Here is a 268,781-nt window from a genome sequence, read left to right as displayed (position 1 = left end):
CATCATATTACAAGATCATAAAGGTTATTCTCGAGTAATCTTGAACGTTGATGCAGACCTTACCATCGACTACCCGAGAAAAAAGGAATCGACAGAGTAAAAGGGAATTGTCATGGGGACCTTTGTTAAGTTGCACAGAGAGAGAGAGAGAGAGAACATTAAATCACTATTAACCAACATGTGCCAGAGCTATTGTCTTAGACTCTCAGTTCAACAGAAGAATATATTAATTAGAGAATTCTACTATATGCATTCAATGTTAACATTAAAGGGAGTTTGTTAAGCGTAAGCAATTTTGAATAAGTATTTGCATGATATCCAATTGCTAATGCAGTTAAGTAATTATTGTACACCATTGGGTTATCAATATAAAAAGTTTAATTATAGAACTTGACAAAGAAGATGTAGAATTAATAACAATCACAACTCTTGCGTAAGGGGTGATGACCCATGAGTAACAAAATTTCAAAAGAAAATTCCTACATACAATAGAGGCCTAACACAGGAAAAAAAGTTTACCCTAATATAAACAACAACCATTGAATTCATGTTTGTCGAAGGTAGTACAAGACTTCAAAAATGGAAAATAAGACAAACAAGTATAAGTTACAACCTCCCACCATAACCACTTCCAGATTGATAACTACCAAAGTTATGAATTTAAGCTTCCAACATAATCACATCCTTATAAACCCTGCATGAAATAGCTATAAACCCATTTCAAGTGGTCAATATATCTAACCAGATTTTGACCTTGAAATTAATTCTAACAAGAGATTAACAATGGTGTTATTGTTGGACAAGTGTGTGTCCATCAAACCCGGTTCGGTCCGGTTCAACCCGGTTCACCTTTGTATTGAACATTTATACATTTTAGTTTAATATTGTAACATGCGATATAAACTTTTTGAGCATTATGTGTCCGTAAGTTATACTTAAAATGGTAGTCACGACTAGGGTTTGGGCTGGGCACCCTTATCATATGGTCGTCGCATTGGGTATGCCTAGACATGTGATGTCAGGGTACGAATACGAGTGCTCACATGTTTGATGTGTGCATTGGCAAAGAATCTACTTTGTCGATTCCCTCATGTATTACTATCAGATGTAGGAAGGGATAGACATGTGTCACCGACACCCTGTACCTGAGGGAACCCTGTCACTGCAAAGTGTGATCGCATTCTTTGGTTCATCAATGACTGAGACTCAAGCGAGTCAAAGCTGGTGTTCTGGGAATGCGTGAATACTTTGTGAGTGAAGGAGTTATCCAACACGGTCACCACGCCCGATTGGGGAACACCAAGATAGAGATGCATGCATGGTCGGATCGGAATCTAGATCCATGCCATTTTGGAAATGGTTTTGCAAAATTTATTTTACATAAAATGATACATTATTTATAGTTATTTCAAATAAAGTGTTTTATCGAGTTTTGCGGGACCCGATTGGATGCACAGACGCTCTTATATGGACATGTACTATGGATTGGGGTTTGGCAGTACATGTGTACATGCCCTAGATTCCATAATGATGGTGTTGATTAGTGGGGGGGTTGTATATGATAAATTGTTATCATATAGGGAGTTATTTGGAATTTGCTAATTTAATTGGCTCTTTATTTAATTAATGGATTTGGTGCTAATTGTAATTATCCATTAATAATTAAATAAAGAATCTAATTAATACTTTCCCTATTAGATTCTGTTTCTTCACCTGTGTAGCACTTTGAGTTTAAACAGAACTGCCAGACTAAGAGAGAGAGAGTCAGACTCTCACTAGGGCTCTATTAAATCTATCTAGGATTTAATTAAACCCTATTATTATAAATAGGGGACCAAAAATACGCAGAAGAGAAGCTCTCCACGTTTTTGGAGCAGACACTCTCTCTCCCTCTTGTGATCTCTCTTCTTCTTCTTGCTTCTCTCACCTGTATTTGAGAGTTAGGGTTTGTGAAACCCTAGATCTGTGCTGAGGAGTTTGAGGGCATCTGGGATTGGCGTGTAGAACCTTGGTAGCACCATTGGAGGTTCAGATCTGTTTGCTTAGAGCGCTCATTGGAGGAAGAACCACTATCTATTGGAGGAGCAACACTTGAGGCTCACCAGGTTAGCAGTTCTTTATTAATTCCTTCTGTTCATTGATTATTAATATTTATGGGATGCGAAAGAAACTCGAATCGATTATTTTTCGCTGCGCATTCGAGTATGGATGGATCCCTCTTGCCATGTGATGGACTAGAGACGAGTTTCTCCGTCCCTATTGTGATAATTAATTTTATGAAATGCAATAGGGAAGGAGAAACCCTAATAGGGATGCACCAGGGTTCCCATGGGCGACCATGGGAAACCCCAAAATTAAAATGGGGCACCCATGGGACACCATGGGCTAACCCAGGGCGTGCAAAACCCTAAAGATAAATATCTTGGTCTCCCTAGGGAACCATGGTTTGATCCCTGGACCGTTGTTTGGTCAACATTTATAACTGAAACATTAACTCAAAAACTGGATCCATTTATACTGAACAAAACCTGCAATAGGTTTTTTGGAGGTTCACAAAATGTAACTAAGAGTTAACTCAACAGGACATCGTATGGACGTAACAAAACCCTCTTCGAATAGAATCTCAATCACAGATAACTCAGTTGACTGGGCATTTTCCTTCTCTCCTCTTTGTAGCAGGTTGAACACATTGTTGCATTGCAACGTGTTCTACCCTAGAGAGAGAGAGAGAGAGAAGATATATCAAACAAAATGCTATCCAACACACATGAAGCATAGGTACTTCGGTTGTTGATGAAGATGATGACTGTTGCATTGAGGAGCCATCATTGTTAACAAAATCAAATTCATGTCAGACCATTATTAGAAGTTACAGATTTTCAAACAAGTGTATGACATTTTCCTTCCCATGCCCTATATAAAACACAAATTAGCATTATTATAGATCTCAAAAATCTAAACAACTTCATTTAAGTATGCTACCAAGACAAGGAGCACCCGATCTAGAAGACAATGCAAACGAAATCTTCTAACTTGCCTCTGTATGCCAGTGACCTTGGACTTGTTAACGGGTAGTGCATTTATCTCTTTTTTACTCATTGAAGCAGCCGTGGACGCATTGTCAGTATCCAATCCTCTAACAGTTTCATAATCTACAAGGCGTAAGAGCTATGTCATTCCCATGTAATAGTGACTTCCCTAAATGGAAATGGATTGGTAAATGCAGCCTAGGTCGTCATCTTCATTGAATATTAAGACTGCCAATGTTTGGTTTAGAAAAATGGCATATAAGTAACAAGTATTTGGAATAGAATCTATCAAAAGTGATATACTTAGGTCCTAAAATACACGGTCAAGAAGAGCAAGCTGGAGCCCTGAGCCTTGCAGACGCCCTCTTGTTGCCAAGGCTATAGATGGTGGCATATCCAACCTCAGTTCAGTATGACCAAGCAGACCACTGGCTACAACAACATGAGCTTGCACCTGAACCTGAAGTTGTTGACAAGTTGCATACATTCCAAGGCTAGTAGCCATAAAGAATACACCTGGAAATAGCCATACCAGTAAAATAAGAATTTAAGAAAAATTTATTCACTTATTTGTACAATAGCTATGATCCAACAACAATTAATAATAAAAGACAAGAACATGCGCAAAGAGTAGTAGGTAATACCAGAAAGTTCGGTTACATTTGGTGTGAATTTAGTATCATGAACAATAGAAGAACCGGTGGGAAAACAAAAAAACAGGAAGAACATTTATTAGAGATCCGTCACAACAAAAACACAATAAAAAACAAAGGCTAGTGGCCAAGAACATGGAAATTATTATTTAAAAAAAAAAAAAAAAAAAAATCTTACCTGTAATAAGAAAAACAATTGAATTCGTATTAACTGATGAGCTGCATGAACACGCTGAGAGAGATAGAGAGATAGAGAGATGATTCAGTATTTACAGAATGTAAACAGTATCACCCTATAAAATCCAATAAACTTCCCAATAACATTTAGATACCACAGGATTTATGGGGTCAAATATGACAATAACATAACACAGATTGCCGTTCAGGATTAAAACCACGAAATCCGCTTTCTATATCTGCTCAAGTTCCTCTGAAAACAAAACTCATGGTTGATGTGATTAATAAACCTCCCTAGGTAAGATTATCAGATAGTTTAGGTACAGGTACAAATAGTAAGAGTCCCCACTAAATCCTCCAAACCGGCAATAATCTGCAAAAGTTAGAAAACGTAAATAAACAGGCACCACCGAAATCTTAGAAGATAGAGTTCACACATAAATGCCTACTATCAAACATCAAGCACAAAGATCGTGATTCTATAGACTCGACATAGATGTAAAAACAGAATAACTTGAAAAGACTGCAAGTTTAAAAGTTCACAATATCAAATTTTAAAAGGCTAAAATTGGGTCAACTTATAATATTTTTGCATCAAGGAAGACCATGTGAATGGGTGAATTGTTAGTATAGAAACCATCTCAGGCCAATTATAGCAGCCTTCCCTTGGGGTTATTCCTTCCCAATTGAGGCTCTACTCCAAGGTTCACTCTATTGCTATCCTCTGTAATTTAACATTTCTTATTCTTATTTGAGATTCCTGAATTGGTGATCCCCCTCAGGACTATCATGAAGTGAGAACGATGAGCAACTTAGGTTGTTTTTAAATTACCATAAAAGTATCCAGTTGGAGAAAACAAAAACCGCCACAATCCTATACAAAGACTACCATATTTCTGAAATAGGAAATTAATTATTTATAGAGTACCAAATTAGTAAAAGAATTCAAGGAAAAAGAGCAGTCACAAATGTAGATGGACAAAATATCAAAGCCATCGGGAATTAGAAACCAAATTATCAACCGAGAGAATAAGAAGCCCCCTAAATGGCAAAGCAAAGTAACAGCTTTGCATAAAATGTAATTACAATGACTGCAACGAAAATAGTTGAAGATGATGATGATGATGATGATGATGATGGGCGGCATGGCATGGCAAGTAGGTTCTTGGTGGACGATATGCTGATAAGGGTGTTCAAGAACAGCAAAGATGTGGGAGTGAAATTCCCATTCAACCAGCCGATGAAGATATACTGAAGCCTCTAGAATGCGAACGACTGGGCCACGAGGGGAGGGCTTGAGAAGACGAACTGGTCCAAGACCCCCTTCGTCGCCACCTACAAGAGCTTCCAAGTGGATAGGTGCGAGGCGACGGTGAACGCCAACTACTGTGACACACAGGGGAAGAGGCGGTGGGATTAGAGGGAATTCCAAGATCTGGATGCCCTTCAGTGGCGGAGGCTCAGGTGGGTTCGCTCCAAATACACTATCTACAACTACTGAAGTGATAGGGTGAGGTACCCTACCATGTCCCACAAATGCACCAGAGACAGAGACGTTTGAATTCATGAAAATGGTTTTTTTTTTCTTTTTCGAAGAGATATTTGAGAGGCTAAAAAGAAAGGCTTGCTTTTTTCTAAAAAGAACGTAGGGACGTTAGCCTTGTTGGTTAGGGACAATTAAAGAGGCTTGTGACGGTGGGATTATAGTTGCTGATCATAACTTGCATGGTTCCATTGTTGAGATCGAAAAGCTCTGGCTTGCCTTGCTTGGAGCGAGATCGAGAGAGGAATGAGGGGAGGGAAACGTGGGAGAGGAAAGAGGGGTATAGAGTTGGGAATTGGGAAAGTTTGAGAGAGAAGGAAAGTGGAAAGAGAGAATAAAGTGAAAAGAGAGAGAATAGAGAAAGAGGGAGTGAGGGCTAAATTATATCATAAAGGATTTTTTTTTTGACCATTTTCTTTTATTTTTTGTGGATACTGCCAATAGAACCATGAGTACGCTGGCTAGGAAATCATTGGGGACATAAATAGATTAGGAAAATTAACAGAAGATGGTATTTCTAGACTCAAAGTTTGTGGCGGCATAATATTTCAAGTTTGAAGAAAATATTTTCAGAAGAAAAAGAAACTCAGAAATTATCTCGAAGAGCTACGGCAGAAGAGGAGAGCGGATACCCAAATTACACAAGAGGATGCTTCGATTACAGAAGAGGACAATGATATGAAAAGAAACAGCAGGAGACAGGATATGACCATCGTTCATCGATCAGTGTTATTTTAAAAAAAAAAAAAAAGGTCAGGTATATCAACAAACATTCAACCCCCCACCTTGACCTACATGTTTTGCCTATTTTTCTATTTATTCTCTTTATTTTCATATTTTCAAATGAGGTTCTTAGTTCCAAATGATCAATGAAGTTATCAAATTTTGATCTCTAAACATGGCCCATTGCCCCAATTCCCAGTCTTTGTTAAACCATAAATTAGAACTCCAAAACCAAAAAATAAACTAAAATAAAAAGGGAAGAATTGACCCAACATAATTCTATTAAGACAAACCCATCTAAACATCAAACAAAGAAAATAAAAGGAACACAATCTGACATTCCTGTTGTTTTTCAAAGAATGGGAGAAATCATACCAATCAGAACTTATCTTAGCCAAACGTTTGGCAAGAACATGTATACAGTAAGCAACATCGATCCGCACGGGCCCAAACCCCTGAAGTGGAATTCATTTCATCAAAAAGAAGGAAACTTCAGAAGATGTACCCCCAAATAGGGAATCCCACCAAAATAAATAATCTTAAAACAAAATGAACTAAACAAAATCTAATTGAACTGGATAAATAAACTCACACTTTTGATCGATATGCCTCTCCTTAGGAGGGAATTCAACATGATTCATGGCTTTCATGATCCCAGCATCAACGTCGTTCAATAAGAAAAATCTCTGAAATTGTATTAAGAATAAGAACCATTAATAGTTAAAATGAAGACCAATCAAACAACAAACAACTAACTTTATTTGAGAGGGAATATGGTCATTTAGCAAATTAAGTTTGAAAAAAAAAAAAGCGAATGCAAATTTTAAATAGTTGTATGGATATTTAGAAGAAAGCCAAAGAAGATTTATAATTTACCTTTTTTGCAAGTTAAAATGATTTGGAGTAAATGGCATTAAATTTTCATCTTGTAGGAGGCCCATTTTATTGCCCTGTCTTGCAGCCATCAGCCATCTCTACACAGGTGCATGCCAAATTTTAGGTTTCTTGTTCTTCTTTGCCAATAAAAGAAGGTAACATACCTACAAGATTGTGAATTGAGTCAATCATAAGAGAGATAAATGTAAGTGTGAATCTATGAATCCTCCTTTGTCTAGATAGAGGGGATAGTCTCAAGACTCAAGACTCTTAAGAGTTAATGAAAAAAAGATGGAACTATTGAGAGATATCCGTTAGGAGAAAGAGAGAGCTACCGTATTATGAGAGTTGCAGGATGACAAGCATACCTGATTCCAATTAGGGTAGATACACCAAAGTCTGGTTTAACATAAACCGTGGCTACGGCAACTACAGAGACCATTAGGATTCAATGAATGGGGCTAAGGGCTCCCATGCTACGGCTTCTTCTGGCCTCAATGAACCTCCAATAGCTTTAACAGAGCTGGCTTGTTCTGCACCAATGAGACGACCTTGGAGAGATACCAGGCCAACAGTTGAACTGCAGAACCGGGTGATCAAGAGGGATAAAATGGCTACTCATTATACATTGTTGGTAGAGAAGCAATCAATACTGGGAGTCCCCGTATGGACATAAGCATTTTTTTTTGCATTATGTATATAAATTTAATTTGATTGCATTCATCAAGAAATTGCAGGTTTATGTGGACAGATATTTCTTTCTTTTATTCGTTGCTATACAATCAGTAGACTCTCATCCTTCTTCTTGAGGGTTTCTACCCTGCCAAGTTTGCTAAAAGAACAAAAATTTTAGGAATTAAACCATCCTGAAAAAAAAATAGCAGCCCTTTTTTGCCGAAGAAGCTGAGGGTGCAGCACCACCTGCTGCTTCGGAAGTACCGTACTTCCTCGGCTTTCCTCTCTTCCTCTTTATCGTCTCCGGAGGAGCAGAAGCAGAGCACCAGGTTCAGATGGAAAGCTGTAGCAGAATTATTATCCTCAAACTAATTTGTTTATAGGAAGTAGAGAGATACATAATTGAAGCTCATACTAAAGTTCACTGTTCTTTACCTCAGTTCAAACCTGCATGCCTCTGCAATAGGCCGATTGGATATTTTGCATCATCTCCATAGAAACACAATGCTTTTCTTGTATCACAATAACAGGCACATATTGACACAACCATGGCCCATATGGTTGTGCCGGTGTTCTTAGATGTTGCACTCCAACTGCAGTCTTTCAGAGCAATCTTTCCATATTTTATTAGCAGATATTGGGGATCTAAATGATTAAAGATTGAAAAAAAATGCCATCAGAAGAAAATGAGATAAAAATGTTGTTGATTTTCCTCAAAATTAGCAGTTTGCTTCTCCACTTAAACTAATCCATAAAAATAAAGTGTATCCAAGTACTATATTACACTAATTTTCTGGAAGATATTTTGTACATTGTAATTAAAAACAAGAGTAGCTGTCACACCCCAACCACCCCCTGGGAGGATTAGGTAGATGACCCGAATTGCGTAACGATAATCCGCCAAATCCCACGGATCTAGAAGTAGTTATTACATTCACGGTCCCACATTCATCACATTACTACAGGTAAGATCAGAGTGCTGCAGATAAACTAGAATTATAATATTCAAAGAGAAAGTGTAGCAATACGGGAATGAAGTGATATATACATATATACAAAGTGTTCTGATACATTCCCACCCAGATACAACCCACAAAGAGAGATAGGCTGACAAAAACTAAAAGAAAGAGATACATACATATACATATATACAGGGTGAGATAACTCAACCCCAAAAAGGAAAAGAAACTAAAACTGCACCACAAGTAAGACGGGGATAAACTCCTAACAGAAACAAAAAGGAGTTCCCAAGACAAAAAGCATCAAGTGTACTCTTCAACGGTCTTCATCAATGACCACCGAGAATGCACGCATCATCGGCACGACCTCCGTCGGGGTCCACACCAATATCATCATTATAACCAGGGCTCTCTTCCTCGTAATGAGCCTCCATGCCATAGCGACATCCACCTGCAGAATCATCTAGAAGAAAAACATGTATAACAGAGTGTGAGCCCCACTGAGCTCGTGAGCAAAACATATCATCATGCATGCACATGCAACCACAATCCACATGATCCTACATGATATGCAAGACCAGATTAATTATTAGCTACCTAGCAATACAACTAAGTCAGGTCAGTGCTACTACAATCCCCAATACATGTATCCCTTGTGTGGGCTTGGTTACCCCTTCCCGTGATACACCCATTGAGTTGTCGGAGAGGACCAGTCAGCTCCCGCATCCATTCACCAAGGTCAGCCCGACCAGTCCTCTGTGATTAACCTATGGGGCAATCCATCCCTTTTCTCTTTTCTTTTCTTTTCTGGCTTATAGCCCATATTCACCATTTCGGTGCAAACATATTTCTTTTCTTTTCATTTCATTTCTTTTTTCATATATACATATGGTCACCCTCACAGGCATCCAACACCTTAACCCCTGTTGGCAAGGGTGCGTAGCACGGGTGATGAAACTCTAATCCCATGTCTATATGGCATCGTATGAGTCGGACGGTGTCAACCGTATCCCATACTACGGGCTACCACCGGCCTCATTTCCAAGCCGACTACGGCATCTAGTCTAACATTCACAATCATCAGATAAAATTCACAGTATTGATCAATAGATAGTCAATGTGTAGTAATTTGAGTAATTGAACAGAATTAGATAACACAACATTTATAATTTAAGATTCTTAACTGCCGGCATAATAGCACAGTTACACATACATATACGATAATACTTCACTCACCTGGGTCTGGTTCTAAGAACCCGGTTGCAAATTCAGTTCCAACTGCAGTCTGGTTGTAGGCCTCGAGCACGGGATCAAATCCTAGATATAAATCAGAAGTTGTCATTTTAACATTCAAATCTGTCTTTGGAGATCCTGGGGTTGATCTAAGCTCACTGGGTTGTCCCGCTGTTCAGTTGGTCTTCACTTGGAATTCTCCGGGCCTTGCACTGGGCCTTGGGCCTATGTCCCGGTGCATCATCCAAAGATGGTGGTCTAGGGTAAAATGGACATTTATAGTATTAGTACCTGACCCTAGGTCATAATAGGCTTACAGTGTTGTCCTCAGCTTGACAGTGCTGCAGGACCAAGCACATGCAGGGTTTCCAAGTCCTGCAAGGCCCACTTGGGTTCCCAAGCATTCCCTCATATGGATAGATGTGTGGATGGGCATTTAGGTCATTTCCCACCTTCCCACACAGTACCATGGCCAATGGGTGAGGTCCCCCAAGTCAGAACATCAAAACAGCAGCAATTCATTCACTGGGCGATGTCTCTGGGCGTTGGGTGCATCGCCCAGAGATTTCAAAACGAAATTTGGCTGAGTTTCCAAGGTTGCTGGTTATGGGCAGTGATCAAATCCTTCCCCCATGCATGTTAGGGTATTAGGTGACCCCAGGGGTGATCTTCACTTTGGTCCATGTGGATTTTCCACTAGGCCCACCACTTGGCTACCAGAGGCTGTCCAGACAGCTCTAGTGTCACAGGGTTCTCTTTAGTTGCAGATCTGGATTTTGACCACATGCAAGGCTGGATTTATATATGAAATGATAATCTAGGGCTGCTACCACCTAGGGCTAGGTCCCATGCAGCCAGGGCTTGCATCCAGGGCTCCAAACAGCCAATTAACAGTGAAACTGGGCAGTGCAATTATGCACAGTCAGGTTTCGGTCCCAAGACCAGCATAATAGACCTGTAAAATTACATGAAATCCCCAGATCTTCCATGCTTCATACTAGCATGGCAGATCTGGTGCAGCTCTTGGCAGTTCCCAGCTGTTCTGGGCTGCCAGAGTGCAGAAACTCGTTGAAATAACAAGCATCCAAGGGAGCAGCAGGTAAGGGCAGAGATATATACCTGCATAGGTCTATGGCTGCACAATTCTAAGCTTTGGATGCAAAGCTGGTTCTCTTCTCTCCCTTCTTCCTCTCTTTTCCTCTCTTTTCTTCTCTTTTCCTTCTTCTCCCTTCCCCACGATTTGAACAGTAGCCAAGGGTTTAAATGAACCCATGGCACTGCTATTTATAGGCCCAGGCTAACTAAGGCCTGTTTGGCTGGTTAAGGCTCTTTTTCAAAATGAGTTTTTAGACTGATTCTCAGTGATTCCGGGCACACTGGTGGGGTCCACAGTGAACCAAAGGTATGAGGTGGTCCCTCAAACTCCCTTCAACCTATGGAGGGTGCCCATGTCCATTATGGGTGGTCTCCATAATTTAAAATCAATTTAATATGCTGTTTTGCACTCTGGGCGATGTCTCTGGGCTTTGTTTGCATCGCCCAAAGATTTCAGCAAGGCTGAATCTCAGTGGGCTTGCACAGGGGTTTGACCCATGGTCAGGGCCTTGTCCCCAAATGTCATTTAGAGCCTTTTACACACATTTCCAGGGGTGGGTCCCACATATGTGAAGAGGAGAGAGAATACCTGGAGTCTAGGCTATACATAATGCTGTGAGCTGTGCAGTTGCAAGGGTCAGCTGTCCATCTTCTGACAGGTATATAGGAGGATCCACACAAGGTTTCTTCATCAATCTCAACCACTGGAGTGATACTCCACAGTGTTCTTGGAAGCCATGCCTGGGGTTCCTGTCCTTCAGTCAAGATTCCAGTCAGTCAGGGGCAGAGTTTGACAATAGCCTTACAAACTGAACAACTGCAAGGAACTAAAACATATTTTTGATTGTCAATTTAGACCCAAAATGCTGAAGCTAGATTTTAAACAACTCATATTAATTAGTGAACTTCCAGTTATATCAAACGAATGACTTGGAAGCTAGTTGTTGAGATATAAAGATATTTAACACAAAACTCTTAGCTTGAGTAAGCTGCTCCAGTTGTTCCTTTCTTTTCTTTTTCTGGGTAAGTAGTAAATAGTAAGGTTATATCCTGAAAGGTTGAATAGCCATAACTGAAAGGCCTCAAAAGTGAACTTCTGAATATAAAATAAGGAAAAATTAATTCGGACCAGAATATTCATGAAAACACCTGCATTGTCACAATTCCCGGTTACAAACACCTAGACCACTACAGTCATTCTTGCAGCAATTCCCACCTATTTCCTTTCACCACAAACAGTAGTTATAAGCCATTTTGTAGTAGAAATTTAACTAGTATTGACCCAAGAAGAAACCCTAAACGACATAAAAGAAACAATACTTTAGGTCCACACATAGTAGAAAATTTTTGTAGTAGGAAATTATTTAGGGAGACAACAAAGAACTTAAGAAATTTTTTGTAGTTCCTGTTGAAGATGTGAATCAGAAGTATGGTTTCTCTTGGCGAGGGCTTCAAGTTTTAAACCATGTTTATATGTCCAACTCCTATTGGTGTAATGGGACTTTCAGAACTGGATAGGGATCTAAAATTAGGGTTTCATATATGGTCTATCAATCGGACATGTTATCCAACTGCACTATTGTTTCCACTTACAACCTGAGCTGTGGAAGTATAGAAATTTTCTTGCACCAAAACCAAAGCAAGCGGAGCCCCCCCCCCCCCCCAAACACACACAAAAATTTATGTTTCAATACAATAATGTTTCGCATAGGCACCCACAGACAACCATGACCCACCAATCTCCCAAATAACCCAATCCACAAAATTTGATTATTGAACAAAAATTTACAGACCTCACCAAAATGCCGAAAGACTGCAGGACTGACGAAGTGCTCTAAATCAGGCCTTTTAACCCATAGGGTTCATAACAAAAAAAATTGAAATTAGGTTCCAAAAGGATTTCCGCAGTATGAATATCGAAATACCCCCTCCCCCTCTGCGATGTTGTACACTTACACTCCAACTATTTCATATGTAGTTGAAACTCTATAGCTAGTTAAAATTCCTCACATAAATTCACCTCCACCTTGGACAAATTGTCAAACTATGCTGTAAACGAAATCATAGTTCATTTAAGAGTACCAGTATTCCCATGCAACCCTAAAACTAATTATGATGCAAGATCCTGTCTAGTTCAGTACATCTTTAACATTATAGGCAAAAATATTTGATACACAACATTTACAAGTGCTCCAAGGTACGACCATTTAAACAAAACCATAACAGCCACTAATTAACTTTACAGGGAATATTAACAACTTGTGAATGATAGATTCCAGAATTTAAAATGAATGTTTAGTATATAAAAAACTTCTGTAGAAGGATACAATACTGATTGAGATAGGTAGACAGAAAGAAAGTATAAGTTGACGCACCATAGCTGGTCAGAGAAGAGAATGAACCACGAGACATCAAGCAGTATAGCACAGCAAAGAAGAACAGCGTACGTCCGGCCAAGGCTCTGGCTGCTACTTTCAATTGCAACAAGGGCAAACAATGCTATTGCCAAATTGATCAGCAAGACGCCATTGTACATTGCGCCGAGAGATCCAACCAACGAGCAGCCGATCTAAGATAGACACAGAATCCCCAACTTCAATTCAACAAGAGTTTAAAAAAAAACAAAAAGGGATAAGACCAACTCTAAAATCAAATTACAAAATAACAGAGCAATAAGCAGAACCCTCTAAAATTATCATATGAAAGAAGGGGTGGGGGAGCCAGAAACTAAAGCTCAAATATAAAAGCAACCGGAAACTGAATTAGGATCAAAATGAAACTCTGTGGAGAGACGAACTCCATATCCAATGAGGCCTTCGATGGAACCGATTATAAGTATTATAGGTGTAGAGAGACGATCCGATGCCAAACCAGCGAGGTGCCCAAAGGCTTTTCCAACATCTTTGGCAACGGAGAGGTTATTAAGTTCAAGTTGAGTTAGACACATGAGAAACGAATCATGAAATCTAAGTTTTGAAAGAAAAAAAAACTCTAAACGAAACAAAAGAAACGTGAAGTGCAATCAACATTGTACAGTCAATTTTGGGCCATAACCGAAATCTCACAGATTGATTTTGCAGAAGGAAAGCATCACACCCAGCAACGAAAAACCCTTCAATCACGATCCTTTCGTGTCGGTCCTCCAGAGCTTTCTATTTACTGAAAAAAAAAAAAGGAATACATTACATCAAAGAGGTGGAAAAAGGTAGTGTAAATGAGAAAGAGAGTGAAGATGGATGGAGTAGTGAGGATTTCTTTGAGACGTGAGAGGGACTGCGATTGGGAGAGAGAAGACCGTGGATAGAGAGAGGGTTTAGCTTTGAGGGAAAGAGGTTCAATTTTGCAGTGAATAACAGGCAGACGTGAGAGGGATTTCAGATGTCGATGGAGAAATGGCTTAGTATAATTTAAAAAAAAAATTTAATAAAGGGCACCAAGAATTTCCATAAAAGAAGAGAAAAATAATAGGAAGAAAATAAAGAATATAAGGTATTTAGTTAAAACGAAAGATACAAATAGAGGGTATTTTAAATAAAAAAGAAGGGTAAAATAGTCAAGTAAAAAAATAACCACGAAACATGAGTTCATGCACTTATATAATAGTATGATAGTATGATATGATATATATATATATATTTGCTTGTAAACAAAAAATAAAATAAAATAAAATATTAAAACAAGATAAAAAAAATGAGTCTCCCCACTTGAGTCCTAAAAATTGTTCCCTCTTACCTTTGCAAGACACAATTCCGCGATAAAGAAGATCCCCATTACCCGTGTGGAACCGTCGAGGCGGCCGATTGAATCGGACCGGTCTCCACCAAACCCCACCTTCTGAGCCTGCTGAAAATTCTGGTTCACGTCCCTTGTCCTCTAGTCCCCCAATACAAAGTCCAACAAGGTCACCTCTTGTTACAAGCACCATGGATCCACCAAAGGCCAATTCTTCAAAGGAAGCACTGAGTCAAGAAATGGTTAGCATGCGGAGCGAAATGACAGAGATGAAACAGCTAGTTACGTAGTTGGTTCAATCGATGCAAGGTTAATCTCGAGCAGATGTCTAGGGCACAACCCAGGATTATAATAGAAGAAGTGGACATAGCCATCAATGCTCCCCAAGACCCACCTGAAACGGAAAGGGAGAAACAGATGAGGAAAAAAGTCGAGAAGCTTGAAGTGGCAGTAAAAGGCAAGGCTGTTGAGAAACCGAAAGATGACCTAGTTTTCTTTACGGGAGAAAGAATATCTAAAGATTTTAAGTGGAAGCTACATAAGTTCGATGGAATTGGAGATCCCAGGGCACACTTGAAGATTTTTGCCACAATAGCCAAGTCACGGGATCTTATAGCGAATCAAATGGGTCAAGCATTCCTGTACTCATTAGCAGGATCGGCTCTGAGGTGGCTCACCCAGTTGGACCAAACTCAAACCCAAACTTGGTCAGCAATGGTGAAAGCATTCACCAAACAATACTGAAGTAGATATCACCCGACGTGAGTTGGAAACCTTAAGGCAAGGAGCCAACAAAGGGTTTTCCAGCTTCATCACGAGATTTAATGAGAAGGCATCCAAAATGTGGAACTGCCAAAGTGAATTAAAACAAGTTGAAATAATATTGGAGAACCTGCATGGAGAATATCATGATTGTCTCTACTGTCAACACTTCACAACCTTTGAGGCACTCATAGCTACAGGGAAGCGCATCGAGGACAAGCTCTTCAAAGGAAAGCAAGCCCAAGCTTCGACCAAGGAGGCTTCCAGTTCTTATTCCAGCAAGAACAACAGAGGGGGGAAAGGGAAAAGCCCTAAAGTGAATGTAGTTACTACCGTTCAGTACACCGAGAAGCAAGTTTCACCAATAGTTGCTCCTCCTTTGATTATCCCGGTTGAACAGTTAGCCCCTTCTAGATAGTTTACCTTTGGTAGTATGACACCCGCTCGTCTCTTCTTCAAACTCAAGAAGGAAGGGATGTTTGGACGTTGTACCAATGCGGCCCGTGAATATGACCAATCCACCTCCAGGATATAAGCCAGAGTGGCACTGTTATTATCATAATCAGAAAGGCCATCAACAGACAGATGCATACATCTCAAACATGCGATACAAGATCTAATAGATGCAGGGAAAATTGAATTGAAGACGGATCAACAGCCCACTATAACTACTAACCCTTTACAAAACCATAGGGTGAATATGTTGCAAGAGGATGTTTCCTTCAAGGACCCAATGGTCTTGATTCAGCCTATGAAGTAAGGAAGGAAGTTAATAGATGCTCGAACCTACAGGGCTATCCTAACAGCCGAGCAGAGGAGAGCAAGAAGAAAAGAAAAGAATTGGAGATGTTAAGGCAGGAGCCCAATAAAGGGTTCTCCGACTTCGTCAAGAGGTTCCATAAAGAAGCTGAAAGGATACAACCCCATCTAACAGAGGAAGAGCAAGTGGGGATAATCCTAGAGAATCTACATGGATTGTATCATGAGTATCTTTACCCCCAGCGGTGTAAGATACTAGAAACATTTGCCACCCTGAATGGGTCGCTTGAGGAAGATGAACTTGACTCCCCAAGTTCATCCATGGGATCCGTGAATGCTTTAGAAGAAGGGACAATGGGTTTGGACCCTACAACCCTAATCCGGCACATAAAAGCACCTTTGAGGGAACTGAGAATGGTATGGAGGGACAAAATACGCCTCATGTGGCAGATGGATCTCCCTGCAGAAGCAAGAACCAATATTAGTAACTTCCTGAAGGAAATGTACAAAGAAGAGATGATCAAAAGTCAGTCAATGTCATTTCGTGGTCGGAGCATATACGCTTGGAAAAGGAGAGCAAGAAGGATGATGGTGTAGGCAATGCTATAGTCTATGGGATCAAGGTGGTTCACCTTGGGAAACCAATAAATGATATTTATCAAGTTCCCAACTCTTGGGATCTCCAGGGTTGTCCCTAGGGCACCCTAATCTGGCTTAGGCATCCTATTTTCAATTTTTAGGGTTTTTCATGGTCGCTTATGGTATCCTAATGGAACCTTGTTAGGGTTTGGTATGACAAACCAATGCCCAGTCCATCTCTTTGACATCCCATAAAATATTGGGATACATGTCATAGAGAAAAGCCATCTCTATTCCATCCCATGGATAGAGGGATCCATCCCAAACCCAAATGCACAGTGGAAAACAATTGATTTAGGTTACTTTCACATCCCATGAATAATCATAAAATTAAATCAACAGGAATTATCATAAATTTGCTAACCTGATGAGCCTCAAGTGTTACTCCTCCAATAGACAATGGTTCTTCCTCCGATTAGCACTCCAAGTAAATAGATCTGAACCTCCAATGGTGCAGCCAAGGTCTTCAAGCCAATCCTAGATCCTCTTCAGTTCCTCAGTCACAGATCTGGGTTTCCAAAACCCTAACTCTCAAACAACTAGAGAGCTAGTAGAAGGGAAGAGAAAAGATCACAAGAGAGAGAGGGGAAGAGCCAAAATCGTCCAAAGGTGGGGAGCAGCCAAAAACGTGGAGCACTGTCCCCCTCTGCATTTTTAGCTTTTTATAAAGCCGGGGTTTATAAAACCCTGGATGGGAAAAATCCCTGTGAGAGTCTGACTCTCTCTCTCTCTCTTTGTTGGCTTTTCTGTTTAAACTCAAAGTGCTTCTAATTGGTGAAGAAGCAAAATCTAATAGGGAATAGTATAATTAATTAATTATTTTAATTTATGGATAATTATAATTTGCACCATATCCATTAATTAAATAAATAATCAATTATTTTAGCAAATTCCAAATAACTCCCTACATGAAAATAAATTATCATGTACAACCCCCCCACTAATCAACACCATCATTATGGAATCTAGGGCATGTACACTAGTACTGCCAAACCCCATTCCATAGTACATGTCCATACAAGAGTGTCTATGTATTTGATCGGGTCCTAAAACACTTTAATCAAGTAACTATACATAATCTATCTTTTATGTAAAATAGGTTTTGTAAAAACCATTTCCAAAACGGCACTGGATCTAGATTTGGTCCGACCATTTATAGACAATCTCAATCTTGGTGTTCCCCAATCGGGCAGTGGTGACCATGTTAAGTAACTCCTTCACTCACAAAGTGTTTGCGCATTCCCAGAACACTGGCTTTGACTCACTTGAGTCTTAGTCATTGATGAACCAAAGAATGCGGTCACACTTTGCAGTGACAGGGTTCCCTCAGGTACAGGGTCTCGGTGACTCATGTCTATCCCTTCCTACATCTGGAAGTAATACATGAGGGAATCAACAAAGTAGATTCTCGTCAATACACACATCGAACATGTGAGTACTCGCATTCATACCCTAACATCACATGTCTAGGCATACCCAATGCGACGACTATATGATAAGGGTGCCCAGCCCAAACCCTAGTCGTGACTACCATTTAAGTAATACTTACAGACACATAATGTTCAAAAAGTTTATGTCGCATGTGATAATATTAAATCAAAATGTATAAATGTTCAATACAAAATAAAACCGGATTGAACCAGATCGAATCGAGTTTGATGGACACATAAATCCGACAATCTCCCACTTATACATCAAAGCCAATTTTTCATACATTTCAAACCCATGCCCTCCATGTGTTTTTCAAACACTCTAGGAGACAAACCCTTTGTCATGGCATCTGACACAACATCCCGAAGTCTATGAATACCCAACCCTCCTTTTGCCTTGTGATGACATAACACTTCCCACTTAGCAGTAGTTGCTTTCCTGATCTCTACATCACCAGACCAGATAAAGTTATGCATCCACTTTTCCATCAAGGACACTAGGGAAGACGGCCACCAGTAAACAGGGAAATTGTGAACAGGGATGCTCAAAACCACAGATTTGACAAGTTGCACACGACCTACAAGAGATAGAAGCTTTCCTTTCCACCCAGACAACCATTTTCTGAACTTATCCACAAGGGTTATCATCACTTCTCTAGTCACTCTACCTTTGAAGATCTATACACCCAAATAGTGAGTAGGGAAGCTACAAATTGGAATATTCAAAAGGTCTGATATACGACACTTCCTAGCAATACTAACCTTTCCACAAAATAGCTTACTCTTCTTCACACAAATTTTTTGACTAGAAAATAGCTGATATTTCTCAAGAAACTCCTTCAAGGTCTGAACATACCTGATAGAGCCATTCAAAAAAATAAACAAATCATCAGCAAATAAGAGATGTCCAGAGGTAGGGCCACCCCGAGGACCTCTCAAAGTTTTGAGTTTGTTATCCTCAATCAACTTTTTAAGACCCCTATAAAGGACTTCTTCAACAATGATAAAAAGAATGGGGGAAAGCGGATCTCCTTGGAGAGGGGGCCCCTCTCCACACCAAAGAAACCCACCGGACCACCATTAACAAGTACAAAAATACAAGTTGAAACAAGAAGCTGATACAGCCAATTAGTCCAACAATCACTGAAGCCAAACTTCCTAAGCACTTTGAATAAGAAATTCCAAGATAAGGAATCATAGGCTTTTTGAATGTCTAGCTTTAGACCAATACCACCACCCCTAACCGATTGATGCATAAGGTTACCCAACTTGGAGGCCATGCTTATGTTTGAAAATATAACCTTAACCCCTTTGAAAAGCTCCCTGCTCCATTGAGATCAGCCTTGGTAACAGAGGGCATAATCTACTGGCCATAATTTTAGTTAAAATCTTGTACAAGAAATTGCCCATACAGATAGGGTGAAATTTATCTAGAGTCATTGCTGTTAGATTAATTTTGATCCGAATAGAGACAAAACCCCAAAAGACAGGATCTCCATAGGGCGTTCAAAAACAAAATCAAATAAATAATAGAAAACAGGGATAGAACCACTAACCTTGTTTCGCATCTATAGTGATGATGACCGCAATGAAAAATAAAGACCAAGATATAGGTGCTTCACCTCTATTCCCAAAGTAACTGGCTTGATGAGAATACCGAATGCACAGGGATAATGAATATTGAATATCTCCCTCTCTTTCTAGAATGCACTCCTCAACAGAGATTGAGAATAATTAGTTGTGATGGGTAGAGGGGGGACCTAGCTCTCTTTATAGTAATTCCGATAGGGCTTGACTCATCACAATCCCAATAGGAATCTATCCGTCCACACTGAAGCCAGTCCTAGGATTCCTAATATAACCCAAGGACCCCCTTAATTAGACCAATACCATAATTAGCTTGAGTTTTAGGTTATTTAATATTAGTCCATAATAGGAATATTAATTCTATTCTAAATAGAATTCTAACATTCCCCCACTTGGACTTATATTAAATCCCTCATTTTTAAAGATATTTAAAAATAGTTTTGACCAAAATAAATCACAGGCTAACAACCCTTTAAGAAAACTTTATGTATATATTTTAAAAATAAATTGGTCTAGAGGTCGTATTAGAAAGTCAATCTGTCCCATAGAGTTTTAGACACCGAATCATGGCGGTAACTGCATTTATGATCAAGCGACATAGAGCCTTCCATGGTCACGAGAGTCCTCAACTCTACTAACATGGATGTAATGTGGTAGTGTGGCAATGAGATAATACTCACATAGTGATTCCTTATGTATTATCCATTTGTCAGTTCTAAAATTTCTCTTCTTTAAGTGGCACGGACTCACTAGAGAAATAATCTTTATGATTCTAACAAATCTGTATGTCTCATCTTAAATAACTCGAGTTTTACTTTATGTGTTACAAGGCATATCTTTAGGCTAATAACTTAATGCCCTAGCCTTGCTTAAGGTTAACACATTCCTTAAGACTTTAAAACTAGAAATATATACATCATGTCAATAAATAAAACACCCATGTGTTAAAAAAAAACTGCATGCAATAACAACTGATATATATAAGCCAAAGTTTACCATAAGGTAAAAATACAGATGAAAAGAAACTTTAAATTACAATGAAGAAAAATAAAATAAATCCCCACTAAACAACCGCATCCCATGATGCAACTAAGCCCATACTCATGGCATGTCTCTCAAAAACACAAGGGCGAAGACCTTTGGTTAGGGGATCTACAACCATATCATCTAAGTCATTTATTGTTGTATATAACCAACACAGCAGAGCTGTTATCACAGTATATCTGGATGGGTCTATCCATAAAATCTACTATGGTCAACTCCTTTGTGAGATTCCTGAGCCAAATAGCCTGAGTAACACCCCATAGCATGCTACAAACTCTGCCTGCATAGTCGAAGTGGTCACCAATGTCTACTTTCTACTCTTCCATGATACTGCCCCTCCTACCATCAAGAAAACATAATCTGATGTGGATTTCTTATCATCCTCACAACCAGCAAAGTTAGAGTCTGTATAACCCACTAGCTTGAGTTCAGGAACGTGTCTGTAAGTCAACATATAATCTCTTGTCCCCTTTAAGTACCTCAATACTTTCTTGGTAGGAAACCAGTGGCTAAGACCAAGATCTGATTGATACTTGCCAAGAAGTCCCGTCATAAATGCAATATCCGGTTTGGTATAGACCTGAGCATACATGATACTACCAAGTGTGCTAGCATAAGGCACCTTCTTCATTTAATCCCTCTCAGCTTCATTTTTTGGGCACTGTCTCTAGCTTAGCTTGTCACCCTTGAGAACAGGAACATTCTCAGGTTTACAATCCAGCATACTGAACCTCTCCAGAACACGATCAACATAAGCCATCTGAGAAAGACTTAGTAAATGGTGAGAACAATCCCTATGGATCTCAATGCCAAGGACAAAAGAAGCCTCACCAAGGTCCTTCATGTCAACATCCCTAGATAATAGTTGCTTTGTGTTATGCAACATTCCTAGGTCATTGCTTGCAAGCAGGATGTCATCCATATAAAGAATGAGAAAACAGAATTTGCTCCTACTGACCTTGTGATACATACACTAATCCACTTTGTTTTTCACAAAATCGAATGAAGTCACAACACTGTCGAACTTCAGATACCACTGCCTAGAAGTTTGTTTGAAATCGTAGATAGACTTCTTGAGTCTACACACAAGATGATTTGAACCATCCACTACAAAACCCTTAGGTTGAACCATATAGACCTCCTCATCAAGATTGTCATTGAGAAAGGTGGTTTTAACATCCATTTGGTGTAGCTCCATATCAAAATGAGCTACCAATGTCATGATCACCCTGAATGAATCCTTCGAAGAGACTGGAGAAAATGTCCCATTATAATCTACTCCCTCTCTCTGAGTGAATCCCTTGGCTATTAGTCTGGTTTTAAACCTTTCAAATTTTCCTTTGGAATCCCTTTTGGTTTTATACACCCATTTGCAACCAATGAGTTTACAACCTTTAGGTAAATTAACAAGCAAACATCATTATGTTTTAGTGACTGCATCTCATCTCTCATCGCATCTAACCATAAATCTGACTGAGAACTAGAAATAGTGCCCCATTAAGTAACTGGATCAACCAATGTCATAGTCATGTTCTCTCAGATAGATGGTATAGCTGGTTTTCTCTCCCTGATGGATCTCCGTAATGGTGCTACCACTACCTCAACCTGAATCTGAGGAATCTCAGCTGGAATTGCATCAATGATAGGATCCTCAACCGCATCCTGAATAAGAGTAATCTCATCAGGTGCTATATGAATGTCAGGGACCATATCAATATCAGGCTCCTGAACTCCAGTAGGTGTAAACAATGACGTAGTATACCCCACATCCGTCTGAATAGGTAGAAGAACCGGTACTGATGTACCAACCATGTGACTATCTTGACCAGTCTAAGAACAATTATTCTTTTCGGCCACATCAAATTCCAGAAACTTCGTTGTCTGTGACTCTACAATCCTAGTGCCTCCGCAGGGATTATAAAATTTATATGTCCCTTCGAATAATCTGGGTAGCTGACAAAATAGCAACGAGTAGTCTAGGGATCCAACTTGTTTAAAGTTGGATTATATAACTTCACTTCTGCAGGGCACCCCCAAACTTTAAGATGGTTTAACTAGGTTTACGGTCGGTCCACAACTCAAAAGGAGTAAGAGGAACAACTTTGGTAGGTACACGGTTAAGGATATAAAGAGTAATTTTCAAAGCCTCTCCCCATAAGAACTTAGGTAAATTTGTCCTACTAACCATACTCCTCACCATGTTTATAAGGGTGCGGTTATGCCTTTTTGCGACCTTATTTTGTTCAGGACTTTCTGGCATAGCAAACTGACCAACTATTCCAGAGTCCTCTAGATATTTGGCAAATGAGCCCTTAAGCTGTCCAGCATCGCCATGTCTGTCATAATACTCACCCCCACGATCAGATCTAACAATTTTAATAACTTTTCCTAACTGTTTCTCAACTCCAGTCCTAAAAATCTTGAACTTGTCAAGAGATTCAGATTTTTTTTTAATTAAATAATGTAGCCATATTGGGAATAGTTATCTATAAAAGTGATAAAATAAAAATTTCTATACAATGTGGCTGAATAGGGACCACTGATGTCAGTGTTAATGACCTCCAACAGGTCAGAACTACAGACTACAATTTTCTTCTTTATCTTGGTATTCTTTTCCTTACAACAGTCTACACAAGTTTCTAGATCACTTTCGAGAGTAGGTAGGATGTCAGACTTTATCAGTTTTTCCACTTTTGTCTTAAAAATATGACCCAGCCTCTTGTGCCACAATGTGAAAGACTGTTCTTTAGGTAAGGGTCTTTTGGAAACAATATTTTCAACATTATAGGAGACAAAGATATCATTGGGAGACAAACACAATTTGTACAATCCATTAGACATAATGCAAGAACCAACTTTACTATTCTTTATTTCAAAATGGTAACCACTAATGTCCAAAATTGAAACTAAAATTAAATTTTGCCTGAAAGATGGTACATAAAAAATGTTCTTTAAAGTCAATGTAAAACCAGAATCTAATAATAAAATGACATCTCCCACAAACTCTACGTCAGAATGTCCATCTTTTCCTACGATCAACCTTGATTCATCCTTATTTGGCCTCCTCCAATTTACGAATCCCTGTATGGTAAAAACAACATGGTTAGTTGCACCGCTATCTAGCCACCAAGAACTGAATGGGGCTTCTGATAGATTGGATTCACAAACAAAAGCCAAAGAATCATTACTTGATGGTTGTTTGGGTTTGATTAATCAAGCCTTGTATTTGTCGCAATCCTTCTTTATGTGACCCTTCTTGCAAAAGAAGCAGCGATCACTCTCTTTCTTTAAAGACTCTTTCTTGGGTCCCAAATTGTTAGTCTGATCAGACTGTTTATTGACACTTATGAGTATGGTTTTTACTCTTACGGGTTTTAGAAGTAAAGAGAGCAGCATGCTTTTTATCTTTCTCAGTTTCTCTTTCTCAGACACAACCCTAGAAATTAGGTCATTAGTGCTCCAGACTCCATCTTGGGAAATGTAGTTGGTTTGAATGATGCCAAATTCAGAATGTAGGGTATTCAGGGCTTGATGGACAATTAGGGCATCAGAAAGAGGAATGTTCAAGGCCTTGAGTTTATTTTGGTAATTAACCATCCTAATAATTTAATCCCTAACACCCCCAGAATCATCATATTCCATATTAAATAGCCCTTGCAGAAGTATCCCAATCTCAGCTTTCGATGAATCTCTGTATCTCTTAAAAATTGCATCTAACAACTTCCTGACAGTACATTGGTCAGGCCGACCACTTTTAAGGTGTTTCGGTATTGACCTCTTTATGGACAGTACACTGAGTCGATTACTCTTTTGCCATGTAGCACGCACGGATTTTTTGTCCTCAGTACTATCAGCAGTTATTAAGTCTATTGGTTTATCCATAACAAGGGATGTGTGCACATCTATCATCTCTGTGACATAACGTCCTCTTTTCACTTCTTAAAGTTTGACCCAGTAAGAATCTCAATAGTGACCATATTATTGTTGACAGAAAAGGTGACTAAAAATTTAAACAACGAACAGTACAATAATCAGCATGATGCAAGTATAACTTAAAACCTTATAAGCAAATGGAAATTTTACACACATCATTGAGAAAACACATTTGGGCTGAATTCCCAACATGCAAGTGTAAAAATCCCTACATACCAGTGGTCATGGGAATACAACTCAACTTTCAAAATCCACCATCTTTGGGTGAGTAGAATTCTAGGGTCGGACTATTCACATGCATACTATATATGTATCCCCTTCAAGTACCAATACATGATCACCACCTTTGGGTGCATGACCATACATCAGAGTTGAAGGACATCCCATAGCTGTATGAAACTGGTGTTTCACAAATCCAACAAGGAAGGTTGCTTTGGCGGCTGCATCCTGTCGAACCCATGAAACCCTCTCTTGGGATTTTTCAAAAATTACTTACATCCTTAAACAATTTGTGTTATTTTATAATTTATGACAAGGGGCTTAAATGTCTTAAAATTAACATAAAAAACTAATAATTCTATTCATCAAGGTAGGTATTCCAGCAAGTCAGAAAATCAGTTCAGTTCCCAATGGATCGAACAGACAAATTCCAGAAACGGCATGCATCAATAGAATACCAAAAAATATTGAAAATATGTATATTAGATCACAACAGATGGTACCATTGTGTAGAGCACAGAAAAATAGAGCCAACACAAAAAATAGGACCCCAAATAGAGTCTCCTAGCACCCACAAAAGCCAGTTAAAGTTCAAGAAAAAAAGGGTGACTGGAACAGGTTCTAACCGGTCCATACAGCCAAACCGACCTGACCGGTCCGATTCAATCCCGATCCAACCAGTCTAGTTTAACCCTAACCCAACTGGGCCTAGCTTAACCCAACTGGGTCAGCGGTCGGGTTACTAGGTCGGGTCCTCGGGTCGACCCGACCCATCGGTGCACTTTAGCAACCCTACGGTTGTTACCCGGTGCATGATAGCAAACCCCAAAAAAGAAAATTTTTATTTTTTATTTTTATAAACTTGACCGGCGAGTGAGAACACTCGCCGCTGCCGATGGTGCATGAGGACGCGTCCGGCGGCAGTTGGCGGCAATCCACCCACCAAAATTTTTAATTTTTTGTGCTCTACACCTAGGTATAATCAGATTTCACTTTTACCAGAGAAAAATTCTAGCAATGGGCAAAAGTCTGTACGGGTTTTCCCAAAATTGGAAAAAACCCTAAAACCCTTGATTCGAAACGAAAAAAATTCAATTTCCATAGCATGATCTATTATTTTTTAATCAAAATAGGTTCAAGAACAGATCTATGGAGGCTCTGATACCACATGTTAGATTAATTTTAATCCGAATAAAGACAAAACCCCAAAGACAGGATCTCCATAGGCATTCAAGAACATAATCAAATAAATAATAGAAAACAAGGATAGAACTACTAACCTTGTTTAGCATCCATAGTGATGATGATCGCAACGAAAAATAAAGACCAAGATATAAGTGCTTCCCCTCTATTCCCAAAGCAACTGGCTTAATAAGAATACTGAATGCACAGGGATAATGAACACTGAATATCTCCCTCTCTTTCTAGAATGCACTCCTCAACAGAGATTGAGAATAATTAGTTGTGATGGGTAGATGGGGGGACCTAGCTTTCTTTATATAGTAATTCCTATAGGGCCTGACTCATCACAATCCCAATAAAAATCTATTTGTCCACACTAAAGCCAATCAACACAGGATTCCTAATATAACCCAATGACCCCCTTAATTAGACCAATACCATAATTAGCCTGAGTTTTAGGTTATTTAATATTAGTCCATAATAAGAATATTAATTCTATTCTAAATAGAATTCTAACAATTGCACCTTCAACCTTTGAAATGAGAGTGATGAAACAATTATTGGTGCCTTTGGGATGATCCCTAAGGCAAAAAAACTTTGCACCCTACATACCTCAATAGTAATAAATTACTAGCAATGATGAAAAAAAGCACCCGAAAAGTCATCCAGATTGGGTGAGTTATCCGGGTTGAGGTCCCACACTGCCTGCTTTATCTCTTCATACTAGGAATGTCCTCCAATCCAGCAACATCAACATCAGATAAGGTCGGCAGAATATAGTCAAGGAGATCAAGATGTTCTTCCAAGGGTACTTTTTATGAAAGTGAGAATACGACTCAATATAGTTTACAATGGCAGTAGAATCTTCAATCAAAGTCCCATCTTCTTTTTTCAAACATCTGATATGATTCTTTAATCTATGCAGCATAACCTAAGCATGGAAATACTTTGAGTTTCTATCACCTCCTTTAAACCATTTTATTCTTGATTTTTCCAACCATAGCACCTCTTGATTTTGTATTGCTTTGATATAGGTAGTCTTAGCATCTGCGTCCATACCAAATAGCACCTCATTAACACCCATAGTATCCATTGTTTCTTGGATATCCTCAAGAGAAATAGTGGCCTCCTTAAGAGCTGCATCAAAGTTGGGGAAGATAGATCGTGCCCAATCCCTTAACAAAGGCTTGAGTCGCTTTAATTTCTTAGAGAGAACAAAAATAGGAGAACTAAAAATAGGAACAGTCCAAGAATCTTTCACAACATTACAAAAATCAGCATGCTCCACCCAAAATTTATGAAAACGAAATGGGCAATTATGGGGTCTAACATCAGCCTCAGAAATAAACAGTAAAGGAGAGTGATACCCGTTGAAGCACCCTTTGTCTACAAGAATTAAAGAAACCCATCCACATTGAGTTACAAAATCCTCTATCCAAAATAGCAGAGATGTGACCTTTACTACGGTTGTTAGACCATGTAAAAGTCCTTCCCTAAGATGGAATAGCAAGCAGGGAGCAAGAATGCACCATAGCCCCAAATTCCATCATAACACCCAAAGAGAAAGCACCTGGACCTCTTTTTTCATGAGAAGCAAAGGTGGCATTAAAATTGCTAACCACCATCCAAGGAGAAGAAACAAAATTAATGTTACCTAAGTCCATCCACAAATCTCTACGGTCAGCTCTAGAACAATTTGTATGGATGAAGAAAATAAAAACAATAGAGCCACTCCAATCACACCCAATAGTGAGCTATTGATCAGAGGAAGAGTAAACCATTGGCCAATTCATCCCTCTCCTTCAAACCACGCATAAGTTGGGAACTTTCCCCTCTCTATTATTATGAATCAAGTCTGCCTCAAAACCTTTTCTATTGAAAAAAAGACAAGGGAATTTACTAACTTCCACCTTCAGCTCTGTAATACACAGTATGTCAGGACCGTTTTCCTTCAAGAGAATGGAAAGCGCCACTTTGCAACGACCTTCTTTATTCCACGAATGTTCCAGAACAAAACCTTCATTGAATCACCGTTGCTGCCAATCGGTCAGACCTTTTGAGGTTGGTCTGATCACCTTTATTCTGCTTCTTATTTCGACGTTGTTTGCCAAGAATTTTGCCAGCCTTAACGGCTGCAAGTGCTACTTGATCAATGTCAATAATTTCCACTACCTCATCGGTAGGAATTGCTGCTCGCTTAGCAGAGGTGTTTATAGTGGGGTGCACTACAACCATACCATTCAGCAGTGTTGTAGGAGCGATGGACTCAACAATCTTGTCTTCCTGGAAGTCCTTATCACAGAACACCACAGCCAAATGACCTGCACTTGCAGATATCCTCCTATTAAGCATTATCAGACCATATCCGGTCTTTCTATATTTGCTTTATCTTGAGCACCAAGCATGCAATCTCTCTCAACCTCTCTTAGTATAGTATATGACCTCTCTCCATATAGTAATAACTATATTTTGGAATTAGGAGATTGAGTTTCCAAAAATGTGGAATCCTCTCTCCTATGTAATCCTCTCTTCCCTATATACTCAAAGATGTAATCTCTTCTCTAAGGCAATAATAATATTTCATTCCAATATGGTATTATGAGCTTCTAGCTCCAAAAAGCAAGAAATGATCCACCCTCCCTCCCATCTCCAACATTTTTTTGTTCTCCCTTTCCCACCATGGTTACTCCTCCCTCCAGCCCTTCTTCCTCCATCCTCCCATTGGCTACACCTAGCCGTAGTCAAATTCTCTCCATCAAACTTTCATCCAAGAACTACATTTATTGGAAAACTTAAATCGTCCCATATCTCAAAGGCCAAAGATTCTATAACTATGTTAATGGCTCCAATCCCTACCCCCAAGATGCAATGCAGGCTAAAGACTAGCATGAAAAAGATGCCTTAATCATGAGCATACTAATATCTTCTCTCTCTAACAAGGCCATACCTCTTGCTGTCGGACGTGACACCAGTAAAGAAATTTGGGACGCCCTTAATGCTGCATTTAGCTCTGCCTCTATAACACAGATTCTATCCCTTAATGTCGCTCTCCAAAATATTGTTCACAAGCCCAACGAACCTGTCACACACTTTTTACAGCGAGCCAAAGCCCTATCTGATGAACTTGGTGCTGCTGGCAAGCCCCTCCCAACGAAGGATCTTAATATACATATTTTTTGCGTACTCCGGGAGGAGTTTTAGCCACTTGTTCCCACCATGATGGATCGACTTGAATCGATCAGTTACATTGATCTCCATGGGCTTCTTGTCAGCCATGAGTACTTACTCTCTTCTCACCAGGCCGTGATTGATCCTGATGCCAATCCCACTGCTAATGTTGCTCAACATAACTGTGGCCCTCCCATCCAGGGTTGGTCGTGGCTCACCTGTAGCCACGGTTGTGGTTGAGGTGGTGGTGTTCGTGGTCCTCCAACTGGTCCTAGAGGCTTTGGACGCTCTAATGCCTTCGCCCACAGTCCTTGCACCATATGTAGTAGAACCAATCATCTGGTACCATCTTGCTTTTATCGCAATAAACCCATTGGTCACCCCTCTCAATCGGCTTCACCCACACTTCCCTAACCCTCCATTCCCGCTCCCTCCGCATACTTTCCCACATCCAACCCTCCCTTTCTTCCCACATCACAGCCCCAACCACATCCCACCCAACCCCAACCATACTACCCTTCACCCCATCCACACTACCCCCCTCTAGTACCACCCATGGCCTTTTCCATTGGATCCCTGACACTGGGGCGACACATCATGCGATACCAGATCTGCATTCCCTCTCTTCATATGCATCGTACAATGGTAAGCATGGTTTGTTAGTTGGTGATGGTAATTCTATCATTATCCCATATTGGTTTATCTTCTGTTTCTTCATCTCCTCACTTGTGTTCTGCTTGTCAAATAGGCAAATCATGTTGTTTGACCCTTCACGAATCAACTAGTGGTAGTAGTTCTCCTTTGTTTTTAATTTTTAGTGACATTTGGGGACCATCTCCCACTATTTCTTCTCTTGGACATTGTTATTTAATTATTTTTGTGGATGATTTCACTAAATATATTTGGTTTTATCCCCTTAAGGTTAAATTTGATGCCTTCTCTGTTTTCAAGCAATTTCAAGCCCTTGTTGAGTGTCAATTTTCTACCAAAATAAAAAAATGTGCAAACCAATTGGGGTGGAGAGTACCGCTCTCTTCACTCTTATTTTGCCTCTCTTGGCATTCACCACCGAATTTCATGCCCTCATACTCATGAGCAACAGGGCACCGTTGAAAGGCGTAATCGCCATATTGCTGAGATAGGGCTCACTCTCTTGGCTCAAAGCTCTGTCCCTCATGCATACTGCGATTATGCCTTTGAAACGGTAGTTTACTTAATAAATCGAATGCCCACCCCCATTATTGGCAACATCTCTCCTTACCAACTTCACACCTCCCAAACACCTGATTACAGGTTTCTTAAACTTTTTGGGTGTCTTTGCTTTCCTTTTCTTCGACCATATAACAACCATAAAATGGATCCACGATCCGCTCCTTATGTCTTCCTTGGGTATAGTCACCATCACCATGGTTACCGTTGCATACATCTTGAGTCCCACCGCATTTATATTGCTTGCCATGTCTGGTTCGATGAACTCCACTTTCCATTTCAAGAATCCATCTTTCCCACACCTCCCTCACACCTTACCTCCCCTCCTTGGGTTTCCCTTCCCTTAACTACTTTACCTGATCCACCATTACCCACCGCCCCTCCACCATTCCCCACCTCCCCCCAAACACCACTCACCCAATCTCCAATTTCAAGTGTCGATACCCTCTCCCCTCTCCTAGTCTGTCCCCCCCTCCTTCTTTAACCCCTCAAACCATCCCCCCCACTTTGCACGTGCCTCCTCAGTGATCTCTATGATGACCCTTGCATAACTCTACATACCACTATAACCCACCTCCCACCGAACCCATCTACCCCCTCCGAACCTACCTGTTACTCTCAAGCCGTGAAGGATCCCCAATGGTGGTTGGCCATGTCTGATGAGTTTTCTACCCTACTACGCAATGGCACCTGGTCTTTAGTGCCTCCTCCTACTAATGCAAATTTGGTTGGTTGTAAATGGGTGTACAGGATAAAGCGCAAAGCTGATGGAACTATCGAGCATTACAAGGCTAGGCTTGTTGCAAAAGGGTTTCACCAGTAGCAGGGCTTTGATTATGATGAAACTTTTATCCCTATTGTCAAACCTACTACCATCCGTATGGTGTTAATGTTGGCTGTTTCTAATGGATGGGAAGTTCGGCAACTCGATGTATAAAACGCCTTCTTATATGGTGTACTTAATGAGGAGGTATATATGACTCAACCTCAGGGATTCGAAGATTCTAATCGGCCAAATCATGTTTGTTGGTTGCACAAGTCCTTATATGACCTCAAACAAGCCCCTCGTGCTTGGTTCAGCCACTTGTCACAATTCTTGATTCAGTCTGGTTTTCGATCATCCCAAATCGATCTGTCATTATTTATCTACACTTAAGGCCCCACGGCCTCGTATGTCCTTGTTTGTGTGGATGACATCCTCATTACAGGGAATCAGCTTATGCATATTGCTACTCTTCTTCAACAGCTTGCATCTGAGTTTTCTATAAAGGATCTTGGTCGATTAAGTTTCTTCTTGGGGATCGAGGCAACATACAAGTCTAATGGTCTCACTCTATCTTAGTCATGCTACATTACTGATCTCCTACAACGGGCCAGCATGTTTGATTGCAAGCCGGTTCTTACCCTCATGGCAACCACATTCAAAGCATTCTCTACAGGGGTGTGCCCTTTTCTAATCCCACAAAGTACCAGTCTATAGTGGGTGCATACAGTATATTACCCTCACCCGTCCAGATGTGGTTTTTTTTGTGAATTGTGCTTGTCAGTACATACATTGCCCTACTGAAGACTATTGGTCAACGGCGAAGCGTATTCTATGCTACCTCAAATATGCAATTGCATATGCGCTACACATCACCAAGTCCCCCTCTCAGGACCTACAAGCTTTCTCGGATGCCGATTGGGCTGGTGATGGTGATAATCAAAAGTTGAATCTACATGGGACATAATTTAATCTTTTGGGCGTCCAAGAAGCAAAAGACTATTGCACGGTCCTCCACTGAATCAGAATATAAGGCCCTCACTGATGCATGTGCTGAACTGACTTGGCTCCAGTCTCTGTTTGGTGAGCTTGGTCTCTCTACATCTCAAGCCCCTGTGTTATGGTTTGACAATATCGGGGTTATGTATCGCTCGGCCAATCCGGTCTTTCACGCATGTACCAATTAAGCATGTGGAAATTGATTTCCACTTTATGCGAGATAAAGTTGCCTAATGCGATCTCCAAGTCCGCTTTATTTCCACAAAAGATCAAATCGCGGATATCATGACCAAGGGACTTGGTACGACAACATTTTCTTTCTTTTAGGACAAGCTGAAGATTATATCCCTCGAATCTTCAACTTGAGGTGTATATCAAACCATATCCGGTCTTTCTATATTTGCTCTATCTTGAGCACCAAGCATGCAATCTCTCTCAATCTCTCTTAGTATAGTATATGATCTTTCTCCATATAGTAATAGCTATATTCTAGAATTAGGAGATTGAGGTTCCAAAATGTAGAATCCCTTGTCCTATGTAATCCTCTCTTCTATATATACTCAAAGATGTAATCTCTTCTCTAAGGCAACAATAATATTTCATTCCAATAAGCATAACTTTGCCCGCCACTAAACCACTCCCATCACTTGACTGGTTCAATCTAGAAGAACCAGCAACACCATCCAAACGCACCTTGGAAAGATGAGAATTCCTTTGTGAGCCAGCACCCACAATTTGAGGTTAGATAAGAGACTTGGACCGAGTAGGAGGATGAGAGTGCCTTAGTGGACTAGCACCCACAATTTGAGGTTAGATAGGAGACTTGGACCAAGAAGGAGTAACTATACCTGGATTCCTCACGTTCCCTGAAGTGGGATGAACTTGAGTTGTAACTACCCCACAAAGTGGGGAATTATCCGCCAGATCAGCCAATGGAGCTCCCCTAATATGATTAGGTAAGATAGCCAAGCGAGAGATTTGCGGCTGGGTTTTATCTTGAGTTCCTAAAATTATGTTTGCCGTGTCAACCCCTACAACCTGATCACCGGAACGTTGAGTGGCCGGAACACAAGAACATCCCTCCGGCGATTCCGTAACAGTAGCATGATCGCCATCTTCATGCAGCCTGCACTCTCCTTCTTCTAGGCTTACATTATCTTCATTACTTGATACCGGAGAAGTTGGAATAGCAGAAGAGCTACCACCATCCTTTCCAGAAATAATATGATCGACCTTGGATTGGGGTTCTTGAAGCAACCGTGCTTCTCTCTTCTTCGACTCTGCCTCCATCCTATCATGACAAGCATTAATAGAATGCCCCACTTGGCTGCAAAAAGCGCACTGGTCCATATCATCTTCGTAGATAACCCACTGTTTAAATCAGAATTTTTGTGAGGAACCCAACAGTTGATGCTCCACCATAATCTCGTCAAGCCTAGACTCGACAATCTCCATGTCCACAAGGACCTTTGCATAGTGCCCAATAGAAACCTCTCTAGTTCTATGATCCAAGGCCACCTTCATTCCTAACGCTTTCGCCAAAGAGAAAAAAGAATGTCCGGATGCCAGTACTCATATGGGAGATCTGGAAATCTCACCCATACGAGTTTGCGAACATGATGGTTACCATTCACTTTGAAATCCGGGCACCATAGTTGGAATCTGAGGATCTGTCCACCAACCCTGATAGGGCAGCGACGCCAAATCATAGTCAGGTCCGAATCCAACAGAAAATGAAAAATGATAAAGCCCTTCCCAATAGGGATGACGTCCATTGAATCTTTCAGTTTCCAGAGCTCTCTAATTTTTTCCTCAAATCAACAAGAGAAACCTGTTGAAGATTAAGTACCAATCAAGGCGAACCTAAATCTTTGAATCTGAGATTCATAGGTACTTTGAGGAATTTTAATACGGGTGATTCCTCCTTCATGAATAGGTTCAGGAGGAGCATCAACAACTAGAAGCACACTTTTTCCTACCGCATCATCAAAAGACTTGCCTCCCACACTCTTTCCAACCGCATCCGCAAAAGACCTGCCTCCCACATGCTGTGCGGGCTCCCTGATTGCCTCACCATGGATAGCCTGGTTCTCCTGCTGAGAAACTTCATCATCTCCTTCATCGTCCTCCCCAGCCTCTTGCGCTTTCTCAAACACCCTAGAAAGACCTCCTACCATTCTTTTCCTCCCTCCTCAAAACCAAAATCGGTTCCTCAGATTGCCTACCAACCGTACTCATATGTATCTGTACCTTTTTTTTTTTGGATAGTGGTACTTAATAATTATGGTGATGACTCCTACGTGCCTACGGTAGAAGATTCCTACGTCCCTACGTTATTATACCCTTCTCACATAATAAATATATAGTGGAGGCTTGCACCGATCCTCTTTTATTTTGACCATGTAGGTCGCACATGTGGATCTCATATAGATGATACAATTTTTCTGACCACTCATTGGTGTAGCGTGTAGATAGATTCCTTCTTACACTGTCCTTAATAGGGAACCCTCCCCCCTTTATCACTCAAAAAAATGTGTTTCCCTTCTTACACGGCTTATTCTATTGATAAATTGGGATATGAATATCGACATATTGAGGCCTAAAATCTGCGCAAGATCGACCATAAGGCCCTTATACGATATGACTAAGCGACCTGGCCCGTCTCAAGAATTTGCCACCGGCTTCTTATAGATATGGAAAAACATATAAGAAAGGAATCGTGCATGGCAGGTTCCATTCATCGATTCATCCAATAGGGAGGTGCAGACTTTGTGGTTATTTTGGATGGGCATTTATGCTCATCTGGCAATAGTTGTTGCCGACTGTGCACATGTACGGCCATACATAAAAACTTCTGCCATAACAAATTGAACCTGGTTCACAAGAAGATAAAAAACATCATGAACTCAGGTCCTCTTTTTATCTTTTTTAAAGCTGCAAGCTCTATAGATCCTTGTATTATACTTCAGATTTGTCTTTAATTGGTTACTGATAAATACATAAATAATTTTTTTCATAATCATCCATTATAAATCAACTTAAACTTTAGCAAATCGATGCAACCACAATAGGATATAGTGAGTTTGGCTATTGATACACCACGTTTTACCTATCCAATCCTTGCTTGACATGTGGAACGACTTGGATCATAAGTAACTGGCCCGTGGCCAGAAAAGAGGAGACCACAAATGGAACGGTTATACAGGTCTAGACACGTCAGTAAGGTCAATTGAGAACTTCCATGTGGGTGAAGGGTGATAACCATAATTCACACGCAAGAAGATCGAGGATCCCAAAATCTGAGGAGAGGATCCCCTTTTTGGAAGGGTTTCCTAATCCGAGCATAGGGGGACCACTTAACCAGAAAGGAAAGCCTTCTGGCGGATCCAAGGAGGATCAGAGTCAAGGGATGCGGAAGAGACCTGTATAAATAAGGGTCCTTGCACCCATGTAAATTCATTCTTTGATCAATACAGAAATCAATAAACACTAAAGAGTAGTTTTCATTCTCCATAATTTTTTCTAACCCAGGCTAACTTGAAAGTTGTAGTGTTTGATGATCATTCCTTGAGCATCATTCTTTGTGCAACGGCTACCATCTTACTTAGATCATAACATTATTACATATTACTAGAGCTGCTTTTACAGACCGATAATATACGCGTCATGAAAATATACGTATAGATCAAAGATCATCAACATTTTTTAGAACTCGATCTCATGAAAGAGAGAATACATTCTCCATAACCATAATCTCCATCAATTATCTGATCTAGAGTTGAGCTAATCGGCGGATATCAATTGGATGAGCATCAGAAGGAGATGCAACACTGTATGATCTCCTAGCAATGATCACATTAGCTGCTTCAGTAGGATGAAAAGCATCCCAGAAAATATACTCCTTTCTGTTTGGGCATGGTGTTTGAAGTGGAAGACATGTTATTTGACCATTGTTCCTCCCCACTCCACAACATCCTCTGTTTGTAACCTTAAACCCTGATGATAATCATGATCAATTCAAACAAACAAAAATTAATCTCCCAAGGTCTTATAAAATTATACAACAAATTAAATAGAAAGAATGTGAAGGTGATGAGTTACATTACCATTAGCTGAAGGGTTTTTCAACATGTCATCGAAGATTCCATAGGCATTTATGTAGATAAATTTCGCGCCTTGTAGATTGTTGTTGAAGTCATCAACTAGAGAAATAAGCTTATCATTGAACATACGATTTGCGCTATTGATTTTCTCCACACATGTTTGCCCATTGGGACTATTCTGTGCAAGTTCATTTGGGCTACATCCTATCTGACCTACTCCTATTACTGCTACCTTCCTTGCTCCATAATTGTACAAACTCTGTGTGATTATATATATTAAAAGAAACAACGTTAAGATATATTTAAAAAAAAAAAAATTTAGTGCTAATTAAACTAAATTAAATTAACGGCAAATGATAATCTTGTACTTGCCCTTAATTGTTGGGAGTATTGTTGGATAAGAACATTGGCGAATTGTTCTGGTGTGTACTGACGGCTAGAGGAGTAATACAATGGCATGAAGTAGTTATTAAGGTAGTCATTGCTACCCATTCCAACTGAGTAGATACATTTGCTTAGATGATCTGCTGCTGTGTTCTCATCACCTAATATGTTTACAACTCGATTAACTGCAGTTTGGTAATTCCTTACCTGTCCATTCATACTTATTCGACCACCCTACAAGTTTCAAAATCCAAGACAAACATAATTTGGTTAAAAGATAATAATATTTAACTACATATAACTAAAATTAATCAAATTAATTACCAATTGTTGCCCAGTTTCATCTCTTATTCCAGCAGCTGCAGATGCGAAATTCACTCCTCTTAGTAGGTCTTGGTCACTTGCATTTGTATAGGGATGAATAAAATCGTTGAACCCCAAGAGTTGAGCTGTAATTAACCAATATTTATATCTGATTAGCTAAGGAGTAAGTTTTGTGGAATTTGATGTCCTAAGTTTGTGTTTGGTTACAAATCATCGGCTATTTCGTGGAGTACATAAGCATTGAAGAGCCTAGGAAACCAAACAAAACCAGCTTCCATTGATAACTAACTTCATGGCCCGTGTGGGCTATGATCTACTATGGCCTCCAGTCCGAATCGTTATCCCCTCTAATTTGCTGCCTGCTCCAATTCCTCCAATTTCTCTCACATAGGAGCAGAGATAACCACCCTACCCCCTTGCTCGACCACACTGCCCATGGTGGGGTAGGATGGTCATTTTCACTCCTATGTGAGGAATTGGAGGAAATTGGAGCAGACAGCCAATTGGAGGAGATAATTATTCGATAACAATTCCCATGACCCCTCCTCCGAATTTTTATCCTATGCTGTAACTGCACGGTGCTGTACTGCATCGTGCGGCAGCTGCAGAGGCCATGTGCATCATGTGGGGCCCGTTGTGTCACATGACCTTTGCAGCACCGTGCAATGCAATACAGCACCATGCTGTAACAGGAGAGGATAACGATTCGCCCTCCCCCTCCCTTTGCCTCCTTGGTTCATGCAGCACCATGGACACGCATGTACCAAAAGAGTTAAAGCACTCAAGTTATACTTGCTTACACGCAATCAAGCTAACAGAAACCACCAAAGGATAGTGCAAAGATGGTTAGAAGATGAAGAGGTAGAATGAAATAGTGAAGATTGAGACTGACCAATGATGTCTGCGGTGGTTTTTCCGTTACAGAACCTTCCTGTTGGTCCACCAGGGAAGTCGATTCCATAAGGCATATAATTGGCTCTAGCAACAGAAGCAATGGCGTTGTTGTTGCCATTGTCGACCAGAGAATCTCCAAAGATGAAGTAACAAGGAACTTGAGGCGCTGCTTTGACAAGCCTTAAAATTGCCAATTTCGATGTCCATAACAACATATAAAACACCCATATTTTGCTGATCACTGGAACCATAATAAGCTACCACAAAACTAATTAAAATCCCCAGAAAGAAAGGACGAAATGAAGATTGGTGAAGTAAACAAAGAAAGAAAAGGTGATCAGCAAATAGGTGGTGTGATATGTGTAAGCTTACAGCCCATGTATATATAGGGGTTGGGTTGGGCAACAAGGATGAGAGAGAGAGAGAGAGAGAGAGAGAGAGAGATATGGTGAGATGGGCCATGTTATCGATATGGTGAGATGGGCCATGTTATCGCTTTTACAGTTCAGGTAGTTGGTCGACACAATAATTGCACGCGGGAACAAAACGTGAGGAAATAGTGAGTTGAGCAGAGATGGTTCCAATACCATTTCTAAAAGTTTGAAGCTTTCAAAGTTCCAAATGCTGGCAAACTTGGATTATAAAGGGTGGGACCCTTCACAATAAAGTGAAAGAAACTTCGTTATGCAAGCATCCTCTGTTAAAAGATCTGATCCCCCCCTGCTAGCTAAGATTAGAGCAACTTCATGAAATTAGAGAAACAGCTTGGAAAGTCGTTTGAGTTGTTGTTACAATTGAAACAATCAAGGTATTAAGCTTACATCTTAAAACCAATTCGATCAAAGTGGGGTGACCTCTTGTGATTCTTATACTTGATTGTCCGAGCACCCACAGCCGATGTGGGATTACCTCAATACAAGGAAAACTCGTTACTGCAGTTTTACTTCCCACTCGGGACTCCAGTACTCCACTAATTAATTGATTTCAACGCTCAATTAAAAAACAAATAATATGAAGATCCCAGAGGCCACCGGTTAAAAAGGATGCCACAATTAATCTTTTTCAAGCACTTTGCTTTTCTATGTTACCGATATCCTTTTTTGTTCTTTTTTTTAATTATTAAAATGTAATCACACAAACCACACACCAATCCCAAAAGGTTAACCAACTTTTTTGCCTTTATTTAATTTCCTATTACAATGGAACTTTCTCATGCTTTATGGAAGAAGGATATTCTGTTCTATCTATAATTGGTATCAATCGAATATCTAGGCACTGTATGGCAACGTTCTAAAAAAAAAAAAACGATTCTAGTGTTTTTTTATTTTTTTGGAATAGAAACAGGGTGAAAACTGTATGGTATGTCCAGTTTGTTTTTTTGTTTTTTTGTTTTTTTTTTAACGAAAATCACTTGACAGAACCTCAATATCCACGGGCTTATTAGCTAAATGGAAATTGGCACATACAATACGCCCAGTCGCTTCTCGTGGATTTTCATAACCTTGCTGTGCAAAAATAGGATATGGATTTCAAATGGATGTCTGAGTTATTACATATATCACGATCGATAGGGAAATGGATCGAGTCATCTGCTCCTTTATCCAACAAAAGGTATTTCTATTTTGCATGGTACAATCATTGATCCCGAAAATTACTATAATAAATTAGGTAGGTTGCTAGTATAGTTCCCCATCCACAATTCTGGTATTGTACTGAAAGAGTTTTCCTAGAATATAGGAAGAATACCCGTGCGGGTAGAAAGATAAAGAGTGCAAAAGATTTTTAATGCTTTCTTTATGTACAAAGTAACAAAGATTATGATTAGATTAATGACGGTGGACCTTTTTTCAGTCATTCATTGAATGAGAAATCACTACAAGTGACGAAGATACACGATTTAAATAACGGAAGATTCAATATTTGAAAATTGTATCTAGAATAACTGGAAAAGTGGAAACAAGACCAGATATAGTTTGATCGTTATGAGATAATCTAAAATCTTTGGAAATAGAACCAATCATTAGTTCCCAACCATGGGGCAAGTGGAATCCGATACAGAAATCGGTTAATAAAAGAATAGAAAAAGCTTTTATTGTGTCGCTTAAGTTATATAAGAATTCCTGAAACCAAGAATTCAAAATGACAAGTTTTTCATTGCCCTGAATAGAATAACCACTTAGAATAGCTAAAGACATTATATTTGTCGAGAAGTGCAAAGTAGTCTGGATATGACCCTCATTGTGCATCTTGACCAATTGTATCGTTTCTTTGTGAATTTCTATACGAAGCTTTTGTATATGGGTCTCTGGATATTCCTTTATCATTTCGTCCAAGAGGAATAGTTCTTCAAATTCTATAATTTTTTCTAGAACATTCTTTTCTTGACTATCTTTCAAAGAAGTTTTGGATTGTCTTGTATTCCACCAATTAGTAATCCAAGATTCTAGACTTTTATTAAATGAGAGAGAGATCCACCAGGGTAAAAAGACTATAGATGCAAGATATGGGAGGGGAGTGAATGCTTTCTTTTTTGGCATTTTTAATTTGTGAATCGTTAATGAACCCACCTCATTTATCGACTCTATGCGATATGATATTTTATATCAAGCATAAGTTCTATAACAAGGTATCGAACCTATAGAAATAGAATAAAGATCTCTTTCTCGAATGAAGAATTAATAATATATTATTTCCGAATATCTCAATTGGTCAAATTCCAAGCAATTGTATCCTTTCAAGAAATGCCCGAAAGAATAATGAATATTATTTAGATTTCGAGACGAACGAACTCCCCTTAATTCAAATATTTCAAAAAGTTTCACTGGCTACCCAAAGCACAGGAATAAGTGAGGGAATTTCTTGATGTGATGATGAAATCACACATGGGTCGCAAGGGAAAGCAAGAAATAAATTGGATGCTCATAGTCATAAGAGATCCAATCGTTCAGTCATCACTCGAAGGAGCAAAGCAACAAAGGGGGGATAAAAAGAAAGATCAATTGACAAAAGAGAAATAATTTACAAGATATGATCCATCTGTATTTAACATTTAACGTATCTATTCAAAATATTGAACCTAAAAAGAAAAAGAGGAATTCTGTATTCTGAAATATTCTGATATATGTTATATGTGATGAATCTATATGTGTTAGATTAGACTTGTTACTAGTATGAAGGAATTGAAGTGATTTCCATACGCATAAAAAATCGTTTTGGTGGACAAAAACTACTTCATTTTATGGGTGTTCTATATACATCTGCCTTTGCGCTGAAATGAGCGTTCTGAAGAAACTTCAGTTAAGGTATAAAAAAATAAAAAAATAAAAAAAACAGGATTCTTGAGTTCTTTCCCTCATGCTGAAAAAGCATTCATTATTATTTCAAAATACTTCAATTGGTACGCGCAAGAAATATGCCAATTTAGCAGTTTTCTGTTCAAGTTCTCGTGGAGTCAAATAGGCAGTCACAGTTGAAATTGAGCTATGCACCTCGAAATACCTATGGAAGACAAGAAAAAACACCGTGAGAGGGCCGGAGCTATGTCCGACAAAGACTCTCTCAATTCTTAAGTTAGCTTACGTGCAACTGAAGGGAATAGCAGAGCAATATCACCAGAGTGTGAAGTAGAAATTGTATCTTACCTTACCCTCTGGGGGGTTCTATTTATATTGGTGGCTTGTAGCGTGGATTGGAGAAGAGGATTCTTCTCTGATACGTGTTCTGCTTGAATTAGTAGTTTTCTTTTAGGAGTAGGACTCATTCTTGGAGAGTCTGTTTGAGGCAAGCTTCTTTGTCTAGTAGATCCGATAGGATTCCTTACTTTAATTGGGCACTAGGAGCGTAGATCTTCTGGGTCTCCAAATTGGAGTGTATCTCCTTGTTTTTGGGATTTTAGAAGGTTTCTATATCGAGAAAGTAAGACGAGAGACACGGTGTATTATGTTTTCTATTCTTGTGTCTCCACGTGTCTCATTATGAATGGTTGGAGTATTTAACCCATAAAACCTTGAATAACAAATTTGGAGATTTATGTTTTTCTATCAATCAAGGTTAAGGCTTATAGGATGGTTTTCCCATACTCCTTTTTTTTTTGTTTTTTGGATAGATAGGCCAAGGGCAAGGTTTGTAATCTCAGTTTTAGATTGAGAAAATCACCCGGATCGGATCAGTATCGGCTGAGACCGATCTGATACACCTTTACGGACAAGGGTAAAATGGTAATAAAACAGTATATTGTTATGAAAAAACAAGGATACAGGCGTCTTATTTAGTCAATCCAATACACCGATCTGATCCTGATTCCAAGATTACAAACCGAGCCCAAGGGTCTTTTCCAACTGAGCTAACCCTTGCTGAGTTTGACTAGTTTAGGCAATTGGATTTCGTTTGAACTATTGAAGAGGAAAACAGTAGAGCTGCAGCCGACTTGACAGAGGGCACAACTAAGCACTTGGAAGTCGGAAGTCAAAGGGCAGAGGCAACGTCGGTGATCACCGCCCATGCTTCCTACACCATTACTAACTAACTAATGCACCTGACGGGGGAAGGTGGTAGATGAGGATCCAGTTGACATTTTGACATTTATAGCTTTGGTAGCTACTGACATTAATTGTGCTAAACCGCGTCTGTTTTCTCTGTCAGAAAATGGAGAAAGTTTTCCTGCACAGTACTCAATCCTGCACAGTACTCAATCTTTAGAAAAGGTAATTGGAATCAAGTCTATAAGTCTAATTGCTATCGGCCCTCACTCCCTTAATCCTTGAATACTCTCCAGTGATGGCTCAGTTGATTAAAAGAGCCTGCAGACCAGTAAGATATCCTTTTCAATATAGCTTGATCCTGCATTGACAAACCATTTTTAAGAGCTTCCTTTGAGATAGGAAGATGACCTCACCTCACCTCCTCAATTGAACACATTAATCCCATAACATACCATGTGAGTGTCAGAGGGACAACTGACTTATGAGCTGGATTCTTACCAAAAAAAAAAAATAATAATAATAATAATTAAGAGTTGGAATTAAGGAAAAAAGTTCTGCTGGTCATAAGTCAATCCAATTCGGATGGGCTTTTAGGTTGATAAAAATAAAGGTATTTTACATGTACCTCCCTATAGTTTGGTTCAATTACAAGCAACCCCCGTTGTTTGAAAACTTACATGGACTTACCCTAGTCTATGATGGGGCTTACAAGTAACCCCAGTCCGTTAAGTTGAAACCGTTAGTTGAAGCAAAATATTCATAAATGGCCACGTTCACAAACCCATCTCCTCTACCTTCCATCGTTCCAACCTCATCTTCCATCTCAGCTCTTTTTCTCCGACGATCCAGTGATCTGCGAGGAGCTCCACTCTCCAATCCGGCGATAAAACTGTTCACCCACTGAAATGGGTTCGATGATGGCGTGCATAGATGGGTTCTCTAAAGAAACAACTACAGTTGCCAAATGTGGGATTTAGCTCTATCCCTCGATCATCGAACCCATTTCAGCTCAAGCTCTAGAAATGTACTCCCATAGGAAGGGTAAAGACATTGGTTTTATTCAATCCAATGGTTTAGATTTGCCCATAGTCAAGGCATGTAGCAAAATCCTAGTGATGGAATTACAGTTCTATATGTTTGGGCTTGCATCGTTGTTGCTGCAAATAGGATCGTATCACAAACAAGATTTTACTTACGTCAATCTAGAATTGACAGATTCTAATTTGGAAGTGTGATCAGAGGAATGAATTCAGATCATCATGAGAATTGAGGAAAATTCTTGGTTTTGTATCTAGAAATTATAGGATCTACTGCACGAGGTCCATGGACTGGGCCCACACACACCAAGTCAAGCCCAGGACACCCGTAATGTTATTAACAAGTCCTAAGAATGACACTCTCAAGAGATGCGTGGGGTCAAGGTCCAAAGTTGAGCGGTCTCCCTATAAGTATTCAAGACCAATGCTCAGAACTCCAGATGGCTCTTAAGGAAAGCCCGAGCCAGCTACTGAGGTCAAGCGAAATGGGAGAGTTTTCCCACTAACAGCTAGACTACAAGATGTGTTCTTTGAAGAGTTTCTCACCGACTGCTAGATTACGCAAAATGAGATTTCTTCTAACAATGTTGAATGACTAAATTGATTAATAGGTTCATGCATCAATAATGCAATGTGCGGATGGTAATTATGTAATAAGGTACTTAAGGTAATTAAGGTACTTGCCACAGTGAGATTTATCTTAATGTCATGCTAGTAATGTAAGGAGAACAATGCATGCACATATTAATGCTAATTTTTGGAAGGGTAAAAGTAATGGGCAGAAGGGAATTGCTCTAATCTCCTGAAAATCAATTTGTTCCCCCAAACAATTTGGTGGATTGGGCCTTCGATCCTCACAAACCCATAACAAAGCCCTATTAATGAAGATGGGGTGGAGGATTTTGACCGAATCTGATCCACTGTGGATACAAACCCTGAAAGCAAAATACGTTCCCAATACTTCACTACTTACCTGCACAACCCTCATAAAGAAAAATGCTTCTTGGGTCTGGAAGGGAATCTGTTCCATCATAAAGGACTTACGCCAATATAGTTGCTGGAAAATCAGTGATGGGAAGCAAACCCTCATTTGGGATTCCCCGTGGATATCTACCTTGCCTTGCCCCTACATTCCTGATTCCATTACCCCCCACCCATCCTATAAAATGGTGGCAGATCTCATAATCAATCAAACTTGGAATCAACCCCTAATTTACTCCATCTTCCCTCCACCAATTGCCCGTGCTATCATCAAAATTCCACTCCCTCTCCAACCACACCTAAACTTTCTTATCACTACACACAATAAATCAGGAAAGTTCACAACCAAATCGGTAGCACAATTCCTCAATCGGCATGCCCCTGAGGATACTGTAATTGGAGAAGCATCTGGAATCTGAAATTACACCCAAAATTCAAGTTATTCGGTTGGAGAGTTCTTAAAAATGGAATACCCACAAAACAAAGACTCATGCAGTTTTGTAACACTGACTCACGTTGTCCTCTGTGTAAACAAGGCGATGAGACAGAGTGGCACTGGCTCTTTTCTTGTGACTTCTCAAAAAGAATTTGGGCCGCAAGATCCCTAGGCCTACGGACTGATTGTCTCCAAGCTATAGACCTTAAATCTCTTCTCCATTCCTTTATTGTCAGTAAGGAATATTCCAAGATTCAGAAACTATGTGTCCTTAGAGTGGTATGCAGCACAGGATACTTCCTATGGCAAGCAAGGGATCAAATATTTTTTCAAGGAATAAAAGTACATCCCCTCACCGTCATCAATAACATAAATAAATGAGAAAGGGAACTTCAGATTTTTTGAAGCAACCAGGATAGTAAAGATAATAATACTAATATTAGCACAAGCCCACCAACCCTAGAATTTTACGTCAAGATAACATCAGAGTCGGATTGTGTTATTATCACAAATGGTAGCCATGATGACACTGCAAGAATCGGGGGTTGGGCAACAACAACTTTTTCTAATCATAAACTCATTTCTAAAACTGTTAATTTTGGATGCACGGGATCAGCATAGGAAGCAGAAGCAAGAGGAATCGAACAAGGAATCCAATGTGCAATTCCACTGGGAAGCAGGAGAATAGAAGTCTGGACGGACTCACTCAACATGGTGCAATGGTTATCAGACATGGAGAAGCACCCCTGGCCGTGGCAGCTCTTTACTACTTTATTTAATAATAAAACTCTGCTTTTGAAATTTGATAAAGTTTGTATCCTTAAAAAACCTAGGCATGTGATAACTATTGCACATCAGCTTGCACATATAGCAAGGACTCAATTTTTGTAAGGAAATGTAACTAAAGACATTTCTACCTTCTATTAATAAATTTTCTTCTTCATCAAAAAAAAAAAAAAAAAAAACAATGCATGCACAGACTTTGTGAATTAGGTAAGGTACCTACCACAATGCCATATGATGTCTCTATATTCTCTATAATCATGGTGAAGCACTTCTTTGGGACTTACTATCCTGTTGTGACTGCTTGGGAGATGACCTATAGATACAACACACGTACTTCGGTCTACGATTCGGACAAATTTTGGAATTATGTCCCAGTTCTTCGTAGGCGAAACAATGAATGTTCGGCCCAGACAGCTGAGGTGCAGCTGTGAATTGTGTCGATTGACTAGGTTGGTTTGCATCCCATCTATTAAAGCGCATCAGAGTTGAATCAATATAGGGTCCTCTGAAAGTTTTACTAGGTTTCCCGACTCTTGTGAGGTCATAGGTCTCTTCCTAGACCCTTGTTGTGCTATGCCATCATCCTCTTGTCCGTCTTCCACAGACTTATCGCATACAGGTGGTGTATCAAACACAAAAGAAGTCCTCGGTATAGCATGTGCCAGCTGCACAGCATGAAACTGTGCATTCATAGCTAGGTCAGGGATGACCACTGCTCATCGGGTTCTGCCTCTGGGTGGTATTGGGGCTACTACTGGCGCGGTCCCCTGGTAACAATTGAGGTTTCACTGTGGTGATAACATAAGTGATCCACGGTGTCTCCCGAGTTGTTATAGTAGCATATACTTTTGACTTAGAACTATTTGTTAGGTGAAAAATTTACTAACATTTACATGCATCATTGACTATATGTGAACTGCTTGTCTATGCATTCCCCATCCCCTCACAGAATTAGTGGAGCTAACCCCCTTTGTGCACAGTCTTTGAACTACTACTATTGTTGTTGTTGCATTGCAGCAATTATATTGCTCATTGTAAGTACCGTGGTCCTCACCGTGATGAGGCCTCTGCAGTCTTATTAGTTATCGGGGGTATTAACATGGGTAATATTGTCAATATTTAAGAATGATATCAGGGGATTGGGATCATGCATAATATACTAAAATAATGTGAAGTCGCCACCTAGGGTTAGGGCCTAGGACCCATTAGGTGTAGCCTATATCTGTTGAGAACAGCATCTGACTACGTGACTCCATATGGTCTGACCAGAGGCTTTGGGTAAGAGGTCAGATTATGAGTGTGGGAAGGTGTTAGGCACCCACCTCACCCGGCCGAAGCCGATCTCTCTGTAATAGATGCTACATAATGACGAATATTCTCTCTCTCTTATTACGGGGATGGGATATTATGAACTATATTAAATCTATGACATATGCAATAAAACAACAAATGCGAGAAGACTACGCGGGATAGATAAAAATGCAGTAATTATACCTGTACGGATGTAATCCCTTGGCTCAGGAGAGATGGACGAATGGATCGACGCTGATTCCTTTTGGGCAGAACAACAACTTTCTCGGATGACTTGGTTAGTGGATAAATAGGCAGAATGACGTCTGTAATAAAGGGATTTCGATTGTTATCCGTTCATCAACGAGACAACAATGCTTAAGAGCAAAATCGCTCTATGCTCGGATGAATAATCGAGGGATCTATCCACGCCGAAGAACCTTCATTTGCCCACCCACTTTGTAAGAGAAAGGGATGGAAAGAGGGTGAAAAGGGAGAGATGGGGGCTTGGAATGCATATGGGGGGTCCTTAGCCCAGAAAACCATAAGAAATGGGGGAGGGGGACCCTCTCCCTTTGGCCGGATAAGTCTTCCACGGCGCTGTGGGGGACTTTTTCACGGTGCCGTGGGTGACATCAGCATGCTAATGTCACACCCCCTCATGGTACCTTGGAAAAAGTGCATAGGTGCTGTGGTGGGCCCCACGGTGCCGTGGAAAAGTCCACTGCACCTTAGGAGCGCAGTGCCCCTTTTTCCCTTGTTTTTGGGCCTGAAATGAGCTTTTTTTGGGTTCAGAATGGTTCTTAGGCTTATGGGTCAGGTATTTTGGGGTTCAGGAAGAGGGGAAGTGCGTCACTCATCGTCCATGTCCCGTTGTCATCATTGCCAAAGGGGGTGACAAAATCCGGTGGCTACAGTTTGCCCCTCTTTGGCTGAGGCCTATGCCAACGGTCGAAGGGTAAAGTCAAAAGACCAACTAATTTTGTCACCAAGAGCATGTACTGTTGACGCTTTGCTCAAAGGCGACAGAGTTGCTAAAAATAAATGATTAATCACGAAGAAATCTTTCGATAAGCCCCGAAAGAAAATCTTGGAAAGAACCAAATCTTTATTATGTGAGCATTGCTCGACCATGTTTAAGGGTGATAAGGCACCACTCGAACGAGGATTAAGTTTGAGGGTGATAAGGCACCGCTGGACCGAGAATCAGGTTTGAGGGTGATAAGGCACCACTAGACCGAAAACCAAGTTTTGGGGATTTCACTGGGGATAAAGTTTTGAGGGTAATAAGGCACCGCTCGATCGGGAATCAAGTTTTGGCAACTCCATTGGGGATCATATTAGACGCACTTCCCATGGTGGGATGAAAATCATATTAGATGCACTTCCTTGGGGATATGGATGAATGATTGTTCCACAGTGGAATTGCTGAATAAAAATGTTGACTTGTACGCAAGTACAAGGGAAAGTCAGATAATGGATCAATCTTGTAAAGAAGACCACTGGGGATGCGGAACTGTATGTGACTCTGGAAAGATCAACTGATCATGAGTGCAGAAGTGATTAAGACCTCGGCCAAACCGTACATGGGGCCCCATGATTCGGTTTGCATGTGGCCTTAACAGTAATCAGATAATCCATTCGCACGTGAGTGCAGAAATGATTGAAGAGATGGTCAAATCGTACGAGGATTTGATAGAACTGAATAATCAGAGACCAAACCAATTCTGCCATGATTGGATGAATAGGTTGCAACTGAAATAAGAATTTGAATGGTACATGATTAGGACAGTGGTCATACAATCCTATGAATGCGTAGCCATGATGCAAATGGAAAAGCAATCCAAAATGTATACCATTAGAGGCCAAATGGTCCATGGGTACCATGATGATGGAAATAGGACAGTTCATGAGTGAAAAATGTAGTCTGATGCGCACGGATTCGTGCTGGCAGGTACAATTTATCATTTCTTATTATATATATATATATATTTTTTTTAAGTCCACGGCGCCGTGTGGGAGTCCACATGGCATCGTGGATGGGCGGCACCGTTCTGGCACGGCTCTGTGTTCACGGCATTGTGCCAAGTTTCACGGCTCTGTGGGGAATCTCACATGGCGCCGTGGATGCGATGGATCTCTTTATAAATAGAGGGTCCCCCTCTCATTTCTTCACTCTCATTTTTGCTGCCAGGCTCTGCCATTTTTGCTTTTGCCTTCCCATTTTCGACCTTAGTCCCATCATGTCCTTCCGCAGACGTGCCCGGCAGCCCTTGAAGGGCCCACTTCTTGGTACCACTGGCAGGGATGCTCGTGCTACTTGGTACCCTTCGGGGGTTACATTGACCGACACTGCCCGCCACGGCTGCTGCTCCATCTGGGGCCAGGTCAGTCATCCTACTTTTGCTTTAATTTTTGCATGCAGTTTATTTATTATTATAAAAACCTTTAGACACTGACTTAGGGTCCGCAAATTGAGGTGAGACCATTAGGTACTTCCCTAAGTGTCTCTTGATGCGTAAATTGATGCGATGCCCTTAGACACCATCTTAGGCACCCAGTGACACACAAATCAAGGCAAGGCCATTAGACACTACCCTAAGTGTCTTTTGGCATGCAAATCGAGGCAATGCCCCTAGATACCACCTTAGGCACCCAGTGACACACAAATCAAGGCGAGGCCATTAGACACTACCCTAAGTGTCTTTTGGCATGCAAATCTAGGCAATGCCCCTAGATACCACCTTAGGCACCCAGTGACACGTAAATCAAGGCAAGGCCATTAGACACTACCCAAGTGTCTTTTGGCATGCAAATCAAGGCAATGCCCCTAGATACCACCTTAGGCACCCAGTAACAAGCAAATCAAGGCAAGGCCATTAGACACTACCCTAAGTGTCTTTTGGCATGTAAATCGAGGCAATGCCCCTAGATACCACCTTAGGCACCCAGTGACACGTAAATCAAGGCAAGGCTATTAGACACTACCCTAAGTGTCTTTTGGCATGCAAATCGAGGCAATGCCCCTAGATACCACCTTAGGCACCCAGGGACATGCAAATCAAGGCAAAGCCATTAGACACTACCCTAAGTGTCTTTTGGCATGCAAATCGAGGTAATACCCCTAGATACCACCTTAGGCACCCAGTGACACGTAAATCAAGGCGAGGCCATTAGACACTACCCTAAGTGTCTTTTGGCATGCAAATCGAGGCAATGCCCCTAGATACCACCTTAAATATCCCGTGACACACAAATCTTTCTTTCTTCGTTATTATTTTCATTGTTCAGCTTTCATTACTTATTGATTATTGCCTAAGCTATCTTGACTAAGTATTTATCTTGTTTTTCTTTGTAGGGCAAATCCCTTCCTTCGCCCAAGAAGTATTGTGGCCTGGAGGGTGTTTCAGAGTGGTACAGAGCACTTTGCCCAATGGTGCGGGCCACAGTGAGTCAGGCCGGGCTGGGGCATATCACTGCGTCTTCTACCCGAGAGCTGGACAGCCCGACAGTGAGGGCTCTGATAGAGAGGTGGTGGCCGAGCACCCACACTTTCCACCTTCCTCTGGGTGAGGTGATGGTCACTCTTCTGGATTTCTATATGATTACCGGGCTTCCCTTTGGAGGGGTGCCCGTGACTCTGACCCCGGAGGAGAGGTTCGTGGCTTCGACGGAGCCAACAGAGCGCCTGGAGTATTACAGGTAGTATTTGGGGATCGAGGTCACCAAGAGGGAGATACCTGCGGTAGCCCTGAGGAGCGCTTGGGGCGAAAGAGTAGTGACGGATGAGTCACCGTCCGAGCTGCTCCACCAGCAGGCTAGATGCTTCCTCCTCTACCTGTTGGCGAAGGTCGTGTTTAGCGACATGATCGGGACAGTAAAGGTTGATGCCGCATACGACCAATTTTTCCAGGACTTCGATCTAGCCATGAGCTACAATTGGGGTGGTTCGGCGTATGCCCATTTCCTCTATATGATGGATTTTTTGGTTGTGGGGTCATCGAACCTCATCGGATGCTGCTATGTCCTCTGGGTAAGCTTTCTCACCTTTGCTTCTCATTTTGTTTTATTTTATTTTATTTTATTATCTGAACTAACTCACATTTGTTTATCGTAGACATGGATTTATGAGATCCTCTGGTTTCGGGTCCCCACTTTTCGATTTGGGGATGATCCTAGGACCACATTCCTTAGGTCCACGTGATGGCGTAGGACCCACCTTCTCAGGAGTGGCCGCCATAAGGACCTTGAGTCCATTCGCGACCTCCTGAACGAGTTACTGCTCAATGAGGCATATCTAAACTTATCTCTATTTTTATTTATTTATTTTCTTCTTTTTCTTTTATTTCAAATGTGATGACCTACCTTCACTTGACAGGCTTCTCTTCGCCCTTATTTGGGGGAGATTATTGTGGAACCGAACCTATTTGCTAGGGCCTCGGCTCTCTCCTCCTACCGGATCCTCTTTGAGGGTCCGTGGGGGTTCTCCTTCTATTTAGGAGAGCGAGTGTCCCTGCTACAGTGGTCCGAGGCTCGATTGGTCCCCTGTCCTCCCCCTGCTCGAGTCCATGAGCCATCTTTGATGGACCGAGAGGAGATTGAGCACTAGAGGGCGGGCGAGGCCGGGATTAGGTTGGTGTTGGTCGACACAGACTACACCACCTTTCTTTATCGGGAGACGGTTTGCTTCCCCCTTACTCCAGAGGGGCCTCGGGTATGATTTCCCTTCTCTTTCTCTCTTTTGATTATTCTTCCTTTCAGATTACTAGACTAACTCTTGTCTTTCCCTACCTCTCCTTTGACAGTTCCCGGATCGCCCCTTGTGCCCGGGGGTCTTTGGTGGCAGGAGCTCATCCCGAGCTTCTCGAGCAGTGGAGGTGGAGTCGGGGGCTGGGCCTTCTGGCGGGGTCCTGACTTTATAGATCGCGGGTCTCGATGATCACATCCTGGGATATTGCCCGTGGTTCATCCGCCATCTCGAGCCTGGGAGGGTTGAGGTTGCCCTACGACCTCCCCGTTCTGAGGACGAGGATCTAGGCCTTCCTCTTCCTTATGATGGGGTAAGCAGACTTGACTTCTTCCCCCCCCCCCTTATTTTTTCTTTTGTTCCATTTATTTATTCCAATGTTTTGCTGACACTATTGGTGCTCTCTGTTCCTAGGTGGATGCGAGTCGATACGTCGATATGAGGCGTATGTTGGCGAGCCTTGACGAGATCATCATGACTCGCGTAGAGGCGACCCAACAGTTGGTACGGCTTCCCCTATTTTTTTTTTATTATTATATTTTCCTCTTGATGTTTAACTCTTTGGTTTCTTTTGTAGAGGACCGAGCTCGACCATTATTGGAGAGAGAACGAGAGGTTGAGGCTCGCGAACGAGTGACTGCAGATCGATCTGGCTCGGGTGGAGGTAGAGAGAGATGCTTTGAGGATGTCTCAGAGTGGTGAGGGGGGAGGCTTGGATGTCAAGGATTATTTCCCCAAGGAGTGATTCTTCCTCCTCTCTCTCTTTTTTTTTTTTTTGTTGCTTTGGTAACATTGTCACAATTATGTATTTTTTTGTTTTTTGTTTATTCCTTGTACAGGTACTATTATGATTATTTGTATATACACACATTTATTTATTTATTTTTTTTGTATTTGCAAGCAAGTTGTTTATACATTATTGTATAAATTCATTGTATATTTCCTTCTCTGTGAATGCCCGCATGACTCAATCCCTTTCTTTAGAAGCAAAAATTCCATTGATAGGTGATTCCATTACATGAAAAAAAAAGGAATATTGGATTGATATCACTTATTTACAACATTTTCTCCATGCCTGGGATAACAGAATCACCACTTCTTAAGTCAACATCTTTGGGGCTCTAAATTTCTTCGGCTGAGGCTGTTCTTGCTTTGGGAAACCAAGGAAGGAATATAAAAACAAGTGTGAGTCAAACCCATGAATCTCACATGATTGCTTCCAGGTGCTTCTGGCTCTTCAGCCTTCATCCAAGGGTAATTCCATTGGATTTCATGAACATCTCCTTTTTCTAAATACTCCTTCTAATTTTGGATCTTGTGGAATTCTGGCTTTTCTCTTTTCGTTTGATAGTGTATGGGTCGGAGATGAGGGCATGGAATTGGTGCTACCAACTTCAGTTTTTCCATCAACCACATTTGGAACACTGCCGGAGATCCACGAAAGAAGTCTGTTCCATGTTTCTGAGACTGACTCATGACATCAAACCCTTTGAAAGTCTCTGCCAAAATGGTGGGGACAATGTCGCATCCTTCTTCAACCTGTTTAACTACTTCTGCCATTATTGGGGACATGCCTTTTCCTAGAGCTGTTAACAGGTACTTCCCAATCATACAAAATAAGTACGCCCATTTTCTGCATCGGATCTGACCTTCTTCTGCAAGCTTCTTGTTGTTGAAGATCTTCGCAATTTTTAACGCATCCACCTTGTCATAATTGAGAATCTGCTTTACCTCCTTCTTACTCATGATGAAGAAATCTTCCAGCCTTTTGAAAATTTGTTCTTTCTACATGATTGGGAGAAACAATTTTCCTCGAGGGGGTGCTAACATACAAGCTCAAAATTCTTCAATGGTTGGAGCCAATCGGACTTTTCCAAAATGAAATACGTGTAACTGGGGATTCCAACATTTTGATACTTCTCTAAGTAAGTCATGATGAAGCTTGAAATAACCAATCCTTCCCAATACTGTTAGATGGAGATCATCTAGAAGTGTGGGCTCATCTACATTCATCCGGAGAGTCCACTGGCGCAACTGTTCGTCCATCCCTTCTTTCTTTGCCTGTATCAAGAGCAGATTAGCACTTTGTGACATAGAATGAATAAATCCTTTGTTAATAACCAGCTCTAGATGGCCCTATACCTAAACTAAGTCCAGGAAAATGGATTAAAGGCCAAATGGCGAGATTTACCCGTATTTGCAGGGGATGCCGACTGGCAGGATTGTGGAAGTAAACTAACACAATGCCCTCTCTTTTTTTTTTGTTCTTACTATTTTCTTTTTTTTGTTTGGACCGCACTCGAATATATCGAGTTGCCTATGTATCCCTTGGGAGGAATCAGGTCGAACGTAGTTCAAGTTACTTTAAATAACTTAGACAAAATACTACTTTAGCTGGTCCATGTTGACCAATCCCCGAAGATCTTCTCCGTCAAGGTCAGAGAGTTGGACTGCCTGTCCTGGCAATATGGTCTTGACTTTGAAAGGTCTACTCCAATTGGGTCAGAATTTTCCTCTTGGGCCGTGAATCGAAGCCCACTGCTCTCTAAGGACCAAATCTCCTTCTTCAATGCTTCGAGTGCGTACACCCTTATTAAATGCCCTAGCCATTCTTTGTTGGTATTTCTTGAGATTGTCCATGGCCTTCATCCTTTTCTCATCCAAGAGATTGAGCTCTTCATATCTGGCCCTTACCCATTCTCCTTCTGGTAATTGACTATCGAGTAAAACTCGAAGGAAAGGGACTTGAATTTCTATGGGTAATATAGCCTCCATTCCGTACACCAAAGAGTATGGGGTTGCCCCAGTAGAGGTTCGAATGGATGTCCGATATGCCCATAAGGCCAAGGGGAGTTTCTCTACCCAGTCATTGTGTGTATCTGCCATCTTTTGTAGTATGACCTTCATATTTTTGTTGGCTGCTTCTACTGCCCCATTAGTCTGTGGACGGTAAGTAGTAGACTTATGCCTCTTAATGCCAAATTGGTTACAGAGTTCCTCCACTTTTCCTCAAAAATGCAAGCCTTGATCTGAAATCAATTGTTGAGGTACACCGTATCTACAGATGATGTTCTCTTTTATGAACTTCGCCACTTTAGCGGAAGTCAAGACCGTGTAAGATTGAGCCTCTACCCATTTTGTGAAGTAGTCGATGGCGACTAGCACGAATTGATGGCCATTAGAAGCTTTTGGGGTTATCTTGCCAACTACATCAATCCCCCAAGTAGAAAATGGCCAAGGGGCGTTTAATGAGTGCAACTCTATTGGAGGAATATGAATAATATTGGTAAATATCTGGCATTTATGGCATCGCCTCATGAAGAGAGCACACTCAACTTCCATTGTTGCCCAATAATATCCCATTCTAAGAATCTTCTTGGCCAGCATCTTTGCGTTCATGTGTGGCCCACATATTCCTTGATGGATTTCTTCCATAATGGTTTGAGCCTGATCCTCATCTACGCATAACAACTGGATGCCATCATAAGACCTTTTGTATAGTAAGTTTCCTTGGAGGATGAATTGAGTAGCGTATTTTCGTAAGTGCCTTTTTTCTCTTTCTGAGAAATGTTTAGGGTACCTCCTTTCTTTGATGTAGTCAATCACTGGAGCGTACCAAGGCCTTCCATCCTCGGTGAGCGCATTGACTGGCTCTCTATATGCTGGGTTGGTCCTTCTTTCTATCAGAAAAGGCCGGATCCTATCTTGTGCTTCATATTCCACCATGGATGCCAGGGTGGCCAAGGCATCGGCAAAGCAATTGCTATCTCTGGGCAGGTATTCGAATGATATTTCTTTGAAGCATCGAGTCACCTGCTCCAAATAAACTTGGTAGGGCTTTAACTTTTCATCCTTAGTCTTCCACTTTCCTTGTGTTTGACAGATCACAAAAGAGGAGTCTCCATAAACTTTAATCTTATCCACCCCTATAGACAAAGCCATTTTTAACCCAATAACACAAGCTTCATACTCTGCTATGTTATTGGTGCAACTGAATTCCAACCGGAATGCCATCGGCAAGTAGAAATCCTCTGGGGTTCTCAGTAATACCCCAGCGCCAAACCCCTTTTGATTTATGGCTCCATCGAAATACAGCTGCCGCCCTTCATTTGGTTCTGCTTCTATGGAGTGCAAATCTTCATCTGGGAAAGAGTCCTCTGTTGGTGGGGGATCAACTTCTGCAGGGAATGCTGCCAAGTGGTCGAAGATTGCTCGCCCTTTCATAGATTTTTTATTGATATAAATTATGTCAAATTCTAATAATAGCAACAACCACCTAGCCATCTTCTCAGTTAATGCCGGTTTCTCGAAAAGGTATTTGATTGGATCCATTCGCGAGATCAATTTGACTGGATGTGATATCATGTAATGCCTTAGACGCTTAACCACCCAAACCAAGGACGTGCATGTCTTCTCCATAGGAATATAGCGAGTTTCATATTCTAGCAATTTCCTGCTTACGTAGTAGATCGCGTGCTCTTCTCCACCCGTCTTGCCGACTTGGGCCATCATTGATCCAATCGCCGTCTCTCCTATTGACAAATATAGGAGCAAAGGTTCACCGAACACTAGAGGGACGAGTATAGGAGGAGAAAGCAAATACTCTTTGATTTTCATAAAGGCATCTTGGCATTTCCCATTCCACTCTTTCGGCTCTTTCTTCTTTAAAAGTTTGAAGATAGGTTCACAAGTGGACGTTAGCCAAGATATGAACCTACTGATGCATTGGATGCGGCCTAAAAACCCTCGTACCTCTTTTTCCATTCTGGGTGGTGGCATTTCTGTGATGGCTTTTATCTTGTCAGGGTCCACTTCTATCCCTCTTTCGCTAACAAGGAAACCCAACAACTTTTCAGCCCTTGCCCCAAATACACACTTTTGAGGATTTAACCTCAGCTTGTATTCTTTTATTCTTTCAAAGAACTTTCTGAGGGCTGCAAAATGGCCTTGCCGATCAATGGATTTGACTATCATATCATCGACATACACCTCTACTTCTTTGTGTATCATGTTGTGGAGTATGGCGGTGGCCGCTCTTTGATATGTTGTCCCAGCATTCTTCAATCCAAAAGGCATCACCTTGTAACAAAATGTTCCCCATGGTGTGGTGAAGGTAGTCTTCTCCCTGTCCTTCGAGCATATGCTGATTTGGTTATATCCTGAGAAACCATCCATGAAAGATAGCAGAGCATGGCCTCCCGTATTATCCACCAAAATGTCGATGTGGGGCAGCGGGAAATCGTCCTTAGGATTGACCCTGTTTAGGTCATGGAAGTCCACACACATTCTGACTTTCCCATCTTTCTTAGGAATGGGGACAATATTGGATAACCATTGGGGGTATTGAGTTACTTGGAGGAATCCTGCATTCCACTGCTTGATGACCTCTTCCCTGATCTTCTCACTCCATTTCAGCCGCATCCTCCTTAACTTCTGCTTGACTGGGTGAGCATCCGAATATGTCGGCAATTTTTGTTGTATGATCTTTGGATCGATGCCGGGCATATCCTTGTTAAGACCAGGCGAAGACTTCCTCAAATTCCTTGAGGAGAGAGATCATTTAGGATGTTTCGTCATTATTGAGAGAAGAACCAATTTTGATCATTCGAGGGCACTGGTCGGTCCCTATATTTATGAGATGGGTATCCTCTCAGACGGGTTGAGCTCTTCTTTGCTCCAATTATTTTAACAGGTTACGATGTTCTAGGATATTATCATCATCAAAAGAATAAGACGAAGGAGAAGAAGAAGAAGAAGCATACTTGGAATCAACAATTTCATTAATGATAAGGGGAACAGTACAAACAAACCCAACAGACTGGACATTTCCACTTTCTTTAAGGGACTCAGATACAGACTCAGAGACGGACTCAGACAGGACTATGCTAGAGTTGGTTATAACGTCAGACCCATTAACATGGAGATCTTCCATCATTCTTGCCCAGTTTGCTATGGATCCTTGGAGAGGTTGTATGAGAAGATGTGGTGCTGGTCCTTCTTCTTCTTCCTCGATGATCACTACTACTTCAAACAGCTCGCTGATCCCCTGATCTCCTGTAATTTCCTTCTTGCTTGCCTGATCCAATTCCATGGCCACCCAATCTACTTCGTTTCCAAAGAATATTTCTAGTCTCGGCAGACGTTTGTCCTGCTCTTGATCGAACCATGGTTCCTGATTTCCACAGTAGGGAAAGTCTTCTTCCTCTTTCACGAAGTACCCATTCAGAGTCTTGAAGTATGGAGTACCATTTGCTGCACTGTTTCTCTGTCCTGAGGTATTCTTCTTCAGGTCCCTTGCATTAAACCCTAAACCATGATGATTAGTATTGGCTTGTATTTTCGGGAATGCTGGTATTCCTTGTTGGTTCTTTCCTAACCCCAGTCCTGGGAAGTATTTCATCTTCCTCATAATCTTTATAGAGGCCCTGCTCCATATTACCGAGAATTTCCCTAGACTCAAATCTTCCTCGTTTGCAGAGGCAGTACGAATATGGCCAATTTTAAATCCTCCCAATTGTACCTCCTGTGAGGGTGAATCACCCATTTCTATGTTAGCCAAAGTATGTACCATTTCTGGATCTCCGAAGATGGTAATCACTTTCTGGTCATGTATGAACTTCAACTTCTGATGGCCTCCCAAGCAACATAGTGAAGGATGCTTGAATGTCGATGACTTGGAGGTCTATGGTGAAGCAGGCTGGCTCGATCTTGATACTGGTGGTAAGAATCCCGATTACCTCCCTCCTGGAATTATCGTATGCCCTGATGGTTTGACTGGATGTCCTCATTTTGTCAAGAGGTAAACCCATACATCTTGCAGCTTTGAGAGACATTACATTGAGGGCGGACCCATTGTCTATCAGAACCTGGGGAACCTGATTCTTGTTACATTCCACAGTGATGTAGAGTGCCCTGTTGTGATTCTTCCCTCCTAGGGGTAAGTCTTCTTTTGAGAAAAAGAGTGACTGAATGGCATAAGTAGCCCCCACTATATGAGATAGTTCTTCAGGTCCCATTTCAATGGGCACTTGTATCTTGGTAAGAGCTTTCAAAACAGCTTCTCGGTGGGTTGCTGATGCCATTAATAATCCCCAAATTGAGATATTGGCTTGGGCCTTCTTCAATTGGTCCAATACTCAATTTTCTAGCTCAACAACCGTCATTGATTGGCTAGACTAATATTTTTCCACTGTCAAATCCTTATTCTTGAAGTTTCGACTACTCCTGGTTTTCGTGACTTCTGACTCCCTTCCTTTGATGACCAACTGGACTGGACAAAGGTTGTCATCCTCTTCGTCACTATCGGTGATGATAATGGGACCCTTGGGACAATTTTGGGTTTTTGCTCCTTCATCGGACAAGGCCACAATAGACTTCTGGGCTTGATTTAGGATTTTCGACAGAGTTCCTTGCTTCTTAGCAACTTGTTGGACCATGTGAGAATCTTCTGGTGTCAATTGGGTGATAGCCTGAAAGGCTTCCAGGGCTGCTTGGTACATCTTCTTTGCTTCCGTCAATGACTTGTAAAAGTTGCGGTCTTTCTCTTCCTCCTGAAAACCTAAACTTTCGGAACTCTCTTCAGGACTTGAAATAACTGGGTGGATGTTCCCTGTTGGATCATTAACTGCTCCTTCTCCGTTGACATGACACATATGAAACTCATCATGTGCTCTTACCCATGCACGGTATTCTCTGTTTCCGTAATCTGGGAATGGAGGAGGAGTCCCACATAGGTCTTGTGCCAAAGCCAAAGTTAGCTTTACAGAGTTCTCCAAGTGATGAATTGCTTGAGGGAGTGACCACTATTCTTTGACGGGTTCCAGCTGTTGAAGCTCCTCTTGGTACTTATCATCTAAAACCACCATCCTCATGAGCATTTCTTGAATTTTATCCACATCCCAGTGGATCTTGTTCACCTGAAATGACAGGGCCCATGGTGCTGGCCCGTAGATGTTCTCATACTTTTCCAGATGTGTTCTTGATTGCCAAGGTTCTTCATCCGCGATATCTTCTTCTTGTTCGGATTCTTCATCATCTGATCCTTCTGATACAAATTCTTGTTCACTTTCATCTTCTTCAGATGATTGTTCTTCTTCTGAATCCTCCTCCCCTTCATCATCGATGTCTATAGGGAAGATACCTTTTGTAGGGTCATTCTGAAATTCTCTGAGACTGATGTCATTGATCTATACATCCCACGTTTCACTTCTTCAGGGCGGATCTGGATAGGAGAATGAATCTGAATACAGGGTCAGATCTTCAGAAGGGGTTCCGAATAGATCCCAAGCCAAGGCATTGGCTAACCAAGTCATGTCTTACAACTCATGGAGGGTCCGAGCGAGTACATCACTCTCATTTGGCATCTCCAACTTCTCACATCGTGCTGCAAAGTTGTTGCATACTAGATTTGGAAGCAAAGAAGTGGCCTTATAAAGGATTTCTTGAGTATTGGTGGTGACATCTAGTATGTCTGCTACCTGGTAGAACACACTTATGCTCTGTCGTTTGAATTCTTCCCTGGACACAGTCCAATCACTTCTTGGTACCTTTGGTGAGGATATCTCTTCATCATCTCTGCTTTCATCCTCATCTAACGATATGGGTTGGATAAGATTGGTTGGATCGCTGTAATCATTGCTCTCGATGTTGTTCACCCAATCCATCGCACCAACTCCTTCATCATCCATCGTCGAACTCTGCTCGGCATACTCCATCCACTCCTCGTAGACTTCTCTATCATCTACCTCATCTGAGCTATCATCAGTGTCTCCCCTTATATGGATAAGAGAGACTTCTTCTAATAGAACTTGACCAATGGCCAGTGCTGAGACTGCCTTAAGGAGTTGGGGCGTGACCTTTGTGAGTTCATTCCCCTCTACTTCTTCAGGGACTAAATGGCCTACTTCGGATGGTGAGAAGCCGTACATGCGCAAGGGTGCCTTTGTATCAAGTCCTTCTAATCCAAACTCCAAGAAATCCAACTTTCGGAGCCGATTATTGGATGTTATGACCTTACCGTGATCGCATGGTTGTCCACCTGACCGAACATTCCCATCACAGTTTATTCTGGCGCAATAGACGCAGACCCGCATCTTTTTTTCCCGTACTTGATGTGACTGCTCATCCTTCCCTAAATACCATGGGATGGGCTAGATCAGTGTAGTAGGGTCTTGGACTGGTGCTTCCCCTTGCAACATGTTTACCGACCCTATAGATGACTCCAGAGAATGAGTCCCCTTCACAAGTAGTTGTGAGACTTTCCATGCAGGTATCGGGTTTTCCACCCACGTGGCACCTTCTGACTTTGGATGATAGAAAGGGGAATCGGGTCGATTTACTTTCTGAGACATCTCCTGTTGAGTCTGTCGTTTCTTTTCCTCTTTGAGTCTTTTGGTCAACATTGCTATATAGACATGCACCTTCATTAATTTCCTCTTCTTCCCAACTGGATGAATCAAGGTGGTAGGATCTGCATGCTTAACATCTTCTTGAAGCATGTTCACTCCATGATTGGGCAAAGGATTTGTGGTGACATTCGGCTGCTGTTTCTTCTATGTAAATTCACCTAGAGGGAGGGTGAATAGGTGAAGATAGGAAAATAAAAAAATTATGCGAAAATACCATAAATTACCAATGTAAAGACAAGCAATAAACAAAGTGAAATGAACTTCTAATTAGTTTAGGATTACCTTAAACTTTAGTAGAATAGGTGCTACCTTTCAATCTATGCAGCTTGAATGCAAATGTGTATGAAGGGAGCAAGAGTGAGATTGAACTTCTTTGATCCTCTTTGATCTTGAGTGTATAATCTCACTAGGGAGTAATTGATCTCTTAGAGCTCTTGATTATTGATAATTGTTGTGTTTAGAACACAAATCAAGAGGGTATTTATAGGCTAGGAGCCTAGAACCAATAAGGAATCCAATTAACATTCGGATTCCACAGTCTATAAATAATCTGGTATGCTGGATGGGAATTTGGTATGCCGGATTACCTACTTTCCTTAAGAAACAAGGGAATAACGGTCATATTTTAACAGTTAAGCACTGATCCGGTATGCTGGATTATGATCGAGTATGTCGGTTCAGGATCCGGTATGCTGGATTACAATCCGTCGTACTCCGAAAGGCTACTGTGAGCATTTTCCTGAGATTGTAACATTGATCCGGTATGCCGTTTCATGATCCGGTATGCTGGATCATAAAATTTTTACTGACATTATTAAGTCCTTTATTGGACTTACTTGGGTCGATTCCAAAAGGGTTTGGTTTAGGGGGTTCCAAAACTCAATCGTCACATGTTTATGGGTCCATTTAACCTCCTAAGGTCATTCTAAATGAATGTATGTGTGCATGTGTGCATTACATCAATTGTGACTTTAACAAATGAATTTACAACTTAGTACAATTCTAAGTCTTCACAATTCTTCAAGTCTTGAACTTCACTTCTTTACATGAGTATCTTCAAAGTGAGTTCCTCTCACTTGTCTTGATCTTTGACTGCAAAACTTGTTCTCCATTCTTCATGATTCTTTGATGTCTTGAAAGATTGGATAAGTTTAATTTACTTTGAGCATCAATCTCTTGAATTGAGTGCTCCCCCTCACTTGATGCTCTACTCTTATCTATGCATCTTTTAGACAAGAGTTAGTACAACTAACTTATTTGTTATCATCAAAACCATAATGGGTGATGTGTGGATTTTACCCCAACAATCTCCCCCTTTTTTATGATGACAAATAAATAGTATCAAATGATATAAAGAGATAATATCAAGATAATATATGTTCAAAAGATAAACTACAACTTTATCTCCCCATTTCTCTCCTCCTTTGGCATTATCAAAAAGCGGGGATAGAAAAAAAAAAACTTAATCAAGTTTTGGTCCCCATTGTGTATTGGGTCCATCAATCTTAGTATCATACTTTTCTTTTGGTTTCCATACCATTTGGTTACCATACCAATTTGGATATGATTGGGGGTTCCAAGGTCTTTGGTTTTGGGGTACCTTATGTGAACCTTGGTTTTTGGGTGATTTTTGCACATTTGGATGACTTCTCCAGTTTTGATCATTGTAAGGTCTTCTAAGATGATGGAAAGATTACTTCATATGATAGCATTCCCAAATAGTGTGTCCCTTCTTGTTGCAATTATTGCATACAACAATTTGAGGGGTATTTTGAGTCTTCCTTTTGGGATTAGGGTTCTTAACTTGAGGACTTTTCTTTCTTGAGTAGCATTCCTCAATCGAGTGTCCTTTCTTCCTACAGTAGTTACAAAACTTATTTTTCTTTTTTACTTTAGTGCTTGCTATTTTACTTGAACTTGCCTCTTTGGTTTGATTTGAACTTTTGTTCACATCATAACCTACCCCTTCCTTGTTGAAGGGTGTTTTGGAGGCATTTTCAAGTAGAATATCAAGGGTCTTTTTGCCATTAGTGAAAGACTCTAAAGCTTTACACAATTTCTCATTTTCTTCTTTCAAGTTGTTCGCTTGAAAAGTTAGAGTTGTGTTTTGGTCTTTAAGGGTATTGATCTCTTTTAAGAGATTCTTTTTAGTAGTAGCTAATTCCATGCTACTTTGGTATAGGTCTTCAAAGGCTTCTTCTAATTCTAGAAAATCCTTATCCTTATGAGATGGAGAAGTGGGGGTTACCTCATTTTCACTTTCTTCATCTTCAATAGCCACAAAAGCAATGTTGGTTTGCTCTTTTCCTTGAGATTCTTCATCTTCCTCTTCTTCATCGCTTGAATCGAATGAGTGTTCAGCTTTGTATACTTTTTTGTGTTTCTTTATCTTTGGGCAATCTCCCTTATAGTGTCCTGGTTTTCTACACTCATAACAAACAATGTCTTTTGAAGTGAAGTCAATATTTTCTTTAGCAGTACCCTTACCTTTTTGGTCTCTTGAAAGTCTCCTCTTGTTGAATGAGGTTTTGCCTTTGTTTTTCAGGAACTTTGAGAACTTCTTTGAGAGGTATTCGATCTCGTCATCGGATAGTTCTTCATCATCATCACTTACTTCATGGTATGATTTGAACGCTACAACCTTCTTCTTTGGTTCTTTTGGTTCAATCTCCTTGGTATCTTGTTTGGGCTCCATCTTATGAGTTTGGAGTGATGCCAGTAGCTCATCTAAACTTAGCTTGTCGATGTCCTTTGATTCCTTTAGTGTTGTAGTCTTGGGTCTCCATTCCTTTGAGAGAGATCTTAAAATCTTTCGAACGTTTTCACCATTGGAGTAGACTTTCCCTAAACCTTTTAACTTGTTCACAATGTTAGTAAAGCGAGTGACCATAGCATATATGTCTTCATTTTAAATAGTTCATACTCATTTACAAGCATGCCAATTTTTGATTGCTTGACTTCAGAAGTGCCTTCATAGGTAAAAACAAACTTATTAAACATCTCCTCAGCGGAGTCACACATCCAAGTTCTATTGGACTCTTTTTCTCCTAGAGCACATTGAATGTAACTTATAGCTACATAATTAAGTTGAATCTTTGCTTTATCAGCTTGAGTCCACTCTTCCTTGGGTTTGTCTATGGTGTTTGGTCCATTTTCAATCACTTCCCATGCGTCAATGTTATTGGCACACACGAAGTTCTTGAAGTGATTCTTCCAATAGGAGAATCCTTCACCTTCAAAGAAGGGGGGTCGGGTAATGTTGTATCCTTCAATCTTACGATTGAGAAAGGATTCCATGGTCATAAACTCTTAATTGGATTAAAATAAATCACGGTCTTGCAACATTGATCCGGTATGCTGTTTCATGATCCGATATGCTGGATCATAAAATTTCTGCTGACATTATTAAATCCTTTATTGGACTTACTTGGGTCGATTCCAAAAGGGTTTGGTTTAGGGGGTTCCAAAACTCAATAGTCACATGTTTAGGGGTCCATTTAACCTCCTAAGGACATTCTAAATGAATGTATGTGTGCATGTGTGCATTACATCAATTGTGACTTTAACAAATGAATTTACAACTTAGTACAATTCTAAGTCTTCACAATTCTTCAAGTCTTGAACTTCACTTCTTTACATGAGTGTCTTCAAAGTGAGTTCCTCTCACTTGTCTTGATCTTTGACTTCAAAACTTGTTCTCCATTCTTTATGATTCTTTGATGTCTTGAAAGATTGGATAAGTTCAATTTGCTTTGAGCATCAATCTCTTGAATTGAGTACTCCCCCTCACTTGATGCTCTGCTCTTATCTATGCATCTTTTAGACAAGAGTTAGTACAACTAACTTATTTATTATCATCAAAATCATAATGGGTGATGTGTGGATTTTACCCCAACATTTTGGAGTTCTATCTTGCCTTCATCTATCAAATCTTGGATCGCGTGCTTGAGGAATATGCATCTATCAGTATGATGGCCTTGCTGGTCGTGATAATGGCAGTACCGATTGGGCTTATACCACGCAGGCGGGTTACTTAAATCCATGGGCCTAGGGAGAATTTAATTGATCATTCCCTGTTTCTTGATCTTGGTGAATAACAATGAGGGTGTCATTCCTCCAAAGTCAAAAGTCCTTCTGAGCGGTTCAGGTTCAGTTTGGATCACAAGAGGGGTGGATCCTGTGGTTACTACCTAGACTTCCGCTGCTTGGTTGCTTGTTCCTGCCACATTTCCTCCCTTTGCTCTTGGACTTTTCCTTGCCGAGTAGCTTCTTGTGGTCTCACGGGTCGTACCCTGGTTCTGTCTTTCTTTGAAGATCTTGTCTTCAATCTTCTTCCCAATTGTCATAAGGGCATCAAATGTCTTGATATGCTGGTAGTAAATCTTCTCACGGTACTCCCCATACAGGTTTTCTAACAATATCTTGACCTATTCCTCTTCAGTAGGGCGATTCCACATTTTTGTAGCCTTTTCTTGGAACCTCATGATGTAGTTTGAAAACTCTTCACTTGGTTCTTGCCTCAGGGTCTCCAACTCTCTTCGTGTAATATCCATCTCGGTATTGTATGAATACTGCTTCGTGAATGCTTTATCCATAGAGGCCCATGATTGGGTTTGAGTGTGATCAAGCTACGTTAACCACTTTAAAGCAGATCCAGCCAAAGAATACAAGAACGCCTGCCCCATTTGGTTTTCAGAAAGTCCCCACGATCTAGCAATGGTGGCAGAAATCTTGAGGTGAGCTCTAGGATCTCCTGATCCATTAAACTTGTCCAACTTCCACTTGAAGTCTTCAGGAATTTTTCCTTCGGGAAAGAACACTAGGTCCTCTTCATCTTTCTCCTTGACTTTGCCTTTGACAACCACTTCTAATTTGGCTACTTTTTCTCTCATCTTCTTCTCCCTTTCAGTTTCAGGAGGGTCTGTAGGGCAACTGTCTTCCCCTTCCTCCACCAGTATGGTGATTGGAGTCTTGGGGGTCGCAGAGTTGGTTTTTTGGACCTCCTGCTCCATTGGCCTAGATATGGATCCGCCCTTAGATAGTTCGTTGATTGACTGCACTAGTTGTGCCATGAGTTGCCGCATTTCGGCCATGTCTGCCTGCAACCTATCCACTCAGTGTTCGACGTGACTTTCAGACAAGTGGTCCTCCGTAGGATCCATGTTACTTACAAGTGATATCTCAACCAATGAACTAGAGGAATGAGAAGAGAACGAAGAGCTTGGGAAGAATAATGGAGGGGCTCGAGTCAGCCTTCCATCGCGTCGGATCCAGATGGGCGAGGACGGAATTGTGCTTCTACAAAGAAGAGAAGAAGATCTAGTTCAGATCCTAAGAAGGAATAAATCTTATTCAACAATTTTTTTTAATTATTTTCTCTTTTTTCTTTTCATCATTATTATTATTATTTTTTTGTTTTTTTATCATATTCTTTTTTTTTGTTTTTTTGTTATTATCATTTTCTTATGTATTAAATTTTCATTCATGTCACAACATTTCCTTTTTTTTTTTTTGGTTGTTTCGTCTAGCTCAAGTAATCGAAGCTGTCGTCAGAGCTTTAGTAGGACCTCTCTGAATGCGGGCTTCGAATGCCGTCATTGCCCCCCCAAATATTCTATATTTATAAATTTTTTTTTTGGAAACAGAAATAACACACAAAAGAAAAACCCTAGTTGTCGGGTTACTAATGATTATATTTGGAGTCAACATGAGACGCCCTTATTTCGAGGGATATGTAAGGTTCCATCATATGGAAGCGGGCTTCCATCTTTCTTCGAGGGACCATTGCGGGACTGTGGAATTCCTTGCTTTGGGTGGTGTCTTGTGTTGAAGCCAGGTTAATCATCAAGTGACCCTAAACTCGATCTTTCTTACAGTTAACAAGGGTTAGTTTGTGTCGTATCCTAATCATATATGGTCTATTTTCCTACATGATCCATGTAAAGGGTGGGCCTCCATAGGACAGAGCAAGGTCACTCTTGACAGAACCGATATACCTATCGCTCGTGGTCGCGAATTGTAGGCACGTGGCTCTTTTGATATACCTGGAGAATAGGTCACACAATCTCAGAGTAATCGAGCTAGTGCCTTTTTTGAGTAGCGAAAGCACTCCACAGCACACTAGTGAATACCCTCGCTGGTGATTCTAAACTCGTACAGTAAATATCAAGGGCTGTAGCTTCGCCGCGAATTACCCATGACTACTCATGGGGTCCAATGACTAACTACGGGGGTAAAAGGGGTTCTCATGCAGTGTGTGTGTGCAAGAAAGTGGTACAGGAAGCGGCTATCATCTGATCTCAGAGTACTTAGTTTGACGTGCCTCACCTCCCCGGCGGTAAAGGCACGACAAGGAGTACCCTCGCCATGTGATTTCACTTCGAGCACTATGCATGATGTGGTTAGTACACACAGGAGTTAGCCAGACAAACATATTACGGTATGTATTTTTTTTACTTTTGTATTTTGTTTTATATATATATACTTTTTTATTTTTACACAAAAGTTTAGGAGAGAATATTTTGTCATTTACTGGTAGCATCTATTTAGAAAGTTTGACCTCGAGTGGACGTTCATCCACTCATTCCCCAGTGAAGTCGCCACTGTAAGTACCGTGGTCCTCACCGTGACGAGGCCTCTGCAGTCTTATTAGTTATCGGGGTATTAACATGGGTAATATTGTCAATATTTAAGAATGATATCAGGGGATTGGGATCATGCATAATATACTAAAATAATGTGAAGTCGCCACCTAGGGTTAGGGCCTAGGACCCATTAGGTGTAGCCCATATCTGTTGAGAACAGCATCAGGCTACGTGACTCCATATGGTCTGACCAGAGGCTTTAGGTAAGGGGTCAGGTTACGAGTGTGGGAAGGTGTTAGGCACCCACTTCGCCTGGCCGAAGCCGGTCTCTCTGTAATAGATGCTACATAATGATAAATATTCTCTCTCTCTCTCTCTTATTACGGGGATGGGATATTATGAACTACACTATAGCATTATGAACTACATTAAATCTATGAAATATGCAATAAAACAACAAATGCGGGAAGACTACGCGGGATAGATAAAAATGCAGTAATTATACCTATACGGATGTATTCCCTTGGCTCAGGAGAGATGGACGAATGGATCGACGCTGATTCCTTTTGGGCAGAACAACGGCTTTCTCGGATGACTTGGTTAGTGGATAAATAGGTAGAATGATGTCTGTAATAAAGGGATTGCGATTGTTATCCATACACCAACGGGACAACAATGCCTAAGAGCAGAATCGCTCTATGCCCGGATGAATAATCGAGGGATTTATCCACGCCAAAGAACCTTTATTTGCCCACCCACTTTGTAGGAGAAAGGGATGGAAAGGGGGTGAAAAGGGAGAGACGGGGGCTTGGAATGCATATGGGGGGTCCTTAGCCTAGAAAACCATAAGAAATGGGGGAGGGGGACCCTCCTATTTATAGGGAGGGGGGAATAGGGAGGGGGGACCCTCTCCCTTTGGCCAGATAAGTCTTCCACGGCACCGTGGGTGACGTCAGTAGGCTAATGTCACACCCGCTCATGGCGCTGTGGAAAAAGTACATAGGTGCCGTGGTGGGCCCCACGGTGCCGTGGAAAAGTCCACGGCGTCGTGGAACCGCAGTGCCCCTTTTTCCCTTATTTTTGGGCCTGAAATGAGCTTTTTTGGGTTCAGAATGGTTCTTAGGCTTATGGGTTAGGTATTTTGGGGTTCAGGAAGAGGGGAAGTGCGTCGCTCATCGTCCATGTCCCGTTGTCATCATTGCCAAAGGGGGTGACAAAATCCGGTGTCTACACTCATGAATAGTTTTTGTTGTTGAAAATCTTTCATCATGTCTCCCAAGACAGCAACATCTCGAGCCGTATGTACTGGTGAAGCTGCGGGGGTTGCAGGTTTAGAAGAACTAGGTGCATTTCATCCTCTAGAGGACTGATTTTCATCCAAACGAGCAAATCTCCGCACCATTTTGATTCCTAAAATGGAAACCCAATGTTTAGTACCACACATGTAAAATGGAGTGTTACAGCACTATTTCGTTGCATGATACTTGTATGTAAAATGACTATACATTTTGGTCTTAGATATTCAACCCAAATTAACCTCTAGATGATTACACCAGATGATCAATGATTATCCACTGCTCCTCCGGATGCTTGAATCAAAACAAATGTCATGCACAAGTATAAGTTCAAAACACTCCCTTACAATGATCAATGATTCTCTATTGTTAATCCATTTGATATATCTCAGATCATACTTCAGATCAGAGGTCTTCACTTCCTCCGATCGATCATACCGGTCGATCACCGCTGATGATGGAAAATACCGGTCGATCTTTACCGAGAACAGAGAATGACCAATTAATGATTACTGATCAATGGCACACAAATTGTCTATGATTTATCTTGATAAATCAGAGTCTGCTATACTTTTAGATTCGAACTCTGTATATGTTGATTGGGTTGTGCTTAAATGATCCATTAAGCATAAAACTCTACTATTGTTGCTTCTTGGAGTTCTATTGAATGCTGAAGATGAATTGATTTTTATTTTTATTTTTTGTTTTTCACCTTGTAGCAGCTCCTTTCTCTATAACTAATCACCATTTTTTTTATGAATAAAAAAATTATATTCAACGAAGAAAAGAGAAACAAACTCCTAAAAAGGAGAAAAAACAAGGAGAAACCTCCACAACAAAAAAATGGACAAACCTACAACTAAATCAGGCTAAGGGAAAACCACCCAAAGAAAACAAAAATAAACCCAAACAATCAGCAGCTTTTAAAATTGACCTTCTTCCCATTCAGATTATAGGGAGGAATAGGAGGAACCATCCATCTCCTGCTAAAAACACTACCATCCGCTCTTGGATCTTTCCGAATATTGATGACTAGGTCAGGCCTTAGGTCCCCCACAAGAGAGTCACTGCCCAAAACTTCACCGTTAGAACCTACACTGCAATCATTAAGTAAAGTGCTCTGACTCAGACTGACAACATCCTTATCATCCACAATTGACGAAACAGAACCTGAGATCACCTTCTCAGGAGCTCCAGGGTCCAATCTCGGAGGAGGAGACTTGCGCACCCTCGAGCTTCTTCGACAAACACCTGACCCATTTCTCTTTCCATTCATCAACTTCTTCTTCACCTTCTTCTTCGTCTTCGACTTCGGTTTTGACCCAAGTAGGGAGGGGAGAGAGGAAGATACAGATAGATTATCATCATCCACAAGCACCTCTTCAACCACGGTGGACCCTAACTCCACCACCAAATTGATGCCCTAAGTGGAAGATGTGAATTCACCTAAAGGGGGGGTGAATAGGTGAAGGTTGAAAAATTAAAATCTTATACGAAAAATAAAATAAATTACCAATGTAAAGACAAACAATGAATAAAAGTGACACAAGAGATTTATAGTGGTTTGGCCAACACTTGCCTACGTCCACTCCTCTCACCTTAGAGAGAATTTCACTAAATCGAATCTTGAGTAAGAACAAGAGGACTCATACAAATCTTGAAATAAAGAGCAAGAGGACTCAATCAACAACTAATCTTAATTCAATGAGCAAGAGGACTCAACCTACTTATATAAAGTAAAAGTGAAACTAACAAGTTTAGAGTTACCTCAAACCTTAGTAAAGCTTTGCTACTTTCAAAACTATAAAGCTTTAATGCAAATTGAATGAAGGATGCAAAGTGAGAGTGAATGCCTTGAATTGGTGCTTGAATTCTCACTTGAGAGTGACTTGTTTTTGGAGGCTCTTGATTGTGATTAGTAGTGGTGTTTAGAGCCTTAAACAAGTGGATATTTATAGGCTAGATGGCTTAAATTAATTAGAAATCTAAATTAAGATCGGATTCCAAAAGTCATATATAATCCGGTATGTCGGATTACCTAATTTTCTTATTGAACAGGGGAATAACGGTCAAATATTAACAGTAATATATTGATCCGGTATACTGGATGGCTATTCGATATGCCGGATCAGGGTAAAACATAGGCAAAAAAGGATCCGGTATGCTGGATCATTATCCAGCGTACTTCGGAGGGCTACTGTGAGCACTTTCCTGAGATTCCCATTAATTCGGCATGCCGGATTGGGCAATTTTAGAGAAAATAGTCAAATTTCATTAAGGAGTTGGTTTGGGGGGTTTCCAACACTAAATGATCATGTGTCTAAGGAGTCAAACTACCTCCTAAGGACATTCTAAGTGGATGTATGCGTGCGTGTGTGCATTACATCAATTGTGACTTTATCAATACAAAAACTTGATTACAAAGTCTTCAAATTTGTCTTCAGTCTTCAATAGACTGTTTAGTCTTCAAAGTTTGACTCGTTGACTTCCATATCTTTGGAATCACCTTGAGAATTATTCTTGTATGTATTTATATACGCTCTTATGTACGCTCTCCCTCACTTGGTGCTACGCTCTCATCTAAACATCTTACACAAATGTTAGTCCAAGAGAGGCTTTATTTGTTATCATCAAAACATCGCTTGGAATGTATAAGGTGTTTTTCTCAACAATCTCCCCCTTTTTGATGATGACAAATAATCCAAGTGAATAAAATAGAACAAGGAACAAATTCCAAATTTCAAACATAGTAATATATTTCAGTTCCAGACATAAACATGCATACACATTCCAAATTTCAAAAGACTCCAAAACATAGATATATTCATATTCATAAAGATCCAAACATCACATCCAAGTCCAAACATTACATTTTTATTTTCAAATATTCTCCCCCTTTGTCATTGTCAAAAAGAGGGGCATTACAAATCATGGATTTGGATCAAAGGATGGAATAGAGCTTGATGCACTGGGAAACGGTGGTCTAACTCCTTGAGGGGTAACCCCTTGAGGAGTAGCTCCCGGCGTGTCAAGAGATAGAAAGCCAAGATTGAGAGAGAGTTGATTAACCGCATTAAGAATTTTGTCTTGGCGAACATTGAGAGAGTCAAAACTGGTCTTCATGTCATTATGAAGAGAAGTCACATCATCTTAAATTCTTTGTTGACCGAATTCAAGTCCCATGATCCGGTTATTTGCTTTATCCATATATTCATCGATGCTTGAGACCCATTCTTGTAAAGATGTCGGTATTCCTTCTTGTGCTTGGCAAGGAGGGGGCACATCTCATCCAAAACTTCTTCTTCTTCAACAAACACATCGGAAGGAGGAGGAATAGCTATAGTGTGAAAGCTATAACGGGTGATGTGTTGGAAAGACAAAGTGGACTCTTCCTCACAATCAAGATCAATATCTAAGGCCCAGAAAATATGAGTGAGAAGACAACCATACAGAAGATTAGTGTGCTTGTGTGGGTAAGGACACGATTCCATATACCTCATGATGAAGTATGGAAGATAAGTAGGGTTATTGGTGTAGATGCAATAAGTGATGCAGGCCTGCGGAGTAAGGCACTTATTTCTATCACCACCCCTAGGAATGATATTATGTTGAACTATGTAGGAGATAACATGAGGGATGAGCCAGAGGCGACCGGTGACAACGGTCCCCGCATTAGGGTCAAATTGTTTGAGAATAGAGGAATACACTTCTTCATGGTTGATCAAATCACCAAAGTTGGTGTTCTTTGGGGTCCAAAAAATGCAAGGTTTATCATTTGGGATTTCAAGAATGCGGGCAAGGTCATCAAGAGATAGTTCTATGTGAGTGCTTTTCACATAGGAGTGAAGTTTCAAACCTTGTTCCACCCCGCTGAAGTAGAGGTTTGCGTAGAAATACTTGACAAGATAGGGATAACAAGGGTCCGAAATGTTGAGAAGAGGTTCCCAACTGATCTCCTTGAAACGTTCTTCGAGACGGATGCTATTGAAGGAGAACACATCCACCTCACGTCCTTCTTCTATTTTTCTTGCAAGGTAGAGATGCCAATTTGCATGGCATTCCCTAGATTGAAACAATCGATCTTCCCCTTCAGCATAAGGTTGCCTTGAACCGCTTCCTCTTCCTCCAATTCTTCCTCTTTTAGAAGGAGGATTCTCGGTCATTGGCTCCTTACCTCTTCGACTCATTGTGAAAGATAGAGTTGAAAGAAGAGAGAGAATAGAGAGAGAAGTACTTAACAAAGTATAAACAAAGTGTAATCCAAGATTAGAGTGAACAATGAGTGAGAAAAAAGACAAAAAAAAAGAGCTTTAAATAGGCAAACAATCTATAAAACAGTTATATAAAATCTTAATCCGGTATACCGTTTCATGATCCGGTATACCGTTTTAGGTCCAATGGCTATAAAACAGCCAAATTTGCTGAACCGGCATACCGTTTGTTCATCCGGTATATGGTTTCAGTAGAAACAGAGCAGAAAATAGTAAAAATAGTATGAACAGATTATGCAAAGGGATCACATATGCCTAATTCTCTTCGTAGGGTGCAGAATCTTTCTTCACTCAAGGGTTTTGTGAAGATGTCCGTGAGTTGCTTCTCGGTCTCAATAAAATCAAGTCAGATTTCACCTCGTTGAGTTGTGTCACATAAGAAAGGATGACGGATATCCATATGCTTAGCTCTTGAGTGTAAGATCGGATTCTTGCTAAGGTTAATTGCACTTGTGTTATCACACTGGATAGAGAAAATGTCAAACTTGACTCCATAGTCTTGGAGAGTTTGCCTCATCCATAGCACTTGTGCACAACACCATCCGGCTGCATTGCATTCAGCCTCTGTGGTAGAAAAAGCAATAGAATTTTGCTTCTTACTAAACCACAAGACCAAACATGATCCTAGGAAGTGACAAGATCCACTTGTACTCTTGCGATCAATATGACACTCGATAAAGTCGGCGTCGGAGAAGCTAACAAGGTTAAAGTCATTGTCCATAGGGTACCAAAGTTCAATGCTTAGGGTTCCCTTCAAGTACTTAAAGATTCTCTTCACAGTGCTCAAGTGGGATTGCATAGGTTTGGCTTGAAACCTAGCACAAGCACAGACACTAAATATAATGTCAGGTCTACTAGCCGTTAGATAGAGTAAACTACCTATCATGCCTCTATATTTGGTTGGATCAGCAGGGGTTCCATCTTCATCCTTGGACAAAGTTACAGATGTACTCATTGGAGTACCAGATGCCTTTTGTTCATTGAAGTCAAACTTCTTTAATAATTCTTTACGGTATTTTGTTTGACTGATGAAAATCCCATTAGAGGTCTATTTTATTTGAAGTCCTAGAAAGAAATTCAATTCTCCCATTAGACTCATCTCAAATTCACTACTCGTACATTTATTAAATTTATGGCAAAGTGATTCATTTGTAGAACCAAAAATAATATCATCGACATAGATTTGAACTATAATTAAATCATTCTTATCATGCTTAACAAACAGAGTAGTATCTATCTTACCCATTGAGAAACCATTATCAATAAAAAAACTTACTCAGTTTATCGTAACATGCTCTTGGGGCTTGTTTCAAGCCATAAAGGGCCTTCTTCAGCTTGTATACATGGTCAGGGTATTTTGAATCTTCAAATCAAGGCGGTTGAATGACGTATACTTCTTCATTTATGTAGCCATTCAAGAATGCGCTTTTGACGTCCATTTGGTGTAACCTGAAATTCTTATGACAGACAAAAGCAAGCAATATTCTAATTGACTCAAGTCTAGCTACAGGAGTGAAATTCTGTTGGTTATAGCCTTGAGCAACCAACCTAACTTTGTTTCTAGTTATGTTATCATCTTCATCAAGTTTATTCCTAAATACCCATCTAGTCCCAATAATTTTGGTGTTAGAGGGTTTTGGCACTAAGTCCCAAACTTGATTTCTTTCAAATTGATTAAGCTCTTCTTGCATAATAATTATCCAATCACTATCCAAAAGGGTTTCCTTTACATTCTTGGGTTTGATGGTAGATATAAAGGCTACATTGGAACAAACATTTTGGATTTTACTCCTAGTTTGTATACCCTTATCAAGGTTTCCAATAACAAGGTCAAGTGGATGGTCTTTAACAGTCTTTATCTCTTTAGGAAGTTGATGTACTTGATTATTAGGTTCTTCTAAAGATACATTTTTCACTCTTTTCCTAATCTCAAATACTTCATCTTTATCATCTTCTTCTAAGTCTTTGTACTTGTCCTTGGCCATAAATTCATCAAATTTTACGTTCATAGACTCTTTTACAACTAGAGTTCTTTGATTGAATACTCTATAAGCTCTACTATTTGTGGAGTAGCCTAGAAAAATACCATCATCAGCCTTTTCTTCAAACTTTCCTAAATTGTCTTTAGTGTTAAGAATGAAACATGCACAACCAAACACTTTAAAGTAATCAACTTTAAGAAATTTATTATGGAAAAGTTCATAGGGGGTCTTCAACAAAATAGGTCTTATCAAAATCCGGTTTAACACATAACAAGCCGTGTGAACAGCTTCGGCCCAAAAATACTTTGGTAAAGAGTACTCATTGAGCATTGTCCTTGCAGTTTCTTGGATAGTTTTGTTTTTCCTTTCAACCACACCATTTGATTGTGGTGTTCTAGGAGCCAAAAAGTTATGAGTTATACCTTATTTTTGACAAAACTCACCAAATTCATCTATGTTATCAAATTCACCACCATGGTCACTTTTTATAGAAGTGATCAAGTAAATCTTTTGATTTTGTATTCTCTTGCAAAGAGATACAAACTCCTTGAATACATCATTTTTATGCTTGAGGAAGAGGGTCCAAGTGAATGGGAGTAGTCATCTACAATAACGAAGATATACTTCTTCCCTCCCAGGCTAGCGGTTTGAATTGGTCAAAATAGGTCAAGATAGAGTAGTTGCAAAGGTCTAGAAGTAGCAACAGATTTAATGACTTTGTGAGCTACTTTTGTAAGTTTACTTCTCTGACATGCTCCACAAGTGTGTTGCTTATCAAATTTAAACTTAGGTAGATTTCTCACCAAATTCTTAGAGGAAAGGGATTTAATAATCTTAGGGTTAATATGTCCCAATTTCCTCTGCCATAAGGTTGCATCGTCAAACTTAGAATTTATACTAAATACATAAGTATAAACATTATTCTTTCTACTTCCTTCAAGGATAATATTATCGTTAGCGTCTTTAATCTCACATTTAGAGGCATTGAAATTAACAACATAACCATTGTTACATAGTTGACTCACACTAAGTAAATTATACTTAAGATTGTCAACTAAACTAACGTTGAAAATAACTGTACGTCCAAATTTTATGGATCCGTTTCCAATAGTTCTTCCTTTGCTATTATCTCCAAAAGATACCCATCCCCCTTTTTGCTTCTTAAGCTCCGAAAGTACCTTTGGGTTGGATGTCATGTGTTTTGAGCAGCCACTATCGATGTACCATTTCACGTTGCTCATATCCTACAAAACAAAGATACTTAATAAATCTTTGGTCCCCGTTGTATGTTGGGTCCATCATTATTAGTATCATACCTTTCCCTTGGTCTCCAAACTATTTGGTTACCATTTGCCTTTTGGTTCTCATACCAATTTGGGTATGATTGGGGGTTCCAAGGTCTTTGGTTTTGGGGTACTCTATATGAACCTTGGTTCTTGGGTGGTCTTTGCATCTTAAGCGGATTTCTCCTGTTTTGACCATTGAAAGATATTTTAGGAGTTTAACCATTGAAGAGTCTTCTGGGAGAGTGAAAAGGTTGCTTCATGTGATAGCATTCCCAAATAGTTTGTCCCTTCTTGTTGCAATTATTGCATACAACAGTTTGAGGGATATATGGAGTCTTCCTTTTAAGATTGAGTTTGCTAAATTGAGAGCTTTTCTTTCTCAAGTAACACTCCTCAATAGAGTGACCTTTCTTCTTACAGTAGTTACAAAACTTCTTCTTTACTTTCTTACTTACCATTTTACTTGTACTTGGCTCTTTTGATTGATTTGAACATTTGTTCATATCATAGCCTACCCCTTCCTTATTGAGAGGTGCTTTGTAGGCATTTCCAAGTAAAATGTCAAGAGTCCTTTTTTTGTTAGTAAAGGATTCTAAGGCTTTACACAATTTCTCTTTTTCTTCTTCTAAGATGTTAACTTGAAAAGTTAGAGTTGTGTTTTGGTCTTTAAGGGTATTTATCTCTTTCAAGAGATTCTTTTTGGTAGTGGCTAGCTCCATGCTACTTTGGTAGAAGTCTTCAAAAGCTTCTTCCAATTCTAAAAAATCCTTATCTTTATGAGATGGAGAAGTGGGGATTACCTCATTTTGAGTTTCTTCATCTTCAGTAGCCATGAGTGCCAAATTAGTTTGTTCTTCTTCTTTTTAAGATGCTTCATCCTCTTCTTCTTCATCACTTGAATCAAAGGAATGTTCAGCTTTGTAGGCCTTCTTGTATTTCTTTATTTTTGGACAATCTCCTCTGTAGTATCCTGGTTTCCTACATTCATAGCACATCAATATCTTTTGAAGAAGAGTCATTAGTTTCTTTGGAAGTATTTTTACCTTTTTGATCCCTTGAAAATCTCTTCTTGTTGAAAGTGGCTTTTCCTTTGTTCTTCAAGAATTTAGAGAATTTCTTGGATAGATAATCAATCTCGTCATCAGACAATTCTTCTTCATCATCGCTAATGTCATATGTCTTGAATGCTACAACCTTCTTCTTTGGTTCTTTCGAATCATTCTCCTTGGTGTCTTGTTTAAGTTTCATATCATGAGTTTGGAGTGATCCCAACAGCTCATCTAGACTTAGCTTGTCAATGTCTTTAGATTCTTTGATTGCAGTAGTCTTGGGTCTCCATTCTGTTGAATTTTCACTTGAGAGTGACTTGTTGTTGAAGGCTCTTGATTATGATTAGTAGCGGTGTTTAAAGCTTTAAATAAGTGGGTATTTATAGGCTAGATGGCTTAAATTAATTAGGAATCTAAATTAAGATCGGATTCTAAAAGCCATATATAATCTGGTATGCTGGATTCTAATCCAGTATGCCGGATTATCTAATTTTCTTATTGAACAGGGGAATAACGGTCAAATATTAACAGTAATATATTGATCCGGTATGCTGGATGGCTATCCGGTATGTTGGATCAGGGTAAAACATAGGCCAAAAAGGATCCGGTATGCTAGATCATTATCCAGCATACTATGGAGGGCTACTGTGAGCACTTTCCTGAGATTCCCATTAATCTAGTATGCTGGATTGGAAATCGATATGCCGGATTGGGCAATTTCAGAGGAAATAGTCAAATTTCATTAAGGAGTTGGTTTGGGGGGTTTCCAACACTAAATGATCATGTGTCTAAGGAGTCAAATTACTTCCTACGGACATTCTAAGTGGATGTATGCGTGCGTGTGTGCATTACATCAATTATGACTTTATCAATACAAAAACTTGATTACAAAGTCTTCAAATTTGTCTTCAGTCTTCAATAGATTGTTTAGTCTTCAAAGTTTGACTCGTTGACTTCCATATCTTTGGAATCACCTTGAGCAGTATTCTTGTATGTATTTGTATACGCTCTTATGTACGCTCTCCCTCACTTGGTGCTACGCTCTCATCTAAACATCTTGCACAAATGTTAGTCAAAGATAGGCTTTATTTGTTATCATCAAAACATGGCTTGGAGTGTATAAGGTGTTTTCCTCAACAGAAGAGTCCAACATGGAGGGCGCCATAACCGCATCAACAAAAGGAGCAAGTTGGTTAGATGAAAACATTTCCACATAGGGGACCACACACTCACATTGGTCCACTTCTAAGGAAGCCAACATAGCGAAAGGATTGGCTTGAGTTTTGCTACCCATGTGACCACACCCATTTGACGTGAGTAGCTCAATGGAGTTTGAATTAAAGTGACCATTGGTCACCACACCTTAATTCATGCTACCCATATGAGTAGACTCATTTGGCTCAATGAAGTTTAAATTAAAGTGATCGTTGGTCACTACACTCTGATCCATATCAAAACCCGAGCCAATCACTTCAAATGAGTTTCTACTAGAGACAAGACTGCGACTTGTAGGTTGGGTGGAGCCTCGTTGCAGGTTATCTGAGCGCCTAGAAAGGGAAGGTAACAGACCCTTCAGAGTCTGTTGCAGGAGAGACATCAAAAGGGGAAATCTCACGAGAAACACCCATCACAGAGGTGTTAGGGTCCTGAGGTGCAGGGGAAGGAGGGTCAACAGCAGGAGTACCCCCAAGACTAAGGCTTTGTATCCCTTCCGGCACCGGAGTGGGAGAAAACCTATTACCCAGGGATTTGTCACTAGCACCAGAGGGGAGGGGAGAGGCAGATGACACCTTACCTGTGACCTTCCTAGAGACATGATTGAGAACAAGAGTCGCAACAGAATCCTTGCCACAATGGCTAGGAACGTGACCAAAGGAGCAGCAGGTTGTGCACCTCGGCGGCACCCAGTCGTAATAGATTTCTTATGCAAAACTTGTAAAACCCGGTCAAATTTTATAATAAATTTGAACTTTTAGAATCTGTGTGATTTCAAGTTCTGGTTCAACTTTGCCCATACTAGCCTCTAAGTTGTGGGCCGTCTTGATTAAGAAATCCAGACCTATCTTAGACTCGTCTGTAAAGGCATTCCGATCAGCCAACCACCGTGGCCTTAACTGAGTCTGAGGTGTCTAGCGGAAGACAACACATAAGCTTGGCATGCTAGATTGATGGCCTACAAAGCCTCTCTGTGTCTTAGGCCGAATCCCAGGTAAGAATCCCATTTTATATGTATATATGTTGTATTTTTAATTAATTAGTGTATTAGGGGCAGAATAGTAATTTTTACCATGTGGAACCCCGCACCAGAGCTACCTGTGTTGGGTCTGCTGGCTGGACAGGCTACAGGACCTCCCCCTTAATTAAACTTAATGTAAGTATAATTTAAAATATATTTACATAACATTTTGTACGACCAAATAGGGTTAAAAGGGCATTTTAGTAAAATTGCCTTTGTGGGACCCAGTTCCCCAGTGGAGAATGTAATTCCAGATAGTTATCCGTATCCGGATCATCCCTGATGTCGCATGACATCATTCTCAAGCTGGAATAAGGTAATAAATACAAAAGAATCAATTTTAGAAATAATTTATGATCAAAAGACGGTTACGCCCTTAGTGGTTAAGTATCCTATATATATATATATATATATATATATATATATACTTCTCTTATACTATTTACAAATCACTTTACCACTTTACAAAGTTAGAGAAAACTGAAAATTCGTTCCAGCTTAGGAGAGAAAGAAAGAAAGAGGAAAAGAGAAGAGAAGAGGAGAGAAATTGGGGCTGCTCTTGAAAACTTAGCTCCCTCATCCGATTTTGGACTTGAAACCTCCATTGCAAGACTGCCATCGTCCCTTCTTGCTACTGATTTCAGGTAAGCTCTGAGAATCCCTATTGTTTCCATCACCTCCTCCTCTAAATTTGATCTAATTTCAGCCTAGACTATGCCTAAATAGATTTCTGTCATTAAAGCTTTTAATCCAAGCTTAAATAGTGGAAGTTCCACCTAATTTCTTACTGTTTAGTGTTGTTTAGGTTCAGTTATGCCTGAATCTTCATGGCTGTACCTCTAATCAGCCCAATTGCTATTTCTAATGGCAAACCATAAACCCTAAGTCAACTAATTTAGGTTTAAATTATGAAATCCCTAAATTAGGAAGCCAAATATGAAATTGAACACCCAAAATAGATTGACCCACCTTGAATTAACGTTAAACTCCTAATTTGGGCCATACATGCAAAGATCTGGTCAATTGAAGCAAAACCCCTAAATTCGAACACTGACCCGAATGCTGTTGCAGGCCCAGGGGCGGTTGACCGGCTCCCTGGAAGTCTGCATCCGGCTCCCCTATTTTTGTGCCCTTATGACCTATACCCCTTGGGACTTGACCTTGGACCATCCCAGAACCTATTGCATGGTGTTTGGTATATTGTTTAGGGCTGTTTCTACTGTTTTCTAGTCGATTTGTTGGATTGTTGGTGGGTAACTAACCTAGAATTCCTTCTATAACTAATCTATAATATTCTTGTCTCATATTTAGGACTGTCTTGGTCTGTTCTTGCTTGCCTATTGGAGTTTATTCACCTAGGCTAGCTATAACTACAGGTAAGGGAATTCGACCTTAATTTCCTGCGTGTTTATCACATTAATTTCAACTTTATGCTGAATACCATGCTCATGCATCATTACCTCTATACCTGTAGCATGTAGTTTTCTAGCTTTTATTTAATGCATTAGACTGCATGTAAAATAGGTTGCACAAAGACATACTGCATTGCATTTGCATTGATTATTTATATGATGTGAATTTATGATGATGGAATTCGGTAATTTATAACTCAGATCATGCTTGCCTCATCATGTTTAGACTGCACTGGACTAGGTTGATATTCATTACCCAGTACTGCGCCCCTTACCAATAGGGGGAAAGGTGTTGGATATCCCGTGGCAAAGACCGATGTGTTAGTTCCGGGATGCCATCTTCTGTCCCATGTTAGCAGGTCCCTAATTCCGCTGTGGGAATAAACAGGCAGGGTTGGTCATTTGGGGGTCTGTCGGGGTCCGATGTGTTAGTTTCAGAACTGGCGGGTCCTCACCGTGGTAGAATGGTTTCCCTCGGGTGACCGAAGGGTTAGTTCCGGGACCGAGGTTAGCATCTACCACTAGTAGTAGTACTTATACCCCATGAGACTTAGTATCTGTACTAGGAACATGTTAGTTTAGCACATGCATCATGGATTTATTGTGTTTGTATGCTTGTGCCCCCCTTACTGGGCTCAGTTGAGAGCTCACCCCTGTGGATATCCTTATTTTTCAGGTGATTTAGTTACTTCTAATATTGGATTTGTGGCGCTGGAGTTTGAAGTGCACGATACTTCGTGTGCACATGATGATTGGGCAACCTCCTGATCTTGGCCTGATAGTCCAGGCTACCTCCCCACTCTTTTATGCTTTATAAATGCTTTATATAGTTATAGAATAGTTTCTTGTATACTTTTACTCTGTGCTACCTTTGAGAACTGTATCGTTGTATCACAAGCCTTATCATTTATATAAATGAAATATCATTTAGACTTCTCTTACTAATGATGTTATCTCTATTAATTAAATTGTTTCCGCTGCCTCTGATTACTATATCTGTGAGCAATGATTGTGAATAGGATACTGCACTTGTGATCCTTGGGGATTGGTTGGATGTCAGAGACATCCCGCCACACTTGGCCCTTAATAACCGGGTCGGGGTGTGACATTTAAGTGGTATCAGAGCCTTCATGCTCTACTCCTATTTATAATCAAGTTCACAGTACAATAGCTCTTAGGCTCATTGATCTGAGGGTGAGTCTACTTAGGATAAATAAAAGCTTCAACTAAAAGCTACAACTAAAATGAAATAAAATAAAAATTGATTGTACAACACAAGAGATATTAAATAGAAAATTAAAAACTTCATAAATAAGCTGAGTCTTTAGTACAATGGTTACAACTTTTTACAGACTTTAAGTACAAGGTTCAACAAAGAACAGCTGAGGAAAGTAAAGTAAAAGCTAGACTAGGATGCATAAGTCATCACTACCGTGGTGGTGGTGGTGGGCCCATAACCCACAGGTCCCAGGATCTCTACTGGCCCAGTCTCCACTACCTAGACACGGCTGTTAATATGAGTGAAGTCTTTCCTTATGCCATCAAATCCCTATGCCATGGATCTCTCTAAGCCCTCAAACCGGCTAAAGAGCTGTCCCCAGGGAGTACCATCTGCAAGAACAGCCGCAATAGACAAGGAAGAAGCACTCGCATGACCATGTGAAGGGTGTTGAGGAGGAGGAGGAGGATCTCTGTGTGCCTCTGTATGTCCTCTCTCTGTAGCATCCTCAGCATCAGTAGTCTGTACCATGTTGGTGCAGTCAGGATGACCAAGCTCTGGAGAAAAAGGTGGAAGTTCTATACCCATCTTCACTAGGGTAATCCGGTTGATTTTCGAAGACTTCACCCCCGAAGCCTCCTCATTCAATAGGTTTACACCAAATCTGGGAAATACCTTGGTGAGTAGCCTCCCCAGTAACAGATTTCCACGCCCAAGGTTATCATGCAGGTGTGCCATGGTACGCATGATGGCATCAAGAAGGCAGATCTGGTATCCTATATAGAGACAGTAAGTGGCAAGGATCTGTATTGTGGACAACTCAGTCCGGTGAGCACTCTTCTGGACTACATTGTGTCCACAAATTCTAGATAAGACACGGGCTGATGGAAGCAAGTCCAACTCAAATTTCATCCTCTCATAGAACTTGCCATTAGTGAATCTACCCATTCCTGTTCTTCATCAGCCAGGAACTCAGATGCATCAGCACTTGGAGGGCAGTACCTCCACTCCCCTTCATAAGATATCTTCTGAATATTAGCTAATCGGGCTGTGCTGAAAGAGATGGGCATGTCTTTCACATAAGAGTTGATGATGAACTCTTTTCCTTCATACCGGTAAGATTGATTGCTCAAAAGAGTCGCACCAGTCGAGGGTAGCAATGTCTCTCCGATTGTAGCACAGATAACCACCCTAGTTTCTCAAATCTTTCCTGAACCTTGAATGGGATATGGTCAACCAAAACTACATTCCTTTCTTCTTCCACTTTCAGGAAGATCCTTGGGTTGAATTCAGCTGGAACTGTAGCTGCACCTCTACCTCTCCCTCCACGGCCTTGAGCTGCAGTCATTTATGGTAAATGCTACAAATTTAAGCAGACAATTATTTAGGTAAAGTCTAGGACAGCAACAAAACTTGAGGTAAGATTGTTAAACCTGTAAGGTACTAAGGTAGGAAGCCTATCAATATGTCTAGGTAAACTAATTATATAGGAATACATTAGGAATAAATAAAATCTGTTTAGATTCTAATATAAGTATAAATAGATGCAACCACAAAAAAAAAAAGGATAGTATAAGGAGAAAAGGTAATTATATAAGAATCATAGTACATTAATATAGCATTAGATAGAACACGTGCAAAACATAGAGTAAACTTTAAAAACTTAATAAGAAAATATTAAGAACTAGGTAATCTTATGATTAACACTGTACTATGTTTAAAATGAACAAAAATAATACCTAATATTAAGATCTAACACATTCACAATGATAGATAAGAATCAACAATGTACCTTAGCTAAAACCTAAGATGAAAGGAAAAAAATATAAGAAATGCATAAAGTTCAACAAAAAATCAAAGAAATACGTGTTAATGGAGTAAAAGAGTAACTATTTACCTAAAATCTAGGAAAAATGCTGAGCCATAGTTAGGTTTTGAGAAGAAGAACAAAAAAATGTACAAAAGTTCTAAGTTTAGAACACTTACTTTAGATGTGGAGGAGTAGATCTTATGATTTAAGCTCTTATTAGTGTTATAGGAACCCTAGAATAACCTTAGGAGAAGTTAGAAAGTGTTAGTGAAGAGAAAGAAATGAAGTTTGATGTGTTTTGAGTGGGTTTTATAAAGCATGTTTTGCCTGGCGGACGATCCGGCTGGATTGGTGTCTGAATCCGGGACAGTTTAGGTCTGAATCTGGGATACCCAAATTCCTTATTAAGCTACTGACTCCACTCCCGGATGCATCCGGATCATTTTTCTACACATCCGCCCCAATTAGACTTTGCATCCGGCCCACCCAAATGCTTTTAAAAATAAAATAAATAAATAGAACCTGTGTTACATCAAAATAATGAAATATATAGAAAATAAAATAAGATTAATCATGCATATTGTATATAAATATTATATATATATATATATATATATATATATATATATATATATATATATATATATGTATGTATGTATTAAAAGTATATATATTAATGTAGTAAGTGTGAATAGAGAAAGAAACTAAATACATTATGACACTAAGATGTGCATTCTTGTGTTATCATAATTAATAATGAATATAGTGTATGATTTGGTTGCTTATGTAATTGTAATATATGTAAAGTACTATATGATGCTAATGTTTCTTTTTAGGAACTCACCATGATAGCTTGTCATGCCTTTACATCTCAATAACGAGTTATATATTGAGTATCTAGAGTAAGTAAGCAAAAAAATAAAAGACCTAGGAATGCTAGTTTAGGCATCCAGTCAAACGTCTTATAGGCATTAAAATAACAAGCCCTTCTTAAAATTTTTGAATTCCTTCACTTTAAACATAATGCAATAAAAGCCAAGAACAATTGAAAACAAAAAATTGAAGGATGTGGCAAAACTTTGTTCAACAATAGGTATGAGTGGAGTAATGGATCCCCAAATGTCCCCTCCGTTGTTGGGAGTGAGCAATAGGGATTCCATCAATATTCCAATTCATCCTACAATTGAGTTAGGTATTGCATAACCAGAAGGGAAAGTCTTCATAATGGAAAACCCTATAAGCAAGAATTATACATACCTATACACTACAACCTAAACCCTAAAAATATTGATAAAATATAATAATCGAATTATATGAAAATATAATGAACATAATAGAATTTAGATAAAAGAAGAACAGAAATGAACACTAAAGAATAAGAAGAACAAAAATAATGACGACAATAATAATAATAATAATAATAATAATAATAATGAGAATATTTTTCTTGTATTTTTAGGTTTAGGTACTTTGTCGATATGGTGACTGAGCCTTGTAATGAATTGTTCCCAAGTTACCTTAGATACTCTAGGACCCCTCCTCTTGTATATTCTTGTGTGTTTAGGAAAAGAATAGGAGAGTTTTGGAAAAGAGGATAATGTCTTTGGTCGATTTAGAATATTGTTTGACCCGAAACAGGTCAACAAAAGCCATCGACCTGTAGATTGTACGATACCCAAAACAGCAAACGACTTAAGGATGTAAGTCATGATGCTGTTGAAGTAACCTCAACTGTTCGGATTGCTAGGTGCATCAATTTCGAGGATGAAATTCTTATAAGGTTGGGAGAATGTAAAACCCGGTCAAATTTCATAATAAATTTGAACTTTTGGAATCTGTGTGATTTCAAGTTCTGGTTCAACTTTGCCCATACTAGCCTCTAAGTTGTGGGCCGTCTTGATTAAGAAATTCAGACCTATCTCATGACTCGTCTTTAAAGGCATTCCGATCAGCCAACCACCGTGGCCTTAACTGAGTCTGAGGTGTCTAACGGAAGACAACACATAAGCTTGGCATGCTGGATTGATGGCCTGCGAAGCCTCTCTCTGTCTTAGGCCGAATCCCAGGTAAGAATCCCATTTTATATGTATATATGTTGTATTTTTAATTAATTAGTGTATTAGGGGCAGAATAATAATTTTTATCATGTGGGACCCTACACCAGAGCTACCTGTGTTGGATCTGCTGGCTGGACAGGCTGCAGGACCTCCCCCTTAATTAAACTCAATGTAAGTATAATTTAAAATATATTTATATAACATTTTGTATGACCAAATAAGGTTAGAAGGGTATTTTAGTAAAATTGCCTTTGTGGGACCCAATTCCCAGTGGAGAATGTAATTCGGACAATTACCCGTATCCGGATCATCCCGATGTCGCATGACATCATTCCAGAGTGAATAAGGTAATAAATATAAAAGAATCAATTTTAGAAATAATTTATGACCAAAAGACGGTTCTACCCCTTAGTGGTTAAGTATCCTATATATATATATATATAACTTCTCTTATACTATTTACAAATCACTTTACCACTTTACAAAGTTAGAGAAAACTGAAAATTCGTTCCAGCTTAGGAGAGAAAGAAAGAAAGAGGAAAAGAGAAGAGAAGAGGAGAGAAATTGGGGCTGCTCTTGAAAGCTTAGCTCCCTCATCTGATTTTGGACTTGAAACCTCCATTGCAAGGTTGCCATCGTCCCTTCTTGCTGCTGATTTTAGGTAAGCTCTGAGAATCCCTATTGTTTCCATCTCCTCCTCTAAATTTGATCTAATTTCAGCGTAGACTATGCCTAAATAGATTTCTTCCATTAAAGCTTTTAATCCAAGCTTAAATAGTGGAAGTTCCACCTAATTTCTTATTGTTTAGTATTGTTTAGGTTCAGCTGTGCCTGAATCTTCATGGCTGTACCTCTAATCAGCCCAATTGCTATTTCTAATGGCAAACCATAAACCCTAAGTCAACTAATTTAGGTTTAAATTATGAAATCCCTAAATTAAGAAGCCAAATATGAAATTAAACATCCAAAATAGATTGACCCACCTTGAATTAACGTTAAAACTCCTAATTTGGGCCATACATGCAAAGGTCTGGCCAATTGAAGCAAAACCCCCAAATTTGGACACTGACCCGGATGCTGTTGCAGGCCCAGGGGCGGTTGACCGGCTCCCTGGAAGTCTGCATCCGGCTCCCCTATTTTTGTGCCCTTATGACCTATACCCCTTGGGACTTGACCTTGGACCATCCCAGAACCTATTGCATGGTGTTTGGTATATTGTTTAGGGCTGTTTCTACTGTTTTCTAGTCGGTTTGTTGGATTGTTGGTGGGTAACTGACCTAGAATTTCTTCTATAACTAATCTATAATATTCTTGTCTCATATTTAGGACTGTCTTGGTCTGTTCTTCCTTGCCTATTGGAGTTTATTCACCTAAGCTAGCTACAACTATATGTAAGGGGATTCGACCTTAATTTCCTGCGTGTTTATCACATTAATTTCAACTTTATGCTGAATGCCATGCTCATGCATCATTACCTCTATACCTGGAGCATGTAGTTTTCTAGCTTTTATTTAATGCATTAGACTGCATGTAAAATAGGTTGCACAAAGACATATTGCATTGCATTTGCATTGATTATTTATATGATGTGAATTTATGATGATGGAATTCGGTAATTTATAACTTAGATCATGCTTGCTTCATCATGTTTAGACTGCACTGGGCTAAGTTGATATTCATTACCCAGTACTGCGCCCCTTACCAACAGGGAGAAAGGTGTTGGACAACCCGTGGCAGAGACCGATGTGTTAGTTCCGGGATGCCATCTTCTGCCCCATGTTAGCAGGTCCCTAATTCTGCTGTGGGAATAAACAGGCAGGGTTGGTCATTTGGGGGTCTATCGGGATCCGATGTGTTAGTTTCAGAACTGGCGGGTCCTCACCGTGGTAGAATGGTTTCGCTCGAGTGACCGAAGGGTTAGTTCCAGGACCGAGTTAGCATCTACCACTAGTAGTAATACTTATACCCCATGAGACTTAGTATCTGTGCTAGGAACATGTTAGTTTAACACATGCATCATGGATTTATTGTGTTTGTATGCTTGTACCCCCCTTACTAGGCTCAGTTGAGAGCTCACCCCTGTGGATATCCTTATTTTTCAGGTGATTTAGTTACTTCTAATGTTGGATTTGCGGCGCTGGAGTTTGAAGTGCATGATGCTTCGTGTGCACGTGATGATTGGGCAACCTCCTGATCTTGGCCTGATAGTCCAGGCTACCTCCCCACTCTTTTATGCTTTATAAATGCTTTATATAGTTATAGAATAGTTTCTTGTATACTTTTACTCTGTGCTACCTTTGAGAACTGTATCGTTGTATCACAAGCCTTATCATTTATATAAATGAAATATCATTTAGACTTCTCTTACTAATGATGTTATCTCTATTAATTAAATTGTTTCCGCTGCCTCTGATTACTGTATCTGTGAGCAATGATTGTGAATAGGGTACTGCACTTGTGATCCTTGGGGATTGGTTGGATGTCAGAGATATCCCACCACACTTGGCCCTTAATAACCGGGCCTGGATGTGACAAAACTCACTGCTCCCTCTGGGCAGATGGTGACTGATGGAGGGAGCTCCAACGTGGCTTGTATCTTCACATAGATACGGGCAAAAGAAAGGTGGGCTTTCGAGAGAGTGATACAATCAAAATACAAGGGAATGCCTAGAGCACTGCCAATCAAACTCAGGCCTGAAGGGGTCCAGAGGTGGAATGGGAGGGCTGGGAGGCACACCCAGATTGGGATCGACTTCACTTCCATCTTCTTCAAAGGCAAATTCGTGTTCCACGGTCTGACAATCAGGGGACTTCTCGCCAGGGACCAAGGTCCCTCCTCCAAGACCTTCAACTTTTCTTGTTCATTTCCAAATTGAAAGATAAGATACCCAGTATCTAGAGCTTTGATATCGACGTGCCCGGCTAAACTCCACAACTTTGGAAGAGAAGATCGGATGTACTCGAAAGCAGATCTTCGAACAACAAAAAATCCAACTACAGTCTTGTTCCACAGGTGGAGCTCCTCATTCATGATGCTAGTTGGGCATTGGACGGTGGGTTTCCCTTCCACAACTACTGCCGGCGAGAAATGGAGTTGAAAAAAAGCCTTTTAGAGAATGCGCTGCAGAACCAAACAGTGATGACCAGGAACGAATAGCATTGTTAATAGGTGTTGGCGCCAATGCCTCCCCCTTCTCCCCCAGCAAACAAACATCCTCATCTGGAGCACATCCAAAAAGACTCTTCTCACCTGAAACCCCAGCTCCTATGGGGTCTCCTGTCTCCTCTTACCCTACGATAGGAGTAACCAGCAATGCTTTGCCACCTCCCTTGACCTCGCTGTGGGGACAGAGAGGAACCACCATGGAGGAAAACTCAAAAACTGGAACTGGGATGGATTCAATTGATCCTTGCCAAACTCGAACGACATTATGATTAGTCTTGAACTCATCACCATTGTTCATAGGCTTGATGCTGATTCTTGAAAAACCCAAGAAGAGAAAGGGAAAGATTGAGAGAACCCTTTGTTTTTTTCCCTTGCAGGGACAGAGGTATTCAGGAGCGTTCTTACATGTGTTTCTTTTCTTGGTGCAAGAAGCTCTTTTTAAAGCCATTACTTGACTGAAAATTAATGTGTTTCTTCCAAAGTCATGGCCAGATTAAATAGCTTGAAGGAAGACGTGAACCAGAGTTTTCAGAGAATGGCCAAGGGCTTTACTGTTTTGGAAAAACTATGTTTTCCTAGGAATGGTGGTGACCCAATCGTTGCCCTTGTATGCAGTGCTCACATCATAGCTGGAGAACTTCAAATTAGGAACTTGACATTGCAATCTGATACAGACATGCCATTGAGGCTGGTCTTGTTTGTGCCCATTTTTTTTCTTTTGTCAGCAAAATGTACGCCTTGGTTGATTGAGGAAAAATCCAACCGGTTGTAGTCTTGTAGATATTCGTTTCCTTTATCAAGCTTGTCATTGGAAATTGTTTTATTTTTTTCTTTCATACAAGGTTGGAGAAATGCAAAAGAGGTCTATTGAATTTTTGAATTTTGAATCATAAGGCCCGAATTTACAACTAGGTTTTGCCACAATGGTCATTAATGACTATAAATGTCTACCCACCTATTTATGAATGTCCAATAATATCCCCCAACTGTGCGATACCCTCCCCCGACCACATCCAAATATTTAGAATTCTAAGGCTCTCTAATTACCTATGCACTATGTGTGGGTTTCAATGGGGTAGCTATGATGTGTTTTCAAAAACTATTTCAAATTCATCAAATTTTGTGATATCTAACAAAATCATCAAATTTTGGGATATATAAAAAAAATTGGATCTCCATATGATTCTCTAAAATTGAAATTTTATGCATTGAGATAAGCTGTCTTCTTTTGAATTTCAGAATTTTAGTGTATGTTTTTTAAATTTTTTTAAAATAAATTATTAAGAAAAAGCCTTAATAAGTACAAATTAGTAAAGTGGATTGGATTACAAATTTTAAAAAATTTTACATTGATTTTACATCAATTTTACAGACAACCAAACAACTTGGCTAAATTAATTTCACTTCACTTTTGTTACAACCAAACAACTTAGAAGGAAGAAAATATTCCTTTCATTTCCCTTCCCTTTCCCATTTTCCTTGCAACCAAATGGAGCCTACAGAAAAAAAGTGAAAGCAACGGCGATTGTTCTCTGTAGTTCATTCAAATGGAGGAACAGAAAACGACACCAAATGGAGGGGCAGCGGGGGATTCTATTAAACAATGGGAGGTCAATTCGAAGGGAGGGGCAGTAGCTGAGTAATAGCAGCAACGGTTGAAGGAGGGGCAGCAGCAATGGCTAAGGGAGGAGTAGTGATGGAATAGCAACATAAGCAACGGTGTAGGGAGGTGGATAGGTGGAATGTTGTGTTCCAAACTTTCAGCCGACAGTAATGAGATCAATGGAGGGAGGGGAGAAAGGGGGAAGAGAGTTACTCGACTACACTTAGGGGTGTCAATTGAGCACCAAAACCAGAAACCAGACTGGCACCGACACATAAAAAACCTAAACCGACCCACCCAACAGCTTATTGGGCCGGTTCTGGATCTATCGATAAGTTATTGGCCTTGTTCGAGATTTGTCAATTAAATTATGGGTCTCCTAACGGGTCCAGAACCGATAGACTGAATCGTTGGAGCCAGAACTGGTGGAACCTAAATAAATACACATCCTAACCCTATATATTATATAACTTTTAAGACTTAAGGTCATGAGAGCTAACGTCAAGCCCTTTATTTTTTTAGTTTTTCAATTTTGACGGGTATCACATATCTCATATACTATATGCCAAAGATTCAACTGTGAATTGAAACGTCCATTTGAGAATTCTAACTTCAAAACTTGACTTAAAAGTAATCCAATTTATAAGGTGATGGTGTTCTTACTTATTACTCGAATATAAAACAAGAGACACCATGGAAGAGTTTTGTGATCTGAAAAATGATCGAACATTGCATATCTTATGTGATTGAAATTAGTATTTTATATTATAATATTATTCAATATATGTAGCATTCTACCAATATATATATGTAGCATGTGTTAAGGATTTATTTTTTTTTTTAAATTTGGACTGCTTGTAATCGATTAGCTTATTGGTCCGGTTCTGATCCTGACACATTGGGGCTGGAACCGTTAAAAAACGAGACCAATAGACCAAAACCGGACCAATTGACACCCTAAACTACACTCGAGCGATTCTCTTGTGACTCGGAAAAACTCCAAGTCAATTGAAATTCATGGTGACTCAATCCGAGTCATGTCTTTTTATACCTGGGCGAGTCTACTTGACTCTTGACTAGGATTCCCAATTGTTTGACTCAACGCGGGTTACTCTCCCGAGTCAAAACCTGGTTTTCCAACTATGGTATCAAGTTCAAGTGAAGACGAGCTAGCTTTATAACCAGTGTTATCATCCAGTCTAATTACCCCACTGAATTTTACTGACACGAGAATCATCTATTGAAGTGGAAATTCACTAATTCAGCATGTAGCAAGTAAACTCATACATCAAGCTTCTACATAATGTGCATTAAGATTCACAGCATATTTTAGTGTCACGTACGTATGCAAGTCTGTTGTTCTCAGCTCAAAAATAGAAAGGGGGAGCCAACATGTCGGTGGAATTACACTTCCAACGATTAAGATTGTGTCGTGAGAATAAATAACAATTTGATCCAGATATCTTGAATCTTCACCAAGACAAGGATGAAAAGGAAAAATTGCAGGGGAAATTTTGTACAAGTATGCTTCCAACCAGAACATGTGCAGCTATTTATTCAGTCAATGGTGGAACGAGACAATTGGCTGCCTAAATTAGAACTCTCTCTTCAATATGGCCTCAAGGTTCTGGAAGCATCTCAGAGGTCTAATAACTATAACCTGTAAATTGTACAAAGAGAACAAAAAAGAAAATCTTAGCAACTAACAAAATCAGAATAGAACACATGACTGAACCAAAGAGCAAAAAACAATCTTTTATCAATACATGTACTCTATAAGTCGTTCATATATCTAATAGAAAAAAAGGAAAAAGACCTGTGTCCGGCTCGCTCTTCCCCATATGAAAAGACACCTGTCCCCCCTTATTTTGAAGAGGAGAGAGATATACACATGGGAGTGCTGGAGTAAGCCACACTCCCAGACAGAAAACTGCTTCCCTAGAAAAAAATATGATATGTTCCTAAACTATTATATCATGCAAGTGTCCCAATCTCGAAGACCATGCACTATCACCAAACAATTTTTTCTTGGGTTATCATACCAAACAATCCAATAAAGGAAAAAGCTCAAATGAGTCAGACCAGGTGGGATGGAGGGGTATACAATTGTATGCTATTGAGGGTAAACGCTTGTTCCAGGTTGGGACCAAGTTTTTAAAAATCCAGACCCAGCCAGAAGCCCCAAATCCGCAGCCTTGGCCTGAGGTTGGCTCAGGATATGCTAACCCTAGCCCAGTCTGTATGGTCTCATCTAAGTCTCAAGCCAGGCCAAGCCTGAGTGCCCAAGATATGAGAAGAACCACAAGCACTAACAAAACTCCCTTCGAAAAAAATCAATCTATACCAATCTTCTTAATCCTGGTAATATCTAACTGTTAAAATTCGTGAATACTGGCTTAGTCAGTGTGACTGCAGCCATTCTTTATTTATAATATGAGAAGGAACACTCTGGAATTGGTACAAGGACAATATTACCCGTATGACAGTTTTACCCTTGAACCCATATTATAACACTCCCCCTCAAGTTGGTGCATACATATCAAATATGCCCAACTTGCTAATAACAAAACAAAACAACTTACTACTAATTCCCTTAGTAAGAACATCGGCTAGTTGTTCACTAGACTGAACAAATGGAATAACAATTAATCATTGCTCCAACTTTTCCTCGATAAATTGCTAGTCAATCTCAACATGTGTGGTACGATCATGTTGGACTGGGTTATGGTCAATATTGATTGCTGACTTGCTGTCATAGTAGAGCCACAAGGAAAGATCAACCACCATACCCAGATCTTCAAGAAGCCCCTTGAGCCAGAGAAGTTCACAGATACCTTTTGCCATAGCCCTAAATTCAGCTTCAGCACTGGACCGAGCAACCACTACTTTTATCTTGCTCCAGTTAGTTAAATTTCCTCCAACAAAGGTACAATATCCAGATGTTGATCTTCTATCATCAGGACTGCCTGCCCAATCTGCATCAGTGTCGGCTTCTACCTAAAGATGACTGTGGAAAATATAAGATTCCTTTTTCAGGAGAAGACTTCAGGTACCTTAGAATTTTGTATGCTGCCTCTAAGTGAGAAGAATGAGGGTCATGCATAAACTGACTCACGACAATCACTGCAAATGCAATGTCAGGTCGGGTATGGGAAAGATATATCAACCGACCAACTAATCTTTGATAACTACCCTTATCCACCGGGTCACCGTCCTTACTCTTCAAGTGTGTGTTGGGCTCCAGAGGGGTATCAGCAGGTTTACACCCAAGCATCCCTGTATCACTCAAAACGTCAAGAGTATATTTTCTCTGGGAAAGAGATATATCCTTGGCTGAATAGGCAACCTCTATTCCCAAGAAAAATCATAATCGATCCAAATATTTGACTTCAAATTCTGTGCCCAGATAAGTCTTCAACTTCTGAATTTCTTGTGCATCACTTCCTGTGATCACTATGTCACCCACATAGATGATCAGAATTGTGATATACTGTCCCACCCTTTTAACAAACAACTTGTGGTCAACATTGCTTTGCTTGTAGCTATTAGTAATCCTGGCTTTATGGAAGCGACCAAACTAAGCCCTTGGTGATTGTTTTAGGCCATATAAGGCCTTCTTCAACTTGCACACTTTTTCCTGGGTATTTGGAGTAGCAAAACCCGGAGGTATCTCCATATAAACATCTTCTTCCAATTCTCCATGCAAGAAGGCATTCTTGATTGTTGGAGATCCCAGCCTTGATTTACATAACAAGAAATAATCACTCTTACAGTGTTCATCTTTGCCACAGGGTCAAAGGTCTCTTGGTAGTCGATTCCATGGGTTTGGGTGAACCCTCTCGCAACCAACCTTACCTTGTATCTCTCTATTGACCCATTTGATTTGTGCTTCACCCCAAAGACCCATTTGCAACCAACGGATTTCTTTCTTGGTGGAAGGACCTTCAAATACCAGGTTTTATTTTTCTCCAGGGCATACATTTCTTCACTCATTGCCTCCTTCCATTTTTGTTCGGCTATTGCTTCCTACCAATTGTTAGGAATAGAAATGGAGGATAACGAAGAAACAAAAGCATAGAATGAAGGAGTTAGAGAATTATAACAAACGAAATTGGAAATTGGGTGGTGAGTACAACTCCGCTTACGTTTTCGAATAGCAATGGGTAAATCAAGACTAGGATCAGGAATAGGCTTACCAGAGTGATGACTAGGAGCAGGATTGGAGCAGGTACTGATTGTGTGGGAGCAGTGGTGGTGGTCACTTTGTGCCAAGTTCCACGAGGAGGGAAGTATGTTCCATGAGAGAACGTCTTCAACTTTTTTACTCTCCAGACTCTCTTTTAATTCTCCACACTCCCCCTGGACTATAGGCTGCCCATTCTGTCCTTGCTTTTGTTCCTGACTAATAATCCCATCCTCTAGTTCCACAGACACATCCTCCATGGTCTGAACATTTACATCAAGGGGAGCAATCAAAGGTACATCTTTATCACTTGGGATCCCCCCCTAAAGAGGTACCTATGGTGCAAAAATGCAAAATAGGATTCAGACACCCGAAAGACTATATCCATGGTCACAAACAATTTCCTAGTAGGAGGATGGTAGCACTTATACCCTTTGTGGGTAGCTGAATATCCAAGAAAAATACATCGAAGACCTTTGGGGTCAAATTTCCCATGAGAATGGTGGTTTCGGGCGAAGACTACACAACCAAAGAGTTTTGGAGGGACAACAAACGTCGATGATCCCAATAAAACATCCAAAGGCCAGCGACCAGCTAAGACACGTGAAGGAAGCCGATTGATCAGGTATGTGGCGGCAAGAATGGCATCACCCCAGAAACGGGGAGGAACAATCATGGCAAACATCCAACAAGTGTTTGTTCTTTCGTTCAGCCACGTCATTTTGAGCCGGAGTATCGACGCATGATGTCTGCTGTATAATACCATGAGAGTCCAAATAGTTGCGAAGAGCCCCATCCATGTATTCCTTGTCGTTGTCAGACCGTAAAATTCACCTTTGCATCAAATTGAGTTTGAACCATCTTGTGAAATAGAAGGAAACTGGGGAAAGAGAGTGATCAGTAGGCTGCTCTTCAGTAGATGCCTGGTTTGCCCGGGCATTGTTGGAACGATTTGATCCACCCTTCCCACACCCATGGGTATTTGCAGGGCGTCCATGTCCAACATCGGTCCATGGTATGCCATTCCTTCCTACAGTGATCACATTTAATAGGAGGGCGATCACCAAGCACATGATCACCACCAGTACTGCGGGAAAAGTTCCCATGGGAAGTAGTCTGAGACCCAAAAGGAGAGCCAATCTCTCTTGAGTGATGGGATTAACCATAGCTGTTCGACAACTATCTTCCGCCGCAAGAATCACATAAATTTGCTCAAGAGTGGGTAGAGGATCACGATTCAATATAGTTGTCTTGATCTGATCAAACTCAATATTGAGACCAGCCAGAAAATAAAAAAACTGTAAGCCATCTTCTCACTTCCGGAAAGTTGTGGCATCAACATCACAGGTTGCAGTGAAGGTCCCCAAAAAATCCAATTGTTTGAGTCTGAATATTGAGCCATGGCACATGCAACTTCTGAATTGGTTTGGCTGAAACTGTTGTTGATTGAGCTCCGGTTTGAGGATCCCTCACCAATGCAACTATAGTGTGATAACCAGGCAGCAATACATATTGCCTCAAACCCAGTGTTTCACGAAAGGACCAAACATATTGAGGTAGATTGTCACTTTGTTCGAGAAAAACTTTAGCAGGGAGTGATCTCTACAAAGCATGTCAAGACAGGAGAGCAACTTGCAGACATTTTTACTAAGTCATTAAGAAGTGGGAGGGTTGATTATATTTGTAACAAGTTGGGCATGATTGATATATATGCTCCAGCTTGAGGGGGAGTGTTGGGAGGGTGAATATTCCCTCTTGGGATTAGCGTCAGGCTCTTGGCGCTAATCCCGAGAGATTTCCTCTCTCTTCTTATTTTATTTTCTTATTTCCCGTTTTACCCCTACTTTTGTAATCCCCAAAACCCTTTTTATAAAAGAGAATATCAAGCCTCTCTCTTCTTAACAAGAGAGCTGCTCTTTGGCTCCCTTTCCTTCCTCCTTCTCTTCCTCTTCACTTCTTCCATCTCTTTACTTTCATTTACAAAAACCAAACCTATTTTTGAACAAGGACTGCATTGGGGGGGGGGGGGGGGAGAGGATTGTTAACTTTGAACAGGAAACCGCAACGTGAAATCGTTTCAATTGTATTGCATTATGAATATAGATAATCAATGGGAATTTCCAACCCTAACCCAAGCCCAGAATTTTCAGAAGGTCTCAGGTAAGTTTGGGTTTTCAGGCTGAGCTTGCCATATTTACGGACGGGGGATTGGGGTGGGGGGGGGGGGTTAACTTCATCAGGTTTTCTCAGAGACTGCAGTTATCTACAAGGTTCAAGGGACCAGAATTGGGGCTGGAATGGTCTACAGCGATTCTGATTCGGACACTTCGGGATCAGCTTGGATCCATCCCCTCTCCTGCATTCCCTCTCCGGCTCCCTCTCCCCTGCCCTTGCAACTCCCCCCTCCTCCCCTACAAGTCTCCTTCCTCCACCTGACCCAGAGAATCCACCATCTCTCTCTCTCTCTCTGAACCCCATTCCAACTCATCCGTGCTCTGATCACTGGGACCATCGGTACAGTCAAGCTTCTCTATTGCTGAACAGTCTGCCTTATTGTGGACATGGATATCCAGAACGTATTCCCTCTCCCTCATCCCTGCAACGCAGATACCCAAAGTACATTTCTGGAATGGTCTACAGCGATTCTGATTTGGACACTGCGGGATCAGCTTGGATCCACCCCCTCTCCTGCGTTCCCTCTCCGGCTCCCTCTCCCCTGCCCTTGCAACTCCCCCCTCCTCCCCTACAAGTCTCCCTCCACCACCTGATCCAGAGAATCCACCATCTCTCTCCCTCTCTCTCTGAACCCCATTCCAACTCATCCGTGCTCTGATCACTGGGACCATCGGTACAGTCAAGCTTCTCTATTGCTGAACAGTCTGCCTTATTGAGGACATGGATATCCAGAATGTATTCCCTCTGCCTCATCCCTGCAACGCAGATACCCAAAGTACATTTCTGCAATTTGACTTCTCATACTCAAATCTCTCTTATCATCAATATGTTCAATTTCTTTCCCTTTTCTCTCTTCCATTCCTCCCCTCAATCTCTGCAGGTGAAATGGGGCAGCTTGAGCATCTCCTGAGGTCCCAGGAACCTGGTATTAAAGTATAGGTATCTTAATTCTCTTCCCATGTATCTGATATGGGATTGATCTCTTACTCCCGCATTTTCTCTTCAATTGCTTCAATAATGGACATCCATAAAACCAATTCGTTCCATGGTAGTCTTCTGATAAGCATTGACAAACTGCCTCATATGCATCGGTGAGAGAACCAACCAGAGATCCTCCTCAGAATCCATGGCCCTTTCGAAACATCTGTCTCCAGCAAGTCAATCTCATCAGACAACAGTCATTAGCAGACAAAGCTTCATGTGATCTGAATCAGTCTCAAATCTGGATTGAGGATCTTCGATTTCGATTCGAATTAAACGGATTTTTTAATCATGCTTACCTAGCCTAGCCTGTTCCATCCCTCTTATACTGTAACAAACAAGGATACATTTAATTCCACCAGGATCAATAAAGAATCCCATATCAATTTGGTCATGAGTCTCATGACAGATTCAATGACTATTTGTCATAAGTGGAGTCCGTCATGACTGGCTATGCGGGTAAACATGATGGTCCATGTGGTAGAAGGCCCCACAAACATCTCAATGGTTAACTTTCAGAGCAAAATTAGTGGAAACTCAGTGAGAGTAAATCACAAAATAACATAGCATTATTACGATTTTTTGAATATTTAAAACTAATTTTACTGTGTTAATTTCAAGATAAATTTTGACCAGTGAAATGGGAGTGGGATCCTCAATTACCCACCACGCCCATCCAAGTCTTGCTACACACCAAACATGTCCATGTGAAAGATCAAACGTCACTAATGGCCATGATTAATATTTACTCGTAAGTCAGTAACAACATTATATAGAATAAGCAAGGGTGTTGCAAGTACACACCTTCCACCGATTCTTATGAATATGATGGTTATTAATAGCCTCCAGCCTAGTGATTATTACTCTGAAAGTTGGTCTCTTGACTGGGTTCTCACTCCAGCATTCCTCAATTAACCTGAAAAATAATAAAACATTTAGCCACCCAAAAAAAAAAAAAAAAAAAAAACTGGGATTATGTAAGGAAAGAAATGGCAATTATCAGCAAATAAGCTGAAGGTAATGAAAATTAGACAAGCTAAACATCAGAAAAAATTGAAAAGTCTTAAAAAACAATACAAGAACCAACATGGATAAGCCCATAATATGACCTTGAGCACATAAAAAAAATTGGGAAAATTTCTTGTACCCCCCCCTGGTACTTGCGAATCTCATATCACCCCCACGATTTGAAAACACTACAACCACACCCCTGGAAGTAACAGTGTTAACTTAAAACTTCAAAAAGTGAAAAAGAAAAGAAAAAGACCCTTTTAACCCTCTTATATCCCTCCATATAACCCATCTAATTGATGATTCTATCCTTACTTCTTCTTCTTCTTCCTCCTTAGAATACCACCGCCACCCATCCTCTGCAAAACTGTAAACCCACATCCAAGGTTTAAAGTATCGGTATCGTGTATCGTATCAGAAGAGTGATTTTAAGAGACGTATCGTATTGTATCGTACTGTATCGGGGATACGTATCGTACGCTACAGATACGCATGGAAATGGTCAAGATAGACATGGAAATACACTTTTGGCGCTAAAAACAATATCAATAAGCAATATATAACATGTATAATGCATAAACACTAAAATGAAGAACAACATATAACGAGACAAGAGAATTTCATCGACTTGAGTATAAATCCTTGCAAATGATCAAGTTTCATGGATCAACAAACTTAGTTTTATCTAAATCTATCGATTTATAGCAAAAAATAGGACTAAAAACCAGGATTTAAACACAAAGATCAAGTTTTTCTGAAACCTACCTTTTTCTGTGAAATCTCTTTTTCCTATGAAATCTCTAGCAATCTCTGGTCTCAAAAACAAAATTATAGTTTGATAGTCACATGGGCCTTTAATGGCCGTATCAACGTGTATCGGTATTTATCGAGCTGTATCGATATGTATTGAGCTGTATCGGTCAGTATTGAGACGTATCAGCCGATACACACCGATACATATCGATAGTCTCACAAAACCTTTAACATACGTGTTGAATAATGTACACCAGAATACCGTGGGGGGTATTCTGGTCTTTTTGGTGTTTTAATTTATTATTATGTACTGCCTAGCTATGTTGGCTATGGCAGGGTTATTATTGTCACTAAGTTGTATTTTTCACCTTATAAATATATGGCTTGGCTGATCACATAGATCATTCAAGTAATTCCATTATGTCGGTTTTGTTAACATGGCATCAGAGCCAATTTCAATGATCTAGCTTACAAAACATCCCCCCCTCCCTCCCCTCCATCGTCTTTCTCCTTCTCCTTGCTTCTTCTTCTTCTATTTTTCTGTTTTTTTTCTTTGCTCAAGGGCAGCACTGATGAGGTGATTAGATGATCTAGTTGCTGCCCTCTACATACCTCAATTAATGCTATACAAGTTTAGTTTTCATCTGCGATAGCTGCTGCCCTGTTCTCTTCTGCGATTTTTTGGAAGCCCACACCTTGAAGATCAGATCTAATTATTGCTGGAGTTTGATTGTTCATCTTTGGAGGTTCCTCTCTCGCAATATTGAATAGCACCTACTACAGCCCTACAATCCACCATTGAAGCCATCCTCCCTCAATCGATCTCTCTTTCAGAGTTTTTCAAAACCCTGACTTTTATCGATTTTTGGGTTTTGGATTTCAGATCTTGCTGATTTTAGGAGGTTGTGTTTCTCCAACCACAAAGAGCACTTGACAGTATTCTCAGCCTTTTTCAGAATTTTTTGAAGACCCCTAACCCTAATCGATCACCTCTTTCAAGGTTTTTTTCAAAACCCTGCACCTTATCGATTTTTAGGGTTAGGGTTGTTTGTGTTGTTGCTGCCAAGAGGGTTTTCATACCCAATATTCAGCCTCTTCTTCTGGTATTTCTGCCCTATATTTATCATCATTATGCCAGACTCTGATGTTACCACGGCTACTTTTGACGGCGATGGTTTGACTAGGTCTGATTTTCTTCCATATGCTACTGCCATTAAGCTTGATGGTACGAACTATTTAATATGGGCCAGATCTCTCTCCTTGACCGTGGCTGGTAGGGGACTTACTGGCCATCGTATTGGCACCACCAAGCAGCCCACTGAGGAATGTGCTGCCCATACTAAATGGGTTGATAATGATGCTATGGTGATGTCCTTTGTTCTGAATTCTATGCACACTGATTTCTCTAGTCAGTATCTCCTCCTTGACACTGCTACACAGTTATGGACTGCTGTCAAGGGAACCTATGGTCGGTCAGGAAGTGATGCTCAGGTTTATGAGATCAGGAAGACACTCCAAAACACTACTTAGAAGGAGTTGTCTGTCACTAAATACTATGCTACCCTCAAGTGTTTATGGCAGCAATTGGATCACTATGCTCGTTTTCAGCCTACTACTACTGCCGACATTATTGCTTATCACTCTTATGTGGACCAATTTCGGGTCTATGGTTTTTTGGCTGGTCTTAATGATGATTATGAAGCTATTCATGTGCAAGTCCTTGGTCGGGTTCCTTTCCCCACTTTGGAGGAAACTTTTTCTTATGTTCACAGTGAAGAGACACGTCGGGCTGCTATGATGGTTACTCCTAAAGTTAAGAGATCAGCCTTACAGGGTACTGGCTCTACCCAGACTCCTTCTGACAGTATTGCTGTTGCTATTACAGCCAATGAGCCTGTGAAGTGTGATCATTGCCATAAACCATATCACATTAAGACCCAGTGTTGGAAATTACATGGGAAGCCTGCTGATTTTGAGGCCAAACGTGATTCGTGCTAAGCCTAAAAACAAAGGTAATCACACTGAAAGTGTAACAGCTCCAGGTCCCACTACTGACATTGGTTTCTCTCAATTAGAATTCCAAGCTCTACGGCGTCTGTTACACACTTCCGCTGCCTCTACTACATCTGCTGCCAATTTAGGTTCCTTCTTTGCTCGTACAGGTATTCCCTTTGCTGGTCATTGCACATCGGTTGTCTCCACTCCTTGGATTATAGACTTTGGTGCCACTGATCACATGACAGGTTCTTCTAGCATCTTCAATACATTTTTCCCTGCTTCTGGCAAAGATAAAGTCAAAATTGCTGACGGATCCCTCTCCTCCATTTCAGGGAAAGGATCCATTGGATGTTCCCCTTCTCTTACCTTGTCTTCTGTGTTGCATATTCCCAAGTTTACAACTAATCTTCTTTCTATTAGCAGTATTACCATCTCTGAATTGTAAAGTGACCTTTTTTCCTACTCATTGTGTTTTTCAGGAACTGGACTTGGGGAAGACGATTGGATCGGGTAAATTGTATGACGGATTGTACCTGCTTGATGGCGAACCTTGCATCTACCCAGGCATTACCTTCTCGGCTCTGTCACCCAGCATCTTTCTCTTCTGAATTACACAAATGGCATTCTAGACTAGGACATCCCCCTTTATGAACATTATCCTCTCTATTTCCAGCATTAGTTAAAGATTGTAATAAGGAAGATTTCTTTTGTGAGCCTTGTATCTTGGCCAAACAGGCACGTTCAAATTATCCCATTTCTAATAATAGGTCTTCTTCCTTATTTCATGTTGTTCATACTGATGTGTGGGGTCCTAGTAGAAAAGTTTCTCTTTCCGGTCATCGGTGGTATGTCACTTTTATTGATTGTTACCCTAGATTTACTTGGGTCTACCTCATGCACACAAAAAATGAAGTCTTTTCCTGTTTTCAGCATTTTCACAAGTTGGTTTAGACCCAGTTCAATGCCACTCTTAAAATTTTGAGTGACAATGGGACAAAATATATGGAAGGTCAGTTCCAACAATACCTTGCTGCCCATGGGATTCTACATCAGACCAGCTATGTTGACACTCCAGCCCAAAATGGTGTGGCTGAGAGAAAAAACCGCCACCTCTTGAAGGTGGCTAGAGCACTTCTGTTTGCTCGCAATGTACCTTTCTTTTATTGGGGAGATGCTGTCCTTACTGCAGCCTATCTAATTAATAGGCTACCTAGTCGGGTTCTTCATTCCAAACCCCCTGTGGAGCTCTTACTTGGCTCCTCTTCCTTTGTTGTCCCCCTTAAGGTGTTTGGTTGCGTCTGTTATGCCAGGGATATGAGGTCCCCTGGTAAACTTGAACCTCGTAGTCTCTGCCGCATTTTCTTAGGTTACTCTGCTACTCAGAAGGGGTACAAGTGTTATTATCCTCCATCCAGATGTACTTTGGTCAGTATGAATGTTGTCTTTCAAGAGAATGTTTCCTATTATGTGTCCCCACCTCTTCAAGGGGAGAGTGTTACTGAAGATGTGCTGACCATAGACTCTCCACCTCCACTCCAGTTGTGTACAATGAGTCTGTTCCTGTTCGGCTTGCTCCTAGTCCTCCCTCCCCTAGTCCTCCCTTTGAGTCAGGGGGAGAGGTCCCTATACAGGAGGAGACCATCCCTATTTAGGGGGAGTAAACTACCCCAGTCCAGACTCTTGTCCAGAAAACTATTAGCGAATTTCAGAGGATGATTGATGACAGTAATGTACAGACCTATGCAAGAAAGCATAAGCAGGTTCAATTAACTGTTGCTCTAGTACCCATCCAATTGCCGAACCTGGATCCAGAACCTGCCTCTCCTCCTAGTAATGTTCCTTCTCCTGGTTTACCTATTGCTCTTCGCAAAGGTGTCAGGACTTGCACTCAGCATCCCATATCCTATGTTGTGTCTTATGGCTCCCTTTCCCCATCCTTTCGTGCTTTTGTTTCTTCTCTTTCTTCTGTTCGTATTCCTAACAATTGGTAGGAAGCTCTATCAATTGGAAAGTGGAAGGCAGCAATAATGGAAGAAATGGAGGCCTTGAAGAAAAATAACACATGGGAGCTTGTGGTTCTTCCACCTGGGAAGAGAACTGTTGGATGTAAGTGGGCGTTTGTAGTGAAACAGAAGATGGATGGAACTGTGGATAGGTATAAGGCACGACTCGTGGCAAAGGGGTTCACTCAGATATACGACATTGATTACCAGGAAACCTTTGCACTTGTTGCAAAGCTAAATATTGTTTGTGTGTTATTATTCTGTGCAGTCAACCTTGGATGGTATTTGCTGCAGCTAGATGTGAAAAATGCTTTCCTAAATGGAGAACTGGATGAGGAGGTGTATATGGACATTCCACCAGGGTTCTCTTGTGACAAAAACCAAGGTAAAGTGTGTAAACTGAAGTGTGCACTATAGGGGCTTAAGCAGTTACCTCTTGTGACAAAAACCAAGGCCATGATTTCTGTGGGCTACAAGCATAGTAATGCTGATCACACACTCTTTATAAAGAGGGTTGGGGAAAAACTCACTGTTCTTATAGTCTACGTTGATGACATAGTGGTTACTGGTAATGATGGTGGTAATATCAGTCAGTTGAAGACCTTCCTTGGACAAGAATTTGAGATCAAAGATCTAGGGAAACTACGATACTTTCTTGGGATTGAGATTGCCAGATCCTCTAAGGGCATTTTTCTCTCCCAAAGGAAGTATGTCCTAGGCTTATTGGCTGAAACCGGGTTGTTAGGTTCTCACCCTTCAGATACTCTTATGGACCCTACTATTCGTCTCAAGGAAAAAGGGGGTGAGCCTGTTGATAAAGGCCGGTACCAAAGGCTTGTAGGGAAGCTGATTCATCTCTCACATACTCGTCCTGACATTGCTGTCGTCGTGAGTACTGTGAGTTAGTTTATGCATGATCCCTACTCTTCTCATATAGAGGTTGTTCTTCGTATTCTTCACTATCTGAAGTCAGCTCCTGGAAAAGGCATTCTTCTGTCTATACATGGTCACCTACGGATAGAGGCATACATTGATGCCGATTGGGCTGGTTCTGCAGATCGCAGGCCTATCTCTGGGTATTGTTCCTTTGTAGGTAGAAATCTTGTCTCTAGGCGTAGCAAGAAGCAAAATGTAGTTGCTCGTTCTAGTGCCGAAGCTGAAATTCGAGCTATGGCACAAGGCATTTGTGAGTTACTCTGGCTCAAAGGGTTGCTATAGGATCTTGGTGTTCCTATTCGTCTTCCTATGATGTTGTATTGTGACAACAAGGCTGCAATCAGCATAGTACATAACCCAGTACAGCATGATCATACCAAGCATGTTGAGGTGGATAAGCATTTCATCAAGGAAAAGTTAGAAGGATTGATTCGTGTTCCCTTTGTGACATTTGCTGATCAACTTACTGATATCTTCACCAAGGGGTTGTCTGGGAAATTATTTCATCCTAATCTAGTCAAGTTGGGCATGATAGACATATATATTTGCTCCAACTTGAGGGGGGAGTGTTGAATAATGTACACCAGAATACCGTGGGGGGTATTCTGGTCTTTTTGGTGTTTTAATTTTATTGTTATGTACTGCCTAGCTATGTCGGCTATGACAGGGTTATTATTGTCATTAAATTGTATTTTTCACCTTATAAATATATGACTTGGCTGATCACATAGATCATTCAAGCAATTCCATTATTTCGGTTTTGTTAACAGCACGTCTTGTAAATATCAGTACATATTGGTCCGTATCGGCTGATACAATACGATACCAATTGAGACATACTATTTTTTAAAAAAAAAGATACGTATCGGTATGTATCGCATCAATATCAATAAGTATCGTTCAATCCAATAAATCATGCCCACATCCACATCTCCAACACGATAGCATAAATTCCGATTCCACCATTACATAGAACAACCTCGATTTCATACAAAATGTAAAACCAAAATCAAATGTACTATCAGCATCTGATTTTTTTTTTCTTTCCAATAAATGGAATTCAAGGATAATATACAATACAAAGAAACCTAACCTTTAAAAACCAAAAACCAGTTAATTATGTGTTGGCAGAATCGTGGGTTAGAAAGAGAATGAGAGAAAATAATGTGTTGTATTCATTGATAGGTAAGCCCCTCTATTTATAATAGAGGGGAAATTACAAAGAGACTAAACTAGGTGATGTGGGACTAAAACCCACATAGCCGACATAAACTTAATAATATAAGAAGAATAAAACTACCCCATTAGGATCAAAATACCCCCACGGTATTTTGGAGTACATATTCCAACACCCCCCCTCAAGCTGGATTATACAAATAAGTAAAGGAAGAAGATCCAGCTTGAACTAAAGAAAAAAGAACTCCTAATAATGCTAACACTCTCCCTCAAGTTGGCGCATACAAGGTACTAATGCCCAACTTGAACAAAATGGGAAAAAATTAAGTTGTAGCAGAATCTAGCTTCAAGACGAATGCAGCTCCCAAATAAACCTTCAAGAACTTGAAAAAAAATAGATCTTCAAAACTTGGGCAGACTTGATCAACAAACAGGGATTGGAATGTCTTCCAAAAAAGGCAGCTTTCACCAATCTTCTAGTGTTGTCCAGTGATGAATCTCTAAATGATAATCTTGAAGATAAATAACTAGGATAGTGAGCAGATGAATCAAGTAGCAAAAAAGATCAAGCAGCGGAAAAAATCAACCCAACTGTAGAACCTCATATAGGCAGGCAATAACCAAACATCTTCAATACTTTAATACTTCAATCTCCCCCTTACGACAAACTCAACCCAATAACAAAGTAGATACCCAATGAAAATGGTGGAAACTCTGATCTTCTATGTTTTGCACCAAGTGTTCTTGCAAGTTCTGCTTCTACAATGTTAGCAGGTGTACTCTATATAATCCCCTACACGTGGATATAACAAAGATGATGTAAGAGATAGGGCAAAAACATAATATTCCAGAATTTTCCAAGAGGTGCTAAGGGTAATGGAAAAGGAAGAAATGGCTAATTAGAGAATACCATTATTGTCCAAAGTGGTTATGGGTATATGCCAAAGGTATGTTTTGGGAGGTGGTGAAGTGAAAAGAGGAATGAGACAATGAACCATGGACAAAGCAATACAGTAATCTAAAACCTTTTTCAATCGATCAAGGTAATTCCAAAACACCAATCTCCAATGATCAGATCTGAATTATAAAAAAAAAGAGGTATAATTTGTAGAAGGAGAAGGCACCATTCTTCAAAAACTTGATCGATCTTCACACAAGGAAGAACCAGTGTGCAAAATTCCAAACTATAAACTCCCACATGCTAAATAGAACTGACGAAGATATCTGGACAGCAATTGATGTAAGAAGTTTCAACAAAAAAACTTGGATCAGATCTGAATTAGTAAACATTGCTAGGATCAAGCTCTCAAAGTAAGCTGGATATGAACCAGAAAAGCTTTACATAATTAAATAGGTTCGTAGTTGCAACCAATACCCTTGGAACACACTATTGTAATCCCAAATAAGCTGATCTCCAGGGTAGTAGATTCGAGTCTTCAATAATGAAAGAAATTCGATCTCCAATAGGAGGATACTGAGTCTCAATAACAGGGTAACAGTAACATGTCAACCAGTCATGCTTACAGAAGCCAATCAATAAAACTAGCAATATATGTAGTAAAGCTCAATAGAACCAGCAAATATAAGATAAATAACCCGACAGATCCATAGGTAGTTGAAGCAGCCAGCCACATACGAACAAGTTAAAAAAAGGTTGATAATTGGAGAAATCGAACCATAAGAATGAACCAGAATTTTTATCCAAATATAACTGATGAATGATACTGAAATATGGGTTGAATACTCCTCTGATGGTTATAAAACTCTCCTCAAAAAATCAGCAAGAGAGGACATCCCTTCCCCTAAGATCGATTAAAGTCAGGGTTTTATAAAAAACCCTGAAAGTTGAGATCGATTGTAGGGAAAGGGGCTTCAAAAAAATTGATGATGACTTGGCAAAGATTGATGATGTATTTGAATAGATGCTGTCTTCTGTGGCTTGAATGGATCTCCAATACGAATAACCAATCTCTATTAGTGTTTGAGACTTGATCTTCAAGAGGGAGAAACACCAAAAATTACAGAAAAAATAGGGCAGCAGCTATCTTGTGTAATAGAACTTCTTCAAGCCATGAATGGTTGAAGTGGAATGTCCCTCTTGATGGTAGAAACATCTCCAAAAAACTCCAGCAGCAGCAAGCAACCCTAATCCTAAAATCGATATGTGTCAGGGTTTTGTAAAACCCTGAAAAAGAGGATCGACTGGGGATAGGGGTCTTCAAACACTTGGAAAGAGGCTAATACTGAGGTCGAGTGGTCCTTGTAGTTGGAGTAATCAGCCCTCCAAAAATTAGCAAAAATTGAAACCTGAAAGTTAGGGTTTTTAGCAAGTAACCAAATTAGCAGGTTAAGGAAATTTTGCTATAGAAACAAATTCAGCCATCAGAAAGGGTCCAAACTTAGGTCGAGTAGGGCTTATAGTAGTAGGGAATCACCATCAAAAAATCAACTGCATCTGAAAAGGGAAACCCTGAAATCGATATGTGTTAGGGTTTTTCAAAACCCTGACAAGTTGAGATCGATTTGGGTATGGGGGCTGGAAAAGTTAATAAAAGATGGAAAGAGAAAAAAAGGGAAGGAAGACAATGGAATAGGGTAGAAGGGTGCTGGAAAAGGGTGCACAGGAGGCTCCAACAATGGAGGATCAGTCTTCATTAGGTAGAAATCAAATCTCCAAAAAAATTCTGGAAAGCTCCAATATCGTAAGTATGGCTCCAGCAGATTTCGAGCAGAAATTTTTTTTTAATAAAAAAGGTAGAAAGGGAGGGAGGCAGCAACTAAATCATTGATATGCTGTGTTTACCTCATTAGTGCTGACCCTTTACAAGGTTGAGAAGAAGAAAAATAGAAGAAGGAGAAGCCGAGAAAGGGAGAAGAAGGGGGAAGTCGATTGAAGAGATGGAGTAGGGTTTTTTTTCTCTTTTTCTAGCCTAGATCAGACTAGCTTTGATACCATGTTGACAGAATCGTGGATTAGAAAGAGAGAATGAGAGAAAATAATGTGTTGTATTCATTGATAGGTAAGCCCCTCTATTATAAAGGGGAAATTACAAAGAGACTAAACTAGGTGATGTGGAACTAAAACCCACATAGCTGACATAAATTTAACAATATAAGAAGAATAAAACTACCCCAAAAAGACCAGAATACCTCCTCCACGGTATTCTGGAGTACATATTCCAACATTATGAACACCACCCGAGCAGCAGCAGTAATGCAGCATAGAGGAGAGACCCAGAAGGAAAAATTAAAAAGGAAAACAAAAGGGATTTAAAATTTATAAACAGAAATGAAAGAGGACAATAGGGTGTTTATTTCGGAAGGCTGCTTACCAAAAAAACAACAGAATTTTCCAAGGAGGCTTCATCTCTTGAAGATTGGTAATCACTTCAATTTATCTATTACCCATCTCATTCCACTATTGGATTTCCATCCGCCAAAGTCGACCACTGTATCGATGTCTTGACGGCCCCATTAGTGCTTGAGAAACTGTGAGTACAACCAGAAAACTCCATCAGAATCGAGTGTTGCATGGTAGATTGTAGCAGTTCCGGTGAGGGGCAAGGTTTCTGCAGCTAGAATCTGTTTAATTAAATCAGTGGAGTTGCGGATGCACATAAGGCCAGTATAGGAGGAGGAATCTTCACCACTATTGGAGAGACTACTCTTGGGGCTCCACTCCTCTGTTTCCGGTATGACTTCGATGGAGATTAATGGTCTCAGTAAGATCACCTTCGATGGAGAAGAAAGGGTTTGCAGAGAATAAACCTCAACCCTAAATTGTCAACCTTGGGATTTGGGGTTTTTGCATAAAGGGTAAAATGGTAAGTTTTTCCTTCTTCAAGGGTAGAGTGGTCATTATTTGAAATCTAACATGATGACATCATCACTTAACAGGAATCAACTAACGGAGTGGACCTCCATGATATTACTGCATAAAAGTGGGGGTGCAGTTGTACTTTTTTCAAATCGTGGGGGTGAGATGACATTCGCACAAGTACCAAGTACAAGAAATTTTCCCAAATTTTTTTGAGGAAGCATATATTTGACACAAAGGTAGAAGATCAAAAGCAGTTTGAAATGGTATACACAATAGTGGGGTTAAGTTCTCTTTTCTGAATTTTCTATTTTTGGGTGGTTAATCTCTTTTCTGCTCTTTTCATTTGTTTTTCTTTTCCATTTAAGAATTCAATTTTTCAAGGATTTTCATTCAAAAAATAAGTGCATTCATAATGTGTAAGCCATCGATTTAATGCCATGATTTTGTTTTCCTTTTATATATAACATGAACACTGGTTTTTGAAATTTTGGTTATTTCAGAATTCCATTGATCAACTGCATGTCAGACACATGCAAATGTTTTCATTAAGAAAAACTATAATTTATCAATGCTCTATGTGAATTCTTTACATAATGAACACTTGCATGCGTTACAAATTTTGTTTCCTTCATGGCCTTTAAGGTTTAGGCTCCCAAGCAGCTCTAAATATATGCCACATGGCACAGCTCAGTTGGCTCTCAAATTTTGTGGACAACCATTAATCTATCTGGAAAGTATCAATCTAAATGCATTCTCAAAATAAAAAACTTGGAGAAATAGTTGACAAGTTAACGTTGGTGACCTGGGTTTACTGGATGAATATACATGGGTGAAAGTTCAACACATGGTGGGCTATAGCTGCTATATCCCAAGGGGCATACTAACAAACCAATCCAATAAATCCAATTATAATATGTTCCTCTATGATTTCTGGTAGGACTGGGAAGCATTAAGCACAAGCAAGATACAAAGTTACTCCCTTAGAATATCGAAGGAATCTTACTAATGGAACATGTAAAAATACTAAGACATACTTTTTCCTTTGGTGCTCTTCATAAGCAAAACGCCCAATGTTCATTTTTTCCCCATATAAATATATTGAACGGACTCAACTGATGTGTAGCATTTCTGATTTTACTAAAACCAGTGCACCCAACATTTTCTAAACAAGCCCCATCCAGCAAAAATCATTGCCAATTACCCTTTTAGAAACTAGACTTGAACCAAAAGATTAAAGAACAGCACTAAGTGCACCAGAAATATCATTAAGTAGGAATGCATATATTTCACATTTCAGAAAGCTAATGAAACAGAATAAAAATAATGTCATTTATACAAGATTCTATAAGAAAATGGTCAAAGGAAAAAAAAAAAGGATATTCATGGCTGCAAATGACGGTATAGTAATGTAGGCAGCAATATAATCAGGTAGGAATGATAATATACAGGATAAAATGTAGGTCATAAAAAGAATAAGCAATAGAACAAGATCAAATAAAATTGTTTTACAGACGATTACTATTATTATAAAGGCATATGCAACCCAAGACTCATTTTTAAGCATTGAGTTCTTTTTTTTAACTAAACGTGAAAGGAAACAATGTTGTGTATTATCGTGAAAGAGAATGTTCACAAGAGACTAAATTGGACATCTAGGGGAAAACGGTAAAGGTCAACCCGTTTCCAGCAAAAGACCACATCAAAAGGAAAATATTCTGGTAAATCTAGAATTTACCTGAATATTTTCCTTTCATGCAGTTTTTACCTTGAAATAAATGGAGCCAAAACCTACGAGATAGTTCCGGGAGAAAATGTTTTTTTTTTTTTTTTGGTGGGGAACAATTGATCCACAGCACCTTCCAATGCAGCATGGGCAACAACCTCCTTGCTGCCTCTGGTCAGCCGTTCCTCTTCTATGTACTGAAAGTTTGAATTGGATGTCCCGGTTATGAAGCAGACAATACTTGGTTTTCTCATGAACTACACATGTGCACAATCATAGTTGTCATGGTGCCAAGGCACCTTGACTCCTTGGCACCTAGGCAGGTCCCTAGGCAGTGCCTAGGCAATCAAAGTGTGGATATACAGAAGGAGGAGGGTTAGATGTTAAAATAAAAGATTTTGATCTTCTAAGATGTAATATCTAGGGGGTTATATGTACAATATAATCTTACTTCTATTTACAAATAGAACGGGAGTAATATATAAAATCAATGTAGCACCATGGAGAACAACCTTGGAATCAAAAGGTCTGAAGATAAGTAGAACTAAAACGGTATATATGGTGTGTAACTTTAGTAGCTCTAGGACGGATAATGAGGTGGTGAATATTGATGAGACGGAGATCCCGCAAAGTGATCACTTTAGATATCTGGGACCAATCATAAACAAGGAGGGCGACATAGATGATGATGTTGCCCAGAGGATTAAAATAGGGTGGATGAAGTGGAGAGGTGCCGGAGTTCTATGTGATCAGCGTATTTCTTTAAAGCTTAAAGGAAAATTTTATAGGACTGTCATTAGACCAGTTATGATGTATAGGGCGGAATACTAGGCTGTGAAGAAGTGCCATATAAACAAACTTGGTGTTGCAAAGATGAGGATGTTGAGATGGATGTGTGGGAACACTAGGAAGGATAAAGTGAGGAATGACCATATTAGAGCTGGGTTGGGAGTAGCTCCGTTACATGATAAACTTAATAAGTGTGATTTGAGGGTGGTAGGCCATGTTCAACGGAGGCCATCAGATGCCCGAGTTTGGAAGAGTGACCGGATCCAGATTGAGGGAACCAAAAGAGTGATGCAGAATCATCACCAGAATGGGCTTCTTTCCTTAGGAATAAGTCTAGGGTTGGGTTATATACATGTTAGGCCTTTGATCCCATGGGTTTTCTATGTAATAAGCCACTTTGATGGACCTAAAATATGGGTACTTAGGTTGCATACGGGATTCCTTACTTGGTCATGTGACGATTTAAGTTGGACTGGATTAAGATTCTACAAGTTCAGTCATGTTTTGAGTCTATTTCTTTTGTTATTTCACTTTCCTAGTCAGTTTAGGTTACTTGATAGGTTAAGGATTCGGTTAGGCCTTTCCTTTTTAGTGTAGGAGTCTATTTTTTTGTCTTTTATATAAAATTGTAAAAGGAAAAGTATTGAACACGAATTTTGATATTAATGAAAAGCTTTTTCTGCTCTTCCTCTCCACTAAATTTTTTTGTCATGTGTTTGATCAAGGCTGGTGGGATCGGTGTTTGATCCGATTGACAGCTTGTGGTGGGAAACCTGAGTGGTTCGTTGGTGGGATTGATGTTTAATCCAATCGACATATTGCGGTGTGAAGCCCACGTGGTTCTTTTGAAGTTCTCCTTCAAGTTCTAGTTGAAGATTCAATTTTTATTCAAGTTTCTCAATCAAACAAGCTGCTGCCAACGAAATTCTGCAACAGCAGTGAGTTTGATTCATCCCAACCCTAATCTTTCTTCTTCTAATCCTCTAAACCACCAAACCCTAACATTCACCCTTTTTGTTTTCACTTTTCCCAATACCTAAATTCTGCCCAGACTAAACCAGCCAGCAAAATCCCTCCTTTTTTTTGGATCGAACACTCCTCTCACCATAAGGAAAACTCGATCCAAGTTGCTCCCTCATCTAATCATCATAAACCCTAAAATTCCATCTTTTCATCTTCTCAAAAACGCTGCCCATTCAAGTTTACATACCTAACTCCATCAAAACATCCCAAGACCTTAACTGATAGACTCCCCACCTCCACTTGACATAACCCATACATCAAACCCTAACCCTAATTTCACCAAAAACCTATTTTTGACCTAGCCGATTCACCTGTTCATAACAGATCCTGGTTTACTGGCTCCTAGTTAGTCTTCTACCAATCTAGGACTACATTAAAGTGCCAAGGGCAAGTAACCTGGCACTTTAATGTAGAAGAGGATCAAGTAAGAAGTACTCGACAATAGGATTGATAATAGTTGCAGCAGAACACCAAAATAGAAACTAAATCAGAATTAGTAACTTAGTGAATAAGGACAAAACCAGAAACAGGAAGTTGGAACTTGAGATAGATTGAATCTAGTAAGAGAGGAGATTTACAGCAAGAAGAAGAAGGAGAGAAGAGAAGAGGATGGGAGAATCGATAGTGTGTTGAGTTTAACTCAACACACATATTACTTCATTAATAAAGTCTTCCAAATTACACAGTCCTCCCTAGGGAGGTAAAGAGAAATAAAACAAGAAAAGGAAAATCCAACTTGGTCATGTCTTATAACAGGACAATGACAGAACTACCCTTATACAAGATATTCTAACAACTCTAATACTCCCCCTCAAGCTGGAGAATAAATGTCATGCATTCCCAGCTTGCACAATAAGGTACTAAATAGACTAGGAGAGAGAACCTTGGTGAAGATATCCGCTACTTGATCACCTATTCTCACAAAGGGAGTACAAATGCACCCAGAATCCAGCTTCTCTTTGATGAAGTAACGATCAACCTCAATATGCTTGGTTCGATCATGTTGAACCGGATTATGGGCAGTGCTTATAGCAGCTTTGTTGTCACAATAAAGTCCCATTGGCCCTTCAGTTTCAAAACCCAAGTCTTGAAGAAGTCTCTTTAGCCATATAAACTCACATACTCCATGAGCCATGGCCCTAAACTCAACCTCTGCACTGGATCTAGCTACAATTGGTTGTTTCTTGCTCCTCCAGGTAACTAGATTACCACCCACAAAGGTACAGTACCCAGAAGTAGATCTCCTGTCAGAGATTGAACCAACCCAATTAGCATCTGCGTAGCCTTCAATCTGCAAATGGTCATGCCTGGCAAATAGAAGACCTTTTCCTGGATAGAATTTCAAGTATCTAATGTTGCGATACACCGCGTCCAGATGTCCACTCCTAGGAGCATACATGAACTGACTCACCACTCCAACTGCATAAGAGATGTCTGGTAGAGTCAAGGAGAGATAGATTAGTTTCCCAACTAATCTTTGGTACTTGCTTACATCTATAAGAGAAGAACCACATTCATCACCAAGCTTATGATTTGGATCAATGGGAGAAGTTACTGGTTTGCATCCCATCATGCCTGTCTCTTTCAAATGATCCAAGACAAATTTCCTTTAGCACATTGATTCCTTTCCTTGATCTAGATACTTCAATACCCAAGAAGTATTTCAAGAGTCCAAGGTCTTTGATCTCAAACGGTTCAACCAGATAAGACTTCAATCTGTTTATCTCAGCAACATCATTTTCAGTTACCACAATGTCATCAACATAGACAATGAGAGCTGTAACTGTACCATTACCTCTCTTGATAAACAAAGTGTGGTCAGCTTGACTCTGATAATACCCATTCTTCAGGATGGCTTGTCTAAATCTCTCAAACCAGGCCTTAGGAGACTGCTTGAGGCCATAAAAAGCTTTCTTCAAGAGGCATACTTTCCCTTTAGCTGAGGGACACTTAAAACCAGGTGGGGGCTGCATGTGCACCTCTTCTGCTAATCTCCATGAAGAAATGCATTCTTCACATCTAATTGTTACATTGGCCAATCTTTATTGGCTGCCACTGAAAGAAAAACCTTGATTGAGTTATACTTGGGTACAGGGGCAAAAGTCTCCTGGTAGTCAATGTCATACACCTGACTATACCCTTTTGCAACCAGCCTAGCTTTGTATCTTTCCACTGTACCATTGGAGCTATACTTGATTATATAAACCCATTTGCATCCAACTGGAGTTCTCCCCCTAGGAAGATCAACTAGTGTCCAAGTATTGTTCTTTTCCAGAGCCACCATTTCCTCAGACGTTGCTTGCATCCATTTTGGATCGGATAAGGCCTCTGTGACATTTTTGGGAATGAAAGAAGACTCGAGGGCAATGGACAAAGAAATACCTGTAGGAGAAATAGAGTCATACGAAACAAACTGGGCTATGGGTTAGTACAGGCTCTCTTCCCCTTTCTCATAGCAATGGGAAGATCTAATTCAAAAGGAGAAGTATTACCTGACTGAGGAGGATGAGACTGAGGATGTGGGTTGGCAGGGTTGCTTTCCTTTTCCCTTCAACAAGCATTAACATCTTTAAATCTTATTCCCTTGTATTCTTTTTTTCTACTAGCATCACCACCACTACTAGCATCAATATCAACAGTACCATTAACATCAGCATCATCAACAACATCCACTTCTTTGTACTTTCGAATACCAAATAGGAATGGGGAAGTGGAGGTAGCCAAGGGAGATAGAAAGGGAATGACATCAGCATCCTGTTCACTGCTAGTACTCTCCCCTTAAACAAGATGGTGAGAGGAAGAAAAGTAAGGGATAGACTCAAAGAAGGTGAAATCTTTGGAAAGAAGTCGCCTTCAGGAAGGAGGATGGTAGCACTTATACCCTTTGGTTGAATTAGAGTAGCCCAAGAAGATGCACTTGAGAGCTTTGGGATCAAGCTTGGTGCGGGTTGATTTGTTGACATGAACATAACAAACACAACCAAAGACTTTTAGAGGCAAGGAGAAAACTAAGGATTAAGGAGAAAGCAGAGCCAAGGAGATTTGGAGACAAGAAGTGGAGTTGGCATCCGGTTAATAAGAAAGGCAGCGGTAAGGAGTGCACTAGATCAGAAAGTTTTAGGCACATGCATACCAAAGAGAAGACCCCTAGTGATTTCCAACAAATGGCGGTTTTTTTGCTCAACCACCCCATTTTGCTGGGGGGGTGTCAACACAAGCTAGTTGATGGATGATGCCATGATCAGTAAAGAATTGTTGGAGCCCCCCATACATGTACTCACCCCCCTTATCAAACCTAACACTTTGGATTCAAGTACCAAACTGAGTATGGATGAGTTGATAGAAATCCTTAAAAGCATCACAAACATCACTCTTTTGTTTCAACAAAATAGTCCAAGTAGACCTAGAATAGTCATCCACAAACGAAACAAAGTAACGAAATCCAGATAAAGAAGTAGTAGGAGAAGGTCCCCAAATATCAGTATGAACAAGAGAAAAAGGTGTTGTAGATCTATTATCACGATAAGGATAAATAACAGAAGAAGGATGACCCAAACGTTGATGCCAAATTACAGACTCCAAAGTATTATGGTCACTTCGATCACAAACATAAGCTACAGCAGTAGATTGATCAGGTAACCGTGGTTAAAGAAGGTAGAGTCCTCCTTTTTCAGCCTCACTGCCAATAACCCTCTTTGTCTCCAAATCCTGAAAAAGACAATAGGAAGGAAAGAAGGTGATACAACAATTTAAGGATTTGGTTAGGTGACTCACTAATAATAGGTTAGTAGCAAAATCAGGAATATGAAGGACAGACTCAAGGGAAATAGAAGGAGTAACTCTCACATTACCCTTACCAGAGACAGAAGAAAGGGAACCATCAGTAACCTGTACCTTGTCCCAGCCAGAGAAAATGAAGTAGGAATCATAATACTGGGACATACCAGTCATGTGATCAGAGGCTCCAGAGTCAACAATCCAGGTGGGTGCAGTAGAAGGAGTTGACAAGACCTGCAGAGCTGAGGCAGAAGTAGCTGACTCTCTAGAGGTAGAACCAGTAGCTGACCCTCTAAGATGAGACATCAGACGGCGGAGGGCAGCAATATCATCTTGTGAGATGGAGTCAGGAGCAAGCTGGGGTCCAGATGTCTCAGACTCAGATGTCACAGAGTGAGCCCTAGCTTTGCCTCGCTTGCCTCCACGGGCACTAGATGAACCACCACGCATACTAGGGGGCTGCCCATGAAGATCCCAACACCTGTCCTTGGTATGTCCAAGCTTTCCACAGTGATCACCTTTAAACCTCTCACGGTGATCTCCACGAGTTGGCCCTTGACCTTTTCCCCCACTTTTTTAGTCTATGTGGGAACTAGAAACAAGAGCAGATCTCTCTGTTGATGGTGCAATATCCATAGTTGTTCTTCTGGTTTCCTCACTGTGCAAGTAGCTGCACACTTCATCCAGAGATGGAAAGGGAGATCTCCCTAAGATTTGCAAGCAAAGAGGCTCATATTCTGGGTTAAGACCATCAAGCAAAATAAGGATCCTTTCCTTTTCGTGGCTCCTATAGACCTTTGCCTCATCATCAGAATTGGACAGCTGGAGGTTGTTATAGTGATCATATTCTTCCTACAACCTGATAACAGTGTTGTAGTAGTCAGATATACTCCTATCACCCTGTTTCATATGGATGATTTTTTGGAGGATTTGATATACTTTTGTGGCATCACCAACTCTATCAAAAACCTTGGAGATACTATCCCAGATATCTTTGGCAGTCTCCTTACTCATAAACCTCCTACCTATCTCAGGTTTCATGGAGAAAATCAACCAAGTCATAACAGTGGAGTTCTCAGTCTCCCACTTGAGATAGCCTGGAGCAGTTGTAGCAGGAGCCGTGATGAACCCAGTAATGTAACCCAAATTTCCCCTACTGCGTAGCGACAACTTCATAGAACGGGACCAATCCAAGTAGTTGGTATTGTCCAATTTCACAACAGATATTTGAGTGTTAGGATTGTCAAAGGAAGCCATAGTGGGGAGGCTACTAGCAGGAAGTGGTCCACTGACCTCAGAATCAGCCCTAGACATAGTATACATGGTACCAAAATACGCAAAAAAACATATCGGTGTCTTGCACAACTGGGGAGTAACCTCTACCCACACACAAGCAAGAAAACCCGCAAACAAAGGGAATAATACAATGCCCAAGCAGGTAAAAACTGAAGGAGAACTTAAATCAAACATCTTGACTGCATCTCATAACCATCCAATGTGTTGGCTGCCAACAATGGGAAACAACAAGTAGCAGCCTAGCTAACAAGTAACCCGAGAGCACATCCTTGATGAAAAAGTATGACTAACACTCAAAAAAAACTTTTGTTCCATTCCACAATAGCCAAATACATTCAAGTAGTTGATATCAGCAATTAATAGGGACCATCTCTCCCATTACAGCCAATAAAAACTCAACAAGAAGAGAAACCAGAATCTGTCAATACCTGGGAAGCACTGATGAGTTGAGCTAAGCTCCTCAATCAGCTCCTTTCAATAACCAAGCTGTTGGGGGTCTGAAAGAAGGCCTTCAGGCGATTCAAATGCCTTAGTCCTCATCACAAATGGTGAAGAGATGAGAGAGAGAAGAGCAGAATGCTCTACAGGCTGGCGGTAATGCTCTGTCCAGCTTCTAGGGCTTCAAATACACTTTGCGAGCTGGGAATTTCTCTCCATTGTTGTTGAGTTGAAGGATACAGCTCCAAAGAATGTAGTATGTGTGATTTCCTTCATATAGTATAACCTCTAATGGAACCCTCTACCTTTCTAGGGTTCCAAGAAGAGGTGAAGAGGACAGCCAAGTGTTAGTTGACTCTCAAACCAGTGAAAGAACTGCTCTGATTCCAAGTTGGAACTTAGAGATAGATCGAATCTAGTAAGAGAGAAGAGATTTACAGGAAGAAGAAGAAGGAGAGAAGAGAAGAGGATGGGAGAATCGATAGTGTGTGTTGAGTACACATATTACTGCATTAATAAAGTCTTCCAAATTACACAGTCCTCCCTAGGGAGGTAAAGAGAAATAAAACAGAAAAGGAAAAATCCAACTTGGTCATGTCTTATAACAGGACAATGACAGAACTACCCTTATACAAGATATTCTAACAACTCTAACACAGGGAATGGCTCCAAACTAGGATAAAGTGACGGCCTAGGCAAGGGTGATTTGTGCTCCAAATATCAGCCAATTCTAATGGCTGGTTGTGAAGTTATTCAAGTCTGAAGTTTGCAGCAGATTCTGAGTAGAACTGAGATTGCAGATGCAGCAGTCCTTCACTTGATTGTGTAAACAGCAGCAGCAGTACTTGGTGATGATTATGGATTGATTCAAGTCTTCAAAGAGTTCTCCTGCAGCAATTTATTGCAGTGACAACATGGCAGCAACATAGGGGTCGATTGGAAGAACAAAAAGATAGAAGGATAGGGATAGGAGGGGGGTAGGCTATCTCAGCCTTGGGTCTCTCTCACCCACAGCTATCTCAGCTGTTGAAAAGCAAATTCTTTCTCAGAATTGGAGGCAAGCATTGCTTGTAAATTTCATTAATCAATTGGTGACTCTTTCTTACAATGGGTGCCAACTTTATAGCCTAGGCAAGATTACAAAATAGAAAGTAAGAAATAGAAACTTCCTAAAATAAAATAGAAAGTTGGAAAATAGAAACTAGTAAGGCTTTATAGGATCCATCCTTCTAAACAAACAAAGAAACAAAAATAGAAACTAACTATAATTAGAAGCTACCTATATGAAATAAAATAAACTTTCTAAAACTGAAAACAGAAACTAAACTTTGGCAGTATTTAGGATAGGATCTTTCTCCAATTGATGGGCCCACAAGATCTTCTAAAAAGCATCCCCACACAAGGCAAATATAGGCTGTGACACTGTTCATGCGAACAGTGTTTTGGTCTTTTTTTTCTTCATATTTCGATCTACATCAGCAGGCCTAAGATAACCATAGCAGGACTGGTGAAGAAAGACATGCTTAGCTTAGGCCTTGTACCTGGTATGACCTCAAATAGAGCAATTGGAGAGCAAAGATCCATGTTGTCAACCCCATTTAGTTGGACTATGATGTTGTTGTTTCGAAGCCTGGACCAGTTTGTTGGTTAGTTAAGAAGGGGTTTATACCTAAGTAGGGTCGATGCCCTAGAGTTTGGGTCGATGTTTTATGCCCCTCCCCTCTACTTTATCTATTATTAATATGCTGGCTCTTCTAGGATCCATGCAGCCAACCCCATTAAATTGGGATAGGCTAAGTTGTTGTTGTAATACATAAAATAAAAAATAAATCTTTTTAACCTAGGATTTTAAGAAAGAAATCCAATTTTCGTTATAGTTGTAGTGTCTTCTTCCTCTTTGATGCTGGAAGACAGAGGAGCGTGGTCATTGCAGCGGGACAGGTAAGTAGCGACTCCCTCTTCCTCTTCCTCCAGTTTCCCTTGTTTCTCTCTTTTTCCCCCATTTCCTCTCCCCCCTCCCCCCTATTTTTCCAATGGATTTTGGGACCTAGGCACCACCTAGACAACTTGGCAACTGGTCACCTAGGTAATGGAAAACTTCTTTGGAGCCTTGGCTATGCCTTGACAATTATGTACACAGCCCTACAAACCATATACCATAGGCATTTATGTTTTGAAATCTAGTTTAGTTCTATAAACTTTTACTCTGCAAAATTCACAATAAAAAGCAAAGCACCAATTGTTACTGTGAAGTCACAAAGTTATGAGAACGACTTACTCTCTTAATCCATGTGCATAATATTTTGCTGGAGCCCTAAAAGGTGGCCGCTCATTTGCAGCATATGCTTTAGGAATTTCAGTTTCTGACTTTGAAGAAAATGGTGGACAGCCCTCAATCATCTAAACAGCAGCACCAAACATATGTTATCATTATGCCAGTAACATAAATGAGTTTATTCCATAAATTTGAACCTTTAACATCTCATATTTTTCCTACATTAAGAGTGTGTTCAGCACCCACATGGTTAATTTGAATACCAATCATCTATCACTAGGAAGAGAATGTAAAAGAGACAAAAAAACTGAGATGTAGAGAAGGAAATGGTTAATAAAAAATGGTAGCAGCACAAGGATTCCATTAATGCCACATTTGTTTAGATGTTAAGTAAAATAAAATTTCATTGCTAATATGATATAAGGTACAATGGAAATAAATATATAAAAGAAATTTTTCAATTGGGTATTGATGCAGAACTGAAGTCCTACATCTGCAAGAAGAAGAAGAAGAAGAAGAAAATTTCCAATTAGTAGTACTATATAGCAGTTAGTTGCTTAGAAGTATTTTTCCATACTTAGTTTTATTTTTCATGTAATAAATTGAACCGGTCCAAAGCTGGTTGAACCAGTGGTTCAATTTAAGTGACTTAAGTCACCGTCACCTTTCTTTTATTTGTTTTAAATTATAATTTTGGGTCCATACTTCTCCATGAATTTGAGAGAGGCTATGGGGCTTCTTAATCTCCTAGTTTGATTAGGAATTTGGCTTTAGGCCTTTATTAGAGGCCATACGTGGGGCTCCTCTTTTCCCCATTGAATGTTTAAAAAAAATCAACTCTTCAAGCTGCTCTGCAACTTTGTCTTTACCATTGAATATCGTCTTGTGTCTGATCAAGGCTGGTGGGATTGGTGTTTGATCCAATCGACACCTTGCGGTTTGACGCCCGGGTGGTTCGTTTGAAGCTCTCTTTTCAAGTTCTGATTTTTATTCAAGTTCACACTCAAACAAGATGCTGCCAAGGATTCTCTGCAACAACAGTGAGTTTGAAGCATTCCCCTCCCCTCCAATTCTTCTGCAAATCCTCTCACAGCCTACCTTAAGGTTCCCCAACCCTATTTTCTGCCCAGACCATTCTAGCCATTAGAAACCCACCAAAATCTGACCGAGTGCTCCATTCCCCCCAAGGTGAACTCAATCAAGGATTGTTCCCAATCTGACCACTCAAACCCTAGAAATCCCACTCATACCCCATTCTAAAAACCCAAACCCTAAACTATTACCTGCTGCCAAACCAAGTTTACAGTCCTAAATCGATTATAACTTAAGGAGACCTTCACTGATAGACTCCCCTACATCAATCTGACCTAACCCTACCATCAAACACTAACCCTAATTTCATAATTTTAACCTAGCCGAATTTACCCAGTTCATAGCAGATCTTGGTTATTGGCTTCTAGTTGGTCTCCTACCACTCTAGAACTACATTAGGTATTTTATTAAAATTTAAGTTGATTAAGTAGAAACAAGTGGAACCACAACATAGAGAAAGTACGGGTTTACAAAAATCAGTAGTAGTGTAGAAAACAAAAGATCCGTTTAAGGTAAAAGATTACCCCATGAGGAAAAACATGTGGAGCTTACAAAAAATTGAACTACAATCAAACCAAGGTTCGAAATCTCGGTTTCAAGGCCTAAAATCGAGATATAGCAGGTTTCGACCGAAACTTGGTATTTTGTCCACGCCTAATTGAAAACTTAGTTTCGAAGCCCAGAAAATGGTGTTTTGTCCTAGTTTTTTCTGTGCTATCTATGTTTTTGACATTTTAAACTTAATCCATGAATTTCACCAAAAAATCACCCAAAATGGTACTTGTGGTGTTGACCCAAGTTTGCTAGTACGCTAATGATTCATTACACTAGCCTTATTATAAATACTAAGTGTCCATATAGATAAACTATTGGGAAATGTAAATAAAATACTCGAAGCTCTTTAGAGTGATCCAATTTGTCGCAAAGCTTGTAAGCTTTGGGCCTCACCAAGTCACCACAACACTTGCTCCTCAACAACTGCAAGGCAAATCCACGATTGTAGATGAAGGTGGTCACTTGTATTGCCCTCTCTACGACCTCTTTCATAATCTTCAGATTCCCCATGTCCTTCAACATGAAATTGACGTAGTAGGTTGCACATGGAGTCTAGAAAGTCGGTACCTGGGATTGTTCTTCAATTTTCCCCCGCCTTCTTAAAGTTACTCCAGTTGTTCCTCAACCTGTACCACATTCTCCACCCTCAACTCGTTCACCACCTCCTTCAACAGCTTGTAAATATACTTTCCATCCATCTTTTCCTTGGATGCATAAAATGACTTGAGGAACACAGTCCTCCATCAACAGATTGTCTAGTGGGTCCAGTCCAACCATCAGACATCACAGTCACTCTATAGTGCTCCCACATCTTCTCAGCCCCTCAATATACTCCACCAACTCTACCTTGTGGTGGGGCAAGTAAACATTATACATCTCATATGTCATGGATCCCTTCATTCCTAGGCCAGCCCTATGGGCCCTACCTATCTCATCTAACATTATTTGATAGTATGACCCTATAGTAGCATTGGCTGGAATGCTGTAGTAGAAAGCCCACTTCGAGAAAGCAATCTCCACTCTCTCCTTCACACTAGTCCACATCTATTTCAGCTTCTTTTGTTTCCGGTCCTGTCTTAGAGAGAGGACAGGATCTGACTGAAAGACCTCAACACCTAAGTCATGGACTGGGGGTGGACTAGGTTGGATGGGAGTGAGGTCCTCATACTCTGGCTCCTCCTGAATGGAATCTCTAGCTCTCTTTATCTTATCCTCCTACTCCAGTGTAGTTGTAGCTATGGCTCTGACTCTTCTCTAACCTGTCTAGATGCAGTAGCTCCCGTAGCCATCTAGATCAATCTCTCCTGGTCTGTCCTAAAGGTCTCTTTGCGCGCTAACCTTGCCCTCCTCAGTTGTGCAGCCTCTACCGCTGTTTCGACATGCATCATTAAACTCTTCCATGGCTGCCTTCTTCTCCTTCCTAGCTTGTACCCCTCCCCTCAGAAATGTTGCAATAGCCTTCTTTATCTTACTTGGAAAACTAAGGCAACCTGTGCCATTCCCGTCGCCACCAGCAAGACGCCACTTCAATAATTGCAGTGAAGGGTCTCCCATACAGCCATGCAATGTCCCCACCTTGGCCAGCCATTATGCAGCTGTAGTTGGTACCATGGAAAGAGATATTGGTTGAAACAATCCAAAACCACCGAGATATCTTGAATTCCCAAGAAACCGAGACGAGTTAAAGTGGGAGTTTAAAAAGTACAGGGTTTCGACCATATTTTGCTAGTTTTGACCTGAATATCTATATAAGTGTCATAGTTGTCATGGCGTCGCCATATCGTCGCCATGGCATCGCCATATCGTCGCCATGGCATCCTGGCGCTGGAGGCCTACGCCATGGCGTCCTGTCTCTCATTCCCTCTTCGATTTCTTCTTCTTTAATTTTTTGTTTCTTCCCCAACCTTAGACCCACTCCTTGCTTCCCAAAATCTCCTATTTTAGCCTTGGTTTAGTAACCTGCAACTAAGACATCCGCCAGATCTGATTTCAGATCTCACCATTCGGTTGCCAGTAGAATTTTCGGGGCTATTTCTCGTTGGGATCGGCAGACCTTGGTGCAGCGATTTTGTTCCAGAAATTGCAAGGAGAATCATCTTCATAAGGAGTTTCCTCTGCTGGAACTACTCCAGTTCACCGCCTCTCTGCCTCTCTTTCTATCGTGTTATTACAAGGTTGAAGAAGACAATAAGTCTTTAAAATTGCAAGTAAGGACAACTTATATTATTTATATAAAACCCCTTATATTCTCTATTGCTATTCTGTTTAACCCATTCAGTTTTCTCTTTAACTCCATTAAATTACAGTTCTGCCACTCCTTTACAACTTCAGATTAATTACAATCCTGCCATTGCTCTTATAAATCTTGATTTATCTACTAGTTTGCCATTCAACTTTGGATTTAATTACAATTCTGCCATTGCTCTTATAAATCTTGATTTATCTACTAGTTTGCCATTCAACTTTGCCATTCAACTTTGGATTTAATTACAATTCTGCCATTGCTCTTATAGATCTTGATTTATCTACTAGTTTGCCATTCAACTTTGGATTTAATTACAATTCTGCCATGGTCGTCATGATCGCCATGGCGGGCGACGTGTCGATATATCGATCAAACACCCCTCCACCGACTTGGATCGCCATGACGCTGTGACAACTATGATAAGTGTCACTTATCCCCATCGAAACTTGATTAAACCTGGCTGGAATCCAGCACATGCACTTATTTATGCCAGTATCCAGGCCAGACACTTATTTATGCGTATTATCACATTTCCTTAAGATATTATTCATAAATAAGAAAATCTATATGAATAGAAATAGTTAAAACATCAAATTCCTAAAGGATAAAAGTCAAGTTAGTCAAACCCCCAGTTCAAGAACAAAAACTGGATTTTTGGCGTTAGGTGAAATTTTAAACTTTCTATTGCTAGGGTTTTTCTCAAATCTAAAAATTTCATAAATCTCAATATGGTAAAACATTTCTAAAAACCAAAAGTGCGATAAAATATTCATTTGTTTTGATGTCTAAAAAACTATTTTCATTTAGAGCGATTTTAAATAGCATTCGCGCACTCCGAATTAGGTTTGACCGGAACATAAGTCCTTCAACATAAATCAGGTTTAAGCAATCTTGGATTTGTTGGAAAGCTTTCAAACAAAGCTTTGCTCCATTTTAGGCTATTTATGCTCACTCGTTTTCATTCACTTACTTCACTTTACCAAACAGTGTCTAAGCAAATAACCTCACAAACAAGTTTTATCACTATAGTTATAAGTAGGAATAAATCTCTCTGTTTTTTTAACAAGCATTAGCCACACATTTATAACACATCTAATTCTAGGGAAAATGAAGTTAGCTTTTACCTCTTGGAGAATCAAAGCAAATGAAAAGACATCTGCTTTTGTATCATATTCTTCATTTCGAACCACTTCAGGAGCCAAATAACGGCCTGTTCACGAGAGACAATATGTTGGTAAAAATTACATAATCACCAACTGCAGTTTCAATTTAAAAAAATCAAAATCCGAACAAATACTTCAGAAATGGAATGCACATAAAAAACACATGTTTGACTACGTGTTATATATAGTTTCATTAGATGCTATTAATGTACTGCCCCAAATATTGAAATTTAAGTGTCTTCACATTTATTTCTACCCAGCAGTATTTTCATAATTTTATACCTCAAGGGTAAATTTGTAATTTACTACTACCCTTTCTTGATGCCTTTATGAGTAGAACCTTCTTTGTTGTAACCTTGTTTTGGTTGGTATTATGATTTATATGATATTTTAAGATATTTAATGACAGTCTAGCTCCTCATTTAATTAAATTAATATATATATTTACTAAACACCTAAGGGGTTTAGCCTAGTGGTTAGAACCTAAGTTGGGTATAAATGAGGTTTAGGAATCAAGTCCCATTAGTTGCATAGGAGGTATTTATATTCTTTTTATTTTTTTTTTTTGGGGGTGGGGTGGGGGGGGGGGCGGGGAGGGAGCTACCATGGACCGATCGTGGCAAGGGAGGAGAGAACCTTTGGCACTCATGGAAGGGATAAACCCCCCATACGTGGACAGCAGCTGGATATATATAAAAGGGAAAGAAGGAAAGAGGAAAAGGGGAGATTATGATTGAAAGCCAAAAAGGAAATCAGGAAAAATAAATTAAATAAATAGTAAGAAAGAAATAGGAAAGAAAAGATAAGGGAGGAGGGAATTTGGCAAGAAAAGAATAAGGAGAGAGGGAGAGGACGTGGGGGAGAGAGAAAGAGACAGATATAAAGTGAAGGAAGGAAAAAAAAGGGGGGGCGGGAAGAAAGAAAAGAACTTAGCTGTTAAGTTCGAGAGCAAGGAGAAGGAAAAGAAGAAGAGGAGGAAGAAGAAAGAAAGAGAAGAAGACTAGGTTAGTATTTTTTTTTTTTTTTTTTTTTTTGTGCAGTCCACTGTTGAGTGGAGTGTGTACTGGACTAGTATTTTATGCTGGGACAGCATGTGGGAGAGCTTGATGGAGGTTATTTTCTTAAGGGAATAGGAGATTGATTTACGATTTAGGCTATGTATTTAATAGGATGCATATTATTACACTGCAGGGTTGGGATTCTCCGGTGTACGTGGAACAAAGAAGACTGGTTTTGACTCAACTACGGACTGAGGTAGGTGGATTATAGTGAGAGTACTTCACAGTGTGTGTGTGTGTGACATGATAATTAGTATGCTAGTATACATGTACTATTAAATGTGACAACACCATGCCGTTTCCATGCACCGTGATGAATACGTACGCTAAATTATATGTGAACTGTTAAGTGTACTGATTTCATGTTATACTATGTATTGTGAGATATACATGCCAAGGAATATATGTTTTGTTTAGTGTATTCCTCCTATGTTAATACCATGTGATATACTATGTATGCCTACTGAAACGAAGTACTGTAAAGGATAGTTACGCACCATTATTTTTATATACTATGTGATACATGTTTGCTGGAATGGTACTGTGGAGGGTTCTTACCTATTGTTATTACCATTAAGTGTGTCGTATATACCTGCTGAAATAGGGGTACTGTGGAGGGTAATTACCTACTGGTATTAGCATATAGTGTGTCGTATATACCTGCTAAAATGGGATACTGTGGAGGGTATTTACCTATTGCTAATACTATATATTATGTTGTATAAACATGCTAAAATGGAGTACTGTGAAGGGTATTACCTACTGTTATTACCATGTATCATGTGTTATATGCTCGCTAAAATAGTGCATTGCGGAGGGTATTTATCTACAGTTGTTACCACGTATTGTGATTTATGTGTGCGCTGGCTTACAATACAGTTAAGTAAATTGATGTAAAATACACTGCACTGCTGAGATGTATTTGCTAAAATCCATCATGGCTGAAGTTATAATTCTGAAATGAGTACTGCTGAATCAAGTGTCCTTGAGATTATTTTGTGATATTCTGGAAAACGAATTTCTGGGGATATTTAAGAATTTGAATCTAGAGTGTTGCGATTCTAATTGGTGGGAGAATTTGACGATTAATAGGCTGCACCATGCCGGTGGAGAGTCATAGCCACCAGAGGGGTTGTGTTCCGCTGGCCATGGAATTATACCCATTGTACACAAGGGAGTTGTCAGTGGTGTATTTGTGGTCACAGAGTGGATGACGAAAGAGAGTGATTATGGTGGGGCCATGTTTTGCTCGAGAGATGGGCAGTGGCAGTGTATTTCCCTCAATGCTGGCTAGAGTAATAAAGGGTGTCATAATGGAAGGGGTTTTAATGAGGAATATTAATTTGGAAATACTAGAAATAATTGTTTGACATGTGTGAATATTTGTTAGGTTGTTAGGTTGTGTGTGTTGTGCTCTTACTATAATTTATTCTACTGAGTTGTTTAGCTCACCGCTGTTTTATGACATTACAGAGGATTGAGACCAAGGTAACCATGGTAAAGTGCTCGAGGGTGACTTGAGGATGTGATATTTCAGTTTTTGCTGGTTAATTTACTTTTAGATGGATGTATTAGGGAATTCCTACTTTGTAAACTTTGATATTTGGGGTTTTAATTTCTTATGACTTCGAATGACATTAGACTGCCACCAATAGGATTCTCATGGTTCTAACTGTGATGGAAAATAATTTATGTTTGATATTTGGTTATTGATGGTTTATTATGAAAATAATATTTTTTTTAGCGATCGTTTGATCAGTGCCCACGAGGGCCGGACCCCTACTTTATCCGGTTTGGGTCACGACAATAATGGTATCAGAGCGTGGTTTTGGGGTAGAGTTTGATGACATAGAGACATTGATAAAGAACTTATAGTGAAGCATAATATACCGACACTGTTGGATGATTGATTGGTTGAACAAAAAAAAACGTTTATAATAATTAAGGATAATTTTTTTTTTTTCTGTTGATAGGGAAATGAATCCGTATCAAAGAAGAAGGGCAACCGCTGCTGGAGGTGATGCGCAGGCCGGATGACAAGATGATCCGGTGAGAGTGATCGAACAGTTGAGGAAGTCGCGACCAACCGCCTTTAAGGGTACTACTGAGCCATTGGTTGCCAAGTCTTGGGTGCGAGAGATGGAGAAGATCTTCAGGCTGATGAGGATCACTGATGAGATGAAGGTGGAGTGTGCCACTTTCATGTTGCAGGGAGATGTTGACTACTGGTGGGAGACGACCGGGCGCGTACTTGAAGGGGCAGCCCAACCGATAACTTGGCAGGGTTTCCTAGAAGCGTTCAACGACAAGTACTTCCCAACCCCAGTCCGTCGGCAGAAGGAGGCAGAATTTTTGCGATTACAGCAAGGGACCTATACTGTGGCTGAATATGAGCGAAAATTTGAGGAGCTGGCTCGTTTTACACCACGATTGGTAGACACAGATGAGAGGAAGGCTAGGTGGTTCGAGGATGGACTGAAATCGGAAATCAGAATGGTGGTTGCTACCTATCAATCTACTAATTACAGTGAGGTGCTGAGGAGAGCTCTGATTGTGGAGAACAGTAGAAAGGATGTCAGTCGCCCAGAAGCAAGTGAGCAAAGAAAGAAATTCAAACCAAACAACTACCAAGGTGGTACTACTAGGGGAGGACGAGATTCTGGTTCCAACAAGAAACCCTCAGGGAACTGCCCCAAGTGTGGAATGGCCCAATCTGGTGAGTGCCGTCAAGGATTAGTGATGTGCTACAAGTGTGGAAAGATGGGACATTATGCTAATGACTGTTCGAAAAAACTAGGGGAAAGAGTTTGCTACAAGTGTAAAAAGGCAATACATGTGATCAAAGATTGTCCTGAATGGTCCAAACAGAAGAACCAGGGTACTCAAGGAGGTCAGAAGCCCAAGACACATGGGAGAGTTTTTACATTGACAGAGTTGGATGTTGAGGCATCACCTGAGGTGGTGACAGGTACACTTATTATCTCTGATCAACCAGCATATGTTCTGTTTGATTCTAGGTCAACTCATTCTTTTATTTCACATGCTTTCTCGACAAAGATAAATTTAGAGGGAAGCTTTTTGGATAATGAGTTGTCTGTTATTACCCCATCTGGAGAAGTTATGGAGTCTTTTATGCTTTTTGAATCCTGCAAAGTGAAAGTAGATGGTCATGATCTAGCTGCGAATCTATTTTTGTTAGACATGAAAGACTTTGACGTGATTTTAGGCATGGGTTGGCTATCTGCATACCATGCTAGTATTGATTGTTTAAGGAAGGAAATAGTTTTCAGACCTCTGGGTGGAGCTGAGTTTTGGTGGGTGGGTGCTACAGCCAAAACGTTTCCACCTATGATATCGGCCCTAAAAGCGAAACAGATGCTTAAGAAGGGGTGTTGGGGCTTTTTGGCCAACGTAGTTGACGTTGAGGCCAAGGGGCCGATTATTGAAGGAATTGCTGTTGTTTAGGAGTTTCCAAACGTATTTACTGAAGACTTGCAAGGATTACCACCAGATCGAGAGGTTGAATTTACCATCAACCTTGTTCCTGGTACGGCGCCAATTTCTAAAGCACCATATCGAATGGCCCCGTCAGAATTAAAGGAACTCAAGGAGCAATTACAGGAGTTGCTTGACAATGGGTACATTCGCCCCAATGCATCACCGTGGGGTGCTCTCGTGTTATATGCATTGATTATCGGGAGTTGAATGGGGTCACTATAAAAAATAAATACCCATTGCCCCGTATTGATGATTTATTTGACCAGTTGCAAGGAGCAACAGTTTTCTCGAAGATTGATCTTTGGTCGGGCTATCATCAGTTAAAAGTGAGAAAGGAAGATATCCCCAAAACGGCCTTTCGGACGAGGTAGGGTCATTATGAATTTGTAGTGATGTCTTTTGGGTTGATTAACGCACCTGTTGTCTTCATGGATTTGATGAATCGAGTATTCCATAAGTACCTAGACCAGTTTGTGGTTGTTTTCATCGATGATATCCTGGTCCACTCTAGGAACATTGAGGAACACAAAGAGCACCTAAGGACTGTGTTGCAGATGTTGAAGGAGGAAAGGTTGTATGCTAAGCTCAAGAAGTGTGAGTTCTGGTTGGACAGAGTTGTTTTCCTGGGTCATGTGGTATCGGCTGAAAGTATATTGGTGGACCCTAGCAAGGTTGAAGCCATCATCAACTGGACTAGACCTACTAATGTGTTTGAAATTAGGAGTCTCTTAGGTTTGGCCAGCTACAATAGGAGGTTTGTGGAAGGCTTCTCTTGGATTGCTGTACCTTTAACTAAGCTAACTAGGAAAAATGCCCAGTTTGAGTGGAATGAGGAATGTGAAGCAAGCTTCTAGGAGCTGAAATAGAAGTTAATAACTGCCTCGGTGTTGACGATTCCCTCAGGTATTGGAGGAATGGTAATATACAGTAATGCTTCACAAAAGGGGCTTGGTTGTGTCTTAATGCAACATGGCAAGGTGGTGGCTTATGCGTCATGACAGTTAAAGCCATATGAGCAGAATTACCCGACACATGACTTAGAGTTGAGAGCAGTGGTGTTCGCCTTGAAGATTTGGAGGCACTATTTGTATGGTGAGAAATGTAAGATATACACCGACCATAAAAGTTTGAAGTATATCTTTACTCAGAAGGAATTAAATATGAGGCAGCGACGATGGCTCGAGTTGATCAAAGATTATGATGTTTCCATTAATTATCACCCTGGTAAAGCTAATGCTGTGGCGGATGCCTTAAGCAGGAAATCACAGGGGTACTCTGCAGCTCTCTTAACTAAACATAGGCATATTCTTGAAGCCTTAAGAAAGTTAAATATAGAAGTGAGGATGGGTGATGCCACCGGAAGGTTGGCGTATCTGACTATGCAGCCATCACTGATTGAGAAGATTAAAGCTGCTCAAGACGAAGAACCTAAATTGGTGAAAATCAAGGAAGGTAAACAGTCTTATTTTGTTCTCTCAGTTGACGGGACTTTGAGGTATAGTACAAGACTTTGCGCACCTGATGATGCTGATTTGAAACGGGAGATTATGGAAGAAGCTCATTGTACACCTTATACTGTACACCCCGGTAGTACAAAAATGTATCATGACTTGAAGGGTGTGTACTGGTGGAACAACATGAAGAGGGAAATTGCTAGTTTTGTAGGACATTGCCTTACATGTCAACAAGTGAAGGCAGAACATCAAAGGCCGTCGGGACTGTTACAACCACTTCTCGTTCCTAAATGGAAGTGGGAACACATTACTATGGACTTTGTTACGTGACTTACGTCATTGCCAAGGACGAAGAAGAGACATGATGCTATATGGGTGATTGTAGATCGATTGACGAAATCAGCACACTTCCTTGCTGTACGGATGACTTATTCTTTGGAGGAAATGGCTCAATTGTATATTAAAGAAATTATTAGACTGCACGGAGTACCAGTCTCCATTATGTCTGATCGAGACCCAAGGTTCACGTCACGATTTTGGCATAGTTTGCAGGATGCCATGGGTACAAGAGTGAACCTTAGTATGGCTTTTCACCCACAGATGGATGGGCAGTCGGAGCGGACTATACAGATCTTGGAGGATATGTTGAGAGCATGTGTTCTAGATCTCAAAGGTAGCTGGGAGGATCATTTGCCACTTGTGGAGTTTTCCTATAATAACAGTTACCAAACCACCATAGGGATGGCACCGTACGAGGCTTTGTATGGACGAAAGTGTAGATCTCCAGCCCATTAGGATGAAGTCAGTGAGCGGAAAATTTTTGGTATTGAGATATTGCAGAGGACTTGCGAGAAGGTAGATCTGATTCGAAAGCGCATCAGTGCAGCACAAAGTAGGCAAAAGAGTTACGTTGACAGTCGAAGGATGAAACTCGAGTTTGAGGTACGTGATATGGTGTTTCTCAAAGTTGCTCCTATGAAGGGAGTAATGAGATTTGGGAAGAAGGGAAATTGAGCCCTAGATACATTGGACCATTTGAAGTCCTTCAAAGGATTGGACCAGTTGCTTATCAGCTTGCCCTACTGCCTACCTTATCTGGTGTGCATGACGTTTTTCATGTATCAATGTTGAAGAGGTACATGCCAGATCTTATGCATGTTTTAAGTTATGATACACTATAATTGAAGAAGGATCTGACCTATGAAGAGACACCAACTCTGATAGTGGAGCACAAGGATCAAGTGTTGCGAAACATGTCAATATCATTAGTGAAGGTGCTATAGGGAGACCATTCAATGCAGGAAGCAACTTGGGAGCGCAAGGACGAGATGAGAACTCACTATCCACATTTGTTCGTCGACTGAGGTACGTAGAATTTCGAGGACGAAATTTTTTTAGGAGGGGAGGATGTAATGCCCCAAATATTGAAACTTAAGTGTCTTCACATTTATTTCTACCCAGGGGTATTTTCGTAATTTTATACCTCAAGGGTAAATTCGTAATTTACTACTAGCCTTTCTTGAGGCCTTTATGAGCAGAACTTTCTTTGTTGTAACCTTGTTTTCGTTGGTATTATGATTTATATGATATTTTAAGATATTTAATGATAGTCTAGCTCCTTATTTAATTAGATTAATATACATATTTACTAAGCACCTAAGGGGTTTAGCCAAGTGGTTAGAACCTAAGTTGGGTATAAACGAGGTTTAGGGACCAAGTCCCACTAGCTGTATAGGAGGTATATATATTCTTTTTTTTTTTTTTTTTGGGGGGGGGGGGGGAAGCTACCATGGACAGAGCGTGGCAAGGGAGGAGAGAACCTTTGGCACTCATGGAAGGGATAAACCCCCCATACGTGGACAGCAGCTATATATATAAAGGAAAGTGAAGATTGAATTGAGAAAAATAAGAGGGAAAGAAGGAAAGAGGAAAAGGGGAGATTATGATTGAAAGCCAAAAAGGAAATCAGGAAAAATAAAATAAATAAATAGTAAGAAAGAAATAGGAAAGAAAAGATAAGGTGGGAGGGAATTTGGCAAGAAAAGAATAAGGAGAGAGGGAGAGGACGTGGGAGAGAGAGAGAGAGAGATATAAAGTGAAGGAAGGGAAAAAAAGTGGGGGGGAGAAAGAAAAGAACTTAGCTGTTAAGTTCGAGAGCAAGGAGAAGGAAAAGAAGAGGACGAAGAAAGAAAGACAAGAAGACCAGGTTAGTATTTTTTTTTATTTTTTTATTTTTTTGTGCAGTCCACTGTTGAGTGGAGTGTGTATGAGACTAGTATTTTATGCTGGGACAGCATGTGGGAGAGCTTGATGGAGGTTATTTTCTTAAGGGAATAGGAGACTGATTTAGGATTTAGGCTATGTATTTAATGGGATGCATATTACACTGCAGGATTGGGATTCTCCGGTGTACATGGAACAAAGAGGACTGGTTTTGACTCAACTACGGACTGAGGTAGGTGGATTATAGTGAGAGTACTTCATAGTGTGTGTGTGTGTGTGTGTGTGTGTGACATGATAATCAGTATGCTAGTATACATGTATTATTAAGTGTGACAAAACCATGCCGTTTCCATGCACTGTGATGAATACGTATGCTGAATTACATGTGAACTGTTAAGTGTATTGATTTCATGTTATACTATGTGTTGTGAGATATACATGTTAAGGAATATATGTTTTGTTTAGTGTATTCCTCCCATGTTAATACCATGTAATATACTATGTATGTCTGCTGAAACGAAGTACTGTAAAGGGTAGTTACGCACCATTATTTTTATATACTATGTGATACATGTTTGCTGGAATGAGATACTGTGGAGGGTACTTACCTATTGTTATTACCATTAAGTGTGTCGTACATACCTGCTGAAATAGGGGTACTGGTATTAGCATAGTGTCGTATATACCTGCTAAAATGAGATACTGTGAAGGGTATTTACCTATTGTTAATACTATATATTATGTCGTATAAACATGCTAAAATGGAGTACTGTGAAGGGTATTACCTACTATTATTACCATGTATTATGTGTTATATGCTCGCTGAAATAGTGCATTGCGGAGGGTATTTATCTACAGTTGTTACCACATATTGTGATTTATGTGTGCGCTGGCTTACAATACAGTTAAGTGTATTAAATTGATGTTAAATACACTGCACTGCTGAGATGCATTTGCTAAAATCCATCATGGCTAAAGTAATTAATATTATGAAATTCTGAAATGAGTACTGCTGAATCAAGTGTCCTTGAGATTATTTTGTGATATTCTGGAAACGAATTTCTGGGGATATCAAAGAATTTGAATCTAGAGTGTTGTGATTCTAATTGGTGGGAGAATTTGAGGATTAATAGGCTGCACCGTGCCCGTGGAGAGTCATAACCACCAGAGGGGTTGTATTCCGCTGGCCACGGAATTATACCCATTGTACACAAGGGAGTTGTCAGTGGTGTATTTATAGTCACAGAGTGTGTGACGAAAGAGAGTGATTATGGTGGGGCCGTGTTTCCCTCAAGAGATGGGCGGTGGCAGTCTATTTCCCTCAGTACCGGCTAGAGTAATAAAGGGTGTCATAATAGAAGGGGTTTTAATGAGGAATATTAATTTGGAAATACTAGAAATAATTATTTGACATGTGTGAATATTTGTTAGGTTGTTAGGTTGTGTGTGTTGTGCTCTAACTATAATTTATTCTACTGAGTTGTTAAGCTCACCCCTGTTTTATGACATTACAGAGGATTGAGGCCGAGGTGATCATGGTAAAGTGCTCGAGGGTGACTTGAGGATGTGATATTTCAGTTTTTACTGGTTTAATTTACTTTTAGATGGATGTATTACGGAATTCCTACTTTGTAAACTCAGATATTTGGGGTTTTAATTTCTTATGACTTCGAATGACATTAGACTGCCACCAGTAGGATTCTTATGGTTCTAACTGTGATGGAAAATAATTTATGTTTGATATTTGGTTATCTCATAATAATATTTGTTTTAGCGATCGTTTGACCAGTGCCCGCGAGGGCCGGACCCCTACTTTTATCCGGTTTGGGTCACAACAATTAATCACTTGTGTATACAAAGTAAGCAAACTTTCATTTGCAAAAATGGCAAGATTTAACTTCTATTCTCCTGATATATAGATGCAGTTATTTTTTTAATTTTATTTTACGCATACTGGTTATGGAGCCTCATTAGTTTTAAGCTATGCTACATAAATTTCAGAAGGACCTCCTTCAAAGAAAATGTAATGACCAACAACTTTCACATAAGTAGCTCTCATATACTATCTCCACTGTTGCAAGGCAGATTTCAATGTCATAAGATTTATACAGCCTAATTAAAATTTTGTGCATGTGAATTTTCCCATGAACAGTTATTTCTGTTTAGTTTTATCTTTTCTAATTATTGACCATCACTAACGGTACAAAGAGAGAAGGATGAAAAATATAAGATGAGAAAAAAGGCCACAAGACCAAGGTGTAAAGTATCAGTATCGATCAGCGTATCAAGTGGGTGATTTTGAGACATATTTCAAAAACGTAATGGAGAGATGCTAAGAAACATATGATACACTAAAGATACACATGAAAATGCTTAACAAATGCATAGACATGTTTAGGATTGTAAATAATAATTAAAAAGAGGTGAGAAAACAGAGAGAGGACAGAGAGAGGAGATATTTCAGTGTAACCTTGGGAGATACAACTTAAAGTTGAAACTCCCACTCCATTCAATATATATAATAACTAAGAAAAACAAAGGACATAACTGGAATTGGGAAGGGACATTCATTTCAAAGGAGCAACCTCCAAGAGGTGATGGTTCTTACGCTCAGCCACCCCATTCTGAGCCGGAGTGTCAACACTGGTCTGACGTAAAATACCATGGGATGCAAGATATTCCTGGAATGCCCCATTAAAATATTCTCTCCCATTATCACTATGGAGAGTTTTTATTTGAGCATCATACTGGGTTTGAACAAAAGAATGAAAGTTTTTAAAACAAGAAAAAACCTCATTTTTATGATGCATCAAATAAATCCAACGTGTGTAGCAATCAATTAAAGAAACAAACCATTTATACCCAGAAAGAGAAGAGCAACGTGCAAGGCCCCACACATCAGAATGAATTAACATAAAAGGTGAAGTACTTCTAGATTTTAAAGGAGAATATGAAGAACGGGTTTGCTTGGCTAAAACACAAGCATCACAAAAAACATCCTTCAGTTTACAACCAGAAAATAATTTTGGAAAAGTTTTAACTAAAGTGCCCATAGGAGGGTGGCCTAAATGGCGATGCCAAAGCAACAACTCAGGAGGACCGAACGACTCACCAACAGTGGGATGAGCATGTCGAAGAGAGGAAGAAGTGACATCAAAAAAATAAAGACCTCAATCAGCTTAACTAGATCCAATCGTTTCTCCCGTTACCAGATCCTGAAACAAACAATGGGGAGGGGAAAAAATTTACTTTGCAATTAATATCAGATGTGAGATGACTAATGGAGAGAAGGTTTGTAGCAAAATTCAAAACATGTAAAACTGAATGTAAAGACATGGTAGGAGAACAAGTGATGGTTCCCTTCCCAGAGATGGATGAAAGAGAGCCATCAGTGATGCGAACTTTATCCTTACCAGAACATGAGGAATATGTAGAGAAAAGATTTGCCTTACCAGTCAAATGGTTGGAGGCACCAGACACAAGGATCCAACAACTGGAAATGGTAGAGTAACATAAACCAGCAAAAGAAATACCTGGTGGGTCAGAAGAAACCAAAATATAAGTAGAAGCAGAAGCAGAACTAGCATTGGAATCCAACTTTGTAACTAAATGGTACAGCAACTTAGTCAATTCATCAAGAGCATTGGTAGGAGGATCAATGGGAGGAGGAAAGTACCAATAGGTGTATCGGGTACCACGGTTTCAGTAACGTGGGCGGCATCTAGTCTCCCATGACCACGGCCCTTAATAGTTAGTACTGATAGTGGTAGGGCACCCATGAAGCTTCCAACAAAAATCCTTGGTGTGCCTCTCCTTCCCGCAGTAATCACATTTAATAGGTTCTTTATCAGAATGACCAGTGGGGCTAGAAGGGTTAGCTTTAGGTGGTGCAGGAGAACCAGATACAAGAGCCGATCTCCTGGGAAGAAGGGGGTGTCATGGCATTGCGTCGACTATCCTCCAGTTGGATCACTAAATATGCCTGCTCCAAGGTGGGAAAGGGATCCCTGCTAAGAACCTGGGCACGGAGTTGATCGTACTCTACATTCAGGCCAACAAGAAAATCGTACACCCTGAATTTATCCTCCCGTTTCTTGAACTTGATCACATCTTCAAGTGTAGAAGCTTGAAAAGTATCATAAAAATCTAACTCCTACCACAGACTTCGCAACTTAGAGTAGTACTGGGACAGGCTGAGTTCTTTCTGCTTGGTCTCATGAAGTTTTTTTGCAACTCATAGACTTGGGCATCATTCCCAACTTGAGAGTAAGTCTCCTGAGCGGCCTTCCAAATATTTGCAGCATTGTCAAGTAACAAATAACCACGAGCAAGTCGTGGCGTCATGTTGGAGAGCAAATAAGACATCACAAGGAAGTTGGAAGAACTCCATTTGTCTTGTTCAGGACCTGCAGTGAGGGGCTTCTCTTTTACACCAGTGAGATAACCCACAAATCTGCGAGAATCGATGTTGAGCTGGCAAGATTTGGACCACATCAAATAGTTTCTACCATCCAGTCGAGCGGGCCAAGCAGGGAAAGTAGGAAAGCCATTGTGAGAACCATGGATGGGCATCTCTAAAGTAGATGTAGCAGAAGTAGAGTCTCCCATCGTGACATGGTGTGGATGAAAAAAACAACACTCAACCATAGATCAGGAGAAAAAGGGAAAAGTCAGATCATCAATAGATCTGATAGAAAAGGTTTTCAAAAAAGAGATCACAGCCTATTTAGATCATGGAGAGAGGCTGTAACCAAAAAAACGAGGGAAAAAAGGCCTTAGTTATGAAATCAATGCCACCGCCGGGTGGCGGAACAAGGGAGGCCCGACTCCCTGCCTCTCGGTGATCTTAGAAGGGAAATCGAGAGAGAGGGGGGTCGCAAGGGAGACGGCGACGGCGGAGGTAGGTGGTGGCGACGAGAGGCGAGAAAGAGAGAGAGGCAGCGGTAGATGGTGGTGGTGCTAGGGAAAGAAAAAAAGAGAAAGGGAGAGAGGAGAGATGGCGGTGGCTATGGGAAACCCTAGGTCAATTCTCTCTACTTTGATACCAAGATAACTTTGGGAATTGTGACTCGAATCAATGAGACACAATCACATGTAATAAATGCAATGAGAGTACAAGGATAGAAATGCCCCTAGGGCAACACAACATAAAACACCTAGGACAATTCTACCCTTATATCCCATATTACAACAATGATAAACATGGAGACTAAAACAGAATATTAATGTAGCAATGAACAACAGAATCCTAGCTAAATGCAACAACTTAACAAGGCATCAATAGGGAATATAGTGATGGGGAACAAGGGCAGCATAATACCAAATTGAATGCATGTTCTTACACTATTCCGAAAATAATAGCTGCTAAGCTAGGTCTTAATTATGCAGCCATAAACAAAAAAATAAAATAAAAAAACCCAGCAAGAGATTCAATACAAAAGAATCCTCAAGACAGGGTAATAGTAAATAAACCCATAAAACAGGGGAAAGGGGTATAAATCTGAAATCAATGGGATGGGAAAACAGTGTATATGGACAACAATAGGTGGACAAGAAGTAGAAAAAAATGAAAGGAAGAGAGAATCGAAGGATCTCCTTCAACAAACCAGCCATCGATTGGGTCAGTTTGGGAGTCATAGATCAGCATCTTGCATGGCAAGGGAATCTCAAGTTGTGTGATGCATGGGCCCCACATGGACAGCTTGCAACTCAGATTAGTTATGTGCTTATTTTTTACCTTTTTACTTTTACCTTTTACCTTTTTTACTTAGAAGGATTTTATTGTTATTTCTTTCCATGTTTATCGAATAGGATAGGATTTTATTTTCTCAGCTTTATAAGAGCATGTAAGGCTCCGGCTAAATCTAATGTGGATGATAATACAAAAAGAATGAATTGCTGGGTTCTTCTCCTATCGTGGTGCATCTTTTTCTTTACCTTCTCTCTCTATCTCTTCTTGGTGCTAAGGTAAGATCGATTCTCTCTTCCTTTCATTTTCTTTTACTTCTTCTTCTCCACCTATTGCTGTCCACATACATTGTTTCCTCATCCCATCGATTTCAGATTTATACCCCTTTCCCCTGTTTTATGGGTTTATTTGCCATTACCCTGTCTTGAGGATTCTTTTGTATTGAATCTCTTGCTGGGTTTTTTTATTTTATTTTTTTGTTTATTGGCTGCATAATTAAGACCTAGCTTAGCACCTATTATTTTCACAATAGTTTAACAACATGCATTCAATTTGGTATTATGCAGCCCTTGTTCCCCATCCCTATATTCCCTATTGATGCCTTGTTAAGTTGCTGCATTCAGCTAGGATTCTATTATTCATTGCTACATTAATATTCTGTTTTTAGTCTCCATGTTTATCATATATGTTGTTGGCAGTCCCCTGTTTACTGTTTACAGCCCCTCCCTAAGGTTTATACATTCTTACATAGCCTACCCAACAAGCCCTTGTAGGAACCCTGGTCTCTACGTATTCCCCTACATCAGGCACCCTTCAGGAATTCTTTGCTTTATGATGACTGGGACCCTCCGGACACCCTTCACCCAGTGCTCAATATTATTTGGAATGCCTTGTCCTCTATCATTAGAAGACCTATGGGGAGGGGTGACCGAGTTATTTGGACCCCTACCATATCGGGCCTATTCAGTTCTAAAGCTGCCTGGAATCTCATTCGTGTAAGAGGTACTCCGCCCCCACGGAGGAATCTTGTTTGGTTCATGATGCAGAGCATCCTGCTAATTCAATATTTTGCAAAGAAATATTTTCGGATGAAGGCCCAACCCAAGCCCACGGCCTAGTCCAACCTCAAGTCCCAGCCCAAGACCAAGTTTCAGTCCAAATTAAAGATCAGTCCAAACTTGGACTGAATTCATGTCTGGCATTCGCAGTCTTGGACAGCCAAGCCTGGTCCCACAAATACTATCAGTCTTGTGACTTTTCAAATTCCTAGGCAGATTTATTATTTTCTTGTTTGTAGTTCCTAAGTCTTGGAACAAGTTTCTATTTTTCTTGGGGTTCAATGTATTGGAATTTCACTAAGTTTCTAGGTATTGGAATTCCAACAATCTATTTAACATTAAGTGCATGTATCCAAGAGGCAGCCTAACCTCTTCGTCCCCTATAAATACAAATTTGTGGAGGCTTTAGCCATTCCAGAATTTTCAAAAAAGAAAAAAGACTTCTTCTCTTCGATCTTGCATCAGTTCAAGCATCATATCCCTCGGCACTGCTTCACTATCTAGAAAGTCTTCTCATGCTGCCTTCCAACTCAATCGTTCCTCCGCCACCAGCAGATCCAAGTATCTCCTTTATGTTGCCTCTGCTGGAATGCTGATGAAGACACAGATCACCTCTTTTTTGCTTGACTTGTCTCCTCCTCCATCTGGAAAGGTATCCTGGCTAAATGCTGGTCCTGTAGGAGAAGACTGCTTCCTTTTGCTAGGGATTGGTTGTGGGTGGACATAACTTTTGCTGGATCTTCTATCTGTGACACTATTAGGAAGTTGGCCTTCTGTGCTGTTATCAATCATATCTGGATCGAGCACATATCAGGAAATGGACCACCGGTCCTCCAACTCTCGATCGATTGGTCAGATTTGGGACGCCATTTCTCTTTTGATATTAAAGCCAAGTTTTCTGCTGTCTCCGCCTCCTGCTTTGACGCCCCAAGGGATAGGCATATTGTTGTATGGGCCTTCCCCTCTCCTCTATTCAGCATCCTCCCTCTCTTGTCTGAGGCTCAGGGCTGCTTGTGCATTTGTATTTTATTTTGTTTTCCCCTTAGGGGGCTTTTGTATTCCCCTCTCGCTTTGGTAATTAATTTTTTATTCACCCAAAAAATAATAGGACACTTCCAAATGGGAATTGTATCAGTGCCCAATATGTGGGGATAGAATGTCTCAACCAAGTTGCATCCTGCCACATTTATCTTGATGTAAAACAACCATTCATAATCATTCAGTGAATGTAAGGCTAAGTAGTTGTTCTGTGAGTGTGAGTACGAGTGTGTGTGTAAGTGTGTGTGTGTGTGTGTGTGTGAGAGAGAGATAGAGAGAACAAAATTTTGCAAGAGTGGCAGAAAAATCAGAGAAGAAAAAACAGACAAACCAATGCAATAACATCTAAAAACACTGGGCAATCAAATACCGCTAAGCATTTTTCCCCACGAATCAGGATGGATCGACAAATTGGCAGATACATATCAGGATCAGCTGGCACCAATCCAGCAATCAGATAAATACTCCAATAATCATATTTACCAAATATTATAACACATGGCCTTTTTGACTCCGGTCAGATCCGACGAGGTTGAATCAATCTTTGGTCCCAAGTTTAAATCCTTGCTTGGAAGTTGAACGCAATGGCACTTTCAAAATGAGAATCGTTCCCCAAAGCAATAGAATTTTTTTTCATTTTCATCTTCATAAATTAAAAAGAATGAGTATAAATAAATGATGAATTTAAAAATACCGTACTAACATCTCAGTTCCTGGTTTCCCAAACAGCAGACCTTGGTCTCCTTGGAAAGGCAACTAATAACTATTCGAACGAGACCAAATCAAGGAAAACAAGGATGTATGACCAATGAAATGATGTCCAAAAGAACAACCCAAAGGAGCAGGACTAAAAGTAGAAATTAAACAAGGAATATTGACAACTATAACATAAACATAACTTAATAATATGTCCAGAACCACTCTAGCAAACCCTAATACTAAACCAAGACCCAAAATGACAATTCACCAAAAGGGCGGGCCTTGGTGCACCGGTAAAGTTGCTCCATTGCAACCTAGTGGTCATGGGTTCGAGTCTGGAAACAGCCTCTCTGCAAAGCAGGGGTAAGGCTGCATACATTATGACCCTCCCCAGACCCGCAGTGGCGGGAGCCTCCTGCACTGCGTACGCCCTATATTTATAAACAAGCTTCTTCCAATCAAAAAAATTCCAACGGCATCTCCTGTATGGTAATGGAGGACACCTCTAAAGAAAATATAGAATATTGTAAATTCTTTTACCCTCAAAACTCAAAGCTCAAATACACAAGAACACACAGACTACACATCCTTTACCGAAAAACTCAATAACAAAACTGCATAAACAATGGCCCAAATGACACACTTCACAGGGATAGTATATGTTCATAGACAATACCATGTCAATAATTACATGCATCTCCTGCAAAGCAGGGGTAAGGCTGCTTACATTATGACACCCTCTGGCTGGAGCCTCATGCACTGGGTACGCCCCTTTTTTTTAAGCGTCTCCTCATGAAGAAGTTAGATTATCATACAAACAACCCAAAAAAAAGTAACTTCAGATAAAAGCACACATACAAGCTCCATCTAGGCCACACATCGGAGGCTTGTCTTCTTTAACAGTATTTGCAAATTTGAGCAGCTTGCTAACTCCAAAGTCTGCAACTTTTAGATGTCCAGAATCATCCCGCAATATATTTCTGTTATCGCACTCGTAGGCAACAAAAAAAAAAAAGTTCAGATAGTTTCGGAGTATTCAGTTTGAGTGTGAATTTCTATTACATATGAAATTCAAGGAATATGAGATAGTCAAAGAATAGAACTTACGAAGGCTCAAGATCACGGTGAATTATAGCTTCAGGCTTATTCTCATGCAAATAATTCATTCCCCTGCAAAATAAAATGAAATGGGGTAGATGAGAGATTATGGAAGCATAAAGCTAATGAGTCATACTATGAAACTTTAAGAGAAGGTTATTGAAGCCCGTTTGAGACGAGAGACTCAAATCCCGGTGAAACATTTTGGCTTTATGCCAGGTAGATCCACGATAGAAGCTATCTACTTATTGAGGAGACTCATGGAAAGATATAGAGATAGCAAGAAGGAACTCCATATGGTCTTTATTGACCAGAAAAAAGCCTATGACCGAGTCATTAGAGATTTAATCCAGCATGTTCTAGTGAAGAGAGGGGTGTCAAGTAAATATGTGGATGTAATTAAAGATATGTATGAGGGAGTGGTGACTAGTGTGAGATCTGTGGGAGGTCAGGGCAAGGAATTCCCAATTACGATCGTGTTACATTAGGGATCAGCCTTAAGCCCTTATCTCTGAATACTGAAATTGTGTGAATTGGGGAAAGAGAGTGTGAAATCCACTATAAATTTGAACTTTGGAACTTGTGTGATTTCAGGTTCTAGTTTATTGTCGATGGTTGCCTCGATGCTGTGGGCTACATCGGTGGAGGATGCAGATCAATTCTCTGACTCACTTATGGAGGATTCCGGGGAATCGTCAAAGCAAGCCATTCTTGACTCTGAGGATTCTGCAGGCTGCCTGCATCTGTGCTGCATGTCAGACATGCTTGGATGCACACATGCAGAAACTCTCCATTTCATAGACTGAATTGTAAGTATTATTCTATTCCTATATGTTTATATATAGTTTATTTGTTTAAATTATGTATTAGGGGCAGAATGGTAATTTACCCTTGTGGGACTCACATCCCAATATGGAATCCAGCTTCCCATAGTCTACCTCAGCTGGATCCCTGTGTGTGTCACATGACATAGCCTATATGACTTAGATGTAGGCTGTTATGTAATTATTTCTATAAAAACAGATTTGAGAATCACATTTCAAAAACTAATTCCTCATAGCCAAGCCAAACATGCCTCAGTTACGGACTACTATATAAGGACTTCTTATCCTTAGTTTTCATTTTTTTTCTCATTTCCTACCAAAACCGATTCAGCTAGAGGAGAAAGAAAGGAGAAGAAAGAAAGGAAGGACAAGAAGAGGACTTAGGGGTTAGGGCCTGGAGTTAGAGCTTGGAGCTTGAAGAACACACATCAAGCTTTGGAAATTGGGGTTGCCATTGGGTTCACCTGCCTATTTCAGGTAGGAATCAGTCCCCATACTGTTATTCAGTCCTAATCTCTCTTCTAACTTCCTCTTTCTTGGGTATAAAACCCAATTCAAACCAACACCTAGTAAATTGATAAACAATGGGTTAAATCCCTAAATTGGAAAGTAATTTTGGGTTCAATTAACCCAATACACTGAACCCACTTTAACTGTACACTCTTTTATCAAATTGGGTCTCTGCATGTAAGGATCCAGGCCATTGGAGTAAAAACCCAAATTCTGGAAGTCCAGCTGGATGCTGTTGCAGGCATCCAGCCGGACGTCCGGCTGCCCCTCTGCTGTGTTTTGTTGGACTGTTTCTTAGGGGTTTTGACCTAGACTTCTATTATAACTAATACACATTATTTAATGCTTATATAGGACTGTAAAGCCAACTTATTAAAGTAATTATTGAGGGATTGGAAGCTAATTTAGTTTAGATACTCATCCAACTTTAGGTAAGGGAATTTGAGTTTAATTTGGTGTGTTTGTGCTATTAATTTCTGATTTATTATGACTACCATACCATGCATCATTTTTATAACTCTATTCATATAGTTTGTTAGCTTTAATCTTATTTGCATTAGTTGTGCATGAATTAGGTTGCATCCTCATATTGCACTGCATATATTACTTGTTCTTGGAATTACTTGGTTTATGATGATGTTACTGGACAGCTTACTGTATTACTCTTATGAATGCATATTGCCATCATATTAGAAATGCATATGGTTAGGACTGGCATGAATCCAGTACTAAGGCCCTTACCAACAGGGGAGAGGTGTTGGATAACCCGTGGTAAGTCCGAAGGGATGATTCCGGAATGCCATTCACTGTCCCATATCCGAAGAACATTGCAGGAATGGGAACAAACAGTAGGGTTAGTCATTGGGAGTTCAGTAGCGTCATATGTGTAATGCCTGAGCAACCGGCTGAACTTATTGCTGATCTAACTTATGAGCATGGTACAAAATCTCGAGATATATCGTCAAAATTTCGGAAATTTCGACACTACGGAGACGAGATGGGCTTCCGAATTGAAAAAAGTTCAAATTTCGTAGAAATTTCGGTATATTTCGTAGAAATACTGTGTATTGAGCAGTATTTTTCGGTAAATTTCAGTACATTTCGGTATATTTCGGTAAATTTCGTAGAAATACTTTGTGTATTGAGTATTGAACTATTGACTATTATGAAGTTTATGAGTTATGACTTATGTACTTATGACTTTATGAGTTTAAACTTTAAAGTTTAAACTAAAGGCTACTTTTGATTTATTTTAGTTTCATTACTTTGTTTAAATTTCTTATTATGTCTTTTAGTACTTAAACAATATGTATTTAGCTATTTTATACATCAGGGTCCGACCGTATACAGTCAATCAAGGGTGCAAACCCAAAACACCACTTTGAGTTCATTTTTTTTACAATATGAAAGTTAAATGTGTTTATTTAGCTTAAATAAGGGTGTACATGAAGTATCAGGCCTTAATATGGCCAAAAACCCATCGAGATGGAGGGCCGAAATATGGAAGAAAAAATACCATATTTCGGCGAAATTTTGGTATATTTCGAATATTTCGGATATCTCAGTAGACCCGAGATATCGATATATCGCAAGATATTGAACTATGCTTATGAGGAGGTACCTGAAGAAATCCCTGATAGAAAGGAGCACAACCTGAGGAACCATACCATCTCTTATGTTAAGGTCAGATGGAGTAACCACTTTTCTGCTGAAGCATCCCGAGAGCAGGAAGACTTGATGCAAGAAAGATACCTCTTTCTTTTCGATCTACCAAGTACGTCAATTTTAGGGACGAAATTCTTATAAAGAGGGGGGAATGTGAAATCTACTACAAATTTGAACTTTGGAACTTGTGTGATTTCAGGTTCTGGTTCAGTGCCTATGCTAGCTTCAATGTTGTGGGCTGCATCAGTGGTGGATTCGGACCAATCCATTGACTTACCTATGGAGGATTCCGGGGAGCCAACACAATTAGCCATTCTTGAATACGAAGATCCTGCCGGGTCCCTGCATCTGAGCTACATATGTCAAACGTGCTGGGTCGACCACATGCGGAAGCTCTCAATTTCTGTGGCCAGATTATAGGTAAGAATCTGTTCTTGTATGTATATATAGTATAATTGCTTAATTAGAATATTAGGGACAGAAGGGTAATTTCCTCTTGTGGGACCCACATTCCGAGCCCGAAATCCAACTTTCCATAGCTAACCCCAACCGGATTCCTGTATATGTCACATGACAATAGTAATCTGACTTAAATATAGGTATTTTTGTAGTTTAATCTATTTAAAATCTGTTTAGAGAAGTGTTTCGACAAACCAATTTTATAGGGACCTAAGTAAACATGCCTTAATATGGCTTAGTATATATATAAAACTTAGTTTTACACTTCATTTCTACCAAAGCCAAAACCGATTCTGCCTAAGGAGAAGAAGAGAAAAAGAAGAGAAGGAAGGCTAGGGCTTAAGGTTTTGTTCTACTTGGAGCTTGGAATAAGGGGATTTGATTTGGAGAGCTAGGATTTGGGGCTGCCATCACCTCCTCCATCCTATTTTTCGGTAGGTCACCCAACCCCAAATCTAATTTCCCAATTTCTCTTCTTCTTCTTAATTTCTTGATGAATTCTTGACCAATACCAACCCTAGCATAGGAAATTAAGTAATAGATTGTAAGGACCTTAAACCCATCATGTTTTAGGGTTGCCTTGACCCAATTGCTATTCTTCGTCCTTCGCTCTATACTAATTTTTTAAATTGACCCTGTGCATGTCAAGATCCATAACTGTGCAACCTAAGCCCCTTTTCTGTTTTACCCACCGGATGGAGTTGTAGGCAACCCTATGGTCGACCGGTTGGTCCCTGCTGTGAATCTGGTTCACCTTATTATGATGGTTTTAGACTTAATTGCTAAGGGTTTGGCCTAAGCTTATTCTAGGATCTGATTCATGGTGTTTACTGTTTATTTAGGACTGTAATTATCTTTTTGGTGAGGTTTATTTGGGAGTTGGATCATCTACTTACTGGTACCAAACATCCAACTGTAGGTAAGGGGATTTTGGACTTAATTTCAGTATATTTGTTGTATTAATTTCTATTTGTTATTGTTTGCCATATCATGCATCATGTTAATATATTGATCACCTAGTTTTCTAGCTTTTCCTTATTTGCATTAAATGATGTATGATGTTAGGGTGCATTTTCATGTTGCATATGCATATATTACTCAATCTTTGAAGTTGTTATTGCTACTGATATTGCTGGACAGAATTACTTATTTATTTGATATTGAATCATTTGCCATCATGTTAGTATGCATATGGTTAGGATTGGCATGAACCCAACACTACGGCCCTTACCAACAGGAGAGAGGTGTTGGATAACCCGTGGTAGGTTCGAAGGGATGATTCCGGGATGCCATTCACTGTCCCATATCCAAAGAGTACTACAGGAATGGGAACAAACAGTAGGGTTAACATTTGGGGGTTCATTGGCGTCAGATGCGAAATACCTGAGCTGGCAGGTCCCCACCGAGGTAGAGTGGTATCACTTGGGTAACTGATGTTTAGTTTGTGTTTCCGGGACCGAGGATATCATACATAATACAGTAGCATTTATACTCCATGAGACTTAGTATTGATATTAGGAGCATACTTAGTTTTAGGTCATTCATCATAGACTATTTGCATTTGCTTGTGTGTTTCCCTTGCTGGGCTCAGTGGAGCTCACCCCTGTGGATATCCTTATTTTTCAGATGACTTGGCTACGACTGCTGGTGTTTCTCTTGGAGCTGCCTCTGCCTTGGATTCTCCTTCGGGTGTTGGAGTTGAGGCTCTGATGTATGCGATGCATGATGCTTCGTGCACATGTGATGATTGTGCCTTCTCTTGATCCTGGCCTAACAGTCTAAGCTATTTCTACCCTCCTCTTTTGTGTTTATACCCACTTTTGTATAGAAATGCTATTATAGTTTGTAAACGTGTCTTGGGTTACTTTTGGGGAATTGTACAGTTGTAACTCAAGCTTTAAATATATTTATATAAATGAATTATCACTTAGTCTTCCCTATTACTGATGTTATCCTTATTATTTAATCTCTTCCGTTGTGTTTAAATTACTATATTGTTATAATTGTTGTGAATAGGGTATTGCACTTGCGATCCTTGGGATTGATTTGATGTCGGATGGCATCCAATCACACTAGGGCCTTATTAACCGGGCCGGGGTGTGACACTGTGGGTGTGGATGTGAATACAGATTTGGGTATTGACAGTGGTCCGGGTAAGAAGAAGGATTACCACATTAAATACAAGAGAGGTGAAGGCTTGCATAATGAAGGAAAGAAGACCTACCAAGAGTCCTCTTTGGATCTAGATCCACATCCTAAGATTTATTCTCCTCGATCAGGTGATATCCCTTCTCCTCCATCTGATTTAGACCTTCCTATTACTGTTAGAAAGGGGAAAATAGCTTGTACTAATCCTACAACCCAGTTTGTTTCCTATAATGCTCTTTCTCCTACAGGTTTTGCCTTTATTGCTGCTCTTTCTACAGCTTCTATTACTAGGAATGTTACTGATGCTATATCTGACCCAAAGTGGAGACAAGCTATGTCTGAGGAAATGATGGCTGTTGAAAAGAATGGTATTTGGCAATTGGTAGATTTTCCCAAGGGACGTGTCCCAGTTGGATGCAGATGGGCCAATACAATTAAGTATAAATCCGATGGCATTGTTGAGAAAAACAAAGCACGGTTGGTAGCCAAGGGGTACAGTCAAGTCTATGGGATTGACTATCAGGAGACATTTGCTCCTGTGGCTAAGCACAACTTTATAAGAGTTCTTTTATCATTGGCAGCCAATAAAGATTGGCCATTATATCAGTTAGATGTGAAGAATGCCTTTCTTCATGGTGATTTGGAAGAGGAAGTGTACATGCAACCCCCGCCAGGCTTCAAAATACCTTCAGCTGAAGGGAAGGTGTGTCTCTTCAAGAAGGCACTTTATGGACTCAAACAGTCACCAAAGGCATGGTTTGAGCACTTCCGACAGGCTATTCTGAAGAATGGATTTTCCTAGAGTCAAGCTCACCACACTCTCATTACCAAGCGGGGCAAAGATACCATCACAGCCCTCATTGTCTATGTTGATGATATTATAGTCACTGAGGATGACATGGCTGACATAGATAAACTGAAAATCTAATTGGCTAAACAGTTTGAAATCAAAGATCTGGGTCCCTTGAAGTATTTCTTAGGCATTGAAGTATCAAGGACCAAAAGAGGAATCAACATATGTCAACGAAAGTTTGTGCTTGATTTGCTGACAGAGACAGGGATGTTAGGCTGCAAACCAGCAAGTTCTCCTATTGAGCAGAATCACAAACTAGGAGAAGATTGTGGTCCTCTTGTTGATGAGGGAAAGTACCAGAGGCTAGTTAGGAAGTTTATTTACCTTTCTATGACACGCCCAGATATTTCCTATGCAGTGGGAGTAGTGAGCCAATTTATGCATGCCCCCAAGAGTGGCCATTTAGATGTTGTGTATCGTATTCTTAGATATTTGAAGTCGTGCAACTGTTGTATGCCAGGCACAACCACCTGAGAGTGGAAAGTTTTACTGATGCTGATTGGGCTGGATGCATCACAGACAGGAGGTCTACCTCCGGTTATTGTACCTTTGTGGGAGGTAACTTGGTTACATGGAGAAGCAAAAAACAGCCGGCTGTAGCTAGATTCAGTACCAAGGCAGAATTTAGATCTATGGCTCATGGAGAGTGTGAACTCAGATGGTTGAAAGGACTAGTTTAGGAACTGGGGTTTGACACTGAAGGCCCTATGAGACTCTACTGTGACAACAAGGATGCAATCAGTATTGCCCACAATCCAGTATAACATGACAGAACCAAGCACATTGAAGTTGGTCGACACTTCATCAAGCAGAAGATAGACTATAATTGCATTTGTACTCCTTTTGTAAAGACTGGTGATCAACTGGCAGACATCTTCACCAAGGAACTTGCCTCTCTTCAGTTTGGTACTCTCCTATGCAAGCTGGGAATGCATGACATTTATTCTCCAGCTTGAGGGGGAGTGTTAGAGTTATTAGAATTTATGTCCTAGGGGTACTTTAGGAACTGGACCTTATCTAGTTCCCTTATTATGTAATTTCTTCCATTTACCTTTTACCTCCCTAGGGAGGTTGGATGTAATATGTTAAGAGTTGTTATTTGAGTAATATAGGTTTGGAGAGAATAATCTCCAACACATTATTGACAAAAGAAATAGTTTCTCTTCCTTCTCCTTGTCTCCTTCCTCTCTTCTCTTCCTCTTCCTCCAACTTCTTCTCCTCTTCTTACCCACTTTCTTAACCTAAAATCTAACTCAGCCCAGCCTGGCCTGGGCCCAGCTAAGGGGACTTAGGGTTGAGCTGGGGTTTTAAAAAGTCCAGCCCAACTCAACCCAATTGCAGCCCTAGGTTAGTCCATGTGATAGAGGACCATGCAAGCATCTCATTGGTACAATTTCAGCTTATAATGAGTACAGGAAGAAGCTAAAAGTACAAAAGAAGTCATTTTGTATTTTATATTCATGTTCATTTGATGGCATTTTGGCAATTTTACTAAAGCTTTAAAACAAAGTTTGAGAAACTTTCCTTGCTTACTTTGAACTAAAATTTTGCCATTGAGATGTACAAGGGGTCCTCTATCACATGGACTAACCCATGTACTGCCAAGTGGAAACATTATACTTCACTAGGCATAGTAGCGCCTAGAAAGACCCAATATATATATAGGGGTCCCACTATAATACAATTGCAGAGTGTGGCACTATCATAAGAGAGGGGATGGAAGGAGTGCCCTTTATTTGTGCAAGGTGAAGGTAAGAAGACTCGATTCAAGGTGTCTAGGTTCCTAGCACCAACCTTCCATGGAACCGATACCAGCTGAGCAAACTAACTTCTTCATCGCTAAAACATGTTGCAAAGTAAAAGCTTTACAAATGACCCAATTCCAATTCATCTCCTTTCTGAATTCTCTGTTTTGAATTTTCCATATACGCCTCTTCTGCAAATCAAATGACATTTATAGTGAAAGTTTTAGTGCTTTTGTCTATAATTTACTCCCTTCTCTCCAGTCGGCATCACTGCATTATACAAAAATATTGTTCGTCTTTCTCAATTTAGGGTAATAATGACCAAAAAATAGCAGAAGGAAGCGGACATGGCATAGCCATGAGAGAAATAGCTTTGGCCCATATCTTCGCCTTCCATCTTAAACAAATAGCTTTGTCCAATGAATGGTATCAAGTCTATAGCCAGATGTTTTAAATGGTAAAACTAGTTACTGCAATAATTAAAAACCTTCTTTGATGTCAGCTCCAAACGAGCAAACTTCACATGCTCCCTCATGGCTCCCTTTGTGATTCCCCAAGGAACAGGCTTAGTGTTGTCTCCTGGGGTCTAGATATTTCTCTTTTCTAGTCTCACCGCTCGGTTCCTTAGGGCTTGTGGTTTGTATAGCTCCCACACCCCTTCTCCTGTGTATCCTCCCCCCTCCCCTTTTTTTCTTTCCCTCCTCTTCGGGGATTTTGGTAATGGAATTTTTTTATTTACCCAAAAAAAAATCCAGTTACATTTCTCTACCATATTCTGTTGCTTAATTTGTCATCATATTTAAGAACATTTTCAAATTTACAGAAAGCCATTCCCAGTTTAGACATATTCTCCACTTTCAAAAAAATTAAAAATATTTGTTAAAAATTAAATTTATTTAATATATGTTTAATCCAGAGTATAACAAAGCCATCCGGTCCCTCAATAGCTGGTTCTGCCTTCTTCCCTCATCATTTTGGTTTCTATTGCCACAATAAGAATGCATGAACAATCTAAAATCATGCTTCACTTATTAATTGTTCACAATGGCAAAAATAGAAGAGATAGAAATTAAGCACATAAAGCAGGTAATGAACCTTGAAATATCAAGAGCAAATTTTATTGCTATTATTGGCTTTAATGCCCCTTTTCTTTTCAAGAATGCACAAAGATCCCCCTGCACCAGCATAGGCAAAGTAATTTCAAATTAAAATAAAGCTAATATTTAGCTTATCAAATAAAACAAAATAGAATCAAAGAACATAGTTGTCAAGGCGGCAAGGCGACCAAAGGCAGTGGATGGGTGCCTAAGCGCTTAGGTGACAAGGAGCCCGCCTAGGTATTGCCTAGGCGACCAAGGCATCCAAGTGTTATTTTTTAGTTCCCCTCTTTTCTAACATTATTTACTATGTTACAATATATACCTTAAATCATCAAAACTAAACATTAAGCCACATTATTTAGTATATTACAATATATACCTTATATCATCAAAAATAAACATAAAGCCACATCAAGTCATCAAAAATTAACACTATGTCACATTAAATCATCAAAAATCAATATTAAGCCACATCAATTCATCACAAATCAACATAAAACTAGAAAACATTAGAACTGAAGAAGCAAGCTATTGGAAGTATGAATCAATCAAAACATACAGTAGGTTTATACTGTTGTTGGAATTGGTCATTGTCATGGTATACCTAGTCTCACATTTGATTTATACTGTTCTTGGAAAATATGATCTTATCAATAAATAATTAAACTGCTCTCGATTTAAAGAAATGTTCTTGTTCTCTAAGAAGTTCGACTAGTCAAATGGTTTTATTTTTTCATGAGTAACTACCACTTCACAGTGACATTATCTCCTTTATTTCCATATTTTGCTGGCTATTTATTTCTTACACTGTACGTCGTATATCTCAATTTATCAAATATTCCTTGTGGTGGAGATTAGAGATATCATGCTATACTTACACTTGCACGAATTCTACTATTGTTCACAATAGTTATTTATCTACTTACGCTTTGCCCTGCTAGATCCTAGTGCACATATTATGGTGCGTTCCACTATCTGTATGTTTGAACTGAAGGCATATATATTGACTAATCTACTGCTTAGTCACCTGCTTAATCAACTTGCTTATTTGTGTGTTTGAACTGCAAGCATTTATATCACACTGTGTGATCTTTTCTTTTGGTTTGGGAGGCTACGGGATATATATCAAATGTTTATGCTTTCTAACATTATTTTGTGTAGTTATATACATTGTTGTATCATCTCGATATCTTGATTCGTTAGTATTTGCACCTTTTCCCGGTTGAGTAAGTGTCTTCTAATGCATTAAGTACCCTTCTGGATATTCTTATCTATTATAATCTTATTTTCCAATAGTGGTGCGTCAGGTAGGCAGCCGGCACTTTTATGCATTCAGCCAATCACCGTTTCGCATGAATCCTATTGGTTTCTGACTTCTTGCTCTTTTCTTGTTATCATGTCTTCTCGTCCTTACCTGGCTAGGTCATCCCTCATAAGCGAGGCGCCGCATCGACGCCCTGATGCGGTGATAAGTAGGCAAGGGCAAGTGAGGAAATTTGCCAGCCCAGAAGCGTAGGATTAGATTGGCTACCTGGAACATTGGATCCTTAACGGGTAAGAGCATGGAGTTGATAGATGTCATGAGCAGATGAAGGATAATAATTTAATATTGCTTGTATCCAAAAGACTAGATGGAAGCGTAACAAAGCTAACATGTTGGACGACTTCAAACTTTGGTATTCGGGAGACTAAAGTAATAGAAACGGAGTGAGGATAATGGTGGATAATGATATAAAGAAAGATGTAGTGGAGGTCAAAAGATTGAGCGATAGGATATATCCATCAAGCTAGTGTTGGTGAATGACATTGTCAATGTCGTTTGCGCTTACGCATCCCAGATAGGATTGGATGAAAGTAGTAAGTGCCAATTTTAGGACCACTTGGATGAGTTAATGCAAGGTTTTGGTCAAGATGAATCAATGATCACTGCAAGTGACCTGAACGGCCATGTTGGGAGCGATTGTAGAGGCTATGATGGTGTCCCTGGAAGGTTCGGAGTTTGGAGAGAGGAATGAAGAGGGGGCCTCAACCCTAGACTTGCGGTAGCTTGTGATCTATCCATTGTGAACACTTTCTTTGAAAAAAGTAAGGAACACTTAGTTACCTACAAAAGTGGGATTTATACCAGTCAAATAGATTTCTTCCTAACCAGAAGGGCAGACAAAATGTTGTGTAAGAATTGTAAGGTAATTCCTGGGGAGAGTCTAACCACCCAACATAGACTGATGATCCTAGATATGTATCTCAGTGCACAGAAGCGTAAGAGGAGGGAACCTATAGACCCTAAGATAAGATGGTGGAGACTAAAAGGGGAGTCCCTAGGCACATTTACTGAAAATATGGTCCAACAAGGAAAGTGGGACTTTGAGGGACACACCAATGTGACATGGAACAAGATGATGACTTGTCTTAAGAGGGTGGCTAAAAATGTGCTAGGAGAAGCAAAGGATAGGCGTCAGACCCCTAGGGAGACTTGGTGGTGGGATGAGGAGGTACAAGCAGCCATCAAGACCAAGAAATAGAGGTTTAAGACATGGCAACAGACTCCAGAAACAGAAAATAGCTAAAATGAGGATGGCTAGGGCAAGGAAATATGAGGAACTCTAAGTCTTAACACAAAGGAAGGGGAAAAAGTTATTGATAAAATAGCTAAAATGAGAGAAAGGAAGAGTAGAGATTTTGTCCAGGTGAGATGTATAAAAGGGAAGATGGAAGAGTTTTAGTAAGAGGAGATGGGATGAGCACATTTGCAAACTTCTAAATGGACATGGTTCAAATATGACCGAACCGGTTAACAACATTAATCATCAAGACACCACACATCATAGATATGTACGAGGGTATGGTGACTAGTGAAAGAAGCCCAATTTGGAAATAAACCTATATCAATATAGAGGTAATTAAAGATATGTATGAGGGTGTGGTGACTAGTGTGAGATCAATGGGGGGGCTAGGGCAAGGAATTCCCAATAACAGTTAGGTTACATCAAGGATCAACCCTAAGCCCTTATTTGTTTGCGCTTATCATGGATGAATTAACCAAGAACACCCAAGACCAGGTACCGTGGTGTATGCTATTCACTGATGATATCGTTTTGGTGGATGAGACAAAAGCAGGGATTAACGCTAAGTTAAAGTTGTGGAGATCGACCTTGGAAACAAGAAGCTTTAAGATTAGTAATCAAAGACTGAGTATATGATGTGAAACTTTAGTCACACTATGATGGATGATGACATGGTGAAAATTGAGGAGCGAGAGATACCGCCAAGTGACTATTTCAGGTATTTGGAGTCTATCATACACAAAGAAGGTTACATAGATGATGATGTTTCACAAAGAATTAAAGTAGGATGGATGAAGCGGAGAGGTGCGTCTGGAGTTCTGTGTGACCGACACATTCCTTTAAAGCTTAAAGGAAAGTTCTACAGGACTCTTGTCCGACGGCTATGGGCGGCTATGATGTATGGGGCGGAATGTTGGGCAGTTAAGAAGTACCATATAGCAAAGTTGTGTGTTGCAAAGATGAGGATGTTAAGATGGATGTGCGGCAAAACTAGGAAGGATAAAGTGTTAAACGAACATATTAGAGCGGATGTGGGAGTCGGCCCAATCAGCGACAAGCTCCGAGAATGTTGCCTGAGGTGGTTTGGCCATGTACAGCGGACTGAACGGAGGCTAGAGGATGCCCTAGTAAGGAGAAGTGATCTGATGCCGATTGAGGAAGCTAAAAGAGCTAGGGGCAGGCCTAAAATGACCATAGGTGAGGTTGTGGAGAATGACATGCATAATCTAGGTCTTATACCGAGTATGACCTCAGATAGAGCCTATTGGAGAGCAAGGATCCACGTTATCAACACCATGTAGCTGAGATTTTTCTAAATTCCTGGGCTATCCTCTTTCCTTTTACTTTCATCTTTCATTTTCCATTACTTACCTTTCTTATCCAATTTCTGTTAAGTTTCTCTTACTTTCCTTTTCCTTTATGAGGACCTCAATTTTCCCTACTTTGTTTTTTAAAGGATTCATGTAGCCGACCCCATTTAGCTGGGATAAGGTTGTGTTGTTGTTGTTGTACTTTTCGTATTAGGTAGAGCATAAAACCAGCTTCCCAACAAATTCAAGATTGCGTGAATCTGATTCTTATCGAAGGAGTTATTTTGGTCAAACATTATTTGGTGTGTGTGTGTGTACTGTCAAAATCGCTCCAAATGAAAATAATCTTTTATATCAAAACAGATGAATATTTTACCGCACTTTTGATTTTTAACAATGTTTTACATATTAAGATTAATGGAATTTTTAGATTTGAGAAAAAACCCAGAATTAGAAAGTTGAAAATTTCACCTACCGCTAAAAACCTAGTTTTGTGGATGCAAGAATTCTTGGGTCAATGTTGAACTCGATGGAGAACCATATTGTGGATTTGGTTACTCACATCGACACTGCCTCAAGATTTATTAGATTATTTAGGAGTACTTTATTCTGGTCAAAATAATCTATCAAAAATTTATGAATTATCACAGGAGTTCTATCAGACTGAAAGAAAGGGGCGTTCCATCACCCAGTGTTTTGCTGATTTTAAGCGAATGTATGAAGAATTGAATGCCCTTCTTCCTATTTCTTCAGATGTGAAACAAATGCAAGTTCAAAGAGAACAATTGGTTGTTATGGGATTTTAGGGAGGACTCGGACAGGAGTATGAGTCTGTTAGATCATAAATTCTTGGTGGTGAGAATATTGCCTCTCTAACAGATACGTTTGCCGTGTTCTTCGTGTATCTTGTGATTCCACACCAGCAGTTGACAGTTCGGCTCTAGTTTCATAAACTGGGGCTGGTAGTGGTGGCCGTGAAGATGGTGATTGCCATGGGGAAAGTCGTGGACGTGGGACTAGTCGTGGAGATGGTCGTGGTACAGGAAGAGGTCCAACTTAGCAAGGTAACAGCCAAAGTTATGGGCAGTTTAATGCCTCTTCTGATGGATCGGATGCTGTCCAGACTTGTCATCATTGTGGTCAACCTGGCCACATTCAGAGATTTTGTAGCTTCATGGGAAGCCTGGACAGCAGCAGTTTGCAAATTCCGCTGCAAGTAGTGATTCAGCCCCTGAGTCTCAACCTTCTGAGGATAAGGTGATTGTTATGCCAGACGAAGAGTATGCATGGTACAACCAGTTCCAGATTTCACAGCCTACTTCTACATCTACTTTGGTTAAGACAGATAATACCACTGCATGCCTTTCCGCTGCTTCCTGTCCCTGGATCATTGATTCAGGGGCATCAGATCACATGTCAGGAATGTTAGGTATCTTTTCTTCTTTATCTCCATCATCAGCCTGTGTTACCTTAGCTGATGGGTATTTAGCAAAGGTTAAGGGCACCGGTACTATTCATCCTAATTCTTCATTGTCCCTGTCCTCAGTTCTCTACCTTCCGAATTTTCCATTTAATCTTATGTTTGTAAGTAAATTAACTAATATTTTTAATTGTTCAGTGACATTCTATCCCAATTCTTGTGTTTTTCAAGATCTTGCTATGAAGAAGACGATTGGTAGAGGACGTGAGTCAGGGGGGTTGTATCTACTTGACGGCTCTCAATCTGTTGCTTGCTCCAATGTTGCTTCTCACCATCAGATTCATTGTTGGATTGGTCAACCTTCCTTGGAAATTCTTAAGAAATTAGATTCACGTTTTAATTCTCTTTCTTGTCTTGAATGTGAGTCCTGTCAGTTTGAGAAACTCCACCGTGTGAGTTACCCCCTAGAGTCAATAAGCATTCTATTTCTCCTTTTTCTTTGGTTCACTCTGATGTTTGGGGTTTGTGTCCTGTAGTATAAAACTTGGGTTTTAAATACTTTGTTACTTTTGTTGATGACCATTCAAGGATTACTTGGTTATATTTAATGAAAAGTCGGTCTGAATTATTTATTATATTGTGTGCTTTTGTTTCTAAATTTCGAACACAGTTTGGTGTGAATGTGAAAGTCTTACGTAATTTGGAAGAGTACTTTTCTACTCCTTTTTCTGCATTTAAGGTTCAGGCGTTCAGCATGGTATGGTCTACTAGTCTTCCTGTTCTGACACACCATAACAAAATGGTGCGACAGAAAGAAAAAATCGACATCTAATGGAGGTTACTTGTTCCATGTTGTTTGATGTAAATAATAAGGAACTAGAAGAAGAGAAGAGAAAGAAGGAAGAAGAAGCCGATGGACTATAATCCTTTGGGGAGAACAATCGAATCTTCACCAATATGTATTAATAATAGGACAAAAAAGAGAAAACCCCAAAATACCCCTACTAAACCTATCTCGGTATTAGTGCCATGGAGGTTACTTGTTCCATGTTGTTTGATGTAAATAATAAGGAACTAGAAGAAGAGAAGAGAAAGAAGAAGGAAGAAGAAGCCGATGGACTGTAATCCTTTGGGGAGAACAATCGAATGAATTGTTCTCCCCTCTTCACCAATATGTATTAATAATAGGGCAAAGCTAATACAAAGAAGAGAAAACCCCAAAATACCCCTACTAAACCTATCTCGGTATTAGCACTAGGCGCTAATACCGAGACCCATATTCTCGATCTCTAATACTCCCCCTCAAGCTGAGCATATATGTTAATCATGCCCAGCTTGTTACAAATATAATAAATTCTCACACTCCCCAAAGACTTGGTAAAAACATTGACAAGTTGCTCTCCTGTACGAACATGTTGTGGGGCAATAAGACCTTCTTGTAGTTTTTCTCGTACAAAATGACAATCAACCTCTATGTGTTTTATTCTTTCATGGAACACAGAGTTGAAAGCAATGTGGATAGCAGCTTGATAATCACCCCACAGTTGTACAAGTGTCCTGTCCAAAAACTTCAACTCAGCCAACAACTCCTTCATCCACATCAACTCACAAGTAACCTGGGCCATAGCCCAATACTCCGATTCTGTACTAGATCTGGCTACCACTAGCTATTTCTTACTCTTCCAAGACACCAAATTTCCTCCCACAAAGACATAATACCCATGGATCATCTCTTATCCAAAGGAGAACCGGCCCAATCTGCATCACAAAATCCCTAAACACGCCCATGACCATGGTTAGTATAGAGTAGACCACAGCCTGGGGCCTTCTTGAGGTATCTCAAAATCCGAATCACAGTATCCCAATGCGAAGTCCTGGGAGAGGACAGAAACTAACTCACCACACTGACCGGAAAGGCAATGTCCGGTCGAGATATAGTCAGATAGTTCAATTTACCAACAAGTCTTCGATTTTTTCCAGATCATCAAGAGCATCACCACTGTCACCTGTTAACTTCATTCGGATCCATTAGAGTATCTAAAGGTTTAGACCCAAGCATACCTGTTTCTGTAAGTAGGTCAAGAACATATTTTATCTGGGAAAGAGAAATACCTTTGCTAGACTGAGTAACCTCAACTCCAAGGAAATACTTCAACCTACCAAGATCCTTCGTCTGAAACTTATGTTGCAAGTGTATTTTCAGCTGCTTAATACCTTCAGCATCATCACCAGTGATGACTATATCATCAATATATACCACCAAAAATATCCTGCCAGCCTTGCTATATCAGTAGAACACCGAATGATCACTAACACACCAAGTTAGCCCAAACTCCAAAACCACATCAGAAAACTTCCTAAACCATGCTCTAGGAAATTGCTTCAGAACATACAATGATTTCTTGAGTTTGGAAACCAAACTAGACTCTCCTTGAGCAACAAACCCCGGAGGTTACTCCATATAAACCTCTTCATGGAGATCACCATGAAGAAATGCATTATTCACATCCAACTGAAAAAGAGGCCAGTGATGTGAAGCCGCAAGAGAAATCAAGAGACGAACAAAGGTAAGCTTGGCAACTGGTGAAAATGTATCCAGATAGTCAACCCCATAAACTTGGGTATAACCCTTTGCAAGCAACCGTGCCTTCAAATGAGCCAAGGAGCTATCCGGACTCACCTTCACAACATACACCCACCGACAACCAACGGACTTTGCGCCCGCAGGTAAAAGCACCAAATCCCAAGTGTGATTTTCAGCCAAAGCCGACAATTCCTCCTCCATAGCTGTCCTCCAACCAAAATGGGATAATGCCTTTGAAACAGACTTAGGAGTAGGATAAGACTCAATAATAAAGAGACAAAAAGAGAAGTTAGCAGACAAACTAGCATAAGACACAAAATTAGACAAAGGATGTTGAGTACAGCTACGAACACCCTTACGATGGGCAATGGGAATATTCAGAACTAAAATAGGAATACTTAACTAAGGGGTAAGATTGATAGACAAAGTAGGTCCCTGAGGATCAGTAGAGGCCGGGGGTGGTGCATCAACACGAGGAAGACGAACAAACGTGAACCAAACCGGAGGACGTGCTGGCCGAATAGGTGGAGATGGAGGTGGAGGTGGAGGTGGGGGAGGTGGTGATGAAACTGTAGCTGGTGGAACCTGTGAAACAGAGCGCTACACCACATACAAAGGTATCCCATTGTCCAACTCAGAGGGAACAAAAGAATCATCACTATAGGAGGTGGACTCAAAAATGGAAACATCAGCAGTGACAAAATATTTTTGAAGAATAGGAGAATAACACCGATAACCTTTTTGAGTCCGTGAATATCCCAAGAAAATACACTTAATGGCTTTGGGATCTAACTTGCACAGCCATGGACGACGATCATGAATAAAGTAAACATAGCCAAAAACATGAGGTGGTAAAACAAAAAGCGGTTTAGTCAGAAATAAAAGAGAATAAGGAATCCAACTTGTAACACAGAAGATGGCATACGATTTATAAGAAAACAGGCGGTCAAAACAGCATCAGCTCAAAATATTTTAGGTACTTTCATTTGAAAAAGGATGGAGCAAGTCACCTCCATAAGATGTCGATTCTTCCGTTCAGCCACACTATTTTGTTGGGGTGTAGCTGGACAGGAAGATTGATGCAACATATCACGGTCAGCCATAAAGGAATTAAAAGGGCTGAAAAATACTCTAGTGCATTATCACTACGTAAAACATGAATATTGGTATTGAACTGAGTCTGAATTTCATTAACAAAGGTACGATGCTTCATTAAATAAATCCATGTGACTCTAGAATAGTCATCAACAAAGGTAACAAAATATTTAAATCCTAACTTAGAAGTTACAGGACAAGGTCCCCTTACATCAGAATGCACTAAAGAAAAAGGGTTCACAAACCATTTATTGACTCTAGGGGAATAACTCATACGGTGGAGCTTTCCAAACTGACATGACTCACACTCTAAACTAGAAAGAGAACGAAAACGAGGATCTAACTTCTGTAAGCTCTACAACAATTGATGATCTAACCGACAATGAACTTGGTGTGGAGACAGAACACTGGAGCAAGCAACGGAAGGAGAGTCGTCAAGAAGGTACAACCCCCTTTCTCACGTCCTCTACCAAGCATCTTCTTCGTCGTAAGATCCTGAAAAACATAAGAATCAGGGAAGAATGCCATGGAACAAATATAGGATTTACTAATTTTACTGACAGAAAGTAAGTTACAAGGTAAGTCAGGTAAATAAAGAACAGAAGACAGGAACAAAGAATTAGTGGGACAAATAGTGCCCATGCCAGTGACTTTGGCAAAGGAACCATCAGCCAAGGTAACACTAGATTCGGTAGACTGAAAGGAACAAAAATTACCTAACACACTAAACATATGATCAAACGCACCCAAATCAATGAACCAGGGGCGGGAAGATGAGAAACACGCAGTAGAATTACCTGCCTGGGAAAGAGTAGCAGTGGAGGATGTAGAAGACTGAGAGATCTGAAATTAAGTGACCCGAGCATAATCCTCATCTGACAACCTCATCACCTTACCCTTAGAAGGTGGAACAGAAGACTCAATATTTGTCCTCCAATCCTCTACATCTATTGGTCTAGTATTTTTGGGCTGCCACAATCCACCATCAAGGACCTGGAATCTCTTATGTGTGCCCTTCTTTGGAAAGGGTCTGAAGCTTTTAGATAACTTCGCCAATTCAGTTCGACTTTTGTTTGCCCTCCCAAAGACGAGGGGTTTTTGGTCGAAGAAGAATTAAAGAGGTCAATTTTGTTGGCATGCTCAAATTGATATGGAAGCTTGTGAATAAAAAAAAAGTATTTGGGTTGACTCGATAAACGTTGACCTGCTCCATAATGACCATTGGACCATTGCTCTTTGCTCTGATGCTTCTTGGGTTTGGAAGAAGATCCTCAAAATTTCTGGCCTTTTGCTCTTGGGATTGATATCTTTCAGATTGAGGATGGTGTCTCCACTAGTATCCATAGTTATCAAGGCGTCGCCATGGCGTCCAGACTCCTTGATCGCCACGGCGGGCGCCTTGCCGCCATGTCGGTGTCGCCTTGTTTTTTTACCCTCTAAAACGCCATGGTCGCCTTCCCGCTTTGATAACTATGCACGTATCTGGCTTGATCATTGGCACCCCTTGGTTGTGCTCCTTCCCTAGTTAGTGCCATAGTCATCATTGATGGTTAAGACCCTCTCCCTAGTTGGCCGACATTTGGAGTTCATCGCCATCCATTCCAAGAAGACCTTTAGGTTCAGGCGATATAGTTGCTTGGCCTCAGGCTTATTCAGTTCTAAGTTAGCAAAGGACCTCATCAGATTTCATGCCCCTATCTCTCCTTGGCGCAAGTTGGTTTGGTTCAAGGGCCACATCCCTCGCCCTCCCTAATTGCCTCCTAACACAGACTTTCCTCATCCACCAGCAGATTTTTGTAACTCCAGCCAGCTGTCTCTATTGGAATGTTTCCCAAGATGTCAACCACCTATGTTTCGCTTGTCCCTTCTCCTCCACGATTTGGTCTGGGCTTCTTGCAAAGCGTTGGCAAAGGAGAAGAATAACTATACCCTTTCAACTGGAATGGATTTGGGTAGATATGACATTTGGCGGCAAGTCTGTCTATGCTGTGGTGGGAAAGCTTGTTTTTGGAGCGGCCATCTCTCATATTTGGATGGAACTCAAAATCAGGAAATGGTCCACTAATTCAAAAATCTTCCTTCAGATCTGGGACTCCATAGTTTTTTATGTCAAAATTAAAGTTGCAAGGATCTCTTCTAGTTGTACTAGCTCCCCAAAGAACAGGCTTATTGTTGTCTCTCCTGGGGTCTCCCTCCTTCCCTGCTCCATCCCACACACCCCACCCCCCCCCCCCCCTTCTTAAGGGGTGAGCTTTGCAATTTATTTCTGTTATGTTTCTCCTCCCTCTAATTTGGGGAGTTCCATGATTTTTCTCTTCCTTTTGGTAATGAATTGTTTATTCACCCAAAGAAAAATCTTATGCTGGATTTTATATGCTGCAAAAAACTTTCACAATAGAACCTACCTTTTCCCTACCATCTCAATCTTGCTCACTTCTAACTCAATCAACAACATCTCTCTCTCTCTCTCCCCCCCCCCCCATGCTTAAGGGGTGAGCTTTGCTTTTAATTTCTGTCTTGTTTCTCCCCGCTCTAACCCCCTGATTTTTCTCCTCCTTTTGGTAATGAATTTTTTGTTCACCCAAAAAAAATCTTATGCAGGATTTTATATAATGCAGAAAACTTTAACAATAGAACCTATCTTTTCCCTACCATCTCTCTCTCTCCACAACAATTATTTGTGGAAAAGTCCTCAGGCTTCACCAACCTACATTACTTGGCTCCCCTATGACCATAAACACTATCACCTATTTGTCATATTTGTCAACATGTAATTTCAAAATCACCTCACCTGAGTAAATTATCCTTTACGATTCTGTCTAGTTGCATGCAAAGGAAAATATAGGGAAGTGAAAATAATTTAAAAATGAAAAAAGAAACTTCTGTAATCATGATTGTATAACTAACCTCAAATCTTACCAATTATGGCAATTGAATTCTTCAAATGGAATAAACATTTTCCTTTTCAAATCCAAGGAATCTAATTGGAAAATGAAGTAAAATTTAAGGCCAAATGTTCTCTGTGCCGGGGGCGCAGGCTGCACCCAGACACATGGGGGTGGGCGAAATAACCACCCTGCCCCCCTAAATGGCAGGCCCATGTGTCTGGGTGCAGGCTGCGCTGCAGCACAGAGAACATCAGCCCAAAATTTAATTACTAAATTTAAGAAGTTTTTAGGTTAGCAATGTAATCATCGTCCGTAATTGTTACAGAAATTATTTATGTGTGCTTTATTTTTATTTCCCTTACCTTCCTTGCAAAGTGAAGGAGCCTACGGAAATTCTAACCAATTTAATTACACGGGAAACTTAGGAGGTTCATCAACTATCAAATTGCATGAATAAACAAAGTTTTTTAAGAAAAAAAATCAGAGAGAAGAAATAACTGGTAACCACATAATCCAAAGGCATTGAAAGAGGCAATCATACTAGATACAGTTATGTCAGTTTTGTTCGCAGAAGTATTTAAACATCGAGGTAAACCTTGGGCAAATATTCAGTGACAATCATCATTGGGCTACTTTGAGTTACAGCTCCCAAAAACTGGACCACATTTGGATGCCTTGTCTTTTGAAGCAATGCAAGCTCATCCCGAAATGCCCTTCTATAAATCAATCAAACACCAAAAATGTCAAAGAAGAATATCCAGCAAAGAACAGAGCAAAACAACAAAGAAACAAAGAATAAATTTGATTCCAGTATATGACAAACCCACACTTTATCATCATCAGGAAACACATCCTCCCGAAGTGTCTTTACAGCAACTACGGTTCCACGCCATGATGCAATGCAAAAAGTTCCCTGCAATATTTCTCACATGAATGAAATAAGCCATCGAGTAATGAATATAAAGGGTGTACCCAGTGCATGAGGCTCCTGCCACTGCAAGGTCTGGGGAGGGTCATAATGTATGCAGCCTTAACCCCCCACTTCACGGAGAGGCTGTGTCCAGAGACATGAAACCTTAAGTGGACTTGCAACAGAAATAACTAGGTTGAAAAATCCAATCCACATTATTAACTGGAAGGCATAACAATTACCGTTACAACAATTTCCAACTAAAACAAGTTGACATAAATGTGACTACATTCAACATTCAGGAGACCTAATAAAGAGTTAATGAAATTCATTTCCAGTAACTAGTAGACCAAAGAATATCTTCTTTGGCCTTACATTACGATAGGTAACAAATAGATAAACTTTAAAACTATAAATATGTTTGAGATGCTATCAAGTTTGAAATGCAGACACATTCAAATCACTATATATATTCCCTAGATCACAAAGCTGGTCCATAGTACCAAACAGAGTTAGTTTCATGACAAGTACATTAACTATGCCTTAATTGTACCAAAAGAGGACTCATGCTCTCCACGATAAACCCTTTGCGTAGCAGCTCATCTACTTGCCTCTTAAGCTCAGCATGTTCAGTTGGGCTGAGGCGATAAGTGGGCAGATTTGGAAGCACCGATCCAGGCACTAATTAATAGCATGCTGGATGTCTCTCATTGGTGCTAACTCATCCGGCAGATCTTCAGGTACTAAGTCTTCAAAATCAACCAGCAGCTCTTTTATGGGTCTAGAAAATTTCACTTCTTTCACCGGTTCAACCTCCTTGATCACAAGAGCTAGAACCAGTCCCGCTTCCTCACTTGTTGACATGAATTCACGATGGGGAAAGAGAGATATGGGTGAAGAAGCATCACACTCACCACTGCTGCTACATACTCGTCGGAGAAGAAGGTTCCACCATCGAACCTGAGCTCCATCGACAATATCTACTAGAGGAGAGGGAAGCTGAGTCGTTTCTGGAAGAAGAGAAGGAGGTGCTGTCGCCCACATAGCAGCTGCAGCGCAAGACCCCACCATTCAGAATCAGCTTCGCCGGAGAAGATGAAATCGACCAGACAACATTTCAGGTAAGTTTGGTTTCCTCTTAATCTCTGTAGCTCCCAAACCATAAGCATGCTTCACACACCTGCCCATACGATCATAGTGGACTCAAAATATATAACCCAGTAGTGTTATTTCTTTCTTTTCTCTTTGGTGACAAAACCAGTCATCTTCTCAGGCGAAGGTGGCTGCTGACCATGGCTGTGTTATCCACCAGTCTTCTCTGTTTTCTATACAACCTTAAGCATGAGTTACCCTACCCCTATGTCCTATTGTAAACGTATCTACATGCTGTCTTATCTTCATTCACGGTTAGTGTCAGCTGTCTTCTCAGAGGATGATGGATGCAGCCTCGACCACGTTGGTTGCAGTCCCTTAGCACACGATCTCTCCCTCTTGTACCATGGCTCCCTTCCCTAATACCACCTTGCAAGTCGACATCTTCTCATCGATCCTTCCTTCTTATTTTCTTTACCCCACTTATTCTGTTTTTCTTTTCTTTTCTCTTCTTCTTCCCTAATCTTCCTAGGTGGTATTTACCGCACATTTGGGATCAAGTCAAGTATCCTCGAGTTGTCCCCTTGCTCTGATATTTGTAGTTTATTTACAACCTTTGGGCAACTCGACCTGTGAAATCTGGCGACCATTACCTATGTGGATTGTGGCCAGCTTTACACCAGATCATGTGACTTCCGCCAGAGTGGATTTCAAATGTTTAAATTCTGTTATATAGACCACTATATGATCTAGGGTTGGTTGAATTTCAGATGGTTATGGATCGTGATCCCTTTACCGGAAATCTCAGCTAGAATGGACCTTGTGTGAGAGATTCCTCATTTGCAGACACACATTCAATCTCTGCCGGTTTACTATTCTGTTGACAACATTGTTTTTAAAATCATAGATAAGCCCTTACCATCTCAATTGATTCTGTTTAATTCCTATCTTCATCTCTTTATGCCAGAAGTACCCCTACTATTTAGTTCATTATTTATCTCTCCATTTGTCACTAACACCCCTACCACTTCCCCATCCCAATGCATGATTCTATCTTCTCCCTCTCTCATAATAATCCATCCTCATTTCCTTCTTCTCTTTAATATGTGTTCCACTTTGCTTGATTGCTTGGTTACTTACACACACACACACATACAGATATATATATATATATATATATAAGTTGAGAATCAGAATTTTGGAATAATGTGTCATGTCAATAATGACAGAGGACTTCTTTATTTATAATAAAAGTTACAACCCCAAGGGCAAAAAGGTAAAAGGAGAAACATAATAAAACCCTAATAACAAATTGTTAGAACCGTAGGGTTATTCTAGACATTATTTTATTTTTTCTATTATGTGGTGTTTAGTCCCACATTGCTAATTTGTATTTCTGTCCTCTATATTCAATATTAAAAATAGAAGAGCTTTGGATGGTCATAGGTCATTCAAGCATTATTCCACAAACCTGTTTTGTTAACATGGTATCAGAGCAAGCAGGGGTCACGATATCGAGTCCCTCTGGGAGCGGGCAGATGTTAAAATTATTTATCCACCCGTATCCCCCTTTGGATAGTCCGCCGTGTTAGAGCTCCTGTATGATATACATATTGTTTCCTCCCTTTCCTACAAGGTCGGCCTTTTAGAGGAAGCGGTTCCAACATGGTATCAAAGCCAAAATCCCTCTGACCTGTTTTCAAAACCCCCCACCCTCCCATCGTTTTTCCTTCCCTTTCCCTTCTCTCTATTTTTTACCTCTCCCCCTTCTCCTTGCTTCTTCTCCCTCTCTAAGGGCAGCACTGCAGAGGTGATCAGATGATCTAGTTGCTGCCCTATTCCCACCTCTTTCTATCCCTTTTTCAATGTGCTAAATTCTGCTCAATAGCTGCTGGTTCTCTCTTTGCGATATTTGGAGTTTCCAGATTTTTTGAAGATCAGGCCACGAAAATTATTGGGACTGATTTTCCTTCTGTTAGAGACTCTTCTGCGATATTGACTTGCTACTATCAAGTATCCACCAGGTGTTGAAGACCCCTCATCCCAATCGATTTCTTACTTTCAGGGTTTTTTCCAAAACCTTGATCATTATCGATTTTTGGGATTAGGGCTGCTTGCTACTGGTTTTCTTATTGGAGCTTTTTCTCTTCATCAAGGACATCCTCTACAGGTTCCTGGACAGATTTGATCAAGCTTCTTCTTCAATTTTGTTTGGATTCCCATCTCCACATCGATCTCCAATTTCAGGTTCTCTTCCAAAACCCTGACAATGTCGTTCTTTGTGGAAGGGGTCTCTGCTGCTGCTGATTTTTTGGGGGCTATTTTGCCCATCATAGTGTGGACCACTCAACCTTGATTTCAGCTCTAGGTTTGGAGTAATTGCTGGTGTTTTATTCTCCACAGCCCTATTGCAACTATGGGTGACTCTGCTGATTCCACTGCCACTTCTGATCAACCTGGACATGAAAAATCAGATTATCATAATTTTCAGCCCAATCCCATCAACTTGATGGCAGCAACTACCTATTGTGGTCTCGGTCAGCCTCTTTTGCTATTGCTGGCCGTGGTCTCACTGGCCATATTGATGGCACTGTCACCATGCCTGCTGCCCCAGGTGCTGCCAAGACTCGCTGGCTTGCCAACAATGGTGTTCTTATGTCCTATTTGATTGGTTCTATGACTTCGGACATTGCACATGGGTTCCTCCTTTTTTATACAGCTTCTCAGGTTTGGTCAGCCTGTAAGGAAACGTACGGACAGCATGGTAATGATGCTCAGGTCTATGAACTCAGGAAGAAGGTTTTTCATACTATTCAAGGGGACTTAACAGTCTCTAAATATTATGCTACTCTACGCAACTTTTGGCAACAGCTGGACCACATCTCTAATTACCAGCCTGATAATGTTACTAATCTGGCTGCCTATAAGAAACATGTGGATAAAATCATGGTTTATGACTTCTTGGCTGGGTTGAATATTGAGCATGACCCAATTCGTGTTCAAGTATTGGGCCATTCTCCTTTTCCCACACTTGAACAGTCTTATGCCTTGGTCTCCTCTATAGAAAATCGCCGAGCTGCTATGTTGCACCCTGCTGTTCCTGACAGGTCAGCCCTCCAGACTACTGCACTGGCTCCTTCTACACCAGTTGGCACTCTCTCTGTGGGTGGTACTGCTACCGGGCCGGTTACTTGTGAGCATTATCATATTCCTTATCACACTAAAGACAAATGTTGGACCCTTCATGGGAAGCCCGCTGACTTTGAAGCTAAACGGGCTGCCAAGCGAAAGCCAAAAAACAAGGCCAATCACTCTGAGTCTGTCACTGCAGCCCCTACTACTGACACTGGCCTATCTCAGGAGGATTTACAGGCATTCCTAATGTGCTCAAGTCTTCCACTGCTGCTGCCTCTACTACATTAGCTACTGCCACTTCGTCTACTCCTTCAGGTTCACACTTTGCTCAGTCAGGTATTTCGATTGGTGGTCATTGTGCCTCTGTAGCTTCCCATCCTTGGATCATTGATTCTGGAGCTACAGATCACATGACCGGGTCCTCAGCCTCTTTTATCGTTATTCTCCTACCTCTAGGAAAGACAAGGTCAAGGTGCCTGATGGTTCCCTTTCCTCCATCTCAGGAAAAGGAATCATCAACTGCACTTCTTCCCTTCCTTTGTCAAATGTTTTACATATTCCAAATTTTACTACTAACCTTCTTTCTATTAGTAGTATAACTCGTGATCTTAACTGCAAAGTAACATTTTTTCCTTCCTATTGTGTTTTTCAAGATCTAGACTCTGGGAAGACGATTGGATTGGGTAAAATGCATGGTGGCCTGTACCTGCTTGACGATGGTCATCTCACTCCACCTCCATTACTACCACTACATCAGAACTCCTTAGTATCTTCTAAACTTTATCAGTGGCACTCTAGATTAGGTCACCCTCCTTAGGCATCTTAGCATCCTTATTTCCTACTTTGGTCAAACCTTGTGATAAGACCAATTTTTTTTGTGAGGCTTATGTTCTGGCCAAACAGACACGTTCAACTTATTCTGTTTCTAATAAAAGGAGTTCTACACTTTTTCAGTTAGTACATTCTGATGTTTGGGCCCCAGTCGTAAGACTTTGGTTTCCGGTCATCGTTGGTTTGTCTCTTTTATTGATTGTCATTCTAGACACACATGGGTTTATCTTTTACACACCAAAAGTCAAGGTTTTTCTTGTTTTCAACATTTCCACAACATGGTCAAAACTCAATTCAATGCTACTTTCAAAGTCTTGAGAAGTGATAATGGGACTGAGTATATAGAGACTCAATTTCAGAAATACCATGCTGATAATGGGATTGTTCATCAGACAAGTTGTGTTGATACCCCAACCCAAAATGGTGTGGCTAAAAGGAAGAACCAACACTTGTTGGAAGTGGCCAGGGCGTTGATGTTTTCGCGCCATGTTCCCTCCCAATATTGGGGGGATACTATTTTCACTGCAACCTATCTTATTAATCGGTTGCCTTCCCGTATTCTTGAATCCTGTAGTCCAGTCGATATTTTACATGGGAATTCCACCTTTGTGGTTCCTCCCAAAATTTTTGGTTATGTGTGTTATGCCAGAGACACTAAACCTCATGGCAAATTTAATCCTCATGGGTTAAGGCGTATTTTCTTGGGTTACTCTCTAACCCAAAAAGGTTATAAGTGTGACCACCCTCTCCTTCTCGTCGTACTTCAGTCAGTATGGATGTGGTTTTTCATGAAAGTCTTTCATATTATCTGTCTACACATCTTCAGGGGGAGAATTCTGGTTCCAGTGAAGATGTGCTTGTGTTTCCTCCCCTTGAAGTTCCTCCTTTGGCCGCTGTCCAGCCTCCTACCACTGCTGTCTAGCCTCCGTTGGCTGCTGCCCAGCCTCCTTTACCTGCTGTCCAGCCTCCTTTGGTTGCTGCCCTTTCTTCTGAAGGGACTCGTTTACAGGGGGAGCGTGTAGAAAATAATGGTGGTAATGATCCTTGTCAAGGCGAGGTGACTCCAGTCCAGAGAACCATTAATGAATTTCAAAAGAGAATTGACAACTCTAATATCCTCACCTACAAGAGACACTCCAATAGAGGGCAGCATCAATCCATTGTGGCACCAATACCTATCCAATTGCCGACCCAGGAGTCAGATCCTCCTCCTCCTTATGGTGAGACCTCTCCTTCTGATCTACCTATTGCTCATCGTAAAGGTACTAGGACTTGCACCTCGCACCCCATTTCTCGCTTTGTTTCTTATAGTTCTCTTTCTCCATCTTTTCGTGCATTTGTGTCCTCTCTTTCTTCTGTTTCTATTCCTAAAAACTGGCAGGAAGCATATACAGATGGAAAGTGGAAGGCAGCTATGTTAGAAGAAATGAGAGCTTTAGAAAAAAACAACACTTGGGACCTTGTACCCCTCCCTCCAAGGTAAAAACCAGTGGGATATAAGTGGGTGTTTGTGGTCAAACAAAAGATTAATGGGTCTGTGGATCGATATAAGGCACATTTGGTTGCAAAGGACTTCACCCAGACATATGGGATTGACTATCAGGAAACTTTACCCCCTGTTGCAAAATTGAATACAGTTCGGGTTTTGCTATCTTGTGCAGTTAATCTTAGATGGGATCTCCAACAGTTGGATGTGAAGAATGCCTTCCTAAATGGGGAACTTTGTGAGGAGGTATACATGGATACTCCACCAGATTTTTCTTGTGACAATACTGTTGGACAAATGTGTGTCCATCAAACCCGGTTCACCTTTGTATTGAACTTTTATACATTTTAATTTAATATTATCACATGCGATATAAACTTTTTGAGCATTATGTGTCCGTAAGTTTTACTTAAAATGGTAGTCACGACTAGGGTTTGGGTTGGGCACCCTTATCATATGGTCGTCGCATTGGGTATGCCTGGACATGTGATGTCAGGGTACGAATGCGAGTGCTCACATGTTTGATGTGTGCATTGGCAAAGAATCTACTTTGTCGATTCCCTCATGTATTATTGCCAGATGTAGGAAGGGATAGACATGTGTCACCGACACCCTATACCTGAGGGAACCCTGTCACTGCAAAGTGTGATTGCATTCTTTGGTTCATCAATGACTGAGACTCAAGCGAGGCAAAGCCAGTGTTCTGGGAATGTGTGAACCCTTTGTGAGTGAAGGAGTTATCCAACACGGTCACCACTGCCCGATTGGGGAACACCAAGATAGAGACTGTCTGTGCATGGTTGGATTGGAATCTGGATCCAGTGCCGTTTTGAAAATGGTTTTGCAAAAATCTATTTTACATAAAATGATAGATCATTTATAATTATTTAAACAAAGTGTTTTGTCGACTTTTGCGGGATCCGATCAGATGCACAGACGCTTGTATATGGACATGTACTATGGATTGGGGTTTGGCAGTACATGTGTACATGCCCTAGATTCCATAATGATGGTGTTAATTAGTGGGGGGGTTATATATGATAAATTGTTATCACATAGGGAGTTATTTGGAATTTGCTATTTTAATTGGTTCTTTATTTAATTAATGGATATGGTGCTAATTGTAATTATCCATAGATATTAAATAAAGTAATTAATTAATATTTTCCTTATTAGATTCTACTTCTTCACCAAGCAAAGGACTCTGAGATAAACAAATAAAGCCAATCTAAGATAATCAAATAAAGCCAATCAAGAGATAAACAGATAGATCAAATCAGGAGAGAGAATGTCAGACTCTCACAGGGATTCTTCCCATCTGGGTTTTAGAAACCCATCTATAAATAGAACCCAAAACGCAGGAGGGGAGGCAGGCTTCCACGTTTTTCACAGCCACCCCCTCCCACGGTTTTGGGCTCCCCCACTCTCTCTTGTGATTTCTTCTTCTTGCTCTCTAGTTTTGAGAGCTAGGGTTTTAGAAACCAGATCTGGTTGGAGATATAATCGGATTGGCTAGGAGAACCTTGGTAGAACCATTGGAGGTTCAGATCTGTCTGCTTGGAGTGCTTCTTGGAGGAAGAACCACTGTCTATTGGAGGAGCAACACTTGAGGCTCACCAGGTTAGCAGTTCCTAATTAATTCCTTTTGTTTTAATTATTTAATATTTATGGGATGCGAAAGAAACTCTAATCGATTTATTTCCGCTACGCATTCGAGTATGGGATGGATCCCTCTTGCCATGTGATGACTAGAGATGTTATTTCTCTATCCCTAATGTGTTCTATAATTGTGTGGGACACATGAGGGAAAGAGAAACCCTAACAGGGATGCACCAGCTAAAATTTAAATGGGGCACCCATGGGACATCATGGGATAACCCAGGGCGTGCAAAACCCTAATTTTGTAGTATATTGGTTTCCCTAGGGAACCATGGCTTGATCCCTGGACCATTGTTTAAGAGCTAGTGTTTTAGAAACCAGATCTGGTTGGAGATATATTCGGATTAGCTTGGAGAACCTTGGTAGCACCATTAGAGGTTCAGATCTGTCTGCTTGGAGTGCTTCTTGGAGGAAGAACCACTGTCTATTGGAGGAGCAACACTTGAGGCTCACCAGGTTAGCAGTTCCTAATTAATTCCTTTTGTTTTACTTATTTAATATTTATGGGATGCGAAAGAAACTCGAATCGATTATTTCCACTGCGCATTCGAGTATGGGATAGATCCCTCTTGCCATGTGATGACTAGAGATGTTGTTTCTCTATCCCTAATGTGTTCTATTATTGTGTTGGACACATGAGGGAAAGAGAAACCCTAACAGGGATGCACCCGCTAAAATTTAAATGGGGCACCCATGGGACACCATGGGATAACCCAGGGCGTGCAAAACCCTAATTTTGTAGTATATTGGTTTCCCTAGGGAACCATGGCTTGATCCCTGGATCGTTGTTTGACCTACATTGTGGTATCAGAGCCACCTTTCCCACCCATGAATATTACATAATTAATGGTTAATATAATTATCATGAGTGGGATGCCAGTTGGCACATGGGTGCTTATAATATGGTTGTTGTAACAACCTTCCCATGTGCACATGGGTAGTTACAAGGTTGTTCGTGTAACAACTTACCCATGTATGATGGATTTGATTATTAATTTATTCTAATTATGAAGCATATATCCAAATAGATGATTATTATTTTTTATTTTTTAATCATGTGGGTGGGGGGGGAGTGCACGCTGCCAAGCCTCTGCGCACGCCCCTCCCCCTTTTCCCTGCCCATTTGCGTATTTTCCTTTTTTTTTTGGGCCGTTGCCTACGGTACGGTGCCAGTCGTTTCTACCTACGGTGCCAGTAGCTACTGCCTACGGTGCCAGTGGCTTCTGCCTACGGAGCCAGTGGCTACTACCTACGGGAAAAACAGAATTCTTGGTTTTAAAGGAAGAAGATGGGTGAAGGGATCCCTACCTCCACTCACTTGCAATTAAAATATGATTTTAATTTTTTGAGTTTAGATACATGTTATCACATGTGATGTGGTAGTTCAATGATTGAAGGAATCCATGTAATTTGTTATTGGTTTACTTGCTTTAATGCCCATACATGAAATTATATTATAATGTGATTATGGAAATGGCATTCTAATAAATGGATGGATTGTTTATGTATGTGATACATGGGGTTATGGCCTTATGGGTGGATGTGATGCTTCTCGCTCTTTCTCTCTCTTCCCCTATCTTTTTTATAAACAAATGTACTCCACCCCATGGGCAGCCCAAATGGTGGGTTGGTTTCTCCATGCGGGGTTTTTTTATTATTATGAAAAGGAAAGTGTATAGAATTTTTCCTAGGTTTCCATTGTAATTTTAGAGGAGCTAGGACTCCCAGGGCATGTTGATGGTGATCCACATGTGGCGCTCAAAGCTTATGGAGATGTAAATCACCTAAGTTGAAGACATGATCGGGCGGAGGAGATGATCGAGGCGTGGCATCCATGGCATGGTTGATGCACCCAAGTTATTAGTTTTTTTTTATTGGGAGGGTTATTTAATTGCTTCTAATAAAAATGTCGCCATCCCATAATCACTTTTAATTAATGTTGATTAATTATGATTGCTTAAATCTATCCATGATATGTGAGAGTTGATTAATCCCTCTTTATTCCTAATACATGTATGATATGGACTAGTCTTAATTGGTAGACATGTCCATGGCCTCTTATTGAAGATAAATGTAGAAAGTGTGTGACATGACCCCGTATAAGCCGACAGGACATTGCCAGGACCTCTGTTACACATTTATCTATATTTACCTCTATCTAGATACGTTAGGGTATGGATAGTGAGAGGGCACTGCGACAGTGGGCCATCTTTCATGATTCCATGATTCTAACTAATGCAATAGCTAAGTACATGACTTGGGTGTATGTCAGCAAACAGGATCTAGACATGACACCCAGGTGACCGAAAATATTGGAAGCCCATGAGGCAGACAGCTTAGTCCACACTACCACGGTGTGTATAATGACTCCCGATAGGGTAAGTTATGCATGCAAGGGTTGTAGGTATCCAATTCATCCTTTGGGTTATGAGGGAAACCCAAATCATGAAAGACTATTGATGTGTGTGTGCTCAATTTATTAATTTCAATGGTTGTTAATTAGCATGTGGTTTTTACTTGTACATGTGTAGATTACTTTACAATGGCTGCCGTTAATTCCAACCTGATTAACACTCATTAGCGAATACAAACTTAATGGTACAAACTATGTTGATTGGTAACGGAGCATTAAGTTGCTCCTGATTGCTGAAGGACTATACACAGTTCTAGATGAACAAGTTCCTCCTCAACTCGACCCAAACGATTTTGAGGCAAATGAAGAGATGCAGGATTTCCTCATGAGGGATTCCAAGGCATCACTTTATATCCTAGGATCGTTGGAAAAGTCAATTCTGGACTCGGTCAAGGATATACGCACTGCTGAGGGTAAGATGGATAACCTTGCTGAATTGTTCAACAGGCAGTTGACACACGCCCATTATGATATGGTGAGTCAAATCCATAACACCAAGATGTCCCAGGGGACTCCAGTGATGGATCATGTAATGAAAATGATCGATCTGTTTGAAAAACTGGAATCCATGGGGACTGATTTCAGCCTGCGATACAAGACGATGTGATCTTAGCGTCACTCATCCCTACCTATGCAACCTTTAAGATGTCCTACAAGATGTCTGACAAGGAGATGGAGCTCACTGAGCTTGCTAATGCACTGGTAGAGGCTGAAGCATCCTTGAAAAAGGACAAGGCTGAGGTCAATGCAACTAAGGCAAAACCTTCTTCAAATGGAAGAAGAAGAAACAGGGAAGTAAGGGTAAGACCCTGAAACCCAAGGGTGGGAAGTCTGGCAATAAAGGCAAAGGAAAGTATTTCTATTGCAAGGAGGAAGGTCACTGGAAAATGAACTGTAGTGCTTACCTGGCGACTTTGAAAGACAAGAAGCCGGATGAAACAAAGGCTCCTAAAGAAGGTACATGTGATGTTCATGTTCTTTATGAGTCTAATTTGTCTTTTGAACCGACCAATTCTTGGTTGGTGGATAGTGGTTCCACTGTTCACATTTGCAATGATTTGCAGGGGTCAAGGAGACAAGGAACCTGGAAAGAAATGATGTGCGTCTTTGGATGGGCACTGGAGCTGAGACCATGGCAATGGCTATGGGGACTTCTATTTTGAATTTTAGTTTTGCTTGTTTAGTTTTAATGGATTGCTATTATGTTCCCTCTTTTAAGAGGAAGATTATTTCGGTTTCAAAACTTTTTTTGGACGGGTATAATTTTTTCTTTAATACTAAATTGATTATTCGTTTTAATAATCCCTTTATGGCATCTGGATATATGCAAAGTGGTTTGTACTTTCTAGACTGCCCTATTAGAACGAATGTTGTTTCAAATGTTGATTTGAAACGGAAAGCAACTCCAGTGAACACAACATACCTGTGGCATCTAAGATTAGGTCACATCAACTTGGACCGAATCAATAGATTGGTGAGGGATGGGCCCTTAGAGAGTCTGAGGGTGGAACCATTCCCCACATGTGAGTCATGCCTTCAGGGCAAAATGACCAAGAAACCCTTCAGTAATAAAGGTGTTAGAGCCACAGATCTGTTGGAGTTGATACACACTGACGTGTGTGGACCCATAAACATACAAGCAATGTATGGGTATGATCACACTCACCAATGACTACTCTAGATATGGTTACATATACTTGATGCGTAGGAAATCAGAAGCCTTTGATAAATTCAAAGAATTCTAAGCCGACATCGAAAGACAGCTCGATAAACGCGTCAAGTCCTTACGATCAGATCGTGAAGGGGAGTATCTGTCGGATGAATTTAAAGAATATCTCATATCACAAGGGATAGTTAGTCAACTAACTAATCCAGGCACACCACAACAAAATGGTGTATCCAAACGACGCAATCGGACCCTATTGGATATGGTCTAGACGTTGCTCACTTATAGTGAGTTGCCTCTTTCTTTCTGGAGTTATGCTTTAGAGACGGCGATTTATATCTTGAATAGGGTTCCATCCAAGTCTATAGCCAAGACACTCTTTGAGTTGTGGAAAGGGTGCAAGCCCAGTATTCAACACCTTAGGGTATAGGGTTGCATAGCACATGTGCGAAAGCAATAGACAGATAAGTTGGAATCCAGGACTTCAAGATGCTATTTCTTAGGCTACCCCAAAGGCACGATAGGCTATTATTTCTATGACCTGGTTGACCAAAAGGTCATTATAAGTAAACACGTCACATTTCTGGAGGAAGAAATGATGACCCAGAGGTCCGAACTAGTAGTCATTAAGGAGCTATCAGATAGCTCAGAAACGTCACTTCCAGAAGTGAGACCAATTGACATACCTGCAGAAATACCAACACCTGAAGAACCTTAACGCAGTGAGAGGACTATTAGACCCCCACCAGACTCACTCTTCTAACCGAAGAGGAAACAGTGGAAGAGTTCCACATGGTATCAGTTGAATCGGATGATGATCCGATGACATACTCTGAGGCTCTAAAGGATGTTGATGCCACTAGGTGGCTGGAGGCAATGCGCTCTGAATCAATTCGATGCATTTCAACAAGGTATGGACTCTAGTTGGTCCATCACTTGGCGTTAAGCCAATTGGATGTAAATGGATCTTCAAGAGGAAGAAGGGCGCAAATGGAAAGGTCGAAAGATTCAAAGCGAGACTGGTGGTAAAGGGCTATACCCAGAAAGAGGGTATAGACTATGAGGAAATCTTTTCACCAGTGGCGATGATGAAATCCATCAGGATTTTACTGGCCATCGCTGCACACTTTGATTATGAGATCTGGTAGATGGATGTGCAGACTGCATTTCTAAATGGGTTCCTCCAAGAGGAAATCTACATGGAACAGCCAGAGGGATTCTCTTCCTTGGAGGAAGAAAGAAAGGTGTGCAAATTGCAGAGGTCCATTTACGGACTGAAGCAGGCTTCCAGGAGCTAGAACATCAGGTTTGATCAATCAATCAAATCGTTTGGTTTTGATCAAAACATGGATGAACCATGCGTTTACAAGAAGATCAGTGGGAGGGCAGTATGTTTTCTTGTTTTATACGTAGATGACATATTGCTGATTGGTAACGATGTAGGTTTTCTTTCATCAGTAAAATAATGGTTATCCACAACGTTTTCGATGAAAGACCTTGATGAAGCTAGCTATATCCTTGGGATCAAACTCGTAACAGATCGCCAGAAAAGGATGCTAGGCTTGTCACAGGCTACCTATATAGACAAAGTCCTGGCCAGATTTAGTATGGAGAACTCCAAGAGGGGAAGTGTTCCCTTCCGACATGGAGTCAGTCTTTCCAGATCTCAATGTCCTCAGTCTCAGACGGATATTGAAGAGATGAAGAGGATTCCCTATGCTTCAGCAATAGGGAGTCTTATGTACGCTATGTTGTGTACGAGGCGACGTTTGCTATGCAGTAGGTATTGTGAGTCGTTACTAGTTTAATGAGTGTAGGTGCCATTGTATAGAGGAGTACAAAATAGAAATCTACAGTCGATCCCAATTTTTAAGAACACTTTGCATCATGTGATGCGGCTAATAAGGTGTTTGGGTTAGGAAGTTCCTAACGTTTCTGGAATAGTCCCTGATCTTGTCAAAGGCCCTATTCCCCTGTTATGTGACAACAGATGGGCCATTGCACAAGCTAAGGAGCCTAGGGCTCATCAGAGGACCAAGCACGTGCAACGGAAGTATCACCTCATCAGAGAGATTATCCAGCAGGCGACGTATCTCCAAAGTGGACACAACTGAAAATGTGTCTGATGCCATGACAAAGGGTTTGTCTCTAAGAGTGTTTGAGAAACACATGGAGGGCATGGATTTAAAATGTATGGGGAATTGGCTTTGATGTACAAGTGGGAGATTGTTGGACAAATGTGTGTCCACCAAACCCGGTTCGGTCCGGTTCAACCCAGTTCACCTTTATATTGAACTTTTATACATTTGAATTTAATATTATCATATGTGATATAAACTTTTTGAGCATTATGTGCCTGTAAGTTTTACTTAAAATGGTAGTCACGACTAGGGTTTGGGCTGGACACCCTTATCATATGGTCGTCGCATTGGGTATGCCTAGACATGTGATGTCAGGGTACGAATGCGAGTGCTCACATGTTTGATGTGTGCATTGGCAAAGAATCTACTTTGTCGATTCCCTCATGATATTCTTGCCGGATGTAGGCGGGGATAGACATGTGTCACCGACACCCTATACCAGGGAACCTGTCACGGCAGAAGTGTGATTGCATTCTTTAGTTCATCAATGACCGAGACTCAGCGAGTCAAAGCCGGTGTTTTGGGAATGTGTGAACCCTTTGTGAGTGAAGGAGTTATCCAACACGATCACCACGCCCGATTGGGAACACCAAGATAGAGACTGCTCAGTGCGTATGGTCGGATCGGAATGCTGGATCCAATTAGTTTTGGAAATGGTTTTGTAAAAATCTATTTTACATAAAATGATAGATTATTTATAATTATTTGAACAAAGTGTTTTATTGAGTTTTGCGGGATCCGATCGATGCAGGACGCCGTCATGGACATGTACTATGGATTGGGGTTTGGCGCAGCATGTGTACATGCCCTAGATTCCACAATGATGGTGTTGATTAGTGGGGGGGTTGTATATGATAAATTGTTATCATATAGGGAGTTATTTGGAATTTGCTATTTTAATTGGTTCTTTATTTAATTAATGGATATGGTGCTAATTGTAATTATCCATAGATATTAAATAAAGTAATTAATTAATACTTTCCCTATTAGATTCTGCTTCTTCACCAAGCAAAGGACTCTGAGATAAACAAATAAAGCCAATCTAAGATAATCAAATAAAGCCAATCATGAGATAAATAGATAGATCAAATCAGGAGAGAGAGTGTCAGACCCTCATAGGGATTCTTCCTATTTGGGTTTTGGAAACCCATCTATAAATAGAACTCAAAACGCATGAGGGGAGGCAGGCTTCCACGTTTTTCCCAGCCACCCCCTCCCACGGTTTTAGGCTCCCCCTCTCTCTCTCTTGTGATTTCTTCTTCTTGCTCTCTAGTTTTGAGAGCTAGGGTTTTAGAAACCAAATCTGGTTGGAGATATATCCGGATTGGCTTGGAGAACCTTGGTAGCACCATTGGAGGTTCAGATCTGTCTGCTTGGAGTGCTTCTTGGAGAAAGAACCACTGTCTATTGGAGGAGCAACACTTGAGGCTCACCAGGTTAGCAGTTCCTGATTAATTCCTTTTGTTTTAATTATTTAATATTTATGGGATGCGAAAGAAACTCGAATCGATTTATTTCCACTGCGCATTCGAGTATGAGATGGATCCCTCTTGCCATGTGATGACTAGAGATGTTGTTTCTCTGACCCTAATGTGTTCTATAAGTGTGTGGGACACATGAGGGAAAGAGAAACCCTAACAGGGATGCACCAGGGTTCCCATGGGCAACCATAGGAAACCCTAAAATTTAAATGGGGCACCCATGGGACACCATGGGATAACCCAGGGCGTGCAAAACCCTAATTTTGTAGTATATTAGTTTCCCTACGGAACCATGGCTTGATCCCTGGACCGTTGTTTGACCTATAAATACTACAGGCAAAGTGTGCAAGTTGAAGCGAGCACTGTATGGGATGAAGTAGTCACCTCGAGCTTGGTTTGGTCGGTTCCACAAGATAATGACATCTGTTGGCTACAAGCAAAGTAATGCTAATCATACTTTCTTTATCAAGAGGGCTGGTGAGAAGCTCATTGTTCTTATAGTGTATGTGGATGACATTGTGGTTACAGGCAATGATGGGGATGAGATCAGTCGGTTGAAGAGGCTTCTTGGGCAGGAATTCAAGATTAAAGATCTAGGGCTGCTACAGTACTTTCTTGGGATTGAAGTTGCCAGATCTTCTAAAGCCATCTTTCTTTCCCAAAGGAAGTATGTCCTAGACTTGTTGGCTGAAACTGGTTTGTTAGGATGTCACCCTTCAGATACTCCTATGGAGGCTACTGTTCGTCTAAAAAAAGAGGGTGAACCTGTTGATAAAGGCCGGTACCAACGCCTGGTGGGGAAGATGATTTATCTCTCACACACTCGTCCAGATATTGTTGTCGCTGTGAGTCAGTTCATGCATGACCCCTATTCTTCTCACATGGAGGTTGTTCTTCGGATTCTTCACTACTTGAAGTCAGCTCTTGGAAAAGGCATTCTTCTGTCTCCTAATGGTCACCTACGGGTAGAGGCGTATACCGATGCTGACTGGGCTGGTTCTGCAGATCAGAAGTCTATCTCTGAGTAATGTTCTTTTGTGGGAGACAATTTGGTCACTTGGTGTAGCAAGAAGCAGAATGTGGTGGCTTGTTCTAGTGTTGAAGCAGAGTTTCGGGCTATGGCATAGGGCATTTATGAGTTACTTTGGTTGAAAGGCTTGCTACAAGATCTTAGTGTTTCTGTTCATCTTCCCATGATGTTGTACTATGATAACAAAGCTGCAATCAGCATTGCACACAACACAGTACAGCATGATCGCACTAAACATGTTGAAGTGGACAGACATTTCATCAAGGAAAAGTTGGAAGAAAAGTTGATTTGTGTTCCCATTGTGAAGTCTGCTGATCAAGTTGCTGATATCTTCACTACGGGATTATCTGGGAAATTGTTCCATCCCATTCTAGTCAAGTTGGGCATGATTGATATATTTGCTCCAACTTGAGGGGGAGTGTTAGAACCGTAGGGTTATTCTAGACATTATTTTATTTTTTCTATTATGTGGTGTTTAGTCCCACATTGCTAATTTGTATTCCTGTCCTTTCTATTCAATATTATAAATAGAAGAGCTTTGGATGGTCATAGATCATTCAAGCATTATTCCACAAACCTGTTTTGTTAACACAAATAGGGAATATTACCACCACAGTTCTCAACACTCCCCCTCAAGTTGGTGCAAATATATCAAACATGCCCAAGTTGAAGACTAGGGGATGGAACATCTTACAATTAAGGCCCTTGGTAGAGCCACTTCTTCTTCCATTGTTGATGGGTCCTCCACCTCCCTCTGGCTTGACCCCTAGCACCCCATCGGAATTCTCTATAACTTCTTTAGAGGTAGAGCAATTTACTCCTCCAGCATTCCCAAGTTTGCCCCCTTTCCTCCATCATCTCTGATGGATCTTGGTCGCCCCCCCCCCTCTCCTCTCCCCCTCACCCTATCCCTGATCTGGAATTCCCTCCCCCCCCCACCTCCCCCTTCCCCCTGCTCATGTGGACAAGGTTATTTGACTCCCCTCCACAAACGGCCTCTTTAGCTTTAGATCTGCCTGGAACCTAGTTAGGCACTAAGCCCCCACTGTCCTATGGCATAAGCTAGTCTAGTTCAAAAGTCACATCCCTTGCTATAGGTTCCTTGCTTGGAGAACCCTTACTTTTTGTCTCCCAACCCAAGCTTTTCTCACTCACCAACAAATCCCAGTCCCCCCTTCTTGTATTTTATGTTGGAATGGTACCGAAGACATTGACTACCTTTTTTTCGCTTGCCCCTTTACCTCTACCATCTGGAAAAAAGCCCCGTCGTTTATCTAGCCTCGCAGCAGAAGACACCTACCCTTCGCTCGAGAATGGCTCTGGCTGATCATGACTTTCCCTATCTGCACTATCTGTAACACTATAGGCAAGCTTGTGTTTGGTGCTACACTCTACCACATTTGGATGGAGAGGAACCTTAGGAGATGGACCTCCAACTCTCGCTCCTTTGACTTGATTTGGAAAGCCATCTTTTAGGATGTCTCCTCTAAGCTTACTTTTGTTCCTCATAAGGATTTTTTGGATACCCCAAGGAACAGGCATATTGTTGTATCCTGGAGTTTAGATAGTGCTCTCTTACGTCCCCATTCCCACCCTTAGTTGGGTCTGGGGTCCGTCTCTCCCCCTCCCCTCGTTTTCCCTCCTTTGTATTTCCCCCTCCCCCCTTTTCTCCTTCTTGCCTCCCCTTGGGCTTTGGTAATACATTTTTTTATTCACCGAAAAAAAGAAATGCTTGTCAATCTCCACATGTGTGGTGCGATCGTGCTAAACAGGATTATGAGCAATACTGATGGCAGCCTTATTATCACAATAGAGGTGAATGGGATCTTCAGAGCTAAACCCCAAATCATTCAAAATTCCCTTAAGCCACATATGTTCACAAATTCCTTGTGCCATGGCACGGAATTCAGCTTCTGCATTGGAGTGAGAGATAATAGATTGTTTTTTGCTACGCTAAGTAACTAGATCGCCACCAAGAAAAGAACAGTAACCAGAAGTAGATCTCCTATCATCAATGGACCCTGCCCAGTCACCATAAGTAAACATCTCTAGGCGAAGAGTCCCATTGTTGGAGAAAAGAATACCTTTCCCATGAGCAGATTTCAGATATCTAAATATCCTTTTAACAGCTTCAAGGTGGGATGTCCTAGGATCATGAAGAAACCGACTAACAATGCCTACTGCATAAGCAATATCTGGTCGAGTGTGGGAAAGGTAGATAAGTCGGCCAACTAGTCATTGATATTGTTCCCAGTCAATAGGATCCCCCATGCCACTGCATACCTGGTGGTTAACCTCAATCGGAGAGTCAGCAAGTTTACCCCAACATACCAGTATCTTGGAGAAGGCCTAAAAAGTATCTTTGTTGAGAGATGAAAATACCCTTATCAGACCTTGCCACTTCAATCCCAAGAAAATGCTGAAGAGGTCCCAAATCTTTAGTTTCAAACTCTCTTGCGAGTAGAGATTTCAAATGGGATATTTCGTCATCACTATTCCCCGGTGATTACTATATCACCTATATACACAATAAGGGCAATGATCTGGGTTCCTTCTTTTTTCACAAACAAAGTATGATCACCCTAGCTTTAGTGATACCCAAATTTCTTCATTGCCTTTAGAAATCGACCAAACCAAGCTCTAGGGGATTGCTTGAGACCATATAGGGATTTCTTCAATTTGCAGACATGACCAGTAGCAGAAGGGAAGGAGAAACCAGGGGAAGATCCATGCAGACTTCTTCTTCCAGATCTCCATTCAAGAAGGCATTCTTGACATCTAATATTGAAGATTCCACCCCAAATTGGCAGCACAAGACGAGAGGGCTCTCACTGTGTTCATCTTTGCAACAGGTGCAAAGGTTTTCTAGTAGTCAATCCATAAGTTTGGGTAAAGCCCTTTGCAACCAGGCGAACCTTATACCTTTCAACAGTACCATTTCCGTGCTACTTGACTGTGAATACCCATTTGCATCCCACTATTTTTTTTTCCTATAGGGCGAGGAGTAAGTTCCAAGGTCTCATTCTTATTTAAGGCCTGCATGTCTTCTATCATGGCAGCCTTCCACTTTGGATTGTTGATAGCTTCCTTCCAATCTTGTGGAATTGCACAGAGGACAAAGAGGAAACAAAGACCTGATAGGAAGGAGATAAAGACTCATATGAAATTAAATGGTTAATAGGATGTTGAGTACACGAACGCACCCCTTTCCTTATGGCAATAGGGTGGTCATCAGAAGCATTTTCAATAGGAATACTAGGAGAGATGTTATCTGAAGATGATGGCAGATCCGGTGAAGGCACCACAATGGGTAATGCTTGGGAACCATCTATGGTATCCTTCTGCCTAGACTTAGTCCGAATATAATTTTTTAACTCAGGAACATTAGTCTTTGGAGTCTCCCCCTGTCCTGTTGTCTCCCCCTGAGCAGGAATGGAAATGGGTAGGCTACCAACAATAAGAGTAGGTAAAGACATCTCTTCTTCCTCAAAACTCTCCCCCTGAAGAGGTGTCGTGAAATAGGGTTCTGACTCATGAAAAGTAACATCCTTAGTGACATACAGTCGACAGGAAGGGGGATGCTAATATTTGTATCCCTTTTGAGAAGCGGAATAGCCCAGAAAAATGCACCGAATAACACGGGGATCCAGTTTGGAACAAGAAGGAGAAGAGTTATGGGCTAAGCAAACACACCCAAATATTTTGGGAGGGAGAGAAGAAGCAACTGTAGGATCTAGTAAAAAAGAAATAGGTGTCTTGAAATCGAGAGCACTAAAGGGAACTCTGTTAATGAGATAGGCAACGGTAACATCACCCTAATAGGTTTTAGGAACCCCAATAGTAAACATCAAGGCACAACTTAAATCCAGAAGATGGCGGTTTTTCCGATCAATGATCCTATTATGCTCAGGAGTTCTAATACATGAGGTTTGAGACAGAATGCCATGGGAAAGAAGATAGTGTTGAAAAGAACCATAGGCATACTCAGTTCCATTATCAATTCTAAGGACACAAATAGTAGCATTAAACTAGGTATGAATCATGGCATGAATAGATTTAAAGCATGAAAAGGCATCATTTTTATTATGGAAAAGATAAACCCATGTGAGTCTAGTGCAGTTATCAATAAAGGTGATAAACCATCTATAAACATGATGATCAACGGTCCGAAAAGGAGCCCAAATATCAGAGTGAATAGTAGAAAAAGGAATATCACATTTCACATCACTAATAGGGTAAAAATCTCTAGTGTGTTTTGCAAATTCACACACATCATAATGAAGCTGTTCTAAACCACAAATCTTAACCAAGTCCGGAAATAAAGAACGTTAAATATGTGTTGAGATGTGTTACCCGATATTATAAGGGTATTTTGGGTTTTTTATTTATGCTTTATTTATGTACTTTTGAACAAGGGTAGGATTGTAATTTGGGCTGTGACACTGTTCACGTGAACAGTGTCGTGAATAGTATCGTGAACAGTGTTCCCCTTTGTAATCTCTTTTATTATTATTATTATAAATAGAGAGCTTGACTGATCTCATTGATCATTCAAGCCATTCACGAAATTCCTGTTTTGTTAACATGGCATCAGAGCCAAATACACTCTGATCTAGGTTTTCAAAACCCACCTCCCTCCCTTCGATTTTTTTCTCCTTCCCTCCATCGAGCTTCTTCCCTTCTTCTTTCTTCCTTTCTTTTGGTTCTTCTTCTCCCATTAGGGCAGCACTACTGAGGTGATCGTAATGATCTAGCTGCTGCCCCAATATACCTCCTTTTTTATGCCTCTTTTTTGGATCGAGTGGAGCTGAAGCACTGTCTACGATTTGAAGATTCCTATTTTTTTTGGAGATCAGTCCTCTACATCTGTTTCGGCTGCATCTTCTATTGTGGGATCTTTATTTGATATTGTTCTCAGCCCCTATTCACTTCATCAGATTGGTTGAAGACCCCAGCCCCTTATCGATCTCTCTTCTCAGGGTTTTTTCAAAACCTTAACATTAATCGATCTTAGGGTTGGGCTGCTGGTTCCTGCTGCATCTGATTGGCACCCTTGCTGCCTTCATTCGACATCATTCCCAGCCTACATATCTGAGATTTTTTGCTCTAATACAGCCCTTTTCTATTGGGGGTCGATTCCAGAATTTTTTTGGATATTTTTTGGGTGTTTGCTGCTTCATTGAAGATTGGTTACCTGCTCCAATGACTGGTTCAGATTCTTCTTCGGCCTCTTCTGGCATTGATGGCCAGCCCCCGGACTGATTTTCTTCCCCTTGCTGCCCCAATCAAACTTGATGGCTCCAACTACCTGAAGTGTTCTCGGTCTACCTATTTGACAGTAGCTGGCCGTGGCCTCACTGGCCATCTTCTTGGGACAACAACTAAACCAGTGGAAGAGGGTTCTCAGCTCAACAAGTGGTTATCGAATGATGCGATGGTGATGTCCTACTTGATCCATTCTATGCAAGGGGATATCTCAGACAATTTTCTTCTACTGGAGACTGCCCATACTATCTGGAATGGTGCCAAAGAGACTTATGGTCGCACGGGGAATGATGCACAGGTCTATAAGATTAGAAAGAAGGCTAATGCCACTACCCAACAGGAGCTCTCTGTCTCCAAATACTATGCTGCCCTCAAGAACATGTGGCAGCAATTGGATCATTACTCCAACTATCAGCCCTCTACTGCTACTGATCTGGCTGCCTATCGCAAACACGTTGACAAAATACGTGTCTATGATTTTTTGGCTGGACTAAATATGGAGTTTGATCCTATTCGGGTGCAAGTACTTGGGCAGTCCCCTTTTCCATCCCTAGAACAGGCCTTTGCCTTGGTTCATAATGAGGAATCTCGTCGGGCTGCTATGCTGCATTCCTCTACTGTTGATCGCTCCGCCTTGCAAGTTGCTTCCAGTACTCCTTCTCTTACCACTACTGATGGTGGTTCTGCTGTCCCTAAAGGTCCTGTCAAGTGTGAACACTGCAACAGGCTCTATCATACTAAGGCTCAATGCTGGAAGCTCCATGGGAAGCCTGCTGATTGTGAGGAAAAGAAAGCCCGTGGGAAGTTTAAGCCCAAGGCTCATATGGCTGATTCTCCTACTCCTGCTGCTGCTGCCCCTTCATTTGACATTGGGCTTACTCAAGATGAGCTCCTAGCTTTCCGTCGCATGCTACAGGCCTCTTCCGTTGCCTTCACTACGGCATCTACACTTGCTGCCCCTCCTGGTTCTAATTTTGCCTCAGTACTCCGGTTAGTAGTCTGGTGCATCGGCTGTATCCGATCCTTGGATTATAGATTCCGGTGCCACGGCCACATGATCCAACTCCTCCCATGTATTTCATCTTTATTCTCCATCTTCGCGCAAAGACAGTGTTCGAGTAGCTAGTGGTTCCCTTTCTCCTATTAATGGGAAGGGTTCCATACGCTGCTCCCCTACCCTTTCATTAAAATCTGTTTTGCATGTTCCGTCCTTTTCTACTAACCTTCTCTCTATTAGTAGTCTAACTAGAGATCTGAACTGCAAACTGACTTTTTTCCCTTCTCATTGTGTCATACAGGATCTGGAGACGGGGCGTACGATTGGGGGTGGTAAGATGCAGGGTGGTCTCTACTTACTTGACCCGGGTCAGCCTTCTACTTTGCATTCGGCTTCCTCTACGACTCATCATTTACGGTCCACCTCGTCCCCTAACCTTCATCTCGGCTGCTGGACTTGGTCATCCATCCCTTAGTACTTTGTCTCTTTTGTTTCCGAGCTTGATTAAGCATTGTAATAGGAATGAGTTTTTATGTGAGGCTTGTGTTTTGGCCAAACAGATCGTTCGAGTTATTCTTCATTAAATAAAAGAAGTGAGTTTCCTTTTGCTTTGGTTCATTCGATATATGGGGCCACCGCCGTTGTACTTCCCTTTCGATCATCGATGGTTTGTCTCGTTTATTGATTGTTATACTCATGCCACTGGGTGTACATGATGAGCCATAAAAGTGAGGTCTTCCGCTGTTTTCGATTATTTCATCGTATGGTTCAGACCCAATTCAATGCCACCTTGCACATTTTACGCAGTGTGATAATGGCAGAGAGTACATGGAGGGTCAGTTCCAACTTTATTTGGCTGCACATGGTATTGTCCATCAGACCAGCTATGTTGACACACCTGCCCAGAACGGGGTTGCTGAAAGGAAAAATAGACATCTCCTTGAGGTAGCCCGGGCCATTATGTTTGCACGGCAGGTTCCTTCTCACTACTGGGGTGATGCCATTCTTACTGCTGCTTATCTCATCAACCGTGTGCCTACCCGTGTCCTTGATGGTCGTTCCCCCGTTGATCTCCTCCAGGGTTCCTCCTCCTTTGTGGTTCCCCCCAAAGTTTTTGGTTGTGTTGGCTATGTCCGCAATCATCATCCTCATGGGAAATTTGCTCCACGGAGCATTCGGTTTATTTTTCTGGGCTATTCTGCGACCCAGAAAGGATACAAGTGTTACCATACACCTTCTCGTCGTACTTTGTCTCCATGGATATTGCCTTCCATGAGTCCTTGTCATATTATTCCCAGACACCTCTTTAGGGGAGCAGGATCGGGGTTTCAAGATGTGTCCGCTATTCTTCCGGCTTCTATTCGGGGGGAGCCCTCAGTAACTTCAGCTCCTATAGTGGCTCCTATTCAGGGGGAGCGTAGACCGGTCACCAAATCCCGTTGATAAGGTATATACCCGGGAGCGCACAGACAAGTTGAGACTACCACCACCACCATACCACCTCCACAATCGTCTGCACTTGATCCGATCCGCACCTACTACATCATCTGGTAAGGATCCTTCCCTTGACTTACCTATCGCTGTTCGTAAAGGCGTTAGGTCATGCACCCAACACCCCATCTCCAATGTTGTTTCCTATGATGCTATATCTCCTTCCTATTGTGCATTTGTTTCTTCTCTTTCCTTTGTTTCTATTCCTCAGAAATGGCAGGAGGCGATTGCAGATCCAAAGTGGAAAGCAACCATGATGGAAGAAATGACGGCCTTACTTAAAAATGAGACATGGGAGCTAGTTGTTCTTCCTTCGGGTAAGAAACCAGTCGGGTACAAATGGGTATTTGTTGTCAAGCAGAAGCTAGATGGAACAGTGGATAGATATAAAGCCAGGCTTGTGGCGGAGGCTTTACTCGGACTTATGGGATCGACTACCGGGAGACATTTGCCCTGTTGCAAAAGTTGAACCTTTGTCAGGGTCTTCTTGTCTTGTCTTTGTCACTTTGGGGGACCTATAAGCGATTGGATGTAAAAAAGCATTTCTTCATGGGGAGTTGGAAGAGGAGATTTATATGGATGTTCCTTCGGGTTTTTCCTCTGACAAGACCCATGGGAAAGTTTGTAGGCTCAAAAGGGCACTCTATGGGTTGAAGCAATCTCCACGGGCATGGTTTGGTAGGTTTCATAAAGCCATGGTCTCCTGTGGATACAAACAGAGTCATGCTGATCACACTCTGTTCATCAAGCGAAAGGGAGAAAAGGTCACTCTTCCCATAGTTTATGTTGATGACATAGTTGTGACTGGTAATGATACAGATGCAGTTTCTCACCTGAAGGCTTTCTTGGGACGGGAATTTGACATAAAAGATCTAGGACAGCTAAGATATTTTCTTGGGATTGAAGTTTTTTTTTTAGGTGAATAAAAATTTCATTACTAAAGAGAAGCAACCCTCAAAAAGGAGGGAGGAAAATAAGAACCAGCAGCAGAAGCTCAAATAGGGGAGCAAGCTGGGATAAGGGAGAGAGAAGAAAGACCCCAGGAAACAACAATTAGTTTGTTCCTTGGGGTATCAATACAAGAAGTAGGAGCAACCAAACTAAGCTTAGATTTGATTTCAAAAGAGATGGACTCCCAAATCTGATAAGCAGATCTGGATTTGGAGGTCCATTTCCGAAGATTGCATTCCATCCAAATGTGGCTGATGGAGGCTGCGAAAGCCATCTTCCCAATCACGTCACACAGAGTAGAACCACCAAAGGTCATGTCAACCCAGATCCATTCACGGTCAAAAGGTAGAATCCTCCTATTTCTTGGCCAGCATTTGGAGAGGATCCCTTTCCAGATAGAGCGGGAGAAGGGGCACTCAAAGAAGAGATGGTTTGAATCTTCAATCGCATTCCAACAAAGGTCACAATTGGGAGAAACCATAATGTGGCGATGTCAGAGGAAAGCTTGCGTTGGGAGGCAGTTGGAGAAGACTCTCCAAGTCGTGAAGCTGTGCCTAGGAATGTGGTGCTTGAACCAGACGAGCTTCCTCCAAGTAACGAGCGGGAGTCGAGTTCTAACAAGATCCCAAGCAGATTTGGAGCTGAACTTACCCATGGAACTAGGCAGCCAAGAAACACAGTCATCCCTTATGAAGGGTCTTCGGGAAATAGAGGGTAATAAGTTCCAGATTGGGGTTAGAGCTGGAGTAGATGAATCAGGGAGGTCCCATCCGTCGGCATTAAGAATATCAGCCACCAAGGCATTTCTAGGCAGCTTGGGATTGAAGTTGCCCGTTCTCCAAAAGGCATCTTTCTCTCCCAGAGAAAGTATGTTCTAGATTTACTATCAGAGACTGGTTTGCTTGGTTGTCATCTTTGTGACACTCCCTTGGAAGCTACTACCCGTCTGCAAGAGAAGGATGGTGAACCTGTTGATAAGGGCAGATATCAGCGATTGGTGGGCAAGCTAATTTATCTCTCCTACACGACGAGATATTGCCATTCTTGTGAGTCTTGTGAGCCGTTCATGCATGATCCTTATTCCACTCACATGGCTCTTGTTCTTCGTATTCTCCATTACTTGAAGTCGGCTCCGGAAAGGGGATCCTTTTGTCTCCTCATGACCATCTTCGCATTGAGGCTTACACAGATCTTGGCCGGGGTGGTAACCATGACAGGAAATCTACCTCCGGCTATTGTATTTTTGTTGGAGGAAATTTAGTCACATGGCGGAGTAAAAAGCAAAATGTTGTGGCAAGATCTAGTCTTGAAGCTGAATTCGTGCTATGGCCGGGGCATATGTGAGTTCTTTGTGGCTTGAGTTCACTCCTTGATATTCGTGGTTCTGTTCATCTTCGATGATGTTGTCTTGTGATAACAAAGCACAATTAGCATTGCCCACAATCCAGGTCTGCGCATGACCATACCAAACATGTGGAGATTGACAGACACTTCATCAAGGAGAAGTTAGAGAGTGGGCAGATTTGTATTCCTTTTGTGAAGTCTGGAGATCAACTGGCTGATGTCTTCACCAAAGGGTTGAGTGGGAAGTTGTTTTATCCTAGTCTAGTCAAGTTGGGCATGTGTGATATCTATGCCCCAACTTGAGGGGGAGTGTTGAGATGTGTTACCCGATATTATAAGGGTATTTTGGGTTTTTTATTTATGCTTTATTGATGTACTTTTGAACAAGGGTAGGATTGTAATTTGGGCTGTGACACTGTTCACGTGAACAGTATCGTGAACAGTATCGTGCATAGTATCGTGAACAGTGTTTCCCTTTGTAATCTCTTTTATTATTATTATTATAAATAGAGAGCTTGACTGATCTCATTGATCATTCAAGCCATTCACGAAATTCCTGTTTTGTTAACAATATGAAACTAGGATGTCCTAAACGGCGATGCCAGTAAAGTTTGGTGAGAGCACTGTCAAAACGAAGAGTATGAGCAGAAGATGGAAGGGGTGCAGTTGGTGGAGACTCCAAGTAGTAGAGACCATCACGGACCAAACCATACCCAATAGTTGCGCCCGTTACCAGCTCCTAAAACAGACAATGAGTGGAAAAGAAATGAACAGAACAATTTAACTCAGTAGTTAGACGATAAATAGACAATAAATTCGCACATAGTTTGGGAACATGTAATACCGAGGAAAGGGAGAGATGAGAGGAACAATTAACTGAACCTCTACCAGAGATAGAGGACTGATTGGGCTGTAATTTTAGATAGAAATCACTATTTACTTGCTATTTTTATTTGAATATTCATGAAGGATTTGATACTGCTTGTGATTTCTATGATTGCAGGCCTGGAAGGAGAAAAGCATGAATCAGTGATAGAATCAGCCCCCTTAGCCCATTTTTAATGTTCAATAGCAGCCAAGGGTCCGCATGTGTGCAAATCGTCATCTCAAGGGCATTATCGTAATTTGACAAAGAGGAGATTTCTCAAGAAAAGTCAATATTGGACTCATTGCATCAGAAAAATTAAATGGCTAACATTTAATTCTTGGGTCGAGTCAATTCGGCTCAAGGAGGGATGGATTATGGCCAAAAAATGGATGATGGCAAAGTTGGAAAAGTGTGAAGAAAGAAAAGAAGATAGATATCTCTCCCTAATTTCTCCTCTTACGTAAATCCTCTCTCACCCATATCTCTCTCCACATTCCCACCTCTCGGTCCCACATATTTCTCTCTCCCATATTTGCCTCTCCATATTTCTCTCTCCCATATTTAATTCCTAATTCCCTTCCTTCCATATCCCTCCACAGATTTTATCTTTCTCCTCTACGATTGGAAAAAGATTTTTCTTTCATTCTTTATGTGGAAACTATCAATAGGAAAGGAGGAAAAAAGGGGTATTGGAAAGGGAGATAGCAAGCTAAAAGGGATTTCGAGAGAAAAAGGAGTTCGTTCTTGGCTTTTGGCTTTGCTAGTTCATGCTTTTGGGAGAAGCAGGCTTGAAGAAGGAGAAGAAGAAGAAGAGGAAGAGCATCTACCATCGCCACCATCCAGCACCTTCACACACCTGAATCGCCATTGCTACCATCGCTTCTACTCTCTTCTTCCCTCTAATTCTTTGGCTTGTATCCCTAACCCCTCTTTATTTAATTCATATTAAATGAGTAACTAAACTTGCTGCTGTTTTTGGGAGGATGATACTTTAAAGATAATTTAATTATTCATTCTCTTTTCTTATGGATTGCTTGAAAAAGACTTAGGCATCTCATTATGATTTTTGTGTAATCATGTTTATATCTAGTTAGGATAATTTGTTTCTGTGATTCAAGGTAACCTACCAAGCAATGGTATTGAATTGATTCATGTGGTCATATCGATGATACAGTATACCTGAGTCTATTGTGCGTACCCGAGTTCTTTGAACTTTCGATTCATTGTAGCGATCGAACGACAATTTTGCCAAGATACTTTATACCTAGAAGGGACCCTATTTTCTGTGGTTGTCATGGGGCTTGTAGTCGCCATGAGCCGAATATGAGAGAGATTGAGTGATGAATCTAAATTAAAGTTGATTCAACCTAAAAACAGTATTTTCTCACCATCTTTTATTCGCTTTAATCAGTTGATAGTGTTAGCTTTAAGTTAATTAATTTGCATTTTTAGTTTCATCTTAGACTTTATTTAATTTCGTGCAACTTAGCCTCTGTTCCCCATAGTTCGATACCCGTACTTTCCACTGTATTAGTGTTTAGTTAGGTTTATTTTTTATTGGTTCAACGACCCGATCAAAAATGGGTTATGGCAAAGTTGGAAAGTGTGAAGAAAGAAAAAAAAAACAAAAAAAGAGAAGATAGATATCTCTCCCTAATTTCTCTTCTCTTACGTAAATCCTCTCTCCATATTTCTCTCTCCCATATTTAATTCCTAATTTCCTTTCTTCCATATCCCTCCACAGATTTTATCTTTCTCCTCTACGATTGGAAAAAGATTTTTCTCTCATTCTTTATGTGGAAACTATTAATAGCAAAGGAGGAAAAAAGGGGTATTGGAAAGGGAGATAGGAAGATATAAAGGATTTTTTTTAGAGAAAAGGAGATCGTTCTTGGCTTTTGGCTTTGCTAGTTCACGGTTTTGGGAGAAGAAGGCTTGAAGAAGGAGAAGAAGAAGAAGAGGAAGAGCATCTACCATCGCCACCATCCAGCACCTTCACACACCTGAATCGCCATTGCTGCCATCGCTTCTACTCTCTTCTTCCCTCTAATTCTTTGGCTTGTATCCCTAACCCCTCTTTATTTAATTCATATTAAATGAGTAACTAAACTTGCTACTGTTTTTGGGAAGATGATACTTTAAAGATGATTTAATTATTCATTCTCTTTTCTTATTGATTGCTTGGAAAAGACTTAGGCATCTCATTATGATTTTTGCGTAATCATGTTTACATCTAGTTAGGGTAATTTGTTTCTGTGATTCAAGTTAACCTACCAAGCAATGGTATTGAATTGATTCATGTGGTCGTATCGATGATACAGTATACCTAAGTGGATTGTGCGTACCCGAGCTCTTTGAACTTTCGATTCATTGTAGCGATCGGACGACAATTTCGCTAAGATACTTTATACCTAGAAGGGACCCTATTTTCTATGGTTGTCATGGGGCTTGGTGGCCATGAGCCGAATATGAGAGAGATTGAATGAGGAATCTAAATTAAAGTTGATTCAACCTAAAAACAGTATTTTCTCACCATCTTTTATCCGCTTTAATTAGTTGCTAGTGTTAGTTTCAAATTAATTAATTTGTGTTTTTTAGTTTCACCTTAGACTTGATTTAATTTCGTGCAACTTAGCCTCTATTCCCCGTAGTTCGATACCCGTACTTTCCACTGTACTAGTGTTTACCAGAGATAGAGGACATAGATCCATCGGCAACACGAACCTTATCTTTTCCAAAGCAGGGAGTATAAGTACGAAAGACCTCTGGGCTGCTGGTCATGTGGTCCGTTGCCCCAGAATCAATTAACCATAAGGGTGTAGAAGTTGAAACAAGAAAATTACCTGACTGAGCAAGATTAGAGACAGAAGAAGGACTAGAAGTAGTCAACTGTGTCACCAATTTTTGGAGTGCAGCCATCTGATCCGGAGAGAAAGGTGCCGATGTAGAAGTAGCAGGGGTATTATCAACAATATCAGTGAGATGAGCCTGGGAACGTGTGCCACCTGTTTTGGGAGGATTGTGTACATTCTTAGGGCGCCCATGGAGCTTCCACCAAGTATCTTGTGTATGACGAGGGCGACCACAATAATCACATTTGACCGGTTCGCGAACAGAAGGAGAGGCTGGAGAAGCCTTAGAAGTGTCCCTGGGAATAGGTGTAGTTGGAGTGGTAAGTAAGGCCGACCTCACAGGGGTAGTCGGTGGCATCATCACAGTCCGGCGGTGTTCTTTAGATTGAACAAGGTTATATGCCTGGAGAAGAGTAGGAAAAGGCTCACGTCCCAAAATCTGAATACGGACCTGATCATATTCTGGATTTAAACCAGTCAAGAAATCATAGACACACTCCATTTCCCTTTCCTTTTGAAAAGTTCCAGCATCTTCAAGGTGAACCATAGGAACAGGGTGGTAAAAATCCAATTGTTGTCAGAGAGTAGTCACGACCGAATAATAAGTAGTGAGGGTCAGCTCCTTTTGAGTAGTATTGCGAACTTGTCGACGAATCTCATAAATCTGAGCATAATTCCCTGCCTGGGAGTAGGTCTAACAAATAGCATCCCACAAATCTTTGGCCGAATTGAAGAGAACAAAACTGGGGCTGATGAAAGGCTCCATGGAGTTAATCAGGAAGGACATAACCAAGGCATCATTCCCATCACATGTAATGGCTGCAGTGGGATCGCTTGGTTTGGGTGTAGCTCCTTTAAGAAGATCAGAGTAGTTGTATCCCCTGAGTCTAAGAAGACGTGCTCGAGACCATGTAAGATAATTCTGGCCATTTAATTTGATGGGGCCAGGCTGGAGAGTGTGATGCCCAATGTTTGTTCGACCAGAAGAGGGAGCATTAGTAGAATTAGTACTTCTGATTTCGTCTCCCATGCTTAATTAGGGAAAGACCAATATCAAGAGTAGGGAAGAAGACCGAAAGAGGCAACGAACGGCTGCAAAACCGACAGCGGAGACGTAGATGGTGAGGCGCGGCAACCAAGGAATGTTGCAGCGAGAGAGGCACAACAACGAGTCACGGCGGCACCAGGGAGGTGCGGCGGAAAACGCCACGGTGACCAAGGGGTCACGACGGTGGCAACAAGGGCAACCAGGAGGGTTACGGCTCGAAGCATGGGGGCGCAGCGACCAGGCTGGGCCACGGCGAAGCAGGGAGGCACGGAGGCACGAAGGCACGGTGGCAATGCCGTGGCGGAGGCTCAATAGAACAGGGAGGCAACCAGGGATCGCAACGGCCGACGCAGGTGGAGGCGACCAGAGCCGGGGTTGCGACGGTGAGTGTGGTACAACGGAAAAAATGGGAGAAAGCGCAGTGGTTTAGGCGCATATGTGAAGAACTAGTGGTGCATGATTCAGATGGCGTCTACCATGCTAGACGTGGAGGTTGCAGCCCCCAAGGGCGGCGGTGGTGGTAGGGAGAAGCAACGCGAAGAAAGAGAAAGATTTCCTAAGGTTTCGGCTCTGATACCAAGTTGAGAATGAGAGTTTTGGAATAATGTGTCATGTCAATAATGACAAAGGACTTCTTTATTTATAATCAAAGTTACAACCCCAAGGGCAAAAAGGTAAAAGGAGAAACATAATAAAACCCTAATAACAAATAGGGAATATTCCCATCCCACAGTTCTCAACAATATATATATATATATATATATATATATATATATATATATATATATTTGTATATATAAATGCTCAATTAAGATAAAATAATGATCATTGTTAGACAAAGTTTTATCAATTTGATTATTGTTGCATATCATAGTATGATTATGCATTTGGAATTGTGTCATTTTCGGGATATTACTTAAACATCATGTACTCATCCAACCCTCTATGTCAGTACATGCTAACCCAAATCTATGATTACCTTTTAGCCAACTATTCGTTTCTTGGCAACCCAATCTATAACGACTACTACCTGTTCAGACCAAACCAAACATGTGTTTTTATGTAATAAGGGTAGTTTTGGCACTAGCATAGTATTTTATTGTCTGATGTAGTAATTTTATTTTTTCACCTTTTACCTCCCTGGGCAGGTATATGTAATTCTCAATTCATGTCAGTAAATCAAATAGGGGAGAGGAATCTTCTCTCCCTAATTTTGGTTGCACATCTTATCTCTTCTCCTCTCTTCTACTCTTCTCACCTCCTACCTTCTCCTCTCCTCTCTTGAATCGATCCTTACATCATTTCCAACTTGGTACCAGAGCAGGTCTTCGGTTTAAACGTTGTCCTACAGGTACTCCGCTTCCATTTCTCTCTCGTAGGAACCCTAGGTTACAAAGGAGTTCCAAAAGAAGAGACCATTGTGTTTAAAAAACTCGAAGGAACCATGACATAAGTTTGGAAGAGGGTCATAGGAACATCAAAAGGAGATATGTGAAGCAATAGGAGCTCAAAATACTGTTCACATGAACAGTGATTTCAGTGTTTGGAATCTCTCTCTCTCTCTGCAAAGGAGGGAAGCCCATGGTCTGCAACTCAGTTTTTCTGCCACTGCTACAGTACCGACAGTTCTAAAAAAAATACTGGCTTGGGTAAGTTTTTCTCCTTCGTCTGAAATCTGTAGAGGTTGGAACCGGGTTCCTTGGAGTCGCCTTAAGGTCTATTTTCAAGCCTATATAGGCTCAGCTGGTAATACCTAGCCCTCATTCTCTACAACACCAAACTTTGCTGCTCTGTTTTACCACCAGGTTTAGACTGTCAGTGTTGTGCTTGAGTCATTCAGTTATTGTTTGTTGTTGGTTATGGTATGTGAAGCTTTTTGGATAGAGTGTACTCCCCATTTAGTTTGGGTATCATACCCACGTGTGTTCCTACATTATGTCAGGGGTCAGAGGAAGAGGCCAAGGGCCACCCCGAGGGAATGACAGGGATAGATTCAGCTGTGATCATTATGGGAAATCTGGGCACACTAGAGAGAGATGTTGGATGCTTTATGGCTGTCCCCCTAGTATGCATGGCAGCAGGAGAGGGGGAGCTATAGCACACACTATAATGACTGAGGGTGAACCTATGGGATTCTATCTGGACTACAGACAAACACCAGTTCTCTCACTCAGGATGATATTGCAGCGTTTTGCAGGGTTTTGTCATATCTGGATAGCTCCCCTTCTACACCTACAGTGCAAGATTCCTCAGCTTCCACCTGGCCTCTACATCTGCTTCTTATACTACCTCTTCGTGGGTCATTGACTCTGCAGCCACTGACCATATGATAGCATATCCCAATGTTATGACTCCTACTCTATTTGTTCTGGTAAAGAAAAAGTTAGGGTCGTTGATGGTTCTCTTTCTTCTATCTCTGGTAATGGTAGTATCTGTGTTACTTCTTCTATTTCCCCCGACTCCGTTCTTCATGTACTTAAGTTTAACACTAACCTCTTATCTGTGAGCCACCTAACCAAATCCTTGAATTGTTGTGTTACTTTTTTTCCATCCCATTGTAATTTTCAGGATTTGGTGATAAAGAGGTAGTGGACATGAGTAAAAGAGACTCTACCTTCTTAATCCAGGGACCTCCCCCTTACCTACTTCTCAGTCTTACGTATGTGAGCATAGTGACAACAATATTGTTGACTCTGTAATGTTGTGGCATCAAGGTTTGGGCCACCCTTCTTTGGGTGTTATGATGACAAAATTGTCGCACTTGTTTTCTTCCATTCCTTTTTCCCATGTATTTTAGTGTGAACCCTGTTTGTTTGCCAAACATTGTCGTTCTCCTTATCCTTATCATGGCAATAGATCCAATGTTCCTTTCCATATTGTGCATTCTGATGTTTGGGGGCCTGCTCCCTCTACTTCCTTGTTTGGTTATCATTATTTTGTTTCCTTTGTTGATGATTATTCCCGGTCAACTTGGACTGTTTTGATGAAACAAAAAAGTGATGTCTACGATGCCTTTAAAATTTTTTATCAGCTCATTTGTACCCAATTTCGCACCCGCATTCAAATTGTTCGTTTTGATAAAGGGGGTGAGTATATGTATGGGGGGCTCCAACAGTTTTTTACTGACCATGGAATTATCCATTAGGTTGCTTGTGTTAACTCTCCTCAACAGAATGGGGTGACTGAGAGGAAAATTCGCCATTTGTTGGAAGTTACAGGGAGTCTCCTATTTGGCATGCATGTTCCCAAGACTTTTTGGTCTGAAGCCCTTCTTACCGCTGCCTTTTTAATCAACCGCATGCCCACTAAACTTCTTGACTCCAAATCCCCTTTAGACTTGTTGGCTCCTCAGACTTCTGCTTTCACTCTTCCTCCCAATGTGTTTAGGTGTGTCTACTATGTCCATGTCAATAACCTCTACTAAGACTAAGCTTGACCCCAAGGTACTCAAATGCCTTTTCTTTGGATAATTCGCCATTAGAATCATACTAAGTGTTGTACACATACTTGTATAGTTGTATAGCCGAGACTATATCGATGGAGCCAATTGTTCATACGATATTCCGGATATTTGGACTAGCATATCAGGTGGGTGCATTCCAACTTATCTTGTGGAAATTATATATGGTATGATGAGATGGTTATGAGTATGTGGTGATTGATGTGAGCGATTGGGATAGCTCTTACGTTTTTTCTTGCCTTGCTATACAAGCTGTATGTCACACACGATGCTTGTATGGAATCTTTATTTATTTTATAAGTGCAGTGATTCTATTTTTTCTATCTACACTCATGCTTTTAGATGGACATGTAAAAGATCATGTGGGAATAAATGGTAAAATTGCATAGTTTGAACAAATAATTTAGAAATTGATGAATGAGAAGTGAACCCATACATGTATAACCGATATGGGATAGTGTATGTGTATAGGGTAACCCAATGTGGTTATAACCCTTTCCTAATGAGGTTTAGGTACTGGATGAGGACACGTCCAACACCTTACCCGAAGTTCGTAAGGTGGGTTCCCCCAAAGTTCGCGAACACTAGGACCAATGATGCAAGCCAAAGCCTCGCCCGAAGTTCGCAAGGTAGTTCCCCTAAGTTTGGAACTGTTCCCCACAATAGGGACTGCAGCCATTCAATCAACGGTATGTTTTTGCCTCACTCCATCACATGCTACAATCACATGACCTTGACCTAGTTAGAACCTAAAATACTTAAGATTTTCCTTTCATTTGTAATGATTTATTAGCATGCCTGTTTTATCATATCACATTCTTAATGTTCTTATCATAATGATTTCATCATGCTTGTTATATTTTACTTGATTTGTTGTTGTCTCACTGGGTTCTTGTGAGCTCACCCCTTTATGTGGGACGATTTTTCAGAGGGCGAGGCAGGGTCCAATGCTTATCTGTGCGGTGATTGTGCTCAGGTTTCAGACGATCGGGAGTTTACCCCTACGGCATAGTAGATTTTCATTCATCAGTTGGACTAATAATTTGAGAACTTTCATTGAAGAATATTATTTTTGACCTGGGTTGTAATAACGATCGTTAGATACTTTTTAAATTTTCAGTTAGTCTATTGGTATGCTACTAGACTTGTATGGTTTGAGTTGATTTGGATCTTATCTTGAACAACTGATCTTTTATGCCTGTCTATGTGATTGTTGTTAAACTATGGTTTTGTGGGAATTGTTAGAAACCAAAATTTGGATAAACAAGTCTATAGGAGAAGAGGAGAAGAATAGAAGACAGAAGCGGAACAGATATTTTTCATGTTCTTTCTTTGAAGAAAGTACACCTATTTATAGATGGTTCCATCATAACCATCTGTAAACAAAGTCACCCAACACCCACCTACATTTGACAATGGAGGCAACCTCCCAATTAAGGCTGCCTCCCTTTGTTGACAATGGAGGAGGCTCCCAACACCCACCTACACTTGACAATGGAGGCAGCCTCCCAATTAAGGCTACCTTCCTTTGTTGACAATAGAGGATGATGGGGAATACCCAATCTACCCTTTCTAACACTCCCCTTCAAGCTGGAGCATATATATCAATCATGCCCAGCTTGTTACAAATGTAGCCAACCCTCCCACTCCCTAGAGACTTAGCAAAAATATCAGCAAGTTGTTCTCTAGTCTTGATACACTTTGTAGAGATTATGCCTTGTCGGAGTTTTTCTCTCACAAAGTGACAACCCACTTCAATATGTTTAGTTCTCTCATGGAATACAGGGTTTGAGGCAATATGTATTGCTACCTGGTTGTCACACCACAACTGCATCGGTGGAGAATTCTCAAACCCAAGTTCAGTCAACAACATCTTCAACCAGACCAGCTCACAAGTAGCATGTGTCATGGCTCAATATTCTAACTCTGCACTTGATCTAGCCACTACACTTTGTTTCTTGCTCTTCCATGAGACAAGTTTACCTCTAACAAATATACAATAACCTGTAGTTGATCTCCGATCAATCGGTGATCCGGCCCAATCTGCATCAGAAAATCCCTAAACTCGTGTATGTCCATGATCAGTATACACTAACCTGCATCCTGGAGCCTTCTTGAGATATCTCAAAATCTGAATGACAGCATCCCAGTGAGGAGCCCTAGGAGATGACATGAACTGACTCACAACACTGACCGAAAATGAGATGTCAGGCCGAGTGAATGTCAAGTAATTCAGTTTTTCAACTAACCTTCTATACCTTTCTAGATCATCAAGAGCAACTCCCTCATCTGCAGCAAGTTTGACATTGGGATCCATTGGATTATCAAGAGGTTTACACCTTAGCATCCCAGTTTCTGTAAGCAAATCAAGAGTATACTTCCACTGTGAGAGAGATATTCCCTTCCTTGATTGAGCCACTTCAACTCCTAGGAAATAATTCAATTTTCCCAAATCCTTAGTCTGAAATCTCTTTTGTAGATGAGTTTTCAAACTATCAATTCCTGTAGAATCATCGCCAGTAATCACGATGTCATCGACATATACAATTAGAAAAATCCTGCTAGTACTGGTCTAACGAGAGAAAAGAGAGTAGTCGCTATTGCACCGTGACAAACCAAACTCAAGTACTACCTCTGTAAAGCGGCCAAACCAGGCCCTCGGAAACTGTTTCAGTCCATACAATGATTTCTTCAAATTACAAACCAACCCAGACTCCCCTGGAGCACAAACCCAGGAGGTTACTCCATATACACCTCCTCCTGCAGATCACCATGGAGGAAAGCATTCTTAACATCCAATTGATGCATAGACCACCGATGAGATGCGGCAAGAGAGATCAGGATACGAACGGAGGATAGCTTGGCAACCGGAGAAAATGTATCCAAGTAATATACACCATACACCTGTGCATAGCCTTTGGCCACCAAGCGAGCTTTCAGGCAAGCAAAAGAGCCCTCAACATTAACCTTGACTACATAGACCCAACGACAACCAATTACAGACTTCCCAGCCGGCAATGGAACAAGATCCCAAATGTGGTTATGTTCCAAGGCCTGTAATTCTTATTCCATAGCTGTCCTCCAGCCAGAAATAGATAATGCCTCTGCAATTCTCTTAGGAACAGGATGAGATGCAACAATAGAAAGACAGGTTTGAAAGGTAGAAGATAAACCAGAATAAAAAACATGAGAAGATAAAGGGTTCTGAACACACCAACGTGTACCTTTTCGATGAGCAATGGGTTGGTTCAAGTCAGAAAGAATAGGGGAGGGAGTAGGATCGGCAGACGGCAAAGACGCGGCATTAGGTGAAGGATCAATGGGGGCAGCAGCTTCTTCCCTTGGACGACGGCGGTAAACATTAATAACAAGAGGCTGCAAAGGAGATTGAATAACATAAAGAGGAATATCCTTATGTAAGGAAGGATCCACAAGAGGCTCATCCACATATGACTAAGACTCAAAAAAAGAAATATCAGCAGTAAGAAAATACTTATAAAGAACAAGAGAATAACACCGATACCCCTTCTGAACATGAGAATAACCCACAAAAATGCATTTAATAGCTTTGGGATCTAACTTAGATAATCCCGGAGTATGGTCTCAAATAAAGCAGACACACCCAAAGATACGGGGTGCCAATGGAAACATAGATTCAGAAGGAAAAAAGCAAAGCATGAGGAATGCCACAACCATGAGAAGAAGGCATACGATTAATATGATGACAAGCAGTTAATACTGCATCAGCCCAAAAAGACTTGTCCACTTCCAATTCAAAGAGAAGGGACCTAGTAACTTCCATCTAGTGGCGGTTCTTCCTTTCTGCCACACCATTTTGTTGGGGTGTGTCAGAACAGGAAGACTGATGAATGATTCCATGAGTGGTCATAAAGTCAGAAAAAGGAGAAGAAAAATATTCCCGTGCATTATCACTACGCAAAATTTTAACATAACATCCAAATTGATTCTTAATTTCAGCAATAAATGAGGAAAAGATGGAAAACAATTTAGACCGACATTTCATTAAATATAACCAAGTAACACGAGAATGGTCATTAACAAAAGTAACAAAATATTTAAAGCCCAGTGTAGACGTTACACGACAAGGACCCCACACATCAGAATGAACTAAAGAAAAAGGATGTGTGGCCCGTTTATTGGCACGAGGGGGATAACTCACACGGTGGAGCTTTCAAAATTGACACGACTCACAATTTAAAACCGAAAGGGAACGAAAACTAGGAAAAAGTTTCTGCAAACTCGGTAAGGAAGGATGACCAAGCCAACAATGGATTTGATGAGGTGAGGATGTACTCGAACAAGCAACCGAAGGTGTGTCCTCAAGAAGATATAGCCCCCCGGATACTCTGCCTCTACCAATCGTCTTCTTCGCCTGCAAATCCTGAAAAATACAAGAATCAAGGAAAAAGGTTATGGAACAGTTGTAGGCATGGGTGAGTTAACTAACAGATAAGAGATTAAAAGGAAATTTGGGTAAAATACAATACATAAGATAATGACGAGGAAGAAGTGGGTTGAACAGTACCAGTGCCTTTGACTGTAGCAAAGGAACCGTCAGCAACACTGCGAGAGTAACACTGGAATTAGAGGTCTGTAAGGAGGAAAAGATACCTGAGGTTCCAGACATATGGTCTGAGGCCCCTGAATCGATAATCCAGGGCCTAGAGGTGGAGAGACACGCGGTGGCATTACCTGTCTGAACAAAAGTAGCAGTGGAAGAAATGTCCTGAGAGGCCTTTCCTTGGCTATAGCAGGCATATTCCTCCTCTGTCATGGTCAAAGTCACACGACGGTCTTCCATAGGGACAAATGGGGATGCTGGTTTAGTACTAGCAGTGTTCGCTATCTTGGACTATGGGGGTTTGCCATGTAATTTCCAACAAAAACGTTGAATATGGCTAGGTTTGCCACAATGATGACAAGTCCTCGCAGGACCAAACTTATCGGTCTTATCAGATGAATCTTGAGTACCAATAGGTATTGCAGCGGGAGGATTTTTAGCAAGCTGACGACCCCACCGCGACCACTACTAACAAGGGCAGTGCTATCACCAGAAGAAGAAGCTCGAGTTGTGTCACGAGACACCCGTAGAACCTGAGAAAGGTATCTGCAAGAGATGGAACTGTAACACCTCCAAGAATTTGAGATCGAACAGATTCGAATTCTGAGCCCGAGCTGCCCAAGAAACCCATAACCAACAACTAATCACGTTGTTGTTGCATTTGTGTCACATCAGATGTAATGGGCAGCAAGGCATTCAGTTCTTCGTACATTCTTTTAAAGTCTACAAAATGCTGTGTAACAGGACGACCCTTCCGATCAACCCGATAAAACTCTTGGGACAGCTCATAAATTCTGGAGAGATTGCTGTGTCCAGAATATAAAACAGCTAGGGAATCCCACAGTTCTTGAACAGTATCAATGTGAGTCACAAGATCTACGATATTACTATCCATAGAGTTCAACATCTGTCCTAAGATACGGGCATCAGTAATCCCCCAAGTAGTTGTATCCATGCTAGCAGGTTTCTTCCCAATCAAATGATTTTTCTCACCTCTACTTGTGAGAACCAAGGACACAATCTTGTGCCATTGCTGAAAATTCGGACTGTCTTCCAACTTCTTGGAAGTCAGGAAATTTGATGAAGAGGGTACCACCTCAGTCACCATCTTTGTATCCTTCGATTTCTCATCCATGAATGGCTTCAAACAAAAAGGAACACCAAGAAAATACCAAACAAACAGCAACAGCCCTCAAACAATCACCAAAAATACATAGAGCAAGTCAACCGAACATCACACAACTGAACATTACACAATCCATAAAAAAAAATCTACACATATCTCAGCAATATTGAGAGCAAACCAGCAGCATAACAATCCCAAACATCGATTCATAAAATCAATATCAAAGTAATAGACTTCAAAATAGTCCAAATCGAATCAACCATAAACTAATGTAAAAGACATCGAACCTGAGTTTAAGTAATAATCGATGTCTTTAAATCATCATGGCAGCCTTCAAAACTTCAAAACTGGGGTAAGATACCCCCTGCACCAGAGAAGAAACCAAAAGTCTTCAAAACTTGATTGAGTCTATCCCACCTTTTGTCAATTGTATAAGTAATAAAAGGACTGAGAAAAAGGAATGGAAGCGTGTTCTTCTTGATCAGATCGCTCTTATAGCTCCGATACCATGTTAGAAACCAGAAACTGGATAAACAAGTCTAGAGGAGAAGAGGAGAAGAGAGAAGGAACAGATATTTTTCATGTTCTTTCCTTGAAGGAAATACACCTATTTATAGATGGTTCCATCATAACCATCTACAAGTCACCCAACACCCACCTACATTTGACAATGGAGGCAGCCTCCCAATTAAGGCTGCCTTCCTTTGTTGACAATGGAGGATGATGGGGGAATACCCAATCTACCCTTTCTAACAGGAATAAAATAGTTAGATTTCACAATCAATGATTTTCCATCATAGATTCCGGTTCAACAACAGAGAATCATTGTAAACTCTGTTATTAAACCCGAAGACCATACCATAATCACACGGTCGGCCCATGAGGGCTACACCCATACTTTTTTCCCGGGTTTGGGGTGTGATAAATCCCACCAGGTTTCACTATTGAATCCAACAACAGTTAAACTTATGTAGTCCTAGGTAGGTAGGAGACCTACTAGGAGCCAGATAACAGGATCAATAGCAAAAGGGATTGCTGGTTCGAATGGACAACACTAGGTTTTAGGTTAATTCTAGGGTTTAGGATGGGAATTTGGGAATGGGTCTTATATGGCTTTAATATGCAGGTCTAGGGGGTTGTTTTGGTATAAAGAAGTTAGGGTTTGGATGAGTTACGAAATTCTGCAATTTAGGGCAGAATTGGATTTAGGGTTTCGATGGACAGATTGGGCTGCAACTGATATCGAGTGGAGGGATAAGGCTGGACAGATTTTAAAATGAGGCTAGGATTATAGGAATCGATTAGGGTTAAGTGGAGGATTAAGAAGAGGAATTAAATTGCAGAATTATTAAACTACGTACTTGAATTAACACTGATCTCCAACAGTAGCAGATTGAAGAAAAGCTAAGAGAGGACCTCCCGATCTACAAGATGCAAGGAGTCGATTGGAGATCCACCAATCCCTTCACCTTGATATTACTCACAAGGCAACCTTGATACTACTCACAAGGCACACTCACGATGGAGCAAAGGCAGCAACAAAGGCGGCAAGCATAAAGCTGAGTTTTTATTAATCAAATTCGTATTTAATGCAGGCCTCCCTTACAAACTTATATAGAAGACTCAAAAATAGACTTAGACACTAAAAAGGAATGGCCTAACCCTATCCCCTAACCTATTAGGTAAACTTAAACTGACTAGGAAACTATAAACTAAAGGAAATAGACCCAAAACATGGCTGGACTTATAGAGTCCTAATCCAGCCCAAATTACATCACATGACCACTTAAGTTGTCACATGACCACTTATCCAAGTCACATGATCACTTAAATTGAACCAATTGGATGCATCCAATTTGAACCGGTTCAATTAAAAAACATAAAAATAAACTAAATATTGGGCTAATCCCGTATGCAACCTATATACCCATATTTTATGCCCATAAAAGTGGCCTATTACATTAGAAACCCATGGGATCAAAGGCCCAACATGTATGTAACCCAACCCTAGACTTATTCCCAATGAAACAAACCCTATTTGGTGATGAATCTGCATCAACAACACTCTGAAATCCCACAAGAGTAAACACAACTGAATCCCACAAATGCAAAACCTGAATTCACAAACCAAAACAAAGCAAAAGCCTTTCATTAATTCATCGAAATTCATTGGTAGGGCGTAGCTCTTACATATGTTTAAATAAAAAACTCTAAACACGACTTAAACTAAGCCTAAAATTCCTCTAGCCAATAGCTTGCTGTGGAGGCAGTCTGCTGCTACTAAAACTCTGAACAAAATATGAAAGACTAACTTAAACAAGGCTGGACTCATAGGGACCTAATCCAACTTAACTAAAATGCTTCAATAATATTTAAATATACAGAAATTGGGCTTCAACTAGACTAACAAAGTAAATCGTGTATTCCTACCTCCTACCTATATCTTAAGTCCATTGAAGTAGCCTATTACAAGAAAAAAAAACATTAGACCAAAGGTCCAATGCATATGTAACCCAAATACAAGGTTTATATGTCCACTAAAATAAGCTATTACACCAACCCACTTGACAATCAAATATCAGGCTATTCACCTTTACCAAAAAAAATATCAGGCTATTCAGAAAATAGTACAAAATACACAAAATGACACAAAAGAAAAAAGGCTTGTGCAGGTTTAAAACAAAATCCCAGGACAACAACTAGATTGCTTGAATTTGCCACCAAAAAAAAAAAAAAGAAGATAAACCTCAAAAAATACAATAAAATTAGGGTTTTGATACCTTAGTGATGTTAACACTGTTAGTAAAATCAAGCTCTTTGGGATCAATCTCATACTCTGGGACTTCACGAGCATTTTGGACATGCATAGGAGCCATCTGAAGTGGTAAATCAACCAAAAGGAATATTACGAATAAACAGAAAAAGCAAGCACCACAGAACAAGTTACCAAAGTTTGTGATTTGTAGGGTACAATCAGGCCCAGAATTTTCTTTCCAAGCATAGAATTAAAAAGGATAAGCAAAACATACCAGAGGCTTGGCACCATAATTCTCCAAAATTCTGATCACATCATGGTTTTTATAATGAATTGCATCTGCAAGAGGCTGTTCAAGCTACAATAAATTATTCTGGAACAACTTACAGCTTTTTTTTCTTTTTTAATAAATAAGTATGATGATGTTCTCAAACAATCTTGAGAAAAATAAAGTCATATCTTAAATCACAGAGGGGATTTCATTGAATAATCATAACTTATATTGTATATTATTTATTAATTTTTTTTCCAAAAATATTTAAAAGCTCAAATTATGAAAGTGATTGTTCATAACTTTTTATGCATATCCATCATCCAAATTACTATCAACAGCTTTGTCATTCATATGCTATCAACAGATGATTGTATGATCATTCAAATTCAACACAATGGTTTGATATAACAATATACATCCATATGAATTTCTCATTTACACTTCAACTAATCTGCAATTTTATACATCCATATGAATTTCTCTGCATCAACTTCAACACAATGGTTTCATATAACAATATGATTCCTCATCATAATTCTGCAAAGCACCCACCATTTTTCAAATGCATGATGGGATTTAATGCACGAGCATTGTCCATAATATGTGCCGCCACATAAGCATGGGGAAGGCAATGTACTTCCACAATTTCTGAAGCTGAAATTTTGCTACTTGGAGTATCTGATCATAGCCTCATAAAGCTATCTATTTTGGAAAATCAGAACTTTGGACCAAAACCATTCGGATTTTTTGATACTTGGAATTCTCATTAATGATTTCGAGAATATGGTTCACAGAGGATGGAACCATAGTTGTCAAGGCGGCAAGGCGACCCAAGTGGGTGGAGGGGGTGCCTAAGCGCTTAGGCAACAAGGCGCCCGCCTAGGCAATGTTAGAGATTATGTTTATGTATTAGGGGTACTTTAGTCCATGTCCTTATTATAAGTCACTAGAGTTGTAATTCTATATTTTATTTCTCTTTTCCTTTTACCTCCCTAGGGAGGCCTTTGTAATTTCCCTAAGTAGTTTGCAATGAAGTAAAATAGGTGTTAGGAGGAATTTCTCCTAACACACACGATTCTCCCAATCTCTCTTCTTCTTCCTCTCTTCTCTTCTCTCCTCCTCCTCCTCCAGCTGCAAACCTCTTCTCTCTTACCTAGAATCGATCCAACTTAGAGTTCTAACTTGGTATCAGAGCTCAGTCCTCTAGTTTGAGAGTCGACTAGCTTAGTTGGTTCTTCCTTCACCTCTCTTTGGAACCCTAAGAGGATTAAGGGTTCCACTAGAGGCTGTAATATGTAAAGCATACTCATACTACATTATTTTGAGTTCTATTCCTCACACCAATCTGCAATGGAGGGAGTCTAGAAGCTGTTGAAGGTGATTCAAGCCCTAGAAGAGCTACCCAGAAATTTCCGCCAGCCTATTTCTTCTCAGGTCTGCTTCTGGCTTCATCTCTGCTTGGTTTGTATGCCACCAAGCCTATTTGGCTCGCCCAAGGGTCCCTTTTAGCTCCCCAAAAGCTTAGTTTGTGAAAGGGAATGGTTGGAGAGCTTTACTCTCTTCTTTGCTGCTGCACAGGTATCGTTTGCTGTGCTCTGTTCTTCTCGGTTTGAAGTTTCTTGAATGATATGTGATATTGTGATGAGTGGCTGCTGTGAAATGTGGAGTTACATCACTTATGTGATTTTGGTTGGTATGGTATGAAGATGGGATGCACATGAAGTGTTTGATGAAGTTTTAATTAAGGATTTATCCTTGTTTATTGCTGATGTGACTGTTTCGACTGTATTTTTCTGCTCCTTGTTTGCTGGACTTCATATTTGTGTGTAGATAGAGTTACTCCCCACTTGTGGAAGACACTATCTTGAGTTGTTGGATATTGAGGCCCTAGGTCTACTATGTCCGAAAATGATTCGAAGGTCAGTGGACCAATTTCAGCCAGTGTTTTCCCAACTATGGCTTCTTTTGATAACCCCAACACCCAAATCTCTGTTGTGAAGTTGGACAATACCAACTATTTGGACTGGTCTCGTTCTGTGAAGATGTCCCTGAGGAGTAGGGGCAAGTTGGGGTATATTACTGGCTCTGTTAAGGAGCCTGCTACTACTGATCCCAGATATCTGAAATGGGAGACTGAGAACTCCACAGTTATAACTTGGTTGGTGTTCCCCATGAAACCTAAGATCAGTAGGAGATTTATGAACAAGGAGACTGCGAAGGATATGTGGGGATAGTGTTGCCCGGACCTTTGATCGAGTTGGTGACTATGCAAAGGTGTATCAAATCCACCAAAAAGTTACCAATATGAAGCAAGGTGATAGGAGTATTTCTGATTACTACAATACTGTTATCAGCCTGTGGCAAGAATATGATCAGTACAGGTATCTTCGACTGTCCAACTCTGAAGAAAAAGCTAAGGTCTACAAAAACCAAGAAGTTGAAAGGATCTTCTCTCTACTTGGTGGGCTCAATCCAGAGTATGAGCCCATTCGCCTGCAGATCTTAGGGAGGTCTCCCTTTCCATCTATGGATGAAGTGAGTAGTTATTTAAAAAGTGAGGAAACCAGGAGAGCAACCATGGATATTGCACCATCAATGGAGCAATCTGCTCTTGTTTCCAGCTCCCACCTAAGACTGGAAAAGAAGGGGGAAAGGCCAAGGGCCAACTCTTGGAGATCACCGTGAGAAATTTAAATGTGATCACTGTGAAAAATTGAGGCACACTAAGGACAAGTGTTGGGATCTTCATGGTCAGCCCCCTGGAATGCGTGGTGGATCCTCAGGTGCCCGTGGTGGTAGGCAAGGGGGAGCTAGGGCTCATTCTGTGACATCCGAGACTGAGACATCAGAACCTCAGCCTACTCCTGATTCTTTTCCCAGGATGATATTGTACCCTTCCGCCGGCTGATGTCTCATTCCTCTACTGGTTCTACCTCTGGAGAGTCAACTGCTTCTGCCTCAGCTCTGCAGGTCTCGTCTGCGCCTCCTACTGGTCCTACTTGCATCATTGACACCTTTCTTCTGTCTCTGGTAAGGGTAATGTGAGGAAGGGTAATGTGAGGGTTACTCCCTCTATTTCTCTTGAATCTATTCTTTTTGTCCTTGATTTTGCTACTAACCTATTATCAGTGAGTCACTTAACCAAATCCTTAAATTGTTGTCACTTTCTTTCCTTCCTATTATCTTTTTCAGAATTTGGAGACAAAGAGGGTTATTGGCAATGGGACTGAGAAGGGAGGCCTCTATCTTCTTAAACCACGGTTACCTGATTCATCTACTGCTGCAGCTTATGTGTGTGGTCGGAGTGACCGCAGTACTTTGGAGTCTGTAATGCTTTGGCATCAACATTTGGGTCATCCCTCTTTTGTTATTATGAGGAGACAGTTACCCCATTTGTTTACTTCTTTTCCTTCTTCTTATGTTTTTCAGTGTGAATCATGTATTTTTGCAAAACATTGTCGAACATCTTATCCTTATCATGGTAATAGACCCATTGTTCCTTTTTCTCTTGTTCATACTGTTTCGGGGCCTTCTCCTACTACTTCTTTGTCTGGATTTCGTTACTTTGTTTCATTTGTGGATGACTATTCTAGGTCCACTTTGACTGTTTTGTTGAAACAAAAAAGTGATGTTTATGATGCTTTCAAGGATTTTTATCAACTTATCAGTACTCAGTTTGGTACTCGAATTCAAATTGTTAGGTATGATAAGGGGGGTGAGTACATGTATGGGGGGCTCCAACAGTTGCTTACTGATGATGGCATCATCCATCAACTGGCATGTGTTGACTACCCTCAACAAAATAGGGTGGCCGAGAGAAAAAACCGCCACTTGTTGGAAATCACTAGGAGTCTTCTCTTTGGTATGCATGTGCCTAAAACCTTTTGGTCTAATGCACTTCTTACTGCTGCCTTTCTTATTAACCGGATGCCATCTCCCCTCCTTGGCTCCAAATCTACCTTGGCAATTCTTTCTCCTCAAATTTCAGCCTTCTCCTTGCCGCCAAAGGTCTTTGGTTGTGTTTGTTATGTTCATGTCAACAAATCAGCCCGCACTAAGCTTGATCCCAAAGCCCTCAAGTGCATCTTCTTGGGCTACTCCGATTCAACCAAAGGGTATAAATGCTACCACCCTCCTTCCCGAAGGCAACTTCTCTCAAAATATGTCACCTTCTTTAAGTCTATTCCCTACTTTTCCTCCCCTCAGCATCCTCTTCAGGGGGAGAGCAGTACTACAAGTGAACAGGATGCTGATGTCATTTCTTTTCTACCTCCCTTGCCTACCTCTACTTCCCCATTCCTATTTGATATTGGAAAATACAAAGAAGTGGATGTTGTTGATGATGTTGATGGTGATGGTGTTGTTGATATTGATGCTTAGTAGTGTTGGTGATGCTAGTATTGGAAAGTACAAGGGAAGATTCAAAGATGTTGTGTACCAAAGAGGTTAATGCTTAAAGGGAAAAGGAAAGCAGCCCTGCCAAAACCATTCTTTGGATCCACATCCTCAATCTCATCCTCCCCAGTCAGGTAAAACTTCTCGTTCTGAGTTAAATCTTCCCATTGCTAAGAGAAAGTAGAAGAGAGCTTGTATTAACCCCATAGCCCAGTTTGTTTCCTATGACTCTATATCTCCTACAGGTTTTGCCTTCTCCACTGCCCTTGAGTCTTCTTCCACTCCCAAAAATGTCACTAAGGCCTTAGCTGATCCAAAATGGATGCAAGCAATGTCTGAGGAAATGATGGCTCTGGAGAAGAATGGTCCTTAGACACTTGTTGATCTTCCCAGGGGGAGAACTCCTGTTGGATGCAGATGGATTACCATCAAATGGTACAGTGGAAAGATATAAAGTTCGACTGGTTGCAAAAGTGTAGAGTCAAGTGTATGGCATTGACTACCAAGAGACTTTTGCCCCTATAGCTAAGCATAATTCAATCAGGGTGCTCCTTTTAGTGGCAGCCAATAAAGATTAGCCAATGTACCAATTAGATGTGAAGAATGCATTTCTTCATAGGGACTTAGTAGAAGAAGTGGTACATGCAGCCCCCACCTAAAGTTAAGTGTCCCTCAGCTAAAGGGAAACTGTGTCTCTTGAAGAAAGCTCTCTATGGCCTCAAGCAGTCTCCTAAGGCCCGGTTTGAGAGATTTAGACAAACCATCCTGGAGAATGGGTATTCCTAGAGTCAAGCTTACCACACCTTGTTTATCAGGAGAGGAGATGGCACAGTCACAGCTCTCATTGTCTATATTCATGACATTGTAGTCACTGGGAACGATTTTGCTGAGCTAAACAAATTGAAGTCTTATCTGACTAAACAGTTTAAGATCAAAGACCTTGGACTCTTAAAATACTTCTTGGGGATTGAAGTTTCTAAATCAAGGAAATGAATCAATATCTGCTAAAGGAAATTTTTCTTGGACCTTCTGAAAGATACAGGAATGTTGGGGTGTAAACCAGCAACCTCTCCAATTGATCCGAATCATAAGCTTGGTGATGAATGTGGTTCTCCTCTCATAGATGCAGGCAAGTATCAAAGATTAGTTCGGAAGCTAATCTATCACTCCTTGACTCGACCAGACATCACTTATGCAGTTGGAGTGGTGAGTCAGTTCATGCATGCTCCCAGGAGTGGACATCTGGATGCACTGTATCGCATCACTAGGTACTTGAAATCCTGCCTAGGAAAGGGTCTTCTATTTGCCAAACATGGCCATTTGCAGATCGAAGGTTACACAGATGATGATTGGGCTGGTTCAGTCTCTAACAAGAGATCTACTTCTGGGTACTACACTTTTGTGGGGGGTAATCCCGTTACCTGGAGAAGCATGAAACAACCAGTTGTAGCCCGATCTAGCGCGGAGGCAGAGTTTAGACCCATGGCTCATGAAGTGTGTGAACTTATATGGCTGAAGAGACTACTTCAAGACTTGGGTTTTGACATTGAAGGACCAATGAGACTACTGTGACAACAAAGCTACTATAAGTATTGCCCATAATCCGGTTCAACATGATCGAACCCAACATATGGAGGTTGATCAACACTTCATCAAAGAGAAGTTGGATTCTGGTTGCATTTGTACTCCTTTTGTGAAGAAAGGAGATCAAGTAGCAGATATCTTCACCAAGGGTCTCATTCCTAGTCTATTTAGTACCCTATTGTGCAAGCCGGGAATGTATGACATTTATTCTCCACCTTGAGGGGGAGTGTTAGAGTTTATGTGTATGCATTAGGGGTACTTTAGTCCATGTCCTTATTATAAGTCACTAGAGTTGCAATTTTATATTTTATTTCTCTTTTCCTTTTACCTCCCTAGGGAGGCCTTTGTAATTCCCCTAAGTTGTTTGTAATGAAATAAAATAGGTGTTAGGAGGAATTTCTCCTAACACACACGATTCTCCCAATCTCTCTTCTTCTTCCTCTCTTCTCTTCTCTCCACCTTCTCCTCTAGCTGCAAACCTCTTCTCTCTTACCTAGAATTGATCCAACTTAGAGTTCTAACTGGCAATGACTAGGCGACCAAGGCACCCAAGTGTTACTTTTTATTTCCCCTCCTTTCTAACATTATTTAGTAGGTTACAATGTATACCTTATACCATTAAAAATAAACATTAAAACACATCAAGCCATCAAAAGTCAACATTAAACCACATCAAGACATCAAAAATCTACATTAAGTCACATTAAGTTATCAAAAATCAATATTAAGCCACATGGCCCACATCAAGTCATCAAAAATCAAAGTAGAACTAGAAGACAGCAGAACTGAAGAAGCAAGCTATTGGAAGTTTGAAACTATCGAAATTCTTACAGTATACTGCTCTTGGAATTGGTCATTGTCATGGTATACCTAGTCTCACATTTGGTTTATATTGTTTTAGAAACTATGATCTTATCTATAAGCAATTAAACTGCTCTCGATTTAGAGAAATGTTCTTGTTCTCTACAAAGTTTGACTGGTCAAATTGTTTTATTTTACATGAGACTTTTATATTAGGTAGACCACAAACCAGCATTCAACAAATCCAAGATTGCTTAAATCTGATTTATACTGAAAGAATTATGTTCTGGTCAAACCTTATTTGGTGTATGCAAATGCTGTCAAAATCGCTCTAAATGCAAAAAAAAATTATATTAAAACAACTGAATTTAAAGCACTTTTGGTTTTTAGCAATGTTTTACCATAATAAGATTTATGGAATTTCTAGATTTGAGAAAAACCCCAGCATTAGAAAGTTGAAAATTTCACCTAGGCAGTTGACTTTTATCCTTTTCGAATTTAAACTTTTAACTATTTTTGTTGGATTCAAATAGGGGGGTATTTGCTTATTTAACAAACATAAAAAATGAAGATATTTGGCATAAATAAGGGCCAAGGCGTTACCACAGTGCCGGGGCCATGGCGCCGGCGCATGTGAATGTTTGTTATTTCGATTTTTAATGTCATTTAGTATGCTAATATATGTCATAACATCAAAATCAATAAGGCTACACTACAATACTAGCACTATGGTTTAATTCAAAGGTAACTAATATCCTTGGTAAAAAGTGAAAATTGAAAATATAGATTACCTATCAAATAATTGAAAGCATAGTAAAAATCAAATGATAGCTAACCATCAAGCTGATAGCAATAGTCTTTTGGATTTGAGCAAGCATCAAGCTATTAAATGGTTTAAAAAAAATTTTAATCTAACTTTTTATGAAATATCGACCGATAGCAACATTCGGGAGCGCGGCGAGCGCCGCAGAAGCCATATAACGATATATGACATCCCAGGAGCTCGGCCCTCTCCAGCAGACGCTGGCGCGCCATGGCACGCCAGCGACGCAGACAACTGAATACCACTGGGCAACCGCCTAGACACCACAAAATCCGCCTAGGCGGCACCTAAGCGACACCTAGACGACGCCTTGACAACTATGGATGGAATGCAATGGTTAAGGATAATCTAATCCCCTTGAATCTGTTTTCTGCAAAACTGAAGTATGTTAAACATGAGCTGAAAGTTTGGAATAAGAATGTTTTTATTAACGTTCAGATAACTAAACGATACCTTCAAGAAGTCCAGATGGCTTTATCCCAAAACCCTCTTCTTTTTTTCTTTTCTTTTTTATTACCCGAATAGTACCTGGGACCCGGGCCAGCCCCTAGAATTTTATTAATGTCAAAACTTGGAAAAAGAATACAAGGGGGGGACGTCCCGCCTTACCCCAACCTAAGGAGCATAACTCTCAACAAAACCTGTTCCCAAACCCAAAACAAACAAGAACATGAGCTTTACATTACTATCTGAGGACTGGTAAACCAGCCCTGTCTTCCCGAAGAATACGCTGCAGATCCCCCGGTGGCTGATTGCCATAATGGAAAACAATGGAGGTACCTGTATCACAAGCTAGATTGGCAAGCCAATCCGCTGCCCTGTTACTTTCTCAATAAGCGAAGGATAAAAGAGGCCGAGAAGAACAAAGGAGGGTCATAGACTCCTGGAACCAGTCCCATCCCCTCCATAAACTACACCTCTTACGTTGTATCATCCTGACCGTCGTGGAGGAATCTGAGTTCACCACAAAATCAGTCAAGCTTAACTCATGGCACAACTTCAAGCCATCTGTCAAAGCCCTTAATTCAGCAACTGAATTTGTGCACTCACCATAAAAATTAGAAAAGGCTGCCAAGACGACCCCTTCCTTATCTCTGATGATCCCTCCACCCCCTCCTACACCAAGGTTACCTCTACAGGCACCATCAACATTAAGCTTCACTGATGTGAAAGGCAGACACCAATAAACAGGGATCGGGCGCTTCAGTCTGGAAGGTGGTGCCGATAAGCCAAAAAATTGTAGAATTAACACTTCCCGAGAAGAACCCGAGGACCCAAACCTAGGAGAATATAGGATGTCTTTCACCCAAGTTTTTATGGACTCAACAATTGAACTCGCCGTTCGTATTCGTTCCCCATGCCTTCTATCGTTCCTTTCCTTCCAAAGCTCCCAAACTACTAGGGAAGGTGACAGCCCAGTAATATAGGTACAGAAGCTTTTACAACTTGCTGCCTCATGCCAAAACAAGATTCGACTCCTAGCATCCTGAGAAGAAATCACATTAATATCGAAAAGACGTGAAAAGAAATTCCAGACCTTAGTCGTAGTGCCTCCAGTTACATGGTAATGGGCTGTTGTATCTCTCCTAGGGCTCCCGCAACAATTACACTTAGATGTAAGGGGAATACCAACAGCCATCAAAGACTAATGTGTGGGTATTCTTCCATTGAGGAGCTGCCAAGTAAAAAACCCTATCTTCGAGGGTAGGGATTGGTTCCAGACCCATCTGGCATAGGAGACCTAAGGCAACCTAACCCGTACCTCATTCCAGGCAGATTTAGTTGTGAACTGACCATCACTGGTAGGCATCCAAACCAGAACATCCTTCTCAAAACCCACCGCAAATTTCATAGAAATGATGCTTTGTCTGACTACATCAGAAGTCAATCTGGTCCAACAAGGTTTGCTTCCACGAGTCATTCTCCTCTAAAGCATCCTTGACTCGTATAGACATGTCTACCTGAAGGGCATTGTCCACATAATCAATCAAGCCCAACCCCTACCCAATTATCCAACCAGAACCATAAATTACCCGAGCCAATCAATCATCTTGACTTGGCCAGGATGAAGTCCTTATGTGCCCGAGCGTTTCTCCAAGACTTCGAGCCTATCCCACTCGAGTCCGCCAAAGCAATGTGAATATTTTTAAAGAATTTAGCCCTAAAAAACTCACTCCACAATGAATGGTCAGCAAGGATTCTCCACAATCCTGTAAGTCTTAAGGCGAGACCAAAATCCTCCAGTAGCCTGACACCCAACCCCCCTTCTTCTAGCGGCCTACAAACCTTCTGCCAGTTCACCCAGTGCCAACGCTTGCCCTACTCCAAGCATCCCCAAAGAAATTCCGCAAAGAGTCCATAAATCCTACCCAAAACTGCCTTAGGCGGATCCAGAGTTGCAAGCACATGGATGGGGATGGATGCTAGCACATGTTTCAAGAGCATAACACGTCCCCCAAAAGACAAGAGCTTTCCTTTCCAACCTGTCACCTTGTTCCTTATTTTTCCAATTAACTCATCAAAGAAACAAATTTTAAATTTCTAGTATGGAGAGGGGCCCCCAAGTAAGTAATCGGGAGCAGCTTCCTAGCAAACCTTGTAACCAACCCCACCATTTGAGTCCTACACATCCTTAGTAGGTGCACAGAGGGAGATTAAGTACTTTCCACTCGTCGACGAACTTTCCCCGATTCTTATCAAGGAACCTTTCTACCACAAGTTCACCCGTCAATCGACCAAGATTTTGTGTGTTGGCTTAACTGTAATGGCCCAAAGGTCACCGGTATACGTTGCCTCCTCATCTACGCACAAGTTCAAATTAGTACGGGTTTAGGCACAGTTGTAACAACATGGATACTTTTCTTCCAATCAGCCTTATGCAAAGCCATACTTGTTATTAGTCCTAAGCTATGCATGTCTTTCTTCACTTCTCCTAGAGTAATTTTAGGCCTACCCTTGGCTCTTTTAGTTCCTTCAATCTGAATCAAATCACCCTCCCTACTGGAGCATTCATGTCACCTCTATATTCTGAATAAGAGAACAACACTCTCCAATCATTATCTATGCTTCATTTAAACTTCAAAATAAGAATGTCCTTTTTTAGATAGAATTGAATATGGAAATTCGTTTTTATAAATCTAAAGGCTATGTCTGGTTGCAAGGGAAATTAAAGGGAAGGGAAGTGAAATTTTCAAACCTTAAAAAGAAATTTTTGTAATAATTACCCCATGTGATTGTATAAACTACTTAAATTTCATACCATATTTAGTAATGATACATTTTACATGTAATTTTTATTTTACTTTTTAAACTAAAGGAAATTGAATGCAATGTAAAGTGAAATTTAATAACCAAATATGGAATGATTTGGAGTAAGTGATATAGTCACATGGGGAATGATTACAAAAGTTTCCTATTTAAGTTTAAAAATTTCACTTCCCTTTCCTTTAATCCACCTTGCAACCAAACTGAGCCAAAATAAATTGATTTAATGTAATTCTCCAGTTTACCAGCATATTATAATATCTAATGTAGTTCACCTAAATTGATCCAAAAACAGATTAAAAAAGAACAGGGTGATTGATAAAATACAATACGTACGTGAAACACAAACAACAGACTGACAGAGCATCTCCATTTCTCACATCATTCGCTTAAATAACCAACTGAATATTAGAAAAGACAAACCTATTCTGTTTGAACAAATTTGTCGAGTGAACATACCGTACTTCCCCAGCGATCCTTCGGATCGACTTCTGCTCCTCTCTTAAGCAGCAATTCAACAACATCGGCACGACCCTGGCAAGCAGCAACGTGAAGCGCGGTCCGTCCATCTATGTCCCTGAAATTCAGATCGGTTCCAGAATCTAAGAGCTCAACTATCCCCTCCAGGTCGCCTTCGTCCGCAAGGTACATAAGCCGAAAAGTAGAATCAATAGCTTCCGCGACTTCCAAGTCATCAACTTCCGATCCATTCTCGCGTTCTGGTGCAAGCGATGATTGTTTTCCCAGAGTATACCTCGCCGTCGCCTTTGTTTCCATATCGACTAATCCAACATACAAAGGCAAAAATTTACTCTGCTTCTCCGAAAGAACTCAAATTTAATAAAATCAACTTCTAGTCTTGAAAAGTCAAAACCCAGAATTAAACCCTAATAATTCACAACAACCGAACTTTCAAGCTCAATTGTCAGAATTCCAGTTGGATTCACAAGATTCAATAAATGGGCAAGTCCTTAGGAGCACCAAGAAACACTTAAACTAGTAAATCTGTCAACGTTTAACAGAGCAAGTTTGAAGAATAAATAAAAGTGATATCAAAGAAAATGATTAACTGCGAGTAGAATACGCGGTTGAGCTAAGTCCAGCGGTTTCAACTTTCAACGACTAACTTGGTTCGGAATTTCGAAATTACAGATCAGATGAGCTGTAATGACACATTACATTAGTCACTGCGATTTGAAATTGTTAAACCTTTTTTCCATTATCATAGAAGAGTCGCCGGCTGGCACACTCTTACGTGCGATCGAAGAAGGGTCGTATGATATCCATAACACACTAAGAGTGCGTTTGGTAACGTTCAGAACGCTGTTCTGAACAGTTCTTTTATTCAAAAAGAACCAAAAAACATGAAAAAGTGTTTGGCATTGCGGTTCATTTTTTCGTTCTTTTAGAACGAACCGGAGATCTTAAGCACCAAAAGAACAAAGAACTCGCGTCTGACAAATCACAAAACCCGTGATTTTTTTGAGAGAAATGACGACAGTCGTCTCTCTCGCTCTGCTGATTAACAGAGAAGAGGAGATGTGTTGTGTGTTCTCTGTAGGGAGAGAAGGGAAGAGATGTTCCTTCAGAAGTTCGCTGGGCCATTGTTGGCGAAGGTGAAGGAGACGACTGGGATCGTAGGCCTGGATGTGGTGCCGAACGCAAGGGAAGTGTTGATCTCACTCTACTCGAAGACCTTGAAAGAGATCCAAACCGTTCCTGAGGACGAAGGTTACAGGAAGGCTGTGGAGAGCTTCACAAGGCATCGGCTCAAGGTATGCCAGGAAGAAGAGGATTGGGAGCAGATCGAGAAGCGCATCGGTTGTGGTCAGGTCGAGGAGTTCATCGAGGAAGCCCAGGACGAGCTTAAATTCATGGCCAAGATGATGGGTTCGTATTATTCCCTTGCTCTACTTTCGAATTAATTGATTGAGGATATATCGGATAGATACATCGCGGGCAATTATACCAACAACGTCAAGAACAGATACTTAATTTGGATTGTGTGATGCCCCAGATGGTTTCGCGCTCGAGGTCCTGTTCTTAAACAATAATCTGGGGCTTGTAGTGCTCGCTTATTACTTGATATAATTCCGCAACGTAATTTTAGGATATATAGTTGGGAGTTGGAATTGAAGGATTGAATTTCACTACATTTTGATGGAGAAATTAGTTCTCTACCGTGGCAATTTTGAATTTCATGGAGAGATAAGTTACATGGTTGGTATTTGAAAGGGAGAAGAGAAGTGGGTTTGGAAGAGGAGAACAGGGCTTTAATGGAAAATAGAATCCAACCCCTGTCTCTCAGGTTCGATGAGAAGGTCTCAATTGAATCCAGGCTCAATGGGTTCAATGGATTTCGTGAACAAGAACTCACATCTTCTGATGATCTTTCTCTGCTCACAAAATCCTTTTTTTCTTCCTTGTACTAATTCAGAGATGAGTTGATTCTTTGAGTTTGGTTGTGTGACTCCACAGGCTGAAATATTACTTGGGTATCTGAGAGAACCGAGGCAAGAGGCATCCTCTTCTAACCCTTTGTAGAGGTAATGAAATTCTTAAGTGGGTTCTTGTCTATTTGACTCTGTACATAGCTGAGTGAGTGTTCTTCTCATGATTTTGTTTGTACAGTCTGTGAACTAACTTAGGTTATATCTAAACTAAAACTAGATGTGGAGTGTGTTATGTCTTGGTGGATTAAAAAGGGTTTGGGTTGTGATCATGGGTTTTGTATGGGAGATCCAAATTTCTACTGAAACACATAAAAGAGTTTTGTTTTAGGCCTTACAAGATCGATCTTAAAACCACCATAGCCTTCTCATGTGTAGCCTTCTCTCTCGCACACACACACACACACACACACACACATAAGTTTGCTGGTTCTTGAATGTAATAACCCCTCTTTGTTGTATTGGTTCTTAAGGAACCCAATAGCAATTTTTCCATTGTGATCTCTCATTCTATAAATTTCCTACTGTGAGCTTATTATCTCTTTTGTATGTAGTTTGGTTGCATAAATTGCTTGAATGTGTTTCCTATTTTTTTTTCAATGAACTCATGGTAGAGAGTGGAGACTGTTTCAGAGAGATTTTGGAGGAAAATTTGGTTGCATAAATTCTCAAGCTAGTAGTTCTTTCTTTAACCACATTGTTCGATGCACCTTTCTTCTCCGCATCCAATAATATGGCATTGGAGGAAAATTTGGTTGCATAAATTCCTGTTTTAGTTCTCCGATTCTAGTCCAATCTCTTGGATGAGGAGAGAGTCCAAACCCTCTAAGATTTTGGTTGCAAGATCAGAAAGTATTGCTTCTGCCATCCTTAATTTCTTGGTTAATTAGGAAGGCCAAAGAGCTCTTGGGGAAGACAATTGTGAGAGATTGCTCCTTAAGCTTATTATAGTGTGTCATTTGGGAACCTAGAGTCAGATAATTAGGGTTTTTTTTTTTTTTTTTTAGTAGTTAATCCTTAGTTTTTTGTTTCCAAACTATCTATTATTCCTATGAATCTTATTGTAATTCCATTTTTAACAATTAATCCTTAGTTCTTTCTATAATCCAAAAGAATGGAGAATATAATTTGGTTTAATCTGTTGTGTTAATTCATTGACAACTTGATAGGTCTTTAGCTCAAATTGGTAGAGCACTTGGAACATGAGCATGTTCCAAGAGGATGGTGGTTCGAGTCCACCGAGGCCCTCTTTATTCAACTGTTCATAGCATAATTAGTTATGCCACTAATCCACACAAGAACCCAATTTTAATGGCATCTTTGAAATTTGACATCTTTTTATACTTACTTTGGTTATGTTAATGAGATATTTTAATTTTATGCTAAGGTTGGTAAGAGAAAAGGATTTTACAAGTCTTTTTTTTATATAATTGACAAAGAAATGGTATTATTGTAATTAATATCAAATAGGGAAGAACATGTTTTACCAAACACCATTTTCGTTCTGAACGACGTTCTTGAGACCGTTACCAAACGATCATTTTCGGTCTCAGAACGCCGTTCTAGACCAAGAATGCAAAAGAACGTTTCTAGTCAAGAACGGGCGTTCTTTGTTCAGACCGTTACCAAACGCAGCCTAAGAGTGCGTTTGGTGCTGTTCTGAACAGTTCTTTTGTTCAAAAAGAACAAAAAACATGAAAAAATATTTGGTTTTGTGGTTCGTTTTTTCGTTCTTTTAGAATGAACCGGAGGTCTTGAGCTTGAAAAGAACAAAGAACGAACGAGCGACGGACTAAAATCACAAACCCGTGATTTTTTAAGAGAAATCACGAAACTCACATCTCGCTCTGCTACCACGAATTTGGGAGACGACGAAGGGCTCGTTCTGCAACCCTAAGTGAGATCTCTCACTCTCTCTCGCTCTCTCTCCCTCTCTATCTCTCGCATGCTCTGGTAAAGTTGTTTCCCTCTCTCTGTTTCTCTCTCTCCCTCTCTATCTCTCGCACTCTCTACACCTCTCTCTCGCTCTTTCCCTTTCTCTGTCTCACTCTCTCCTTCTCTCTGTGTGCGACCCTACTGAAACCCTAGTTGAGGTCTTTCTCCCAGCGTCTATTTCGCTTGCCCTCTCCCTCTCCCTAACGATTCTACGTCACTGATTGTACTGGATTAATTGGGATTTTTGGTTGAGTTTCTAGTGTATGAACAGAGGGCTTTGGAAGGTATATTTGAATCCGTGGGAGGTGTTGCCTATTGAGGTGTTGAGGGTGAAAGCCACGAAATATCTGATCTCACTCCAGTTGCCAGATTTGGCCATTCTCAGCTTCAAAATTTTTGCGGTCAGTTTTCTCTCTATTTACGTCCCGCGTTCGCTCTCTGTTTAAGCTTATAATTAGGATTTTGCTTCATATTATGTCGATCTTCCGTTTTCATTTTCTTGATCTGGTTGGTTTTGCAGAGCTTTCAATTGCTATAAGGTTATTCTATAGAATGAACGAATTAATTGGGTTTTCTTTTTCGATTATGTATTTGTTCGAATCAGCTCATTTTTTCTTCTCTTTATGATATCGATCAATTTTGATACTCTGCTGTGTTCTATAGGGAAATGGTTTTTTCTTCTTTTTTTGGATTGTATCATGGTAGTGGGTGTTTCTCTTATCCATCAGGTCGTTTTATTAATTGCTAAAAGCTCCAATCTTTTTTCGTGAGATTTAATTTGTAATCTTGACCTATTTTTCTTGGGCTTTGTTTCTGATTTCTTTGCACAGTCTTATTGTAGTAAGTTGGTTTTAACCCTCTTTCAAGTTATTGGTTTGTACTACACTTCTATTCCTAATGGTGGTTGTCATGTTCTTGGGTATTAGTTTTCACTTTGCTGGTTTGCTTTTCATGTCTTGCTTTTTAAACCTGTTTAGGTGGTTATGGTACTATGGAAGAACTGTTGGAGATGATAACATGGTCTCAACTAGGAATTCATGAGAAACCAGTAAGATGGGGTGCCCTTTAATCCAGGTTACTTTCCTCTTATGTTTCTTGCACTGAATTTGGCAACCGGGTTCTCATTCTCTCTTCCTCTGAAATTTGAGACAGGTGGGCTTGTTGAAAGTTGATAAAATATTATGACAACTTACTTGCACTTTCAAAGGAGTGGAGGAAGGTTTTATAGAGGATTCAACAAGACAGATTGTAGTCTCAGCATATACAGTAGAAGAGCTGATCAGGAAAATGGAAGTAAGATGAAGACATTCTTTCTCTTCTTTCAAAAGTAAATATCATTATTTCATAGTGTGGCAAACAATATTTATATAAATTTACGTTAGAGTTGGTTGTTAAATTATTGGATTCTGTAAAGAAGAAAAGTTGCAAGAAGTGGCAGGGAATGATTTGTTGCTGTTTTTTATTGCTATTTGCAGGAGTATGCACCACTTCATGACAAGGTTGTACCCAGAAAAAACTGGGAAGTAGACCTATTAGACTCTGCTACTAGTGGGCACCCTTTATATTCCAAATTCAACTTACTTATTTGAATACTGTTCAACTTACATTTTAATTTCTTCTCCATTACCAAATTGATACAAAAAGTGAATACTGTTCAAGTTATATTTTTAGTTCCTTCTCCATTACCAAATTGACACTAAAAGCCAATCTCTCTCTCTCTCTCTCTCTCTCTCTCTCACACACACACACACACACACATTCTTGTGGACAATGTCTCTCAAGTTGCATGCATGTCTAACACTTGGGAGTAAGGACATGGAAGGGAAGGTAGGGTGAAAGAGAAAAGTTAGAAGAGATATTGGTGTTTCTTAGGGGTTTATCTTATTTTGAGTTTGTGGAATAAGCCTTTTCAATTTGGTTTCATTTTGTGGGTCGAAAGACTATGGCTGTCTCTTTCTCTATTTCAATAAATCCAGTGGTGGTTTTGAAGTTTTAGCCTTTCTAGCATTTCTTTAACTATCTAACAATCATCAACTTTTCTGCTACATTTGTTCGAAGACTGGTTTTGATTCTTATTTGCCTTTGATTTCAGACTATAAAATTTTCTTAACTAGATTTTTGTCAGGTAAACATTTTTGTTTTCCACACTGTAGGATCAGATTTTGATTCATAGACTCCAGAAGAACAATGACAATGCCTGGGGTCCCAAGGAGGGAAGGGAGTTGAGAGTTCATGAAGATGAGGAGGAACTTGCCACTGATTTGGCGGACTATATAGCTGAATTATGTGAGATATCAATGAAGGAGACGGGGTTCTTTGCCATCGCCTTATCTGGTGGTTTTCTCATCAACTTGATGGGGGTAAAAACGCTTTCCCTTTCCACAGCTTCGTTGAGTGATTTCTTTTGGCGCTTCTTGGGCCACTAAAATTCATTCATTGCAAATTAATTCAAAAAAAGAATGGAGAATATAATTTGGTTTAATCTGTTGTGTTAATTCATTGACAAGTTGATGGGTCTTTAGCTCAAATTGGTAGAGCACTCAGAACATGAGCATGTTCCAAGAGGATGGTGGTTCGAGTCCACCAAAGCCCTCTTTATTCAACTGTTCATAGCATAGTCAGTCATGCTACTAATCCATACAAGAACCCAATTTTAATGGCATCTTTGAAATTTGACATATTTTTATACTTACTTTGGTTATGTTAATGAGATATTTTAAATTTTATGCTAAGGTTGGTAAGTGAAAAGGATTTTACAAGTCTTTTTTTTTGGTATAATTGACAAAGAAATGACATTATTGTAATTAATATCAAATAGGAAAGAACAGGTTTTACCAAACACCATTTTCGTTCTGAACGGCGTTCTTGAGACCGTTACCAAACGATCATTTTCGGTCTCAAAACACCGTTCTAGACCAAGAACACAAAAGAACGTTTCTAGTCAAGAACGGGCGTTCTTTGTTCAGATCATTACCAAACGCAGCCTAACAGTATTGAAGGTGATTCGGTGAGGGTGTCCGCATGCACGGTGTGGCGAAACTAACCGATTGTCTGTGAGATTTGAAAAAGACGAAGTGTCGACTCTCGAGTCTCATTAATAGTTAGTAAATCCACGTATAATACGTGGATGGATCTGAACGTTTAATTGAAAAAGTTGATTTTTCATGTATAAGTCATCAAATTCGGATTTATACATGCATTTTATGATTTGAAGTATTATATGCGTATAATACATTTTATACGTTTATTTTTGTTGCACAAAGAAAGGTGTTGAGGGATTTCCTCAACACTGCAACACTAGAACTAGAACTAGACTAGGAACAATTATGGAAAACGAAGATCACTCTTGGTGGTTTCTTGATTTCTCTATTGATTGAATACTTGAATTCCCTTTACATGGGCGCAAGAGCCTCTATTTATCAAGTTTTCCTCCCCAACCCTCTTTCCAAAGATTTGCCAAATCTGCTAGATGGTTTTCCTTCTTCGTAAGGCGGTGGAGTTGTGCTCGGTTTAGGAAACCCCTTGAAAGAGCGATCCTCTCCTCGTTTCCCAGGATTCAGAATCTTCTCGCACATGGATTGTGGTTACCAGTCACCATATATCAGGGTTCCCTAAAACTGATCCTGCCGACATGTCTAAACAGTATAATTGCCACGCACGTGGTCTGATCAGACTTGGACGAAGACCCAAGCCATTCCAGGTGTTACCCTTGGATATGAAGCGGGAGTTCCCCAAAGTTATGCTGCCATTTGTCGTTTTTAACATGTGGGATTGACATATCTTTTGGCTTTCACGCCTTTTGAGGGGACATGAAAAGACACTTATAAAGTTTAAATTTGAATCTCTTGAACTCCCAGTGCTATCTTGTTGAGGAAGCTTTCTTCATGGGTTGGACACGCGTCCAACAAGTTCTCGCTGATATCTTGACCGTTGAACTGAAGAAATTGGATTGATCCAGAGCGTTCATTCTCCTCCCAAGGATATAAAGGATTCTATCCTGGAATTTCTCTTCTTTATCATTCCCCAGTTTTTGAGCTCTGAAGTTTTAGGATTCTCTGCCTTTGTTTCACTCTAAAGCCTCTTCATTCTGAATCTTCTGCTCCAACCACACTTTTTTACTCGAGTAAGTCATCTTTTCTTTGCTTTTGTAGTTGATTTCTTTTCTTTTTCCAAAATATGTTGAGTTCTAAGAAAATTCCAACTTCTAAGACTGCTGATGAAATAGCTTTGTTTAAAGAATCTGATATGCTATTCCATGGCCAAAAGTCTAAGGAACCTGCAATGGCCCCTTCTAGGGCGTCTAGGGAGACTACTGTTGTTCCCCCTAGGGTGTTTGATACAATTCAATGTAGGAAGTATGGTACTTCCGTCGGCACTTCTGGCCGTAAGCCTTTGAGTGGACCCTCTATGCCCCTACATAGTAGCCCTTCAAAGAAATCCTTTGCACTTCCTGTGGGAAGGCTCATCACATTCGCCAACCTCAGCATGACCCTACTATAGGGAAGAGTGTAGAGGAAATTTCTTGGGTGTTGAATGTATCTGATGTCGTGGAGCTCCGTGAGATATTTTCTATTCCTGAATCCATCGGCCTTAGGACTACTTCTCTTGAAGAGAGGTAAAATACCGAGTGCCCTGGTGAGATCGGTTTGATCTCAGATTCTTTTGAAGCTAGTTTTCATCTTCCTATTCCCCAATTTATTTCTCGTCTTCACAAACCATGAGGTTGCTCCCAGCCAGTTACTTCCAAATTCTTAGAGGTGTGTGGGTGCATTCATCCTCAGGTGCTCTCGATTACACAGGCGTCCTTTCCCTGCGTTGTTCATTAGGTGTTTCCAGTTCAACTCACTCAGGAATCACCCTAGGTTGTATTTCTTCCGCTAGCATGATCCCTCCATTCAAATCATGAGTAACATTCCTACCTCAATCCATGCTTGGAAACAGAGGTTCTTTTAGGCTTCATGCTTAGAAAACAAATTCCTCTGTAAATGGGGCTTGCCCCAGACCTCTGATCGAAATAAGATCCTAATCCTTGACAAGGAGGATCTAAAAACCCTTAATAATAGAGTCCAAGGATCCCATGGAGCTAGCTGAGATCGATGCTCTGGATATGTCTCAACTTTAGCTAGGTGAGAGTAAATATAATTATTCTTGCTTTTACCTTCTATAGTCGCATTAACTGTGTTTCCTTTCTCTTTCATATGCAGTGGATCTTGATCTATCTTCCGCGTTCGACTTGCTCGAGAAGGAGAATATCATGATAACCGGGGATGAGCTGGCATCCTTGGTTCCTTTGAAAGGAAAGAAGAGAAAGCAGGCTCCTCCCGAGATCGAAACTCGAAAGAAGAAAATTGAGGATCCCAAGACCTTGAGCCTCCATGGTGGCAAAAAGGGGGAATCTTCGACTCTGAGAATTCTTGATGTTACCGGTCATGATGCTTGGGATGGTGGCTCCTCAGGGATCCAGAAGAACACTCAACTTCAGAAGCCCCGAAAGGAGAAGTTGGTGCTTGTTAAGGAGAAACAGAAGATAACTCCTAATCCCTTTGTTCCCAAGTGGTCAATACATGTTGACCAAAAGGTTTGGGTGACTCCAATGCTACTGAGTAGGTGGCACTGAACTGTCTCCCCCCCCCCCCCGCCGATTGGGATGCACTTACCTCCATGGACGATGATTCCCTAGAGAGAAATGCCTGTTCTCGGACTTATGAGGTAACCTCTTCTTTGCTCATCCTCGGTAGAAATGAGTCTTCCTTGTTTTTCTAACCCAATCATCTTTTTCAGGCATTAGCTTATGTTGCTAGAATTGTGCAACAGAAGAGGGATCTGGCTTCCATATATGGTAAGATGGAAGAGGAGTATAAGGAATTGAAGCGGGTCTGCGAAGATCGCAACCAGCAGATCCACACTCTTCAACAACAGATCAAGAAGCAGGAATAGGAGAAGGGATTGCTGAGAAGGCTCAAGCGGCAGCCCTAAAACAATCTGAGTATCTTGAGCAGGCTTTGAAGTCGGTTGAAGAGTAATTAAAGAAGAATAATCTGGTGGAGAGCTAGAAATTAGAAATTGCCTCAGAGAAGAGTAAATGGGAGGCAGCCGAAAAGTAACCACCGAAGCAGGCCGTTAGGCGGTGGAAGCCTACATTGCTTCCCCGGAGAATAAGAGGGAACATGTCCTCACCATGGTGAAGTCCATGATTCAAACTGACCATCGCATTTGGCAGCAAGTGCATAATCCCTCTTTTGAATTCGAGGGTGTAAAGGAGGTGGAGAAAATGTTGACCATGCTGAAGGACGACACTTATGTTCCCACTGCGCCAAGTGGGGAGATGAGGGTTTCTATACCAAGACCTCCTGCTGACCTAGAGTCTTCGAAGGCTAAGGAGGGGAGCTCGAGATCCAGCGAGAAAGCTCCAATCGATCGGGATCCTAAGGAGTCCACTCCTACATAGGTCCAAAATACAGAATAGTCTCCTTCTGGTGCTGCCAACCCGAACATAGATCCCCCAACTCTTGTTTAGTTGTTCTCCTTGTCTTTTTTCTTTTCTTGTTTGTTGTATTCAGACTTTATGATTCTTATCTTTTTCTTATACAAAAATTTTGTTAATGAAGAATTTTTCTACTTTGGTTGAAAATCTGCTTCCCAGTCTCTGTATGTTAGCAAATTCTGACCATAACTTCTGAACTTTATATAGGTCCATATTACCAAAACCGGTAGACATTCTGATGGTGCGACTGTGCGAGTATAGTGGAGGAACTGCAACTTCGGGTAAAGATGTATGCAACTTCAAACGTTGCTTTGCTAAGGTTCAAAACCTGACTTGAAGATGAATTGGAATATTACAAGTCGCTTGAAAGATGGGAAAATGATCTGCTCGAAAGACTCAATTTTGTAGGGACATTGTAGATAATGTTGCTAATTATCTCTGGGTTGAGAAGTATTCTGTAGCCAATCTGACCATCGAGCATCTTCTCAAATCAACAGTATTTCAATGCTTCTGCGAAGAGAAGGCATTAGAAGGTGCGCAATGGCTTTACAATAAGGTGAAGAAGGTTGTCCCCTATTTTAAGTGAGGGAATATTAACTTGGGCTTCAACCCTCAAGTTCCTGTGAAGGAGGTGAGGTTGGACCCGTCCTCCATTTTAATACCCTTTTCTGATCCTCCCGAGAACCTTCCAAGACTACTACCTCCCAATCCTCCATGTCCAAAGTGATTATACTTGTAACTCTTGTTGTATGTAAGTCATTCTATTTGTAACTTACAAACTTTTGTTTATCTGAATAAATGAGATTTTCATTCTATTCTTACATAAATCTTCCTTTTATTCTTTCTCGGCCTCGGTTGCTTATATTGTTCGCTGTAGTCTTCACTTTTCTACGGGTTGTACGCCTCATCACTATGGTTGGCAGACCATTAATTCCTTCTTTTATTGTGGTGCAATTTACCATTATGATCGAGGGGCACATTTAGGATTTTTTTTTTTTTGATTTACCAGGATGTTAATTGTACCCTTCAACGTAGTACATTTAATGTCTTGGCCTCTTCTTCTACCCATGTCCTATTAGACTTGTCATACGACGCCTTGCTTACTGCACTATTAATGGAACCCGAACCGAAATTGAATTGTCACATCTTCTCCAAATCTTTACACAGGTTTTGGTAACCATAGGAGTAATGGGGGCCTACCACGTATCCCCTAACAATTACTTCCTTTAACTCCAGAATATCATCTTTTGAGGATTCCCTTTTGATCTAGACCGTCCATCTTTGTATAAATAGGGGTTTTCCCTTTCTTTTCCTTTGTCATCCCTTCTTTTTGGAACGAAGCCATGGATCTCCACTATGGCTTTCCTCCCTATTATTCTTCCCTTGATGTCCTCCTATTTCTCTGATGTTGCGACTGTCGCTGCTTCTATGGCTACAGTGGATGCCATTACTTGGGTGTTAACTCTCCAATTCTATAGCCCTGCTTTCAGCTTTGATCTTTAAATGACATTTGCCCTCACAACTTCGATCTTCAATCGACACACTATGTCTTTTGTACTTCCAAGCTAGGGGCTGCCTCTTTGTGTAGCGTGCCTGCGTCAATGCTTGGCGTGGTCATGTTGATACAAAAAGGTGGAGAGTCTTGAGGTGGCTTTTTCCTACCTCCCCTAACCTCCTCAGAATTCGATGGTGGGAAGATTTGCACAAGCAGTGCACTGGAGGATCAAAGTTGGTGTTCTTCTTGTCGTCTTCAACACCCTCATCTCTCATAGGGGCAGGAATCCAACACTGGGATCCATTCCATCTTCAGGGGAGCTCGAAGACGTTTGTATGGAGATTCCCAGTTGGCGAACAGTCTCCTCAAGGCTTCTCAGGGTCATTAAGGGCTACAGGAGGGCATGCCATGTATGTCTGGGTTGATTGCAGTCAGTACGGCATCCTCTTTATGGCTACTCCTATCTCGCGCTTCTGGGCCCCAATTTCCATTATCCTCCACATTTGTTGTCTGGCAAACCAAGATGATGCTCTGCGTGCTTGTGGTCTAGGCATACCTTGTTTCTGTTTCACTTTTGTTGCCAGGAGAAGGTGTTTACTGGAAGCCGAACACATACACTTCTCTTTCTTGGGACTTTGTATCGCCCTAAGATCTCGTTTCAACGTTGCAAAACAATGATGTATTTGTTGCATTTCGGTACCCCATTTCTCTGTTGTAAGAAGTTCCCCTTTAACAAATGATGAATCTTCTCAATTTCTTTCTGTTATCCACGATGCTTTGGCTTGTGTATTTTTCTTTTCATACTACCGTTTTCATCATGATCCGTCTATGTTTGAACTCACTGAAAATCGACCATTCTGGTCAAAAGCAACTTTATGGTCTAGAGACCATAAATTCTTTTGTGGAACGCTGCTATGGCACAACTCACCATTATAGTAGGAAGACCATTAATTTTCATTGTGGAGCACCACTATGGTGCAACTCACCATTATGGTCGAAATACCATTAATTTTCATTGAGGAACGCCACTATAGTGCAACTCACCATTATGGTCGGAAGACCATTAATTTTCATTGTAGAACACCACTATGGCGCAACTCGCCATTATGGTCGGAAGACCATTAATTTCATTGTGGAATGTCACTATGGTGCAACTCACCATTATGGTTGGAAGACCATTAATTTTCATTGTGGAACGCCACTATGGTGCAACTCGCCATTATGGTGGAAGACCATTAATTTTCATTATGGAACGCCACTATGGCGCAACTCGCCATTATGTTCAGAAGACCATTAATTTTCATTGTGGAACACCACTATGATGCAACTCACCATTATGGTCGGAAGATCATTAATTTTTTTGTTAATAACTTTTACATTATTAATAACATGCAAATCATTTACAGCTTGTTCATAAAAATGAATCAACGAGACTGACGCCTTTATTAAATGTAGAAATTTGAACATTTGAACTAATCCAAGGTTGATTTAAAACAAACGAGGACTGACCTTCACTGGTAAAATTTTCTCAAATTTTCTAAGTTCCAATACCGTGGTATGGGAACCCCATCCAAAGTCTTCAAATGATAAGTTCCTGGTGCCACTTGTTTGGAGATTCTATATGGTCCTTCCTAATTGGGTGCTAGCTTTCCCATGGCTCTTGGATCAGAGGCTTCCACTTTGCTGGTCTCCTTGGCGAAATATTCTTGGTTTCACCTTTGCATTATAATGGCGTGCCATTCATTGTTGATGCGCAACATTCCTTACACGTGCTGTCTCTCTAATTTCTTTCAACAGATCCAAATTTGCTCTCAGATTTTCACCGTTAGTCTCTAGGTCGTAAAGCTGTACGCCTAGTGAAGTTTCTCCAATTTCCACAGGAATTACTGCTTCGGTTCTATATGTCAACATGAATGGGGTTTCGCCTGTTACAAGCCTGGTGGTTGTCTGATATGCCCATAAGATGTTCGGTAGCTCTTCAGCCCATAATCCCTTGGTTGTGTCCAACTTCTTTTTGATCCCATCCAGCAAGATTTTGTTCATGGCTTCAGCTAAGCCATTAGATTGTGGATGTGCTACTGAAGTCTTACGCAGCTATATCTCATACCGATCATCGAACTCTTTAAACTTCTACTCAAATTGCTTCCCATTGTCTGTGATAAGGGTTCTCAGGATTCCATATCTGTATATGATAGAATGGAGGAAGAACTTCCACATCTTTGCAGCTGAGATTATGGCCAATGCCTCTGCCTCCACCCATTAGTGAAGTAATCTACTACTACTACCTCGAATTCTCTACCTCCTGACGCCTTTGGGAATGACCCAAAATGTCCATCCCCCATTGTACAAAAGGCAATAGACTAAAGATGGAGGTGAGCTCAGTTGCTGGCTGATGGGTGATCAGTGCGAAGGTTTGACATTTGATACATTTATGTACAAAACTCATTGCATCTTTTCATAAGTATGGCCAAAAGTACCCTTGCCTAATGACCTTGTGAGCTAATGCTATGCCTCCCAAGTGTTGTCCACAAATACCAGTATGAATTTCCATAAGCACGTACTCCGCCTCTGATGACCTGAGGCATTTCAAATATGGCAGGGCATAAGCTTTTTTGTAAAGCATTCCCTCGATCATAATGAACCGTGCTGCTCTCATCCTTATCTTCTTAGCTTCTTCTTTGTTAGTCGAAAGCAAGCCCCCTTGGAGATATGTGATTAGAGGATCCATCCAGTATGGCTCCACATCAATGGGTAATGTACTCTTGGTTTCTTCGATGCTCAGTACGCCGAGAATGTCTGTATGCACTGTTCTTCCTAACTCTTGGAAATCTGATGTGGCCAACCGAGATAGTACATCTGCAAATGTGTTCTGTGCACGGGGTACTTGTAATATTTGAAAGTAATTGAATTCAACAATTAATCCGCATACCTTCTTCAAATATTGTGCCATACATTGTTCTTTTGCTTCGTATTCTCCCCGCACTTGGTTAACCACTAGTTGTGAATCACTGTGTACGATGATCTTTTTCACCATCAGGCTCTTTGCCAAGCTTAGGCCAGCTATCAATGCTTCGTATTCAGCTCCATTATTGATAGTTTGGAATTCAAATCTCAACGCATACTATACCACAAACCCTCCTGGGCGTGTTAGTATCAATTCTGCTCCGCATCAGACGCTACTGGAGGATCCATCCACATATAACATCTAGGGCTCTTCCTGTTCTTCATAGTCGTCATCTACTGCTAACCGATCATCATCTAGTAAAGTGCATTCTACGACAAAGTCTGCTAATGCTTGTACCTTGATAGCTGTGTGCAGTTTGCATTGGACATCAAATTCTCCTAACTCAACAGACCATGCAACCATTCATCTAGAATGGTCGGGTTTTGTAAAAATTTCCTTTAATGGCTGGTTTGTCACACCACTATGGTATAAGCTTAAAAATAAGGTCTCAGCTTCTGTGCCGCCATCATCAAGGAGTAAGCGTGGTTCTCTATGTTGCTATACCTGGTTTCCGCCTCCAATAGCACCTTACTAACACAGTAGATTGGCGTTTCCACTCGACCATCACCTTTGACCAATATTGCACTTATAGCCACCATGGTGGTAGCCAAATAGAGTTAGCGCATGTCCCCTGGGTCTGGCTTGGTCAAGAGTGGTGGGTTGGCCAAATATTTCTTCAAGTCTCCTACTTTTTGACATTCCTCTGTCCATTTGAAAGTGAGTTTGACTCCCTTTGTTTGTCTTTCCTTTAGTCTGTACTTTAGTGCCTTAAAGAATGGGAGATACCGATCACCAAAAGCCAAGATAAACCTCCTGAGCGCTGCTACTCTTCCTGTTAACTCTTGCAAGTCTTTGACTCTCCCTAGTGTTCGCATTTCTAATATAGCTTTGATTTTGGCTGGATTTTCTTCTATCCCTCTCTGTGATACCAAGAAATTGAAGTTACCCCAAACGTGCACTTTGCAGGATTTGGCACCATTTTACTCTTCCTTAAGACTTGGAATGCCTCTTCCAGATCAGTGACGTGGTCTGATGCCTTCAAGCTTTTCACTAGCATATCATCTACGTAAACTTTCGTATTGCATCCTATTTGATTCTTGAAAATATGATTCACTAACCATTGGTAGATGGAACTTGCATTTTTCAACCCAAAGGGCATGCGTGTATAGTAGTACGTATCTCTACCGGCAATGAAAGAAGTCTTCAATATATATGGTTCATACATTTTAATTTGATTGTACCCAGAGTAGGCATTCATGAAACTTAATATTTTATGGTCGGTAGTTGCATCTATTAGTAAATCAATACAAGTCAAGGGGTAGTAGTCTTTAGGGCATGCTTTATTCAAGTCGGTAAATCAATACATATACACCACTTGCCCTTAGGCTTGGGCACCATTACAACATTGGAAAGCTACTCAGGGTAAATTGCTTCTTCTATGAACCCTGCTTCTAGTAGCTTGATCACTTCTTCAATCACTTTCTCTTGCCATTCTGGTGCACAAGTCCTTTTCTTCTAAAAAACTGGCTTGGATGTCAGGTAAACGCTTAGCCTATTGATGAACCTTGATATACACAAACCAATCAGAAGACACCACGTGTCCCAGCCCAAGGAGATGGGCCACGCCAAAACCAGAGGAGAGCCAAGCATAGACAAGGACCACCCCGGGCGCGAACCGGATCGAACGAATGTCAATGGGCGCCGATCGAAAGGGCGTCGTCGAGCGTGGATCGAATCAAAGTCCCCAAGCGCGAATCACCACGGGAGCCAATCAAACGGGCATCAATCGGGCGTGAACCCCCTCGGGTGTGGACTACGGATAATCACGGGTAAACGAGGACTCTAGACTCTAGATTCTAGACCACCGCCTGCACAGTCCCAGATATACACAAACACCTGACATCCTATCTACAACACATCAACATCTATCTATCGGAGACCTCAACTCTATCGGGACACCACCTCCCATAGGGGGACAACCACTCATGAAAGAACCCTGCTACCCAAGGACTCTATCAACTACGAGGACTACTCACCATCACCTCGGACTCTCCACACCGCCATACTCTACTATAAAAAGGAAAGTATTCTACTCCATCAATCATCTTGAATTCTAATCATTCATTTGTTTGCTTAGAGAGATCTAACTTAGGCATCGGAGAGTCCTAGGCCGAAACTACACAGGTTCTCCTTTGTCACCTTGGTCCTTTTGCAGGTTACGGTACTCGAGGGACCCCTGTACGATTTCTAACGCAATAGATTGGCACTGTCTGTGGAAACGACGCTAGCCATCGTACCTACTAGCTTGTTTTCCTTAAACACTCAATGGCACCACGAGGTAAAAATACCGCTCCCTCTACCAACAATGCTGCGAGGGAGGGGAACGGATCACCTCCTCCAGAGAGCTCGCGTCACAGAGCCACTAACCATGTCTCTCAGGAGAGGGAGGTCCCCGAGAACCAACAAGTTGGGGTAATTGACCTCAACCTTGAAGTAGCCATTGAAGCCACCGTGGAGCCAGTACCTGATCCTAATGCACTAGCGACTGTGGGTCAGATCAATGACTCGCAGGGATAGATCCTCCGTGACCAACAACTCTTCCGCGACTATCTGAGGCAGCAGGCAACATCCCACCATCGTAGGACAGATCCTGTCCCTCGACAGGAGTAGAGCCCTAGGAGGTCACCTCCCAGGGTTGATAGGTCAGAGAGGTACACCGGACAGCGGAGGGACCCATCCCAACCTCCCAAGAGAACAGCGGACCTTCCAGTATGATCAGACCGTGGGAGAACACCATCACACCGATCCGTGGTACCCAACCCAAAAGGGTCTATCAGGAGGTCGGTGTTCCAAGGTCGATTAGGAGGGAGTCACACACCAGGGCAAAGCCAGACCTACCAAGAAGAAATCCCCTTACGTTCATGTCAAGGTTCATCGCGACGCGACCCTTCACCATCCTGCCAACATTCAAGACGAGAGGGAACTTTAAGGAGAGGACGAGAACGAAGTTGTAGTGAACGACCAGCCAGACGTGAGGGACAGTCATGGGATGAAGAGCTAGACAAGAGACTCTGAGATTTGGACGAGAAGTTGGAAGGACTGAAGAAGCAGACTAAAGGCGAGACACACTCGATCCCCGGATAGCATCCATTCTCAAAAGAGATCATGTCAGCCTCACTCCCATCCAGGTTCAGGTTACCCACCTTCGAACTCTACAGCGGTACCACGGACCCTAATGACCACATCAACTACTTCAATGGGATGATGACCCTATACGGCGGATCGGATGTGGTCTCCTACCGAGCATTCCTTGCATCCCTCAAGGGTGCAGCTACCTCATGGTTCTCTAGACTACGGCCAAGGTCGATTGGTTCATTCGTAGAATTATGTGAGCAGTTCGTCACCCACTTCCAGAGTAGTGTCAAGAAGAAGAAGACCATGGTCAATCTACTGAACGTGGTACAGAACCTTGAGGAGTCCCTCAAAGAATATGTCAGCAGGTTCACTAAGGAGTCCTTGGATGTCCAAGATTTAGACGACCAGACCCAGCATGCAGCCTTGGCTAGGGGTATCAGGGACCTTAACTTGATTAAAGACCTGGCACCCCATGAGACCAAGACCATGAAGGAGCTCTTGGAGCGGTGTAATGAGTTCGCCAACATGGTCGAGGTACTACAAGCTCTGAAGAAGGTGATCGAAGCCAAACCACAGGATAATAAGAGGTCGGCGCCGGATGACCGCAAAGAAAGCAAGAGGTGAAGGACCGAGCATCGATAGGAGAAGGGCGATCGCCCGTCAGGAAGGAGCGACCGTCGCCCAGAGAGAAGTGAACGAGCAAGCAGTCCAAAGTTTATACCCCTGAACACCACCAGGTCTCAGATCCTTATGCAAATCCAAGACTGTGACCTACTCCGTTGGCCACGACCCATGCTAGCAGGACCTGAGAAGCATAACCCCAACAAGCACTCTCTTCCACAAGGATAACGGACAAGACACGAAAGAGTGTTACCAACTGAAGAGGGAGATAGAGCAACTTGTAAGGGCAGGGAGTTTGAACAAATACATAAAAGGAAGGCATGACGGTCGTTCGGGCCAAGGAGATCGAGATAATGATCGAGAAAGAGAAGAACCAAGAAGGGAAGAAAGGAGGGAAGATCAAGATAGGGAGAGAGACCGCACAAAAGAGAGGAGAGAGGTACCAAAACCAAGCGACACAAATGGATCCCCCATCCTCACCATACTTGGAGGACTGGGGCAAGAATCTACCAGGAAGGCCAAAGCCCATGCCAGGTTCGTGGGAATAGTAGAGAAACCAAGCAAAGTAGCAAAGGCCGAGATGGTCATCTCCTTCATGGATGCAGACTTGGAAGGTGTGAGCTCTCCGTATGAAGATGCCCTAGTAGTACTGGTAGAGATAGCCAATCGACCAGTGCATAGGGTACTGATCGATACAGAGGCATCTGTGGATGTGCTCTCCTTAGAAGCCTACCGCCAATTTGGGTTCGGGGACGACCAACTCAAGCCAGAGCCCACCTACCTCCATCGATTCTGTGGCGCCACGGCCTCCATCAGAGGCACTATAGAGCTACCCATCACATTTGGGGAACATCCTCGATAGGTGACCATCGTGGTAAACTTCATGGTCATCAGGTTCGTGGTGTCATTCAATGGCCTCTTAGGGCGACCATCTCTGATTGCCCTTAAAGGAGTTGAGTCACCACTCCACTTAAAGATGAAGTTCCCCCCTGACAACGGGGTGGGCGAAGTCCGAGGAGACCAGAAGAAAGCTAGAGAGTGCTATGCCACCTTTATCAAGAAGAACAATGGTAACACCAGAGGGATGGCACTATGCATGGAGAACCTGGTCAGTAACCAAAGAGATGAATTGACAGAGAAGAGAGGTAGGCTGGTGGAGGACCTTGTCCCATGGCCGCTCAGCAAAGATGACCCTTCAAAGGTCGTGTAAGTGGGTTCGTTATTGAACAATGAACAAAAAGAAGAACTGGGACACCTCCTCCAAGCCAATATGGATGTCTTCGCATGGTCGACTGCTGACATGCCTAGCATACCCAGATATATAGCAGAGCATAAGCTACATGTAGACCCGACTAGGAAGCCTGTACACTAGAAGCGGTAGAATTTCACCCTCGACCAACAAGCAACTATCAAGGAAGAGGTCAAAAAGTTGAGCTGATCGGGGTTCATCAGAGAAGAGAAGTTCCCTACCTAGCTCGTAAATGTAGTCATGGTACCAAAGCCTAATGGGAAGTAGAGAATGTACTTCAACTACACCGACTTGAACAAGGCATGTCCGAAGGATGACTAGCCACTCCCGAGGATCGACCTATTGATCGGTGCAACTGTTAGCCATGAGATGCTGAGCTTCATGGACACCTACTCTGGGTATAACCAGATCCTCATACATGAGGATGATGAGTCCTACACCGCATTCCAAACGGACAAGGAGAACTACTGCTACCGCGTCATGCCGTTCGGGTTGAAGAATACAGGGGCTACCTATTAGAGGATGGTCAATAAGATGTTCGAGGAGCAGATCGGACGCAACATGGAGGTATACGTGGATGACATGCTCATGAAAAGTGTCTAAGCCCACCAACACCTGACCAACCTAGAGGAAGCATCCATGGTACTGAGAAGGAACCAGATGAGACTAAACCCTGCAAAGTGTGCCTTCGGAGTAACGTCAGGGAAGTTCCTAGGGTTCATGGTCTCAATACGTGGAATCGAAACCAACCCTTCTAAGATCAAAGCCATTCAAAAATGACACCACCTCAGATGGTCAGAGAAGTGCAGAGGTTGAATGGAAGGATTGCCGCCCTTTCAAGGTTCGTGTCATGGTCAGGGGACAAATGTCTACCATTCTTTTAGACATTGAAGAACCTCCGAAGTTCAAAAGACTTTGCATGGATGGAGGAGTGTCAAAGAGCATTCGAAGAATTGAAGGAATACTTGGAGAACCCCCCACTGCTTGGGTGACCAGAACCGAATGAAAAGCTACAGATCTACCTGGCTGCAACCCCAGTCGCGGTGAGCACAGTACTGTTGAAGGAAGAAGCAAAGGTACAGAGACCCATCTACTATGTCAGTCATGTCTTGATTGATGCAGAGACCAGGTACACGAGGATCAAGAAGGTAGCCTATAAGCTAGTGATCGCGGCTAGGAAGCTCCGACCATACTTCCAAGCCCACACAATCATAGTACTCACCGACCTACAATTGAAGAAGGTGCTGCACAAACCTGACGTCTCTGGACGGTTGATCGCCTGGGCCATAGAGTTGAGTGAGCATGATATCAGGTTCCAACCTCGAACGACCATCAAAGGCTAGGCTCTGGCAAACTTCGTCGCTGAGTGCATCCTACCTGAAGGCGAACTAGAAGCAGAAGAACCAGAGGAGCGTGATAAAGGATCATGGGAGATGTATGTGGACGATTCGAGTAACGTAGCAGAAAGTGGGGCTGGCTTCATACTCACCAGCCCGAAGGATTTCAAATCTAGTATTCTCTCCGATGCACAGCGACCAAGTACATGAGGATCAAGAAGGTAGCCTATGCACTGGTGATCGCGGCTAGGAAGCTCCGACCATACTTCTAAGCCCACACAATCATAGTACTCACCGACCTACCATTGAAGAAGGTGTTGCACAAACCTGACGTCTCTGGACGGTTGATCACCTGGGCCATAGAGTTGAGTGAGCGTGACATCAGGTTCCAACATCGAACGACCATCAAAGGCCAGGCTTTGGCAGACTTCGTCGCTGAGTGCACCCTACTTGAAGGCGAACCAGAAGCAGAAGAACCAGAGGAGCGTGATCGAGGATTTTGGGAGATGTATGTGGACGGTTCGAGTAACATAGCAGGAAGTGGGGCTGGCTTCATACTCACCAGCCCGAAGGATTTCAAATCTAGTATTCTCTCTGATTCACCTTCCTAGCATCCAATAATTAAGCAGAATACGAAGCATTACTCGCTGGACTCCAGGTAGCCAAGGCCATTCAAGTCACACACCTATCCATCCGAAGTGATTCCTAGCTTGTAGTGAACCAGGTGAATGGAGAGTATGAGGCGAAGGTCGAGTGAATGGCGTCATATCTAGCACGTGCTCGAGCATTGATCAGGGAGTTTGTGAAGTTCGAGATGGTTTGGGTTCCCAGGATCGAGAATGCCACCATCAACGCCCTATCCAGGCTAGCCAATGATGAGCTCCATAACCTGGCCCATGCCGTCTACGTTGAAATACTGCATGAGCCAACATATCAGGAAAAGCATGTTAATGAGATTGAGGACGGACCTAGGTGGATGGACCCTATACTCAACTACCTATAGAATGACATCCTACTGGAAGACAAGATCGAGGCGAGGAAGACAAGAATGAGAGCTACAAAGTACACCGCCCTGGACAGCATACTATACAAGAGGGGGGTCACAGCACCACTACTCCGGTGCCTATGACCTAAGGGAGCCAAGTACGCCCTAGCAGAGGTCCATGAAGGGATATACGAAAGCCACATGGGAGGACGAGCTCTAGCCTTCAAGGTCCTCTGTCAGGGGTTCTACTGGCCACGAATGCAAGAGGAAGCAATACAGTATGTCAAGGCTTGTGAGCAATGTCAATTCTTCGCCCCAGTACCCCATCTACCCGCCACCAAACTGACATCGATCCTCAACCCCATTCCCTTTGTTTTGTGGGGGGTGGACATCCTAGGCGATTTCACTGCTGCATCAGGGAGCTGCAAATACTTGGTGGTCGCCATAGACTACTTCACCAAATAGGTCAAGGCAAAGCCATTGGCCAAAATCACAGAGAATGAAATGGAGAAGTTCGCCCGTGATGACATCATCTACAGGTTCGGGGTACCAAGGATACTAGTCTTAGACAATGGGAAGCAGTTCAATAACCCCAAATTCAGAGCCTTTTGTCAAAGCTACAACATTGACTATCGGCCTATTTCGGTAGCCAACCCACAGGTCAATGGTTAGGTGTAGGTGACAAACAGAACATTGCTAGATGGAATCAAGAAGAGGCTAGAAGGAGCCAAAGGGAAGTGGGTCAAGGAATTACCAAGTGTCCTGTGGGCATACCGAACCACAGTAAGGACACCCATAGGAGAAAGCCCGTTCCGCCTAGCGTACGGCACAGAAGCACTGGCACCAGTAGAGGTCCTCACCATGTCCCACAGGGTACTGCACTTCAATGAGCGCACCTACAATGAGGGACTACGCATAAACCTAGACTTCCTAGATGAGGTACACGAGAAAGCACTCCTGAGGAACGTGGTATATCAACAGCGAACATCCAAATGCTATAACGCCTGAGCAAGAGAAAGGCTATTCCACCAGGGAAACCTAGTCCTAAGTAGGGCAAGTGCATCATAGCCATAGAAAGAAGGGAAGTTGTCGGCCAACTGGGAAGGACCGTACATAGTTTTCAACCTACCGCTTGAAAACTCTGGGGCGCAGGAAGGTAGATCGTACCTGGAACTCAGAGCACCTGAAGAAGTACTACCAGTAAGAGAGGAGTATTACCAGAAAGAGTAGTAGCAGCAGTACCACCAGTAGTAGCAGCAAAGTCACCAGTAGTAACAGTAGTAGTAGTAGCAGTAACAGACAGCAGTAGCAGTAGCGTAGTCAGATGTCAGCCATGGTACACAGTAGATTGCATTACAGTTTTCAAGGATAATTTGAAATTTTATTTGAAGTAAATAGTTGATTTTGGATATACTCGTCTACTCCTACTACCAAGGTTCGTAGACAACCAAGGTGCAATGCCACCAAAGTCAGCTGACCACCAAGGCGCAAGACCACCAAGGTTTGTAGACAACCAACGCGCAATGCCACCAAGGTCCATTGACCACCAAGGCGCAAGGTCACCAAGGTCCGTAGAGACCACCAAGGCGCAATGCCACCAAGGTCCGTAGACCACTAAGGCGCAATGCCACCAAGGTCTGTAGACCACTGAGGTCCGTAGACCACTGAGGCACAATGCCACTAAGGTTCATAGACCACCAAGGTCCGTAGACCACCAAGGTCTGAGAACCATTAAAGCAATAGGTCACCAAGATCAAATGATTACTGAAGGCGATAGACCATACACATCAACCACAAAGAACAGTACGCGAAGAAGATAAGAAGTTAACTACACATAACAAGAGAAGAAGATCGCAATAATTACATAGTTCAAAATTCATAAGTCCAACATGCCATATGCACAAAAAGTCAAGAAACCTCCGCTAGGGGAGTCACATCCTCCTCTGGAGGAGAAGCCATCTCAGCCTCGAGCGGGCGTGCCACGCCCTCCTCTGTAGGAACAGTGCCCTCATCAGGCTGGGTAACGCCCTCCTCGGGTGCCACAGTGCTCTCCCCCGTAGGGACATCGATGGCCGCAACAACGACTGAGGTCAACACTGTAACACCTACGAACCGTGAGAAGTCATAACCAGGAGTCTCCTCAAGAACGTAGGCGGCCAGGTCCTGGATCCCCGCATCATATATCCCCTAGTTCTCATTGTAGAACAGATCCATGAGCTCCGAGGACTTTTGGTACTCTGCCACGGCTCGTCTGCCAGCCTCGGCTAACTCCGCCTCATGACTCTGCCTCAAATCATGGAGCTCCTCCTCCAATACACGGATCCTGGCTAAACTCTCAGCCTCCATAGCCATGCTCCAGGAAGACATAATACTGAGCTCATCAGCTATCCTCCTCTCCCGAACAGCAGCCTCCTCTCAGGCGATCCGGTGCTCTTGGAGCTCCCTCTCCATGCTACGCAACCTATGAGTCTACTGGATCTCCTGGAACACAAAATGCTCGAGATGGAGTACCACCTCGGTAGTACGATGCTGGACCTATGAACAACCAGAACATCAGAAGCCCATCACATAATGACATTGAAAACAAAGGATGGAGAGGAATGACTTACCGAAGCCATGTCCTGATAAAGAGAGTACACCAGAACCGAGTGACTCATCCCCTGCAAGGCTGAACGTTCAACTGGAAGCCTCCCCAGGTCCAACCACTCCCGGGGTACACCCTGACAAGTCAAGACTGCACCCTCCTGAAGCTCCAAGGGAAGCACCAAAGTAGATGGAGCCGGTGAGTCGACAAACGTACCAACAGAAGAAGAAGCCACCCCCTGCACTACAGTAGAAGGGGGAACGGAAGGCATCGGGGCATTAGTAGCAGGCCTCGGTCTCAAGAGGATAACCCGTGGACCACTCCTCATAGTACTAGGTGGGTTAGGACCCCCCTTTCGCTTGGCACCAGCAGCTACAGCAGGGGAAGGTCTAGAGACCGCGGGAACATCCACACCCCCGACTCCTGAAGATGAACCACCCTGAACAGCCCTCTTCCGTAGGTTAGCACGGAAGACATTAATATCCAGTCAAAGGTCCACTGCACAACAACAGTAAGTTAAGGAATAGAGATTCCAAACAAAAAACACAAGTACAGGTATCAAGTACAGAGAACCAAACATAATCTTCCCAGGACTCAGCTTCCAAAGAAACAGGAAAGCCTAAGAGTCCAACTCCTGGATGTTGACCGGATCACGTCCCTGACACAGCCTGAGGGATTCGCTCTTGAAGTCACTCAACTCGAGACTACTGTTCACTCTCTTGATATCGATGGCCTCCCAAGTAGTTCGCAGTGAACAATGGGGGACCGTGGCAAAGAAGAAGCAATCCCTCCAATACTTCACCGAACTAGAGATCCACTCGAGAAGGTTGAGCTCAGAGAGACGAGACCTAGGGATGCGACGTGAGAAATGGTAGCATCCACCTTCCCCCTTCTTCAACATGTAGAAGTATGAGAACAGGGGAACGGTGGCGGCGCGCCCCATCCAGGTAAAGAATATGTAAAAACTCAAGATAATCCTCCAGGAGTTGGGCAATACCTGCCCAGGGGTGAGGTGCTAGTGATCTAGCACCAACTCAACAAAATGAGCAATAGGGAATCGAAGACCGTAGGAGAAGAAGACGCGGTAGAGACAGATCTCATCCGCTCGATGTGAGAAAGCCCGGTCACCAGGTCCAGGGACACGAAGCACTATCTCAGGAGGTATATGAAACTCTCGGCGTAGGGAAACCAGATCCGAGGCAATAATGGCACTAGAAATCCGAGATAACTTACTAGTCGGGTCGGCTACAGGCAAAGTACTAAGTTGTTCACCAGAACCAGAGTCGCTAGAAGCCTTATCCTCCTCACTAGTAGTAGGGGAGGGCAATGAAGGGAGAGTGTCTACAGGGGAAGACGACCCTGACGAGGGCTCCCCAGAAGACCCAACCACAACAGTGGCAAGATTAGAATCGCTGGATGAAGACATGAATATGAGGCAAACAACTTACTCGAAACGATGTCCTCCTGACGTCAAGTAATCGACACAAGAAGGAGGCAGCCAACCTACAACCATCAACGAGTAAATTTATGTAAAAAAAAAAAAGAAAAAGAAGAGAATGAATCCATACCAGGCACAGACCGCGGACGACAGGCGTTGCGGGAGTGAATTATCGAATGGTGCGTCACGGGCGCGGATCATCGAATGGGAGTCACAGGACGTAAATCGTCGAACGAAGGGTCACGGGCGTGGATCATCGAATGAGTGCCACCGGGCGCGAATCGAATTAAATGAGAGGTCATGGGTGCCGATTGTTGAACGAGAGGTCATGGGGCGCGGATTGTCGAACAAGAGGTCAAGGGCATAGATCGTCGAACGAGCGCCACGAGGCGCGAATCGAATCAAACTAGAGGTCACGGGCGCTGATCGTCGAAAGAGAGGTCATGGGCACCAATCATCGAACGAGACGTCACGGGCGCCGATTTAACGAGGGGTCACACGGGCGCTGATCGTCGAACGAGAGGTCACAGACGCCAATCATCGAACAGGAGGTCATAGGCACCGATCATCGAACGAGGGTCAAGGGCACCTATCAGGATCGAATGAGCGTCAACGGCAGCGAATCGATGGACGTCTCCCAGGCGCGAATAGAATGAGCATCATCGGACGTGGAGCGAGCTGAACGAGGCCAATGGGTGCCAATCGAAGAGCGTTGCTAGGCGTGGATCGAACAAACTTCACCAGGCACGGAACCTTTGATGGTAATGCAGGCTACAACCAAATCCCTATTGCTTTAGAGGAACAACACAAGACCACATTCACATGCCCTTATGGAACCTTTGCTTACAGGCGTATCCCTTTTGGGCTTTGCAATGTCCCTGCTACATTCCAAAGGTGCATGATGAGTATCTTTTCTGATATGGTTGAGCACTTTCTCGAGGTGTTTATGGATGATTTTTCTATTCACGGCTCTACCTTTTCTAATTGCTTGCATCATCTTTCTTTGGTTCTTAAGAGATGCATAGAAAAGAACTTGATCTTTAATTGGGAGAAGTGTCATTTCATGGTGAAGTAAGGCATAGTTCTTGGTCACATTGTGTCCAAAGAGGGGATCAAGGTTGATAGATCTAAGGTAGACCTTATTGTCAATTTACAACCACCCAAGAGTGTGAAGGACATTAGATCTTTTCTTGGCCATGCAGGTGTTTATAGAAGATTCATCAAAGATTTTAGCCAAATAGCTAGACCTCTCACCTCTCTTTTGGCAAAGGACTGCCCATTTGATTTCTCTTCCAAGTGTCATGATAGTTTTGAGCAATTGAAAAGAGCATTGAGTTCAGCCCCCATTATTCAAGAAACATATTGGACAGTTCCATTTGAACTTACATGTGATGCCTCCGATTTTGCTATAGGGGCGGTTCTTGGGCAAAGAATCAACAAATTGCCCCATTTGATTTATTATGCAAGTAGGACTCTTAATGATGCACAACTTAATTATACCATTACTGAGAAAGAATTTTTAGCTGCTGTATTTGCTTTGGAGAAGTTTAGGCCCTACTTGGTTGGATCACATATGATTGTTTATACTGACCATGCAGCTATCAAATATCTTGTGCAGAAGAAAGATGCCAAGGCTCGCCTCATTAGGTAGGTCCTTTTGTTGCAAGAATTTGATCTTGAAATTAGGGATAAGAAAGGATGTGAAAATTTGGTTGCAGACCATCTATCCCTGCTGCCTAATTCTTTAACTATCGATTCTCTAGTCAACGAGAATTTTCCTGATAAGTATCTGATGGCAGTGTCTAGTGAACCTTGGTTTGCTAACATTGTCAATTATCTGGTTACGGGTGTGACACCTACACATTGGTCCACCCAAGATAAGAATCGTTTATTTTCACAAGTTAAATATTTCTTTTAAAATGATCCTTATCTTTTTAAGACTTGTCCGGATCAAGTAATCCGGAGATGTGTTCCTGATCATGAGCAACAATCTGTCTTATCTTTTTGCCATGATCAGGTTTGTGGAGGCCACTTTGGGCCTAATAAGACTGCGACCAAGGTTTTACAGTGTGGATTTTATTGGCCTAGTCTATTTAAAGATGCTTTTACTTATTGCAAGGCATGTTCTTCATGCCAATCCTTAGGGCGTCTCACTAAGAGAAATATAATGCCCCTCAACCCAATTCTGGTGGTTGAGGTGTTTGATGTATGGGGTATTGATTTCATGGGGCCTTTCCCTAACTCTTTTGGTAACCTGTACATATTATTTGTTGTGGACTATGTGTCCAAATGGATTGAAGCTATTGCTTGTAAGACCAATGACCAGAAGGTGGTTGTGAAATTTCTGAAGGAGAACATCTTCTCCCATTTTGGTACTCCCTGTGCTATCATTAGTGATCGGGGCAAGCATTTTTGTAACCAGCCCTTTGAGGCCCTAATGAGAAAGTATGGTGTCATCCATAAGTTGGCTACACCCTACCATCCCCAGACTAGTGGCTAGGTTGAGGTTTCAAATCTGCAGATAAAGCAAATTCTTGAGAAAACCATCAACCCCAACCGCAAGGATTGGTCTAACCGGTTGGTAAATGCGTTGTGGGCCCATAGGACAGCCTACAAGATCGATCTTGGTCAATCTCCGTACCGTCTGGTGTACGGAAAGGCATGTCACTTACCACTAGTCTTGGGTGTATATTCACTGCAAACACCCACGAGACACAACTCGTCTACTAGGGGTAACCTAGGGGTGTAAAGGCTTGTTGCACATGCTAAGTGCAATCGTGATTCCTACGAAAGTGAGTTAGTTTCTTTTTACATTTTAGGTTAGTTTTATTTTGCTTTACTTGAGGACAAGTAACATTCAAGTGTGGGGGAATCTGATGAGCACATTTATATGTGAAATCTTAGGGCATAAAGCATATATTTTACCACATTGGACAGAGTTACTTTGTTGCTTTCTTGTGTTTTTCAGGTTTTGGGCTTTTTGAGCTATTCTGAACTATCGGGAGCTGCAAGTCCCCATTTACACATAAAGCTGCCATTTTTCTTTCCATGGCTATAAAGAGGACGGAATTTGAAGCAAGTTGGAGGTGACGGAACGTGAGTACGCATCCGTTTAGCCCACCGTACAGTTGATTATTCTTTTCAGCCCAAGAAAGGATAATGGGCCAGGAAGGAGCTGAAATACAAGCCTGAGCCCAGAACCAAGATGGATTGACTTCTCCAGTGATTAAAGTGAGCCAATTAAAGCTAAACTAGCATGATATAAGTTGCCAAGCATGACCAAGTGGGCCCCTCTCTCATTGAGCTTTATTTTCAAGAAAATCCTGCTTCCTGAATTATGATTGGAAATTATTTTGGAGATTTGCTATTGGTAGAGAGTGTGGTGATGTGGCTTCCTAGTCCAACGATTCTTGGCTTCAAGAGATAGGAGATTCCTCTCCTATTTTATCTCTCCTCTCCTACTTTTTCTCCTCTTATTTTTATTTTTTTTCTTTTCTTTCTCCCCTTCCTAATTCTTCTCTCTCTCTTTATTTCATCTCTCCAAACCAAAACCATCCCCCACGTTTCATCCAATTTTTTTTAAAATAATATAATAAAAATAAATAAATAATTACTTACCTAAAATCTCTCCCCCCTCCCACATTATCTCTTTCCCATATTTAATTTCTTTTTATATTTTATCTCTTCCTCTTTTTCTTCCCTCTTTCCTAAATTCTCTTTTCTTTTTTTTAATTTTAATTCCCTCCACCGAATACCCTACCCCCCTTTTTATTTCTCTTATCAAATCACCCTCCACGTTTTTTAGAGCAGCCAAGTCTCCACGATTTTTGAAGGGCATCATGGGATTTAATTTATTCTTTTTAAGTGGAGTCATCACCCTTACACTCTCTCTCCTCCAATTTTTCAAGGGCACTTTTGGAATTTCACTTGGGATAGATTTCTTTTGAAAGATACTCTCATCTATGGAAGGTTGAAAATTCAAAGATGCTTTGATCTTATGGCTTAGAGAAGACATCTACAAAGAAAATGAAGCACAAGTTAAAATTAGGAACTTACTTTTCTAGAAATAGAAAGTCTATGTAACTAATATTCTCTTCTCTCCATCTTTCTATTTTTTCTTTTTTTCTTGGGAGTCAAGCTTTGTAAAGGAGGAAGGAGAAGAGAATCTTTTCTCAATTTTTGATTCCCTTCTCACACTCTCTCTCCTCTCCACGATTTTTAGAGGAAGAGAAGCCTCCAAAATCATTGAGGCCTCTCTCCCTCTTCTCTCTTCTCCCTTCTTCTCTCCTTCCCCCTATAAATACCCCCTTCCCCTCTTGCTTGTAACAAGTTAGTTTTGGATTAAATTCTTAGTGAAATTTTCTCTTCTTCTCCTATTTTTGGCTTTAGTTCTTAGTTTTGATTTCATAAATTAGTTCTTTCTAGTTCTTAATTTTGCTTTCATAAGATTAGTTTAATGGTAGTAATAGGATTAGTTTATGCTTTAATGTCTTCAATATGGTTGTAATATTTTTAGTTTTAAGCTTCCTAGTCTAAGCTGCTCCTATGTTGATGACAAGACAAGGAGATTTAGAAGAGGAAGACATGGTGAGTTCATGCAAGTATTCATTCAAGCTTCTTCAATTAATCCGGTTCAAGCACATCTAGGTTTGCATTCTCTAAACTCTCAATCTCATTCTCCCCTCTCCTCTATCTCATTCTCTCCTTCTCCCTCTATTTCTTTTATGTTTCTTATGTGGTTACTTTGTTTATATGGTTATTTTGTTTATGTGGATGTGGATATGTGACTGCATTTTTATTACTTTCAACTTACGTTAGTATAGGATTTTATTTTTAATTACTCCCAATTTGCGTTTGTTTGATAGGTTAGATGTTCATGTGTTAGGATGCCAACTTAATCCCGTAGATGCGTAATTTGTTAGATGCTTGTGAGTTAGGATCCGGTAATTTAATTACAATTAATTTAGTAATTTAATTAATTTGGTTCACTTTGCATTACTTTAAGATTAGGTAAATAGAGTGGCGTATATCTTCTCGTGTTCGACCCGTAGCTACGATTGACCCGTATGCTTGTGGTTTTATTTTAACTCAAACAAGTTTTTGACGCTATTGCCGGAGAGATTATAGTCCATTTTATTTTTTTGATTTTTAATTAATTCGAAGTGTTTTAGTTTATTATTTTCTCTTCTTTTTCTGGAAAAAAAAATCAGTTTTTGAAAACCTCTTCTTGTTTCTCTTCTGTTTCAAATAGTGTGCACCCAATCTAAAGTCCTTCATATGCCCAAACCCAGCCAATCTTGGTGCCCTTTGATTCGTTGGGTGGTTTGGATTGGCATGTGACTTATCTTTGGAGGTGACCACTCCTGATAACAGGAAAGCGACATAGTGAGAGTGTTGAAAACATAAACATATAGTAGTCCTCCACCCTACATTAGAATCCATTTGGAGTCGCCCGTAGGTGACTCGTAAAGACTATACGGATTCCCTTGCTGTCAACCTATATGGCAACTTTACAGCTTTGGAACCATTGTTTCGATTTTTGAGGGATAGATACACTATTTACCTTGGGCTCCCTCTTGTTTTTAGTATTTTTTTTTCCTTAAGTCATTTATTTTTATTTTTTTTCTTTTAAGTTTTCAAAGGAGACCGACCTCATATCTGTTTAGGTGGCTAAGGTGTGGACTCGTGATTCAAGTAATTGTCTTATTAGAATACCACCTTCTCCACTACCCTTAACCCCACCTTTGACTATGGGTGACCAACAACCCAAGACTCTTAAGGATAGGTTTTACCCTACTAAGGCTGCACAGCCCTCATGCATTAGTCTGCTTGTTGTTACAGGGAATAACTATGAACTCAAAACCAACTTCATCAGCATGCTACCCCATTTCCATGGGATGGCTAATGAGGATGCAAATCTCTTCCTTAGGGAATTTGAGGAGGTCTATGTTCTAATTAAGGTCCAAAATTTGACTAATGATGCAATTAGGCTTAGATTTATACCCTTTGCCCTGAAAGACCAGGCCAAGAAGTGGCTTTATGGACTGCCAACAAACTCCATTAATACCTGGGATGAGTTCACCATTGTCTTTTTGAGAAAATTCTTCCCTCTTCACAAGACCAATAAGCTTAAAAGTGACATCCTCAAGTTCAGGCAGAAACCACATGAGTCCTTTTCTAAGTTCATGAAAAGATTCAAGGACCTCCTCTTAGAATGCCCTCACCATGGTTTCGGCTTGTGGCAGCTATGCCAAATTATTTATGAGGGTATTGATTATCAGACCAAACAACTTGTAGAGTCCATGTGTCCTGCAGGCTTTACTTCTTTTTCGGAGGAAAATGATGTATGGACATTCTTAACCACCTTGGCTGATAAGACTAGGTTATGGGAATCTTCCCAAGAGGCTGAAAGGACCACTAAGGGATATCTCATTGAGGGTATGCCAACCAAGGAGGCCAAACTTGACAGCCTCATAAAAAGATTGGAGTCCCTAGTTCTTAAAGAGTCTATATCGATTAATCAGGTCAACCAGGTCAACCATGTGTCAATATGTAGTTGGTGCCAAACCCCTAGACATCTTTTGGAGGAATGCCCTAACACCTTGGTGGGCAATTCGAACACTGAGAATGTAAGTGCCCTTTACCAAAACAATCCATATAGCAATACTTACAATCTAGGATGGAGAAATCATCCCAATTTCTCTTGGAATCAAGGGAACCAAACAGGCCCATCCAACTTTAACCATCAAGGCCAGCCTGGTGTCCAAAGGCCCAACTATGCACCACAAAGCCAAGTAATGTCTCCTAACCCCTTTCCCCCTCATCCTCATCTAGGACCTTCTATAAACTCTGCTAAGCCTCCTCTCTTTGCACCTTATCAGCAACCCCCATGGTTTATCAATACAGGAGAAGGCAAAAGAATAGGTGAGTTGGAGAAAATCATGGCCCTTCTCATGACAAGCCACAATAATATGGAGAAACAACTCACCCAACTTGTCACAATTGTGCATGAGAGGAAAACAGGGAAGTTACCTAGCCAACCTGAGCCAAATCCTAGGCATCAGGTTCATATTCAGCAAGATACTCAAGCTCCTCCTAACCAATGTTGCACAAGGCTAACAACACTAAGGGCCCTCCAGACAGGTAAATGTTGTTTATGTTTTAAGGAGTAGCTATGGGTATCAACAGGCTAGTATACCTTAGTCTTTACCATCTCATACTCCTGTTAACTCTCCCCCTTCTGAAGAGGCCATTAAAGTGCCTACAGTTCCTGGTTCGTCTGATGAACCTGAAGTAATTCCAGATGATTAGGTTGAGGAAACCAAAGATGATTCTGTTGAGGAAGTTAAAAAGACCAATCCTGAAATAATTTATACCCCACCTGCCCCTTTCCCAAATAGGTTAGTTAGCAAGAAGTCTCATTCTGTGGAGAAGATATTGGATGTGTTCAAACAGGTTCAGGTGAATATCCCTTTGTTGGATGCCATTGCCCAGATCCCCATCTATACTAAAGTCCTCAAAGACTTATACACCCAAAAGCGGACCACCAATGTGCCCAAAAAGGCATTCTTGGCTACTAACATCAGTTTTCTCATCTCACAGCCAGTAGCAGCCAAGCATAAGGACCCTAACAGCCCCACCATCTCTTGCACTATAGGCAACACCATTATTGATCATGCCTTATTGGACCTTGGTGCAAGTGTGAACCTCTTACCCTTTCATGTCTACCAACAATTGCGATTGGGAGAGCTGAAACCGACCAAAATTACTCTTCAACTTGTAGATCGATCGGTTAAAGTTCCTAAAGGAATGATAGAGGATGTCCTGTTGAAGGTTGGAGAATTTATTTTTCCTGTGGACTTTATTGTTTTAGATACCCAACCTACTGCCAACTTCAACGACCAAATCCCAATCATATTGGGTAGACCATTCCTAGCTACCAGTAATACTTTAATCAATTGCAGGAATGGTCTCATGAAATTATCTTTTGACAATACTTCTGTTGACTTCAATGTGTTTAGGTTGGGCAAACGGCCTGATATGGATGAAGAGGTGCATATGCTTCAAGGATTTTTCGACGATGTTGACACTTTCTTTGAGATTGATTTTGATTCGGGATTTCAAGAATATATGCAGGAATTGAAGGGTATTGATGATACTCCCTTATCTGAGGTCTGGAGCATCCAACCACCTTTGGAGCCCCTTGGACCCCTATCCACCTCCATTCCCAAACCCTCTATTATTGAGGCCCCCACATTAGAGTTGAAGGCATTACCCTCCAACCTCAAGTATGTCTTTCTAGAGTAAAATCACACTCTTCCTGTTATTATTGCTTCTGATTTGACTTCTATTCAGGAAGAAGAGTTGATTAAGCTTCTGAAAGACCATAAGGAAGCCATGAAGAGGTGCATATGCTTCAAGGATTTTTCGACGATGTTGACACTTTCTTTGAGATTGATTTTGATTCAGGATTTCAAGAATGTATGCAAAAATTGAAGGGTGTTGATGATACCCCCTTATCTGAGGTCTAGAGCATCCAACCACCTTTGGAGCCCCTTGGACCCCTATCCACCTCCATTCCCAAACCCTCTATTATTGAATCCCCCCCCCACATTAGAGTTGAAGGCATTGCCCTCCAACCTTAAGTATGCCTTTCTAGGGCAAGATCACACTCTTCCTATTATTATTGCTTCTGATTTGACTTCTATTCAGGAAAAAGAGTTGATTAAGCTTCTGAAAGACCATAAGGAAGCCATAGGTTGAACCATGTCTGACATTAAAGGCATTAGTCTCTCCATTGTTCAATATCATATTCATCTGATGGAGAGTTCCAAACCTTCTAGGGAACCCCAAAGGAGGGCTAATCCTGTCATGAAAGAGGCAATCAAGAAAGAGATCCTAAAGTGCTTGGATCATGGCATTATTTATCCTATTTCTGATAGCCAATGGGTGAGTCCTGTGAAGGTTGTGCCTAAGAAAGGAGGAGTCACTGTAGTTGAGAATGCCAATAATGAGTTGATTCCAACCCGTATCCAAACGGGATGGAGAGTGTGCATTGATTACAGGAAATTGAATGCGATAACTTAGAAGGACCACTTTCCCTTGCCTTTTATTGATCAGATGTTAGAGAGACTAGCTGGCCATGAATATTATTGTTTTCTTGATGGTTATGCAGGCTACAACCAAATCCCTATTGCTTTAGAGGACCAACACAAGACCACATTCATATGCCCTTATGGAACCTTTACTTACCAGCGTATGTCTTTTGGGCTTTGCAATGCCCCGACTACATTCCAAAGGTGCATGATGAGTATCTTTTCTGATATGGTAGGGCACTTCCTAGAGGTGTTTATGGATGATTTTTCTATTCACGGCTCTACCTTTTCTAATTGCTTGCATCATCTTTCTTTGGTTCTTAAGAGATGCATAGAAAAGAACTTAGTCTTGAATTGGGAGAAGTACCATTTCATGGTGAAGTAAGGCATAGTTCTTGGTCACATTGTGTCTAAAGAGGGGATCAAGGTTAATAGATCTAAAGTGGACCTTATTGTCAATTTACCATCACCCAAGAGTGTGAAGGACATTAGATCTTTTCTTGGCCATGCAGGTTTTTATAGAAGATTCATCAAAGATTTTAGCCAAATAGCTAGACCTCTCACCTCTCTTTTGGCAAAGGACTGTCCATTTGATTTCTCTTCTGAGTGTCATGATAGTTTTGAGTAATTGAAAAGAGCATTGTGTAAGAACCATGGATTCCAAAAAATCTAAATTCCGCCCGATAGCGGGCTGGTTCTCGATGTGCGAATCAGATCTCACTGGTGAACCCTAAAGCAATGACCCTAATTCCTCCTAAGAGGGTAAACAGGTCAATAGGAAGCCGCCACCTAGAAAGGGTCTAGGACCCATAAATGTTCCCCACTGGGGAACGGCTACTGACTCAATGGATAAGGTCATGGTCTACCGAGATCATTGGGCAAGTGTCAGGTTACGGATTGGGAAGGTGTTAGGCACCCGGTCTGCCCGGCCCAGAGCCGATCATCCTTCTTTGACCATTGTTGTTTGCTAATACAGTCCTAATTTAAAAGCCACTTATCCTATACTAGGCATCTAAGCATGATACTTGCAACCTTACACCAAATTTCTATATTATTCTATCCTAGGCTAAGGTGTACTCAGATAAGTTGACAAAATGATTAAGCTACCAAAGCATTATACAAAAATATACAAAGCATCGAATATGAAATACAGAACAATGAGCATGGAACACAGAGCATGGGCCAAGATAATCTAACAAAACATATCATGAGGATTTTTAGAACCTCCACGGGCTAGATGACGGGCTAGCCCAACTCCCGTCTCAAAGAACGTGTAACTACGTCCCAAGGGATCCCCACATTAAACGTATCAACTCAGGCCACTAAATGAGCATTCTCACTCCTTCGCACACGTTCTAATTCTACCCAAGCTAGATTTTAGAAATTCATTTGGAATCCCTTGAATCCAATCCGAAATTGATTTGAATTTGGGGAGGATTGTTATTATTTAATCGTAAATTGCAAGCTAAAACGCACTCATGGGCCCAAAGGAATGGGCCCAAACCCTCCACTCAATCCACATCAGGTTAATGGGTCAATGCCCAAACCGAAGAAGACAAGGTCAATTGGTTTCCAAACAAAATGGGCCTGAATTGGAATTATGGCCCATGCCCCAAAATACCAACTAAACCAAACCCAAGTCTTGTAATTTCGAGCCCAAGCCCAATTCCTAATTGATTGATTTTAAAATGTTGGAGGCCCAGCCTGAATCTAGGCCCAAAATCACAATGGGTTTCCCAAGTCAACTCAAAGAGAGTCCTAAAGTCAAATCGCTCTAACCCACAGGGTTCATGTGATCCAACCCGATATGGGCCCAGGACAGATTGGGCCCAAAACTTCCCTTTACATTTTATTAAACATGGGCCTGGTTGGGATTTCCAAAATAGGGCAATGGACTTTATCAATGGGCCTGGACAGATTTTACAGATGCCCTTTAACAGAGGGATCTAAAAAGAATAGACTCATGAATGGGCTGTTATGAACAACGAATTTGGGCCTTGGCACACATCCATGATTACCCATTCTCTCCAAAGCCAAAAATATACAGTGCCTAATACAAATAATCCAAATTGCTAGGATCCATTGAAGGATGATTTCCCTTGGAATCATGAACTTGAAGATATCATGACAAAGACCATAGAGGCACATCTTGTTTCAGATTCAAAGCTAAACACAGAGATGTTAAAATTTTAGTTCTAATAAAATTCCATATGGACATAATTAAATCCCTAAACCAGGCTAATTAGGGTTTTGGTCTAATAAAGTGGGGTTATTAAGTTATATTAGAAGTCTAATGTGGACTGGCTTAGTATGGGCCAGATAGATTACTATATAAGGAGAGCTAGGTCCCCCCTCTACCCAAGACAACTTATTATTCTCAATTGCTATTGAGTGCATTCTTGAAAGAGAGGGAGATATTCAGTGTACGCCGTCCCTGCACATTCGGTATTCTCATCAGGCCAGTTACTTTGGGAATAGAGGGGAAGCACTTAGATCTTGGTTCTTTATTTTCCGCGGACATCATCATCACTATGGATGCGAAACAAGGTTGGTAGTTCTATCCCTATTTTCTATTATTTATTTGATTGTGTTCTTGAACGCCCTATGGAGATCCTGGCTTTTGGGATTTTGCCCCTATTCGGATCGATTCAATCTAACATGTGGTATCAGAGCCTCCATAGATCCGTTCTTGAACCTATATGGATTCAAAATAATAGAACATAATAAGGGAATCGAAAATTTTTCGATTCGAATCAAGATTTTTAGGGTTTTTTCAGTTTTCCAAAAACCCGGACAGATACTGGCATTCTGCCAATTTTTTTAGCCGACGAAAATAGAATCCGACCACATGGGTGCGTAGAGCACAAAATTTTAGAATTTTTGGCGGGTGGATCACCGCCAACTGCCGCCGACAGCGGCGGGTGATCTCACTCGCCATCAGGTTTATTTAAATTTAAAAAAAAAAAAGGGAATCTAGGGTTTTGCTATCGTGCGCCCCTGACAGATATATAGAAATGCTAACGTGCACCGTCGGGCCGGGTCTCTCCCATTGACCCAAATTTTGACCCGGCCAGGACTAACCCGAACCCGATCGGACCAGACCTGAACCGATTTATTTGAACCGGGGTTGAACCGAATTGTATTTTGTTTGACTTTTCAAACCGGTTTGACCATTACAGTCAATCGGATTTGGACTTAAACTTTGACCGGGCTTTCTGGGGGCTGCGAGACTCCGTTTAGGGTCCCATTTTTTACGTTGGCTCTGTTTTTCTGTGCTCTACACAGTGGTGCCCTCTGTTTTGATCAGATATACATATTTTAAATATTTTTGATATTCTTTTGATGCATGCCCTTTTATATAATTTATCAGTTCGTTCTATTGGAAACCGAACCAAATTTTTGACTTGCTGGAATACCTTCCTTGATGAACAGAATTATTATTATTTTTGTGTTAATTTTAAGACATATAAAGTCCCTTGTCATAAATTATAAAATAACACATTGTTTAAGGATGCAAGTAATTTTAGAAAATCCCGAAAGAGGGTTTCATGTTTTCGACAGGATGCAGCCGCCAAAGCGACCTTCCTTGTTGGATTTGTGAAACACAGGTCTTATACAGTTGTGGGATGTCCTTCAACTCTGATGTGTGGTCATACACCCAAAGGTAGTGATCATGTATTGATACTTGAAGGGGTACATATACAGTATGCATGTGAATAGGTTGACCCTAGAATTCTGCACACCCAAAGGTGGTGGATTTTGAAAGTTGAGCTGTATTCCCATGGCCACTGATATGTAGGGATTTTTATAATTACATATTGAGAATTCAGCCCAAAGGTGTTTTCACAATGATGTGTGTAAAATTCTCATTAGCTTATAAAGTTTTCAAGCTGTACTTGCATCATTTTAATTATTGTACTGTTCATTATTTAAATTTTCAGTCACCTTCTCTGTCAATAATAACATGGTTACTATTGAGCTCCTCACTGGGTCAAACTTTAAGAAATGGAAAGAAGACATTATGTTTGCTATGGAAATGACAAATGTGCATACGTCCCTTGTTATGGATACACCAATGGAACTAACTACTGATAGTACTGAGGATGAAAAGTCTGTGCATGCTGCATGGCAAAAGAGTAATCGACTCAGTTTACTGTCCATAAAGAGGTCGATACCGGAACACCTAAAAAGTGGTCTGCCTGAGAAATGTATAGCTAGGGAATTGCTAGATGCAATTTTCAAGAGATACAAAGTTTCATCGAATGCTGAGATTGGGACACTTCTGCAAGGGTTATTTAATATAGAATATGATGATTCTGGGGGTGTTTGGGTTTACATTATTAGGATGGTTGATTACCAAACTAAACTCAAGGCATTAGACATTCCTCTTCCAGATACCCTAATTCTCCATCAAGCCTTAAATACCCTACCTTCTGAATTTGGCATCATAAAAACCAACTATATTTCCCAAGATGGAGTCTGGAGCATTAATGACCTAATTTCTAGGGTTGTGTCTGAGGAAGAGAAACTGAAGAAAGAGAACAAGCCTACTGTCCTATTTACTTCCAAAGCCCATAAGAGTAAAAAGTCTAAAAACCATACTCATAAGTCTGCCAATAAACAGTCCGATCAGACTAACAATTTGGGACCCAAGAAAGACTCTTTGAAAAAAGAGAGTGATCGCTGCTTCTTTTGCAAGAAGAAGGGTCACATGAAGAAGGACTGCGACAAATACAAAGTTTGGTTACTCAAGCCCAAGCAGTCATCAGGTAATGATTCTTTGGCTTTTGTTTGTGAATCCAATCTATCAGAAGCCCCATCCAACTCTTGGTGGCTAGATAGCGGTGCAACTAACCATGTTGCTTTTACCATACAGGGGTTCATAAATCGGAGGAGGCCAAACAGGGATGAATCAAGGCTGGTCGTAGAAAATGATGGACATTCTGACGTAGAGTTCGTGGGAGATGTCATTTTATTATTAGATTCTGGTTATAAATTGACTTTAAAGAACACTTTTTATGTACCGTCCTTTAGGCGGAATTTAATTTCGATTTCAATTTTGGACATTAGTGGTTTCTATTTTGAAATAAAGAATACTATGGTTAATTTATTTTTTAATTCAACTAAAGTTGGTTCTTGCTTTATGTCCAACGGATTGTACAGATTGTGTTTGTCTCCCACTGATATCTACGTTTCCTGTAATGTTGAAAGCGTTGTTTCTAAAAGACCCTTACCTAAAGTACGATCTTTTACACTGTGGCATAAGAGGCTAGGTCATATTTCTAAGGCAAGAGTGGAAAGGCTGATAAAATCTGACATCCTGCCTACTCTCGAAAGTGATCTAGAAACTTGTATAGATCATTGTAAGGAAAGATGACCAAAATAAAGAAGAAAACTGCAATCCGTAGTTCGACTGTTAGAGGTCATTCACACTAACATCGTGGTCCCTATTCACCACATTGTGTAAAAATTTTATTTCATCACTTTTATAGACGACTATTCCGATATGGATACCTGCTTAATTAAAGAAAAGTCCGAATCTCTTGACAAGTTCAAGATTTTTAGGATCGAAGTTGAGAAACATTAGGGAAAATTATTAAAATTGTTAGATCCGATCGTGGGGGTGAGTATTATAGCGAGACTGCGATCTTTGGGCGAAAGGGCTCGTTTGCCAAATACCTTGAGGATTCTGGAATAGTTGGTCAGTTTACTATGCCAGGAAGTCCTGAACAAAATGGGGTCGCCGAAAGGCGTAACCGTACCCTTATGGACATGGTGAGGAGTATGGTTAGTAGGACAAATTTACCTAAGTTCTTATGGGGTGAAGCCTTGAAAACTGCTCTTTATATCCTTAACCGTGTACCTACTAAAGCCGCTCCTCTTACACCTTTTGAGTTGTTGACCGACCATAAACCCAGTTTAAACCATCTTAGAGTTTGGGGGTGCCCTGCAAAAGTGAAGTTGTATAATCTGACTTTAAACAAATTGGATCCCAAGACTACTCGTTGCTACTTTGTCAGCTACCCAGATCATTCGAAGGGATATAAATTTTATAATCCCTGCGGAGGTACTAGGATTGTGGAGTCACAGACAGCGAAGTTTCTGGAATTTGATGTGGTAAAAAAGAATGACTGTTCTCAGACTGTTCAAGATAGTCACATGGTTGGTACATCGGTACCTATTCTTCTACCTATTCAGACGGATGTGGGGCATACTGTGCCATTAGTTACACCTGCTGGAGTTCAGGAGCCTGATATTGATACCGTCCCCGACATTCATGTAGCACTGATGAGATTCCTCTTACTTAGGATGCGGTTGAGGATCCTATCATTGATGCGCCCAGTGAGATTCCTCGATTCAGGTTGAGGCGATAGTGGCACCATTATGAAGATCCACCAGGGAGAGAAGGTCGCTATATCACCTATTTATGAGGCCTATCTGGGAGAACATGACTATGACATTGGTTGTGTGGTCGATCCAGTTACTTATTCAGGCGCTGTTTCTAGTCCTTAGTCAGATTTGTGGATCGATGCGATGAGAGATGAAATGCAATCGATGAAACATAATGATGTTTGGGAGCTTGTTGATTTACCTAAAGGTTGTAAGCCCATTGGTTGCAAATGGGTGTATAAAACCAAAAGAGATTCCAAAGAAAAAGTTGAGAGGTTTAAAGCCAGACTGGTAGCCAAGGGATTCACTCAGAGAGAGGGAGTAGACTATAATGGGACTTTTTGTCCAGTCTCCTCGAAGGATTCTTTCAGGGTGATCATGGCATTGGTAGCTCATTTTGATATGGAGCTGCATCAGATGGATGTTAAAACCGCCTTTCTCAATGGCAATCCTGATGAAGAAGTATATATGGTTCAGCCTGAGGGTTTTGCAGTGGATGATTCAGATCATCTTGTGTGTAGACTCAAGAAGTCTATCTACGATCTCAAACAAACTTCTAGGCAGTGGTATCTGAAATTTGACAGTGTTGTGACTTCATTTGGTTTTATGGAAAACAAAGTGGATCAGTGTATATATCACAAAGTCAGTGGGAGTAAATTCTATTTTCTCATTCTGTATGTGGATGACATCCTGCTTGCAAGCAGTGACCTATGGATGTTACATAATACAAAGCAACTTTTATCTAGGGAATTTGACATGAAGGACCTTGGTGAGGCCTCTTTTGTTCTTGGGATTGAGATCCATAGGGATTATTTTTGCCGTTTATTAAGTCTTTCTCAGAGGGCTTATGTTGATCGTGTTCTGGAGAGATTCAGTATGCTGGATTGCAAACCTGGGAATATTCCTATTCTCAAGGGTGACAAACTGAGTTCGAGACAGTGCCCGAAAAATGAAGCTAAGAGGGATGAAATGAAGAAGGTGTCTTATGCTAGCGCACTTGGTAGTATCATGTATGCTCAGGTCTGTACCAGATCGGATATTGCTTTTGTGACGGGACTTCTTGGCAGATATCAGTCAGATCCTGGTCTTAGCCACTGGGTTGCTGCCAAGAAAGTATTGAGGTACTTGAAGGGGACAAGAGACTATATGCTGACTTACAGACACGTTCCTGAACTCAAGCTAGTGGGTTATATAGACTCTGACTTTGTTGCCTGTGAAGATGACAGGAAATCCACATCAGGTTATGTTTTCTTGATGGCAGGAGGGGCAGTATCATGGAAGAGTAAAAAGCAAACATTGGTGACCACTTCCACTATGCAGACAGAGTTTATAGCATGCTATGGGGCTGCTACTCAGGCTATTTAGCTCAGAAATCTCATAAAGGAGTTGACCATTGTAGATTTTGTGGATAGACCCATCCGGATATATCTTGTGATAACACTACTGTGTGTTGGTTATAAACAACAATAAAGGACTTAGAGGGTCTAAACACATGGAGGTCAAGTATTTGACCATAAAGGAGAGAGTAAAGGAAGGTGACATTGCAGTGGAGCATATTAGTACAGATGATATGATTGCAGATCCCCTAACCAGAGGTCTTCGCCCTTGTGTTTTGAGAGACATGTCATGAGCATGGGCTTAGTTGCATCATGGGATGTGGTTAGTTAGTGGGAGTTTGTTTTATTTTGCTTCATTGTAATTTAAAGTTTCTTTTCATCTGTATTTTTACCTTATGGTAAACTTTGATTTATATATATATCAGGTGTCATTGCATGCAGTTTCTTTTAAACATATGAGTATTTTATTTATTGACATGATGTATATATTTCTGATTTTAAAGTCTTAAGGAATGTGTTAACCTTAAGCAAGGCTGCGGCATTAAGTTGTTAGCCTAAAGGTATATCTTGTAACACATAAAGTATAACTCGAGTTATTTCTGATGAGACATACAGATTCATTAGAATCACAAAGTTTATTTCTCTAGTGAGCCTGTGCTACTTAAAGAAGAGAAATTTTGGACTGATAAGTGGATAATACATAAGGAATCACTACGTGAGTATTATCTTATTGCCACACTACCACATTGCATCCATGTTAGTAGAATTGAGGGCCCTCGTGACCATGGAAGGCTCTGTCGCTTGATCATAAATGCAGTTACCGCCATGATTCGGTGTCTAAAACTCTATGAGATAGGATTGACTTTCTAATATGACCTCTAGACCAATTTATTTTAAAAATTGTGCACATAAAGTTTTCTTAAAGAGTTGTTAGCTTGTGATTTGCTTTGGTCAAAACTGTTTTAAATCTTTTTAAAAATAAGGAATTTAATGTAAATCCAAGTGGGAGAATGTTAGAATTTTAGTTCTAATAAAATTTCATATGGACATAATTAAATCTCTAAACCAGGCTAATTAGGGTTTTGATCTAATAAAGTGGAGTCATTAAGTTATATTAGAAGTCTAATGTGGACTGGCTTAGTGTGGGCCAGATAGATTCCTATTGGGACTGTGATGAGTCAAACCCTATAGGGATTACTATATAAGGAGAGCTAGGTCCCCCCTCTACCCAAGACAACTTATTATTCTCAATTGCTATTGAGGAGTGCATTCTTGAAAGAGATGGAGATATTCAGTGTTCGTCATCCCTGCGCATTCGGTATTCTCATCAGGCCAGTTACTTTGGGAATAGAAAGGAAGCACATAGATCTTTGTTCTTTATTTTTCGCTGCAATCATCATCACTATGAATGCGAAACAAGGTTGGTGGTTCTTTCCCTATTTTCTATTATTTATTTGATTTTGTTCTTGAACGCCCTATGGAGATCCTGGCTTTTGGGATTTTGTCCCTATTCGGATCGATTCATTCTAACATGAGAGTGATAAAAGATCATTCGTCACACATGGCCAGGGTCAATAAAAATAAATGACAATAATGCAATTCCAGATCCATCATACATGGCAAAGATCATAAACAAAATAAATAACAGGAAATAAACCAGAACTATCATCAAGAACAAACAAAACCAGAACATCAACAGCCAATAGAAATAATCTCATATGAAAACATGAAATGAAATGTGATCCAAATCATGCATAGAGGGGTAGGGACATGGTAGTAGAGATATTCACAAATAAAAATCAAATGAAATTGAGGAGAAAAGAAGAATCATATACCTGGGATGATGGGGATCTCTCCTTGCGGCCATGATCGATCACGAACAAGGGGTGCGGGTTTATTACAAATTGGGGAATAAAATGGGGAAGGGAATTTCATTACAAAACATTTCAGTAAATTAAACTAAGCAAATGCAACTTAAAACCTAAAAAAAATAAGAAGAGAAGTTAAAGGCAGCAGCACCGGGTATGAACCAAATGAACAGCGGCAACCGTGAGCAGCAGTGTCAAGTTTCGATCCATTTATGCTCAATTAGCCAGGCGAACAGTAGCACTGGGTTTTGGTTCGGTTGGAATTTTAGAAGAAAGGAGAGTAAAAAAGAAAAGGGAAATGGGTTGGCGAAATGGGTTCGGCCATGAATGGAAGATGAAGTTGGTGAGTTTGGTGGAGATTAGAGATAGTAAATGGGATCCGGTGGATGAAGAAGAATAAAAGAAGATGGGGAAAATGGATTACAGATTAGGATCTTGGGTTATCCGAACAGAATGGGAGAGGGTGAATGAGCTTGGTTAATGGTGGTGAGTAGATGGGTTTAGGGGGTAATGGGTTCGATCACAATAGTCACTGAGGGCCGCTAGCCATGGCTGAAGTAAAGAACAAAAAAGAAGAAAATGAAAATAAAAATGAGAAGAAGAAGAAGAAGAGCTGCCCTGGTCGAACGTCTTCTCCGGCTCAGAGAGGACTCAGCTTCACTGTCTCAGTCTACATCCTATCTTCCACTTTCATTCCTATTCCTTCTTTCACTCTCTGTACTCCTTCGTTCTCTTGCTCTCTGTTTTTTTCTCTCTTTATCCTCTCTATTTTCTCTCCTCTCTTTCTGTATTCTCCCTCTTTTCCTGCGTTTTGCCCCTTTTTCTCTCTGTCCCCTCAAGGACGATGACCCATCTTTGTCTTTTTTTCTTTCTTCCCTCGTTTTTGCTCTGTTTTCGGAAAATTCCCTTCCTCCTCTCTCCTCCCTCTTTTCTCTCTCCCCTCCTTAGAGAAATGACGGCCCCTTGATGACTCATCATTCTTTTCTTTTTAAAACCCTCCCCAACCCTTTTTAGGGTTTAGGATTTTACTGTTTTACCCATTCCTTCTTAGGGTTTTGACATGTTTTCCCATTTTACCGTCTCACCTTTAGATTTAGGTATCTTTTTTAAAGAGTGTTCTTTTCCATTTTACCCCTTTCCTCTTTAGGGTTTTAGACATTTTTCCTATTTTACCCTCTTAAGCAATATCTCTTTCTTTTTTAATCCTCCCCCATCCTCTTTAGTGTTTAGAAATTTACTGTTTTACCCATTCCCTTTTTAGATATGTTTCTTCTTTTGTTTTCCTTTTTTTTACCTTCCCCTTTAGGGTTTTATTCTTTCTCTTTATTTTTACTTTTTTGTGTGTCTGAGACAGAGATTGTCGGCACTCCGTGGGTCATCATCGTCAGGGAGGGTGACAAAAATCAGGTGTCTACACATTGGCTTCAGCCCCCATGATTCAAGCTCCAAATTGGACAATTCCATTTGAGCTTATATGTGATGTCTCTGATTTTGCTATAGGGGCTGTTCTTGGGCAAAGAATCAACAAATTGCCCCATTTGATTTATTATGCAAGTAGGACTCTTAATGATGCACAACTTAATTATACCACTACTGAGAAAGAATTTTTAGCTGTTGTGTTTGCTTTGGAGAAGTTTAGGCCCTACTTGGTTGGATCACATGTGATTGTTTATACTGACCATGCAGCTTTCAAATATCTTATGCAGAAGAAAGATGCCAAGGCTCGCCACATTAGGTGGGTCCTTTTGTTGCAAGAATTTGATCTTGAAATTAAGGATAAGAAAAGATGTGAAAATTTGGTTGTAGACCATCTATCCCGGCTGCCTAATTCTTTGACTGTCGATTCTCCAGTCAATGAGAATTTTTCTGATGAGTATCTGATGGCAGTGTCTAGTGAACCTTGGTTTGTTGACATTGTCAATTATCTAGTTACGGGTGTGACACCTGCACATTGGTCCACCCAAGATAAGAATCGTTTCTTTTCACAAGTTAAATATTTCTTTTAGGATGATCCTTATCTTTTTAAGAC

General features: G+C 40.9%; 2 protein-coding genes and 1 pseudogene across 4 annotated transcripts; all 3 read right to left on the bottom strand.

Moving 5' to 3' along the window:
- Nucleotides 1-2,495: 2,495 nt before the first annotated feature.
- LOC122638789 lies at nucleotides 2,496-4,168 on the bottom strand (annotated as a pseudogene).
- Nucleotides 4,169-36,110: 31,942 nt separating this feature from the next.
- On the bottom strand, nucleotides 36,111-38,434 carry LOC122639270 (GDSL esterase/lipase At5g45670-like). Its single transcript, XM_043832086.1, has 5 exons — nucleotides 38,093-38,434; nucleotides 37,201-37,325; nucleotides 36,865-37,110; nucleotides 36,496-36,751; nucleotides 36,111-36,385 (listed from the first exon to the last, which is right to left on the bottom strand). Exons 1-5 carry the CDS (start codon nucleotides 38,343-38,345, stop codon nucleotides 36,162-36,164), a joined length of 1,104 nt encoding a protein of 367 aa, XP_043688021.1. The 5' UTR covers nucleotides 38,346-38,434; the 3' UTR covers nucleotides 36,111-36,161.
- Nucleotides 38,435-92,505: 54,071 nt separating this feature from the next.
- LOC122640845 (integrin-linked protein kinase 1-like) lies at nucleotides 92,506-222,384 on the bottom strand. 3 transcript variants are annotated; one of them, XM_043834102.1, is made up of 12 exons: nucleotides 221,805-222,377; nucleotides 210,479-210,553; nucleotides 210,230-210,325; nucleotides 166,449-166,534; nucleotides 166,217-166,337; nucleotides 153,756-153,835; nucleotides 144,466-144,528; nucleotides 144,217-144,338; nucleotides 126,603-126,688; nucleotides 121,590-121,711; nucleotides 99,373-99,484; nucleotides 92,506-92,889 (listed from the first exon to the last, which is right to left on the bottom strand). In XM_043834102.1, exons 1-12 carry the CDS (start codon nucleotides 222,120-222,122, stop codon nucleotides 92,824-92,826), a joined length of 1,347 nt encoding a protein of 448 aa, XP_043690037.1. In that variant the 5' UTR covers nucleotides 222,123-222,377; the 3' UTR covers nucleotides 92,506-92,823. The 3 variants fall into 3 exon arrangements, with proteins under 3 accessions (XP_043690037.1, XP_043690038.1, XP_043690039.1); XM_043834103.1 differs by lacking the exon at nucleotides 144,466-144,528 and having other exon boundaries at nucleotides 221,805-222,384; XM_043834104.1 differs by lacking the exon at nucleotides 99,373-99,484 and having other exon boundaries at nucleotides 221,805-222,383.
- Nucleotides 222,385-268,781: the final 46,397 nt, after the last annotated feature.

This window comes from Telopea speciosissima, chromosome 9 (assembly GCF_018873765.1).
Source record: "Telopea speciosissima isolate NSW1024214 ecotype Mountain lineage chromosome 9, Tspe_v1, whole genome shotgun sequence".
Classification (NCBI taxonomy): Eukaryota; Viridiplantae; Streptophyta; class Magnoliopsida; order Proteales; family Proteaceae; genus Telopea; species Telopea speciosissima.
This window is presented reverse-complemented; position numbering and strand designations above follow the sequence as displayed.

Coding starts and splice junctions, on each gene's coding strand:
- LOC122639270 (XM_043832086.1), bottom strand. CDS start 38,345: ATGGTTCCAGTGATCAGCAAAATATGGGTGTTTTATATGTTGTTATGG. Junction 37,326..38,092: donor AACCACCGCAGACATCATTG/GTCAGTCTCAAT, acceptor GGTTAATTACAG/CTCAACTCTTGGGGTTCAAC. Junction 37,111..37,200: donor ATGAAACTGGGCAACAATTG/GTAATTAATTTG, acceptor TGAAACTTGTAG/GGTGGTCGAATAAGTATGAA.
- LOC122640845 (XM_043834102.1), bottom strand. CDS start 222,122: ATGGAAACAAAGGCGACGGCGAGGTATACTCTGGGAAAACAATCATCG. Junction 210,326..210,478: donor ATTATGGTGCCAAGCCTCTG/GTATGTTTTGCT, acceptor TTACCACTTCAG/ATGGCTCCTATGCATGTCCA. Junction 92,890..99,372: donor TTCATAAGAATCGGTGGAAG/GTGTGTACTTGC, acceptor TACAATTTACAG/GTTATAGTTATTAGACCTCT.